This window comes from Electrona antarctica (genome assembly GCF_951216825.1).
Source record: "Electrona antarctica genome assembly, chromosome: 4".
Classification (NCBI taxonomy): Eukaryota; Metazoa; Chordata; class Actinopteri; order Myctophiformes; family Myctophidae; genus Electrona; species Electrona antarctica.
The window spans coordinates 26177315-26449814 of NC_136809.1; the positions used below are offsets into that span (position 1 = coordinate 26177315).

Sequence of the window (272500 nt, forward strand, 5' to 3'; positions counted from 1 at the left end):
ACGGTGGCAGAGTGGCAGTGTTCAGTGAGCTTCAGTGTAACGATGAGAACGGGTCAGTCCGCCCGACCGAACACACTCTGCCCCGCCCCGCCCAGGACAAGATGGCAGCACCCCTGGTAGTCCATCAGCAGTTGTTGTCGCCCTGGCATGTTCCTGGCTCTCTTTGCTGGTCCGGGGGCAGCACCCCCACAGCACCCCCCCGCCCTGCGAGAGGGCCGGGGGCAGCACCCCCACCATACCCAGGCCCTGCGACAGGGCCGAAGGGGCCTCCGGCCTTTGGGTTTGTCACGCCAGGTCGGTTGACATTTCGTGAAGCCATGCCAGAACTCCGCAGGCATGCCGTTTCGCCTCAGTCCGGACAAGCGGTGTGGGAGCAGGCAAGTGGACTCGGGCAGATGGGCAGGCTCCGGTGCCAACCTGCGCTGGACCGTACCGGGGCCACTGGCATGGCAACTGTCAACCAGTCCTGTCAGACATGAGCGCTTGCTGGCACATGGACGGAGGGGACAGGTGTCTCCCCCTACCACCAAGCTGTGGCTATGTGCTCATATGTCTGTGTTTGTTAGAGGGACAGAGCAGAATCAATCTGTTAGGATAATATATATTGTGTTTGTTAAAGTCTGTAGAGTCAATACCCCATGGACCTCTTACATGATCAGTGAAGGTCCAGTGGAACCATGATGGCCTTTGTTCTCGTAAGATTAGACTCCAGTTCAAGCTTAATAGCTTGAAGATCAGCTCTTTTCGGCAAGTGACACAGTCCTATATTACTATAATTTTGGCTTCAGTTTTGGTTGGATGCGAATTATGTTTGTGAACAAACTTTATTATACAGCTGCAGTTGTTCTAGGCCACTTCTTTTGTTTTAAAAGGATTATTTGTCAGTTGCATGTTTAGTAATGTCAACTCTACTTGTTCCAATTTCTTTACTTTTACAGTTTTTACTAGTAAATAACGGGACCCTTATGAACCCTCGACCGCAAACCCAACCGGTCTGACACTCCTGTCGGATATCATCATGGCTGCTTTGGTGAGAGTGTGTGCGCAGTGAGGCACGTTTGTGTTACATCAGTACCTGCATGAGCTTGTTCAGAGAGCTCTGCTGCGTTGCACATCTCAGCCAGACCGGCTGCAAAGGGAAGGACATTAATCTCAGCTAAATCAAATAAATCAAGGGCAGTTTAGAAAAGAGCTGTCAGTGTAATTGTTGTGATAGCCGTTCCCTGGCTAACCCCAAGTGCTAGCTCTACTGGAATGCATGATCACTGCAGTCCAAATGTGCTGCTATGGCTCTGGGAACTGCCTGTGTGGTCAAGGGTCTCCCCTTATTACTTTTTCCCCCTAACTTTATTTATCCTGGAAAGTTAACAGAACCAACTCTCCTGCTTCACTCTAACTCACACAGTCAAATCACACACATGCTGGGAAAGGCTTGTGCTCTGGGCACCGCTAGTGAAGTGATTGGGGCTGAAGTGCCTTGCACAACAGCACTTCAACAGTAACAGAGAGATTTATTTTTGTTGTTTACTTCCCCCAACCAGATTTTCAGATTAATTTCACTGATTGGAACTGGCAACTTTCTGGTTGGAAATCATGCCTGATTTCCGTGACCTCTACCACAATGAGCAACATCTGCATAAATTTTCTTTATTTCTCAAGTCTGTTATCTTCAGCTCAGCACCTGCGTGTGTCGTGTATTTTGGACACGAGACCATACAAACTTAACCAAAACGGGAGAGCGGAGATAATTGTGAGACGGCAGCAGACAGCAGATTAGATGTTCCTTGATGTTTATTTCGACAACACAGCATAGCAAGACATGGCATAGGCTCCTCCAGCCTCACGGCCTCGGGTCGACTGACTAAATGACATAGAGAATCAACTAGCTTAAATACAGTTTTACACATTCCTAGAAGGATCACTGTGGCCCTTTGATCTACTGTTTTAGCATGTCAACAAACTCCTTTTGTCATACGAATAGCACAGGAAGGCAAATGGCAAGGCCCTCACCACATGGGATCGGCGTGGGAAAGACAGTCACAGACTGGAGACGAACTGACTGGTGCAATTAACTATACCTAATGAATAAACAGGATCACCCATATGCTAGGCCCACGAACATGAGATATTGTAAGAATTATTGATTCATAATTCACCACATTCCCCCTTTGACAGACACAGTCTGTCACTATGAAATATGAAACCATAATTATCTTACCAGTTACCACCCCCCTTGATCCTCAGCTTAACAATACTCAAGACACCAGAATAACAGATTTCCCCAACATAGTTTTCAGACAGACATTCAAGATTACACAACTCGACATAAATGATTTCCTTTACAGTAAGTACAAATACAATTTCGTATCAGTGGATAATTCATAATTGGTTTCCATTACAGTAAGTTCAAACACAATTTCGTATCAGTGGATGGATCGGATCAGAATTCTCTTTGCGTTATTTCAAACTCTTATGGCTAAAAATGTCACAGAACATTAGGAGGATAATTTCCCTGTTGTTACTCAAATCTAGGATAACATGTTTATAAGCACCAGATCACATGAAACTCTCTCTTTGGAGTTTTCACAGGACCGAAATCAAAATAAGTCTTAGACTTATCCTGACCATAACACACCAAATCACATAAACCTCTCTTGGAGATTCACAGGACCAATAACACACCAAATCACATGAACTCTCTTTGGAATTCACATGAAAAATAAGAAAAAGGAAGAACACGTTATATCCCAGAACAGAAGCCAACAGAAATTTAACCCCTCACTAATAACTCCCATCCCGTAATTTAAATCACATTTTAAGCCCTAGAAAACCACAAAAGAGTCAAATTAAACCCTCCTTTCAACACTGTCGGTACTACACGACTACCAATTAATTACCCTGTAATTTAATCACTATCCTGACTTTTAACACTGTCGGCACTCAACGGCTGCCAATTGCCCTGTAATTTAAACATAAATGATTAGTACAAACGAACGTGACGCACAATTGTAATCAGAAAGAAGGAATGTCCGTCTCCCTCCGTATGAACAAAGGAAATTCTTCTGTTTGCTGCATTCCGTTACCTCAAAGTTCGCTCAGCTGCATGGACCAAGTTGAGAAAATGTTCACCGCTCTGTTTCCGCTGAAAGTTCTCATAATCATCTCATCATCATCTCCCCCCCTCCCAGCTCTGAAACAACAGAGATGGGAAAACGAGGCAACATCTTCATCACAGACCCCTGCTCAGGTCCGTGAAGGCCCTCAGCTTGAGTCGTCAGCCGGCCATGGAAAGTGGAAACCGCCGCCGCGCCAAGCGTCGAGTGGCCGCCTCTCCCCGTCGGGATGAGCGATCCCCTCTCCCCCTGGAACGCTGGTGCCCCCGTGCCGTTCTGCACCGCTCCTCTGCTCGCCGTCTCCTGCGTAGAGTTGATGATCGAAGGCCCCTCCCGTGTGGCTGTCCGCTTCGCCGAATGCACCGCTGTCCACCCGTCCAGCGGCTGGCCCCGGCGATGCATGTCCCCGTAGCGCAACACTCCCCATCGCGGTGGTCCGTCGACATCTTCGTCCTCGTTCCGCTGGAACCCGTCGTTGCCGTCTCCCACAAAAACTCGCTGATCAGACTGAATAAAAAGCCGCCGATTCTTCCCGTCTGGCGCTGGAACGCACCATAGACACCGGTTTCTAGGCACCACATGTCGACTCCCTTCGCCTGACGCAAAAAATGCACCAACACGACCGGGTCGGCACCACATGTCGTGTATTTTGGACACGAGACCATACAAACTTAACCAAAACGGGAGAGCGGAGATAATTGTGAGACGGCAGCAGACAGCAGATTAGATGTTCCTTGATGTTTATTTCGACAACACAGCATAGCAAGACATGGCATAGGCTCCTCCAGCCTCACGGCCTCGGGTCGACTGACTAAATGACATAGAGAATCAACTAGCTTAAATACAGTTTTACACATTCCTAGAAGGATCACTGTGGCCCTTTGATCTACTGTTTTAGCATGTCAACAAACTCCTTTTGTCATACGAATAGCACAGGAAGGCAAATGGCAAGGCCCTCACCACATGGGATCGGCGTGGGAAAGACAGTCACAGACTGGAGACGAACTGACTGGTGCAATTAACTATACCTAATGAATAAACAGGATCACCCATATGCTAGGCCCACGAACATGAGATATTGTAAGAATTATTGATTCATAATTCACCACACGTGTTTGGATGGATATGTGTGATCTTCATTAGCAGACATCTGCAGTAACCCTAATCTATTTGCTTGTTTTCTCCTAATTTATAAAATCCCATGAAGAGAAATGACGACGACATTTTGCAATCACTGCTACACAGTCTAGCACAGAGAATTGGTTCCCAAACAAGACGTGTGATTTCCACATGGTACAAAAACCAAGCCAGTGCACAGTATCGGTTTGATATTCTCCTGTTAAATGTGACCAGTGATTCACACAACAGATTGTGCCTCTAAGGGGAAAAAAAGGCCTCTAATATTGGCCGAGCTGCCGTTAGCGTGGTTGGTAAACGATTTGCCCAAGAGCCAGCACTAAACTGATAAAAAAAACAAGAAGAAGAAAGAAACAACCATCAAACCTAATCTCTACTGCCACTTTGAATCCCGGCTGAAAGAGCACATTCTGGTATTTACATATAAAAGAATGATAAAGCCATTCAAAGGCTTCATATTGGTGGGTCTGGGGGGATGATACAGTAGGGAGTATGGAGCTGGAAAGAGCAGCGAGTGAAAGGGGCTACAATGGCTGACCTCAGCTCCTCTCTCAGCCAATGAGGGTTAAATGACTATCTGGGCACCTTGGCAACCATGGCTGTACTCCTTCTTAGGCAGGATGTGAACTGGATGAACTCACAGCGCTACGGGTTTCCATCAGGCACTTTAAGATTCACTGGTGAACCTAACAACACATTTACCATAATTGGCAGAGTATTCAGTGGAATGATTGACTGATGCTGAAATGTGCGTGTATATTGAATGTAGCAAGGTAACATTTTTATTTTTATTGAACCAAGACTGTCTGGGTCTAGACAATGGAGTTATGTATTGTAAAGTGTACAAAAGTCCTATTTTTAATTCAGTTCCCATCTTTATTCTTCAGCTAAATCCATACAGTATAGGACAATATACTTTCTGTGTGCGTGCGTGCGTGCGTGCGTGCGTGCGTGCGTGCGTGCGTGCGAATGAAAGAGAGTGAGTGGCTGCATGCCTTTGTGTTTGAGTACTCTTGATTGATCAGGAGATCTGCTGGCTTTCACCTTGGACATGACTCATGAGGGGCACAATAACCAATGGAAAGAACATGACAAAGGCTCCCAAACTCTGTTTTGTGTGCTACTTTAAGTTATTCAAGGTTTTTTTTAATAGAATGCATTTTGAACACAGACAAAGTTAAACAGTCTGCACATGGTCTATCATTGTCTGTTTTGTTGACATATCTGGCTTCAATCTGCATTGTGCAATTACTGTAATAGTCACAAAGACCTGAAGCACCCGTGTTTACGTCGTTACTACTTGAACAACCCTTCATTGTCTTCTAGGCTTCCATAACATAACACTGGCACATTCGCTCTGCATATTCACATATTCCGGACATCACACACTATATCCTTTTTTTGCGCTGCAACATCGTTGCCATGTCTTTGGGATGGGACCTGGGTTCAATGGCCTGGGTCTTTGGGATGGGACCTGGGTTCAATGGCCTGGGTCTTTGGGATGGGACCTGGGTTCAATGGCCTGGGTCTTTGGGATGGGACCTGGGTTCAATGGCCTGGGTCTTTGGGATGGGACCTGGGTTCAATGGCCTGGGTCTTTGGGATGGGACCTGGGTTCAATGGGATGGGGGAATAGATGAGAAGTTGGACCTGGGTTCAATGGCACGGGGGAATAGATGAGAAGTTGGACCTGGGTTCAATGGCACGGGGGAATAGATGAGAAGTTGGACCTGGGTTCAATGGCACGGGGGAATAGATGAGAAGTTGGACCTGGGTTCAATGGCACGGGGGAATAGATGAGAAGTTGGACCTGGGTTCAATGGCACGGGGAATAGATGAGAAGTTGGACCTGGGTTCAATGGCACGGGGAATAGATGAGAAGTTGGACCTGGGTTCAATGGCACGGGGGAATAGATGAGAAGTCTTTGGGATGGGACCTGGGTTCAATGGGACCTGGGTTCAATGGGACCTGGGTTCAATGGGACCTGGGTTCAATGGCACGGGGGAATAGATGAGAAGTTGTCTTTGGGATGGGACCTGGGTTCAATGGCACAGGGGAATAGATGAGAAGTTGTCTTTGGGATGGGACCTGGGTTCAATGGCACGGGGGAATAGATGCCATGTCTTTGGGATGGGACCTGGGTTCAATGGCACGGGGGAATAGATGAGAAGTTGGACCTGGGTTCAATGGCACGGGGGAATAGATGAGAAGTTGGACCTGGGTTCAATGGCACGGGGGAATAGATGCCATGTCTTTGGGATGGGACCTGGGTTCAATGGCACGGGGGAATAGATGCCATGTCTTTGGGATGGGACCTGGGTTCAATGGCACGGGGGAATAGATGCCATGTCTTTGGGATGGGACCTGGGTTCAATGGCATGGGGGAATAGATGAGAAGTTGGACCTGGGTTCAATGGCACGGGGGAATAGATGAGAAGTTGGACCTGGGTTCAATGGCACGGGGGAATAGATGAGAAGTTGGACCTGGGTTCAATGGCACGGGGGAATAGATGAGAAGTTGGACCTGGGTTCAATGGCACGGGGGAATAGATGAGGATGGGACCTGGGTTCAATGGCACGGGGGAATAGATGAGAAGTTGGACCTGGGTTCAATGGCACGGGGGAATAGATGAGAAGTTGGACCTGGGTTCAATGGCACGGGGGAATAGATGAGAAGTTGGACCTGGGTTCAATGGCACGGGGGAATAGATGAGGATGGGACCTGGGTTCAATGGCACGGGGGAATAGATGAGAAGTTGGACCTGGGTTCAATGGCACGGGGGAATAGATGAGAAGTTGGACCTGGGTTCAATGGCACGGGGGAATAGATGAGAAGTTGGCTAAAGTGGAATCTCAGCCTTCTATATCTATACCTTTTGCTTTTCCAACAAAAGTACAGCTGACATTACAACAAATAGATTTCGTGAAAATCACAATCTCTTTCTTGTTTCACATCCATATTAAAAACTCTGAGGAGGGGGAGGTGGCTGAAAAAAAATAACTGGAAAGACAGACAGGGATGAATGTGATGTGCGTTAATTTGTTTGACCCACTCCCTTCTCAAATGAGAATGGATGGAGAGATTCCCAGTGTCTAGATTGGAAGATGGATGAGTGTGTGGCCGTGACTCTAATTGATTGAAGACAGGAATTCAGTTAGGGCTAATTGAATCGTGGAAATCATTAAAAGCTCAAGTGTGTAAGATCATTAGGACGAGCTAACCAGGTTGTAATCAACCCACTGGTGGAAATAATCTGCTGGGATCTGCACGAAAGGATTTAGTCAAGTGCATTGCACTTGGAGAAAATACACTTACTAAGAGTTGGGCCAATCATCTATGAATCTGTCCATTCCATACATCCATCTATCATCTTGTCTTTCTGTCTGTCCCTACCTACCTACTATCATCCTGTCTGTCTGTCCCTACCTACCTACTATCATCCTGTCTGTCTGTCCCTACCTACCTACTATCATCCTGTCCCTACCTACCTACTATCATCCTGTCTGTCTGTCCCTACCTACCTACTATCATCCTGTCTGTCTGTCCCTACCTACCTACTATCATCCTGTCTGTCTGTCTGTCCCTATACCTACTATCATCCTGTCTGTCTGTCGGTCCGTACACCTACCTACTATCATCCTGTCTGTCTGTCCCTACCTACCTACTATCATCCTGTCTGTCTGTCTGTCCCTATACCTACTATCATCCTGTCTGTCTGTCGGTCCGTACACCTACCTACTATCATCCTGTCTGTCTGTCCCTACCTACCTACTATCATCCTGTCTGTCTGTCCATCCCTACACCTACCTACTATCATCCTGTCTGTCTGTCCCTATACCTACCTACTATCATCCTGTCTGTCTGTCTGTCTGTCCCTACACCTACCTACTATCATCCTGTCTGTCTGTCTGTCTGTCCCTACACCTACCTACTATCATCCTGTCTGTCTGTCTGTCTGTCCCTACACCTACCTACTATCATCCTGTCTGTCTGTCCATCCCTACACCTACCTACTATCATCCTGTCTGTCTGTCTGTCCGTTCCTACACCTACCTACTATCATCCTGTCTGTCTGTCCGTTCCTACACCTACCTACTATCATCCTGTCTGTCTGTCCGTTCCTACACCTACCTACTATCATCCTGTCTGTCTGTCTGTCTGTCCGTTCCTACACCTACCTACTATCATCCTGTCTGTCTGTCCGTTCCTACACCTACCTACTATCATCCTGTCTGTCTGTCTGTCTGTCCGTTCCTACATCTACCTACTATCTAATGTAATTATTACGTTCGAAAGAAGCTGAAGAGGACGTCGGGATATGGGGATGAAGTTTCTTGTTTATATAAGAAAAAAGGTGTACATGAAAAGTGCAGAAAATGAATCTTTAGGTATTATTTGTCATACGCGGTTTCTCTCGGCTACTGGCTGCTATTCTCCACATGCATCAACAACAAACTAACGAAAACCCGGCAATTCTCTCACCGGATATCCGGCGCTAGATACAACTTAGCATCATGGGAAATGCAGTTTTTAGAATCGCTTAGTATTGAATACAAATAGAAATAACAATTCTACATGAAATCAGTATATACTGTAAATCAATCAATTCTCTTTAACTCAATAAAGTCCTTTTAAACTGTAAATAGTCATAATATGAAATAAACAGCTTTCAAACATTATGCAATGAAATGTCACAAATTATTAACCAATGTAACCCAAATTAAGTTACAACATTCTCCCACCCATGAACTATCTGTTCATCTAAATCTCAAGACAGTACAGTAACTGAATAGGTCTTCTCAACAAAGTCCCTGTGGGAGTGCGGACCATGCACGACCTGACAAGTCCATCTCGGCCTGTAAACAGTTCTGTGATTCTTCCCAGTTTCCAGGTTTGTCTGGGGGTATTGTCCTCTCCAATGAGTACAACGTCACCCACTTTCAGTGGGGTGGGTGTCGGTGTGTCGCAGCGGTGTGCTGACTTCAAGTCCAACAGGTAATCCTTACGCCAGGCGTTCCAGAAGCTGGTCGTGAGTTTCTGCCTGTATTTCCATCTTCGAGTGATCTCTGCCTTGTTGACAGTTGGGTGCTGTGTGTCAGCGGGGAAAGGCTTGGGTGGCAGAGATGTTAGTCGTTTTCCCACCAAGAAGTGGGCTGGAGTGAGTGGCTGTGGCTCATCCACTTCATTATGCACAAATGTCAGAGGCCTCGAATTTATGATAGCCTCCACTTCTGTCAGTACTGTGCACATCTCTTCAAAGTTGAGTGAAGCTTTTCCGAGAACTTTCTTCAGGCATGTCTTTACTGAACGGACCATCCGCTCCCAGAATCCGCCCCACCAGGCTGCTCGTTCTGCGATGAACTTCCAGGTGATGCCTCTTTCTGAGAAGAACTCTAACAGCTGGGGTTCTTTAATGGCTTTCCACAGCTCCTTCAGGTCCTGATCAGCTCTCTTGAATGTTCTGGCGTTGTCCGAGTAGATTATCTTGCATAATCCTCTCCTGGAGATGAATCTTTTCAGCGCTAACAGGAATGTCTCTGTTGACTGATCTGAGACCAGTTCCAAGTGTATGGCTCTGGTTACAGCACAGGTGAATAGCGCTATGTATGACTTCTTCACAGAATCACCTGCTTTCACATAAAGTGGCCCTGCAAAATCCACACCTGTGACTTCGAATGGTGGGGATTCAGTTATTCTGTCTTTGGGCAAGGGCGCAGTGATCTGCTGTCCGGCTTTTGCCTTGAATCGTTTGCAGACTGTGCAGTTAGCCACAGTGCTCTTGACCAGCTGCCTTGCACGCGGGATCCAGTATCTCTCTCTCACTTGTACGAGAGTGTCTCTCACTCCTGAGTGCATCACTTTCACATGACAGCTTTGTATCAGCAGCTCTGAAAATCTGTGCTTGTTGGGCATAATCCATGGGTGCTGCTGTCTGTATGTGAAGTCTGACTGCTGCAGCCTTCCTCCCACACTGAGCAGCTCGTGTTCATCCAGGAAGGGTTTCAGTTCTTTAATCTTGTAGTCATTGTTTAGGCTCTTTCTTGCCTTCAGTTGTTTTATTTCCTGGCTGAAACTCTGTTGTTGTGTAGTCTTGATCCAGTACTTTTCTGCCTCGAAGAGCTCGTCGGCAGTCAGTTCTCCTCTTGTCTTTGTTTTTGTTTGTGCATTGGCTATGAATCTCTTTATCCAGGCTGTCACTCTGAGGACCCTGTTCAACTTGCTGTATCCTTCCAGCTCCAACACTGGTTCAGTGGGGTCTGTGTCGTTTGCAGCGAGCTGTACAGTGATGTGTTGACTAGACTTGCGTTCTGCATTCATGTTGTCTTGAACTTGTTCATTTTCAGTCTCCTCTGACTGATCGGGTGTTGTCAGAACGCTGGGTCCATTCCACCATAGGTGGCTCTGTATCAGACTTTCGACACTTTGTCCTCTTGTTGGGAGGTCAGCTGGGTTGATTTTTCCTGCAATGTGTGACCATGTCTCAGGGTTGGTCAGTGACTGGATCTCGGTCACTCTGTTTGCAACAAACTGTTTCCACTTCTGAGCTGAGCTGCAAATCCAATGCAGCGTAATCATAGAGTCCGTCCACATTCTTAACTGGTTTGGTTCCAGTTTTAGAGTAGTCATCAAGTTGTTGGCTAGTCTCGCTCCAATCACAGCTCCCATGAGCTCCAGGCGTGGCAGTGTCATTTTCTTGAGAGGGGCCACTCTGGATTTGGATGCGACTAGGCTCATTGTCGGTTCTCCGTCTGGTGATTTACCTTGTAGGTAGGCAGCGGCACTGTAAGCTCTTTCACTTGCGTCACAGAACACATGTAATTCCAGGGCATGTTTGTCTTGTATGTCTGTTTGATACCACCTTGGTATGGCGAGCTGGTGTAGCTTGGGTAGTTCTGAACACCACTGTTGCCATTCTCGAGTCAGGTCAGGTGGTAGCTCTTCATCCCAGGAGAGCCCTCTCTCCCACATTTCTTGAAACATGCACTTGATTCTGATGGTGAAAGGTGTCAGGAACCCGAGTGGGTCATAGATGCGTGCAGCTGACTGTAGAACGCTCCTCTTTGTGTTCTTCATTTCTTGTAGGATGCTCAATAGCGGTCTGAGGTCAAAGGTGAAGTCATCGGTTGTTGGTCTCCACACCAAGCCCAGCACTTTGAGCACAGCTCCGTGTGTCTCTGGTGCTAGTGTGTGATCGGTTGTGCCCTCCTCCCATTTCTTCTCCAGCTCATGAGAGTTAGTCATCCACTTGCAGAGGTCCATGCCTGCGGTTGACAGCATCCTCTTAGCAGTTGTTGTCACATGGTAAGCCTCTTCAACACTGTTTGAACTTGATATAAAGTCGTCCACATACAATGACTCCCTTAGTGTCTCTACAACCTGTGGTTGTTCTTCTTCGTATTGTTCCAGGTGCTTCCTGATCGTAGCTGCGAGCAGGAATGGGCTCGGGGAGGCTCCAAACACTACTCTGGTCATCCTCAGCACGCGTGGCTCTCCATCCTGTTCTCCATTTGGTGGGCCTGAGAGCCACAGGAATCTCACAGCATCTCTGTCTTTCTCCTCTAGGGAGATCTGCAAGAAAGCCTTTTTTATGTCAGCCATGAAGGCTATCTCATGTTGTCTGAATTTAATGAGGACACTGAGCAGATCTGGATTCAGGTTTGGTCCTGTGAGCAGACAGTCATTGAGGGATGGACTGCCAACTTCATGAGACGACGCATCAAACACCACTCTCAGTTTTGTGGTCACTTTGTCTTCTCTGAGTACTGCGTGGTGAGGTAAGTAGTATTTCACATTGTCTGTAATTGCGTCCTTTGGCACCTCCTCTGCAATGTTCTGCTGTAAATAGTCCTCCACTACTTCATTGTATCTGCTGTAGAATGTGACATCTTTCTTTAGTCTTTTCTTCAGACCTTCAAATCGTTTTTTAGCAACTCTGTAGTTGTCTTGTAGCTCTGCTCTTTCTTGTTTCCATGGCAACTCCACGTGGTATCGTCCATCTTTGAAAGTTGTCGTTTTCTCGAAGATCTGCAGAGCCTCTTCTTCTGCTGGGTTCTGTGTTTTCTCACTTGTGATACCCAGAGACTCAATTTCCCAGAATGCACATAGTTGCTTGGAGACAAGTGTGTCCTCTTCAAGTGGAATGAACATGCAGGTTGCCTCGGCGACACTTGACATGGACACTGGTCCCTGCACAGACCATCCAAAGGTGCTCTCCAGTGCTACTAATGTCTCTGTCAGTCTCTCCACTCTTCCTGAGACTATTTTCCAATAGTAGTCTGCTCCTATCAGAACGGAGAGCTCAGGATCATCATCGTTGTCTGGGAAGTCTGCTAGCTGTAGTCCCTTTTTCTTGAGCTCGTGCTGAATCTGGTCACCGGGAACTTTCATCACAGCTGAGCACACCTGTGGGGTTTCTATAGCCTCAATTTCAATTCTCTGCTGGTTGTCCCAGACATTCTGTAGAATTACTCTCACTGTGTTGCGCTTTGACATTGTAGGGACAGTGGAGCCAAACGTGTGAAGTGTGAGTGTCTCTTGTCTTATTACTGGTAAATTCAGGCTCCTCGCAAGGTTTTCATGAATGAAGCTTCTCTGACTCCCTCCATCGAGCAAGCAGCGAGCTATTTTCCTTCCTGATGGGCCTCCCACCCATGCCTTCGCTGTCTGCAGCAGCACAGTGTTTTGTCCACCTGGTTTCATCTTCGCTGAGTGAGGAATGACTGAGGAAACAACAGCATCTTCTGTAAAAGTGGGGGGCTGCACCTCACCTTTCTCACTGGTGCACACAGCAGTATGGTGTCTCCTTCCACATTTTTCACATGACGCATCCTTCACTTTGCATGTCCTCGCCATGTGTCTTTGTCCCAAACACACAAAGCATCTTCCCATTTTCTTTATTTTCTCTTTGCGTTCAGAAATGCTGTGGTTTGGGCAATGTTCAGATTTGTGCTCTGCACTGTCACAGAATAAACAATTGCGTGTCTTCTCCTGGCTGGCTGTGTGCAGTGCAGCAGCAGATTGCATGCTCGGTCTGTTCATCTTTGTGTCTTTGTATGAGCATGACTGCTTCCATGGCTTGATTTCTGGTTTGATTTCTGGTTTCTGTTCTCTCTGAGTGTATGACGCTGTCATTTGCAGTGCTCTTTCCCTGCTCTGAACCTCTTTCTGTAGGAATTTGACTATTTCATCAACTTTCCATTCATCATCACTTCCCCTCTGACGGCTATATTCAAGAGCTATGTCATCTGGAATCATCTTCATTAAAATTGGGCATAGTAGGCTTCCATAGGTGTCTGACACTACACCCAGTGACTCCAGGCTCCTAATTTGAATTTCACATTCATCATATAGCTGCCTTAGTGCATGCACGTCAGAGGATTTCTTCACAGGAGTTAGATTCAGCAGCCTTGACATGTGAGCACTGATAACCAGATCTTTCCTTCCAAATCTGCTTTGCAGTAATGTGATCGCGCTGTCGTAGTTTGCATCTGTGAGCATCAGCCCTGCTACTGCCTTTGCAGCTTGTCCAGTGAGATACGTTTTCAAGTAGGTAAACTTTTCACGTTTGCACAGTGCATCATTCGTGTGAATAGCGGTCTCATACTGGCTCCAAAACTCCTGCCATCTACTGACATCTCCATTGTATTTGTCAATAATCAACTTCGGCAGCTTTACAGACTGTCTCTGTGCAAATGAGTTAGCTGAATTTGCGCCGCTCACCCTGCTTTGTGTTGATGATTGGAGCTGCTGGTTTTCATCCTCCTTTCTCCTTATCATCCGCTGTGCGCGGCTCTTAGACGAGATGACACGTTGCTTGTAGTCCTCCGTAGTTTCGATCTCGTTCTCCAAGTCATCCAGCGCCGTATGCCGTTCGATTTCGTTGTCCAGGCCAGATAGACTGTCCTCCTTCGCGGACAACATGTCCAATAAAGTGCTCAATTGATCCATGTCCGGATCTGGCTTGGCCATTTCTGCGTCAATATTGTTCAAAAGTCGTGTAGTAGTACCTCTTATTGCACCCCGCTTTCTTCTCATTCTTTCCATTTCTTTGCGTCCCTCTTCTGCTCTTAAAGCGGCGGCTGCGGCTTCTTCATTTGAGTCTCCCTCGCTCATCTTATCCCGGGTTTCGGCACCAAATAATGTAATTATTACGTTCGAAAGAAGCTGAAGAGGACGTCGGGATATGGGGATGAAGTTTCTTGTTTATATAAGAAAAAAGGTGTACATGAAAAGTGCAGAAAATGAATCTTTAGGTATTATTTGTCATACGCGGTTTCTCTCGGCTACTGGCTGCTATTCTCCACATGCATCAACAACAAACTAACGAAAACCCGGCAATTCTCTCACCGGATATCCGGCGCTAGATACAACTTAGCATCATGGGAAATGCAGTTTTTAGAATCGCTTAGTATTGAATACAAATAGAAATAACAATTCTACATGAAATCAGTATATACTGTAAATCAATCAATTCTCTTTAACTCAATAAAGTCCTTTTAAACTGTAAATAGTCATAATATGAAATAAACAGCTTTCAAACATTATGCAATGAAATGTCACAAATTATTAACCAATGTAACCCAAATTAAGTTACAACACTATCATCCTGTCTGTCCGTTCCTACACCTACCTACTATCATCCTGTCTGTCTGTCTGTCCGTTCCTACACCTACCTACTATCATCCTGTCTGTCTGTCTGTCCGTTCCTACACCTACCTACTATCATCCTGTCTGTCTGTCTGTCTGTCTGTCCGTTCCTACACCTACCTACTATCATCCTGTCTGTCTGTCCATCCCTACACCTACCTACTATCATCCTGTCTGTCTGTCTGTCCGTTCCTACACCTACCTACTATCATCCTGTCTGTCTGTCTGTCCGTTCCTACACCTACCTACTATCATCCTGTCTGTCCGTTCCTACACCTACCTACTATCATCCTGTCTGTCTGTCCATCCCTACACCTACCTACTATCATCCTGTCTGTCTGTCCATCCCTACACCTACCTACTATCATCCTGTCTGTCTGTCTGTCCGTTCCTACACCTACCTACTATCATCCTGTCTGTCTGTCTGTCCGTTCCTACACCTACCTACTATCATCCTGTCTGTCTGTCCGTTCCTACACCTACCTACTCGCATAATTGCTTGATTGGTTGGTTTCTTTATTTGTAATTTGTACTGTCCATGCAGGCATATAGAACATATAACTTTACCTATAACCATTTAAACTAGTGATGCACGATATAATCGGTAGCATAATTGGAATCGGCCATATCGTCCATAAAAATGCCACATCGGTATCGGAACGGTCTCAAAATAATACAGATTATTTAATCGGTTATCACCAGCAAAAGAAAAGTAAATGAAAATTTTAAAAATGCATCAATGAGTTCAATAGTCTCTAGTACCTCTACTCTAACAAAACAAACACAAGACAAATCAAATATGATATGTATTGATTGATTGAATACTGTGTTAACAGGCTTTGGACCAAGCCCCTATAGGGCCTAGGCTTGTTTCCATTGTGGTCCTCTGTATAATATCAGAATCGGTCAGAATCGGTATCGGCAGATATGACCCTGCAAATAATCGGATATCGGTTATAATTTCATAATCGTGCACCCCTAATTTAAACCACTTAAACCACTACTTTGTTGGGTTGGGGTCCCTCAGAGGTCTGTACTGTAATATAATAATATTAAAGGCTTAGTGGTTAGTTCATGTACTTTTCCCTTTCCTAGATATACATGTAGTGGTGTCAGAAGTACAATATTTGTCTTTGAAATGTAGTGGTACAAAATCCAAAAGTACTCAAGTACAGTAAAGTACACTACTCAAATATGTACGCCTGTAGTAACGCCTGCTGACAGTCATATGCTCATTGCCTTGATGCCATTCATTCCCAGGTGCCATTGTATGAAAAGTACAGCAGAAAACAGTAGCTGCACTAGGTAGGAGCAGGGTACAGTTTGTTGGAGGGGATGGGGTGGTCCATGCCTCTGCACTAGGTAGGAGCAGGGTACAGTTTGAACAGTAAAACAGTAGCTGCACTAGGTAGGAGCAGGGTACAGTTTGTTGGAGGGGATGGGGTGGTCCATGCCTCTGCACTAGGTAGGAGCAGGGTACAGTTTGAACAGTAAAACAGTAGCTGCACTAGGTAGGAGCAGGGTACAGTTTGAACAGTAAAACAGTAGCTGCACTAGGTAGGAGCAGGGTACAGTTTGAACAGTAAAACAGTAGCTGCACTAGGTAGGAGCAGGGTACAGTTTGTTGGAGGGGATGGGGTGGTCCATGCCTCTGCTCTAGGTAGGAGCAGGGTACAGTTTGTTGGAGGGGATGGGGTGGTCCATGCCTCTGCTCTAGGTAGGAGCAGGGTACAGTTTGAACAGTAAAACAGTAGCTGCACTAGGTAGGAGCAGGGTACAGTTTGTTGGAGGGGATGGGGTGGTCCATGCCTCTGCTCTAGGTAGGAGCAGGGTACAGTTTGTTGGAGGGGATGGGGTGGTCCATGCCTCTGCTCTAGGTAGGAGCAGGGTACAGTTTGTTGGAGGGGGTGGGGTGGTCCATGCCTCTGCACTAGGTAGGAGCAGGGTACAGTTTGTTGGAGGGGATGGGGTGGTCCATGCCTCTGCTCTAGGTAGGAGCAGGGTACAGTTTGTTGGAGGGGATGGGGTGGTCCATGCCTCTGCTCTAGGTAGGAGCAGGGTACAGTTTGTTGGAGGGGGTGGGGTGGTCCATGCCTCTGCTCTAGGTAGGAGCAGGGTACAGTTTGTTGGAGGGGATGGGGTGGTCCATGCCTCTGCTCTAGGTAGGAGCAGGGTACAGTTTGTTGGAGGGGATGGGGTGGTCCATGCCTCTGCTCTAGGTAGGAGCAGGGTACAGTTTGTTGGAGGGGATGGGGTGGTCCATGCCTCTGCTCTAGGTAGGAGCAGGGTACAGTTTGTTGGAGGGGATGGGGTGCTCCATGCCTCTGCTCTAGGTAGGAGCAGGGTACAGTTTGTTGGAGGGGATGGGGTGGTCCATGCCTCTGCTCTAGGTAGGAGCAGGGTACAGTGTGTTGGAGGGGATGGGGTGGTCCATGCCTCTGCTCTAGGTAGGAGCAGGGTACAGTTTGTTGGAGGGGATGGGGTGCTCCATGCCTCTGCTCTAGGTAGGAGCAGGGTACAGTTTGTTGGAGGGGATGGGGTGGTCCATGCCTCTACTTTTGTTATCCCCTCTCTGGTCAACAATGCTTCATCACCGGTAGTGGTATATGTTTTATCTCTGCTTCTGGTCAAGTTTATGCATTTCTTTTGGGAAATGTAGACTGTGTGATATGTCTGTTTACAACAATTTAACAATTTAATTAAAAATGTATTAACCACATTTAGATATACATGTTCACAACATGTCGCTTGTGGATCAGCTATTTCCGCTATTTGTCTAAGTGCATAGGGCTATAAGTGGTTAAGAAACTAAACCCCCACCTCCCCCCGGTGTTTTTTTCTTGTCTTTTCAAATGGAACACTGGGTAGAAGGTTACTACATTTCATATATTAATATACAAGATGCTGTGCTTGAATATCTCCCTTACTGTCTTGGTCTGTAGTAGACTTGGTTTTCCTGCTACAGATTCCCAGGGTCGAGCGGAGGTCAGCGTTCTACTTCATTACCCCACCCAGGGAAATGAGCAGTCTGATTAGTTTGGACTTGACCTTGGGCTGTTCTCTTCTAACGCCCAGACTCTCTCTCTCTCTCTCTCTCTCTCTCTCTCTCTCTCTCTCTCTCTCTCTCTCTCTCGCGCGCGCGTGCACGCTAAATATGCCTACTTCAGATCTCAATGGACCTGAATCATTGGACTCATCACATCTCATAATGCAGCAAGCGGGTCCGTGAGAGGGCAAAGGAAGGGGCGCGCTGTTGTTCACGGTTGTTTTGAATCACATTACGTCAGTCGCTGGTTCTCAGCCTTTTCTGTTGTCCACGGTTGTTTTGAATCACATTACGTCAGTCGCTGGTTCTCAGCCTTTTCTGGATCAGGGTCCACTTGAAAAGTGTTGGTGGCCAGAAGAGGAGAGCAGTGGTCTGACTGTCATCCACAGTATAAACCAGCTAACCTGTTATGGTGGCGTCCGTCATGCGGCGCCATGGTAACAGCACAACTATAAACCAGCTAACCTGTTATGGTGGCGTCCGTCATGCGGCGCCATGGTAACAGCACAACTATAAACCAGCTAACCTGTTATGGTGGCGTCCGTCATGCGGCGCCATGGTAACAGCACAACCTAACGACAACCAGCTAACCTGTTATGGTGGCGTCCGTCATGTGGCGCCATGGTAACAGCACAACCTAACGACAACCAGCTAACCTGTTATGGTGGCGTCCGTCATGCGGCGCCATGGTAACAGCACAACCTAACGACTAGCTGGCTTTACTCTCATGCATGATGATCATAGCTTACTGTTAAGTTGCTTGAATATTTGTGAAAGATGTAAAGACCACGCGGTACAGTCAGACATTAAGGCTAAACGGATAACACAAAAAAAGTCCTGGGGACTTGTTTCCATTGTGGGCCTATATACAGTATGTATCCAATTCATCAACATACTGAACATAGCATAAAATGAACAGTACATGTCGTCAACGGATGCAAACAAAACAAATAACTCCAATGGTTCCACTGGAAAGTAACGGTTTGGTTTCCAGCGGACGGACAGCGGTGATATCTGGCAGTAGCCGGGGGGTGGGGGGGGGGGGGGTGCTCTCTACACCCCTGCTGATGCAGCCTTACTGAAGTCTGGCTACACCAGCACCAAAGCCGTGCGGGTAATCCCCCTCCTCTTCTGCGGTAACCCCCCGCGGCGCTTCCTGAATCAGATTGCTGCTGACCACCCCCCCTGCAGAGTGATGTCTCACCCCCAAGATTTGGGGAGTGGGCACCGCGGGGGGTCAGCTGCCAGCGATGCTGGGCCCTCCGGGGTTGGGCACCGGTAGACAGGCATGTAAATACATGTCCTTGCCTGCCTGTGTGTGTGTGTGTGTGTGTGTGTGTGTGTGTGTGTGTGTGTGTGTGTGTGTGTGTGTGTGCGTGTGCGTGTGCGTGCGTGTGCCCGTGTGTGTGCGTGTGCGTGTGCCTGTGTGTGTGTGCCTACTTCACATCAGCAAATGAGTGATACTCCGTACCACAACAACTGGGGGGGCCGGTTCTTCTCACACCTGAGTTGTCTCAGCCGTACGCCGACGCTGCTTTGCTTTCCCACTCTGGTGCGACACCATTTTGATTGTGAACATTGACGGAGCACAAAGGAGTGACCTTGGATGTGCTTCAGTCGTCGTAGCATCTTGTGTTCCCTACTATGCAAAACGCTGCACATCCATACAGATCCATACAATTTTGCAAACCACATCATCACACATTGGATAAACAGGTGGAGCCTGGTATTTGCCTTTAATTCTCCATTAAAATAGAGAGTGGGGGAAAAAATGCTAAATGGATTTGTGAATCAAGCGAGCAGCTTCAGGGGAGCTTTATTCCACACACTTTTGAGCCATGGCTCCAATCCATGCCAAATCGATTCCAGAGCTCATTTTCTTCTTTCTTTCTTTCTTTCTTTCTTTCTTTGGTGCCTTGGCTCGGCGCTCTCTCTCTCTCTCTCTCTCTCTCTCTCTCTCCTCTCTCTCTCTCTCTCTCTCTCTCTCTCTCTCTCTCTCGTACCACAGGCTTGTCTGCAGCAAGGCCTGTACATGTACGTGCATTACGGCCCTCTGTGTTGCTTATTTTCTCAGTCGAGGGCAGAAGATCTGTCACCACTTAGCAAAGGCCTCCTGCCTCCCTTAGTGGAGTGTATATAATGTGTGTGTGTGTGTGGTGGATTCGGGCAGAATCCGTAAGCAGTGAGAGACAGAAATATAGAACAGTGGAAGGGTGGGTGGGGGGTGAGCCACTTTTTATTTGTCCGGTGCACAAACTTAACCAAATGGTTACATGATGTCTGAGGTTGAGTGTTAAATAGATAGCCTAGCAAGTTAAGCAGCAGCAGTGGGTGAGAAATGGCAAGAGGAGAGCAAAACGGATCGCTACCATAGAGAGGAGCGAGGGAAAACAGGGTGCTTGGAGAACCAGATATAGCAAAATAGATTTCAACCCTTGAAGGAGCGAAAGAAGAGAGAGATAGAGAGAGGAGACAGAGCCTAGCAGCTGGGAGCTCCCTCGCTCTCTCCCACCCGCAGACACGTCTAAGCAGCTATCCTCTCAGGCCGGGGTCACGCCGGGTCGCAGCGGGATTACACTTTTGGCAAACAAGAGGGAGCTCCTCTCTCGCAAAGCCGCGCAAGACTCCCCTGTGACTCTCAGCAGCTGTAATAAAGCCAAGGCGCTCCTGAACCTACAAACAAAAAGCTAACACGCTATCGATCGACAGCAGCCAACTTTTGCGAGGTGGTGTCGAAAGGTCGACACTGTGCAGACAGCTTGGGCGGGGGGTGAAGGGCTATTATTGGGATGAGGGAAAATGGAGGGCTTTTCTTGTCCATAGCACAGGGAAATTCTCCACGTTCTTCTGCCTTGGCGGACAATTTCATTAGCAGTGTCAGTTGCATAAATTGAGATATGGCATGTAGATTGAAGGAATTAAAATAGTTCTACATAACCACAAAGAAAGAAAAAGAGAGCCTATATAATGATGTCCGTTTTCCAACCCACAAAATCCAAATTGGGTTACTATGCTCTAGTCAATATCCATCCCCTGCAGTGTGCGTGCGTGTGTGTGTGTGTGTGTGTGTGTGTGTGTGTGTGTGTGTGTGTGTGTGTGTGTGTGTGTGTGTGTGTGTGTGTGTGTGTTCTACTTCCTAATCAACACTTCCACTCATAGGGAGGTCAGCTGAGCAGGCGAACGGTGCCCCGAGCGCTGCTTTGAACTTAATTAAGGAGCTTTAAACACGGACGAGGAAGATTCATTAATACCCAGGCAAGAAGATGAGCAGCCAGATGAGAATACGCCTAGACAGGAGTACAGAAAAAGAGATGTGTGCGTGCGTGCGTGTGTGCGTGTGTGCGTGCGTGCGTGCATGTGCGTACTTGTGTTCCCTTGGCTGTTGAACAGTAATAGGCCAACAGTCAGGTTCATCCTGTGATGGAGGGTCGCCTTCAGGGACTGCCTACCAAATTCTTTAGATGCACAGTTTCTACTTAACGAAACGACATTTGTTTGTTTAGCATATGTTCGACATAGAGAGGTGTTTCTGTCTACATAATACATATATCGTTTTTTGTTTTTATTACAATTTTCCGTTTATTTTCTCAATAGGAAATAACAATACAAAAATCAATGTTGAAAATGTTCATAATGGAAGAAAAACAAACAATTGTGACAAAACAGTGTTACAGGTGAGTGAGACAGTGTGTGTAACCATCAAGAAAGAAGCAACCATCTCCCAGTGTCGCTCTATACTGTAGTGTGAGCCCATAAAAATGTGTCCGCGGCCCACATATGGGTCCCTTAATGTCTTTGTTTTGTTTTAAATTTCAAAAAACATTCCCGAAAAAGATATTTAGATTATTTTCATGAATTGAAAAAACAAAACAAAAAAATAATCTACACATACTGTATGTAGTTGAAACACAAGATTAATACATTAACAAATTAATAATACAACGCCTTACTTCTTGCCTGGTAAGACATTTTCCCAACTTGTTACGCAACAAGCAGCTACTGTAAATGTAGCCTACTATACCTACAGATTTGAGTGAACCTTAGAGGGATGGCACTGCAGTAAGGGCATGTTCCACTAAAACTGAACTTGACCTCTCTACTCTCAAACAGAAGTGTACTCTGACTGTGTAAACATATGGGTAAAGAAATAGCTCCCATCTCTACCCAGGGAAAGTTTGATTGCAAAAGTAAAAACAAAACAAAAAAAACACACAGGCTCCATTACAAACTCCATCTCATCTGTAACTTGAGCTTCCCAGTGAAGATATTGTAAAAGTGTAGTAGGCCTATACATACAACATGATCAACTAGGGGACAATGATGCAAAAGGAAAACAAAAAGGCAAAGAAAGATGGAAAGAGATAGAGAAATGGCAGGCGTGAAAGAAAGGGGGATTGAAATTGAGAGAGAGAGAGAGTGTGTGTGTGTGTGCGTGCGTGTGTGTGTGCGTGTGCGCGTGTGCGTGCGTGCGTGCGTGCGTGCGTGCGTGCGTGCGTGCGTGCGTGCGTGCGTGCGTGCGTCTCTCACAGAGGCTGCCACCGGTGGTGTGAGGCAGGGCCCGTTAACGCAGAGTGCTCCAGACCAAGGTGTTCTATAGCTCGGGGGCTAACGCTGATAAATGAGTCCCTTAATGTCGGCAAACACTTTATCTCTGCTTCATCTGTTTTCATTAGGCAGGGCCAACCTTTGGCTGGGCGAGAACGTGCTGTAACTTTCATTACTACAACATACTGTAGGAAGGGGAGATGGCGGGAGGGAGGGAGAGAGGGACCTTCCCTCCACTGGTCCTGTAAACACACACCAGCTGTACAGCTGAGATCTTTGGTGATCTTATGTGATGTTGCGATGCAAAACGAACAATATTTTCATATCAATTCCACACACCATCCATTTCTGTGGACTCTACAGATCACTATCTACTATGTGTAGATAGTGTTACGATACGATACCTAGAGCTCTCTTAAGTTAATCCCCATCTTCTTAGCCGCTACAGTACCAAATGACAGTTGTCAAAAAACAATGAGCACCAGGCTGTAGGGTTCATTGTACAGATGGTATCCAAAACTACCAGGAAAATAGATGGTTTGGGTCCATCCAAATTGCTCCAGGGCCAGTCCATTTTGCCTGTTTTGTGATCCCTGCTATGTCTGCCTTGAAGGACAGCTAAGGTGATTGTGTACTAGTAGTCTAGTAGGAACGGGGGTTCTCCATGCACCCCATGGTCCCCAATGCTGATATTCGACAGCAAAGTTGATTCCAATTGCAAAAGAAAATGCCAGAAATTATTTTTATCATTTAGATATATACATTTTTACACAAAATAAAAAGTGTGCTATGTTTACAGCTGGAAGTTAATCATCACGCTTACTGGGAATTCCTTGTTAATAGGGAATCATTTGAATTCCCGATTATGAGTTGGACTTATCAACCATCAAGCACACTTATCTCCTTAGTGTGGTGCATGTGAAGCCCAGAGATAAGGGCATCACAGACCTTGCTTGTCAGTTGTCCCTCTAAGAAGTTTGTCGCCAACCACGCAAGGCCGCAAAACTAGCTAACAAGCGAGAGATATCAATCTGTCAATCCTCTCCATGTCCGGTTCAGATGAGCTTCCCTGTGTGGACTAAGGGCTCCATCTTGCGCCACCCTTATCCCTTATCCCTAAACTAATTTGCCATTTTTTATTATTTAAAAAAACCTTTTAAAATAGTTCAACTAGCCGATCTACATCGAGACATTGTGAGCTTGTAGATCGGCTAGTTGAACTATTTTAAAAGGTGTTTTAAAATAGTAAAAAATGACAAATTAGTTTAGGGATAAGGGATAAGGGTGGCGCAAGATATAGCCCTGTCTAATTCTAATTTGTGGTTGGTATTCTGGGATTCTATACTAGTACTACAGATACTCTCTGGAGGGAGCCATGGAACCATAAAACCATGCACCACTGGGAGAAAAGGAATGGCGGGGGAATGGCGACTCTGGGGTATGGTTCTCCCCTATTAAACCAATGTTACAATGTACTGTATATGGGGCTGAATGACCAACTTGGCAACTTGCTGTTGAAACGTTGGCCCTGCTTTTATATTCAATAAACTTTGCATTGGAACTAGAGAGTGTGGCGGTATTCTTTCAGTTTCAAAGTGCATATGGGGACCCGGGAGGCTGCAGCCAGCCACGGGGAGCCCTCATGGGGCTAATGCATTCCTATAAACCTGCTGGAGCAGGCCTGGAACCATTATATATTCATGAGTCAATGAAAAAGTGGATGGAGAATAAAATAAACACATGTTTAAAACATAGGCTCTGAGTGCTCTTTATTGACCTCCACCCAAAACATCTCACTATGCCCGCCACAGCTCACTCTGCACCCTTGTTTGGCTGCCATACCTCCAGCTGTTCGATACTGGCTCACAGGTGCCCCTAAGTAATTAATATGAGTACATGGGCGGATTTAATGGGAGGGCAGGGGGGGGTGCCTACCTATATTACGGTAGGCCATTCAGCCATTCAGTTGCTAAAATAGGGGGGGGGCATCACTTTTCCGCCTTCACTTTTGTCTTCAATATGTACTGCTCTTGTGCTCAGCCAATCAAATAATCGCTATGGGGTGCTCAGCCAATCGAATCATCGCTATGGGGTGCACACAAACAGACAAAACTGGGCATATGATCGAGGGCTAGCGCCCCTAAAAAATAAATGAAAAATTGTGTTTTTTTTCACTTAATTTTTATGGTGGATTATGAGAAATAAAATAAAAAACCCGTCTTGATCACATGACTATGGAGAACATGTGTACTGATTCGCGTGAAATTTGGATAAAATCTGAAGGAGTAATATTAGAAAATGTGTTTTACATATGTCGGCCTCCTAGTGGCGCTATAAAGAGCAGATGTGAAAAATTCCAGGAAAAGGTTTTTCCTTGGCCTCTAGGGAGTTGGCATACAAAGTTATCCACAGATCCATGCAGTTAGAGGTAAAACACTTTTCGGCCAGTTATAGCGCCACCATGAGGCTGAGTTGAAAATGTTCATGTGGCATTTCTTCCTCGGCCTAGTGGGAATGTGCGTGCACAATTTCACGGAAATCACACGATGTGTTCATGATTTGCAGCATTTTATTTGAAACTGAGCACTCAGAAATCTGAAAGACCTGTTTCGTTGAATGGCTCTAGAGAGACTGTGTACCAATTTGTGTGATGTTTGGACAAAATCTGTAGGTGTACTGTCCAAAAACTTGTTTTGCACAAAGCGGCCTCCTGGTGGCGCTATAACAGGCCGTTCTGGAAAATGTGGGGCAGAGGTTCATCGTTGGCATCCAGGGAGTGTGTGTACAAAGTTTGGCATCGACCGGGTTAACGGTGCCGGAGATTAGCTGGTAACAGACGGACGGAAGGACACACACACACACACACGGACACACACACGGACGGAGTGCAAAACATACTATCTCCCCATACCTTCGGCCTGGTGGAGACAACAACATACACACAAATGTGCATTTTTGATACACTACAATACACAATCAAAACAATGTTTGAAATTCTCATATAGGGCTGAAGGAAGAGTTTGTTTTTAGTTAAACAAAATATTAAAAATGTTTGTTTAGTCGCTAACACAAACATTAAATGCCATTCAAAATAAATGTTTGTTTTGTCTGTGTTTGTTTTACATCACCACCTAATCATAGTGTAACCAGGTGGACTTTAATGCAGTTTCTCTCATTTCCCCTATGGTGTGATTGTGTCACTGACACTAATGATTGTGTCATTGAGTGCAGGTGCAAGCGGCTCCAGACCAGCCAATCATGATGCAGTACTCTTTTCAAAAGCAGGAAGTCCTACTGCAATGGCAGATCTGACTGATTCGCCACAGGCGAGCAGAGTGGTTCTCAGTGCTACCATGGTATGGTATTTTAATGTCTTTTAAATAATGACGTTTATCCAATGCAAGTTGGGCCAGTAGCTGTGAGGCAGTTTTCTGCCAGAGGTGCGCTTCCACTCTGCTTGCCCTGTGTTAAGGTATATTATGTGCACATAATGTTGTTGTTTCCTGTGTGATGTATGTATTTTATTTTGTAGTTTTCAACCCACTGTAAGGCTTGAGCTCCTTCACTGTTTGCATGTTTAGACATTAAGAGTAGTTAAACTAATTGTGTGTTTTTGTTGCAGTGAAACTAACCTACTTGAGTTGATGCTCCTTTTGATGTGATGTGCCTTAACTGCTCATGATGTATGGAGAAGAAATGTGTTCTACAGTGTTGAGAACTGCCATTTTGTATATTAAGCCATGGTACTAATTATAACTAAGTTATGTGAAATAAATGTCAACCTTTTGTAAACTCTGGTGTCTTCACTCAGCTCCTCATCCCAGTTTCTTAAGCTCTGTTTTACAAACCTGTTTAAGCCTGATGTATATGGAAAACCATAATTCACATTAATATAGTCTGTTTTAGCTAAAGTGTAAACCTGGATCTTTGTCTCTCATTGAGAGAGTGACATGACATGTTTAGACAGGATGCCTGCATGGGCACTGCAGGAGGGACCCTAAAGATCTGGCTTGCTGATAGTAAACGGCCAGGCCTGCAGGACACCTACTGTTCTGTGCTTGCTTCCTGGTGACCACTACCTTATTTAGACATGACCATTTGGTACAGGGGGGTTGGGACCACCTTTGCATTCTTCCTTTGATGTCTCTGTCTGTGAGTGGTATAAGGTCTACTGAAAATGTTTGTAACAGTTAGTCAGTGGCTCACACGCCGTGAGGCGGGTGGCCTAGGCCCATGCAGGAGAGATGATCTGTACTTTGTGTCTGCAAATAAAATGGAACTCCGGAACCTTCATCCATCTGCTTGCCTGTGCTTCTATCTTCATCCATCTATCTATCTGCAGAACTTCTCCGTATTTTTGCCTGAGTATTTTCTAGTCTAAGTATCTAAAGGTCTGTGTATGGGCCTTTGATTGTAGATTAGATTCTTCAAAGTGGTGCCGAGCTCGGTCGTGTTGATGCATTTTTGCGTCAGGCGGGAGAACCAGTGGACAATTGACAATTCAGTCTAATAGATATTTCGGTCGGCAATTTTTTTTGGACGGAGGGGAACGACGACGACGGCGCTATGCGCACTGCAGTCGAACCGGCGAGACAATGGCAACGGCCTGCCCGGCGAGGTGGGGGGGGTTTCATCACCACCACGACGGAGGCGACCTGCACAGAGGAGCGGCGATGGGCGACGGCTTGATGCTCTCGGCGATCGTGACCAGAGGGCGATGGACAGCGGCTGGACGGTGGGGAGAGGGGTGCTACGGAGCACAGCGTGCCCCGGCCCGAGGGCGCTCATCGGCGGTCAGCGGTCCAAGGGAGGCGTTGGCCACTTCGTTGACTCTTCTCGGCGCGTCTCGACTCGACAGGCGGCGAGGCGTGAGGCGGCTGGTCTACAAGCTCGCAACGCGGCACGTCACGAGTTTCTGCCTCGCAGAGGCCTATAGGCTCCTGTGATGACACTGGTTCACTTTCTCGTTTTTTTTAGTCATGTTGTATTATCATGACTGAAAGGGAGGAGGTGATAAAGTGAATTCAGATCAGAATTCAGAATGAAAGTTTCCGGACGGGACAAAGGGCAACTCTACAACAGAGCGGCCTACGCCATGCGGTGCATAAGTGTACTGCACAATCACAACCTCGTTTGGCCCGTGTGCGCTGACTGATGACGAAGGTGAGACAAAAGGAGAAGAAACGTTACAGAAGATTCTATTATATCAGATGGATATCGTTCCATTTGATTCCAAATGTATGTCTACGTTTGTCTAGTTCAACATAGTAATGGGCATGTATGTTGATTTTATGTGTCAGTATTTAATTAGGGAAGTTGACTTAATGGGGATGGATATGCCTAAGGGAGATTTGGATCTGAATCGAAATATTAACCGGAGTAAAATTAGTTAGATGTTTCTTTGTCAGGCGAAAGACAGTGCTCCTGTCGTACGCATAAGTGTTAATCGTCCTAATTGTGCATAAAGTTCTTATTTTTGTTCGAATAAATTTGTGAATGGGAAAAGTCAACGAAGGTATTTCTGCTATGACATGTGGGGAAAACTCTAAAGTTATATAAATTACTCTAGGATTTTAACGTAAGTGGGTAATAGTAGCATGCACGTTTTTTATATGTTGTTTCGTGGGTGTGAATCACAAAGAGGTGGTCAGGTCTCGCATTGGTCCGTCCATGACCTAAGGGGTCATGAAGTGAATGTTGTAAGTGCCGCAGTGCTGTTATTTGTACGAGCCTTGGGAAATCTAGAGTGTTGAAATAATTATAGATTTCTGCATGTCCTAAAGATAGGTTAACTAAACAAAAATGAATCATTTTATGGATGACTATGGTAATATTTATCCTTAACATTAACTGATGCTAAGAGCATCAGATGTAAAGTTTGAAGAACCGTAACACACTTTGTATTCAATAATTGGGTGCTTTGGAGTGAAGCAAAAGGGGTTGGATTCAGCGACGGTGTATTGTGTTTAAGTGTCAGATATATGTTTACGGGTTATCATTTATGTCAATGATCATGTTTTGAGTTATGTAAAGGTTAAAGTGAAGTTGATTACAGTACAGAGAAGTTGTTAGTGTGTAAGAGAGAACACAGAAGGGAGTTCTATAAGCACACCGATGATAATACTGTAATGGAATGAGAACACTGGTAACAAGTTATGTGATTTGAATGCCTAGAAGTTTGTAAGCCATTTTGAATTCTACTGTAATTGTTGATTTCTTTGTGTCATATTTTTTATGTTCCAGTCAGTGCCAAAGGGAGGACGAGGGTCAATTGTGTTTCCATATTCGTTTTTATGAGACATGATTGTCTCAAAGGGAGGTTATGATGTATATGGAAAACCATAATTCACATTAATATAGTCTGTTTTAGCTAAAGTGTAAACCTGGATCTTTGTCTCTCATTGAGAGAGTGACATGACATGTTTAGACAGGATGCCTGCATGGGCACTGCAGGAGGGACCCTAAAGATCTGGCTTGCTGATAGTAAACGGCCAGGCCTGCAGGACACCTACTGTTCTGTGCTTGCTTCCTGGTGACCACTACCTTATTTAGACATGACCATTTGGTACAGGGGGGTTGGGACCACCTTTGCATTCTTCCTTTGATGTCTCTGTCTGTGAGTGGTATAAGGTCTACTGAAAATGTTTGTAACAGTTAGTCAGTGGCTCACACGCCGTGAGGCGGGTGGCCTAGGCCCATGCAGGAGAGATGATCTGTACTTTGTGTCTGCAAATAAAATGGAACTCCGGAACCTTCATCCATCTGCTTGCCTGTGCTTCTATCTTCATCCATCTATCTATCTGCAGAACTTCTCCGTATTTTTGCCTGAGTATTTTCTAGTCTAAGTATCTAAAGGTCTGTGTATGGGCCTTTGATTGTAGATTAGATTCTTCAAGCCTTAAATGGTTGTTGGTGAAATTCCAACTGGTGTAGTGTTAAATGCATTTTAGTAACTTCTATTTTGGCCATTTGGTTACAATAGCAACATGAGTTAGACTTTAATATATTAGCGCCCCTCACTTCACATGGGTGTGATTGTTATAGAACTTGTCCTCTTGTAGTCTAAGAATAAAAGTTAGTTGTTCCATGATGTATATTTCCTCTGTAATGACAAATGGTGTTCTTTCAATTTGTCTCGTATACTTCCTCACAAACCATGTCATATTCCTCGCATCATCTCCACTTCTGTATACACATCTAATTTTCTTCCTTTACAATCTTCTCTTCTGTTCCTATACCATTTCCTCTCATCACACCTCGTCTGGAATAAAGTACACCGCGACTTTTAGAACCGGTCTGGCTATGACTCCCAACCTTTTTTGATTTTTTTTTTAAAGCATCAGTTGAAGTTTCAGTTCATTCTGATATGAGCAGAGAACGCATGCACGCACGTATAATACGGCTAATTCATTGACAAACTGCACACCTTGTCTCCACCAGGCCGAAGGCATGGGGAGAGAGTATGTTTTGCACTCCGTCCGTGTGTGTGTGTGTCCGTCCGTGTGTCCTTCCGTCCGTCCGTTACCAGCTAATCTCCGGCACCGTTAACCCGGTCGATGCCAAACTTTGCACACACACTCCCTGGATGCCAACGATGAACCTCTGCCCCGCATTTTCCAGAACGGCCTGTTATAGCGCCACCATGAGGCAGCTTTTCACATTGTTTACCTAAAACTGTACCGATCTGCGTGAAACGTTGCATGCACACTCCCTAGAGGCCAAGGACAAACCTTTGACCTGCATTTTCCACATCTGCCTTTTATAGTGCCACCAGGAGGCCGAATTTTGTAAAACACATTTTTGGATATTACTCCTCCAGATTCTGTCCAAAAATCGTTACACAGTATCTCTATGGTCATGTGCTCAAGTCGGATCTGACCGATTTTTCATATTCCATCCTAATTGGCTATAATTGGCTTTCACAGTTTGCAAGATTGCTCCGTTTTGAACAAAAGCCTCAAATCATGAACGCAGCATGCAATTTACGTCAAATCTTTCACACATTTTCTTACTAGGCTGAGGAATATATCCCACCCTTTTCACATTGGCCTGTTATAGCGCCACCAACAGGTTGATTTTTGCAAAACACATTTTTGGAACAAAATGCCTCAAATCATCCAATTGCCATCAAAGGCAAACATATTACTTATTTATATTACTCCTAAACATTTTGCCAAACATCTCACACAGTCCTATCCTCCTGGTGGAGACCTGTGCCCAGAAGGGCACTTTTTCTAGTTAGTAACTTGATATTGATGACGTACACCTCGACTTTTAGGAACGGGTCTGGCTATGAGACAGCCGGCTCAGGAGGTAGAGCAGGTCGTCCAATGATCCCTGGGTCGGCGGTTCGAGTTTGTAATCATCTCTCTTCAGGGGATCATGACATGATGACTCTCTGTACGGCTGTCGTGCGTGCGTGCGTGTGTGTGTGTGTGTGTGTGTGTGTGTGCTGCTGTCCTAAATAACTCCTCTTTAGGGGTTAGGGCATTGTAAAAAAAACGGCAAAATAAACAAGGTCAAAAAATTGAGCACACGCCAAACATTCGCCCCTCCTGGGGTCAAGTTCAAACCACGCCCATGTTAGCCTGGCTAATAAGCCTACGCCCATGTATGAGACGTATGAGTCTTTACTAACCCCACTAGCGGCAGAGCTCTCATGATGGCAATATTGATTAGTCAGTCAGCCAGTCAGTTATTCAGCCTGTCCATCCAACACTTTGATCCCAAACACCATATCTAGAAGATGACCCCAATTATTCATATTTTAATTATGGTAAATTTCACCTTAATCCTATATTCATGTGGCGCAGGAGATTAATTGCTGTTTCATAAACTCATGGTTGTTGGTTCAAATCACTGTACCTCTAAATACTAAGTATTAAATTATAAATGGTATTCATTGTCTCTGCCAGGCCAAAAGCATACATGGCTGAGACTATATTTCAGTCCGTCCATCTGTCAGTGATCAGCCAATCTCCAGCACCATTGGACCGATGCAAACCTGTGCATGCAACATGTCCGCCGTAAGATTAACCTAAATAGGTTGGAATGGGGTTTCTAGGTGTAAGTATGTAGGACTAATAGCATGCCAAAGTTTGTGCTATTGCCATTGAGAATGCATTGGGCTTTTAAGTTAAATAACTCAGAAACTACAAAACATTTCAAAGTAAAAAGTTCCAGCATGTGTCTCCACAGTAAGCTGAATAATAAAAAGTGTGAATGGAGTTTCTAGGTGAAAGTGATTTTTGACGTGCCATAGAGCTGCCATTGGGCCCCATTATAAATGTATCAAATTTGAAAGCTCTATATTTCTAAAACTATGAAACATTTCAAAGATTCCTTTTCAGGTAAACATGTCCACCGTAAGATGAACCTAAATAGGTTGGAATGGGGTTTCTAGGTGTAAGTATGTAGGACTAATAGCATGCCAAAGTTTGTGCTATTGCCATTGAGAATGCATTGGGCTTTTAAGTTAAATAACTCAGAAACTACAAAACATTTCAAAGTAAAAAGTTCCAGCATGTGTCTCCACAGTAAGCTGAATAATAAAAAGTGTGAATGGAGTTTCTAGGTGAAAGTGATTTTTGACGTGCCATAGAGCTGCCATTGGGCCCCATTATAAATGTATCAAATTTGAAAGTTCTATATTTCTAAAACTATGAAACATTTCAAAGATTCCTTTTCAGGTAAACATGTCCACCGTAAGATGAACCTAAATAGGTTGGAATGGGGTTTCTAGGTGTAAGTATGTAGGACTAATAGCATGCCAAAGTTTGTGCTATTGCCCTTGAGAATGCATTGGGCTTTTAAGTTAAATAACTCAGAAACTACAAAACATTTCAAAGTAAAAAGTTCCAGCATGTGTCTCCACAGTAAGCTGAATAATAAAAAGTGTGAATGGAGTTTCTAGGTGAAAGTGATTTTTGACGTGCCATAGAGCTGCCATTGGGCCCCATTATAAATGTATCAAATTTGAAAGTTCTATATTTCTAAAACTATGAAACATTTCAAAGATTCCTTTTCAGGTAAACATGTCCACCGTAAGATGAACCTAAATAGGTTGGAATGGGGTTTCTAGGTGTAAGTATGTAGGACTAATAGCATGCCAAAGTTTGCGCTATTGCCATTGAGAATGCATTGGGCTTTTAAGTTAAATAACTCAGAAACTACAAACCTTTTCAAAGTAAAAAGTTCCAGCATGTGTCTCCACAATAAGCTGAATAATAAAAAGTGTGAATGGAGTTTCTAGGTGAAAGTGATTTTTTGACGTGCCATAAGCTGCCATTGGGCCCCATTATAAATGTATCAAATTTGAAAGCTCTATATTTCTAAAACTATGAAACATTTCAAAGATTCCTCTTCAGGCAAACATGTCCACCGTAAGATGAACCTAAATAGGTTGGAATGGGGTTTCTAGGTGCAAGTATGTAGGACTAATAGCATGCCAAAGTTTGTGCTATTGCCATTGAGAATGCATTGGGCGTTAAAGTTAAATAACTCAGAAATTACAAAACATTTCAAAGTAAAAAGTTCCAGCATGTGTCTCCACAGTAAGCTGAATAATAAAAAGTGTGAATGGAGTTTCTAGGTGAAAGTGATTTCTGACGTGCCATAGAGCTGCCATTGGGCCCCATTATAAATGTATCAAATTTGAAAGCTCTATATTTCTAAAACTATGAAACATTTCAAAGATTCCTTTTCAGGCAAACATGTCCGCCGTAAGATGAACCTAAATAGGTTGGAATGGGGTTTCTAGGTGTAAGTATGTAGGACTAATAGCATGCCAAAGTTTGTGCTATTGCCATTGAGAATGCATTGGGCTTTTAAGTTAAATAACTCAGAAACTACAAAACATTTCAAAGTAAAAAGTTCCAGCATGTGTCTCCACAGTAAGCTGAATAATAAAAAGTGTGAATGGAGTTTCTAGGTGAAAGTGATTTTTGACGTGCCATAGAGCTGCCATTGGGCCCCATTATAAATGTATCAAATTTGAAAGCTCTATATTTCTAAAACTATGAAACATTTCAAAGATTCCTTTTCAGGCAAACATGTCCACCGTAAGATGAACCTAAATAGGTTGGAATGGGGTTTCTAGGTGTAAGTATGTAGGACTAATAGCATGCCAAAGTTTGCGCTATTGCCATTGAGAATGCATTGGGCTTTTAAGTTAAATAACTCAGAAACTACAAACCTTTTCAAAGTAAAAAGTTCCAGCATGTGTCTCCACAATAAGCTGAATAATAAAAAGTGTGAATGGAGTTTCTAGGTGAAAGTGATTTTTTGACGTGCCATAAGCTGCCATTGGGCCCCATTATAAATGTATCAAATTTGAAAGCTCTATATTTCTAAAACTATGAAACATTTCAAAGATTCCTCTTCAGGCAAACATGTCCGCCTTAAGATGAACCTAAATAGGTTGGAATGGGGTTTCTAGGTGCAAGTATGTAGGACTAATAGCATGCCAAAGTTTGTGCTATTGCCATTGAGAATGCATTGGGCGTTTAAGTTAAATAACTCAGAAACTACAAAACATTTCAAAGTAAAAAGTTCCAGCATGTGTCTCCACAGTAAGCTGAATAATAAAAAGTGTGAATGGAGTTTCTAGGTGAAAGTGATTTTTGACGTGCCATAGAGCTGCCATTGGGCCCCATTATAAATGTATCAAATTTGAAAGCTCTATATTTCTAAAACTATGAAACATTTCAAAGATTCCTTTTCAGGCAAACATGTCCACCGTAAGATTAACCTAAATAGGTTGGAATGGGGTTTCTAGGTGCAAGTATGTAGGACTAATAGCATGCCAAAGTTTGTGCTATTGCCATTGAGAATGCATTGGGCGTTTAAGTTAAATAACTCAGAAACTACAACAAATTTCAAAGTAAAAAGTTCCAGCATGTGTCTCCACAGTAAGCTGAATAATAAAAGGTGTGAAAGGAATTTCTAGGTGAAAGTGATTTTTTACGTGCCATAAGCTGCCATTGGGCCCCATTATAAATTTCTCAAATTTGAAAGCTCTATATTTCTAAAACTATGAAACATTTCAAAGATTCCTTTTCAGGCAAACATGTCCGCCGTAAGAGGAACCTAAATAGGTTGGAATGGGGTTTCTAGGTGTAAGTATGTAGGACTAATAGTATGCCAAAGTTTGTGCTATTGCCATTGAGAATGCATTGGGCTTTTAAGTTAAATAACTCAGAAACTACAAAACATTTCAAAGTAAAAAGTTCCAGCATGTGTCTCCAATGTAAGCTGAATAATAAAAAGTGTGAATGGAGTTTCTAGGTGAAAGTGATTTCTGACGTGCCATAGAGCTGCCATTGGGCCCCATTATAAATGTATCAAATTTGAAAGCTCTATATTTCTAAAACTATGAAACATTTCAAAGATTCCTTTTCAGGCAAACATGTCCACCGTAAGATGAACCTAAATAGGTTGGAATGGGGTTTCTAGGTGTAAGTATGTAGGACTAATAGCATGCCAAAGTTTGCGCTATTGCCATTGAGAATGCATTGGGCTTTTAAGTTAAATAACTCAGAAACTACAAAACTTTTCAAAGTAAAAAGTTCCAGCATGTGTCTCCACAATAAGCTGAATAATAAAAAGTGTGAATGGAGTTTCTAGGTGAAAGTGATTTTTTGACGTGCCATAAGCTGCCATTGGGCCCCATTATAAATGTATCAAATTTGAAAGCTCTATATTTCTAAAACTATGAAACATTTCAAAGATTCCTTTTCAGGCAAACATGTCCACCGTAAGATTAACCTAAATAGGTTGGAATGGGGTTTCTAGGTGCAAGTATGTAGGACTAATAGCATGCCAAAGTTTGTGCTATTGCAATTGAGAATGCATTGGGCGTTTAAGTTAAATAACTCAGAAACTACAACAAATTTCAAAGTAAAAAGTTCCAGCATGTGTCTCCACAGTAAGCTGAATAATAAAAGGTGTGAAAGGAGTTTCTAGGTGAAAGTGATTTTTTACGTGCCATAAGCTGCCATTGGGCCCCATTATAAATTTCTCAAATTTGAAAGCTCTATATTTCTAAAACTATGAAACATTTCAAAGATTCCTTTTCAGGCAAACATGTCCGCCGTAAGAGGAACCCAAATAGGTTGGAATGGGGTTTCTAGGTGTAAGTATGTAGGACTAATAGTATGCCAAAGTTTGTGCTATTGCCATTGAGAATGCATTGGGCTTTTAAGTTAAATAACTCAGAAACTACAAAAAATATTTCAAAGTAAAAAGTTCCAGCATGTGTCTCCACAGTAAGCTGAATAATAAAAAGTGTGAATGGAGTTTCTAGGTGAAAGTGATTTTTGACGTGCCATAGAGCTGCCATTGGGCCCCATTATAAATGTATCAAATTTGAAAGCTCTATATTTCTAAAACTATGAAACATTTCAAAGATTCCTTTTCAGGCAAACATGTCCACCGTACGATGAACCTAAATAGGTTGGAATGGGGTTTCTAGGTGTAAGTATGTAGGACTAGTAGCATGCCAAAGTTTGCGCTATTGCCATTGAGAATGCATTGTCCGCCTTAAGATGAACCTAAATAGGTTGGAATGGGGTTTCTAGGTGCAAGTATGTAGGACTAATAGCATGCCAAAGTTTGTGCTATTGCCATTGAGAATGCATTGGGCGTTTAAGTTAAATAACTCAGAAACTACAAAACATTTCAAAGTAAAAAGTTCCAGCATGTGTCTCCACAGTAAGCTGAATAATAAAAAGTGTGAATGGAGTTTCTAGGTGAAAGTGATTTCTGACGTGCCATAGAGCTGCCATTGGGCCCCATTATAAATGTATCAAATTTGAAAGCTCTATATTTCTAAAACTATGAAACATTTCAAAGATTCCTTTTCAGGCAAACATGTCCGCCGTAAGATGAACCTAAATAGGTTGGAATGGGGTTTCTAGGTGTAAGTATGTAGGACTAATAGCATGCCAAAGTTTGTGCTATTGCCATTGAGAATGCATTGGGCTTTTAAGTTAAATAACTCAGAAACTACAAAACATTTCAAAGTAAAAAGTTCCAGCATGTGTCTCCACAGTAAGCTGAATAATAAAAAGTGTGAATGGAGTTTCTAGGTGAAAGTGATTTTTGACGTGCCATAGAGCTGCCATTGGGCCCCATTATAAATGTATCAAATTTGAAAGCTCTATATTTCTAAAACTATGAAACATTTCAAAGATTCCTTTTCAGGCAAACATGTCCACCGTAAGATGAACCTAAATAGGTTGGAATGGGGTTTCTAGGTGTAAGTATGTAGGACTAATAGCATGCCAAAGTTTGCGCTATTGCCATTGAGAATGCATTGGGCTTTTAAGTTAAATAACTCAGAAACTACAAACCTTTTCAAAGTAAAAAGTTCCAGCATGTGTCTCCACAATAAGCTGAATAATAAAAAGTGTGAATGGAGTTTCTAGGTGAAAGTGATTTTTTGACGTGCCATAAGCTGCCATTGGGCCCCATTATAAATGTATCAAATTTGAAAGCTCTATATTTCTAAAACTATGAAACATTTCAAAGATTCCTCTTCAGGCAAACATGTCCGCCTTAAGATGAACCTAAATAGGTTGGAATGGGGTTTCTAGGTGCAAGTATGTAGGACTAATAGCATGCCAAAGTTTGTGCTATTGCCATTGAGAATGCATTGGGCGTTTAAGTTAAATAACTCAGAAACTACAAAACATTTCAAAGTAAAAAGTTCCAGCATGTGTCTCCACAGTAAGCTGAATAATAAAAAGTGTGAATGGAGTTTCTAGGTGAAAGTGATTTTTGACGTGCCATAGAGCTGCCATTGGGCCCCATTATAAATGTATCAAATTTGAAAGCTCTATATTTCTAAAACTATGAAACATTTCAAAGATTCCTTTTCAGGCAAACATGTCCACCGTAAGATTAACCTAAATAGGTTGGAATGGGGTTTCTAGGTGCAAGTATGTAGGACTAATAGCATGCCAAAGTTTGTGCTATTGCCATTGAGAATGCATTGGGCGTTTAAGTTAAATAACTCAGAAACTACAACAAATTTCAAAGTAAAAAGTTCCAGCATGTGTCTCCACAGTAAGCTGAATAATAAAAGGTGTGAAAGGAGTTTCTAGGTGAAAGTGATTTTTTGACGTGCCATAAGCTGCCATTGGGCCCCATTATACATTTCTCAAATTTGAAAGCTCTATATTTCTAAAACTATGAAACATTTCAAAGATTCCTTTTCAGGCAAACATGTCCGCCGTAAGAGGAACCTAAATAGGTTGGAATGGGGTTTCTAGGTGTAAGTATGTAGGACTAATAGTATGCCAAAGTTTGTGCTATTGCCATTGAGAATGCATTGGGCTTTTAAGTTAAATAACTAAGAAACTACAAAACATTTCAAAGTAAAAAGTTCCAGCATGTGTCTCCACAGTAAGCTGAATAATAAAAAGTGTGAATGGAGTTTCTAGGTGAAAGTGATTTTTGACGTGCCATAGAGCTGCCATTGGGCCCCATTATAAATGTATCAAATTTGAAAGCTCTATATTTCTAAAACTATGAAACATTTCAAAGATTCCTTTTCAGGCAAACATGTCCACCGTAAGATGAACCTAAATAGGTTGGAATGGGGTTTCTAGGTGTAAGTATGTAGGACTAATAGCATGCCAAAGTTTGCGCTATTGCCATTGAGAATGCATTGGGCTTTTAAGTTAAATAACTCAGAAACTACAAACCTTTTCAAAGTAAAAAGTTCCAGCATGTGTCTCCACAATAAGCTGAATAATAAAAAGTGTGAATGGAGTTTCTAGGTGAAAGTGATTTTTTGACGTGCCATAAGCTGCCATTGGGCCCCATTATAAATGTATCAAATTTGAAAGCTCTATATTTCTAAAACTATGAAACATTTCAAAGATTCCTTTTCAGGCAAACATGTCCACCGTAAGATTAACCTAAATAGGTTGGAATGGGGTTTCTAGGTGTAAGTGTGTAGGACTAGTAGCATTCCAAAATTTGTGCTATTGCCATTGAGAATGCATTGGGCGTTTAAGTTAAATAACTCAGAAACTACAAAACATTTCCAAGTAAAAAGTTCCAGCATGTGTCTCTACATAAGCTGAATTATAAAAAGTGTGAATGGAGTTTCTAGGTGAAAGTGATTTTTTTTGGGGGGTTGGCACGGTGGCACAGTTGGTAGTGCTGTCGCTTCACAGCTAGAAGGTCCTGGGTTCGATTCCCGCTCGGGACACTGTGGGTGCTGGTGGCGTGTTTCCTCCTCAGCGTCATCAGTGCCCATACCCGAGGCGGGGTTGGCGAAAGGGCCTTTCTGTGTGGAGTTTGCATGTTCTCCCCGTGTCCCCTAGGGTAGGTACCCTCACAAAAAACATGCAGTAATCCTGGTCTCTAAACTACCTCCCCCTGGCCAGCCGGGGCGCCTGATGGAGGGGAAAGGAAACTCCCCCCTGTCAGGTGTAGAGGAGCCACTTGGACACTCAGGCATGAAGGAAGCATGAGTTCAAGTCTGTTGCTCTCCCCATGTCCCCCATATATGGGGACTAGGTTGGCGGAGGGTGTGTAGAGCCCAGGATCACATTAGATAATTGACACAGGGGTGAAAAATAGGTTACAAAATCGTGGGATAAAAAATATATATATAAAGAGAAAGTGATTTTTTGACGTGCCACTATCTGCCATTGACCCCCATGATAAATGTCTCAAATTTGAAAGCACTATATTTCTAAAACTATGAAACATTTCAGAGATTCCTTCTCAGGGAAACATGTCCACCGTAAGATGAACCTAAATAGGTTTGAATGGGGTTTCTAGGTGTAAGTATGTAGGACTAGTAGCATGGCAAAGTTTGTGCTATTGCCATTGAGAATGCATTGGGCGTTTAAGTTAAATAACTCAGAAACTACAAAACATTTCCAAGTAAAAAGTTCCAGCATGTGTCTCCACACTCCAAAGTGTGAATGGAGTTTCTAGGTGGAAGTGATTTTTTTTGATGTGCCAATATCTGCCATTGAGCCCCATTATAAATTTCTCAAATTTGAAAGCACTACAGTATGTTATTATAGGCAGAACCTTTCAAATGTTTTCAGAATTGCGCAACAATACATGTGTGAGATTGAGCGTGTAGATCTTTAATCAAATCTATATTTTGATAAAATATGGGTCAAAATTGATGGTCTGAACTGTGTTCACTGCATGTGTGGAATGAGGACCAAGTAAAATATACCATCTGAAATATGGATAATAAAGGAACAGAGACAACTCATGTAATATCTTGATGTAAGCTTTACTTTCAAATCCTGTTACATTTAGAACTGGCAATTTGAACATAAAATAATGCCAAAGAAAAAACAAAAAAACAAATACAAAAACCAAAAAAGTACAAATTATCTATTTACCAGTTATCATCACAAACAACCCTGTACAGCCCTAACAACGGAGTAATAAAAAAAGCTTTGTACAGCACATACCAATGTTTTTTTAACAGAGTGCCAAAAAAAGATAAAAAGAAACAAAAAAAGATAGTTGAGCCTTTATCTAATCATAAAATACCAGCCAAACTTAAAGCTAATTGATTGTAGACTGTGCAGTGTGATGCTAACAACTAAATGCAACCAAGGAAATTAGCTCAAACAATTAAGCGCTAAGAACTAGAGAGGGAGGAGAGAGAGCAATAGGGGACGATGTCATGCATACTCTGAAGTGCTGAAAAGGTAGTCGCGCTTTATCATTCAAAGTTTTTCTTCTTTCGTTTGAAATAAAGTCAAATCACTGTGCCGTTTACATTTAGGCAACAAACCCATAGAAATAAGTGCTTAGAAATACTGTTTCTGGACAGAGCCCTGTTGCCCTTTTTTCCATTGAACTTGAAATTGAGGCATGGGAGAAGAGGATCAAGGAAGTGCAGTCATTCTTGATTACGTAACCGTTATGCAGTATTAAAAAGGCAAACAGTTGAAAAGGTGTCAAAAGAGACAAATTCTTGATCTTTTTAAATATTTTCTTTTGGACCCTGATAATTAGTCTGACTCATTCTCAGAAGTCTCAGGTGGTTTCTATCCACCAAGTGGCACTAGAGTATTAGAGATAACGCAGATAGTACAAGGACCTCGACTGAGGCATCGATGGACACTGACAAAGTAAAGGAACCTAACACAAGAACCAAACCACCCCAAGCAATAACTTGAGAGAAGGCCATGACGGATTCGATCCTAATATCACGTCCTGTAGTTTTAAAATTGCATTTTGGTCTTGGAAATGACACGTTCTCTGTCCAATCCACATTTCTTTCCATTGATTTAATTAGAAAAATAAAAACATTAACAACAAATAAACAAACGACTATATACTTAAAGTAGACCAAAAGAAAAAAGGTAAGAAGCATAAAAACAATCCCTTTACAAATAAGAAACCATTTTGGCTTGAAGACCACTTAGGAACATGAGCGCTTTCAATTATGGGTAAAGCTTTTTTCCTAAATAAAATGCTTGTACTATGCTGCTATCTCACTATCTCACAAACATACTTGTTTTTTTGAGCAATTTTATTTTTTTCCAGAATTGTACGGATAAATACATATTCTTATAATCAAAAAGTGCAGCACTGTGCAATATTGGCGAGAACAATTTAGCCTGGGACCTTTGGCTCCCAGGGAGAGCATGACCTCCACTGTCTAATTCAAGCAATTTGTATTCATTTGCCTTCTCCAATTTCACAGAGGCAGATACCCTCAACACACTCGCCTCCCTTCATCACCCAAAAGCCGACACATGAAATCACGCCATGGGACTTGATTGAGACATATTGTAGCAAACCTTTCTTCTTCTTTTTTTTCTTCTTTTTTTTAAAGCCGCTGTCTTGATTTGAATGACGGCTCAGATAGCTCATATGTTTGCACTTTCCTAAAATAAAAAATAAAATAAAATTACAGGAGGGTCTAAGTGCTTTTGGCTTGACATTGTAACCAAGTTAAGTGCAATTAAAAACTCAAAAAGATGGAGGGGGTGGAGTTGGGTGGGGCAGAAAGCAGTACCGTGTCTGCCGGTCTAAATAGAAGCCGCTCCATCACAATTTCCTGTACAAGTGAATGGCTCGCTTCTTCATTGCACCTCAGCATGTCTCAAAATGGATTCTTAATGAATGTTAGTAGAAAACACTATGATGTAAAAGGCTCAGTAAAAAATAAAATAAAACCAAACAGACCAATAATAAAAGACATAGAAGGCCACCAAACACGCCACTTTTCTCTCTATATACCGGCACAGAAACCACCTCCCTTGCTACGCTTGTTTCTGTATCACTTTCTCATGTACATGAAACAAACAAAAAGAAAAACAAAAATACATTCATTCAAGTCATTTTGGAACAGTTCTTTTTTTATACACAAAATTACAAAAAGCTCCAAAAAGCACCATTGAATCGGCCTGTGGTGACCGCTAGCGATGGGCAGCTAGATACCTAGCTAGCCCAGAGACGGTCACCTCCACAAAACAGTTATCTCATATATCTCATCTAAATATACTGTAGGTGTGCAATACATAATTCTGCATATGATGCTAGCCTGATAGTCAGCCTGGTCTCAGAAATCATGATTGAGTCATTCTGGCTTGTAGGGTCTGGGGAAGAGAATTTCATAACCGAGTAGCAGTTCATCTTGTTGGGTTTGTGACTCAACTCCTTAAATTAAGGCATGATATGACTGGAATTACATTTCATTGTTTAAAATGGCAAATTAAAACAATGGCAGATTAGTTGACGGAATTTGGATTAAAAGGTGGGGAAGCTGTGGCCGGGAGAGTACCTATTAACCTGAGCCCTATGTTCCCTAAAACTAACCCCAAGCTTAACCCTAACTGAGGGCGCATAGGCCTGACTACCTGGGGTCAGCGTCATTATAACGACGGCTCATTGTTCCAGCGGCGCGTTGGTCCGACTCGCCCCATTACTAACCCTGTCCCTAACCCTAACTGTCCTTTGACAGAGTTTTCAATAGCAAAAATCTACCTTGAACTAATTATTAGTAATAAAAAACATGCCTATGCAATTAGGCCACATGAAGTACATTATACAGTATCTGGCTATCTGCCTATATTAGCATTACAGTAGCTTACATATTTTGGCAAGACTATTGAAAATTTTAGATGGTGGCAGCCTAGCTACAATTAGCCAAACAATGTACATATTTTGGCCTTAACCAACAGGCGGATTGTTCACTGTTTTAGCACCAACTAAAAGATGCAATACGTACACAGTAAAATCCTGACTCAGAGTGTACATTTTCTACAATCTCAGGTTAAATTTACACTGAGGATTTCACAGTGTAAGAGAGAGACGAGCAGAGTGTGGATTTTGAAATAAGACAGCTGAGCTGACATTTCTGAGACACAGAAGTGACTTCAGGCTGCACCTTATGAACATGTATCACCATTATTACAAAACCCAACAGAAACCAAAGCAGTGGGAAGGGGAGGGGAAAGAAGGATAAAAAACTATGTACAAGATTGATAAATAATTAAGTGCGTGGTTTGAGGCGTTGCTTTGGAAACGAGCCTTTTTTTTCTCCTTTTTTTTTCTTTTTTGTTGAAAAAAAACATTCCGTTTTGTTGGTTCTGTCCACGGCACATTCGCTAATACTTCTGGAGATTATGTCCGATTGGCCTCGTCATGACGTCAAAGCTAGCTGAAACACAGAAATAGGCATGCTATCTTGATGCATAATAGCAATAGACGAAAATGCACTAAAATGTAGCACTTGCAAGTTTTGTTTCTTCTTTATCGAGTTTTATCTTGAAACAACTGAAGACAAAAATATATATATATATGTATATATAAAAAACGAGAACTGAAGATAGGTTATTTTCCTCAGATAATGCAATTGGGTCCAGGTCATTCAGAAGTTCAACAGAAGAGATCATATGACAGACAGAGAGAGGGAGAGAGAGAGTAGTAGTAGTAGTAATAATTCAATTGATAGAACTGATAAGAAAAGCAGCTTTTTGATATAAATGCATTTTTTTAAGCACATACAGCCTTTTTCTCTAATAAATGTTCTTTTTATTTATTTTTTTCAATAGGTTTTGAGTCTGTCTGGTCCAGCTTATTGTGCTGGTCTGATTGGAAAAAGGTTCCTGCTCCCAGTGCTCCCAGTGCAGTGGCTCCAGCGTCATTCACACCACTGTCTACCGAGAGCTGTGGGAAAAGGGAAGGAGGATCAACAAGATGGCGGGGTGAGGTCAAACGGTCTTGGCTCTCCTCTCCATCAGTCCCAGGTAGGCCAGGAAGGAGTGTTTCTGGGCGGAGGGAGGAGAGCGAGAAGGGGACGAGGAGGTAGAGGAGGAGAGGCGGAGAGGGGAGGAGGCGGAGGAGGGCTGTGATCTGGGGAGGAGTGGCGAGTCGGGGTGCGGCGCCCATTGGAATGTGAGGCGGCTGTTTTGGGCGAACAGGGTGGTGAGGGGGATCAGGTGGGCCCGCTCGCAGTTCCTGTACTGCTCCAAGACGTGGCGGGAGGAGGAGGAGTAAGAGGAGGAAGGGGGGAAGAAGAGGGAGGAGGGGCTCCTCTGCACTCTGCCGGCATCGCCGCCGTTGGCGGTCGGCGGACAGCGCTGAGCGGCAAGGGGCCGGGCCTTGCCCAGTGTGAGTGACATGGCCACGGACTGCAGCGCCTGGGAGGCCGTGAGGCTCATGAGGGGGCTGCTGCCCCCAATGACCCCGCTGCTCCCCCCCCCCAGGAGGAAGGGCTCACGGCTCCTCGAGGACAACCTCCCGGGTGATGCATCCTCCAGCATGAGCATCTCCTCCTCTCCGAGCTCTTCCTCCTCTTCCTCTTCCTCCTCCTCTTCCTCCTCCTCCTCCTCCTCTTCGTCTCCTCTTGCGTCTCCCCCGCTCCCTGCGCCTCCGACTCCGCCTGTCCCCCCACCTACCCTGGCGCTCTGGTGTTTCTTGAGGTGGCGGCTGTAGACAAAGGGGTGTGTGGTGGTGAAGGGGCACTCTTGGCAGCCAAAGGTCTGGCGCGGCGCGTGCTTCAGCTTCTTGTGCAGGTTGAGGTTGTCCTTGCGCTTGCAGCTGTAGGAGCAGCGGTCACAGTGGAAGGGCCGCTCGCCCGTGTGCACACGCACGTGCTCGATCAGCTTGTTGGCCGTCTTGGACAAGTAGCCGCACTGCTCGCACTTGTAGTGGTTGCCCAGGCGGTGGCCGCGCACGTGCTCCTCCAGCGAGGCCTGGTCGGGCCACAGTGCCTGGCAGATGCGGCATCGGTACTCCAGCTTGCAGTGCGTCTTCAGGTGGCACTCCATGGCCGCCGGCCGATTGGTGGAGTAGACGCAGAATGGGCACCTAGAGTATAGGAAAAAAAACAGGAAGGGGGAGGAGTGAGCAGGGGAAGGTGGGATTTAAGGTGGAGAGATGAATGGGGGGACAGGGGGGAAGGTACGACACACAACAGCAAAGGACAGTTGAAATAGGAGAAGCTAGTACGAATCATAATACACACCAGTTCAGATTGAAAAACACAGGGATGAAGAGGAGGGGGTGAAAGGATAAAGTGCACGTAACGAGTACAAAACATCCATATTTAGGGCTTACGTGTGTGTGTTCATGGTAGTATGTGTGGTAGTTTTAGAAGTATGTTTGTGAGTCTTGTGACAGAGGCAAGGTGAGAGGTACTGTGGTTGTGTGTGTGTGTGTGTGTGTGTGTGCGCGCCAACAGGCTTGAGAAAGGAGGATGGGAGCAAGTCAGACATGAAAGGAAATGAAGAAATGGAGTGGCACTTACATTTAAATAGCACCTTTCATCTGCTCTGGGCCCCAAAGTGCTTCACAAACCCTGCAGAACAGAATCACCTCAGAAAACCTCGAACGTTCAAGGCCCTTTCTCCCTGCGTACGTCCAACACACTCCTACGTATATGGATACACTTCACATCGCTACAAGAGTTTCAAACCAATCTACAAAACGCCCCTTGAACCCGGACTGAGAAGGGCAGAAAATGTATATGCCTATTTGTGTGAATGTTCAACCCCCCCAAGCTGACACTGCATACAGCTCCATTAAAGCTCATTACACTTGTTTGGCTGCCCTCTGACTGCCTTTGGTCGAGTTTACATACATCATAAGGGCTTTGTGCAGGGTTAGCCCAAAGTGAGATCGAGTCCCTTCTATCTGTGGAAAATATCCATTAGGACACCAAAGTTAATGTGCATTTGCTGACAACCTGTGTAAACATGAGGAACACACGTAAAGCTACTTCTGAGCATTTTTCTCCCTTCCTTGAATGAAAATGTAAATGATGTAATATATTAGACAGTTAAAGTTAGACAATTATCATTATAGTTTGTATTGATCCTTTTAGTCTAAGTGTTTCTTTAACACTTTAAAATATGCGCACAATAATGTTACATTCGTTAGCCCCTACTCTAGCATTGCACCTTAAGTACACACTGATTCGATACTGGACTCACATTATGATACAGCTCAATAGTAACGGTTTACAACTTTGCTGGGTTACCTGTGACAAACCCCCTGACAATCTAAACAGAAAACGAGATGCGGAGGACACAAAACTTTGTTCATGGCAAGATGAGGCGGCAGTCATAATGATAAATCAATGGTTCTGCAGCATGCACAGACTGGTATGAGAAGAACTGAGGGGGGAGCACAAAAAAATGACTACTGCGTTACTTGAAATTAACTTTTGGGGAGGAGGAAAAAAAGAGATAAAAGGGTCTACAATTGTGTTTACAACTCTTCCCGGTGTGTGTACTACACAGACACTAAAGCCTGTATTCTTACAGTTGGGTGCCACCGATATTGTCCCTTATCATTTGACCCATTTAGGCCTGACCTCAAAATTTTAAAAAATCCTTCTAAATCCTCCAGTTTTCTGAAATAAATATTTTCACGATTTTTCAAAAATAGCAGACCTACAAGCTCGTAGCGCGCCACTCAGTGGCGCGCTATGAGCTTGTAGATCTGCTATTTTTCAATAGCTAAATTATAACATAATGTTTAAAACACCAAAAGGGGTTCCCGCCCAAAATGGGTTAACTGTCCTTTTGCGCAGATCACGCAAACCTCAGCAAAAAGAAAAGGACAATATCGATGGCCTCCAACTGTACGTGTTTTCATGTGAGTGCAAGTTCTCAGAGCCGGAGGTGTTTCTCTAGCAGTAAAACAGACAGATCTCCAACATGTTGCCTACGGTCCATTTATGTGACTTTATGTGTCATTCGCTTATTGCGTGGCGTGAGTGTGACAGTACAGTATGTGCTGGCATGGCTCTACAGCTAACAGATGGCCTTACATGTTTCCATAACAAGCTGGGAACAGGACACACATACTGTATATATACATGTGACAGTACAGCGGAGGCTCCTACAGGAGTATGGGGGGGGGGGGGGGGGGGGAGATGGGTGGAGGGAGAGGCGTGAGAGCAAGGCTAGCGAAGTAGTGGGTCCTAATAAGGGCAGTGTTTGGGAGGAACAAGGCTAGGATACCTACCAAGCTAAGGTGACATAACCTAGCTACATCAGAGTGTGCGTGCATATATTTGCATGTTGAGGACCTCTTAAAAGTCTAGGGTTGGAAGCAAACTAGGATGTGAGCGAGGTGAAAGACGTGCATATTGTAATGCCTCTGATCCAGGGGTCAGTGTCTCCCCTAGGTGAGCACTGAGCATGCTGTGCGTTTGACATGTGAGGGGTGTCGGTGTGTGTGTGTGTGTGTGACTGTGTGTGTGTGACTGTGTGTGACTGTGTGTGTGTGTGTGTGTGTGTGTGTGTGTGTGTGTGTGTGTGTAAGCACACAGGCTCTTTGTGACCATACAGTACATGTGGCCTGGCATGTTTGTGAATGTGGCCGAGTGTAATTAAAGTGTACTGTATTTCAGGGGTGAGTGAGATAATTCCTGTATTGTACGTATGGCGTGTGTATGTATATGACAATCTGCATGATTTACACTGTAAACACTGACTTGGGAGTGCCTGGCCGACCAGTCTGTTTAAAACTCAGCCGTGAGGGTCATGGGAATGTGTGGGAATGTGTGTGTTTGTTTGTCTGCTAGGGCGGGGTGTGCCAAGAGATCAGTTGTCATCCCAACAACTGTTTGGATATTATCCACATTTGAGGGACTGTAAGGTGTTTTTCCTGAACACTGCTTTCATCATCTTATCTTTCTTTGATGTTAACTATGAGAATATAACTGAACCAGAGGCAGAGGAGGGCCATCTCTACCATATTCTGTCTCCTCTCCCCTCTGACTCTAAACGGCCATCGTAGACGCCTCCTTTTGATGTGAAATGTATTCAAAAGCACCTTGGGGTTTTTCCTAGCCTGATTATCAGCTACACTGGGGACAGAATTGGCTTCACAACGGAACGCTGCCACTATAATCAATGGTACCCGGCTGCGGTGCGCAGGTTGTGTGGAAGCTCCGCGCGTGAATCTTTTTTTGTTTTGTTCTTTTCTTCTTTTCTTCACACCTGTGCTCTACTTCTCTGCGTGTCCACGGGGGTTACGCAGCCCTGGCACCCCAGTCCACTCAGAGAGTGAGCTGGGTCTGGATCCAGGCTCGGCTTTTCCCCTCAAGAGTTCTCATTTAATCTCTTTGTTCTGTTTTTTGTATATCACTGTTATCATGACTTTGCTGTATCATTGTTCAAATAACCCCAACTAAAGATGATTAATTGTCCACAGTTGCCAACATTTAACCATGTTGTACTGCAGTATTCTATTATGAATCCCTAAACAGCCCTCATTACATGAACCAGATCACACAGGACTTTATGATATGGTGTCCATGCCTGGCTCGCATTTGATATTCCTATTCAGTGGTGGAAAGTACTGTACAAATTTTGAGGTACATTTATTTTACTGGAGTATTTCCAATTTCCAGTACTTTTACTTCTACTCCACTACATCTCGGACCCAAATATTGTACATATATATATATATATATATATATATATATATTTACGATGTACAAGCTCGCGATGCGAAGCATTGTGAGCTTGTAGATCGGCTATACTTTGAAATGGGACATTCTGCACAAAGAGTACTTTTACTTTTGGTACTTTAAGCACATTTTTATGCCAATACTTTGCACTTTTACTCAAGTACATTTTGAAATCCGGACTTTTACTTCCGGACTTTTAACAAAGTATTTCTATATTGCAGTGCAAATGTGCTTTTTCCACCACTGATTCCTACAATCCAAAGGTGCAGACCAGGCTTAAGGTCATAGCTCTGTGCAGACCAGGCTTAAGGTCATAGCTCTGTGCAGACCAGGCTTAAGGTCATAGCTCTGTGCAGACCAGTCAAGTTCTTCATCGCAACATCTCAGCAGGCCATTTCTTTGTGGGCCACGGGTAGATTGTCATTCTGGAACAGGAAATGACCTTCTTATAAATGTTGCCACAAAATTGGAAGCACACCGTTGTTTAGAATGTCATTGTAAGCTGTAGCATTAAGATTTCCATTCACTGGAACAAAGGGCACTAATTAGAAACACTAATTAGAAAGGGGTGTCCACTGACTTTTGGAGCAATCAATTGTGTGAACACCGTTCAGGCAGAAACCCTGAATAATGAACAACTTCAAAAAACAAATTATTAGTAATTTCCAATAGGGCCACAGTTCTATCACATGCTTTGACATTTAAACTAGAACGTAGAGATGTACCTGGTCTCCATAATGTCTGACTGAGAAGCAACAAAGTATCTGCTAGGGGTAAAAGGGCAAATACAAGGCTCCTCAAAATGCACTCCACAATACATGACCCACTAGTTAACTAGCTATCACAAGGATAACATTATGACACTGACCATTTCTATTACACCTCCTTTCATGTATTTGACACAAAATACAAGTTTCTGACAATTGGCACACCCCTGTTTACCTCCCCTACACATTACGCATGTGTGTGGTGGTGAGGGGAAAGGTGTGGTGTGGTGGGGCACGGGGGGTAGGATGTGGTGGGGAGGGAGGGCGGGCGGAATTAGGAACCTCTGTCTGTACTTGCTTTTCCTTACTTGAGCCCTCCAGACGGAACGGTGTGACACTTCTTGTGCTCCAGAAGCTGCTCGGGCGTCTTCAGGAACTTGTGGCACACGTCGCACTCGAACATGCGGGTGATCAGGTGGATCTGTAGGTGTCGCTCGTACATGCTCCGCGTCTTGCACACAAAGTTGCAGAACACACACTCAAAGCCTGGATAGAGTGAACGGGAGAAAGAGAGGAACAGAAGATGGAATGGGAGGGTTAGTGCCACACTAGGTTTTAAGAGAAAACTAAGACTCAATAGACATATATATATATATATATATATATATATAAAAATACAACTTATTGTCCATGTGTAGAAATTTGTAAATACAGGTAAGATGAAATATTCTCAGGGGCCTTTGTGAGGTTTTAAGACTGCCAAAGGTAGCAGCACTTTGTAAACCTTGAGTTGTAAAATGTGCTATATAAATAAAGTGGATTGGATTGGATAGTGTGTGTCAAGTGACTACAACTCCCACAATGCCTTGCCTTTCTCCGACTTGTCCTCAGTTCCCGATCCCGAGTGGCTACCGGAGCTTGATTGGCTGCCTGCGGAGGAGGGCGGGGCCAGCAGGCTCTTGAGTTCGTCGTTGCTGTGGGTGAGGTCTCCGCCCTCGGAGCTGTTCAACGAATCACTGAGGGCAGAGAGAGAGGACGAGGTGCTCTTGGTCTCACTGAGAGGGCTCCTCGAATTCAGACCTGGAGAAGAATGAATGAATGAATGAGGGCGACGTTGGAATGTGAACCCACAACATTGAGGGATTTGTTTTTACATTACAGGGAGGGAATGTTTGCTGTTTAAACATTGATGACCCTCATTTACACCTTCAACACCTGAGAGGGAAGTGCTGCAATCTGAAGGTAAGGTTATTCCACCTGAACTGACAGGTGAAGGTGCACCTGGGAATATGAGCAAAGAATAACTATAATGTATGTCTGCAGCCTGCTTGCTTACTGACACACACACACACACACACACACACACACACACACACACACACACACACACACACACACACACACACACACACACACACACACACACACACACACACACACACACACACACACACACACACACACACACACACACACACACACACACACACACACACACACACACACACACACACACACACACACACACACACACACACACACACACACTACAGCGCCAGTGTGCTGGCCTCTGATGAAGGCTGTACTACCAGTCCAATCAAGAGCCAGTGTGCTTTTTATTGATCCTCTCTCTCAGCCTGCAATTCACTAGGATATAAGGAGAGAGAGAGACAGAGAAAGGGAGCCCAGGTCATGGCCAAGGGAGCTAAGATGGCGGGAGCATCTCAGTTCAGCAGAGCTCAACAAAGGGCATTCACTCTCTCTAGTCTGGAAAGATGCGAGAGAGGGCTGCAAAATGGTTGACATTACCTTTACCAGCCCTCACACGTCCGAGACATAAAGAAAATTATCCACACATACCGTAGACTACATGCCATTTTCTAAACATACAAACAAACAACATCTATTGTTTACTATGTGGTTTCAATCAATCGGAAAAGGTACAAAAGCACAAAGGCAGGTTTCTGAATGCAGTATTGAACGGTTCTATAAGTTGTTATACCACTGCAGTATTTAACTGCTACTGAACCTTAGCATGGCCAAAGAGCTAATGCCACAGAATGGAAGTGAATGCAAGGGGCAAAGAAAGGAAAAAGCTCTCAAAGTGTATGGACCTTGACCATGAAGCACATTAGTCTTCTTGATTCTAATTAAAAAGACATTCCATTAGTGTACCCCCAGCCTAGATCAGCCACTGGCATTCATCCCTTATGAATCAGAGACAGAGATATTTGGCCTTCATTTTCGGAGGTAGACACAAGCCCGATCCCGCTATAAGCCCCCTATTGAGGAGGAGAGTTGGACTCCTTGCACAGTATGCTGGAGGCCAGCCTTTGTATGGTGGGCGAAGTGAGGTGAGCGTGGCTCAGGTCGAGCCCTGCCGTCTGCCGAGTCCAGTCCATTTCCTGCCCTTTTCCACCGGATCGTGGTTACTTGGCGTCACATTCCAGGAACACAGCACTGCCCAGCGCTGGCACGGCCACTGCCTATGGGGGAGGGGGTGGGGGCTGGGGGTCGATCATTTACGATTATCGCTGAGTCGGCTGAAGTGGACTTGAGCCACGAGACGAGAGGCACCGCCGAGCGATCAGTCTGGCGACCGAGTCGCCGTGCCAAACGTTGGGCATCCGTTGTTGGAACTGTTTTTTTGCCTCACTACTTCCTGCACTTAATATTGGGGTCTGTTGTCTGATTTCACCAAGTGGGACGAGTGGCCCACCTCGATGGGGCCGACAAAAACCTAACAGAAGTGAGAGGCAGTCCTGCGTACGTGCGTCACAGAAGCGGGGTGTGGTTATAGACGCGGCTCCGAGGCCATCCTCTGAGGTTCTGAGGCACGTGCAGTGAAATTCATGCATTTGTATTAACATAATGCCATGAATGTGTGCCTCAATTACTCATCTCCAACACCAACACCAAGTTACACCATGACACAGATGAACGCAAACTAAAGACAGGAACGTGACAAAACAAGTGATATCTTAAGTTGTGTGTGGAATTGTCAATGCTTGATTGATCAAACAGGCACATCACCCTGGAATTGCTTCGTTATCTTCAGCACACCTTGCCATCGCAAAGCTAACCTCCCTCCTTTATGCAGATACATTTAAGTGATGTAAATAATGGGAGAAAAAAATAACTGGTCGTGATTAGATTATGCATTCCACCGGATTTACTACGCAATTTGTGAGGGTCAGTTTTGCATGGATTTCCTGCACGTCTAACAAGCAGTTTCAAATTAGTGCAGGCAGGCTATACTAAAGGGAGGTTGTGGTGAAGATGACAGTAATTGCAGGGACAGATATCCAAAGATGCGGCAAGAGAATCAAAGACGACCTTGAACCTCCCACACGTTCCCATGCCAGCCCAGCAATAGTCAACCCCCTCAACTCTAGCCCACACTATCTGGTATCTGGATCATATTAATTTACCTGATGTGGCATGCATTGCTGTCTCAGGTGAATGTCCTCTTATAGAGCACAAACAGAGGGGCCACATCATTTTCCAAGACATTCAGTTCACTAAATAGATTAACCTTTTTACATAAGCAGAAAACACACATTTAAGGTTCAAGTCATTGTCTCCACCAGGCCGCAGGCTTGGGGAGAGAGTATGTTTTGCACCCTGTCCGTCCGTCCGTCCGTCCGTCCGTCCGTCCGTGTACAGTTAATCTCTGACACCGTTGGTCCAGTCGCTGCCAACCTCCACACACACTCCCTGAATGCCAATTCCGAACCTATGCCCCAAATTCTCCAGAACGGCCTGTTATAGTGCCTACAGATTTCATCCATACATCCTGCAAATCGGTACACACTATCTCTATAGTCATGTGATCAACACGGATCTGTCCGATTTTCCATCGCGATTGGCCCACTAAGCTGTGGAAGAAATGCCACTTGACATTTTTCAAATCAGCCCCATGGTGGCACTATAAGAGGCCAAGTCGCATCTGTACCTATAACTGAACCGATCTGCATAAAAGTTTGTATGCACACTCCCTAGATAGAGGCCAAGGAAAAACGTCTGCCCTGCATTTTCAAATCTGCCCTACCAGGTATAAAAGGATATAGAAAATATCACGCAAATCGGTACACATAGTAGTTGGTAAAGTCATGTGATCAAGTATCATAGTATCAGTATCATAGTAGTTGGTAGAGTCATGTGATCAAGTATCATAGTATCAGTATCATAGTAGTTGGTAGAGTCATGTGATCAAGTATCATAGTATCAGTATCATAGTAGTTGGTAGAGTCATGTGATCAAGTATCATAGTATCAGTATCATAGTAGTTGGTAGAGTCATGTGATCAAGTATCATAGTATCAGTATCATAGTAGTTGGTAGAGTCATGTGATCAAGTATCATAGTATCAGTATCATAGTAGTTGGTTGTCATGTGATCAAGTATCATCATAGTATCAGTATCATAGTAGTTGGTAGAGTCATGTGATCAAGTATCATAGTATCAGTATCATAGTAGTTGGTAGAGTCATGTGATCAAGTATCATAGTATCAGTATCATAGTAGTTGGTAGAGTCATGTGATCAAGTATCATAGTATCAGTATCATAGTAGTTGGTAGAGTCATGTGATCAAGTATCATAGTATCAGTATCATAGTAGTTGGTAGAGTCATGTGATCAAGTATCATAGTATCAGTATCATAGTAGTTGGTAGAGTCATGTGATCAAGACGGATCTGTGTGATTTTTTATATTCTATCGTGGTTGGCTAATATTGACATCTACGTTTGCAGGTGTGGAGCGTTTTGCACAAAATGCTTCAAATAATGAACGCACTTTTCTTGTTTGTAATGCAAGGCACTGAATCCGGTCTGCCACCTCTTTTCAGGAGTTTGTTTTCCGATTCCTCAAACTGGTTGGTGTTCAATTAAGTAATCATTTTAAGTAATGTTTAATGGCCATTTATTTAGTGAAATGGCTCATTTGATTTCAAAGTAGAACAGCAACAATGTGAATATTTGTAATAAAAAAGAAACGTCTTTTACTTATAAATACACATGCGAGTGGATAAACTAGAGACTAGACATGAAATCTCATTTGGATCAGGACCTTATGTACAGTAACAACACTAATTTGAATTATTGGAGGCACACTGTAATACAAAGAGAGTGAATCTGATGTGTACCTTGTCAGCTGCGATTGCATTGAGTCAATTTCTTTCATCCTTATTTAAATTAATCAGAATGACGATTAATTTGGATGAGCGCTGAATAAAATGATCAGATTTATGTCCTGTTTACTCCATATGACTGTAAACAGTCTATTGCATGGAGTATGCAATAGACATGCCAAAACAAACTTAATAGCTTTTTTTCCTGTTCTTTTTTCTTTCTTTTTTTCCAGAAGGCTATTCCTGCAGTTACTGTAGGTTATTAAAACCATGGGCAAAGGCGAGTCCAGGATGAACTCGTAAAAACAAATTACAATGAAAGTGCGAGAGGCAGAGGCAGTGATTGCAGTTTCAATAAGCTACATACATAATAACCCAACCAACCATGATTGAATGAATAATAATCAGTAGAAAAACAAATTACTGCCTTATACAGGCAGACAATAGAGGCATATAATAATTATAGTTGTGTAAATAATCATTTATATGATGTAAAGATGACAACTTTTCACTGTCTAGAAATGCGCTCTGAAAGGCTGCTCATAAGAACTAGTTATACGCAAATCTCTGCGCAGTAAAGCACGTGTAGGAGTTTGTGAGTTTGGGGTATGATCTGGGTCCATCTGCTCCATGTTGCAAAATTCCACCATTCACCTGCACCTTTTAAGCTCCGTTTCACACTCAAAAATGGGAATAAAGTGCAGTCCTATTCACCGATTGTGTTATTATATCTGCTGCCTTAGTAAATCAGATGGCCATTTCAAATTGCATGAAAAGTTAAGTACAGTGCTGTGCCTGGGTGGCTGGGTAGCAGCTTTAACTGTCTTACTCAAGGACATTTCTGTCAGGAAACAAACCTGCAGCCAGAGAATTGAACCTGGGACCTTTTTGTTGCGGTCCTGCTAACCACTATCCCACACCAGCCCTGACACCTCCAACAGGGTCAGGTACTACTGACACATTCAAGACAGGATAACAAGGTAAAAATAACTACATGCTTGAAACACAAATCAAACGTCGAGGAGGTACGGTACGATTAGGAAGGCAGAGGGATTAGAACGACTGACCCATGATAAGGGAATGTTCCCAGGATTGCGTTCCGCTATAACCGTGTGTGTGTGTGTGTTGTCAAAGTGACCTTGAGCAAGGCACCGAGACTCTCCCTGCTCAGCCACTGGAAGTCACCGCGGGTAAGCGCATTAGTTAAACGCCTAAATCGTATATAAAAAGGTGTGTGTTCAGTGTGGAGCAGGCCAGGGGAAGGTCGGTGCTAAACTGCTCTGACCACTCTGCTCTGTGTGGTCTGCTGAGGCGTCCATTTTGTGTGGGTGTGAGGTAAATGCCAAAGCCTGTGTGAGGGACTTAAAAAGATGGCCACAGTGGCATTGTAAACCCAGCTCGTCTCCAAAGGACCCAAGGCCTATTGATTTTTCCCCCTCAGGCCCGATAAGGGCCAGCCCTCTTAGATAAACAAGGCCACTGTGGCCTCCAATGGACCCCTTCAGCTGTCTAGGCTGGACAATACCACCCACTCGCACGCAGATGCACACACACGCAGATGCGCGCGCGCGCGCGCACACACACACACACACACACACACACACACACACACACACACACACACACACACACACACACACACACACACACACACACACACACACACACACACACACACACACACACACACACACACACACACACACACACACACACACACACACACACACACACACACACACACACACACACACAGGAAGGGCAAAACACCAGTGATAAACTGGACAAAGCTGTTTCACACAAAAACAGTGATATCGACCCACGGGGGGTTCAGACCTGCAGCTTTGAAAGTCCAGAGAAGGTCGGCGTTGTGCTAGTTGGTGCCCGGTCATCTTCTGAGTTCGCCCCTTACTCTCTGCCTCTCTCTCTCTCTCTCTCTCTCCCTCCCTGTCCACTTTCTTGATGCTTCTATGCTTTGATGAAGCTTACTTTGCTGTCACCTGTCATCGTAAGGACTTGACGTGGTACAAACACCACCAAAAGTAAGTGTCACATCTGCAGTGCCTTACAGTCCAAGTTGAATTCAGTGTAATGTATAAATAAAAATACTTCAGCGCTAGAGCTTGTCCCAGAAACTCAACAAATACACATACGTAACTACACATAGGGTACACAATTTTTTGAAAGAATTGCATAAAACATGCAAGTCAATTCTACACAGTCTGGGCATATGTTGAAAAAGTACTTTTTAGTGATCTCACTGTGACCAATTGGTTAAATAATGGTTAGAAAGTGAGAGAGAACATTTAAAAAATGTGAGGGCAAGAATAGAGAGCAGTGAATGAGACGCACAGGACAAAAGTGCCAGGCAGAATCTGACCAAGGCCAGCCGTGAAAAGCACAACCTTTAGTAAAGTTAAAATGGCTCCCGGGAGCGCCCTCGACCAGACAAGCGCAACGGCCTGGGCTAGATTCCCAGCTCAAGAGCTTTGTTGCATGCCATGACTACCCATTCCCTCACACTTCTTTTGCATTAACCCAAAAGAACCTGAGGCCGACCTTTTCATGTCAAGGACCCCCAAAATGATATGTATTTGGCCGCAAACCTCAAAATATATTGTTCCAGGGACCCCCAGAAGCAAAGCTTTGAGTTAAAAACGTTTGAGCAGATCTACAAGCTCGTAGCTTGTAGATCTGCTAGTTTTCAATAGCTAAAGTTTAAACTAATGATTAACCCATTTTGGGCGGGAACCCCTTTTGGTGTTAGCATTATGTTATGCTTTAGCTATTGAAAAATAGCAGATCTACAAGCTCATAGCGCGCCACCGAGTGGCGTGCTACAAGCTTGTAGGTCTGCTATTTTTGAAAAATCGAAGAACGACTGACACAGAAACATAGCTTTTTCAGAAAACTGTCAGGATGTAGAAGACATTTTTAGAATCTGATCTCAGGTCAAAATGGGTTAAAGTGGTTTAAAAGCTAAGGTGACACAGAAGCGTTCCGGGTCTTAATGGATTAATTCCATATAAAAGCTCTCTCTAACCTGTGTGGCCGGCGGCCACATGGCTCTTCATGTCGCTCTCGTCCACGCAGACGTAGTCGCAGGCGCTGCAGCACAGCGAGAACATCCACTGCTCCTTGTCAACGTGGAGAGACATGTGGCTCACAAACTGGGCATTGAGCTCTGTCTGGAAGCCACACACGTGGCAGCTGGAGAACAGAAGAGAACAGAACAGAGCAAGAGAGAGAGACAGAGAAGAAAGAATAAAGCGGTTTAACGTCAAGGTTTTCTCAGCATTGAATCGCCAATGTGTGTACTGTATATGTGGTGAACAGAGGGAGCGAGAAAAAGTAGAGATGAATAGTGCAGTTAACTCGCGTCACCTACTATAAGAGATTGTGTAGAGAGATATGAAATAACAGGAATTATAATGTCTACCATTATTACTAATGTTTATAACCCGTTTATTATTATTAGTCTGTCCTGATCACCGTGGTAGGCTATGGTAGTGACTTTTAAAACACACCCTGTTTGATAAGTCTATTTTAATGTAAATCATGTTCTATTGAAGAAGACCTGATTGAAAACATAAACTCATTATGACCATTCCATCAAACTTTTTGCAACCAGTGAATTCGCTCCATACTAGAATAGATAGAATGCAGGTTTTGGACGCTTCTGTGTTTGCTTTATTTTCCAGGACACTGGAAGCTTCCCACTTAGTAGGAACATCATTACTCACTGTAGTAGTAGTAGTAGTAGTAGTAGGAGTGTAATTAATCAATAGGCCCGAAAATTAGAGCCTGGCCCTACCTGGGCCCTTATCAAACCCTGTACACTCAAGACACTGCCCTCGCTGCCACCCTTAGATCTCTATAGATGGAGCTGACCTGTTCTGACATTTCATATGTTGATCTGACCTTATCAAACCCTGTACACTCAAAACATGCTCCTTATATGGCCAGTACAGAATTCATTCCATGTTGATCTGACCCCCCATGCCGAAGCACCAGTGCTCGCCCATTAGTCTGCCGTCACCCAGGCGGATGCGTGCACGTGACCTCCCCCTTTAGGGCGAGGTTGGGCGAGGTATTAATAGTACCTGTACTAGTAGTAGTACTAACAGTGTAGTCGTAGTATTATTCATAGTACCTGTAGTCGTACTATTATTGTACTATTATAGTACCTGTAGTAGTAGGGGCAGCTCTTGCGCTCGGCTGTGTGGTCAGTGACAATCTGCTCTGTGTCCGTGCTGACCAGCTTGACGGAGTGGATGGTAAGGTGCTGGTTGAGGTTGGCTCTGCACTTGGCTGCATAAGGACACAGGTGACACTTATATTTCCTCTCCTCTGCAACCAAACACACACATGCAAACACACACACACACACACACACGCGCACGCACACACACAGACAGACAGACAGACCCACGTACTGAAGTTACTATGTGAATAGTATACTATTGAATCATTACTAATGATGATCCATTAAGTTTGGATGCTGTAACATAGTACTGTACATACTGTAACACACACACCCACATACACACACCCACCTACACACACACACACACACACACACACACACACACACACACACCCACAGCCACACCCACACACACGCACACACACAGATCAGGCAGTATGTAAATGTTACTCGACTGTGTGGGCACATTAGGATGTCGTTTCATCGTAACGTATAAAACGTATTGTAACTCATCGTAACGTATGAAACCTAAAAGAATATAAACAAAAACATGTGCTGTACTATAAACACAGACAGATCATAGACATACTGTACACCCATGGGGCAAACACAGCCACACGTTCAGAGTTACACAAGAAGGGCAAACAGACAGGGACACATATGCAGTAATCGTGCACTCGGTAATGGAGCACGCTTTAAAATAATTCGAAGCGCAGAGACAAAGCAACGGTCACCATTCGCCCTCTCATTAAAACACACACAACCCTCTTTTGTTCCCTTTCTCTCTCACAAGCGCGTGTGCACAGTGCACGCACACACACACACGCACACGCACACGCAAACGCACACGCACGCGCACACGCACGCACTTGCCCCAAGGACACAAAGTCAGGCAACCTTTATGTCGCCCGGGAAACCAAAAAGACCATCACGCTGACATATGCCCCCTCTCCTGCTCTCTGTGCTGTGGCCAAGCTGTTTCCAGCCAAGCCCTCACGGGGGGGTGAAAACGTGTGCAAATGTGTGTGTGTGTGTGTATATATGTGTGTGTGTGTGTGTGTGTGTGTGTGTGTGTGTGTGTGTGTGTGTGTGGGTGGGTGGAGGGGGGGCGGGTATATGAAGCCGGATTTTATTCTCAGTTATGCGGCGGTGTTGCGTACCGAAATAGCCGACGACAAGCTCACAGCGCCGTGCCTGTGATGCATTGTCAGCCTGTACATACAGAACGTGAAGCCGTGTGTACTGTATGAATGTGTGACTCCATGTGTACTGTATGAATGTGTACTGTATGAATGTGTGACTCCCTGTGTACTGTATGAATGTGTACTGTATGAATGTGTGACTCCCTGTGTACTGTATGAATGTGTACTGTATGAATGTGTGACTCCCTGTGTACTGTATGAATGTGTACTGTATGAATGTGTGACTCCCTGTGTACTGTATGAATGTGTACTGTATGAATGTGTGACTCCCTGTGTACTGTATGAATGTGTACTGTATGAATGTGTGACTCCATGTGTACTGTATGAATGTGTGACTCCCTGTGTACTGTATGAATGTATACTGTATGAATGTGTGACTCCCTGTGTACTGTATGAATGTGTACTGTATGAATGTGTGACTCCATGTGTACTGTATGAATGTGTACTGTATGAATGTGTGACTCCCTGTGTACTGTATGAATGTGTGACTCCCTGTGTACTGTATGAATGTGTACTGTATGAATGTGTGACTCCCTGTGTACTGTATGAATGTGTGACTCCCTGTGTACTGTATGAATGTGTGACTCCATGTGTACTGTATGAATGTGTACTGTATGAATGTGTACTGTATGAATGTGTACTGTATGAATGTGTACTGTATGAATGTGACTCCATGTGTACTGTATGAATGTGTGACTCCCTGTGTACTGTATGAATGTGTGCTGTATGAATGTGTACCGTATGAATGTGTGACTCCATGTGTACTGTATGAATGTGTACTGTATGAATGTGTGACTCCATGTGTACTGTATGAATGTGTGACTCCATGTGTACTGTATGAATGTGTACTGTATGAATGTGTACTGTATGAATGTGTGACTCCATGTGTACTGTATGAATGTGTACTGTATGAATGTGTGACTGAAGCCATGTGTACTGTATGAATGTGTGACTCCATGTGTACTGTATGAATGTGTACTGTATGAATGTGTACTGTATGAATGTGTGACTCCATGTGTACTGTATGAATGTGTACTGTATGAATGTGTGACTGAAGCCATGTGTACTGTATGAATGTGTGACTCGCATTTTTAACCTTTTTACCATTCAAGTTTGTTTACTTCACAAGCAAGCTCGTTAATCCACTGCTAATTTTAATTAACAATTAAAGTGTTTTAAATAGGCTCATTATGACAAATGTTATTAATATATTATTAGGCACCAGGGTAAGGAGAGAGGACAGTGTGTGTGTTAGTGCGTGCGCACACACACACACGCGCGCAGGGGGGGGGTTGGGGCGGGGGCAGAGGGTGATTAGGGGATAGGTTTGTAAACATGACATCTTCACAACATGAGACAGGGAAGCATGAACAGCTTTATCTTGAGGATGTCTCCCCCAGTGTGTGTGTGTGTGTGTGTGTGTGTGTGTGTGTGTGTGTGTGTGTGTGTGTGTGTGTGTGTGTGTGTGTGTGTGTGTGTGTGTGTGCGAGCGAGCGAGACAGAGACAGAGACAGAGGAAGAGTGTAATAATTGCAACTATAGTGAAATTAGTATGGTAATTAAGTATAATATATTGTAGTACTATGTGTACTATAGTAGAACATTTCACTATGGTTAGACTAGTGTAATATTATTGTGATTTAGTACAGCATTGTATAATATACTATACTACAGTACAGTACAGCATGGTGTATAATAGTAGAAGAACAGAGTATGTGTGTGTAATAATATATATAGAGAGAGAGAGAGAGATGTATCGGTATCGGCCCTTATTTGTCATATCGGTATCGGCGTCTAACCACTGAGCCGACACAGGGGTAAGGGGTTGACACTATGGCAGGTAAATACAATTGGGGCATGCCGAGTTTGCTTTCGAGTTGCCCAAACTGCAAGTGCACATATGAGTCTGCTATAAACACAATACGAGATGTATAGCTAAAAACACAACAGGAGATCACAATACTGGTATCGGTATCGGCCAACACAGAAATTGTGGTATCGGGAACGGATCGGGAACGAAAAAAGCGTATCGGGACATCCCTAATATATATATATATATATATATATATATATATATACTCTGTTGTTATGGGGTGCTTTCCTGTCATCTATCATGCTTTCCTGTCATCTACAGTATTTGTGTTTAAATGTCTTCTATGATGCTACCTACAGTATGGTACTTAAGGTACTTAACACTAAACTAAACTAATGATAGAGGACTATCACTCATTATGGTCCATTCATTGGATCGCAAAGAAGCAGAGAGTGAGGTTTCAAACGGAACTTGTAGAGATCTTTTAGCCTGCCTGTACCAACGGATGTAGTAAATGTTGTATTTGGAGGAGGTTGAGCAGATCAGCTCCGTTACCCGTACAATACCGCTGTCAGGTGTCACTATTTACAGACGGGAGTCTCTTTTTTGCAGAGCCTGGGTTTCGATGGACGCTGATGGGACGCTTGTTTTACAGCGCTGGCTAGGAGGGCGGGGTTATATAACCTCATAAAAACTATGCCTAAACCTAACCCTAACCTGTAAAACAAGCGCCCCCTCAGCGACTCCCAGGCTCCGCCAAAGAGTCTCTCTCTTTTACAGACAGTGGCTGCTTCGTTTTACAAATTAGCTTTCATTAGTGTTATTCATTCATTTCATTTGTAAGAGCATACATATCAGCAGAATCACTGCTGTAATTCCATTTTCTAATAAATATTACTATTCAAGGCCAACAATGTATGATTATAAAAGACCTATAAAATACCGCGATGGTATTGCAAGTGTTTTAAGATTTTAATGATAATATAACATTAATATAAAAAAGTCAAATGTTGTGTGTGCACCTGGAGAAGACGCCCTGGAGTCAACCAATTGTAGCTGCTAAGCATTTAGTTGAGTGTGTGTGTGAGAAAGAGAGAGCGAGAGAGAAGGTGCATGTGCCGTTTTCCAAGTGAGACTAATCATGGTAGTAATATTTTTAAAGGAAGGGTGATCCAGTCTAGTTTATCTGATTTACTAAGGCTGGCTGCACGCACGCACGCACGCACGCACGCACGCACGCACGCACGCACGCACGCACGCACGCACGCAGATGGATTTCATATTGGTTGTCGATGTGCAGTGTAATGGCCAAGCAATGTTAGATATAGTAAGAGTAATGGATCAATCCATGATCACGCAAAGTTAACACAACATTTATTTATATTAAATATGGAATTTAGGAAACGTGTACAACTGTACATTACATGTACATTAAACATTACGCCAGTGGTTCTCAACATTTGGGTCGCCAAATGATTTTGGGGGCCCCCAGATGACTTCAACATGCAACACTGTTTTCTCAATCAACGGTACAGTACCATCTCTTTTTCAAGGGGGTCCCAACAACATAAATGCACGTTACAGTCGATTGATGTTACGCGTGTGTATGGTCTTACCTGTGTGCAAGGAGAGGTGTCTGGAGAGGGTCTGTTGTCGCCCAAACACCTTGCCACAGACAGGACAGGGGAACAGCTGTTCATTCAACCTCCACTGGGCTAGACCGTTCCCTGGCTCCCCATCACACTTTTCATCAGAGTCTGGAACACACAAACACACACAATGCGGGTCAAAGATTTGATTTGGATGTTGGGTCTTCTTAGACATCTCTTTTGTCTTTATTAGCCTGTATAGTGAGATGACAAGTAATATAAACCTGTTTTTTTGTTTGTTTTTTGCAACAATTTTCTTCATTTTGTTGAGTGATCACTTATAGCATCTCTGAGGATAGATTCTGGATGAGCAGGACATGTGCAGCATTTTGTACAAAACAATCTTAGCCAATCAGTGTAGAATCTGATCTCATGACTACAGAGATCATGTGTACCGATTTGCGTGAGATTTGGATGAAATCTTTGCTACTAACATAAACAATATGTTTTACAGAAATCGGCCTCATGGTGGCGCTATAACCGGCAGATGTGGAGGGATGCAGGGAAAATGTTTTTCTATGGCCTCTAGGGAGTGCGCATACATAAGTTGTATACAGATCGATGCAGTTATAGGTAAAAACAGGAATTGCCCTGTTATAGCGCCACCGTGAGGCTGATTTAGAAAGAAAGTCCTCGGCTTAGTGGAAATGTGTGTGTATAATTTCACGGACATTGCACACTGTGTTTGTGATTGTGGCATTTTGTTCGAAACGGACCAATCATGTAAGCTTTGGAAGCCAATCTTAGCCAATCAAGATGGAAGATGGGGAATGGTGCAGATCCGTGTTGATCACATGAATATGGTATAGTGTATAATGAATTGTGTGATGTGTGGCTAAAATGTGTACGAGTAATCTACAGAAATGCGTTTTGCCTAAATCGGCCGCATGGTGGCGCTATAACAGGCTGTTGTGGAATATTTGGGGCAGAGGTTCGTCGTTGGGATCCAGGGAGTGTGTGTGCAAAATTTGGCATGGATTGGGCCAACGGTGCCGGAGATTAGCTGGTAACGGACGGACAGAAGGATGGACGGACACACGCACACACACACGGACGGAGTGCAAAACATACTCTCTCCCCATGCCTTCGGCCTGGTGGAGACAAAAATAAGGGAGAGACAGGATGAGATGCACCTGGATGAGGTGGGTCTGAACCCATGAGAAGCATGCTGCACTAACAGACTGATCCAGCAACACTCCAGTTTTGTATGTTTTCTAAGAATCAGCCAAGCCAAACCATTCTTACAAACAATAGACTTAACATGCTGTGAAGGGAGAAAAGCATTGTATAATATACTATACTACAGTACAGTACAGCATGGTGTATAATAGTAGTAGAACATAGTGTGTGTGTGTGTGTGTGTGTGTGTGTGTGTGTATAATATATATATATATATATATATATATATATATATATATATATATATATATATATATAATTAATTATATATATATATATATATATAGGCTGAGCCACTAGGACAAGAGTATAATTTTGTTATACCTCCATAATTATTTCACTGAAACCTTAAATCATCAAATGCATCCCTTTCTTCATTGAATACAACAGCCAGCTTCCTCTGAGCAGGTGCCCATGTGCCCCCCAGCACCAATCAGTCTTAAAGCCCGTTCTGGAAGACAGGCTGGCTGAGTGGCTGTCCATGCTACTATTCAGCTAGTGTAGTAAAGTACCCCGCCCCCAGCCTCCACCCACAGACCCAGGGTGGTCAAAGTAAAGCAATATAAAAACAAGAATCATTTAAAAGCAAGAAAGAAATAGAGTGAAAAGGAAGGAGAGTGTAGGATGGTGAGAGAGAGAGAGAGATGGAAAAGGAGTGATAGAGATGGAGAGAAAGAGACCACAACGAGATGGCAAGAGAGTGCAGCCCCACATTGGACAAGGAGAGCGAGAGAATTAACCTTCGGATGAAAAGTGCATCTCTCCATTGAAGATTCTGCACCACACAGAGGCCAAGCATTGCTTCTGCCCATAAAACTGCATCACATGACAACAGGCCTGTCCGTGCGGAACGCACAGAGTGCCCTCGTACCTCGTACACTGTCCATGCGGAACGCACAGAGTGCCCTCGTACCTCGTACACTGAACAGGCCTGTCCATGCGGAACGCACAGAGGGCCCTCGTACCTCGTACACTGAACAGGCCTGTCCATGCGGAACGCACAGAGTGCCCTCGTACCTCGTACACTGAACAGGCCTGTCCATGCGGAACGCACAGAGTGCCCTCGTACCTCGTACACTGAACAGGCCTGTCCATGCGGAACGCACAGAGGGCCCTCGTACCTCGTACCTCGTACACTGTGGTCTACAACAGGCCTGTCCATGCGGAACACAGAGTGCCCTCGTACCTCGTACACTGAACAGGCCTGTCCATGCGGAACGCACAGAGGGCCCTCGTACCTCGTACACTGAACAGGCCTGTCCATGCGGAACGCACAGAGGGCCCTCGTACCTCGTACACTGAACAGGCCTGTCCATGCGGAACGCACAGAGGGCCCTCGTACCTCGTACACTGAACAGGCCTGTCCATGCGGAACGCACAGAGGGCCCTCGTACCTCGTACACTGAACAGGCCTGTCCATGCGGAACGCACAGAGGGCCCTCGTACCTCGTACACTGAACAGGCCTGTCCATGCGGAACGCACAGAGGGCCCTCGTACCTCGTACACTGAACAGGCCTGTCCATGCGGAACGCACAGAGGGCCCTCGTACCTCGTACACTGAACAGGCCTGTCCATGCGGAACGCACAGAGTGCCCTCGTACCTCGTACACTGAACAGGCCTGTCCATGCGGAACGCACAGAGTGCCCTCGTACCTCGTACACTGAACAGGCCTGTCCATGCGGAACGCACAGAGTGCCCTCGTACCTCGTACACTGCGCAAAAAGACCTCACGCCTGAACACGGAATGATGAAGAGTGGTCTAACCTTGGGTGATTTAGGCTTAAATCTTACAATGATGCATCCCATAACCTAGTGATGTTCGTGTCAAATGTGATGTTGTGAGCTATAGAGGAAGGGAAAAAATACACCAAACTTAAACCTGATAAACTTTGTTGAGGCCCTCTACTTTAATCCTTCTACACTAAATGCCTTTGCTGAAAATAGGCAATCTACAAAAGCTCACAGCGCGTCGCGTTGCGACAAGCTCTATTTCCGCTGAATGTTTACTCCAGAATAGGGACACCAATGTCCAAGTGGTTAAAATGACATGGCTAACACAAATTCAGCGAATACTAGACAATGATGGATAGGGTGATCTGTGAAACAGTTGGCGAAATTAAAGCCTCTTTTTTGATCCGTCCTGATTTGTGTAACCCGAGTACAGTCTCTACTGACCTTGTAAACTACATGATGGGGACTCTGCTCTGGTCTTTACATAGCAGCAGCCCTGCATAGACATCAGTGAGGGTGGTCTGCCAATACCATCAATCCTTTATAAGCTCATGTGCTGTAGGCCACATTTAGAAACAAATAAATAGTAAACATGTGTCCCCCTATGCCAGCGATGATGCAGAGACCCTCCTAAGCACTGTGATGTCAACTAACTGATCTCATTCATTGACTTTATTCTGCAATGAAACACACAAGGATATCAACAAAATGTTTAAGCTGAAGTATTTTAAACTCATTAATGATAGCGACCCTCCAAATGTCAACTACTGCAACGGATATTTCATTAATTAGCATAAGTCTCTTAACACACTTTGCCACTGTCTGTTCTTTGTTGTACTGTATGAGTTGGATGATGAGCTGGATTTGAACCCATGAACTCATGAGTACTGTACTGTTCCCATGCAGAGCCCTCACTAACAGACTGATACACAAGCCTCCAGGTTTGTATGTTAGCACTTACATATGAGTCAAAGAGTTCTCACAAACAGCATATTAACGCACTGTGAAGGGCAAAAATAAACTAGCGCTAGCTAGTGGATGGAGACTGTCCGCTAATCAGAAGGTCACCGGTTTTCCTCCTGGTCCCTGAGCAAGGCACTTAACCCCATGCTCCCCCCTAAGTGCTCACCATAACCGTCTGAGCAGCCAGCAGCTGGGTGAAGCTGAAACTGAATGTCCTCCACGGGAAGAAAAAGACAAAGGTCTCCCTTTCCCTAAAGGATATACTGTGTAGAAAACCTCCCAATACTTCTCCTAGGAAGAGACTGCGCACACTCTAATTAAGAATTAATGGTAGCATAATTTGCTAAAATGCATATTTAAAAAATAAATAAAAATAGCACCTGAAAGCAAAGTATTGATGCAAATATTTACTATGGTAATACAACCAAGTATAAAGTCCAGTCAAATGTGTAATAGGCTTTAAATGGAATAAAAATGTTTCTGCAACCCAGCAGGAGGGGAAATATGAAGTGACAACCACTATAGGACATTAATCAGAACTGCAGTGTTTCCATTACTTCCACATTGGCTTCATGTTGTTTGGAAATATCCACACAATACAAGAAACTTCAACACAAAGAAAAACAATTACAAAATAAATGTTCATTCGGGAGTTTTTTCTTTGTCTTTGTCTTCTTCATTCTGCCACTGCAGAATAGACTAAGAAAAAGCCACAAAGCACCAGACTGACCCCTAGCAGCACAAAGTCAATGTTACTGGGTGACAAATCAACCGATAGCCTCAATGCTGCTTACATTTTGAATGACTGCTGGTTCTTTGCGCTGGTGTCTGCAGTACATCCAACAAACCTCTACACACACACACACACACACACACACACACACACACACACACACACACACACACACACACACACACACACACACACACACACACACACACACACACACACACACACACACACACACACACACACACACACACACACACACACACACACACACACACACACACACACACACACACACACAAATGTTAATCCATCCCTAGCGCACACACAAAATGTTCATCCATCCCTAGCGCAATATCAAATAATGAAGTGTGTGCACTTGCCAGAATGTTTTTCACATTAAGAAACATGGTTACTGTTTTACATTGCACTTCTAAACTCGCCAAGTATGGTTCAAATAAGGCTAGACTGGAATAGTTTGGCTCAGTCCATGTCCTAGGTCTTGCTTCAAACAGTATGCCACAGATGACCCAACTTATCAGATGAAGGAAACTTATTGTTTGTACTGCTGTGAGAAACACCATTCTACACAAAGTGACCTTGGCCAAGAACAGTTTATTTTTTCCCGATCCAACAAAGACTATGAAAAACACTTTCAAATCACAGAAAAATGGAATGAATCCGATGTTAATTGCTTGGGTATTGTCCAGACATTTCACCAAAACAAGCTCCTACATGTGGTTCAGATTCTAACGTGGCCACTACACCCTACTGTACTGAGTTCCAGCAGCTAGAGGAGCAAAACGTTCCCTGTCAGTCTCTCCCAGTTACAGACCCTGAGTCTTTGCAGATAGCAATCAGTGTGCAGGACCTCAACACCCCGTGCCCTACTACAACAAGAAGAAAAAAAAAATAAACACACCTTTGAAATATATGTTTGCTCAATGACACAATCTGTGATAGCTGCTTGGAGCCGATTCCCACTAAAATAGGAGCCCCCCCACGCCCACGAAAGCTGTCATAAGTAAACACAAGCTGTCAGGCTGACAGGCTGTTTGATAGGGAAGGTTCTCGGGATAGACAGAGGAGGAATTAAATGTTTTTTGGACATTCTGGGAGGAGGGGAGCATGCAGGGGTGTGTGTCTGTGGCGGGCAGGGGTCGATGGTGAACGTTAAAAGTGTAGATATATAGGCTTCAGAGGGAAAGAGTGGGGGGTGCGCTGAAGGACGATTTGCTGGGTTTTTATTGACTTCTCAGGCAGCCCCACTTGAGCCTCACTTTCCATCCGTCTCTTTTTCACACAGATCTCCATGTGAATGTAAGGCCTGGCCCTTGTTAAGCCATCGCTAAACTGAAATAAATCCTTTGCTAAATAGGGACAGTTTTCTTCTTTTACTCTGAGAGTGTACACTCACTGTACAGTCCATTTTTACACAGTCAAACCATCACTAAGTATTTGACAGTAACTAAGTGTGGGATAAAGGCAGACACCAAAAGTGTTTAATTTGACTGCGATTCCCTGAACCAGCTCTGGGCTTTATACACCGTCTCTGATTACGCAACACTAGGTGGTCTGCTCACATGGCTTTAGATTTTAAAAGTCTTTGACTGCTCCCCCCCCCCCTCTACACCAAATCTCTGCAACAAAAATGCGGTGAGCTTTTAGATCTGCTATTGCATGAATACTTTATCAGTTGCTAATTTAAGGTCTATTTATTTGCACTTTATAGTAAATTATGCTACCATTAATTCTTAAATAATTGTTAAAGAAGGTATGCTTCTACTGGCGAATGTTTCCCCCAGAATAGGAATGCTGGGGTTCAAGTAGTTAATACTCATTATGCCACTACGTACGTAGAAAACGAAAGATTGATTTTATGAAAGCTGCATGGAACAAAGAGACCAGAGCTCTATTCATATTAAAATACTGTATATCAGGCTCTTTTTTTGGCAGCCATTTGGTACATGTCCTCCCTGCAGCACCATGAATTATGTTGAAATCAAGTTATGGTTTCAGGTAAAAGCAGCCCACACATCGCATTGACCTGATTTATTAATTGCAATGCAATTTCCTTGGACAAAACAGCACGGCAAGATTCAATAGGTTACTGTCAGGTCAGCTAAGATAGTTGGGAGCTTGTCTTAGCTGAAGATTAGTCTCGCATAGCTAGACATTTCACATCTCCGCCTACTCCGCCTGGGAGACTTCAGTAGGTGCAGCTCTCTGAAAGCAACCCTCTCTGAAATTTAAATAACCAATATTACCCAGTACGATTTCAATAATCTAGGAATATGTTTTGGAATACTACACAATACTAAACAAATTATCTTCATTCTTAGTACTAACTATGCTGTGTTCTTGACCAGTGATGACTGACTGACCCGCCAATCAATGTGCTTTATGTCCTCAAAGTCACGCATCCAACAAGCTTTAAACAAGTTTTCACAAGTTTATTTTATGGAAAAAGTAATTTGTGTTGAATGTGGGCCAAGTCATAAATGACATTGTGAAGCAATTGAAAGAGAGATGTGCTCAGTTCTCTTTAATGTTATTGTTAACCCAGGCAGACAGACAAATAGCAGACAAACGTGTATTAGTTTGTTTTATGGAAACAGTTGTGTGTGTTGAATGTGCCAATTGCACAGAATCATTCAAAAGAGAGTAAATGTAGCAAATTACTTTAATTAGAAATTGTGTCATTGACAATAGAAATGGAAGGCAAAGCCATAAAGTCTTGTGTCTTTTTGCGACCGTAGTTCGCAGATTACTTCCGTCACGCTTCCATATGGCCGTCAGTCCGTCACGCCTCGTGACACGCTCCATATATTGCCGTCTCCATATATGAAGATCACGACACTGACCTCAACAAACCCTTGACAGCCATACATGGAGAAGACTGGATCATCACCTATATCTGCATATGGAGCCGGCCAGCAACTCTATATCTGACCTTAATCCCTTAGATCTCCATATATGGAGCTGACCTGTTCTGACATTCCCTGATCCCTCCCCCTCGTCCTTCCTCTTCGATGTCTCCCTTTTGACTGATACCCGTCCATTCAACCTCTAGACGGACCCGCCCCAAAGTTATCAGGGCAGCCGTGCCCGGAAGCCCGCGTTCTCAACAGGCCCGAAAGCCTGGCCCTACCTGGGCCCTCATCAAACCCTGTACACTCAAGTCACGCTCCATATGTTGATCTGACCTCATCAAACCCTGTACACTCAAGACATGCTCCATATATGGCCAGTACAGAATTCATTCCATATGTTGATCTGACCTCCCATGCCAGAGCGCCATGCCAGGTGGATGCGCGCAACCTCACCCTGTCACTTCCCGCCCTCAGGGCGTCTTACTGGTCATATGTGGAAATATAGCAAATAAAAGTAACCTAGTGAATAATTGGAGAATTCCCAATTTAATCAGTTCAGTAAGTAATTAAATTAATGAATTAAAATCAAATTAGATTTGTAACTTTCATAAAGACTTTGTGCTCTCCTCCTAATAACCGGGACCATTCACTGCTGTCACCCAGACTGTCTCAGGGCCTTGGAGCAGAAGCTGAGGAATCTTAAGGATTTATTTATTTTGTAATCAAGGGCAGAGATAGAGAGGAGAGACATGCGAGACTGGACGGCAGTCGGATTCGAACCCGGGTCCACACGTTCACTAGGAGCATATGGTCCACTGCACTGACTGGCTGAGCCACAAGGCACCCCAAGGTGAGGAAATCTTAGCAACGAGCCTGTCGACAGCATGGTTAGATGTAATCGTCCTACTGCCACTGAGTCAGCCGTCATGTGAACCTCCTGCCAGCACACTGCTCTGAGTCACAACCCCAACAAGGGCCTCGCACGCACGCACGCACGCACGCACGCACGCACGCACGCACGCACGCACGCACGCACGCACGCACGCACGCACGCACGCACACCAGTAGAAGTCTAACACCCAGCCGACAGAGAGTGACTGAGTGACAGTGTCTGTGTAGTAAACAGGAATGCAAACATATACAGTGGCGTGCACAGACATTTAGAGGGGCAGGTGCTCAAGTGAAAAAGGGCATCTTGTGCAGCGCGTGGAACCGGCCGGTTGCCTTAATAGTGTGATATTTTGGGGCCTAAATAATATATTGGAAGCTTTTTATCAAGAATTGATCAATGTCACCATGGTCCACAAGACATACTGTACACTGTAAAATAAATAAAAAATAAATAAATAAATGGTTACATCTATGCTACTAGGGTGCTACTAAGGTTAATATAAACAAATTAATTTTATCATTAATTTTCATATAACAAAGTATAAAATAGGGCATAAATAGTTAATCAGACTAATTGTTTTAGACGATTATAAAAAAAAATCTATTCATTGTTTTGTGTTGATTTGTTGATATACCTATTGTTATAGCCCAATATACGCACTGATATTATCGGTGAGGAGGGTATTGTGTTAAAAGTAAGGCTCAAAAATGCCAATAACATGGATATTGATGCACAGCAGCCAGCTTCACAAGCCAAGGATCAGACCTGTGGCTTTTTAAAATGAATGAATGAAAAACTTTATTCCGAACATTTTAAAAAATTAGACAAAAGTCAAAGAATTAAAATAAGTTCAATATAGAACAAACAAAATAATATTCCAAAAAAAACAAAAAAACAAAAAAACAAGCCTCACTGGCTGCAAGTATAATTATTATTATTTTTTTTACTTTTATATGTTCGGAAAGGAGTGACACGGCGGTGTCCCACCATTATGCCAGCACCCTGCCACTGTGCCATGTTGACTAGTTCCATTATGCCAGCACCCTGCCACTGTGCCATGTTGACTAGTTCCATTATGGCAGCACCCTGCCACTGTGCCATGTTGACTAGTTCCATTATGCCAGCACCCTGCCACTGTGCCATGTTGACTAGTTCCATTATGCCAGCACCCTGCCACTGTGCCATGTTGACTAGTTCCATTATGCCAGCACCCTGCCACTGTGCCATGTTGACTAGTTCCATTATGCCAGCACCCTGCCACTGTGCCATGTTGACTAGTTCCATTATGCCAGCACCCTGCCACTGTGCCATGTTGACTAGTTCAGGGGTATTTAGAAGAAGTGTATTTTGTCCCCCACCACCCCCAGCTGGAGACAGGTGGCACGGGTATCAAAACATGAGCCTCGTCAGAGACACTGGAGCTTCCGTAACCTCAGCCAACCTCCGGGCTGGGTCTTCTCTTGACCTCGCCATTGGCTAGCTCAGTGCCTGTCATAGTGACAGCCTCTGAATGGCTATTGAAACCATGGTGCTCCTGCCTCCTTGTCACTGGAAGCGACAATGGAGGGCTTTGTCTGAGGACGACCTAGAGAGTATTCAATGAATGAATGAATTAATTCATTCATTCATTCATATTAACCGTTGTTACTGTCTGTACATACATTTATTCATATACTTAAGTGTTAATAGGCTGTTAATAGACTGAGAATATACCATATCTATTATCTACCCATATCCTCATGGTTGATAGACTAATATAACTACTGGCAATAGATTTATGGCAATACATTCATTCATATATTCACTGTACATTTGCATTTATTGATAGACTGCTATTACGTTCACTCATTTGGAGACCCAGTGCAGATATCTAGGGAGCTCATCAGCGCAGTATTTTACCATCTTTATTTTTGTTTATCTTATCTATATTTGGTTTGGTTCCTTGACCTTTAAGGCCAAATTACAGTGGCTGTGTCGCGTAGCCACGTCCACGGTAGCAGAATCATACAGTATGATGTCAATATCGCCACACTCTCATGTCCCCGGTGACTCCGCACACATCCCCCATTTTGGGACTGTGTGTACTTATTAAGTACACTACTGCATATGCATTAGGGTGGGGGAAATGTTCCGTTTGTGGAGACGGTGAGAGGAGATCTGTCTTATCTCTCCTCATCTTATCATAAGGGCCTGAGAGCTCGAAGCTGAGCTGCCTAACAGCATTAAGTGTACCCAGTCAGAGGTGAGAGCAGGGCAGGGCAAGGCTCCTGGTCGCACAAGGTGACCAGGGGCCAACAGGCAGAAGCCCTGGGGTCCGCGGCCCCCTGGCAAACGGAGAGATAATTAAGTGAATTAGGGTGCGACATGGTCCTTGAATTGCTTTCATAGTTTAATTATTGTTATTAGAGCAGGGGACATGGGTAACAGAGGACAGGGAGCGCCTGGCCTATGGAGCTAGGAGCACTGGAATCACAATGTTAGCATGCGCGCGCGCGCACACACACGCGCACACGCACACACACACACACACACACACACACACACACTGTGCGTACAGTACCCCTCATAACTAGGTTAAACAGGCTTCTGTCATTAATCACAGATAAACATCAAAGGAGATGGAGAACGGAACACTAACACCAACACACAACCGGCCATCAGACACATCAAATAATACACATCCACCCACTGCAGCCCACACACACACACACACACACACACACACACACACACACACACACACACACACACACACACACACACACAGCTAGGGCTTTTTGGATGGGGGCATGACCATATGTACTGAAGCCATAAAGCAGCACTCAATCGTGCCACAATCTAGCTTTGGTGTGTTTTGTGTGTGTGCTGTGTTCACACATTATGTGCCTTCCCTTCTCGTGCAGCAGCTATAAAAGGGTGTTTTATACAGTACTTCATGATCTACAAGTCACAATGTGTCGTAGACTCGGAGCGCAAAATATGTGTTGATGATAGTTAGATATATAGGCCAAATCAATTGAAGAAAACTCCCTTTCAATGATGCATTTCATCTTGTGCTCACACACATACATCATCTTCGAGGCACACACAACAACATGTTTTCCCCACACGTGCACTCCCGCACTCATGGGTGGGCGTACAGATGGGCAATCTTACATCCACTAATTCATGTGCACTCAGTCGTCCATCTGATGTACAGTCCATTTAACTGGAGGTATAATTCCAGAGAGCGGCGTGTCCAAACAGCTAATGGCCGGTGTGTGGAGTGAGGTGCTTTGAACTGGGAAGAGGAGAGGATTTAAGTAGTTCAACAGTTGTTGTGAAAGACTGAACCTTGCCACACTTAAACACAATAGCACGGCACCAACAGGAAGATTACCCATTTAGAACAACAGAGGGCACGCTCGTGTGTGTGTGTGTGTGTGTGTGTGTGTGTGTGTGTGTGTGTGTGTGTGTGTGTGTGTGTGTGTTGAGAAGATGAAATGAGAGAACGAGAGAGGGAGAGTGCATGGTTTGAATTATAGTTACGTTATGAACTGAACATACTGTATACTGTGCCATGACTGTCATACCAATAAAGACATTTAAAGGAGAAATAACCTGTTGGTCTTTTTGTGAGTTAGCTTCCATCTTAAAGGTAAATAATCATCTAAACTAAAGGGAAGGTTTATTTATGGCACTTTATTTCAGACAGATATAGTGAACATTGACAAGGGGAATGACATGCAGTAATGAGTCAGATTCAAACTGGGGGTCAGCTGCATGGACAATAGCCTTATTTAAATGGTACTCATTGAGTGCCCATTAAAGGTGACATACTTAATTGTGCATTATGTGTCACGCTGTGAAGCGTTGTGAACCTGTAGATCTGATCTTTTTGGTGTGTGTCACGGCATGCAACCAAGTATGAATCAGGCATTATTATTTTTATTAGCTTCACTTGTGTTGTTTATATCAGTGCACTCTCATCCTAGTCCTTTAGAAGCCCACACACACACACACACACACACACACACACACACACACACACACACACACACACACACACACACACACACACACACACACACACACACACACACACACACACACACACACACACACACACACACACACACAAAAGAAGAAAACAAAACGAGTGAGAAAGGGAGAGAGAAAGAGAGAGAGGGATACAGAGAGAACAAGAGACAAACAGACAGAGGGCAAGAGACAGGGGACCTGCGCTTACAGCACTAACCACACACACCAGGGGGCAGAGGGGGGTGGGGGGGCACATGGCGGGCTGGGTGAATTAACTTTCAGGGCACCCCTGACACACAGAAGCCAATCAGATTTCCATTAACAGGCAGAGGGACGGGGCCAGGTTGGAACCTGCTAATTAACCTCTGGATCTCTCACTGCCAACAGGAGCAGACGGAGGAACTCTGGAATGCATGGCTTCGCCAGAGGACAGGAGAGGAGAGGAGAGGAGAGGAGAGGAGAGGAGAGGAGAGGAGAGGAGAGGAGAGGAGAGGAGAGGAGAGGAGAGGAGAGGAGAGGAGGAACAAAAAAGAACCACAGGACATGAGAGAAAAGGAGTAACAGGCAGGAGGAGAGAAACTGGCCATTCCTGTGGAAAGCTGAGGAGGAGGTGCTGGCGGAGCTGGGGGAGAGTGTAGCATGAGGTCTGTCTGTCTGTCTGTCTGTAAATCCGAATTTGATTTTAGATAGTCATTATTTTTTGTTAAAAATATCTTTCTACTAGCTGAATCCAAATAATATGAATATGAATTAACATTTGGTTCGACCATTCAAAGACAAACACTTGGTAAATATGGATTTGTTTATATAGGGAATAAACAAGTTATCAAAGTTTACATGTCTGTGGCGCTTGCTCTGCAGCCCATGACTCATATAATAAGAAATATGCAACTCACATTCTTGTCAATGTAATACACATTCATTCTTTCTATGTCTGCATTCAATCCAATGCCACATATTTAGTGTATGACAAGATGTCTGTTCCTCTCAACAGTGTGTGTGTGTGTGTATTGTCTATCTGCTCTGGCAGTGTGATTGTTTCTCAGTGTGCACTTGTGTTGGTCTGTGACTACAGTATGTATAGTGTGTGTGTACGTGTCTCACCGGGGAAAGCTGCCCTGGCTGAAGAACTAGCCTCTGCAGGAGAGGAACTCTTGGAGCGCAAGCTGAAGGGTGATTGTCTGTAGCGCTCATCTAGAAATGAACTGCAACACACACACACACACACACACACACACACACACACACACACACACACACACACACACACACACACACACACACACACACACACACACACACACACACACACACACACACACACACACACACACACACACACACACACACACACACACACACACACACACACACACACACACACACACACACACACACACACACACACACACACACACACGCGCAAAATAGTAGCAGGAGAACACATACCATTTTGTTCTTCCTATAGTACTTGTCTTGTACATTGGATTTTGAAAGAATGTAGTTATTATTGATTTTTGGTTTGCATTAAGACACCCTCCTATAACATTTAGCACTAAGTTTACAATACCGTGTTTCATTCTTTTGTCATACATGTACAAATAAAGGGATCATAATGCATGTTTCTACTATAAAAACATCATTCAATGAATCAATCAATTACATATGCTGTGGTATTTTGACATCATGAAGGGAGCTTGTGATGGTGATAAAGGACCATAGCAGTTTGACTTCTAGCAGAGATTGCCCTGTTGTTCATAAAACGTGTACTTAAGTGTACTAGACCGGTGCCCGGCTGTAGAGCACTGAGTCGGTAATGATGGAAGTTGGAGATCCATGCCCCAGCCGGCATTCCCGTTGTTGGTAATACCCGTTGTACCCGTGTCAGAGTACCCGTTCCACCCATCTGTCTGTGTCCCTTATGCCCATATATGGAGATTTCTGTATCTGTCTCTCTGTGTCCCTTTATTCCTATATATGGAGTTCTGTGTCAGACATGCCAACATATGGAGTGTTGTGATGTCAGGCATGCCCAAATATGAAGTGTTGTCAGAAGTCAGAACAGGGTCCATATATGGACCCTGGGCAGGGGCCCTGTAAAGAGCTCTGGCAGAGGCCTTTTGTGGCGGTTCTGGACAACTGTGGATCCGACCGACTCGACACCGGGCACTGCACTCCCTGTGGGGGTGTGGAACGCGTGTGTCGAATTGAAGTCGGTGGGGTGAACGGTTCTCGAGTTACGTGCATTACAGACATACACACGTATGTACGTACAGACAGAGGCGTGGTGAATTTATAGATAGATAAATGAATAATTGAAGAGGTCTTTTAATGATATGGTAAATTACAGAAAACAAAAATGTTCAGGTGCATTATGTGACATTTATGAAATATGGACAAGGCATTAACAAACACTATTTCAAAAATACTTCAAGTTCGTTTCAAAAATAGCAGATCTACAAACTCACTGTACTGTAGGTTGAAAGTGGTTAATGTTGTGTGTGAAGCTTAATGAAGCTCGGACAAGGGTGAAATACAGTACGTGTATACACTAAGTACCATCACAACATATTATGGTCTCACCTGTTCATGCCCACCATGTTGTTGTCCTTGAGGTCATTGGCTTTGCTGACTTTTTCTGTAAAATTAACAGATAAGAAAATGTGTTAAAAGGGGTGAAAAGTCATTGTGTTCATAAGAACAAAGTATTAGCTAGCTCTTACGTAGACTGGCTAACATTTGCTATGAGATGGCATGTTCGATTATAGGGAGTAGACTTGGAGTGACACAAAAGGAGTGAACGAAACAAAATAAAGAAAAGGTTTAGTTGTGCAACTTGAAAGGTCCAGGTCACTCAGTCTGAAGAATATTAAACATCTTTATTCTAGAATTTAAACTATTCTAGAGAGGTGATGAAATCAAAATCTTTCCTGTTCGTCACTCTCACAACATGGCGCTCACTGGCAACCACAGGTCTCTATTGGCTACTTAAAACATGTTCAGCGTCAAACACGGAATCATGCTCAATGAACCTAGAAGCCATTAGACTGTAGATTGATTACTGGTACAACAGTTAAAGCTGTATACATATCCAACACAATTTAACACAATAAACAGACTAAGCTACAGTAACACCAGCTAACTCCCCTACAGCTAATCCCCCCCCCCCCCCCTCCTACGACTGGCATCCGCTGAAAACCCAGAGAGCACGGAGGGAGAATGAGACCCATATGTGGCACGCTTCGACTTTCAAGGAAAACGCACATTAGTGCATTGCAAAGCTCACAGCGTCTGGGCGACCTTGGTCACTGATGTGTGTGCGCGCGGCCCCTGCTGCTCCGGGTAATTCATATTGATTGCTCATTGTGTGATGGCGGAGTCTAACATGTCTCCTGCAGCCCCCTTACTGCCACAGCAGACACTACAAGATCTGGAGAGTTTTGTTTTTGCAAGCACATGACTATAACTACATTTCAAATAGAAATATTGTACTTTTCAGTCCACTCCACCAGTTTTCTTGGGACCCAAAATATATTATGAATGAACCACATACCCATAAGCTTTCAAATACATTGATAATAGCCGATCTACGAGCACATAAGATAGATGGGCTATTTGCACCATTTTAATGATTTCGTCAATACAGCAGTGCATTGATATAAAAAAACAAAATCTACTTTGTAATTTGTACTTTTGAATACTTGAGCTTTACTTGAGTATATACTTTGTCCACCAGTTGTAGGTACACACAACCAGGGTGGTGAGGGTCCCTCTCTTTGCCCTCAACACCCCCCCCCCCCCCTCAGTCATACCACTACTGCCAAGGACAGAGGTCTCTTTCCGCGTTGCCATGGATATGCCGCACGAGAGAAATGTACAGGGAATGAGGAGGGGTGTGTGTGTGTGTGTGGGATTGGGGGGGGGGGGGGGTGGCAGTGTGTGCAGCCAAGTGCACTTATGCTGGCATGTTTGAAAACGAGTCCAGAGAGAGAAGGAAGAGAGAGAGAGAGAGAGAGAGAGAGAGAGAGAGAGAGTGAGAGAGAGGAGGAGGGGGGAGGCTTGTGTGGACACCACTCCCCACGGGAGCCTTGTGTGTGTGTGTGTGTGTGTGTGTGTGGGGGGGGGGGGGGGGGGGGGGCATAGGTGTGTGTGTGAATCTGTGTGTGGTTGTGTGTATGTGTGTGCATATACTGTATATGCACGCGTGCGTGTGTATAAAAGGTGTGTATGACTGTGGGGTGTTGTGTGCTTGTAAATGTGTGCCTGTGTGTGTGCGTGTGTCTGTGTGTGCACGCGCATCTGCATGTGTATGTGTGTGTGCATCTGCATGTGCATGCGTAAAGGTGCCTATGCATGTCTAAGTATAAAGGGGAGAGAGCATGGAGGAAGGGATTTCAAAAGGTGACAGCTCCTATATGTGGCATTTTAGCCAAGCATTCAGAGATGGGTTAGACTTAGACACACACACACACAGTTTTACCCTGATGAATAACATACCGGTATACCTGCACTCCTCACAGAGCTTCGGTTACACTAGCTCACAACCCCCCACACACACACACAACCCCCCACACACACACACACACACACACACACACACACACACACACACACACACACACACACACACACACACACACACACACACACACACACACACACACACACACACACACACACACACACACACACACACACACACACACACACACACACACACACACACACACACACACACACACACACACACACACACACACACACCCCCCCTCCCTCCCTCCCTCCCTCCCTCCCTGGGGGACAATGGGCGTACTTCAGAGCTCTGTCTTCATCTAACAATACAAACATCTGTCTGCTGCCTCAATGTCACATTCATGGCCGTTCCATGTCACGTACAGCAGTACATCCTGCTGGGTGTTACTACAGGCAGGAGATAGAAACATGGGGCTTTAGGGACGACGTCCAGCGGCTGACACTGAGGTGTCCCATGGGAAAGCCTGGTGTCCTGTTGTTATGTTGTAGTCAACTGTGGTGTGCTACGTTACCGCTATGTTATGTTGTGTTGATAATGTGTGTTATTGCGACCGTAGGTCGCAGATTACCGTGAAAACGGTCAGTCCGTCCGTCCGTCACGTCTCGTCACACGCTCTATATATGGCCGTCTCCATATATGAAGATCACGAGACTGACCGTAGCTGGATATGGATAGCCATACATGGAGAAGCCTGCATCATCACCTAGATTTGCATGGAGCCGGCCAGGAACTCTACATCTGACCTCAAACCCTTAGATCTCCATATATGGAGCTGTCCTGTTCTGACATTCCATATGTTGATCTTCCCCACCCATCCTTCCTCTTCGATGTCTCCCTTTCCAACAAGCTTTGGACCTTCCGTTCCAGAGATAATGGCCAAAACATCTTGAAAGCGGCCATTCAAATCACAGATTTTCTTTTTTTGCAGTGGTGGGAGGATTTGAGAACACTAGCTTGTGGTCCCAGTCATAAATGACTGTCACAGTGTCACTGTATTGCAAATGAAAGAGATATGTACTGTAGCTCTACTTACTGTATTATCAATGTTAACCACTTCGTAGCTAAACAGTTGCAGAAAAGCGAAGTACAGCGAAGTACAGATCAGGAATGCTAAGAGCAGTCCCAATAAAACCTAGCTTGTTTCATTGGGGTCCTTCATATTAGGAAGATTGTGTTTTATTATATTTTATTTAGCCAGGTCTATTTCTTTTCACAAGTTTATTTGATGGAAAAAGCCATTTGTATTGAATGTGGGCCAAGTCATAAATGACATTGTGAAGCAATTTAAAGAGAGATGTACTCAGCTAGCAGCTGCTAGCAGCTAGCAGCAACAACAGACAGACAAACTAACCAGACAAATGTATTTGTTTGTTTTATGGAAACAGTTGTTTGTGTTGAATGGGCTATTGCATAGAATTATTCAAAGGGGAGAAAATGTAGCAAATTACTTTGACTACCAATTTATTTACAGAATATAAATGGAAGGCCAAGCCATAAAATAATGTACATTCGACTTGTCTTTTCATACGAAATAAAGCAAATAAGAGAGAAGTTATCGTTGTCATATGTTGTCATTTTATCAACTGGCCCCTGGCCCCTTGCAATTTTTGTAATGTGCCCCACAGGTTCAGCTATTTGAGTATCCCTGATGTACATGCTTTGTACTGTGGTACACGTGTTACGTTGTATTATTCTACAGATGTGTTGAATGCTGATTCAGCACTATGCTATTTTTCAATAGCAGACTGCTGCTCCTTTTACATGGCTATGGAAGCTGAAACTTGCAAACTAATACTAATTTTAAAATAAATATTTTGTGTCAAATTATTATATAGTTATTGGAAAATCTAAAACCTGTGTGTTTATTTTCCAGTAAACGTTTAATGAGTTGTACTGTAATATGGTGTATAGAGGGTATGCACGTGACATCATCACTATCATACCCTTTTATTTTTGGCGTATTTGCATGGTTTTGTGGATTTATCGAGATCTGCTGATCCGACCGACTCGGTCACCCCACTCGGTGACTTAGTGGTGTGACCCTGAGCTTATACAGACCACCCTCGGAAGCCATCCACTTCGACCTGGGCCCAGAGATGCGGGCGTGGCTCCACGGCACTGAGTTGGACCTCTGACGTTACACGAAAGAAGAAGAAGCATCACTCCCAGAAACACAGCTATAGTTTGTGTGCATGCCGAGTTTGAAGCCCATTGGTCGGGCTGTTCTCCAGGACAGATTCAACAACAATGACAGTGACACAGACGCAGAGAAAGGCTCCCTTGACTCAAATACACCAGAGTAAGGCCAAGCGTGGACAAGGACGGACACATGCACACCGCACAGACGAACAGTCTGGTGAGACGTAGGAGGACCCTAGGCAGGAGGCAAACCATAGTCCTAGAGACCTCTCAGTGCCTGCAATCCCCCAAGAACACACAAGGCAGAGAGAGCCTCCTGTGTGCTCTGGCTAGAGAGAAAGGACAATGGGCGGGTCCGCAGGGGGGTGCCCTGGGCACGGCGGTTTGCTGGGGTTTGGTCAGCACTGGTTGGCTGCACCCGGCCGGCAGGGCACTGCTCCATGTCCGCGGTGCCCTGTTGGTCGGGTGTGGCCGATGCAATAGCTGGTGCTGGTTGCGCCTCAGTGATGGCTGCGCCCGGGGCGCCCCTCCGTGGATTAGTCTATAGCTGGAAGCCTGGAGGAGAGGTGCAGAGATTTGGCCAATCACTGCTCGACCCGCCAACTGATTGAGGGTTGAAACACTCTAAGAAGGTTGGAGCCCACCTGATGACCTCTCTTCCAGGCCAAGGCTTCATCCATTACAAATGGATTATAATCGCATCTTTGACATAATATAATAACATAACATAATACCTGATGATCATGTTTTAGGGGGTTAAAAATCATGGCACTCTGTCTTTAATTTCTAGGATAGGATAACCCAACAGGTAACAGATTTGCATTTATATTTCCGCCACTTTTACAGCACAACCCCAGCAAAGAATAATAATAATAATAACTTTACCTGACAACTTGAAGAGGAGTTCAGAGGCCATTTTGACCGATATGTCCTGGGAGAAGAGGTCTTTATGGGGGCGTGTCAGTGCCTCGGGGAGGCCAGCCATCGGCTTGCTCTTCTCGCTCGCCCCTAAAGTGCTGAAGGCCAGCAGGTGGGAGAGGGGCGGGGCCAGTTCCGCGGGGAGAGGGTCTACCTCCATAGGCTCCGCCTTCACCATCACCTTCTGGTAATGGGGGTCTTTGTCTTGTCTGATGTTCTCTGTGGAAGGTAGATCGGAGAAAAAGGAGTGTGATTGAGGGGTCGGCAACCATTTGGACATGAAGTGCCACAATGTTTTAACACAACAGATGCCCCATGGATTATTCAGAATAAAGACGTAGAGTGCCCAGCAGATTTGGCCGATGATGAAAACAATGTGTTAAGTGTCATGCTTCCAAAGAATCCCAGCCCATATGGACTTACAGGACACCTATACTTTCATTTTACATAAACAATAACAATGAAATGAACTGATCAGAGCCTTAGATATAGACAGAGTTACGCAAACTGTGTTCACTTCATGGGGCCAGTCCAATGGCGGCTCTCCTACATAGACTTCTATTGAGAATGGGGACAACCAACTGGGACAAGTCCTGGACCGGAAGTAGGCAGAAATGCATTGGACTCAGGCAACAGCCCAGCTTTAATGATCTTAAATCCCTTTATTTTAGATTGTTTTGTAGTAATAGTACAACATAAACATTAAAGAGACTTTAGTTGTTCCTGTACAACACTTTAAAACAGTTGTCATGTTGCACACATGCTTAAAATAGCTCTTATTTGCGCCGCCCTCGTTGAAAACAATGTATTTCCAACTCCAGCTTGTCTCAGTTCAGGCTGCATGAACAGCGCTCGAGCGCTCGGTTTCTGCCCCATCTATATCGTAACTCTTCTATTAGATGGCTCTGACTGACATGACAGTTCACAAACAAATGAATAACCAACTAAAAACACCCATCTATGTATCTATCTATCTTATCTATCTATAAATGCACCAAGTCTCTGTATGTCTGTGTGTAATCCACGTAACTCGAGAACCGGTATCCCCACCGACTTCAAATTCGACACGCGTGTTCCACACCACAGCAGGGGGTGCAGTGCCTGGTGTCGAGTCGGTTGTCCAGAACCGCCCCAAAAAGGCCTCTGCCCGGGCGCAGGACCGGGCCCCTGCCCAGCGTCCATATATGGAGCTGGCCTGTTCTGACCTCACAAGACTCCATATTTGGGCACGCCTGACACAGAACTCCACAAGCTGGCTGCATATACTCCATATTTGGGCATGCCTGACAACGAACTCCATATATGGGCATAAAAGGAACACAGACATAATATCTGGGTGGGTAATGCATTTCCAACTTGCATCGTTCCAAGTAGGCCAGTGCCCAAAAGGCACCGCTATAGAGGCTCCAATGCATAATATCTGGGTGGGGCATGCATTTACAACTTGCATCGTTCCAAGTAGGCCAGTGCCCAACGGGCACCGCTCTAGTAATTATTATAATTATACAACATAAAATAAAATACAACATTGGGCCTGTAACAGGAGACTGTCCATGGACCTACTTGAAGAGCTGAGATTCTCTTCTACTCCAGGCTCTAGAAACAAACTGCCGTCTTAAATACTTCATGATTAAATAACCACTCCATCCTCTGGCCATCATCTTCCCAGAATAGTTCAGGTTTTCGTTGTTGCATTACATCAAATCAATCAGTGTATCAGAGTTGTCCATTTGTATTCTGTGCAAATGAGAGGTTAATTGCTTTGCTCAAAGTACTAAATAGTTCATGAAGCGTGGGATTTCTTTTAGTGTTTGCTCTGATATTGTCTGTGTATACCAAACCAATATAATTGGGTATTTGAATCATGCAGGTGCCCACTCGGAACATTCCCCTGAATGTATGCCAGAGCCGTCCCTGCATCTGCCTTTCCACTGTTGTCTTGCTGCCTTTGCTTTATTCTATCATTATCAACTGGTGGGCTGCGGCCCACAGCAGACTGTGGGCCCACTTTCCAATGCACCGATACTCTCAAAATACTCAGAAAACAGCAAAAACGTATTACATTTATCTGAGTATGTGGGCCCTAACCATTTGGACACATACCCAGGTGAACCCATGTTCGGTCGTCTCATGTTGTCATTTACTACCTAAACAAACATTAATGTCCATAGACTTGGATGGCACGAATTACATCATAATTTACCCTAAACAAACATTAAAGTCCATAGACTTGGCTGGGGATGGGCAATTTATAATGAGGTTCTAAACAAACATTAAAGGGCTATAGACTTGGATGGCCTATATGACATCATTTCATAAAGCCATGAATTGGAGGGGCTGGCGCCACTAAAAAATTATGTTTCTGTATACAGTATAAAAGGACAACAAATGTGACACAGGTGCTGTTCCAGATTGAAAGGTATAACAGGTCTAAATGGGGTAACCACTTTCAACCTGGTCTCCCTATTTTATATTCATTCATTTTTAAAGCCATTTTGCAACACAGGGCCAGAGGCTATGGCTATTCATGGGAGTCCATGGACAAGTTGGGGAACCCCTGGTTTAAAGCACTGACCAGATATTCACATCTCATTCACTAAGCTTGTTTACGTCCATATTTTGTGCTTTTACGCAAATTCCCATGTTAAGAGTCCTCTCTTTCTCACATCTGCTCAGAGGCAGACTTAGGGCCTATTCATACTAGTAAAAATCACACCTGTGTGTACTGAGTGGTGCGGTGACGTCACACACTAACCATAGCAACCATGCTCACCTATACGTGGCCCCACGTACAGGTACACACATACATAGATACATAGATACAGACAAAGCTGTATCAGAGAGATGTGTTGGGGGAGCTGTGAGTCACCGGTTTTCCCAACCACCGCAGTGGTCACCTTATCACCTAAAACAGTTTGAATAGGCCTTTACATGGGACCAAAACTTGCGTATGTCATTAGAATGCTTCATTATTCATGAAAAATCAATTACAATAGTTGTATTGTAAAATAAAATGTATATTTCAGTCAGATAACTCACGGATAGATTGAACAAATATTTATTATAGAATGAGAATACAATTGTGCCCTGCTCGGCACAATTATACACAACCATCATTAACCATTCAAAACAGGGAGATATATACACAACACCCCCCCCCCCCCCCCCCCCCCATGGGGAACAGGAATAGCAGTCTTAGGTGAGCTTGAATACACGGCCCAATTGGTCAGCTGATTGCCACGTCAGTGAATGACATGTGGGTCTTGCATAACACTCTCATGTCCCCCTCAGAGACATGAGAGTTGGATGGTGTTGAAGCCAAACACAAGGTGATTACAAAAGAAGACAATAATTATGCCAATACGGTAGGGCATTCCCGCTCTGCAAAGCCGAGCCGAGCTGCATAGCATCTAGTAGTGTGTGATTATGGAGGGCGAGGGGCCACCGCCAGGTCATGCAGTCGCTCGGGGGACGGAGGGAGGGAGGGAGGGGGAGGAAGGCACGTTACCACGGGCTTGAGCGGGTTCACGGAGGAGTCAGGCAGGGCAGGAGGACACAAACACGCCATTACATTATCTTCACTGTCAGGTGTAAAAACCTTTCGTCCAAAACCGTTACTTTTCAGGACATTTCAGGCAAAAGGAACCTGTGTGCCAATGGATGCAATCAGTCATTATTAATTTAGTCACAAGCTTTCCATTGCATCCCAACCTGGTGTACCCATTGTGAACTTGAAGATTGGCTATTTTTGCTACTTTGGTTTAGTATAAAAAGAGTTTATGAAAAAAAGAATAAAATAAAGAATTATGTATTTGCCCGACAGCAATGATATGAACAAAGCGTGGCTAAAAGGTCTCTAAGGTCAGTGTTTACAAACTGATGTGTTTTCAGAGGGTGTGTGTGTGCATGTGTTTGCGTGTGTGTGTGTGTGTGCGTATGCACTGTGCACAAAGGGCTTCCTTTTTGCTACCTTTACTAAATCCATGTCTCGTGTCACTGGCTTTCTGGGACAGATCTGAGAACAGGGGGAGGAAGAGGGTCCCTGAACGGGGGTGAAACGGTCTCACATGGGGCTCATCAGACAAGTTGAAAAGGTTACAAAAGGGACGCTAGGAGGAGTGTCAGTGCAACAGTAAAAGGTTACAAACAGGACGCTAGGAGGAGTGTCAGTACAACAGTAAGCGACTGTGGCCATGGGATGGGGGATGGATGGCCGCAGATTGTTGTGGGTCGACACACCAAGTGAGAGGGAGGAGAGAGAGGAGTACAAAAGCGGCAAAGTATGTGTGTGTGTGTGTGTGTGTGTGTGTGTGTGGGGGGGGGGGGTGGGGGTTGGGTTTACCATGGCCTTGTTGACACAGACGACTTGGGTCAGATTATTCGACGTATGAATTTGGCAGTGAGTGCCGGATCCAAGGAGCAGGCAGGAAGGAGGGGGATGGAGGTTAGTACAGAACAGAGAGAGGAGGGGCGGGATGGAAAGAGTGAGGGACACCGGGGGGCGGGGCGGGGGGGGGGGTTACTGAGGGACTGACCCTCTGCTGACCCTGCCACCCTCCCCTCACATTCCCCCCGGCCTCCACTGCCGAGCTTGGTCACTGGCACGAGGGCTAGAGTGAGTCACTGTGACCTGAACTTGACCTACGGTGAAGCATGTCTGTGTACGGGCACCAATGTGTGTATTTGGGGAGGTCACATTTTAATCCAGTCCAATGCTCTTCACATGGAGGAGAGCATTAGGCAGCACTAGCAGCTATAGGGATGGAACAGTTAATAGAACTGGAGGAGAGCATTAGGCAGCACTAGGGATGGAACAGTTAATAGAACTGGAGGAGAGCATTAGGCAGCACTAGGGCTGGAACAGTTAATAGAACTGGAGGAGAGCATTAGGCAGCACTAGGGATGGAACAGTTCATAGAACTGGAGGAGAGCATTAGGCAGCACTAGGGATGGAACAGTTCATAGAACTGGAGGAGAGCATTAGGCAGCACTAGGGCTGGAACAGTTAATAGAACTGGAGGAGAGCATTAGGCAGCACTAGTGGCTAGGGATGGAACAGTTAATAGAACTGGAGGAGAGCATTAGGCAGCACTAGGGATGGAACAGTTAATAGAACTGGAGGAGAGCATTAGGCAGCACTAGGGCTGGAACAGTTAATAGAACTGGAGGAGAGCATTAGGCAGCACTAGGGCTGGAACAGTTAATAGAACTGGAGGAGAGCATTAGGCAGCACTAGGGATGGAACAGTTAATAGAACTGGAGGAGAACATTAGGCAGCACTAGGGCTGGAACAGTTAATAGAACTGGAGGAGAGCATTAGGCAGCACTAGGGCTGGAACAGTTAATAGAACTGGAGGAGAGCATTAAGCAGCACTAGGGCTGGAACAGTTAATAGAACTGGAGGAGAGCATTAGGCAGCACTAGGGATGGAACAGTTCATAGAACTGGAGGAGAGCATTAGGCAGCACTAGGGCTGGAACAGTTAATAGAACTGGAGGAGAGCATTAGGCAGCACTAGTGGCTAGGGATGGAACAGTTAATAGAACTGGAGGAGAGCATTAGGCAGCACTAGGGATGGAACAGTTAATAGAACTGGAGGAGAGCATTAGGCAGCATTAGGGCTGGAACAGTTAATAGAACTGGAGGAGAGCATTAGGCAGCACTAGCGGCTAGGGATGGAACAGTTAATAGAACTGGAGGAGAGCATTAGGCAGCACTAGGGATGGAACAGTTAATAGAACTGGAGGAGAACATTAGGCAGCACTAGGGATGGAACAGTTAATAGAACTGGAGGAGAACATTAGGCAGCACTAGGGCTGGAACAGTTAATAGAACTGGAGGAGAGCATTAGGCAGCACTAGGGATGGAACAGTTAATAGAACTGGAGGAGAGCATTAGGCAGCACTAGGGCTGGAAAAGTTAATAGAACTGGAGGAGAGCATTAGGCAGCACTAGGGCTGGAACAGTTAATAGAACTGGAGGAGAGCATTAGGCAGCACTAGGGATGGAACAGTTAATAGAACTGGAGGAGAGCATTAGGCAGCACTAGGGCTGGAACAGTTAATAGAACTGGAGGAGAGCATTAGGCAGCACTAGGGCTGGAACAGTTAATAGAACTGGAGGAGAACATTAGGCAGCACTAGCGGCTAGGGATGGAACAGTTAATAGAACTACTAATCGATTTAATTAAAAAGATCAGACCAGTCTGAAGTGAGTGGTGCAACAGCACCCCCTGTTGGTACTAAACATAGGGACACAGGGATGGACGGACATAGGGATGGACATAAGGACATTGCTGTTCCTTGCAGTGGTTGCACCACTCAAAAAAATGAATACATTATAATAAAATAACATTTTGAAACACAACAATATGCAGTCATAAAGGCATGGTGTTTGCACTTGTCTCGTTTTTACGGGTGTACCACAGGGTGTTGGAATTTGGCCTGAGCAATACGAAAAGAGTTGTGGACGCTCCCCTCAGTTTTTATCGCTAAAAGCCCATGAAAAGAACGTCCTGTTGAGTGCGAGCATTATATTACTGTTGATAATAATCCTCAACAGTCTCTTTTACGTACACGATGGCAAATAAAGAACCATTGACCTGGGTCACTTAAAACTATGTTGAACAGCAGGACATTTCATTATTCTACATTAAGGCAGATGTTGCCTGTATATACACAGTACAGTATATCCAAACGCATCATTACATATTTTTCTTTTGGACTTATTAGTTTCATGGCTCCTGGCAGATGGTTGATCCTGCCTTGATGTGACATCAGTTGACTGGGTGGTGGGGGTGCTGTAAACAAATTATTGGATTCATAATTTGCAGGGTTTGCAATGGAAGTGAAGGAGACACAAAGCAAATATTCATAAACGTCGTTGGTGCATTTGTGTCAGGAGGGGTTAGCAAAAAGAAAAAAGAAAAGAAAAGAAAAAAAGCTCTACACTTATGAAAGATATTGACTAAACCCAAATCACAAGAAGCTGTTCTTTCTATCAGCAGAGAGTAGATTTTCAGCCGGATGTCCCGAAATGACACTCCCGGGTGCCATGCAAGCAAATCTTCACATCAAGGACAGATCTGAGAACAGGGACTATGCGACTAGCCTGCAAAATAAGTTTCACCTTCGAATTATATCGCTCAAAAGCACAATTATGCAGAACAGTCCCAAAATTATGATTGCATCAATACAGTAGGTTGCATGTTTTATGGTGTCTAGTACTCATGCCAACTAGGCCTGCTTACATCATGGGTTTGAGTCCACCCCCCATGACCTCAGCACATGTTCACCCCCGGTCTCTCTCACTCTATACAGGCCCGACCCATTTAAATAGAAATTAAAAAAACAGACAAAAACAAATGTTTTCTATTCGTATTTGATATGGTTTGCATTCATTTTACAGATGCATCTCTGTACAGCACTTTAAGTTGCCCTATGTGTGTGAAGCATCATACGCTCACAGCTAAAGCGCAACTTGCTGTGACTAACTGTCAAAGACCAGTGGTAGCTAGCAGCCAGTGGGCTGGGGACACAGGCAACCAGACCAGTGGTATAGCAGCCAGTGGGCTGGGGACAGAGGCAACCAGACCAGTGGTATAGCAGCCAGTGGGCTGGGGACATAGGCAACCAGACCAGTGGTATAGCAGCCAGTGGGCTGGGGACACAGGCAACCAGACCAGTGGTATAGCAGCCAGTGGGCTGGGGACACAGGCAACCAGACCAGTGGTATAGCAGCCAGTGGGCTGGGGACACAGGCAACCAGACCAGTGGTATAGCAGCCAGTGGGCTGGGGATACAGGCAACCAGACCAGTGGTAGCTAGCAGCCAGTGGGCTGGGGACACAGGCAACCAGACCAGTGGTAGCTAGCAGCCAGTGGGCTGGGGACACAGGCAACCAACAGCCCACTAAGACCAGTGGTATAGTAGCCAGTGGGCTGGGGACACAGGCAACCAACAGCCCACTAAGACCAGTGGTATAGTAGCCAGTGGGCTGGGGACACAGGCAACCAACAGCCCACTAAGACCAGTGGTATAGTAGCCAGTGGGCTGGGGACACAGGCAACCAACAGCCCACTAAGACCAGTGGTATAGTAGCCAGTGGGCTGGGGACACAGGCAACCAACAGCCCACTAAGACCAGTGGTATAGTAGCCAGTGGGCTGGGGACACAGGCAACCAACAGCCCACTAAGACCAGTGGTATAGTAGCCAGTGTGCTGGGGACACAGGCAACCAACAGCCCACTAAGACCAGTGGTATAGTAGCCAGTGGGCTGGGGACACAGGCAACCAACAGCCCACTAAGACCAGTGGTATAGTAGCCAGTGGGCTGGGGACACAGGCAACCAACAGCCCACTAAGACCAGTGGTATAGTAGCCAGTGGGCTGGGGACACAGGCAACCAACAGCCCACTAAGACCAGTGGTATAGTAGCCAGTGTGCTGGGGACACAGGCAACCAACAGCCCACTAATCCCTCCATCAGGTGGCCAGAGTTGGCTAGGAGTGGCCTGGGAGGATGGAACTAGAGCAGGGGCAGAGGGGAGGAGGAAGAGTGTGATGGGGAGGTGGGCGGAGGGGGCAGGGTAGCGCCGCGAGGGCCAGGGTCAATCAAGGGACATGCAGTTTATGTCTGTCTCTCTGTCCGTCTGTCTCACGAGGCCCACCCTAGTCACGGGTTCACTGTGCGCGCACACGCACAGTGAACCACACACACACACACACACACACACACACACACACACACACACACACACACACACACACACACACACACACACACACACACACACACACACACACACACACACACACACACACACACACACACACACACACACACACACACACACACACACACACACACACACACACACACACACACACACACACACACACACACACACACACACACACACACACACACACACACACACACACACGCGCGGACATGTCACACGCACAGTTGCACACACAAACACACACAACAGACATAAACGCGATCACCACCACAGGCATACACAAACACACAAACAGTGTCACTGTGCGTACAGTACCCCTCATAACTAGGTTAAACAGGCTTCTGTCATTAATCACAGATAAACATCAAAGGAGATGGAGAACGGAACACTAACACCAACACACAACCGGCCATCAGACACATCAAATAATACACATCCACCCACTGCAGCCCACACACACACACACACACACACACACACACACACACACACACACACAGCTAGGGCTTTTTGGATGGGGGCATGACCATATGTACTGAAGCCATAAAGCAGCACTCAATCGTGCCACAATCTAGCTTTGGTGTGTTTTGTGTGTGTGCTGTGTTCACACATTATGTGCCTTCCCTTCTCGTGCAGCAGCTATAAAAGGGTGTTTTATACAGTACTTCATGATCTACAAGTCACAATGTGTCGTAGACTCGGAGCGCAAAATCTGCGTTGATAGTTCATGGCTATGAAAAACTATGTAAAACGAGACAGAGAGAGACAGAATGAGAAACACAGAGAGAGAGAGAGAGAGAGAGAGAGAGAGAGAGAGAGAGAGAGAGAGAGAGAAAGGGTGGGGAGTGGCTACCTCAAATCCTGCTTCGGCTCATTTAGAGGCGTTTCATAGCGAGCGTTAAATGGCGCTGCTTGGACAGCTGGCGTGACTGTTTGCACACACAGCCGCTTCTTTACGGCGTGCTCAGACCACGGCTCTCTGCAGGTGCAGCATTGCTGCTGTAAATGCACAATGCACACTTTGACTGGCCCGGGCACGGCACTCCTCAGCCCAGAGTGACCGTTTCTGTCTGTTTCTTAACACTCAACTTTGACCCCATGTGTCTCCTCCAATCAGCACAGGCGCAACGGGGTAAAACTGTCTGGTTCTGGTGTGTGTGTGTGTGTGTGTGTGTGTGTGTGTGTGTGTGTGTGTGTGTGTGTGTGTGTGTGTGTGTGTGTGTGTGTGTGTGTGTGTTCGCAGTATATGTGTACAGTCAAGTAAGGGTGTGTATGGACACTGGTTATGACACATAGCAACCATAACTGGAAAATAGGATAAGAAGAACAAAGAAAAAAAATAATACGGCATCATTACTGATTCAGAGCATGTGAAGCATCTTATAACAGACAGTGCTTTGATGCATCGACAGGCAGAATAAAAGAGATGGAGACTGACACACAACGGAGGGATAGAAGAAGCAGGGAAATGAGGAAAGGAGGGAGAGACGGAGAGCAGGGAAAGAGGGTTAGACGGGGAGGAGGGAGAGAGGTATCAGGAGGAGAGGAGAATAGAAAGAGGAAACAGAGAGAGAGAGGGTTAGACGGGGAGGAGGGAGAGAGGTATCAGGAGGAGAGGAGAATAGAAAGAGGGTTAGACGGGGAGGAGGGAGAGAGGTATCAGGAGGAGAGGAGAATAGAAAGGGGAAACCGAGAGAGAGAGAATGGAGAAGAGGAGGGAGAGAGGGGAGGAGGGAGAGAGGTATCAGGAGGAGAGGAGAATAGAAAGGGGAAACAGAGAGAGAGAGAATGGAGAAGAAGAGCGCCAGGCGAGGAACACCCGAGGGGAAGAGGAGTGAGAGAGAGGAAAAGAATAAAGGGAAGGGAAGATGAGGCAGACGAGGAGGGTATATGGGGGGGGCGGGGGGGGGGTGGAAGGGAGCATGAGGAAGAGATGACAACCTCTCCCTGTTACCCTCTCTCTCTCCCGACCTGCTCAGACAGTGGGGTGAAGAGTTCAGGCTCTTCAAAGACTGCAGTGTGGAGACGGAACCACAGCAGCCTAGCCCGGAGAGGACTCCACATTCGCGCGCACGCGCACGCACACACACACACACACACACACACACACACACACACACACACACACACACACACACACACACACACACACACACACACACACACACACACACACACCACACAACACACAACACACAACACACACACACACACACACACACACACACACACACACACACACACACACACACACACACACACACACACACACACACACAGCTGCTAGCTAGCTGCTATTGCTGCTAGCTGCTACTAGCGTTGATCCTAGAACAGCCAGCTTTAAATAGCCCAGCCTCCTGACAGTAGCCTGGAAGCACCCTCACGTCTGACTGTACTGTACAGCGACGGTGGAACAAGACTTCCCCATAACAACGGCCCCCGGAACAGCCCTTATAAAGCTCTCTCAAAACCAGCTTGTGTGAGTCTCTCTCTCTCTGTGTGTGTGTGTGTGTGTGTGTGTGTGTGTGTGTGTGTGTGCGCAGGGAGGAGGGACGAGCCTTATCTTAAGGAAAAAGAGTGTTATCTTAGGAAGTCAAAGGCTGTGAGTGCACTTGTAGGCTGATTAATGATCTCTCCATAAAATGAACCTATCGCTACATTGCGCTTAAATCCAGCCACCCAGGAAGTGAACACAGAGACCAGACTTGCGCCATGATGGAGGGAGAGAGAGACCGGCGAGAGTGGGGAAGAAAGCACAAGAGATTAGATAAAGACATAGAGAATGAGAGAGAGAGGGGGGGGGGGGGGGGATAGAGGAGATAGAAGAGAGAACGAAAGTCATCGTGTACTGTACTTGACTTAACTGAGACATGGAGAGTGTGAGAGAGATGGAGCTGGGGAAAGGAACAGAGAGAGAGAGAGAGAGAGAGAGAGAGAGAGAGAGAGGTGGAGGGAGAGAGAGAGAGAGAGAGAGAGAGAGGTGGAGGGAGCACGGGAGGGAGGGCGGTGGTAAGGGAGGTCATGGAGCGGGCACATAGAGAGGGCATGGCGAGGGCACCAGTCAGAGCTGTGGAGCTTTAGATAAAGTGATTGAGGCGTTGTGCCAGAGAGCCGTCTGCCTCGAGCAGCCTCACATACGTGTTGCATTCTGGGAATTTTCCCTTGAACACTCATGTCTGGTGAGGTTATGGATAAATTATCAGCTTTAGACGCACCAAATGGTTTTGCTCTTTGGATGCGATTGTTGTGTGTGTGGGTGCATAACGTGTATGTGTTTCGGGAACATGAGCAATTGTGAAAGCACGTGTGAATCATTTCACCCAAAGGACTCGTCTCGGCACCCACTATCCCCTTTTTCTTCCATACGGTATTTCCCTTCAATCACAGGCTCTCTAAGTAATTAGCCAGGGTGACAACCACTGTGACTGCACAAATGACTGTCAAGCCTTTTAAGTGTATGTGTGTGCGCGCGTGCATGCGTGTGTCTGTGCATGCTATGAGGCTGGGGGTATGTAATGAGCAAGTGTAACCAGTCCAAAGTGTGAGATCACACCCACAGTACAGTGAGGCTGGCATGGCAGCAGAGCTGTACAATTAAATGTGTATTTTTACTGTCCAGTTAATAATCATCAAGATATCAGGGCCTCGGAAATGTACCAACGGTTTTTGTTTCACTGAGGCCTCTGTAGTTAAAGACAAAGTCAACTAATTCAATTGACTTTTTAATTATAGTTCCCGAGTCATTGAGGCCAACAAGTGTCCAGTAAAATAACTGGGATAATAGGTTCAGCCATAATGGTGGGAATGGTGAGAACCTTGTATGAGCCCTTTATGGGTTTCCTTTCTCATCTGCACTTATTTTCTGTCTTTTTAATAATGTTACCTTTTGTTGTGAATGTTTGAATTGTGTGCATAATTAAAACTATAACTAAATAAAACTAAAGCCATAATGGTGCAGGTCCAGTGCAGTGCAGCATGTTCTATCTTACCTATAGAGAGGATGGCTAGATGAGTGTCGAGTGGGTAGGTGGAAGGCATGGCTGTCACGAACACACTGGCCAGCCTGGTGTAGCCGACACGCACGCATGCACACGCACACACAGTCGCACACACACACACACACACACACACACACACACACATCCCAACACCCACCCTACCTCACGTTACTTACTGTATTACACACTCTCCCACCGCTAGCCGTCTCTGTGTGGTGCCATGTACCTCCCTGGCCCTACAACACCAATGCCCATCTGGCCCGGGTCTGCTAGTGCTCAACTAGCTGCCGGCACCGGGGACTATTTAGCTGGGCATAATTAGCCCCCAGACGCCAGGCAGCCTGGCTTTAAACAACACAGATGTGGGGGAGGTACTGCGACTACTGGTGGAAACGCAGCCACTCGCCACCAGCAAACACCAGGTCATACGCGGGTATAGGAGGGAGGGAGGGGGGGAGAGAGAGAGAAAGATGAAGGGATAGAAGAGGCAAAGAAGAGGAGCAGAAAGAGTAGCTGGAGAGGAGATGGGAGGTAGAGGAGTGAGAGACAGAAAGGAGAAGGAGTGGGGGGGCGGGGGGAGTGGAGAGGAGAGGAGATGGGAGGTAGAGGAGTGAGAGACAGAAAGGAGAAGGAGTGGGGGGGCGGGGGGAGTGGAGAGGAGAGGAGATGGGAGGTAGAGGAGTGAGAGACAGAAAGAAGAAGGAGTGGGGGGGCGGGGGGAGTGGGGTGGAAGGAGAAGTGACCTAGTTAGAGAGATGATGCAAGTCGTGTTACAGCACAACAGACCATAATGATGACAACCCAGTACTGCTGCTGCTGACTGGCCAATGAATGGTGGGGGGAATTCAATTAAGGCTCTATGTCTTATTGGCTATGCTGGTTAGGAGAGGAATGAGGAGACAGGCATTTACATTCACAGTCAAACAGCCGCGGTGGCACAATGCTTAAGTCTAATCTGTACGCAATCCCATTTTCTTATTTGCGTCCTCCTGACTGCGTTACACTGCACTGGAGTCGACCTTTGTCAGCAAGGGCGGGGGTACCGGGGCTCAGGGAAGGGTTACAGTTGAAACGGTCTTGAACCAAGACCTTGTGGCCGTCGAAACGCGGCGTGCGTGACCGCATGACAGCACTGACCTTCCTCGTAGCTACACCCCCCACCTCCCTCTCTCTCTCTCTCTTTCGCTTTCCTTTTCTCCTTCTCTAAAAAAAAAACACCCCACTCTCTCTCCTGCCCTCCTCCCCTCCCCTCCCGAGGTCATGTGAGGGTCTAGTCTCGGTGTCAGAGCTGTCACTCCAGACGGCCCTTCTCCATCCTACAAGCCGCCCCCGCTGTTGCCATGGCGATGGACGGCACTGCGCTCCGAGGGCTGTGAGGGGGCAGAGAGACACAGAGAGAGAGAGAGAGAGAGAGAGAGAAGAGAAAGGTAACGAGGGAAAGAGGGAGCCAGTGGAATGAGATGGAGAGGAGACGAGCGCTGCGGCATCTTGTGCCTAACCCAGGTCAGAGGAGACGAGAGGAGAGCAGGATAAATGCTGAAGATAGCCACGCTGCTTAAGGACAAAAACATGAGGATAGAACGGATAATGTTAGAACTGCAGGAAGTTGAGAGAGAGAGAGAGAGAGAGAGAGAGAGAGGGGGGGGGGGGGGAGAGAGAGAGATGGAGAGAGCAAGGGAGAGAGAGAGAGAGAGAGAGAGAGAGAGAGAGGGACGGAGGGAGGGAGGGGAAGGAAAGAGAGATAGAGGGTGATGAAACAAAGAACAAAGGCGAGAGCAGCACATTGGAGGAATCACTAGGATGCATGTGTGTGCGTGCACACTCATGTGTGTGCGTGCACACATACACACACCCCCAATATCTAATTTTCCCTTTCTCTGTTGCTTACAAGCACCAAATCTAATCTCGCTCTCACACACACAAGCAGCCAGCCACAGACACACAAATATGCCCATGCACGCGAGTCAGACATAAACCCACACAGATCCGCATGTATCGCGCACGCGCGCACACACACACACACACACACACACACACACACACACACACACACACACACACACACACACACACACACACACACACACACACACACACACACACACACACACACACACACACACACACACACACACACACACACACACACACACACACACACACACACACACACACACACACACACACACAGGGAACGTGACCTGGGGGCAGGCAGCAGAGCAGCACACGTGTAGTACCGCAGCGCTCACAGCCAGCATGACTCACTCCAACACCAGCCTTACAGCCAGAACAATGGCAGCTGGTGTGTGAGTCCATCTCACACACACGCACGCATGCATGCATGCACGCACTATACAGTGTATCTCCGATACACACGCATCGCAGATACGTGATTTGAACCCATGCAAAGTCCCTTCCCCCTTACACTCACGTCACACGTTTGCTGATACAGGATGAGGGTCTGGGGGATGAAGGCCCAAGTCTCTGTATACTCGTGTTTTGAACACACATGGACACTGCCTACACACTTCTACTGCTTTATTAACCTGCCTACACACTCCTACTGCTTTATTAACCTGCCTACACCCTCCTACTGCTTTATTAACCTGCCTGCACCCTCCTACTGCTTTATTAACCTGCCTACACACTCCTACTGCTTTATTAACCTGCCTACACACTCCTACTGCTTTATTAACCTGCCTACACTCTTACTGCTGTATTAACCTGCCTACACCCTCCTACTGCTTTATTAACCTGCCTACACCCTCCTACTGCTTTATTAACCTGCCTGCACCCTCCTACTGCTTTATTAACCTGCCTACACACTCCTACTGCTTTATTAACCTGCCTGCACCCTCCTACTGCTTTATTAACCTGCCTACACACTCCTACTGCTTTATTAACCTGCTGCCTACACACTCCTACTGCTTTATTAACCTGCTGCCTACACACTCCTACTGCTTTATTAACCTGCCTACACACTCCTACTGCTTTATTAACCTGCCTACACACTCCTACTGCTTTATTAACCTGCTGCCTACACACTCATACTGCTTTATTAACCTGCCTACACACTCCTACTGCTGTATTAACCTGCCTACACCCTCCTACTGCTTTATTAACCTGCTGCCTACACACTCCTACTGCTTTTTAACCTGCTGCCTACACACTCCTACTGCTTTTTAACCTGCCTGCACCCTCCTACTGCTTTATTAACCTGCTTGCACACTCCTACTGCTTTATTAACCTGCCTACACACTCCTACTGCTTTATTAACCTGCCTACACCCTCCTACTGCTTTATTAACCTGCCTACACCCTCCTACTGCTTTATTAACCTGCCTACACCCTCCTACTGCTTTATTAACCTGCTGCCTACACCCTCCTACTGCTTTATTAACCTGCTGCCTACACCCTCCTACTGCTTTATTAACCTGCCTACACACTCCTACTGCTTTATTAACCTGCCTACACACTCCTACTGCTTTATTAACCTGCCTGCACCCTCCTACTGCTTTATTAACCTGCCTACACACTCCTACTGCTTTATTAACCTGCCTACACCCTCCTACTGCTTTATTAACCTGCCTACACACTCCTACTGCTTTATTAACCTGCCTACACCCTCCTACTGCTTTAATAACCTGCCTACACCCTCCTACTGCTTTATTAACCTGCCTACACACTCCTACTGCTTTATTAACCTGCTGCCTACACACTCCTACTGCTTTATTAACCTGCCTACACCCTCCTACTGCTTTATTAACCTGCCTACACCCTCCTACTACTTTATTAACCTGCCTACACACTCCTACTGCTTTATTAACCTGCTGCCTACACACTCCTACTGCTTTATTAACCTGCCTACACCCTCCTACTGCTTTATTAACCTGCCTACACCCTCCTACTGCTGTATTAACCTGCCTACACACTCCTACTGCTTTATTAACCTGCCTACACACTCCTACTCCTATGCAACACATAACTGGGGTGAGCCAAATATGTGGCCTATAGATATAATTTAACATAATAACACTATTTATTTGATTACATTATAGAACAAAGTAGTCTCATGCAATATGTTCCCGTCACATCTGAAATACAAATATATAACTTGACATTTCTTTGTGCAGAACAATGAATCATATATGATCACTTGCATGGTCCATCATTCTGTACCCCATATATCCAGCCATATAGAGTAAAACAATGCTTTTCCCCCCTGATGATCATGTAGTGGCTATTTCTATTTGTACATACTTGAGCAAATGATGCACTTGATAGGGTGAGGGACCCACTTCAGCAGCCCACACTGGACAAACACCTCCAACAAACGCACTTGAACGAGACACGGCACTTGATCGTGTTTTGGGTGGGACTAAAAATAAGCAGCTAAACTTTCATTAGCAGCGACACGAGGTGAAGAGTAATTGGGACCAAAAAAAACCGAACAAAAACAGAGCACAATTGATGTTACAGTGGTACAAAGGCAGATGCAGCGTGATGGAACATGTGTGAAAACACATAATAGTCACACAATAGTAGTTTCCACGTAATAGTCAAATACTTTCACACCTGAAATATTTACTGTAGTTTGATGTATAACACTGAGAACTGTCAATGTGCTGCTGTTTGCCAAAACACTTAAGCTGACTGTGATCACAATAATATCCAACGCTGTGAAAACAAAAGGGCCTGCTGAGACTTTAATTCATCCATTTGGTTATATTAACACAACACTCAAGAGATAAATGAACACTTTAAAGTGTACAACCACTGACCAACCACTGACCAAACAGACTGAGTGAATAGACTCACTCAGTCTGTAAGTCATCAAGACCCTCTTTGACTTCACATACATGTTATTGTTTATACACTACAGTACATTGTAGCGAAAATAGCTGATCTACAAGCTCACAACGTATTGAATTCCGAATTCCGATGTACTGTGAGCTTGTAGACCTTTTTTATTTTTGCCCATGTGCCCAAAATAGTGACACCAGGGTTAATGTGGTTATGTGGCAGGGGGGCCTTCGAAAATAACACATGACGAATGTTTCCTTGTCTGTGGAGACGAGGTGGGGAGGGCCGGGGCAGTGGGGGGAGGTTTGGGATGAGGTTGTACAGTAGGTGTCTGTGGAGACGAGGTGGGGAGGGCCGGGGCAGTGGGGGGAGGTTTGGGATGAGGTTGTACAGTGGGTGTCTGTGGAGACGAGGTGGGGAGGGCCGGGGCAGTGGGGGGAGGTTTGGGATGAGGTTGTACAGTAGGTGTCTGTGGAGACGAGGTGGGGAGGGCCGGGGCAGTGGGGGGAGGTTTGGGATGAGGTTGTACAGTAGGTGTCTGTGGAGACGAGGTGGGGAGGGCCGGGGCAGTGGGGGGAGGTTTGGGATGAGGTTGTACAGTAGGTGTCTGTGGAGACGAGGTGGGGAGGGCCGGGGCAGTGGGGGGAGGTTTGGGATGAGGTTGTACAGTAGGTGTCTGTGGAGACGAGGTGGGGAGGGCCGGGGCAGTGGGGGGAGGTTTGGGTTGAGGTTGTACGGTAGGTGTCTGTGGAGACGAGGTGGGGAGGGCCGGGGCAGTGGGGGGAGGTTTGGGTTGAGGTTGTACGGTAGGTGTCTGTGGAGACGAGGTGGGGAGGGCCGGGGCAGTGGGGGGAGGTTTGGGATGAGGTTGTGCAATGTAGCGCATGGATACACCTTGATCGATGGCTTTGTTTTGGAGTGGGATTTCACAGGAGAAACGAAGACTATCGACTGCACAACATAAAAATAAGGCGAAGAATTGACCCTGAGCCTACCGGTGGCCCTCCTTCACCACATCTTAGATAGAGAGAGGGAGAGAGAGACCAGAGAGAGAGAGAGAAAGAGAGATGAGATAGAGGGATGGAAAATGAAGAGCTGAGAGGAGGGTGACCCGTGTATCGCCACACTGGGGACACTTTTCCGACCAAAATATTGTGCAGCTGAGACCAAGCAAAGACCATTTCCACAAGATGAGCTTCTTCTGCAGACAGCCTCTGTTCACCTTTAACAACAACTACATTTATGGCTTCTTCTTTGAGATGAGAGCCAGGGTTGGAAAACACAATCCTTTTATGGTGCTCCACATTGTGACCTTTGACCCGCACCCTCTGAGCTCCTATTGGCTGATGTGAGACACCCGGAGACCGTCCCCATTCAGCAGCACAACAAATAAAAGTGCATAAAGTGCCCGACCTGAGCTTAACACACGCACGCGCGCACACGCGCGCACACACACACACACACACACACACACACACACACACACACACACACACACACGCGCGCGCACGCACGCAGCGAAAAACATTATGATTGATGAACATTTCACATTATTAAATTGTTGCCAACAGTATCACGCTTAGCATTCTGCTGTGGAGTTTAGGTTGTGGGCTGTGTAAATGTTTTTTTTTTTTTTTTAGAGGTGTATCACCATCAATACGGATTAAATTTAAAGCGCATTTCCAGATTTAGAGGGGATTACTAGGCTGCTAGGAGGCAGAATGGTTTGTGACTGGTTGATGCCTGGGTCAGCCTGAGGTTTGTGGGGCTGATTTGAATATGTTGTTCTACCAGCCCTGTGTGCTTGGTGAAGTGGACAGCTGGAAAATGGAAATTCCATGGAAGTTCACTTCAAGGATCTGAATTTTGGAACCATTTCTGGACAATGGTTTATAAAGAATCCATCCATTTTTTCCATCTAGAGCAGGTTAAAGTACCATGCTGAATTCAACATAAAGTACATCAGTCAGTGTCTATTCACAGTTTCGGTCCGATATCGTATATAAACATAGACCATTTTCCCATTCATGTCTTTATTTTTAGATATTTGCATTTTCACTTTAAATAGGGTAATTAGTCGCTCATTAAAACCCTGCACGGGGCCAAAAGTCCAGCCCGGTCCTGCTAAAGCCCGACATGGTTCTGCAATATAATAAGCCTGAGTCCGACACCAAATGAATGTAATCTCTCTCTGCACAGTCTGCTGTGCACTCTCTCTGATGTGCGCAGCTCAACTCTATGATGTGTGCTCACTCGCACTGATCCACGCAGACACAGAACATGTCCCAAACCCGGAGGTAAACTTGTTATAATATGATACCGTGCTACCGAAAAAAGCTCATAGCTTATCAATACCGTGTTCCCGACCTACTGTCCCTTACATGAACTGGATTTTATTCTTAAGCAAAATCGAACAGCCCTAGTATTTGATAGCCATTGAAATGTTACTGAACTGAACTTACCTGAATAACATAATTTAAGTGTTGTTATAAATCATGGACGTTTGCATTTTGACAATAAATAATAACCGCACAATTATATTTAGCTTACTGGATTTAGCCGGGGAGCCACAGCCCCAAAAGCTCAACAGTTAAGGATTAACCTGTTTTTTTCTATTCATTTTGTCATTAAGGTCCACAGAATGAGAGGCCTGCTCTGCCGGAAACATCGCGGAAAAAAGTTATGGCCATTTTTGTATACCACACCATAGACAACCAATATAAGGCAACATTTTCCAAATTCCATCATGCTTTAAGTAGCATGTGACAATTGTGACATGTCAAACTAGGGGGTTTTCATGATTCTGAATCCATTCCAAGCATTAGTTTTGCACAAAAAACACTCCTTGGCCTAAATTCGGCCATAGCCACAAATGTGCCCAAAATGTGCTGACCTCATCACATTTGTGATGACGGCTATGGCCGTTTTTAGGCCAAGGAGTGTTTTTCGCACAAAACTAATGCTTGGAATGGATTCAGAATCATGAAACCCCCTAGTTTGACATGTTCACAATTGTCACATGCTACTTAAAGCATGATGGAATTTGGAAAATGTTGCCTTTTATTGGTTGTCTATGGTGGTGTGGTATACAAAAATGGCCATAACTTTTTTTCGCGATGTTTCCGGCAGAGCAGGCCTCTCATTCTGTGGACCTTAACCCTTTCAGTGCTATCATTTATTGAAACATTAGGATCTAATTCACGCCAGCATTTTTGAAATTTGAGCTCTTATTTTGAAAAGCCGCCATTTCCGCTCCACTTGCAGTAGGCCTAAATTAGGAATTTACACAGAGCTGGGCCGGCCTTGTTTACATTGTGAATCCAGACCGGAGCCCTGCAGAGCTCCAGATCGTCAGCTCTGTGCCGTCAAAGAAACGCTGTTTTGACCAAAATGCCATCTGGGACAAGGAATAGGAGATACAGGCGATTGAAAGAAATGGATAGAATGGATTATTATGGCGACGACGATCTAAGATGGGCGATCCAGTGCTGTGCTAACAACACAGCTAGCTAACCGGCTAACGTAAGTAGCAGTTTGGCTCGAGCAATCGAACGCTCTATAAAAGCACAATTGCCGAAGGGCTTCGGCAATGGCGTTAAGTGTAAGTATCAAAATTAGGCTTCAATTGACAAAGTTTTCGGCAATGGCGCTGAAAGTATTAATGACCAAATGAATAGAAAAAACACAAATAAAAATCACAGGTCCTGTCCAATGTTGGGCCTGTGGCTCCCCGGCTATTACCTATCACAAGCAAAGGAGATTTTTCATACCATACGGAAATGAATGAAAGCCAAAGGCTTCCTTCAAAATCAAAAAAACACAATATGCTTTGTAAAATGTTTGGCAGTAATGTAAAGTATACAGAGAGCTGTAGTCAATGGAATAAACACGTCACACTGCTGGCATGGTCCTTTAATTTAATGTAATGTATGACAGGCGAAGCCGACAACCATGATGAGCCTATCAATCACGCATTCGTTAAGATGCATGTCAGTGCATCTGTATGGTCAATCCCACCAGATCTTTCTACATGTGTCACATATACACTGTCATCCTCTCTGCTTTCCTACAGTCCATTTCAGTGAGTAGGCACATAGGAGTGTACTAATCAATCTACTTTAATAAGAGCAACTACGATATAAACAAAGATCACACGATGATTAATACGTTCAGTAATAGCCAGTGATATACTTCAAATTCTTGTCAGCTTTTGTATGGTTTGTATGGCTAAGTGTCAAACTCAATTCTCGAAATATATGGAACGGAAGATTTATTTCAAATGCTGGATAAGGTAATGAAACTCTTCATATGCTGTACACAGTATACGTCAACATACCGAATATCCTACCTGACAGTTTTATCAGCAGTTCCGAGGCCACTTTGACATTGATGTCCTGGTTCATCATGCTGTTCTTGAGCCTGGGGCTTCCCTCCCGCGGTTTGAGGGGCACCTTTAGGCGCTCGGCAATGGCCCCCATGGCCCCCGTGGGCCCATCCTGGCAGAAGGTAGCAGGGAAGCTTGGCTGTCCCGGACCCTGGGACTGGGAGGCCGGCCTGGGGCTCAGGGCCTCCTCAGCCTGGGGCTCCTCCTTCAGGTGGAACGGAGACTTGAGAGCCTCTCTCTGGTTGGCCGCTGAAAGGATGGAGGAAGGAGAGATGGAGAAGTGGTTAAAGGGATGGAAAGAGGAACCATGCGCTGTAGGAGTCTTGCATGTGTTTTGTGTATTAGATTGCACAAAACACAAGTGTGCCTGCAAATCATACATACACGTTGGATAAAGGATTTCTAGTTTTAAAACAAAACGGACTCTCGGCCAATCATGGTCACTCCATCGTTTATAAAAATACATCAACACAATTGAGCGTAACTGTTGACGCTGAAAAAGAAAAAGCATGTGCGCATCATTCAGCCTTTACCTACAATGGAGAGCTGTACATATTTGGTGGCTTCAACTCTCGTCACTTCAATGATCTGTGGAAGTACAATCCAGAGACTTTCTCCTGGAAGGAGGTTAAACCCAACAGCAGCCATCAATGTATGATGGCTGCTGTTGCATGGTGGGAGATCGTATCATCCTCTTTGGAGGATTCAGTGATGACATGTTTATCTTAAACTTGAGTCCTAGTCTGAAGACATTATGCAAGCTAGCAGTTATTCAGTACGGTCTGGAACAGTCTGAACTCCCACACAACATCCGGTGGGAACTGGAAGCCATGACAAAATAAAAACTAAGCTACGATGACAATAAGTTGACAATTTCATCAAAGGATAAAAAACTGCACTAACATGTTAGGGAGGGACTAGTGGAGAAGAGATCCAGTAGAACTAAAAGACATTTTATGTTGCACTTGGGTGGTTCCAGTCCTATCTGATTGACAGCCCATACATCCAGAAAGAAAAGTCCTATCTGATTGACAGCCCATACATCCAAACAGAAAAGTCCTATCTGATTGACAGCCCATACATCCAGAAAGAAAAGTCCTATCTGATTGACAGCCCATACATTCAAACAGAAAAGTCCTATCTGATTGACAGCCCATACATCCAGACAGAAAAGTCCTGTCTGATCCTCTCAGATCCCCCTGACCTCGGGTGTCCTGCAAGGATAAATCCTGGGCCCATTATTATTCTCCAGTTACATGCTCTCACTTGGCCATATTATACGAAAAATAAAATCAACTTTCATTGTTACGCAGATGATTCTCAGTTATGCATCCCCCTCAAACCTGGCAGCACATATAATTTATATCCCAGATCCTCACTTGTCTGTCGGACATCAACTGCTCGATGTCCCAGAACTTCCTCCAGCTTAATGATTCTAAATCTGAAATCCTCCTCTTTGGCCCCCCAAATTCCATCCCCGCTTGGCAACCTGTCCAATAACGTAAAAGTGTAGCTTGTAATCTAGACATGATGTTTGACTCCAGTCTATCATTTAATCAGCAAGTGAAGATGGTACAATCCTGTTTTTTCAACTCAGAAATATAGCAAAAATATAATCATATTCTGACCTTGAGAAGGTAATTCATGCTTTCATCACCTCACTTCACCTTCCCAATGGGAAGAAGTGTGAAAGATTAACCATGCATATTAAGGAATTATTATATTTTATGATACAGATTATGTAGTTCTCAAAGTGGGGTCCTTGACTGTGCCAAAATAATGAATGAATATAGCATCAAAATCAATTTAACCACTATAAATCTCGTCTCAGTGCTGTGAGTTTGTAGATCTGCTATTTTCAAATGAATAATTCAAATCTTACAATAGAGAACAATTTTAATTATGACAAAAGTTTACACAAATCTTTTCTTCTAATGAGCAAAAGAAATTAAGAAACAATCAAGGATAAAACGCAATAATGTCCAGGACTTATTTCCACTGTGGTCCTCCTGTGGTGTTAAGTAATATGCCTTTGCCCTCCCCTAAAAGCTTGCGTCTCTATTCTTGCACTCAGACTAATAATATTAGCTGGAGCATAGACCATATTTCTGTAGTCATATTATGACTTTGGCCACAGAAATATGGTCTGGGCACTGTGCCTCTTAAAAATGATTTATTTGTAATGTTGTTGATCTCGGAGCTGAATTCAGGTCTACAGTTGCACGTGTTTGTTCATTAAAGCATCTGCTAAATGCCTTATAAGGTAAATGTTAAGACGTAGTACGGGTAGAGGGTTGGCATAGGGGAGGCAGAAGGGCAGGAGATAGAGGGGCCAGAAATGGGTCACGGCTAAGACGGGATGAAATTGGTTTGACATTTTGAGAACTCTGTCAACTCTGAAGACGCCGTGAAGAAGAACGTGGCTTAAATAATGTTTGGGTTTGTGTAATAACTGTTTAATTCAACACAGCAATAACAACGGGCCGTGGAAACCATGGAACCGCTCTAGATCCTTTCAAGCTCAAAATCTCATGCAGTGCGTTTCTTAACCCTGCATGCAGCACAGGGCCAGAGATGTGTGTTTCTTAACCCTGTATGCAGCACAGGGCCAGAGATGTGTGTTTCTTAACCCTGCAGCACAGGGCCAGAGATGTGTGTTTCTTAACCCTGCATGGAGCACAGGGCCAGAGATGTGTGTTTCTTAACCCTGCATGCAGTGTGTTTCTTAACCCTGCAGCACAGGGCCAGAGATGTGTGTTTCTTAACCCTGCATGTAGCACAGGGCCAGAGATGTGTGTTTCTTAACCCTGCATGGAGCACAGGGCCAGAGATGTGTGTTTCTTAACCCTGCATGGAGCACAGGGCCAGAGATGTGTGTTTCTTAACCCCTCATGGAGCACAGGGCCAGAGATGTGTGTTTCTTAACCCTGCATGGAGCACAGGGCCAGAGATGTGTGTTTCTTAACCCTGCATGGAGCACAGGGCCAGAGATGTGTGTTTCTTAACCCTGCATGGAGCACAGGGCCAGAGATGTGTGTTTCTTAACCCTGCATGGAGCACAGGGCCAGAGATGTGTGTTTCTTAACCCCTCATGGAGCACAGGGCCAGAGATGTGTGTTTCTTAACCCTGCATGGAGCACAGGGCCAGAGATGTGTGTTTCTTAACCCTGCATGGAGCACAGGGCCAGAGATGTGTGTTTCTTAACCCTGCATGGAGCACAGGGCCAGAGATGTGTGTTTCTTAACCCTGCATGGAGCACAGGGCCAGAGATGTGTGTTTCTTAACCCTGCATGGAGCACAGGGCCAGAGATGTGTGTTTCTTAACCCTGCATGGAGCACAGGGCCAGAGATGTGTGTTTCTTAACCCTGCATGCAGCACAGGGCCAGAGATGTGTGTTTCTTAACCCTGCATGGAGCACAGGGCCAGAGATGTGTGTTTCTTAACCCTGCAAGTAGCACAGGGCCAGAGATGTGTGTTTCTTAACCCTGCATGGAGCACAGGGCCAGAGATGTGTGTTTCTTAACCCTGCAAGTAGCACAGGGCCAGAGATGTGTGTTTCTTAACCCCTCATGCAGCACAGGGCCAGAGATGTGTTTCTTAACCCTGCATGGAGCACAGGGCCAGAGATGTGTGTTTCTTAACCCTGCATGGAGCACAGGGCCAGAGATGTGTGTTTCTTAACCCTGCATGGAGCACAGGGCCAGAGATGTGTGTTTCTTAACCCTGCATGGAGCACAGGGCCAGAGATGTGTGTTTCTTAACCCTGCACGCAGCACAGGGCCAGAGATGTGTGTTTCTTAACCCTGCACGCAGCACAGGGCCAGAGATGTGTGTTTCTTAACCCTGCACGCAGCACAGGGCCAGAGATGTTTGTTTCTTAACAACACATTGAGAGCCCACGCAAAACTGCCCAAAAATCACTTTCACCTAGAAAATCCATTCACATTTTTTATAATTCAGCTGACTGTGGAGACACATGCTGGAACTTTTTACTTTGAAATGTTTTATAGTTTCTGAGTTATTTAATTTAAACGCCAAATGCATTCTCAATGGCGAAAACACAAACTTTGGCACCACGTATTAAAAAAAAAAAAAAAATCATTGTTTTGATTTTTTTTAATAAAAAAAAATAAAAGAAATTCAAAGACGTCCACAGACGTCTTGGGCTATGCACGTGCGGTAATACCCAAGACGTCCACAGACGTCTTGGGCACAAAATGTGTTAACCCTGCATGCAGCACAGGGCCAGAGATGTGTGTTTCTTAACCCTGCATGGAGCACAGGGCCAGAGATGTGTGTTTCTTAACCAGGACCAGAGATGTGTGTTTCTTAACCCTGCATGGAGCACAGGACCAGAGATGTGTGTTTCTTAACCAGGACCAGAGATGTGTGTTTCTTAACCAGGACCAGAGATGTGTGTTTCTTAACCCTGCATGGAGCACAGGGCCAGAGATGTGTGTTTCTTAACCAGGACCAGAGATGTGTGTTTCTTAACCCTGCATGGAGCACAGGACCAGAGATGTGTGTTTCTTAACCCTGCATGGAGCACAGGGCCAGAGATGTGTGTTTCTTAACCCTGCATGGAGCACAGGGCCAGAGATGTGTGTTTCTTAACCCTGCATGGAGCAGCACAGGGCCAGAGATGTGTGTGTCTTAACCCTGCATGGAGCACAGGGTCAGAGATGTGTGTTTCTTAACCCTGCATGGAGCACAGGGCCAGAGATGTGTGTTTCTTAACCCTGGATGCAGCACAGGGCCAGAGATGTGTTTCTTAACCCTGCATTCAGCACAGGGCCAGAGATGTTTTTGAGTTCAATATACCAGCAAGGGGGAATTAGTATTGATCTTCCTTGTGCATCCGATTACAATACAAATCCTTAACAAATGGTAATTGACAAGAAAACAACGTGCGTTGTCCAACTTTGACCAAATGAGCTATTCTTTCCGAGCTATTATTTGAGTGACTGATTGTCAAGAATTGTGACCGCTGATGTCAAGCTAGAGAACTACAATGGGGTTGTTTCCCACAGGTCCAGCGAGACCCAACGCAAATGTTGCAGGTTTGGGATACTTTTACTTTACGGTGTGTAGGAGCAGGCACTCATCATCATCGTGGGATGAGCGCAGGATCAAAAACTAATTTAATCAAACTAGTATTTATGCACAAGATTATAAATTACATTAGCTTAATATCATACAGGTATGTCTAAAATGACTATTAATGTAATATAACAAGTCTAATTTAAAACATATCTCTGCTAGACCCATCCGATGAGCAGTGAATATGATATTACATCGGGATCTCCAAAAGTAACACAGAAAACACTGGATTTGAGGTCCCTGCTCAGAGAGACATGTAAACAAGCAATTACAATGACAGCATTGTAGATTTCATTGCACTAAATATGAGGCCTCTCAACATTGTAAAGGGTGTGGAATTTAGGCAGCTACATTGTGCTACATTGTTCCCAACCGAGACACGGTTATACACACATGAATGGCAAAATATGATAAAACAAGAGGTAATTATGGAGCAAATTAAATTAAGTTTCACAAACCGACATCTGAACATCACAGAAAATGGAAGCTTACATGACATGTCATTGACAGTTGCTGCCCATTTAATCACTGATGACTGGCGACTTGAGTCACATGCATTCTGGAAATGAAAGAGATGACTGAGAGTAACTCTGTGGAAAACATCTCAATGAAATCATGGACGCATACGACATTCCAGGAGGGAGGTGGGTGGCTGTCGTGCACGATAAGGCTTCAAACATGATTCTCTGTTTGAACGTCAATGATGATCCATCTTGGGGAAGAGTATGAGGGGCTCGTTGTGCTGGGCACACTATGCAAATGTACACTACAGTATAGTAACGCTGCCCTAAAAGAGTAGCGGTCTGTGGTACCAAAGCAGCTGCTAGACTGCTGGTCCACCATTTATTTAAAAAAAAAAAGTGTCAAGGCCACTGCAGCACTTGTATAGAAAAGCAACTCCTACAGAAAGCGATTGACCACAAACTAACCCAAGATGTGTCAAATCACGGGAACTGCACGTTCCACATGCTGGAGAATTGCAGGGGGACATGCTTTCAGTTCAGCTCAGAATGAGTATCGTCAAGAAATGAGTATTGTCAAGAAATGAATGCTTCATAGTCTGTCTCCCGATGATAACCAAATATGAAAATATGGCATGTGCAAAAGGATGACAGTGCAGCCACCAAAGCATTGAAGGTGAAGCTGCAGGGTTTGACAGGAGATGGGAGCTACTTGGGAGACACCTTCAAAGCAGTATCTGTGTGCAAGCCCAGCCGCAGTACTTGTCATGTGTAAAAAATACAATTGTTGGAGGAGGGCAAATGTGACGAGTCATATGAAAGGGTGGCAAATCTGGCACAGATCATGGCTCAGTCAGGACAATGTGCAGGATCCAATGCAAAAGAAAACAGAACAACAACAACAAGAAGAGGGACCAATTCAGAGTGAAATGAAGACATACTTGCTGGACCAAACAAAGGTTGACACACAAAGGCTGGCTTTATTGTTAAAACCTGAAGTTCACTTCTTAAAAGAATAAACTTGTTTTCCTCTCCCAAAACATGTCATGGTTGAGAAATAGAATGGGAAGTATTTTGAAGACGAGATGTCAGTTATTTGGTCAATGCCATTCATTTGTTTAAACCATGTGCAATGTGCATTTGCTAATTTATTATTTTACATTATTGATTAGATGTAGCCTAGTGTAGGCTGATAAAGGCTTCTTATATTGAAAGAGAAATCCTGTTGTGGAACATACACTGTATGTAGGCCTATGTGTCATTTCACAGAGCACAATGTGTGGCTATTTTTAAATAGTTCCATTTGTTTGTTGACTTTTATATTATTTTAATATTTCCGTTATTTGCTTAAATAAAAATAAATCAGTTATAGCCTAAGAGTCACGTTTATCCACACCAACACATTCCTTGTGGTGTGCTAAAAGAAAATAAAGAGCACACATTTGTGTTGTCAAACTTGTCAAATAAACTAATAGACATCTTTCAAGGTACAAAAAAATATTTCTCAACAGTATATCCTTCAGAATTGTCCATTAATGATGTGCTGTGTGTACGTCTGTAATCCACCTAACTCGAGAACCGTTCGCCCGACCAACTTCAAATTTGACACACGCGTTCCACACCACCACAGGAAGTGCAGTGCCCAGTCTTGAGTAGGTCGGATATACAGTTGTCCAGAACCGACACAAAAGGCTCTGGTCAGGTTCTGCCAGTGGACCTAATGAGCCTCAGTCCCCTCACCTTTGCCTCAGCCAATTGATTGCCATTGCAACCCCACACATGCCATTTGATTACTTATCCAGTGCACTTTTCACAGTCAGTTTGAACTCTTCAGACACAGGCAGACAGACACAGAGATCTCCATTATATCATTTAAATGGGCATAAAAAGGGACACAGACGGTTAAAACGGGTGTTATGACAACGGGTATTGCATACTAGGTATCCCAACTTGCATCGTTCCCAAGTAGGCCGGTAGCCAACGGGCTACGGGTCTTGTATGGACAAATTGGGAATATCGGTCTGATGGGCGGTGCGACGTAGATGTGAGGGTCGCACAGTGGCCCGAACCTCTAGTATTTGAATGTGCCTTTATATTTTATGGCACCCGGGAGCAGTATGGGTTGGCGCCCAAGCCTGTGTCCTCCGTGAGGAGGAAGCCCAAAAAAGGTTTTTTGGACCACCGTGTTCTTCATGCATGTACAATGTGCCACAGCAGAAACACGGTCTGTTTTATGAGTGTGGCGATTCATCGATACCAGCCGCTTTAACTTGTCGTTAAAAGCCTATGAAGACAACCAAATGTGCTTAAGAATTACAAATTACAGAAGTTGAATTATCTGCTTGGCAGGTTTGTCACAAGTGCAACAAATTGTAGTTAGTATAAATATCTACAGTACATACTCACAGCTACACAGACTATTAGCCCTATTAACCCATTTAGACCGTACAAAGTGTGGGAACGTCATAACTAATACAACCGACGGGTTGCTAGGACGTGCGCATTTTCATTGATATCGAACGAGAGAAAAATATTAAATTAAATATAGAATCTTTTTTTATTTATTTTTAAGTTGGCCTCTCCTTCCGCACCATACTCCTTGCTCTTTCGCACATGCGCGTTGTCGTTCACTTCCACGTTTACCATTCACAAAGAAAGACTCGCCACGCGTAATCTAAGGAGCTCTCCGTGGTTTTGACCAGATGGATATACTAAGCTCTTCATTTCTGACTTCAACATGCCTCTCGTTCAAAATATGAAGCGAGCAATCATCAGCGACTTTATCGTAATCTTAGCGAGGTAAGCAAGCAACAATATGTCTCCCCGTTTTTGTCCGGAACGGAAGGGGGGGGGGCTTACAGAGTAAAAGCGGCCATATCTTCCTGGCACCCCGAGCTTCTATTTTGAAAGAAATCCCGGCGCTGATTGTGTTAACGTCAGCTGTAGAAATAATAGATAGGTGCGTTCACAGACACCTACTTTGCTGAAACAGCAAAGTAGGTGTGAGAGACCCGCCTTCAGTTTTAAATGAAGGCACACAGCATTGCTAGGAATATAAATGTCTGCTCTACATACCGAATCATATGGCATTTAACATTTGTGTGGGATGGGAGCGGACAGATTTCAATAGAAAACAGTGTTGCAGTTTGGAGTGATTAGAATCTCTGCGGGAATGGTCAGAAAGCATGCGTTAGCAGACGTGCAAACTTTTAATCATTTCCAAGCACTGCTTTCAAAGAGGCACTGGCACAATGTTGATACCACACTAGCCATGGTTCACATGACGCTTGTACTTCACGAGTGGCGGGAGCAGCCGGGATCACTGCGTTTCCCCAGGCTTTCATTTTTGAGCGGAATGCAAATGAAAATAAAAGACTGGGTACCGAGGCTATACTTTTCATTCAATACATTCTTCAAATGCACGTGACAACCGACAGGGCGGCGCCGGGGCACAGTTGAAGGAGGAAATGCAAGGGAAAACAAGGAAAAACTTGCCGACTATCGGACAAAAAATATTTTTATTGAACACGGAATGCACGGGTGCTAATAACCGACCCAGCAAAATTCTAACATCCGTGGCAGATTGGTGAGCGCTTTATATTTGAATTCTGAATGTTTATTTAGACGTTTTGCTCTGTAAATGTAGCAGCCACGCAAAACAGGCTGAAGTTGCTGCATGTTCCAGGGCTACACATACAGCACATGCAAGCGAATGCATATGGACCAGGTAAAGGGGTAGGTTTCACGTCGTTCTTATCAGTCCTACTGTGGAAAGCATGACAGAATCACCATTGAACAGCACAGATGGCAGGACCTCATGGACACTAGCTGTGTCCAGGTCTGAGGTCTGCAGGGCATCCACCATCAGCTACACACCCCTTCCCCTCCTGTCTCCCATTTATCTTGTACACTTTATTCCCAACTAAAAGTCCTCTTTTGTTGCTGATCGGGTAGAAATTCATCTACATTCATAGACATGACCTATGTCTATGAGGCAAGGTGGGTGGGTGGGTCGGTCTCGATCTCTCTCTCTCTTTTTGTCTGACACTTTATCAAGCCTGCTAACATTAAATAATTTCTGTGCTTCCATAGAAAATTATAACTATCTGACACATCTGCCCTGGTTGCAAATTATGGAGCTACAGTATCTGCCACACTGAACGACGAGCCTGTGGGAGGGGGAGGGGGGAGGGGGGTTGATATGATGTCCCAAAATGTCTGGATGATTGCCATGTGTTATACTGATGCTTGGGGGGATGTAAGAATTATTATGCTGATAAAGCATTTTCCTGAATTGATAATCAGTTTGAGACTTAATTCATTTTTTTCTTCCTTCTTTTGTGTTATGATGGATTGAATTTCATTTTGAAATCTCTTTTCCTGAAGGGTAAAAGACGATTTTGCTTATTTATTTATTTTCCATTGTTTTATGTTGACGCCCATGCTACCATCACTATTACTAGTTACTACTTCTAACGTTGCTACTGTCTGCTACAACTACTGCTTGCTTAGTGTGCAACTGTGCATCCATGCATACTTCTACGTAAACGTGTTTAGCAAATAACTGCACAGTCCTACTTGCAGAGAAAATGAACAAGTGAAGTGCTAGTATGTGCTCTCTCTGGACAGTGTGTGGCCTACAGTAGGTCAGCGGGAGTAAAGCTGTCCCCCAGATCGCTGCACTATAAAGTCATCTGCTGCGGAAACTGGGCCACTTCTAATCTGCCTCCTGATGAATAATTAATAATTGGACAGGGCAACTTCCAATAGCAGTCAAGAAAAGAACAGAGGGATCCGTGGCGTCCTGGATTCGTTTCTCACCAAGCTTGGCATTGCGTTTAAACAAGCAAGTAAGCAACAATATACATCTCTATAAAGTTTAAAGTTTAGGCTTTAGCTCCACACATTAAAGATTCCGACAGTTAAAAATATACAGCAGCCCAACACCATGGGAAATGAACCAGGTTTCTAATGCATTCAGCCTTTGTGTTTTTGTGTGTGGGTGTGTTTACTTTTTGTCAATACACAGATATTTTAGTCAAGTCAATAGATAGATTTTAGACCTTTCCAATTCACCCTTCTCATCTGTGCAGTCTAGCCGTAGCGTTTTCTTGCAGCTGTGGGTGGGGTCAACGAGAAGAGAGTCCAATCTTGTATAACATAGTTTAAAAGAGACTTCCAGTTTAATTACAAAGAATAATACAAGTGGGACAAGACTCGGCCTCTCAGCAGCCGAGCTGACGGCCTGCAGAACCAGTAGCTGCCCCTCGTGGGCTGTGCCAGGCGACATCGGCCTGCAGAACCAGTAGCTGCCACTCGGGGGCTGTGCCAGGCGACATCGGCCTGCAGAACCCGTAGCTGCCACTCGGGGGCTGTGCCAGGCAACATCGGGACCAGCCAGCTTGCCCAGACCAACACCAGGAAAGTGGCGGGACGGGACGACGTTGGCTCTCGGGTGCCGAGGGAATGTTCAGGGACCACTTCAACCTCTCCCTTAGGCTGGGGAAGACTCCTGGACCGGTCCCTAAAGACATGTCATCCTAATGACCACACGCCAGTCACCCTAATATCACAGAGCGACTGGACCACTAGTGAGTGAGCGATTGGACCGCCTACAGTTTGCATACCAGGTGGACATGGGAGCTGAGAATGGCATCATCATCTGAATAAAGCCCCCAACCGTATGGACACGGAGGGTAACACTGTCAGGATCATGTTCTTTGTCTTCTCCAGTGCCTTCTTCAACACCATAGAATCTCAACTGCTAGCTGAGATGCTTGCGGTGATGCAGGTGTACCATAGCTTGGTGGCATGGGCACGGACTATCTAAATGACAGACCGCAATTTTGGACCCTGATAAAGCACTAAACCTGTTTACCCTGTTGTAAACAAGTTTAGTGCTTTATCAGTTATCACGGTTCGTCCACAAAGTAACAGTTTTTGTATTGTGTATAATGTGAAATAAAAATTTCAATCAAAGCATGTGATGGCTGCAGGGATATCGGTGGGATGTGCTAGTGAGCCACGCTGGTGCCACCCGGCCCAGGGCAGATTTTGTGGATGAAATCCACATAATTACAATGGGCAACCTGCTTTGGGTCACCTATTATGCAAAGCCTGGGGCAGAAGGGAAAAGCAAGATACAGTTATGGATTTGCTTGCAAAAACTCGCAATGCCTACCAATGACGGTAATGCATCAGATGTCCAAAACTCCACACACATTCACCTGTAGCATACAAATATGCATGTAAATGACAGCATTTGCCTATGCATACACACCATCAATTCAAACCATCTATAGACACACCTTTTGCAGGTACAGTATGAAAGAGGGATTATCCCAAAATACACACACCTGCCAAAGTCCAACCTCTGACATAGCTGTAGTGCCCAGTCTACCCAAACCATCTTCACACACACACACACACACACACACACACACACACACGCACACACACACACACACACACACACACACACACACACACACACACACACACACACACACACACACACACACACACACACACACACACACACACACACACACACACACACACACACACACACACACACACACACACACACACACACACACACACACACACACCTAAAACAGACAGAGAGAGCAGGCTATCACTCTTGGGGCCGACCGCTGTCCGGTCTCCTCCGGCCCTGGCAGAGAGATCTCCTCCCCTCCTCACCCTGCCGTCACACCTAACATCTCATGCCTCCACGGGGCCTGACGCCCCCCTGCCCACATCATCAATCTGCGCCAGCCCTGGTCCCTCTGATTAATGATGATCCGTGCCGGAGGGACAGAGAGGGCCCGGGGACGATAGGGTGTGTGGGTGTGGGGTGTGCATGTATGTATGTATGTTTGTGTGTGTGTGTCTGTGTGTGCGTGATAAGCAAGGGTGTTTTTTGTAACCACCCGTGCGGTGCCACGGTGTCAGGGGTGGGGAGAGTGGACCTTGGTTCAAAGGGTGGTATGGGTGAAGAGAAGAAATGGAGAGGTGGGGGAGGTGCTATATAGAGGGGTGGTTTGACCACCCATGCAGAGCAAACACGCTGGATGGACCACAGTGAGGGTGGTTGGGGGAGGGGGAGGGCAGACAGGTGCCAGCGTTCTGAGTCTGACCACCACAATACTGCAGTACCACACCACACGCTGGGGATCCTTAGATCCGGTTCAAGAGTGCAAGGAGCAGGAAGGGAGAGGGGGGGGGGGGGGGGGGGGGGCTGGGCTTGGTAGGGAGAGAGAGAGTTGGTGGTTCAGCCACCCGTGCCCTGAAGGCTGGCTTCCAGTTCACAGGGGCGAGTGGAGCAGCAGTGGCAGAAGGTGGTGAGAGGAGGGAGGGGCTAGAGGCAGTGGAGGGGAGTCGGGGGGGGAGGGGAGGGTGTGAGGGGAGGGGAGGGCAGTGACCTTCAAGTTAAGGGGCAGTGGCGCGGGGGTCGTATGTGGCACCAGCTGGAAATGTCAGGCCGTCAGATGTCAGCGGGCAGACTAAGTATAACCTGGTCAGCACCTGGAAGGACGTCCTCTAATTAGAAGCGTGTTCGGCCATGTCGGATCACACGGGGACAGAGCACTCGGCCGGTCGCGCGCCGCCCAGCGTGCACACGCGCGCACACACACACCAAGAAAGTACAGATGCATTTTGCTGAGACAAGCTACGCAAATACATGCCCACATTTAAATTCCCAGAGATTAACCCAACACCTACAGTATGTGTGCACTGCACACAGAGGGTGAAATACATGCATACACTGTCCCTTATTCTCTCATATGTACACAGTAAAATCATCAGTGTTAATTTAACTCTGAGGGTGTGCAAATAACCAAATGGACTGGTAGTTACAAAGTGGTAGTTACAAAGTGTTGGAAAAAAGTGTTTTGAGATTCTTATTATCAACGATTCAAAATCGATTCACAATTTTCAACAATTGATTTACAGGAGTTCTTACTCTATGGTGTGTGTGATATGAAATGTAAGCTTAAAGGACAACTTTAGTTTTTTTCAACCAAGGTTCATGTTTTAGGTTGTTATTAGAGAAAGTAAAAGGTGAGTGTTAAATTGCTTTCATTTGCTGCTTTTTCGTTTTAGCGTTTTTAGCTATTTTTGACAGGGTGGGGGCATTCGAACAAGTGGCTAAATAAATATGTATTTTTTTAGAAAAATGTAGGGTGATTTCTTTATTGTTATTTACCATAGTCCTACTAGACCCCAGGAAATTACATCTGGCCACAGTAGTTATTTTCTGTGTGTCAACACAGGAACACCTGGAACGTTGGGGGCTGCCACACTGTGTGTCATAGGCTCAATCATTAGTTTGTCACTTCCTCCTTCACATTCAATAGACCCCACAATCTCTTGCGGCCAGATGTAATTTCCTGGGGTCTAGTGGTGTATGTTATTTACATATTTAGCCACTTGATCGAATGCCCCACCCCCCTGTAAAAAAATAGCTGAAATCAAACGAAAGAAAGAAAATAAAACAACACTCACCTTTTACTTTCTCTAATAACTTAAACCAAAGTTGTCCTTACCACTATCACAGTACACCAATACAACTGCATTCCCTTTCAGTTCAGCACAGGTGAGGGTTGTGTGTGTGTGTGTGTGTGTGTGTGTGTGTGTGTGTGTGTGTGTGTGTGTGTGTGTGTGTGTGTGTGTGTGTGACTGTCCAGCTGACACTTGTTGGCGCTCGTTAATGTTACCAATGCATCAAATAGAACGACACCTAATCCAAGATACATTGATTTCTTTTAATAAGCGACCGTCTCTAGTATTATATAATTTCTTGTTTGAGCTGTTAAATGCCAGGTTAAATGCCTGATGAACTGATTAAATGCCAGGAACGTGAGATTCCGTTCTGTTCGCCACCCCCTGCCTGTGCCAGAACGTAAAAATGTAATTTAATCCGGTAATCCGGTAATTAAAAATATGCTTTTTTGTCTTTTACTCACATGTTAGACAGCCTACGTGGATCAGCCGTGCGCGCACACATGCTTATTACTCCTTTTTCTGCTCAAAATGAGCCAAAATCCAGTTTTTGGAAGGTTATTATTCTCTGTTCTTACATCACGCGGTCCAAAACTCCTCCTGCCTACACTGTGTGTGGTTCCTGGTTGCAGAGGATCTCTTCTTATACTTTGGTATTTCGTGCATTTGACTGGCACTGGCCTCACGATCCCGCTCGTGTGGCATGAGGGATTGTGTTAATAACTAGGCTACACTTTGACCCCTTTTCCACCGATTGGTTCTTAGTCCAGGAGCCTGAGGTCCAAAATTGGAACGTTAATTCTGAATTGAGCGGGCAAAACCATACCTATATTAGATTGTTATCACAGTGAAACTTCCCCAGTTGATTGCTTACACGAAGACAATGATTTATTGTATTACAAATTTTACAAATGTAACTATGCAAATGAGGCATTATATAGGAAAATATGCAAAAAATAGAAAATATGAAAAAGCTACTACGGTGGAAGGGTTATCATATATTAATTTACTTATATTGATCCTATAAACAATTTAAAATAGGTATAGTTCATAATTAACGTTCCAATTTTGGAGCTCTGGCTCATGGACTAAGAACCAAAAAGAACTGAACCGGTTCCCATTGGGAACCAACCGGTGGAAAAGGGGTCATAGTCGCCATCGTTTTGAATCGGGGGAAAAAAGAATCATGACTCAAATTAGAAGATTTACAGCCCTAGTGTACACTATATCATACTGTACATGCACCATACTGCACACAAATCAAACACTGGGCATAATAAACTACTAGCGAATAATACAACCCTGCACTCACTTACATTCACACATTCCTATTCCGTGTCCTCACAGAATCACAGACAACCCTGGGACGTGCACTTGACACACACAAAGTCACTCCACTCCACTGACCTTTTGGATTGTCACTATAAATAGAGCATATTTCCACTCCCGAATCTATGTTACTGAGACCACTGAATTATTTAGTAGCCTAATCCATGGGGCAAGTTTTTTATTTCTCGGGGCAGGCAGCGCTATCCCGACAAAGAAATAAAAAACCTGCGCTAAATTAGCAACATGGCAAAGTTTGGCCTTCAAACCAACGCTTCGAGCGTTGACACTTCTGCCGATTATATCGGCAGAGCAAATGTTCTTCCCGTCAAGAGTATTTCCGTATGCAATCGCTGTACAATCAGGAAACGGGCATCTTTGGGTAACTGGGCATCTCCGACTGTGAGCTTTCCCAGAACTGGAGTGGATGTGAGTCTCTAGGACCAGTGTCAGCTCCCTGGGTGCAGGATGGCAGAGTGAGGGGGCTTGGTTTCTGGGACCAGGGCTGACATTGCTATCAGCTTGTCTCCATGTTTTCATGCTCTGCTGACACCTGCCAGCAGCGACCGATGCCTCTCCCATACCTCATCCTACACACTCTCTCTTTCCCTCTTGTCTTCTTCTGCTCTTTTCCCTCTTTCTCCCTCTCCTCTGTATTCGCATCTCTCTGTCTTTTGCTACCCTCCTCTCCTGCGGTCTTGGTGTCTCTCGCTACCTCTGCTCTCCGGCCACGCTTCTCCCTCTCGCCTCATCCGTCTCGCTGCCAGGCGCTTGTCCACTGCGCCTCACCTCTCGCTCTGTGGCCAGGGCTGCCGTCAAATAACTTCATTAGCTTTCCACCTCTGTCACGCCGGCCTGCTCCCCCTCTAACAATTGGCTGCTGTTTTCTCCGGGAGAGAGAGGGAGAGGAAAAAAACGAGAGAGATAGATAGAAAGAGAGAGAGAGAGAGAGCGAGAGAGAGAGAGAAAGACAGAGGGCCTGCGCGGGGGCAGGTTGAGCGGCCGACAATGGCTGACAGTGTGCCGGACGGTGGGCAGTGATACTGACGGCTGCAGCAGGGATGTATGGACCAAGGGTCAAGCTACAGAAGGCATTGCCGGCGGCCGCTCATGCGGAGCGGGAAAGCAGGACGACATGCAGATTAGATGTACGATATTCTGAATGAAAGAGGAGGAGGCTGTGAGGCCAAGGCAGCTGAAGCTGTAATATGTTAACTGATGGATGGGGCTAAAAAAATGATTTAAAAAAAAAACTACAGCACAGAAGTACATTCGGCACTGTGATCATCACAAAGATAATGCATGGGAGGTTGGGTCCCTTCCCTTCTACAAGGATAGGGTGGTGGCAAATTGAATATGTAATTACAGTAAATTCACATTTGAAATTCTGTTGCTTGTAGTGAGACCTGTTACTCAGTCACTACATTACACATCCTGCAGTAGCTCTGGATACCATCAGTATTGACCTAGTCATGGGCTGCGTCTGAATGCATAGGGTCGTTCCCTACTCCCTACTCCCCATATGGGGATCCAGACCTAGTGGACTATAATAGTGATGATTTCGGACACTACTCCCTATATGGGGAGTAGTGAAGAGCGAGCCTGCGCAATGCATTATGGGGTAGATCCACTCGTCTAAAGTAGTGCACTATATGGGGCATAGGGAATGAATTCGGACGCAGCCATGATGTAATGGCTTCAAATATGTCTCATGACCTTTGTCACATGCACTTCCTGTTTCCAGTGCCCTGCATGGTGCCATCTAATAAAGAACACCTTAAAGATATCTTTAAAAAAGCGATCATCAGCGACTTATATCGTAATCTGAGCGAGATAAGCAAGCAAAAATATGTCTCACGGTTTTTGTCCGGAACGAAGGGGGGAGCTTTACAGAGTAAAAACAGACATATTTCTATGGCCAACGTACACCTATCGCATAGCACTTTAACGCCTGCACTTTAATGGTTATGTGCACTTTTGTACTTTGGTATCTGCCATGTGAACTGTTATGTTTTATTTGTACTGTTTCATTGTTTAATGTACTGTTTAAGCTGCAACCCAATTTGCCCTTCGGGGACACTAAATAAACCTTGAACCTTGATTGTTTCAGAGCAGTATGAAGTCACACTCAAGCCTCTCTCCCAGGGCTGGATAAATAAGACAAGTACTGAGACATTGTGACAGACACCGCATTTCCCACAACCCCCTGCGCGCCAATTATTCACACCCGGTCGGGGGGAGGGCTGGGGTGGGGGGGGTCATGCTCGTTCACCCCGTGTCCCCATGGTGGGGTTAGCGGTGGAGGGGTGGGGACAGGGATGGAGACAGGGTGGGGTATTGTCGCACTGCGCTGTCATTATTAGAACTGGGGGTCTGGCGGGCACAAGGGGTTTTGTGCATTTCAAAAGCACCACAGCGGCTGGCTTTCATCTCTGCATCAGAAATGTGGATCACACTGTACGGCTGATGGTTGTGGCAGCGTGCGAGCGTGAAAAATCAAAAGGGATTGGTCTGTGGCACCCAGAGGAAAAAGAAACCAAAAAAATGATATGCTTATTATGTCAGAGGTCAGGGAGAGTTCAGCGGCTATGGACGTGCCCAGAGAACTACAGACAACTCCTGAGCTGCTGCCGCCGCCTCCTCCTCCTCCTCCTCCTCTCCCTCTCTCTCTCACCCGCCATCTCTTTCTCCATCTCTCTTGCTTGCTGTCACTTTATCTGGCTCTTCTTTATATCTTGCATGCCAGCTTTTTATGCCCCCACATCTCTTCCTCACTCCCTCCTGTCTTTCTCTCCCTTTCTTTCGCTTCCCTCTCTCTTCCTCTCCTTCCTCCTTGTTCCCTTGCTCCTCCTCCCTCCATCCCGGTTCCTCTCCCCCTCTGGAATTGAGGCAGGGAGGCAGCGGTGTAAGAGCAGGAGGGATGAGCTACTCGTGTACACACTCTATCTGGGTTGGCAGGGAGGTCAAAAGAAATGGAGTCCAGAGCTCCCGGGAGGAACTTACTCTCCCCCTCTCTCCCCTTCCCTCCCTCTCCGCCTTTCCTTCTCTCCATTTTCCAGACTCCCGTCTGGCCGGACCAATTCATCCCAATATGATCTGAGGGACAGCCTTCTTTAAGGTGCTATATCTCTGTTTTTTCCTCAACAACAATGAAAGCAACGTTTAAAAAAAAACAAGGACAGTAACAGTGTTCAGTAGGAAACCCCCACAAGAGTCTCTCTCTCTCTCTCTCTCTCTCTCTCTCTCTCTCTCTCGACAACTGCCCAACTAAGATGTCCGCCACTTGACACTGGGCTGACATTGTGGGGGAGCTGTCGTGGTGCATCCACGGGGAGTTGGCTATGCCCAGGCTTGATTGTGCAGTCTGGGAGTGTGGTGCTAGTGGCACCCAGAGGGCAATGGGGTGGGGAAAGGGGAGGTGGGGAAAGGGGAGTCTATATGTGGAGCTGTGGAGATGGAGGGGGAGGTAACCGAAGGGAGTACCTGGTACCCTGCACGAGCCCCTCTCCTCTCCCTCCCTTGCGCATCCTACCGGGGGTCACAGGATGGTGGTGCCAGGGGCGCTAATCATTTCAAATTATGAATTCCTTTTTAATTATGAATTATGCATACATTTTTAATTAATCTAATGTTCCCAGGTTATTTTTTTCTTCCTCCCCCCTCATACTGCACCCCTCACACCCACCACCCCCTCACTCCTGATCTCAATCTAATTACGCAGCATTAAATGGAAGACTGGCAGCCATAGCCCTGACCCACGAGATGAACCCTGGGCAACCTTCTCCCATCAATCTTGCCGTCCTCTCAAAGTGGGCTCATCCCTTTTGACATTTGAGTGAAGTGGTTGCAATGCATGTAAACACGGCCTCAGGCCCCGATATACCTGACCACAGCATGTTTGTCAAGTTTTGTTTGGGGTAGAACAAATGCAGGTTGCCTTTTTTCTCTAAAGCATCATTCCTCTGTGGTAGAGGTTTGGTTTGTGTAGTCACTCACCATGCTATAACGTAACATCATCACTTATACACGTAATAACAAACAAGGTGGTTCGGTCTCAGAAGCATACCTAGTATCTTCTTTCTCATTCAAATAGTAAAATCAATACTACAAGTGATAGAAGTGTGTCTTTGAGAACTGGGGAGAACATTTTGGAATATCAAATTTGTATCTATGAAGCAACTACTGAAGATATCTCGCCAATTGGAGTTACATCACTGCAAGATAACTGCAACCCAAATCTCTACCAAAGTTTAACGATGCTTTGGAAACCTGAATTGATGTGCTTTAAAACTTTTGGAAATGCCATGGCCATGTTTCGCTTAATTATATTCAAAGTATAGACTTGACTAGAATTTTGTGACTAGAGTTTCTCAACCAGTGTGTTGTGACTTAAAATGGGCCACGGGGCAGGACCATTTGACAGTACACTGTGATGAATGCACATAGTGTGTGTGTGTGTGTGTGTGTGTGTGTGTTTATCATACAACTACAGCTGTGGGTGCGGCTTCAGTTCAGGTGGATCACCACCCATCAGGCAAACCAGGCATACTTAATGAACTGGTGGGCGTGCCCACATAACATTTTTTTAACAAATACTGTACACTTTTTTGAAAAAATTATACCTCCTTATATAACGATAAGACCTGATGATCATGTTTTAGGGTGGAAAAAAATCACGGCACTCCATCTTTAAATAGGTTTTATTTAATAACTATAAACACATTGTGAGCTTGTAGATTGGCTATTTTAGCGTTAAATACGCTTGCCTGATGGGTGGTGATCCATCTAACAATGGCTACAGAGGTACTTTCACAACAGGTGCAACAGGTATTGCATAGGCCAGGGGCATGCATTCCCAACAGACATCTCCCTAGCTAATTTAAAACTGATTGTGTCCACTGGTTTGTATACACTCTCATGGTTACAAAAGAATAATTTAACACTTGTTTTTTTTTCTTAATAAAGGTGGTTCCTTTTCTACTATGTAAAGTGACTTTCGGTACTTACAAAAGCGCTATATAAAGCAGTTATTCTGTGTTATTTCAGTCACCAATTTTTTAATTGAAAAGTAATTACAGCCATGAAATTCATTCCCAGTACTGAAGTTCTCATTCTGTAGTTATACAATCATAGCGTTTGTTGGTAGCATGAGAGTCTAGAGAAGTGAGATAGTTAGAATAACAGGCTGGGGAGTCGGGACCAGAGAACCCCTGGCAGATACGAAGAGCTACTTAAGCCCCAGTGGCTCCAGTGGAGCTACTGATTGTTCAACGCGAGAAGACTGCACTTGTACTGGGCAGCTCCCAGGTGTGAAAGGGAGTAACTGAGTCAGTGTGAAGCAGGTTATTAGACGGCATCGGTGCTCACTAAACTTGATTCCTTTATTCCTGGCTGAATCATAGATCTCACATTAGCACGCCACAGTCTCATCACTTTTACTACTTCAGTGCTTAGCTTTTAAAGCCATTAGTTTTAATCTGAGACAAAAATGTGGCTTGATAAATCCAACAATAGCTAAATCTCTTTTTTCACCAGTTAATTTCCTTTAATAACGAATTTGTTCTTGGCCCAATGTATCATGGGGACGTATTTAATGGTACCATATGCTTACTTGCATATTTTTCTGAACTCATGGGAACAAAATAGTAAATACTGTAAATCATACTTCATAGTGGTTATAGATCACCATAATAGGTTCCAAATGGCTACTGAAATTTCACAGGGCAAAAACTGTGCTCGTTGATTAACTACAGGTGCGTTTGTGAGTTTACAGTAGGCCTTACCAGACAGCTTCATGAGGAGGTCGGTGGCTGTCTTGGTGGTGATGTCCGGACTGAAGAGGGAGGCCACGGTGGGGCCGCAAGGACTGGACCTCACCCCCACCCCGACCCCAGAGAGGTCCAGGGAGTTGCTGCTGCCGGGACGCTCCCTGCAGAGGGCGAAGGGCGAGAGCGCCGATAGGTCTCGTTCCTGCGGCTCCTCCTTGATGTGGACGTGGTTGGCGGTTGTCTCTACGGAGGTAGGGGAGGACTGCAGCATGGCGTCCAGGTCGGACTCTGTGGTCCCGTCGCCCATCAGCGACCCCTCGCCCTCCGTGTCGGTGGCCGCCTCATCTTTCACCTTGACGTCGCCGCGGGGGAAGTGCTGGTGGCAACGCATGTGGAGCTTCAGGCTGAAGTGGCGCGAGGACGTGAAGGGGCACAGTTCGCACTGGAACGTCTCGCCTCTGTCCTGGTGTTGGTGGACCTGAGGGTCGGGATCAGCAGGGAAGGAGGAAGCGGTTTAGGAGATTTCCAAATGTAAGACAATTTTTCTAATATATATATATATATTTTTTTTTTTTCAACAACTGGCTTTGTACCCGTGTACCCGTGTTTGTTCGTACCAAAAAAACAAGCATGGTTGCTATGGTTAGCAACCAAAAAAACGAGCACGGTTGCTATGGTTAGTATGTGACGTCACTGACATCACAAATGTGTAGTTGCACCACTCAGTTCACACGGGTGTGATTTTTTAATATATATATATATATATATATATATATATATATATATTGAAGAGAATCAAGGAGCAGTTCCAAGGCAGAATGTTATACGGATGTTAGACTTCATGTCATCGCCATGTCGGCTATCTGCACTAGCACTAGTGTGTATGACACAAACAGCCCGCAGACATTGATTCGTCAATTAAACTATCTCCCTGGCCAGATCAAAAGCCAGCATTTCATCTCCACAATTTATACCAAGAACAGCGAGGAGGTAGGATTGGGCAACATCCATGCCTTGAACAGTGTATAAGGGGTAAAGTGCTAATCAGACTATACTGCCATCAATATATGCGTGTTGTCTATTCACAGCTCCGTTACACAGTTAGTCCATTACAGAATGTACATGAATAATTGAGTCAGTCTTGACTAAACATTATTGTGTGGTTAATAAGTCATGGATATTTCGGAACCAATTTTCAAATCAATCCCCTTTATAATGCATTAAAATGCACTGATAACTGAGAACACATTTATAAAAAATGCAATAAAGTTACCATAAGCAAGTTGATTTCCATGCAGCACTGAAATTAATGGAATTCAGTGGTTTTCTTGCAAACAAAAAACAAACTACTGTATGCTTTGGAAAATGGCCAGCAGTAATTCAAAGTATAGAGTTGTAGTCAGTGTCTAACCATGCCAGACCACCAGTATGGTCCTTTAACAGTCCTCTGAAAGTGGATAATAAGATCACTTGCACCCCTGTGCAACTGTACCATATGTAAGGAAATTCCTATCTAAAGCAATGTCATGGACTGCCCTTGCCACCCACTGGAGGCAGAGTGTGAGCCACTCCCTCGAGGAGTGCATGTTCCGGCAACTGCAAGCTAACAGGCAGAAGTTCTCCTTCATCCCACAGTGCCATTAAACCACTGGACTGTGACAGACACACTTTCCACTCTGTGCCACCACATATGTGGCCACTTCGTTTAAATGTGTCTTGTGTATGTTTCTGTGTATGGCATTTATTGTGTGAGTGGATTATATTTTCTATATGCCCTGCTGTCAAGGAAACATCCCCCTCTGTAGAAAAAAGCCTTGAATTTGAGCTTGATTACATAGATCCCCCGTTTTCTGCTGCAATTCAGGTGCTACAACCAACGCGATACTGTGTGTAAATCGCACCATGTCGGGACAGTGCAATTAGAGGTGACTTTGACCAAAGCATACATATCCTTTTCTCGTGTCAGCAATTAGTAACGCCCCGAGAGCCATTAGAGGATGGCCACTGGGGACAGCTAATGTATGAGAGGGGAGGGGAGAGGGTCAAAGGTCGGTAGAAAAAAAGGATACGAGTCACGTTCATCTCACCTTCATGTGGGACTTGAGATTGTCTTTGCGAGCACAGCGGAAGGGACATAGGGGACATTGGTGGCTTTTCAAGCCAGTGTGGATGACCATATGTCTCTTCCAGTAGCTCTTGCGTTTGATGACCAGTCCGCACACGGGACACTGGAATGGCTTGCCCCCGTCTTCAGGAGAACCTTGAGGAGGTTGAGGAGGACAATCATTTGTGTTCGGAAAAGAAGAAAACAAACAAATGTGAATCATGCTTGCACAAATGTAACCACCGTGAATTTCCACAGTCCCCTACGATGGTTTGTTGTGAAATTCAGCCTGTGCTCTCTGTTTTTAGAGGTTGCAAGACAGGTTCTGGTGACTATCTCGTTGAACGTTTTATGTTACAACATACCAATGTTGTAGTGCAGAACGCTTAACAAAGACTTGCCTCTAGTACTGTGGTTATGTGGGCAGATGCATAATGAAATGGTTAAACCCTGTCTCAGTGTCTCAGGAGCCATGTGTGCCCCCTCTTTGCCAAGGATTAAATCCCCAAAGAGCCTTCCCTACAGCAGTGGTTCACTTCTTTCTGCCAAGGACCTTTTAAAAAATGTTCAAAAATAGCAGGTGTACAAGCTCGCAGCGTGTCAGTAAGTGACGAGCTGTGAGCTTGTACAGTATATCTGCTATTGTATAGCCAACGTATAGAATATGGTGGTTAAAATGATGTGGTTCTATTAACTAATTTGGCTGGGGACCCCCTGGAACCCACCCCAGGACCCCACTTTGAGAAGCACTGCCCTACAGTACGTCTCCTAGTATGCGGTCCCCCTCTCCGCTTTCCTGGTAATCTGTCTCAACAGAGAAAATACAAAACATGGCAGTGGACTACCAACTCTCCCCTTCTTCAGAGCTAGAATGTACATCTTTTGGGGTATTATGAAGAAACAAACAACCCATTTAAGGTCAAATGTAGTTAAAAGCTACAACATGGGACTTATGTTAGTTAATAAAACATCATTTTGAAACAATCCGTATTGTATGTAGAAATAAATGAATGCAATATAACGTGCAGCACATCGGTAGTGGTTCGATTCAGTCTCCCTAATCCTCCATCGACCGTGGTGTCGTACCTGTAGGTGTAGGGCACCTATAGGTTGACGATGTCAATCGAGGTACCGGTATGTGAAGAAGATGGCACACAGGATTGAACAACAGATCTAACGCCATCTTTATTGTAGTTTGTTGCAATTACCTCTCCATCAGGAGAAAACAGAGAAAAAAAGAAAACCCTAATGGCAGAAACTGCCAGTGGAAATGTCTACTGGAAGCAGGAGAACAAGGAAAGTAAAGGGGGAAAAAAAGAAAACTTGAGGTTTAGTGTCTCGATTATTGTTGTTGGCTTCATATCCGGCATCCATTACCGTTTAATTGGTCTTATTAGAGAGCGGCATGATTGCATTACAAATTCTACAAGGGGCCTGTCAGGATGGGCCCTTCATAAGTATTCCGGTGTGGTTCCTTGAAAAACATCTGGTAATCAGTGTTTGGTGAAATTACCGTGCTCAGCCATTCATTGACCCAGGGTGTAAAACCTCGAGACTGCCTATTTGCAACAATAAACCGCCATCTGCGGCCCGAGCTCTCTGCTAAGCGCCGAGGAGATCACCGTGCACACGTGGAAAACAAAAAAGACAACTACTGTCTCTGCTACCCTAGCACAAGGTCGAAAGAAAAGAATACAGATGAAGAGGAGTGTGTAAGTCAGTCATAAGTACATACGTGGCCATGTGTGTGTAGAGGTGTGTGTGTGTGTGTGTGTGTGTGTGTGTGTGTGTGTGTGTGTGTGTGTGTGTGTGTGTGGTCTGTCTGTGTCACCTTAGCTTTTAACCAATTCAACCATTATTTTTAAACTTTAGCTGTTGAAAAATAGCAGAAATACAAGCTCATAGCGCGGCACTCGCTTGTAAATCTGCTATTTTACAAAAATCATGAAAATGTGGCGCAAATCTTTGAATGTATATACTTTCACAGCGAACGTTTTTTAACCCAAATCTTTGCTTCTGGGGGATTCCTGGTACAAAATATTCTCTGTTGGGGGTCGGCGGCCGAATACATCTAATTTTGGGGGTCGGGGTGCATGCTGGTGATGCGGGAGCATCAGCCGGGGAACTGTCAAGCTTGTGCTTCCTACATAATCATCAACCTATTGTTTTCGAGATGTGTCACGTATGGTACAGCATATGCATGGTACACTAGCTATCTGTGTAATGCAGCTCTGCAGTCCAACCAGCCAGAGGGGCACAATAAAACAAGACATGACAGTCGATAATCAAGGTCACATTTTTCAGTCTGGCGACCAAACAACTACCTGCATTCTTTTTCTTTCTTTCTTTCCGTCTTTCTTTTTTTTCTCTTTTTTTTTTACAGCACTGCTCGACCTTGACGGTTTGCGGGTTACAGCGGCTGGCCCTCTTTAGCATGCAGATCACAGAATATTACATCGACTCGCCGCTGCTCATCTGTCTGGAGTCAATTTGATCCAGCCATTTTAGATTTGGCGGGGTTACGACACAATCCCTCAGAAGTGCCCATCCATCTCTCCTGAAAACATTCTGTTCTCCCCAAAGGCTGCTCATTTAGATCCAGCACTTTCTCGGCTTCTACGGCTGGCCTCTCTGTGCACATGCGTGCGTGCGTGCGTGCGTGCGTGCGTGCGTGCGTGCGTGCGTGCGTGCGTGCGTAATCTTTGTGCCCCTCCTTATTGGGGATCTATGACGACGTCTGAGTGCACACTTGTGGGAAATACTGCATGGCCATTTGTGACTCACTCAGAACGTGTGTGTGTGTGTTACTCCGAGCCAGAGTTTATGTGGGGGTGTACGTGTGTGTGTGTGTGTGTGTGTGTGTGTGTTACTCCGAGCCAGAGTTTATGTGGGGGTGTACGTGTGTGTGTGTGTGTGTGTGTGTGTGTGTGTGTGTGTGTGTGTGTGTGTGTGTGTGTAATCTCAGTGTGCACCCTTGTTTGACCTCTAAGTCTATGCCTGGGTGCACAGTGCATGCATGGCAATTTACTCAGAGGCAGAATACGTGTTTGTGCCTTTGTATGAATGTGCATTATTGTGTGTGCGTGCGTGCGTGCGTGCGTGTGTGTGTACCTAGGTTCTATATCTTTGTCCGAGTGCACACTTACTGTATGACCATTTGTGAGTTACTCGGAATGAGTATGTGTGGTTGTGTGTTTACAGCTGTGTGTGATTGTGTTAGAGGGTGTGTGTGTGTGTGTGTGTGTGTGTGTGTGTGTGTGTGTGTGTGTGTGTGATAGATGTACTTTGAGAATTGGGTTGCATGTGTGTGTGTGTGTGTGTGTGTGTCTGTGTGCGCACACACCACGTGCACCGCCGTGCGTGTGCGTATCCAGCCAGTGGAAACTGTGATGGGGTTGTGTTTGGCCGGGAGTCTGGAGCCGAGCAGAGACACACAGACAGAGAGAGAGAGAGAGAGAGAGAGAGAGAGAGAGCTGATGCGCGCACGGGGCTCTGGTTAGCAGGGGTTTTTAAGCCAGGAGGAGGCTGCTGAGATGGATATGGACTCCGGGGCCCCCCGCTGTGTCGAGTGCACACTGACGGGGCCCCTTTGGCAGCCTGCACATCCGAGCGCAAACGAGCTGGTCCTGGAAGACGGTGAGGTCTCGGCTGAAGACCACCACCCCCCACTCCATCCCCCCACCCGTTGAGCAGACCTTTTTCCCAGACTTCAGGCCAGCCAAGGCTGTTTCTCTCTCTCTCTCTCTCTCTCTGCCCTGCTCTGCTCTGCCACTTCAGCGGCTGACAGGCAGCTAGAAACCGAAGCTTCGCTGCCTGCTTAGGAGTCTGGCATTGGGGAGGTGGTGAAACGGGAACTAACACACCAACTACCGGAATGCTCGGAGACAGAAAGACACGGGAAAAATCCAAACGGCGCTCGTTAGAATTTGCATTTTAACATGCTGTGATGTTCAGTTATTCATTATATTCCTGAAATGTTCTTTGGGGAAATTTGGGGGGGACATGACCTTTTAATAAAAATGTGTCTTGAAGTTCAAAGGTCTATTTTTTCTCAGTATCGTTGGCTGGAAGCAATCAGCACTCACTGTTACACAAGTGGCATGCCAAAACACAGCCAGAGTTATGTCTTTAGCAGACTGTGAATTTCAAGTAGTGTACTCGTTGAGAAATGATGTGGAGATTTTTGATTCATCTGAAGCGGCTAAATATCTTCAAATTGAGGTAGATCTGTACTTTAGCACCATTCTTTCCAGATAATATTTTACCATTTAATAATATTTATAACATTTTAGGCAGTGGTGCAAGGTACCTAAGAACATTTACTCAAGTACTGTACTTAAGTACAATTTTGAGGTACTTTTACTTCACTGGAGTATTTCAAAATGTCAGTACCTATACTTCTACTCCACTACATTTCAGAGGCAAATATTATTATTTATTATTTATTTATTTGAAAATAGCCAATCTAAAAGGTGCTTGTAGATCTGCTATTTTCAAAAGATATTTGTACATTTGAAAACTTTAAACAGGAAACAGTACATTTTGATACCAATATTGAGTTACTTTTATTCAAATAAATTTTGAATTCTGGACTTTTACATGTAACAGAATATTTCTGCATTGCAATATTGATACTTTGTTTTTTAGTTGTAATCTTTTTTTAACTTTTTTCCACCACTGGTAATAATGACACAATGATGCTAGTGATGATGACCGATCAATCCAGAATGCAAGTTGAGCTGAGCCGTTACCATGCAGTGGAAAAGTGGCATTAGTGTATTTGGTGAAATCAAAGTTAGCTCTCATACTGCTTAATACATTTCAAAGACATTCGCAAAAAAGACCTATAATATTGCAAACACGGCAATGACAAGCATGATGCAATGCTCCAAATATGGTCTCAATAAAAGCTTTAAACAGTCAGATCAATAATGGGATCCCTAAGCCTCATCTAATCATGCACTGTATCAATAAAATGAAAATAATAATGCTCAGTCTTAACGGCCATGTAAGTCTGTTTCACAATGTGTTTGCTTCAGCGGCAGTAATTTCACTTCCACATTTCCTAGTCGCCTACTCGCGGTAGGCAGTATGTGGAAATGTCCATACTGGCTGCATTGCATTGAATGGTCTTTAGAAGAACATAATGGTGATTATAGGTTGATAACATTCGAAGCGGGTGGTTCTACACCATTATTCTTGCACCGTGGCTACAAGTATGAAACTGCCTTCCTTCACATTGGATCGTGGTCAGTGCCTCTCCAACACCGCTCTCCCCTGCCAACGATAAGACATAACATGTATAGCATGTACTGGTCAGCTGTGTTACCTGCTTGGCTGCTGGGCTTCACCCTGCCTTTGGGGGTGGAGGGCAACAGCAGCTCCAGACCGTGGGTGGGCGTGGAGGGCGCGGACGCGTTCTGGTTGCGGTCCAGCAGGGGCTTGGTGTCCTCCTGGAGGGCCCCGCCGGCCCCCGCCAGCGGGGAGGAGCCTTCCTTCTTCTCCGCCAGCAGGTTCCCCGCCGCCCTGGCCGCCACCTCTTTGAGCAAGGCGGCCGAGGAGGTCATGGAGACGAGGGAGAGGAAGGCGCTGGCGGAGTGGTGGTGATGGTGGTGGGGGTGGTCCGGGGTGGTGGTGGTTGAGGTCCCTGTGGAGGTGGCCTGGCTCCGCTCGCTGACCTTCTTGGAGAGCGCTGCGAGCGTGGAGCTGGCCGACTGCGGGCTGAACGGGGAGGTGAAGGCATCGAAGCGAACCACGTCTTCACCACGCCCGCTGCCTCCTCCTACTCCTCCTCCTCCTCCTCCTCCTCCTCCTCCTCCTCCTCCTCCTCCGCCCAGGGCGGGCACCCCTCCTGAGGAGGGTGCAGCGGATATGGAGGAGGAGGACGACGACGACGAGGAGGAAGAGGAAGAGGAGGAAGAGGAGGAGGCCACAGCGTTCTTGTCTTGGAGCACGGCGTTGGCCGCCGCCTTCAGCTTCTGTATGGCCGAGTCTGGTGAGAGGCTGGAGCCACCGACCGCCGAGCAGCCGGCCGGGGGCCACTTGTCCGCCACGCCCACCCACACGAAGCCACTGCCGTTGCTAGTGGCCACCGAGGAGAAGGGGTCCGGGGGTTCCTGCTTGATTGTGGGAGGCGCCAGGGAGGCAGGCGAGGCGGAGGCTGAGCCCCCGCTGCTGTGATTGTTGCTGCTATTAGCGGCGGCTAGCTTCCTGGCTAGCGCACTCAGCTGCTGGGCGTGGTGGGAGGACGGGGAAAGGGTGAGGGGCGGAGCCAGGCCTATGGGCGGAGAGTCCCCTCCCACTCCGCCCCGGGCCGAGGAGGAGGAAGAAGAGCGGCCCAGGAGGTCTCCGGCGTCCAGCTTGAGCGAGCCGGCCTCTAGGAGGCGCCGCAGGTTGCTGCTGAGGGGCTTCCCCAGCGCCTGGCTCGCCGCCTCGCCGTACAGGGACGACACCACCGACGAGAGGGTGTCCTGGGCGGAGAACGCTCCTCCGTCCAGCCCCAGGAGTTCCAGGGAGGTGGCGCGGTGGTGGACCGGCGTGGGGCAGCCAAGCGAGCCCTCGCCTCCAGAGGTGTCGTGGTCCGCAGATCCAGGCCCTGTGAAAGCGGGCCGGTCGTCGGGAGAGGAGCCCCGCTGCAGGTGGAGCTCATCCTGCGCGTCGCCATAGGATGACGACTCTGAGCGCGTGTCGGAGGCATTCCCAAACCAGCTCTCCTCTTCCACGGGACCGGCGTCTGGCCCTCCATCTTCGTTGCTGTCCACATCTACAGAGAGGCACAGAGAGAGAGAGTGAGGGAGGGAGTGAGAGTGAGAGATTTTTATTGGGATCATGTTTTACTGGGAGTAAACAGAGAGGGAATCATCAACATGTTGCGCTTCTAAACAACCATCGAGCTCTGGGTCCTTGTTGCTAGCCATGACCAGACATTGGGGAGAGAGAGAGGTTGGATCATCAACATAGACCTCAGGATATCTGTCCTGATTGAGACCACAGAATTTTGTATTTGTATTTAGCAGAAAGAACCAGGCATCTGCATGTTGCTTTCAGACAAACTAGACTGCAGACAGAATCACATTTTCCAGTACAGTCTGAAAACTCCCCTCTTCACCCCCTAGCACTCTTCATTCCTTGTATCAATTGTTGTTGCCTGTTTTCAGATGCCAGTTATAATAAGCAGATGTATGTTGGCTATGGTTACTGTTATTTAGACAGATATATAATGTCAGCTTGTCTACAAATGGATAAAAGTGTCTGCTAAAGTCCTAAAAAGTAAATTGCATACATTTTGTTCAGCAAAAGCACAACGGCTGATTATTCTGTGTGAGAATTGTCAACATCGGGCACCTATTGGATATCACTTAGTGAAAGGAGGTCACAGCAACCCAGGGCTGAGAGCAATCACCTCGCTTTTATGTCTTCAAATCTCTGAGAGGCGCACCATCTATTTTCCGTTCTTTTTGTAGGCTGTCCCACGGCTAAAAGACGATTGTACCAAGTAACAGTGTGCCAAAATGGGGGTGGGTGGAGGGGGTGGGGGAGTCATTTTGGCACATCATTACCTGAAGTGAGCCAGCTGAGAACGAGAATACAAAAAATAAAATAAACGGGCCCCTTTAAAATATGCCCACAGGCTTCAATGCGCCCACCTCCCATTGACAACCAACAACAACCATCGACCAAACAAGCTGTGACGCAAATCCTGCCTCGTTTTCTGTCATATAAAACAAGCATCTTCCTCCCAACCAAGAAATAAAACAACGTCCGAGATGGCTGAGGAGCAACTTGTTTTTTTTTTCCCCTCATCCATATAGTTTTTTCTTTTCTTTTTTTACTATATTTTTCGCAGCTCGGGTCTATCTGGAGGAAGCCTAGTACAGGGGTTACCATGACGACGGGTCCTTCTGGGAGGCTAGACAGCACAGATTAGGGTAATGGAGGTTACAGCGCCAGATTAATATGCATGAGCCTGCGGATACCACCGGGGAGCCAATAAGGATAGGGTTAAGGTCAGCGGGGGTCATTAATATACACTTCGTGTATCAATATTCATAAGAAAAACATTACAGCTTGCCAGACAAGGGCGAACAGAGGAAGAAGTGAATCTTCCTTGATACATATTAACTAAAAAAAAAAATCCATGAGAATGTGTTGGGCAAAACAGGAAGGAAAAAAACACCAACAAGGCATCGGAAAAGGGAAATGTCAAAACTTTGCATGTGTTTGTTTCTGTTCCAGAGGTTAGTGTACAGAACCTTAAAATATGATTATATGTGTTTGAGACAGGAGAGGTTACAAGGACAAGCACGGCACTGAGTACAGTGTGAAAATACGATAAGTAGGAATTACAATGAATTACTTGCTCTCTGGTCTATCCTTCTCTTTCTCTAACGCTATCCAAGACTCCCCATTTTGAATATTTCTCCATTACTTTCTCATTTTCTTTCTTACTCTGGCATTCTCCATCACCGTCTCCCTCTTCCCGTTGCTCACGCACGTGTGCACACACACACACACACACACACACACACACACACACACACACACACACACACACACACACACACACACACACACACTCTCTCTCTCTCTAGTCTCTCTCTGAACCCCCCCCCCCCCACACACACACACACACACGCACATCAATCCTGTCATCACCGTGGCGACCCTGACAGGATCCTGGTGGGCTTCTCTCTGTTTACAGGCAAAGGGAAGACGGTTGCCAGGCAACTTGTGGCCTGACGACCTGTAGGGATTGGTTCACATCTGTCTGGTCTGGGTGACTACAGTCAGAGACTGTCAGACACTGCTACATTGCAATGATGCTACAATGATAATGCACTTTATTACCTTGATACTGTACAACCATGATGCTACACTACAATGAGACTACACCACAATGATGCTATCCTGCTACTACTACTACAATACTACTTCCAACACAGACTTCATCAGAGCCTATACTGTATATGGTAACCACTCTGCCATCGGCGCCTCCAAATCGGTAATGTTAAAAATCACGAACCCAGATCAAAGTCTTGGTGTAACCATGGACTCAGACCTGAATTTCAGCCACATGAAAGCAAAAATTACTATTTAGTAGATGTTATGGGTTGCGTTTGCCTTAACACCTTTACTGGGTTATAAAGTATTATAATAACTCCCTTTCAGTGCCGGTGTTTACACTAACCTTTGAAGAATCAAGGCGTCGTAATTGTACCAGGCTCCATATCATGAGAATCTGGCTGAAAATAGTCCCATCGTTTGTTACGGAGCTATGCTAAACAACAACACAGCAATGGCGGATGGATGCGGCTATGAAACCCTGTTGACTTGCATTGAACTCAGTTTCCCACAAGCCCTTGCAAGCCAGTGATAGGTCGATTTCCGGTTAAGTCATCATAAAGCGGGTCATGATGTCCGTGACAAAGCCGGTATTTCTTAAAAGTTATCAAAAAACGACAAATTAAACATATAAATCAAAAGGTGGGTTTAGAGGATTCGGCAGGGAAAGACAATGGAAAAAAACATGGGTTTAGCAGGTTCCGCAGCAAACATGTTAACTGCAGTTGAATCAGCAAGCTGCAGCTGAAGTCCTACTCCTTACACTAGCTTCTTGTCCGTCAAAGAATTTATTTCATAATACTACAGTTGGCTGAATCGTATAGGGCCCATCTGACATTCTGATCTTGTGCTACATCATGAAACGGACCTCTTCAGGTGTCTGAGATAGGTTAGCTGTATAAAAAGAAAAAGAAAAGAAAAGGTCAGCCGTGTGTCCCCAGAGTCAAAACTAAACATGGAGAAGCAGTGTTCAGTTTTCATGCACCAGATATCTGGAACAAACTCCCAGAAAGCTGCTGCAGGTTTGCTACAACTCTGCTCTTTTAAATCAAAGCTGAAGACTGTCTGTTGTTTGCCACTGCCTTTTAGCAAATTTTTCATTCTTTATTTTGTCGTTTCTTGGACACTGTAATTTTATACTCTTACACAATTGTACACAATTGTCACATACAGTTCAGTACACACTTCCCCATCTTGTAGCAATATTATTAGCACACACACACTTTCATATTACTGCCACCACAACAAAAGGTATGCACTGGATGTCAGATGCCAATGCCAGCTCTAAAAGGCCGGAACAGAACAGGCCTAGGGGTCACCCCTAAACAGCCATATCTGATACATCTGCAATAGGCCTATACAGTATGAATTTTAATATATGGACATGATGTACAGCACGCTCCTCAGTCACATCTTCACAATGCATGCTGCATTTCATTTATCTTTGTGAACAGAAACTCATTCATAACTTTGGCCCCAACTCGCATAAGTATCACCCACACACATCCTTATGTTAAATAATATGCATTCTTTCATTGTATCTAGTTTCACTGTTTAGACTCACGATAGGTCCTTGGTTTACCCATGATCCTAGATTACTATTTGCATTTGATGTATTACCCTGTGTTTGCTTTGCTTACAGTACGTCGCTCTGGATTAAGATTAAGTCAGCCAAATGGCTAAATTTGGTCAAAGTCACAAAATGAGCAAAAGTTGGATTGAATCACAACTTTAAAATAGAGTCTAATTGCTATCAAGAGCTTGAAAGGCACTTGCTGTTTGTTGTGAAGAGTGAAGAGTGCACTAAGTATGTAGTTAAAAAAGTCAATACAGTACATGGTGCCAATACATGGCAGAAGCTTGAGTTTCATCACCTGTAAAAAGCCATCGATTATGTTCTTAGTGATTATTCTATCAATTACTTTTTTGATTTATCAAATAAGTGAGAAGCAGTTTTTTTTATGTAAATATCATTTTTATATGAACAAATGAATTAACCATTTAATACAAAATATGTTCTTTTTTACGTGTAGTGTGTCCTTACAGTATATTTATGACTTTTGAAGGTTTCTGAAATTAATGAAACAATTCACCCAAACAATTGGCCCAAAATAGGGCTTGATTATTAATCAATTATTTTACGAAATTATGGATTATTTTTCTTATTAAATCGATAAGTTAGACTAACTGCACCCCTAATTAGAATCGTCAATATTTTTACTGTGATTTAAAACGAAAATCAAATCATGTCCTTAGTATCGAAAGTGATAACAAATCGTAGATTTGTAAATTGATGACACCTCTAATCTATACAAATGGGGAAAAAGTGTTTATTTCCTGTCACAGTGTATGAAATTGACTTGACCCTGAACAGAGAGGTGAAACCCTCAGGTGATCAAACATGAATTAATTATCCTTCCTTCTTCAATGTGTTTGTCAACAGAGTAAGTAATAAGGAAAAAGAGAGGGGAGGAGAGAGAGAGATCAATATAACCAGGGGAAGCACGGAAAGCATGACAAATATTGACATTAAAGTAGGAGAACGGGATATAGAGCACGAGACAGACAGAAACCTAGAAAAAGGCAAGAGAGCGAGCGTGTCATGACCCTCTTCCATGTGACATGCTAAGAGCAGTGTGAGCCTCTAATGGTCGTAATGTGGTTAGAGGGACATGGCAGGATGGCTCTCCTGAGGTCTCACTGGGTTTCAGCACCCTCAACGCTCCTCCTGAGGTCTCACTGGGTTTCAGCACCCTCAACGCTCCTCCTGAGGTCTCACTGGGTTTCAGCACCCTCAAAGCTCCTCCTGAGGTCTCACTGGGTTTCAGCACCCTCAACGCTCCTCCTGAGGTCTCACTGGGTTTCAGCACCCTCAACGCTCCTCCTGAGGTCTCACTGGGTTTCAGCACCCTCAAAGCTCCTCCTGAGGTCTCACTGGGTTTCAGCACCCTCAACGCTCCTCCTGAGGTCTCACTGGGTTTCAGCACCCTCAAAGCTCCTCCTGAGGTCTCACTGGGTTTCAGCACCCTCAACGCTCCTCCTGAGGTCTCACTGGGTTTCAGCACCCTCAACGCTCCTCCTGAGGTCTCACTGGGTTTCAGCACCCTCAACGCTCCTCCTGAGGTCTCACTGGGTTTCAGCACCCTCAACGCTCCTCCTGAGGTCTCACTGGGTTTCAGCACCCTCAACGCTCCTCCTGAGGTCTCACTGGGTTTCATCACCCTCAACGCTCCTCCTGAGGTCTCACTGGGTTTCAGCACCCTCAACGCTCCTCCTGAGGTCTCACTGGGTTTCAGCACCCTCAACGCTCCTCCTGAGGTCTCACTGGGTTTCAGCACCCTCAACGCTCCTCCTGAGGTCTCACTGGGTTTCAGCACCCTCAACGCTCCTCCTGAGGTCTCACTGGGTTTCAGCACCCTCAACGCTCCTCCTGCACGGACGTTACCGGTGCCATCAACAGCGTATTATGATCTTTAGATTGCCATCTTATTTCCCTCCACAACAATGAAATGTGAAAATATTGTCAAATCAGGCATATTGAAGTTGAAATGTTTGTTGTAGTTGAAAATAGTTGAGAAAATTAGCCAAGATGTAGTGTGTGTGTGTGTGTGTGTGTGTGTGTTTTCCAAAACAAATTATCATGATGATAGCAATGTGAGTTACAATACATGGACATGCTCAGTCTTATTTAAATCCAGGGTTCAGGAGATGTGGGTGTGAAGGGGGGGGAGAAAGACCTGCACGAAAGCCGAATACCAAACTCCTCGGTACATGCACGGACAGGCTATCGGCAGGCCTACGGTGCACCGATGCGCCCTGTTGCCCTGGTTTCATGTGCCACAGGCGAGTGAGCCCAGCCCCCGTGGGCGGGATGACATTTCCCAAGGTCACGGTCTCTGGCCTGAGCTCCCGGGGGCCAGGGGGAGGGGCTTTTGTGTGAAACCCCTACTCCTGACCGCTGCTATATGCCACCATGTGCACAGACACGCATGCACGCATGCAGAAACATGAGCTGGTGCAAAGACACGTATGTGTGGGCAAACATACAGTATGTTCATGTATACACACGCACACACTTTTAACTACAACCATAGCCAAGAATGTGATTAAAAGTCCCCCCCCACCCACCTCTGCCCCTCATCATTCCTTTCTCTCCATCTCTCTGTGACACCATACAACTACACTGTTGCCTCCGGTAAAGCAGCACTGACCAGGCAAGGCCACAGTGACTGCAGAAGCCCCCACCCTTCTCACACACACACACACACACACACACACACACACACACACACACACACACACACACACACACACACACACACACACACACACACACACACACACACACACACACACACACACACACACACACACACACACACACACACACACACACACACACACACACACACACACACACACACACACACACACACACACACACACACACACACACACACACACACACACACACACACACACACACACACACACACCCACCCTCTGGTGGTGATATAGGCAAGGAGATAGGGCATGAGGCGACGAGCGTCTGCCTGCGAAAGGGAAGCGTTTAGCGCTGTAATGGCGGGGATGACTTGCATGTTGAGACAAACAGCTGCAGGCACTCAGCAGTCCGGATCCGTTAGCGCTCACACGCTGCTGCTTCAGTGGCATGCAGTGGCGGCCACTGGTGTGTGTGTGTGTGTGTGTGTGTGTGTGTGAATGAGAGAGAGAGAGATTATAGGGGGATTCTCTTCTCGCTAGGATACACACTCATGTACACACACACTTGCTCACTCATTCATTCACTCAATCACACCCACACAAATGTGTGCAAGTGACGTACAGCACCACCCACATTAGGCAAAGCAACGGAGGAAAATAAAGGGTGATTTATACTTAGTTGTGCGCCGGTGTAATATCAAGAATCAATAATCACTTCATCCCCATGTACTTACATACATAAAGAATATGAAATATCTTCTCTCACAGTCACTAGAGGTGCAACATAAAACATCAAGCCTATTTAATAAACATAAAATTACCAAGACTAAGACACAGGATAAACAAACATTTTGCTTACACTAGGACTATGTACTGTATGTATATGACAGGGATTTAAGGGTGAATGCATAGAGAGCAGCCCTACAGGATTTAAAATGCGACTAAACCGCATGCCTTCGACTGCATACTGACGAACTCTCAAATGTATCTCGAATGGACTCTCAAATTTGAGCACGGTGTCTAAGATGTTCTTTTGTTATGTCCAGTGACATATGTTACACTCATCGCTGTGCTGTCTTACTTTCTCACGTCTCTCCACAAGGAGCAGAACACATCCCCCAAAAGTAATCCTGAGTTGTTAAGAGCTCTACCTCCAATATAATCCAGAGCTGGCCTAGAATTGGGTTCCACCAGTCTCTCTCTTGGTGGGGGGGTCCCCCACAAAGTCTCCCTCAGTTAGCATTCAAAACAGTCTCTATAAATGGACATGTCAAAAAAAAGCAACTGGACCACCTATTTCATACTGGATTAAGGTGATTCCCAAGTAGGGACATAGAGCCTGGTATCTGAGAAGTCCAGTGGGAAAACGCTGAGTGACACAGGCAGCCTCACATACAGAAAAGTATGTCATTTTTCATTCTAAATATAGCCTACAGCAAAAGATTAAACATACTGTATAACCTGTATTTTCCAGAAAATACATGAGAAAATTGACTAAAATACAGCTATACTTTTTTTCTTTATCCTTTCTTTCCATTACTACAATTATAATCTTCAATGGACACATCCACATACCTCCACGCAATATATTTGATGTATAACTTTTTTGTCCTCTACTCATTAGTTATTATAGATCATCGTTTTAATATTTTTCATGTATATCATATTATTATCCTTATTTACATTATCATTTTATTTTCTTCTCATCCTTTATCATTTCAGCCTACTTCGTTGAACACTAGGTTTTGTGTTTGTCTGTCTGTTTGGCAGCTCAAAAGGGAAAACAATCACACCCGTGTGAAGTGAGGGGCCCTCTGATCATCATAATGTCATATACATCACATTCCGTGCTCAGCCAATCAAATAATCACAAATGTCATTCCGGCCAATCACAATTTGCGTCTTCACTTTTCTGTCCTCACTTTTGTCTTCAATGTTTGAAACTGAATGTAATGTTTGTACGATGCATAAAAATAAAAGAAATCCACAGTACATTTTCAAAATGTATTTTATCCATCTATCTAACTGTCTGTGCGTGTGTACGTCTGTAATCCACGTAACTTGAGAACCGTTCGCCCCACCAACTTCAAATTCGACACACGCGTTCCACCCCCCCACAGGGGGTGCAGTGCCCGGTGTCGGTTGGACCCACGGTTGTCCAGAACCGCTCCAAAAAGGCCTCTGCCCGGGCTCTGGACCTGATCACCTCTATATCTCCATATATGGAGCTGGCCTGTTCTGACATCATTCTGACATCTGCATAGACTCCGTATTTGGGCATGCCTGACACAGACCTCCATAGGAATAAAGGGACACAGAGAGACAGATATCTCCATATATGGGCATGAAAAAGGACACAGACAGATGGGTGGATCGGGGACTCTAACACAGGTACAATGGGTAATGCATATCCGATTAGCCGGGTGGGGCATGGATCTTCAACTTCCATCGTTACCGACTCGGTGCTCGACAGCCGGGCACCGGTCTAGTATTTCTAATTCTCATAAATTTCAGCATGACAATAAACTGCTCCAGTGTAACAGATGGAGGCCCTTTGCCTCCTCCCCAGCCATTTTCGGAGTTACATGGGTCTGTGTATCTCTGCTTATTGTGTGCTTGTGTTGCGTTTTGTGCCCTTCTGGCTTCTGCAGAGCAAAGCCTTGAACTTGAACTCACTCTGTATGTCAACAATCCCCATTTGTGAACTTGGCAGGGTTATTTTGGCCGTGGCTTTTCTGGGGCAGAGAGAGAGAGAGTGTGTGTGCGTGTATATGTATGTGTGTGCGTGTGCGTGTGCGTGTGCGTGTGCGCGCGAGCGCGCGCGCACACGCGCGCGCGTGCGTGCGTGCGTGCGAGAGAGACGCGCGTGCGAGTGCTTTTTTACTGGTCCTACACAGGAATCAACCAGAATTTATCTGGCCTTGTCACAACTAAAGATCCCTGGGAAGAGGAGAGGGGCAGTGGGGGGGGGGGGGGGGGGGGGGGGGGGTGTAGTGTTCTGCAGGTCACCCACCACATGACTTGCGTGAGTCTGCAGGCCAACAAACTTGCAAACAGAGAGAACACATACAGGGCTGAGCTATTCTCTGACTTAGCCAGGCACAAACATTTGCCCTCAGTGACCTGCAGGGTTAGCAGTAATGCAGGGAGGAGGAGAGAGGTAGCACGGAACGGCAAGATGAGGGAGGGACGGTTGGACGGATGGATATGTGGATGAATGAATAAGGGAGTGGTTGTTTCAGCAGCAGAGCTTGGGGAGGCCATTAGCAGATTAAGGTCTGGTGGAGGCATCGATATGCCTTCCCATGTAAAGAGAACAGTCATGCCGATGAGTCAATATACCAAACACGAGAGAAAGAAGGCAACATAAAAGTGTAACTGTGACTAGTGACAGGCAAAGAAGACACCCGCTCCTAAAAATAAAATAAAAATAGCTCATGAGAACATTAAGGGTTCCTAAACTAACCTCATCACACCCACACTGCATCCTCCCAGCTTGGGAGCAGGCGAGGGCGGGAGAAGGGAGAGAGAAGGAGAAAAGCCAAGGAGGTGAAGGAAGGTGCAAGGGAGCCAGGAGAAAAGGAGCGAGGTAGGGAGAAAGGCCACAGAGATGGGAGGGTGAGAGGGAGGAAATGCCATGGAGGTGAGGAAGGAATGGAATGAGGGAGCGAAAGAGGGGACCACTGGACGTGGCGGTAGACGAGGAAAAGGAGGAAGCAGCGGCGGTAATTAAGTGTCCGTGCGGGCACTGCCGAGGGTTGCCACGGCCGCGAGCTATGCTAATGAGCATGGCCGGCGGTCAGAGCTCTGCCTTATTAGCACCGGCTGGACAATATGGAGGAGAGGCGACACAGCCAGCGGGCTCACGTCCCCACAAACGACTAACAGCACTCCTGAGGAGGAAGGTAATTCTGTTAATTGGGACACCTTGGATGAGGATCTCCTAGAGTTCTGCTCTTTTCTCTATACTAAATTTTCCATCTTTATTTCTTCTCAAAGCTGTCGCCCCTTTCCTGTTTGTCTCCGTCCATCTCTCAGTTTTCACATCCCTGGAATGATAGAGGATTTCAAATTCCTTCCCCACTTTTTTTTGCACACACACACACACACACACACACACACACACACACACACACACACACACACACACACACACACACACACACACACACACACACACACACACACACACACACACACACACACACACACACACACACACACACACACACACACACACACACACACACACACACACACACACACACACACACACACACACACACACACACACACACACACACACACACACACACACACACACACACACACACACACACACACACACACACACACACACCTTCCAGTCTCCCCCTCCGTCCCCGTCTCCCTACACTATGTCTTCTCATCTCTTCTTCTCCTTCATTTCCTCACCTTGCCTGTCTGCCACACATACGTCTCTTCCCCTTTTCTGTTGCCCTTTGAGTGATAACTCAATCACTAGAACTTGACAGATAGACAAAGAGACAGACAGACAGGTTGTAAATGACCAGGGGGCTGTGGCTGGACTGCCAGAGGATAACTGAGAACTGCGCTATGAAGGTTTGGCCCACGACCGGTGAATAAAGAACAGAATGGCTATTACAATATGCCGCATGTGACTCTGATTCAAACACATAGCATCACCACAAAGAGCGTTCCTATGTGGGAGGTGCACCCCCCCCCCCCCTTCTCCCCACATTCCACATATAAAGAGTCCCCTGTCCTCTGACACAGATAACGCACAAAGTGACTTTTTCCAGGAATCTGAGGTGAAGTGACACTTGCGGTTTTAAGGACATCTTATTTAAAATATATACATACACTCTCTCTCTCACACACACACACACACACACACATATGTATGCATGTATTTATATATAGAAAGATGGAGAGAATCATACACATGCACACAAAATGGTGGTCGAGCCATCGCATTGAAATGTAGCGCAAATTACCATCTGTGTATTTTCAGCCCTTGCCTTGGCGGTTTGTGGGTACTGGCGGGCAACGTGCCAGAGGTGAGGCAGGAAGGAGAAGTGTTCTTGGAAGAGAATGAGACGACTCACAAGCCCCAGACCTCTGAAATTCCTCATCGCAGATGGAGCGCCCTTTGCACCCTGGTTTATTTTTCCCTGCCATTTTTAGCATCACATGGTGAAAAGAAAAAGAAAGAAAAAAAAGGACTCAACATGATCATAATCTTCTCAGATGTGTCATCAAAAGCTATTGACTCCAAACTGCTAGAGGGAAGGGAAGAGAGAATCTCTTTGGCAGAAACAAAGGCGTTAAATTCTAGATTTGTTATCAACGGAGGAAATTAAGATGAATTTAATTCTGTGTTGGAGGACACTGGCTTTCTCTCTCCTATCCTCAACAAAAGTTCACCCACGGGATTGCTCTGTATGTAAATGATCTGCCCATACCTGCTGTTAAATCTTGAAATTCTTACACCACATTTGGAAAGGACAGAAGTAGAAGAGAAAGCTCAACTGTTGTGCAGACACTGAGGTGTAGGGGTGCACTGATGCGGATACTGGTATTGGGTTAAGGGCTCGACAGTGCGACTAGGTAGTCGCATTTGCTACAAAAAATAGCACAGTGCGAGTGTGAAATGCAATTTAGTAGCACCAGTGCGACTACAGAATTTTGACCGTTCAATCGTGATAAAGACAAGGCTCTGAATTGATACAGCAAGTACACATTATGAGTCGCAGTTCTATACCTTTTTATATTTCTGTAGTACGGCGGTGTTGTTTGCCAAAAAGAGCAGACCTACAAGCCAACAACGTGTCGAGGCTCAATGCGTCGTTAGCTTTCAGATCTATTCCCCTTGCTTCCACCGCACCGCCCCGGCCCTCCCCCTTTTAGCACACTGTGCTGTGTCGCTGTTCTTCAATCTTCACTCAGGCAGGAGAGAGAGAGCAGACAGAGCCAACACAGCAGGAGAGCGTGATAGCATAACAGAAGGAATTGCTTGTTCTCCCCGACACGTTGAATACTAAAGTTATTTGCAAAGTTTGTAATGTTCAAATGTCACTCGATATAACTTTTAACCAAACACGGGTGAAACAGCGTGCCGCCAAGAGTGCACACACGCACGCACATGGAGTGGATGTAACCTAGTGGATTATTATATCTCTATATATAAATATGATTTCATGATAAATTTTGTTGTGCGATATGGCTGAAAAGATATCGTGATATAATATTTTGCCATGTCGCCCACCCCTACCTCATATCACTTTATTAAAGAAAAAAAAACATTGTTTGATAACTTTTCATCGTGCCCCTAAAATTATGTGTGCTACTAGATTTTTAAAATTTAGGAGCAGACGAGCTACTTGGAAAAATGCTAAGCGTCGAGCCCTGATTGGGTTGATACCATGCTATAATACTGCATTGGTGAAGCCTGCCGATGCCAAGAACAAATACCTCGTCCACACATATTTAACTGCTTTTTCCACTCTTTTTCGTTCAGCCAATACTTCACATCAAAGTTGTTGTGGCTAAATGTGTCCATCTATAAATAAGTGACATGAATCAATAAGAAATGCCTCTATTCAAAGAATAACTGAGTCCTTGACTGCCAAGCACACTCTTATGCTATTGGAAGATGCTGCAGCCGTTACTCCTATAACCCACCCAGAGGGGTGGTTGCATTGCTAGTTGGATTGTCAAAGAACCGTATCTGACCGGAGAGATATGCGGCCGCTAAAGGCGGGATCAACGCGATACTGATGACGTATTGAAGCGCTGCCACAGTGCAAATGTAAACACAACCTAACAAGACTACAACTAGAAATTATTATGGCGATATCATTTTTGTCCCACTGCTTCCGGTTTATCGTTTCTGCTTGAGCGCGCCCAGATCCAGGCAGGAGGGGGGAACTTGTGAACTCAATACTGCCACAATCTGGCGGAGTCAGGTTAGGCCGGAGAGGCAACATTAGCGCTTCCCCTGGTCGAATGTTGAAATTACCAACTGACTTCAGTTCATTGACTAACCCTAACCCATATGGGGCTATAATAATAATAATATCATCTTTATTCTTGATGAAGGTAGCTTATATACCTCAGCTGTAATTTACCTTTATGGCTGTAGACTGCCAAAGTGATACTATTGCTAGTAGCCAATTCCTTTCCCATTTTGTAAAGGTAAAGGTTTCATCATGTCATCACTTGATAGTCTTGGCGAACGCTGCCTGTGGTCATAAAGTCACTTCAAAAAGTTCATGTTCAAAAGTCACAACTTACGGAGGAAAAAAACATTTCTGAAATCCAAAGGTTACAGTCACTCCTGACCTACTGCCTACCTTTTCGTTTCACACACACTACACTTCATTGATTACACAGTGTGTCAAGATGCGACACACTGGGAAGAACAAAAATCTACTGGATCCAAATGTGCTGAAATAATGGATGTTGAACAGACTCTCAAAATCTATCAAAAGAAACATCATGAATTCATGACCCATACGAATATGTATTTCAGCATTATAACCCTTGAGCAACAGGTTAGGCAACTAAAAGAATACAAAAGTATTTTTGTTCGGCTTCCTTCAGACAATGTAGCAGTAATAACAACAACAATAATAAATAGTAAAGACAAAAAGGAAAGTCAGGTGTTTTTATACCAATAGGATAATGAAAATAGATCAGCCTATGTACAATGAACGTATTTTGTTACTAAAGGTTTGGGACACTATGAACAAATCTGGGACACTATGCATATCTAGAGTTCAGACCGATATGCCCATATATGGAGATCTCTGTATCACTATCTTGTCCCTTTTATGTCCTTCCATATACCGTATGTAAGATCCCTGATGTCATCTGTATATGCCCATATATAGAGCCGACTGATTTACACTCCATATTTGGGCATTTGCATTAGTTCAAGAGTTGTAGGCCAAAATGTGAATGTACCACCATTGGGGCCAATTTACAAAAATGAGGGTGGCAGTTCTTCCTTGGCCTATAGGTAATGTGAGGATTCATGGCAATTGTGTTCATGTCTTGCATAATTAATTACCGATAAAATTGGAGGTTTTTCCTTGGCCTCAGAGTGTGTTCGCAAGGTTTCGTGCCGATCAGTCCAGCTGTGCCCGAGATGAGCTGCTCACAGATGGCTGGACGGATAGACTAGACTCAGGACCAAAAACAGAATCACTCTCTTTCGGCCATTTCGGCCTGGCGGGGATCAAAAGGAGCAATGAAATACCCCCTCCACCCCAAAAATAATATAGTCAGTCCCTACTCTTTTGCCACTATAGCCGTTGAATTACCCTCATTGCACATTTACACTTGTATTTAGTCAGAGGAAGTTGTCATGGAGCTCAGGCTGTCATGGTGTCTTTATGGTGGCCTAGGCGAATATTACTCAACCCTCACCATAGCTACAGCCTCAAGCTCACATAATACTTTGTGTGAAATACATAATGTCAGAAGGAGCGAGTGCATTCTCCGGCAACAGCATCAGCCGCGACACTGCCAGGGGGGAGGGGGGGCTCGCTTCCGTGCGCTGGTTGCTTCAGTGCGTTGGTCCGTGCTTGCGGTTAGGGTTAGGGGAAGGGTTTGGGTTAGAGTGTCCTGCCGCGTGAAACACTACCGCCTGCCGCGGGTGTTCCACGGCTCATACCGTTGCCGGAAAATGCTCTCTCGCTCTCTCTCTCGTCACAACTCTAACCGTTTTCTGTACCGAATTCTTCCCGCCCCTTTTCGCTGTATCCAATAAACACTAAACAGAAATACATAGAACTAAATTAAGTTGTGCATTATTTGAGGTGGAATTCCTTCATTCATTTAAAAGGTTGATGACACAATTCAAGAGCCGTTGCACGTTGGTTTTCTGGCATAGTGACACAAGGGTGTCTGCAGAAGAAACATCAAGAGAGACAGACAGAGGAAAGAGAGAAAGAGAGAGTACGCGAAGGAGAGATAAAGAGGGAGTAGGAGGGCAGAAGGTGGGCGTGTTCAGGGTTCATGTATCGTTTGTAAATCATGATTTTGACAAAAGGGATGTTCAGTCCCACTAAAGAAGCCGGCCAACCCAGAGATAGAAGGTGAGGTCAGATGTTGTGTGTGTGTGTGTGTGTGTGTGTGGGCGAGACGCACGGGGAGGAGGGTTGGGGACAGCGTGATTATGAAAGGCAAAATACAGTATCCTCTGCAAGATACTAAGAAAGGACAGCAGGAGAGTTGTGGAGAAAGGCACTGGGCAAGCAGAGAGACAGGCAAGAGGGAACCTGAAGGACTGAAGTGTACAGGGGTGGGGGTGCAGGGGGGAAGAAAATTATGGCTTTTTTTCTTCTTTTTTGCAGCGGTATTGGGTTGACAGCAGCTTGGCAGAGGCGCCCAAGGCAGTGCCTGCTTGGATTTTAGCCTGTCACTCAGGACAGGGACACTAATCAGGATTGGTCCCGGTCCCTTCCCCAGGAAAAAGAGGAACGGAGACAGGGTTGGGGGGAGGGGGGAAGTTTCTGGCCATTATAGGGGTGGGGGGGGGGGGGAATAGGGCAGTGAGAGAGAATTGCAGTGGCACAGCAGGAAATGCTAACCGCTAACCTCATTTACATGCAGGTCCAGTGAGGATGGGAGGGGAGGGTCTGGGGGCTTTATTCCGTTTCCAATCTCCATGTTAAATGCTGGCCAGGGCAGCTGATGGGAACGAGAGGCATTGTTCGCCCCGCATTGCTCTCTCTCCCCCTCTTCCTCCATTACGCCAATACCTGCCATTCCTCAAGGTGCAGAGGATTGTCTATAATATACAGTATATTACCGTGCAGAATACCTCGACAATGCTGCATTTCAGTCTTGACCTGAAATCCACACGAGGCTGACATGCGTCTAGGGTTTGCGCGGCTCGGCGGTTTGCTTTGTGCGCTGGCGTGTCTGAGTGTTGTGACGTGTTGGTAAGCCAACCTTCGCAGGGTTCTTATCTGTTCTGTCATAACCAGGTTGTGACCTGAGGCTGCCGCATTCAAAGCCATCCCTCACCCGCTGAGGTTTCTCTGTGGCATAATGATTGCTATGACAACCATCACTTAAAGCTACGGGTAGGTGGAGAGAGATGTCAGCCTCTCGTCTCCTGCTCTGATGATCCTTATTCCTGGCTGCCAGGTACACCAAGGTCAAACCACTGAAACTGGAGAGCGTGAGCAAAGGGTATGTGTGTGCGTGCGTATGTGTCTTGTGTGCGTGATTTTTGCATTTGTTTTGCAGCTCACGCAGACACACCACAATGCAAATGACAAAATAAGATCCGTTTCCATCCTAATAATTAACCATTAACCTCAGCCACATCAACGTAGAGGCTAAATACTCTGCAGGGTATACAAGAAAAATAGGGGTGAGATAGAATATGAGAGAGAGGGATGAGATTGGGAGAGGATGGACAGATTGGACAGCAGCAGTCATTGGTCCACCTGTGCATGCCAAATTATTGTTTAGTAACTGTTTTTTTTCCTTTGAGGGGGGGGACGGGGTTTGCACTAATCTATCTACAAAACCTTCTGGAGGAAGTGCAAATACATCTGCCACTGACCACTCCCCCCTCCCTGTTGAGTATGGCGGATTAATGACATGGTAAACTGACCCCCCCCCCCCCCCCTCCCCCTCCCCCCCAGAGGTGAGAGAGACAGGGGAACACATGGGTAACCAGGGGCCACACTTTCTCATCCACGACCCCTTCATAGATATGCCTTTAATTATTCGTCCTTAGAGGCTACTCTAATGTTTTGTCCATCCTCATCTGTCATATGTCACAGAGTCACTGTGGCTTATGGTGTGGTCCTCGAGGGTACCCGAGGTTACAGGGAATCCTTTCTGGAACAAAATGTCCGGCAATGAACTAATCCCATTATCGTCATGAGGGCAAAATCAAGTGACCCAATGCCCTTGTTTGAACAACAAAAGGATCAAGTCCGGGAATCTGCCAGTGTTTTTTTAAATGCACTCTGCCGATGCCTAGGGTTTGTGCTGTATGAATGGATAAGTGTCCACCGCAATGTACAAAGAATAGCATTACAAGGGCAAAATCAAGTGACCTGAGGCCCCCGTATTCAAGCAACAAAAAGGATGAAATCTGAGCTCTGCTGTATCTTTTTAATACACTCTGGTAAAAACCCAGTGCCTGGTCGGTCTGCAGGGAACGAGGAAGCAGTCTCTTGCCAACATACGAGGATTTTGAATTAGTGTCAGCCACTCACCTGTGTTTTTCCGCCGCTGTAAATAACCTTGCACAGCATTGACAATGGCTTTCACAGAGATGACTTCACGTCAATGATTTTAACTTCTATACGGTGGGCGGGTGGGGTGGGGGCTGTTGTCTCGCAGCCAACACCTCGACCCGCTCTTTGGAGGTGATGTATTGTTTCCCAAGAGAGCTGTCAATACCTTGTGATCCTACCATTCTGTGCCGGCGACTGCCTTCCACAGCAACACACCCACCGTCCCTCCTCTCCTTCGCCTGCACTTTTAATCTCCCAGACTATAAAACTGCTCCCATGTCCCAAAAAGCTTACAGGCTGGAGCCACGCACACACACGCACGTAGCCACGCACACACACACACACAGCTGTTCGCCTGGCTAGTTAAAGACATTAGCCTGCGCCTTGCTCTTGACTGCTGCTTTAATGTGGGAACACTTCCACGCCAGTACGACAGTGAGGGGGGTTGACTGGTTGGTCCACGAAAGGCTAACAAGAGCCAGGCTGTGTATGAGTACATGTGAGTGTGTGTCAGTCTACGTAGGCGCAGGAGCGTGAGCGAGCAAGTTTGCCTGGCTAGTGCGCCAAAGACCAACTAGAGTATCGGTGCCTGTGCGGTGTGTGTGTGTGTGTGTGTGTGTCTAACAGGATCCCTGCCCTCTTCCACCCACATAGGAAGTGAGGTCATGTCGTAGCGCTGCACCGCGCAGAGTGCACTCTGTGAGGGCGACGAGATCAACATGCTGGCCAGCAGCCATTTCAAGCCCCCTAGCAACATGGACATACATTGATAAATTACATTGAATTACCATATACTTAAAAAGAAGACAGGCAGACAGTCAGACAGACAGTCAGACAGACATACAGACAGAGGGAGACTCAGAGAGAGAGAGAGAGAGAGCATAAGCACAGTATACAAACACACTTCAGGGACTTGGGCTTATTTAGCCATAGCCTGGCAGGGTCAATCACAGTGAAATGCCTGAAGCAAAATCCCAAGCTATACTGTAGGTCCCTTACCAAATAAGTGGGGGGGGGGGGGGGTGAGCTATGCCAACCTAAGCACAAAAAAAAAGAATTCTCCCCCGATTTCATGCACCAGTTAGACATGTTCCACACGTTCCTGATATCTCTGCAGCCTACAGGCAACGGGGCTTTCCTTCAGAGACATTTAAAGGGAGATCTCTTAATTCTCCTGCAATATAATTTCCATCTGTCAAAAAGGAAAAAATAAATAAATGTAATTTCACTTTGGGGGTGGAGGGGTTAATGTGAGATAGAGCCTGACAATAAATCACACCCGTTTAGAGCGGGCTGTCTGGCACGAATGGCCGACTTCAGCTACCCAGTACACCACAAACCTAGCCCCCTTCTCTCCCTCCTCTCATGCTCTCCATCCCTCATGCCTGTTAAAGGCCTGTCCTGTAGGGCCTGGATGCACTTGTGTGGTACAACAACAGAGAAACCGCCCAAAGCTCTTTGCAGCTAGTTCCCCCTTCACTTCCTCCCTCCCTCCATCTCCACTGTACTACCACCACCAGCTCTCTCGCTCCCTCATCTCGCTTTCTTTCCTCTCACACAGCTCCGTCTTTCCCAGCTGCACCGGGGCGAGCTGTTCCTTGTGAACTGCTGCCAGCTGAAAGCCTGCTACTCCTGTGAGATTGCTATTACTCAGTGCGAGAGGGGCTCGACGTAGCCAAAGGGCTGCTCTCCGAGCTGTAGATCTCCATGTTGTGACTTGTCAACACGGGGGGAAAATCGTTACCATGGCCGAGGCACTTCCATTCCACGCAGAAGAGGGCGAGACGAAGAGAAAGAGAGAATACGAGGGAAAGAAAGGAAGGCCGACAACTAGAGAGAGGGATTTGATTGAGAGCAGACAGATGGGTATTGGAATAGACTCTAGACTAGAGGCATCCAGGTCTTTTAGAACATCCAATACAAAACGACATTGCTGCCTGATTTGAGTTTTTTTTTACTTTTTACCAGTGGATACTGGGCTTGAACTCAATATATGTCTTAAGTATTATTAATAGTGCCTACTTAAAGCTGCACATGTTAATGCATTTAGCAAATGAAAACCGTAAGCTGTTAAAACAATTTAATCCTACATCATCCTACAATCATAACATTAATAACTTGTTATTAACAGTTGTTATTAAGTAATAACAGCTGTTATTACACTGCTGTACACTGGCTAAATGCATGTAACGTCATGCAGCGCTGCAATATTGAGCCCTTTAGTTTATAAGAGATTATAACAGAGGGTGATATGGGTGATGGTGTCAGCACAGCAATGACTTCAAAGTTACTGAAGCAGGCTTGGGAATAGAAGTATGATGGATCAGCTTGGAAAAAAGGGACCCTTTTATCAATACCCATTTTTGAATTGCAAATGAGCAAGGCAGAATGCTCCGGATACTAGAGATGTACATGACTAGTTGCCCCTACCAATCGTTTACATACTAGTTTAAACTATATTAATGATTCTGCGAAGACAAAAGGCAAGGAATCCCACAGCCGCCGTCGCAGCAGCTCTCCATCAACTTCCTGAAGTGCTCAAGAAGATAACTTAAGAGTTACTTTAATCATCAATTATGACGTTTTCAACCATGAGCATTGTAGTGTGGTGGCCTCAGTGCAGAGTCCTGCACAAGTCCTGCACAAGTCCAATTTTGACAACCCGTCCTTCAATAATCAGAACCGTCGACCAACCCGCTACCCGCGATTATATCAAAATACAAACCAGACCCGCCCGCCTGTCAATTAATGGACCCGTGGTCCGCCCTGTTCCCCGGTTGTATCACCGCTCGCTATCTTGGACTTTATCGCATCCAACACCACATGTGATGTGGTGTGGGTGTGCTGTGCTGTGCTGTGCTGTGCTGTGCTGTGGTGTGGTGTGCTGTGGTGGGCAGCGGTAGTGCGTCGCACATGGAAGACAGTTGACTGGCATAGTAAAGGGTGGCTACTGCTGCTATATTATTATCACAAGTTCATAAAGTTATATCATGATTGACCTAAATGGCGTTGTATATCAACAAGGATGATTACAAAAAAATATTAGCCTGATGACTGTCTTGATCCAAGCCTGTCTGTATCAGAAATTGTTTTTGAACTTTAGTTAAGTTCACTTGCAGAGTGAGGCATTACTTTACCGGGGTTAGCCTACATCTTGCACTTGAATGTTGACATTAGAATCCCTTGGTGTTTCATTAGCGCAAGGTGCCGAAAATAGGCTACAGCTCGTAGTGATAAACACCACACATGATATGCTACGATAACTTAACTTCGATAATCATGCAAGGATTCAGCCGTGATGTAACTGCTATGCAGTTACATCACAGATTCATCAGGATTCATCAGAGATCTGACATCACTGGCGATTCCTTGGGCATGTGACGGAATTAACTTGTCTCCACTGTAGGAAGACACCTACATGAAGTTGTTAGGTTGTGGCAAACCGCTGACAAGTTCATGCATAATACTCATTCTAGCCTGCTGGGTATTTGGACTTGCTGAGTGAGTGGCAAATAACATTAAACAAACTCACAATACACACACCTCAAAAAAACTTTCAGAAACTGAACTTGTTCTCCCCTTCAATAATAACAATTGGTATTGTAATTTATATAGTTATTATTAATTAGTCACTTTTGCAACTTTTATAACTTGTAAGGAGCCCCCCAAAAGATCCCCCCCAATATGCTCCTGTTGGTAATCACTCTTGTTTTGAGCGACCTGCCAGCACACACCTGCTGACTGGGACCCGAGTATGGATCCTGAGTTTGTGTAGCTCCAAGCAGCAACACTGCCCCCATGGAAAGATGCCAGTTCAATGGGGCAAGTGGAAGCTGGTATTGCGGTACACATAATGTCAGCTGGAGCATTATTTTGGTGTCAGCCCTGGTACCATTTCCAAGTCAAAGACAGACCGCCAAGTGGCTGTCCCAGGAAGACAGGAGGATGAAAAACATCCACACACTGTTTTATAGCTCCAAAGAACGCAACGTTTCGACCCTTTTAGGTCTTCATCGGGCAAATATAGATCTAAAAAGGGCCGAAAAGTTTCGCCAGTAATAAAAGTAAGTTCTCTGGAGCTATAAAACAGTGTGCGGATGGTTTTATCCGTCCCTTGATTCTCGCCTTGATGTCCAGCACCTGACCTAAATACAGGCACAAGATGTGCACACAATCTTCTCTGTGAACTGTCCCAGGAAGATAGCACCCCAAGAACACGTGCGCACACCACACACACACACACACACACACACACACCCCCCCCCCCCTTCTGGAACTCAAAACCGACCAATTTATTACTACTCAACATAGAAAGAATATTGTTAAGATGAGACATGCTATCCGACCACCATCCCACCTGTTTGACTAAACAACCACGGTATTGATCCAAGCCCCTCAGGACTTGGCCAGGTCTTTGAAACGAGTACTATTAAAATAAAAACTTACCCGGCCAACTTCTTTCATTTACATCAGCCTCTGTTCTTCCAATTACCATCCATTCAATCCCCCGTCAAGCCTCATGTATAGACTGGCCGAGTCCAGCTTTGGCCACTAAGTGTGAACACTCATTGAATACAGGTTTCTCTGCTTTCTGCATCGGCCTATGCTTAGAACAAGGCATCCACCACCTTTCTCCTGCCCCTTAATTCATTTCTGAGTAAAAGCCTGTGTATCATTATTCGCTTGAGCAACGTTCAGGCCCGACACCACAAGAGCACCCGAACCCCCCCCTACCTCCCCTGTCATCAGCTTAAAGTGTATGTGGGGGGGGAGCAAAATGGCAGTTGTGGGATAGAGGGGTGAGTGGGTGGGTTTCTTGGCAGAAATACCCCACAAATGTGATGCCAAGAACGAAATGGAAACCTCCCCTCATTTTCCTTTCCCCTTAATCCAATGTTTTCAAGCCCCAGTCCCGCCAAGGTCATTATAATCATAGCAAGTGGAAGGGAGCCAGTGACCCGCCATTACAGTAAGGTAGAGAGAACCACACAGACACAGCCAGCTCCTTTGGCTGGCGAGAGGAGAGCACAGTTCTGTGCAAAAGGGCTCACAATCCCTCCATTTCAAATGCAGATAACTGATGGAGGAAGAAGGAGAGAGGGAAGGAGAGAGAGAGAGAAAGGGAGGGAGGGAGGGAGGGAAGTGCTGGACAAGCCCCCACCCCACTCACACTTCAGGTTCTGCCCTTTCTGATACGGCCTGGCTCTCGGGCTGTATTTTTAGCATACTCATATTCACATTGAGATCCAGAGGGCGAGTGATGACGGTGAGTTAGGAAATGTTCGGCTCGATTATGACACGGCCATGCCTTTGATCTAATGACCTCTGGTCCAAGCGGGTGAAGCGGCCAGTGAAAATGTACACCACCAAGCATTTAGTGTTTTTAAATACATTGTGTTGTGTGTGTGCCATTGCAACACACACACACACACACACACACACACACACACACACACACACACACACACACACACACACACACACACACACACACACACACACACACACACACACACACACACACACACACACACACACACACACACACACACACACACACACACACACACACACACACACACACACACACACACACACACACACACACACACACACACACACACACGGTCCTTGCCGCAAAAATACAATAAATAACATGTTATTTAACCAGGCCCATCTATTAAGAGCGAGCAATAAGCCAGGACAGAATTACACAAACACCACACCAAGGTCATAAAGAATGGCAGTTTTCATTGTGGCGCCAAAGGTCATGTTTGCTTGTCAGAAGTGAGAGCACCATACTGTACTGTGACCTCCATAGCCAGCTTGTGTACCCACACACACACCAACACACGTGCCCTGTGTCCACACTCATGGGCGTGCACTTCACGCACACCAACAGGCCTAGTATACGCGCTCGCTTATGTGAAGTCTCTCCCACGAGCTACAGTATGCCACAGACACATTGCTTGGGAAAGCAAGCAAGCACAGTAGTGCACAAACACGCACATCAGACAACACAGGTCCCATATATCTGGGTCCGTGCTGAGATTAAGCACCTCTACCGTTAAACGCAGTGTATTAGCTTGCCCTTTTCCACCACAGATGAAGAGATTTGAAGCTCAATATTGTGCCGGTTGGGCTGGCATGCCACCAAGGTGCTGTTGGCTCCATAATGAAAACAAACACACTGACAGTGAGTGGCGTAGCGAGGCGACACTTCCATTTCAGAGTGGGAGGATCCAAAACACAGAGAAAAAAAAGGTTCTGACAAATCCATTCTCCTCTGCTGGAGCTGTGACACTTGGCTGATTGAATGGGGAAGTGGCCTACAAGTTCTGAACGAGGGAAACATAATTCACATAAACATATGAAGTGATAGAATACCATTACCCGACTGAGGCCTCGTCATAGTGTGTACCGTGTAGGAATATTACAAATTAATGTGACCATTTCTTTCTCTTGCAAGGAGCATTATACAGTAGTTCAGTATGGTTGAATTAGTTTGGTTCCTAAGTTACATGGGTGAATTCTTCACTGTGTGTATACCTTTTTATTTTACAGTATCATATAGATTTCCCCCATGATATGCATTACTAACTAGTAACTGGCCAACATCACTATGCAGATTGACTTTATGATAACAAAAAAATTCTGTCCACCTCTTTTCAGTTATATGAAAGGCATACAAACCACAAGTTTATCACCTACTTTTGATGCACTTCTGTTTACTTATGTGCTTTATTAAAAGCGTAATAAGCATTAATAAAACATGAATAAAAGCTTCATGTTTTACAAGCAATGCACTACCAGTCTTGTGTTGTCCTATATATTACAATATACTTGTTTTGCATGTCTATCAAACCAATATATATATATATATATATATATATATATATTGTCCATTTTATACATGTCAATATAAAGCTGTGTTTGTCACTTGCCCAATTTCACCATATCATTCAGGTTATGGCCTGTTTTGAGGCTAGTGGCCCACATGTAAAACATTGCATCATGTAGATCTTGAGATTCACATGGGAACAACGTGGCTTCGTGTGGATCTTTGAGTTTGTGGTCAGCTTGTGATGTCAGTCGCCTACGACGATGATATGATATACTTTTGTACAGTATGACTCCAAATAAAAGATAGACATTGTTTTTAAAAGAATTTTGAAAAAAAGCATGGCAGTTTTCTTTGGCCTACTGGCAGTGTGCACACGAAATATGGTGCCGATCAATCCAGCAGTTTGGGAGATAAGCTTCGGATACACCGACAGACACACAAAGGGCTATATCTGGCGCCACCCCTTACCCCTTATCCCTAAACTTATTTTCCATTTTGAGAAATAAATTAATAAAATAGCCGATCTACAAGCTCACAACGTGTCAGTGGTTCCCAAACTTTTTTCTGCCAAGGACCCCCAAATTGAAACTAATTAGGCCGCGGACCCCCATTTGAAAAGATATACCAGGGACCCCCATAAGAGAAGATCTTTACGGCTCTAGCAGTGATTCTCAACTTGTTTAATTTCAAGGACCCCCAGTTTGACATGCATTAGGCTACGGACCCCCATTTAATGGCATTGCTATCTGTGGGACCCCAATTTATATTGTATAAATCACTGTTTTAGTTTAACTCCCGAGTGTACAAATGTTTTTTGATGTACACTCTCAGAGTTACAGATCCATGGGTCCATTTGGTTCCTAACTATCCATCATAGCTGGGGTACCCCCTGGAACTCCCTGAAGGACCCCACTTTGGGAACCACTGGGCTAGTTGAACTATTTAAAAATGTTTTTCAAAATGGTAAAAAAAAATAGCAAATACCAGTAAGTTTAGGGATAAGGGGTAAGGGCGGGGTGGTGCAAAATAGGGCCCCATCTCTCTTAAAGATGGCTTTCCTCCTACAGAGACACGGCATAAAACTATACTCTCTGAAAAGTGTGTCATTATTTGTAACGTTCAATACTGGGTGTTTTCACTGCCAACTGCCAACCAACTGGAACTCCACAAACGAACCTGGGGTGACAGGGCCTTCGCAGTGGCCGCCCCCTCATTGTGGAACTCACTCCCAGCCCACATCAGAGCTGCCCCCACCTTTGAAATGTTCAAAAACACACTTAAAACCCAGCTTTTCAGACTTGCTTTTCCTACATAATTCACCTCCCCCCACTTTGTATGCCTACCTTAGTTTCTAACCATTTAACTACTTTATTTTTCTAATAAAACTGTTTTTGTTCTGTAAAGAGACTTTTGGTACCTTGAAAAGCACTATATAAATTGTATGTATTATTTTCCTGACTGATGTGTGCAATTCATCACATCATAAGGATGCCTTAGCGCTTAGCCCATAGCTACCAACATGTAACGTACATATTGTATCGTAACCATCATCTCTTGCTATAACATACTGTAACCCTAAAAGATGTGCATGGCTACAGAAGTTCTTTTTTTCCCTCCCATGAAAAATAAAACAACTTGCTTAACTGTGTTGCTATATGTAACCAAGGGAAGCTCATGAATGCCGGCCCTCTTGTGTTACGCATGCAAACAACACCTCCCAACACTTCAAAATGCATTACAAATATTGCATGAGGAAGTGAGAGTGAGGAAAACACTTTCAACAAATAGGGACGCCAATTGGAGCATCAATATTTCCGTGTCTGTGTGTGTGCACAATTTGTATGTGTGTAGTTTGTGTTTAGTGTAAATTAGTGTGTGGAACCATCCTGTCTACTCTAGAGCTCTATGACCATGACCTTGCTCTTACCGTAGTCCAACCAAGTGTGTAACACACTCCATCAGTAGCGTATGAGTGAGGGCTCACTGTCTAAATATCACACACACTCTCACACAGCCTCCGTCTCTCTCTCTCTCTATGCTCAGTCTCATACAGCCTCCACCTCCACTCCTCCTAACCATCCGCTGCAATTTCCCAAGTTCAACCTGAGGTCAAACACCTGAGCACTAGATCGGGGATGTCAGAAAAGGCCACTATTTTTCCATAAGCTGCAGGACTGTACATTTGAGGATAAAGTTCCCTTCAAGTTTGGAGAATGCGGAATAAAAACAAAACATGACAAACAATATTGTGCATAACATTGGATTCAAGCAATTCTAACAGTAAAAGAATACAGAAAAAAACTAGTTTTTTAGGGTTAGGCTTTTTTTCCCCTTTTTTAAATGGCTTCTGACCAGATGACATTGTTTGATATTTAAAAGAAATTAAGATGCTGGTGTCATGAGCCAGAAGTATAAAGTAGTAACTGATTTAAAATGAATCACTCAAATCATTACTGACATTTGCGTACCAATATGACTCATACTGGCGCGTTATTGTTAACGGCAAAAACACAATGCACTTAAAGAGCAAAAGTGTCACTCACTCCACTCTCATGCGCGCGCGCACAGACACACACACACAATTCCTTTAATCATTGCCATTGCCCAGTGCCCACATCACATCCACCTAAGCGATCCTCTAGTGGCAGCAGAACGTCATTGCTGCTTTTCATTATTTGGACTGATAAAAGCACAACCCGAACATCCGAGCTACGCAGGGTCATATATACAAAAAAAGTATTTAGACTATCCAACAAAAAAAACGTGTTTGTTTTAATACGGGGTTCCTGTGGTTGTGATCGTTCTTATAAAATTAAAAAGGCGACGGAATAAATTACTGGCGCTTCTTCCTTTTCCTAAACCGCGTTATTGATCGTAGTCTGTCTGCAATGAATGGCTGCAAAAGGGAAGGAAAAAACCCTGAACTTCAGGTGACCGACCATGGCTTTGGCTTTGACACACAGCCTGCATGCAGACACACAGACAGACAGACAACCCCACTGAACTGGGAGGGGTGGAAGAAAAATACCTTTGCTTAAAAAATCCCCCCAGCCCCACACACACACGCACACCACCACACGCACAAAATATACTTTAAAAGTCGACGGCAAATTGGGAGCGCGACTGATTCAGTTCGCGATGTGTTGTTAAGTGCGAGGAGGAGAAAGTTAAAGAGGTTTATTATGAAGTTCAAGAACGGCGCAATTGCTGCTAAAGCTACAGGAACCAGAACCCCACGGGTCTACTGCCTCGTCTGATCCGACTGACCCTTCATTTTATTGCGGCCAGATCCTCAGATCCTCCCCTTTCTACCCCGAAAGCGACTATCTCCACCGGGCACACAAACCTAAACCTACCGCTTTGACCATTATCGTCTCTCTCTCGCTCTCTCTCTCTCTTTCAGACACACACACACACTCACACAACCGACACACAACCACAACGCAACCTTTTAGGAGAAACGAGGACCTTTATCGATTCTCCTCTTAATAAAGCCACGTACCGTGTGTGTTCAGCTATAGCTAACGTTACGTTACCCATCCAGCCAACAACATGGCTGCCTCGCTCGGACCTACAAAAACCCAGAAATAACCTCCGCCGAGTCTTTGTCTCTTTCACCTTTTTAACCCTAAACTACTGCGCCAAACGCACGGGAGAGCCGCGAGAATAAATAAATGCAACAAAACCCGCAAACACACTTACGTGAAGGCAGTCTCTTGGGTTGCTCCTGCTTCCTCCTTGGCATTTTCCCCCCCGTTTTTATCACATTCTCGTCCTTGTTTTTTAGGGGTAAGAAGAAGAAGCGAGAGGGTTTTTTCCCATTGAGACTGTGGTGGTGATGGTGGCAGAGACGCGGTCCGTGCACCTGGCTCTCTTTCCTCTCTCCTCGGCGTGTTTCAAGTGTGTTGTCGGGGATCGGAGCGCACACAGACAGGCGGCGGACTGGAGGAGGTGCCGCTGTTGTTGTTGCCCAGTCTTGACTATGGCTGCTCTCGGTGCAAGTGTGTCTCCGAGCCCCCTAACTAACACTAATGCAGGGATCAAAGGGCAGCAACAGCAGAGCAGACACGCACACGCGCGCGCGCGCCCCACACACACAAACACACACACACATACACACCAGTAGACACACACATTCGAGAGGAGAGCTCGCCTCCTGCGAGAGAGCAGCGAACGGACAAGGTGCCCCCGAGCATTCAGGGTGTATTGCTGAAAAGCTAATACAAAAGGAAAGATTGTTTAATAAATAATAAGGACAAAAGATAATGGTTTATATGAACGTGTGACAATGTAAAAAATAATAGCTGAGATGGAAATGTCATTTTCATAACGGCTTTATCTCATGCAAATAATGCAAAGATGGATGGTCATTTCAATTTGAAACATGCTGAAATAATGGAAGTTGTTGCATAATATGAATTTAGCATTCGTTTAGCATAAATACAATATTCACAATTCCCAAGACAGTTTAATGAATGAAAATAATTAGCCCCTAGAATTATGATCTTATTTAAATATTGATATCATGTAGCTAGCTATATGGCGTAGTAACTCATTTAATAACTACTCAAGGTCAGACTTGTTGCTTTATTAGGACACAATTAATACTTTATTACTATAATGTGGTGATCTAGTAATTGAGGTCGAAATTACACTTACCTCGTGTTGCCCTGGATAATACCAAGAGATAAAGGTCTAAAATGTAAATGTATATTCACTGTAAGTTATTATGCTAATACTGTAATACACTATAATGCATTCAGTTTCCAACAAGTTGCTACTAACAATTCATGATGAACTCATTTTACACTGGCAACATTAGCAGGAAAAAAGTTATTGGCCAAGTTCAGAGACTGCACCTTTTGTCCCTGGCTAATTTAATAACAAAAATTCTGCAACCTTTTAGAATTTTTAGTGTCATTGGGTATAGTCACACTATACAAGAACCGATATACATTAAACATTGGGGAAAGTTTGAGAAACTGTTTCAACACTTTTAAAAGGCAGTAAAAGAGTGTACAAATGCAAGGGTCCATTTGGTTACATTTGTACACTCTGAGTTAAATTAACACTCTTGCAACTATCATCATCCATATTCACTGTGAATACAGGTGTGCCTTGAGATCTTTGACCTGCCCATTGGGGTGCGGCGTGTGCCTTGCGCATAAAAAGGTTTGGTTTTGGAAACAAGTCCCCAGGAAAAAAAATGAGTTATCCTTTCGGCCTAAATGTCTTACTGTATCACGTGCTGTTTACATTTCTGACTATAAGGTATTCAATCAATCAATATACATCTCCACTCATCAACGCTGACAGACATGCAGACCACAAACTGGCCAGTGCTGTCTACCTCCCCCTTTCTCAGCTGGGTGGTGGGGCTTTTTCACAGCACAGGCTGTCCCCCCAACACACACACACACACACACACACACACACACACACACACACACACACACACACACTGACACTGCTGTTGGACTCCACCAAGCTGTGTTCTGTTGGCCTGCCACATTCTTTCACACCCCGGCCGGTGTGAGGAGAGCTGTGTCTTCATCCCTCCATCCTGCCATCCCTTCATCCTGCCATCTCTCCCCGCCACCCGCCCACCCCAGCGCCAGGCGCAGGAGGCTCGTTACCGTGGCAATTAGTGAAAAAGCCCAAATTAGCCCGCTTGGCTGTCCACAGGTGACAAAGACACTTTGCATTTCTGCTAATTAGGAAACAGAACAACGTGATTAAATGTGGACAGGTCCGTCAGGTTGAGAGTGGACAAAACGTTCGATCGGTTCACAAATTCATAGCAAGACAATAATTGCTAACACTTTAAAGCCTCATGATGGTTATCTTCATTGCATCTTAATTGTGTCTGCACACATCCCATGTTTTGATCATAATGTGGAGAGAATATTTATAGGTTGTGAAATTGAGTAGCTGCATACTCTATACAATTGTAATAGTCTGTTTTTAGCATGTTAAACCGTATAATGACAAAAAAGTGAGGTGTTAATCCCTAATCTAAACTAAGAGCAAAGAGCCAAAGAACAGGCTTACCACATTTTTTTGTGTGTGTGTGTGTGTGTGTGTGTGTGTGTGTGTGTGTGTGTGTGTGTGAGTGCGTGCGTGCGTGCGTGCGTGCGTGCGTGCGTGCATGCGTGCGTGCGTGCGTGCGTGCGTGCGTGCGTGCGTGCGTGCATGTGTGTGTATCAGTATGTGTATGTGTGCACTTGTGTGGTGGACAGCTGTGTCTCTCACCTGCACCTGCAGATGAGCAGTGTATGAGGACTGTGAGCACCAGGTGTGTTGAATGCCATGATAATGACAATGCTGCACAAAGAGAAGGTTAAGTGCTTCTTGTTTTCTTGTTCCGTGCACACTGTCCACATGTTGTTTTGTGTTTTTCCTGTTTTGTTTGTTGGCATGTGTGTGTGTGTGGGGGGGTACAACAGATGCAGACTGCAAGAATTCTTGCATTTCTTGAAGTCCACTGTTCAGTTACGCCTTCTTGTGTACCTAGGAACAGTAGACTTTCCACTATCAAGCATTATCTGCCTCCGTTCAACTAATAGCTAAACACACACATCAAAGTAGGTAGGTTGGTGGGTCACACAAATCACAATGAAGATAAGGCAAGGTATGAAAGTATGCACACTTGAATTTCTGTTGGTGCATTTTAATGTTTTACCGTCTGGATGATGTAAGTGTGTGCAGGCGTCACCTTGTTTTCATCATTTTCTGACTTTCCAAAGAGCCTGGATTGAAAGTCATAAATGGTGCCATGACACTGTACACTATAACATGCAGAGAGAGTGTAAATGGACAAGGGTCCATTTGGTTCCATTTTACATTTGCACACTCTCCGATTCAAATGAACACTCAGGAGTTTACTGTGTACTGCTCCACTGAGGATGACTTGGAAACAGATAGAAAAGGTGACTTTGAAACAATACACAGGTGGGGTTCCTTTTCTTTTTTAGTGGGGATATTGGTCCATTTCTTGGCTCAGGTCAGCGATGGTAATAAAAACAAAAATAAAATGCCTCCTATTCATTGTCTAATAGAGTTGCATTGGATTTACAATATGATTTATTCTTGTTTCCAAATTGTACATGAAAAGTCCAAGGCCAGTGTACTATGTGAGGTCTTGAAAAGGACCACAATGGAAACAAGCCCGTCAAGGCTTTTTGTGTATGCTTTAAGTATAGCTTTTGCATCTGTACTGCCGTACTGTTTCCCTTACTAATAAAGTATCCAATCAATCAAAAAATCAATCAAAAGGTCTAATAATCCTATTCATTATTATTATTATTAATTAACCCCACAATATTTTCTTATCATGTAGAATCCACTCTTAGATTATTATTACTCATTACTCATTATATGCAATATTATAATGGTGCACATATATCTTATATTTATGGTAAGGTACAGCAACACATTTACTTTCTCATGCATGGAACTGGTCATTTGGAAACTATAGAACTATAGTGAAGGTCTGTTTAGGTGTCTCGAGACAGACTGCAAATTCAAAGGAAAAAAGAGGGCGCTGTTTTTCCTTTGTTTTGCCAATGGGTTCCCAGATTGAGAAAAAAACATTGTACTGTTGTCACTCCTCTCAGCTGAAACCTTTTTTTTCAGCTACAGTATACATACAGTAGTATCACATGCTCAATATTGTGGGTTAACCACTTAAACCCTAGCCTATATACATACGTAGTTGACTGGGATCCCCCAGGGCTCTATATTTGGCCTGCTCCTTTTTTCCCGCTCTACACCAAAGCTCTGAAGTATCCAATCTACATGCTCTGCCATTTTCACTGAATTGTTCTCCCAAGAATAGGGACGCTAGAGTTCATGTGGTTAAACTCTTCAAGCTGTGTATACTAAAAGAATGCTGTCTCTGGCAGGTAATATTATGTCCGACCCCTCTCATATTTTATTTGAAGAATATCAGCTTTTGCCATCAAGCAGAAGAGTTATAGTCCCACAGGCTCAACTGAACAGACTGCAGAACTCCTTTGTTCGTCAGTCTGTCAAACTGTTAAATCAGAGTTTGGGCTCCAAGCAGGCCTCAGTATTCCTGTGTGGACAAATCACTGAATGTAAAAGGGACTGATTAAATTGATGCTGCAGCCACTTGTCTATTACATTATTCTAATGCAATAGATCTTGTAGTATTTGTTTATTATTTGCTTAAATAATGTTTTGTTATTTATGTCAAACAATGTAAACCCAGAAGAGAGTAATAATAGGAATCACTGCCTTTGTGTACATGGCATGCATCCTAATGCTGAGTACTATGTATAAAGGAAAGCCACACTACACACTTAAAAAACGTCATGTTCTTGTTATTAGATTATTATATAAGCCTACTTACAAAAGTGAGAGTGAGCAAGATTGGTCCGCTCATCCTGATAGTCTATGTTGATTGTTTTGCTCTCTCTGTGTCTGCTGTATTGTTCTGTCTATCTATGGTATTGTCCTGCACTGTAGGTCCTTTAGTAAATGTGAGGTTTTGTTATCAATTTGCTCTTACTGTATGTCACATGTGTCACTAAAGTCACAAAGGCCACTTCCTGCATGTGTACTGAAGGAATAGTTATTCTAACTATGAATGTCTTGCTACAGAAAATTATATTTAAATGTGTTTAAAACTACATCCATGAATCACCATACAATTTAAATGAATTATAATTATAATCTTTCACTTCAGATGGCTCTTAAGACTTTTTCGTTGACAGTGTATGAGGTCACCTCTGCCCTTTGAGTGGGAGTAGAGCTGGTTTTGGCGGTGTTTTTGTTTCCCAGTTGAGTTTGGTCACCACGGCAGGGTCACAGCCTGTTCTATGACCCCGGCAATGCCATGCTGCTGAGGTAATGTTACTAGCAACAGGGCAATCTGCTGATAGTAGCCATGACAACGCTAACATGACCTCGCTTAGGGTTGTGCCTAAAGGTCATTGCACATTGCTCGGGGGTGAAAGCTGCAGCTATTTACCGCCATCACGTCTCAAATGTCCCAACTGGAACACACACACAAAACAATTCTACAATGACATCGATAACTGTAAGGATTGTATGTAATCGTCTCTCACTACTCTTCTAACTAACGGAAGATATAAGATTTGCATAAAGCCTGTGCTCTTATAACTAACCGAAGATATAGAATTCGTAGTTGAACTTGACACTATATAAACGTATTGTCTAGTACACCAGGGGTACCGCTTGTTGTTGCAATATTAATTTTCAATTTGTACAGGAGGACAGTGAGATTTGGTTAAGTACCCCCCCACATCCCCTTGCAATTATGTTTCCTTTAGCTACCTGATAACTGGAGTGTTCCTCCTGCTTTGAAAACAGCACATTTTGCCAGTTGGCATTATTACTACTTATTAAAATGGTTCCCCATAGCGGCAGCACAGTTAGTGGAGGCTAAATGAATTTCAGGTGCTTCGGCAGAGGATGGAGACAGACTGGAGAGAGAGAGGGGAAGGGGGGGTGAAAAGAGAGAGTGGGCGGGGGGGGGGGGGGGGGGGGGGGGGGGGAGAGAGAGAGAGAGAGAGAAAAAGAAAGAAAGGCACTAGCTGGTCTATCTGCCTTCAGGGCAAACTGAACCTCCTCCAGTCTTCTCTTCTCTCTTTCCATCCTCTCCTTCATTCTCCTGTCTTTCCTCTCAGCTTTCTGGTCCCTAGTGGGCTAGGCTAGCTGGGCTAATGCTAGGTTCGGCAAGTCAGATCTTGCCCTGGGGTAAACAGAAACATCTGTCCGCTGCCCAGCCACGACTGCCACCCAGTGATAAATCCTTGGGTGGCTTGTGCCAGGGCTGTCCAGCATGCCACCTGTCCCCCTTCATGCACAACAACATCCCCAGCGCCCTATACATCACATGCACACGAGTGCGCACACGCACGCACGCACGCACGCACGCACGCACGCACACACACACACACACACACACACACCAGCTTATTTGCTCTTTTCTCCCTTGGTCCTGACAGTGTGACAGAAGCAGGTGGTTACTCCCACTGAGCCCTCTGGCCTTCTATAACCTGACCTGCTGTGGGAACATTTAGGAAGGGAAAGAGAGAGAAGAGAAATATTAAATTAAAGGATAAGGCTTTCAGACATACTATTAAGCGTTCGTCAACAACTTGAGAAGTGAGACAACTAAACCGACCTTCACTCAAGTATTGTCACTGAAATGAAAGTCTCAGACAAGTCACAAATTCCATGATAATAATTCCGTATAGTAAACAGGCAGTGTAAGGCTGTGGTTTTCAAACTGTGAGTTTTGACTCTGTGAAACGCCATTCAAGGTTCAAGGTTGTCTTTATTTGTCTCCCTTAGGAGAAATTTGTCTTGGAGATAAGAGTCACAGCTGCATACATATATATACACATTCATAAAAAGAAAACACACCAACGTACAAAAAAAGAGATATTGCACACATTCCCTTGATAAAGCCATGTGGGTCGCAGCAGGTGGCCAGGCAGGTGTGTTTTTAACATAGAGAAAAAATGCATTGGCTACAGGCTAAATTAATTAATTTCACTTTAAAACACACTTATTTTAACATCTACACTGGCTTTTGTGTGCACCCAAGTTGCTTGATTCAATATTTAGATATGATATTAATTGTATCAGACACGCCTCCTTGCTATATAAACCCACCAATAAAAACACAAATTCAATTAAATAATAATAAAAAAACAATAATAAAAGAAGAAAAGAACAAGGCCTGCACATGCATCAGAAGGACAATATCAGTCACCAGAAGCAGGTTGTCTGTTTCAATGAGTCTAACGTGGTTAAAATGGACAGAGATGGACAGATTTTGTACAATTTGTAGAATTACTAGTTTAATCTCGTTGATTGATTAGCATGTTTGCAATACTGTATTGATGGATGAGCAATATCCATAGATATATTAATTAGGTAGGCCAATATTGCTTTACTAAAAAATCACACCCGTGTGAAGTAAGGGGCGCTCTTATCATTATACATCATCATACATCATCTCATGAACAACTGAATTTATGTGATTGGTTAGCTGATTTGCTCGTCTACATATGACATACATTTTCCCTTCATTGTCAATGGCATTTAATGTTTGTGTTGCCACAAATTTACATCATATTTGAGGCCCATATGACATAATTTCGCCTTTCATTGTCAATGGCAAATATGAGACGTGTGGGGACTGGGGACAAAATCTGTATATGTGATTGGTTAGCCGATTTGCTCGTCTACATATGGAGATCCCTGATGTCATCAATATTGGCCAGCAACTCTACATCTGACCTCAAACCCTTAGATTTATGAGATATGGAGCTTAGATGATATATGGAGCTGACCTGTTCTGACATTCCATATGTTGATCCTTCCCCATCCATCCTTCCTCTTCTCCCTTTTGACTGATAACCATTGTCCATTTAAACTCTAGACGGGCCTGCCCCAAAGTTATTAGTGCAGTTCTCAACAGGCCCGAAAATAAAATGAAGGCCCTACCTGGGCCCTCATCGAACCCTGTACACTGACACTCAAGACACTGCCCCTGCTGCCACCCTTAGATCTCCATATATGGAGCTGACCTGACATTCCATATGTTGATCTGACCTCATCAACACTGTACACTCAAGATACGCTCCTTATATGGCCAGTACAGAATACATTCCATATGTTGATCTGACCCCCCCATGCCAAAGCGCCAGTGCTCGCCCAGCAGTCTGCCGTCACCCAGGCGGATGTGTGTGTGTGTGTGTGTGTGTGTGTGTGTGTGTGTGTGTGTGTGTGTGTGTGTGTGTGTGTGTGTGTGTGTGTGTGTGTGTGTGTGTGTGTGTGTGTGTGTGTGTGTGTGTGTGTGTGTGTGACCTGACCCCAATCAGCATCAGCCACAAGGGTCAATAGTGTAAACAGCAGAGTCAAAGGTCCTACTCTAAACGGATATACGTACAGACAGACACAGGGAGTCAGGGACACGCATGGCCATGTGGAGCGGTGTGCACCACTCGGAAATATGGGCTGGGTCCTGGGACAAAGGTTGGTCATGGCATGAAAGAGTTTGGTAACCTCTGGTGTAAGTAACACACACAGGAGAGAAGACTGACAGTTGTCCATGAGACGCAGGTGTTCATGTGGCCCCAGAGAAAAGGAGGCCATTCTTTGTTTGTTTTTTGTTTTTGTTTTGTCGTGCCAACCTGCTGTTGTTGGTTGGCAGTGACAAACCCTTTTAGATGTTTCCCCGGGACCCAAACTAGTGAAAATAGCAGATCTACAAGCTCACAACTATTTTCACTACAGTTTTATTCATGGCAGTTTTTTATTTTATTTATTGAAATACTTGGAATTGTTGGAATGAGAAGTTGATTTAGCTGTTTAAATCTTTTTAAATATTTTGAAATAATATATCTCTGCTGTCTGGAAGAAACCACCTAACTCCAAAATGTTCATTCTTCAGGAAATGAAAAAACATCCAAGTCAAGTGGAGTTAGGAGGTTTTTGTCGAAGCGCTTTTTAATACTTTACATTGTTTCAATATCCTACTACCCTAATTGAAAAGGGTATGCCTGTTTATCCGTCCGCCTTCTTCTACCAAACCACTCGGTTTGCACAAATCTCTCCATACACAAATACTAATGCATGCCATAGGAAATACAACACACTAGATTGCATCCTTCCAACTTGCATATTTACCGTACAGTTTCCATTTGAATGAAATACTGTTACTGTGCAAGATTTTACTGTGATGCAAATTACATCACATATCGGCCCCTCCCATTTTCACACACACACACACACACACACACACACACACACACACACACACACACACACACACACACACACACACACACAGGGCGCAGTGGTTATCGAACGTACTAAGAGTCCGACAACCAATAGTCCGACATGCCAATAGTCCGATGTTACTGCCAGTGCCTTGCTAGTATTCATAAGGTCCACACATACACTGCACTTGGACAACTGGGCACCTAGGAACATGTGGCCACCTGGACAACTCGGCACATGGTCACTTATACAGCTGGCCACCAAAACCAACTGGCCACTAGGGACATGTGGCCACCTGCACAACTGGCCACCTGTACGAGTGGCCACCTGAATGAGTGGGCACCTGGACAACTCGGCACCTGGATGAGTGGGCACCTGGATGATTGACTGGGCACCTGGATGACTGGCCACCTGTTTTAGTGGCCAACTGGACGAGTGGCCAACTGGATGGCTGGGTACCTGGACAAGTGGCCAACTGGATGACTGGCCACCTAGAAGACTGGGCACCTGGACGACTGGTCACCTGGATTAGTGGCCAACTGGATGACTGGCCACCTAGAAGACTGGGCACCTGGACGACTGGTCACCTGGATTAGTGGCCAACTGGATTACTGGCCACCTAGAAGACTGGGCACCTGGACGACTGGTCACCTGGATTAGTGGCCAATTCATAGAGTATGAAGAAGGATAGAGACTGAACCGGCACGATAGCCCCCCCCTCCCCCCCCTGTTTGCGGAAGTGCAAACGCGCTCAACGCGGCACCTGCACAAGTGGACAAGTGGACGACTGGGCACCTGCACAAGTGGACAAGTGGACGACTGGGCACCTGCACAAGTGGCCAAGTGGACGGTAGGAGCGCAAACTAATAGTGGGGAGGTGCTGACCACGGGAGACAAACTTGAAAAAAGGAAGGAGATGTCGCACAGCTCGTAGTCACGATGCAAAAAACTTTTTTTCAGGTTACCAACGTTTCGGCAACAAAATGCCTTCTTCAGGGTATGAACGGGTGGAGTTAGCTAGTTTGGCAGATAGTTTGAGGATCCAATGGAGTAATTGGAGTTTTTGCCAAAGCCAAAGCACTTTATTTATAGGATTTTCAATTTTGATAGACAACCAACCCTACTACATATACCCCACCCTCCCCGGTTCCCTCACAAAAGAAGAAGACAACAATAATAAAACCAACAAAAGCAACAATAATAAAACCACAAACCATGATAATAGCCAAAGGACTTTTTAATACTTTCCATTTGTACACGTTTTTTTTAACCAACACATGTAGAAGATCTACAATAGTATGAAAGATTGAGTTAGGTGGTTTCTTCCAGACAGCAACAAATTATATTTAAATGTAGCCTATGAAACAAAAAATAGGGGATATTTCCTTGCGAGTCGCAACCCATAAAAATGTCTCCGCGAAGCAGACATGGGTCCCAACCCACTGTTTGGGAAACAGTGGCGTAGACAACCACCACGTCTCCATTACACATGTCGCTATAGCTGCTTCGTTTCAGCTGACAGTGAAGAGTTTCACAGGGAGGGCGTAACGTGTGCGGAGAAACGTGCTATTCCCCAGTTCTACCCAGCCAAGCTGGAGGCACCATGCACTAACTAGCTATTAGTCAGCATGTGCACAGACATCAAAGGGGGCTTCAGCCCCTGCCCTTTTCCCCTCTCCAGACCATGAGTGCAGCATTTACTATGGGGAAAGACATGTAAATGACCCCCCTTTCCATGTTATACCCGAAGGCAGCATTCAGGAGAACTGAGTTTTTACGAACTCCCCTGAACGTGAATGCAGCATTTTGCGTTGAAAGAATTTGTCATCTGTGTAAGAATCTGTTGTACGCCGCATCTTCAGTAGCTAAAAAGTACTGGGTCGCGCCCTGAAAATAGCTGATTTACAAGTTCTCGATTCGCAGCCACGACCGGTTGTGAGCTTGTAGATCCTCTCTTTTCGATATAACTTGCCCTTTTAGGGAATTTCAGCCCCTGCCTTGGACCAGAGTTTGAATCTGACTCCCCTCATTCGTCTCCTGTCTCCGCCCTTGGTTTCCTTACACTAAACTAGTTGAAGAATAAAGCATAAATTGTTGAAAACATAACTTCACGTTCGTAGGCCTATACATTACTTTGCAGTACGTTACTTGAATGGCCTGCATGATAATTCAAAAGAATTCAATGCGGATGTGCTCATGTGACCCCTATACTATAAACGCTCATATGTACTAGACCAGTGCTTCCCAAACTTGTCAGGTCGACTCGGTTTGACCGGGACCCAAACTAGTGAAAATAGCTTGTAGATCAGCTATTGTCACTACTTCTTAATTATTATTTGAATTTATGGAATTTCTTTATTTTCTTTATTTATTTGTTTGTTTGTTTTTCAAATGCATATGTTCACCCGCCGCCTCCACCTCTCAGTTCACACAGGTGTGATTATTTTTCATGTAGGAAAAGAAAATGAGATATTTACTCGACTCGTGCCCCATAAAGGTTGGTCCATGACCCACAAATGGGTTCCGACTCACTGTTTGGGAACCAGTGTACTAGACCAGGGGTTCTCAACGTTTTTGGCCGGGGACCCCCGGAAATGCTTTGGCAATGTCTCGGGACCCCCGCCCCGCCCCCTCCCGACCCCCAATATAAATTGACTGCTACAATAACCTTAAACCATTTTGGGCGGGAACCCCTTTTGGTGTTTTAAGCATTGTTATAATTTAGCTATTGAAAAATAGCAGATCTACAGATCTACGAGCTTGTAGGTCTGCTATTTTTGAAAAATCGTGAAAAATAATTTGGGGACCCCCTAAAATAATTTGGCGACCCCCCGAGGGGTCGCGACCCACGGGTTGAGAACCCCTGTACTAGACATGCACAAAGCCAAACACTTTCTCTTTCTCTGTCCGTCTCTGTGACTGTTCCCTTTCTCTCTCTCTTCCCCATACAACTCTACTAGTGTGACAGAGGCAGGTGGCCAACTTCCTGCCCTTTGACCTTTTACACTTCCCTTGCACGCACACGCACACACGTCTCACACACACACACACACACACACACACACACACACACACACACACACACACACACACACACACACACACACACACACACACACACACACAGAGGAGGAGCCTTGGTTGCCCCTGGTGAACTGGGCCAGAGGTCTAGCTAAGGCCCTGGGGCAGAAGAAGGTCCTTCAGTTATTTTAGCTTGCACTATACTATACCATCCCCACTCCCCAGAGAGAGAGAGAGAGAGAGAGAGAGAGAGAGAGAGAGAGAGAGAGAGAGAGAGGGCGGTAGGGCGGTAGGGAGGGGGAGGCTGATGCTGTAACCAAATGTTATCAAATGAAGCTGTGGGATTACATTTTACAAATGGATATATTATCGCTGAGGGACTTAACTGTGTACTCAATACAGATGCATCAATCACTCTCTTTTGTAGGGGCAAGGTAGTTATTATTTTCCAGTAGAAAGGAAATGATTACAAAATGAGTTTTATGAACAGCTATTCATGTATCGGCTCAGCCTGAGGAGGACTATGTTATCTAACATATTAATCTATATAAGAAGTCACACTTCTGGTTTTATCGTATCGGGCCCCAGAGGGATCCCCAAATGTTTTCTTTTTTGGGGGGGGTCCCCCAGATGATTTGCTCACTCAACAGTAAACAAACCAACATACAGTATAAGTGTATACAGGGTATCTGCACATTTCTAAAGTGACAATTTAAAGACTTCTAAGCCCTTTTTAATACCTCTAAAATGGCCAAATATTAGAGGTCACAATCATAGGAATAGAGGTACTGGGTCTCATAAGCAAGAATTAATTTGAACTCTTTTTTATTTTCTACATCATAAATCAATGACATATGTGTCATTGATTTAAAAAGAGTGAATTAATTTGTGCTGTGTGCAACCCAGTAGCTTACCTCTGATCCTATATGTTGATCTAAGTGGGTAACGCACCACAGTGGTTACAAGAAAAGTCAAATATTAGAAGTCGAAATTGTGAAATTAGTAGATCTGCATGCTCGTGAACCGCTGTGAACATACAACTAGCCTACTGGAATTTTCATAATAGAACCGAGTCAGACAAAATTCGGCAACCCATCGGCAAAAAAAAGGAAAAACAGCGCCCTCTGCTGTTTGTTTCCTTGGAATTTGCCTATGTGGATAACAGGATGTTGGTCTGTTTGGTCCGCCCTCAGCCCTCCTCTTCCTGTGGTGCACCTATGTTTTCATTCCCACTAACAACAATGTACTATATCTGAATGCCCCTGCCGACAGATTCAGTAGCACAGCTTGGAATCTGTGATAGACTACATGTACTGCCCCAACTCCTACAACTCCACGTGCTTGTCAGGGTGAGGGGTCCCCAGTTCAAATATGATTATTTTGGGGTGTCATGGCCTGACAAGGTTGAGAAGCACTATACTGTATGCGGTTCTTTGAGTTTGTGCACATACAGTTGGGTGCCACCGATATTGTCCCTTATCATTTGACCCATTTAGGCCTGACCTCAACATTTTAAAAAATCCTTCTAAATCCTCCAGTTTTCTGAAATAAATATTTTCACGATTTTTCAAAAATAGCAGACCTACATGCTCGTAGCGCGCCACTCGGTGGCGCGCTATGAGCTTGTAGATCTGCTATTTTTCAATAGCTAAATTATAACATAATGTTTAAAACACCAAAAGGGGTTCCCGCCCAAAATGGGTTAACTGTCCTTTTGCGCAGATCACGCAAAACTCAGCAAAAAGAAAAGGACAATATCGATGGCCTCCAACTGTACAGTAGGCATGTGTCTGTAAAGGTGGATTTGCATATTTATTTCATTCTTGTGTGTGTGCGTGCATGCGTGCGTGCACGTGAGTGAGAGGACACCAACTGATTAATGCGTCTGCGTTCTGTAAATGGAGCGTGCTAAACATGTGCTCATATCTATAATGTGTTACCAGTCTCTGCTTGATTTTATTGCCATGCTCTAATCGGAAACTGCCACTATCGCAATTTGGATTAACTTCCATTTCACTGCTAGTGAACTAAGAGAAGCGTGTGTGTGTGTGTGTGTGCGTGTGTGCGTGCGTGTGTGCGTGCGTGCGTGCGTGTGTGTTAGACAGATATGGAGTGAAAGTGTCTGTGAGGGTGGGCTGCTGTGCTCGATTAATTTCATATTCAGAACCTCCTTACTGCTGCATCTCGCTACTATTTATCATCACAATAGTTTTTATTGCGAGCCGTAATCCCTATCCCTGATTGAAAACATTTTTGACCCTGTGTAAAACACCTCTTTGTCTCAACTGATACAGATGGAGATACATACTGTAAAAGCAACTATCTTCATGAGTCTTTTATGATTGACCTTCCACTGTCACGTGTGTGTGTGTGTGTGTGTGTGTGTGTGTGCGTGCGTGCGTGCGTGCGTGCGTGCGTGCGTGCGTGCACACACGCATAAGTGCACACAGACACTTGCTCGTCACACAAACCCCTAGTGGAGAGCCCCGGTATGCTTGTGCGAGTGTGTTTTTGTCCATAAGGAGCATGCTCACTGTATGCAGAGGAGTCTGCTCCTGCCACTGCTCTGTGAGTCCTTTGTCTCCCCGCACACTCAGAGCTCCGCCTCCTGTTCCCCGCCAGCCCGCCAATAGGAGAGTCTTCAGGTGTTGACCTTATCGGGTGGAGGTCAAAGCCAGGTCAGGGATCTGTTGCTAGGATACCATCAGATAAGTGGCTAGGGGGGTAGGCTGCAGCCGCTAGCTCTGTCATTCAGGCTCGTCATGTAATCTCGTTCATTTGCAGACAATTGCCTGGACGTCAGAAAGGGTATCTGGCCCCATCCTGTCGTAATGAAACACATTAAAATATTAAAAGCGGCCAAGGCGAGCATTGGCAGCTCCACTTGGCAAGTGTCTTTATTTACAGTCATGCCAACTGTCATGCAGTAACACGAAGCACCCTTCTAAATGAGCCTGTGCTGTGTGTTGTGGATGTGTTCAAATTAGAACTGTAGAAGGTGACCTTTGAAAAATATGAAGGGTGACATGCAGTTGAGGTGTTGTTGTTTTTTGTTGTTGTTGGTGCTTTGTATAGTTTGATTTTGTATTTAGTAAAATAAGTCCTTTATCATATTAATAAATATGCCTATATTGGTTGTATAACAATATGCTTCTGCATATTTTATACAACCAATATAGGTCTAACGAAGCACTTATTTATAATCAACAGATGATTCAATCCTAAAAATATGTTGATTTATATGGTGATATGTTGAGTAAATAAGATGTGATATTATAAGATGCTATACCAAAATTACTTTCAGGTTGCCAAATATTTTTAAAACATTTCTTGTCAAAGCATTATCTTAACCTACCTGGAATTCAAAGGGATCTGAGTTCTGTTAACAACCTTTATATATCGCTTTTATATGTTTTCTGCAAGATATAACATAATACATTCTTATATGACTAATTTAAAGGGGAAAATAAGTGGTTGCTTGTTTACACCGTTTAGATGGAGTACAAAGGGTACGTGCCACAGCAGTTTATTTACAAAGAAAGAGAGAGAGAGAGAGAGAGAGAGAGAGAGAGAGAGAGAGAGAGAGAGAGTTTTTGCAACTTCACACAAACACACTCTGTTCTCCTACTCTGCTATTTCACACCCTGGTCCCACATGTATCAACATGGGAGAGTCTGTGCTGCACACGGATCATCAAATAGTACCATTCACATCTTGGTCATACATATCTGTATATATGATGATATGTAGTACAGTACTGTAGGCCTGGCCTACGTGTGTGTGTGTAAATGGTAAATGGTAAATGGTGCATTTATATAGCGCCTTTATCCAAGGCGCTTTACAGAGATTGTGCATTACATTCACCCATTCATACACCGATGGCAGCGGAAACCATGCAAGGCACCAACTAACACATCGGGAGCAATTAGGGGTTCAGTGTCTTGCTCAAGGACACTTCGACAGTAACTCTGGGGGAGCCCGGGTTCGAACTGGCAACCTTACAGTTACCATCCAGCCACCGCCGCCCCCGGTGTGTGTGTGTGTGTGTGTGTGTGTGTGTGTGCGCGCACGTGCGTGCGTGCACTGTATATACTCACACAGTATACTTGTAACATAGACTGTGAGTACAATGGGTGTTCAACAGGGCGTCTGGGACGCGACCGGGCTGTTCCTCCCCGATATCACACACAATTGGCGACGCCCCCTTCTGTGCCTCTATCCATGCGTCACATTCCAGGAGGACAGCACACCTCCCGTGGTGGGAAATATTGCTCGACGCCGGCATTACCTGGGTGGGGGGCAATAATTTACGATTGAGTCGGCTCCAGCGGCCATCGCGACGTTCGACGCAGCGACTCGCTTGCCTAACGGCTAGCTCCACAGTGCCTCTCGTTGCTCAAGCCCGCCAGAGACGGCGTGCCTACGTCATTGTACTAATGAACTAACTACTGGTGTAGTCTTTTCTCACCAAGTGGGCCGAGTGGCATTAAAAACTATGCCTAAAACTAACTGCGATGATAAGGATTTGAACCCGAGGCACTGGGATTGTAAGGCTAATGCTTAATGTCATTAATGACACATACGCACACACACACGCACACACACACACACACACACACACACACACACACACACACACACACACACACACACACACACACACACACACACACACACACACACACACTATACTGTATAGATACATATGCAGCAGATGGAGAGAGTGAGGGTGAGAGAGAGAGAGACAGAGGGAGAGAGAGAGAGAGATGCTGCTGCATCTGTGTCTTATCACAGCTTCAATGACACGTGTATTTTGTCAGTGTCACCTGCTCTAGCGTTCTGGTTAACCCGCCTGGGTTGAAAGGAAGACAAGGAAAGGGACGGGAAGTGGTCACTGAGGGAGGGGGTGGGGCTGCGATGAGAACATGGTTACACATAAAGGGACCCTGAGATAAAGGCACGTGGCAATTTGTCCACGGCAATTCCTTCTAGTGCTTCTACTACTGTACCACACCGGCTCCGGCATGGGACCTCGTCTAAGATTGGCGCGTTGTGAAAAGAGGGCTCTCGGTGCCTGGGTGCCTGCCAGCTGACATTCCACGGAGACAAATTGAGAGAGAGGGAGAGAGAGAGAGATACAGAGAGAGGCTTGGGCAGATTTATCGGGCCATTGGCTCGCCTCAGGAATTCTCTTGTAACATGGCACTCCTGCGAACAGGATAAAGAAATTAGTGTAATACATCCCCCTCCCCACTCTCCATCCCCCACCCCCAATCCCGTAGGCAGTCGTTGAGATATAAACTATGACTTGGTTTGTACAGCGCCCCCGCCGCCTCATCACCCCCCCTTTTTTTAAATAAATGTGGAGATGTGATGGATTAGGGACGTGCGTATCAGATTGGAACCATGCAGTGTTTATATGAATATTCAAATGGGTGGGCAACGCTGCCATGTTCCACCACAGTCACAGGGTCCTCGCTGTGGCAGGAAGTACTGTTAGCTGGTCAAATGGCAGGGAGAGGGAGAGAGAATTAGAGAAATCAAGAGAGCCATGAATAGAGGGAGAGGGATAGAGGGAGAGGGAGAGGGGGAGAGAGAGAGAGAGAGAGAGAGAGAGAGAGAGAGAGAGAGAGGGAGGGAGGGAGGAGGAGGAAGAAGAGGGTGTTTGAGTGTGTGTGTGGGATATTGAAAGGAACTGCTCCTGGCTGCCTTGGATATTTATTCCTTTCTAAAGCAATGAGGTGTTGGGAGAAAAAGGCCAGCTATGTTTCTAAATGCTAAAATGAGAACAGGCAGAACTCTGCTGCAGTTTCCTTACCAGGCTACGGCATGCATACCTGATAGCACAGCTTCACCTCTGACCCCCGCGGATCAATGGAAACATTTGAAAGATTTTCTACTAAATAGGCATACATGAAAATGTTATACCAGGCCATGAATAATGGTGCTCCTTCACAAAGCTGTATATATTCAAAATTGGTTATACCCTTGACCATGAAGAAAAGTAGATTCTGATTGGCCAGAGGGTTTGCATTATGTTCAGAAGGCTTTTACGTACCGTTGCATCACCGTTGTTTAAGTTAACCTTTACTTGGTCATTACTATGGCTTTCACCACTTCCAAGGTTGACGAATATAGTGCCAGGGTGCCACCGACAACATTTCTATGCAAAGAACATATTGCTTCAAAATATTAATAAACAGTGCTTGTATTTCAATCATTGGTAAGTAGTAGCAGTGTGACGATACATTTGAACAGCGACAGTATAGGATACACATCACAATACATGGTTGACGATACGATACATGGACAATATTGGGTCATTTATGGCGATATGATACGATGTGATTCAATGATTTCAAATCGATACAGTAACTATTTTGCAAAAATAATGAATTTATGTGAATGGTGGGATTTTTAAGGGAACAATTTATTATTATGGAGATAAATAAGTATAAACAAAGTATAAACACAGTGATTCTCTGGCAAATAATTTACATGGACATTGTAATATTTGAACACATATGGACAAACTCGCTAAATGTATCGATAGACCAAGTGTAGCGATATGGAATGGAAGAGTAATTAAACCCCTCTTTCTATTTTTAAGTGGTGCAACCACTTCCTTAAGTAGCTTTGTGTGTGCCTGCCTGGCTGGATTCCTGGCTGGCTGGCTGGGTACCTGGGTCTGAGCACTGAAATTACATTTGGTTGGTTTTCAAAACCAAGTGTCACTGTCACTGGTGTTACAGTACAGTACAGTACAGTACAGTACAGTACAGTACAGTACAGTACAGTACAGTACAGTACAGTACAGTACAGTACAGTGACCCCCACATGGTAACTCTGTTATTTCTCAACCGTTTGTCCATGTTGTTTTTAGTTTTTAGCTTATATGTTTCTTAAATAGGTTCTACGTTTTATGTTGCACTGCCAATAACTGAGGGGAAACAGTATTTCATGTTCTTTATGTATGCAAGTACATGGGAAGATGAATAAGCCTATAGTATACATCATACAAGCGTGAAACAATTATTTCTAATAATAAGCACCCAGTTCTTGGATGTGTTTAGAGCTGTTTAGCTCTGTCCTCCATGTCTGATCTGCCAACATCTAGAGGTTATCTGCCAAGTTGATGAACAGAGAGATTGGCTATGAAACACAAGGTGTGACAGTATGGCAATATGTTATAGGAGGCGGGTGGAGCTCATCAGGGAAGGGGAGGACGAGCGGCTTTGTTCCAAATGTCACAATGCATATTTATGGTCTCGCTGGAGTGGCTCCTTGTGTAAGCACCATTCACCATCCATCAGACAAAAGCACCAGCGTTTCTTCCTGACACCTCGCTTCGTCGGCATCACGTGACGGAATGATCTAAACTGGGTAACCTGCATGGGAGGAGACTAGTGTATTTTTGTTTTTGTTCGTTTTTAGATTGTCCAATGATGTGGTTCAGACTGGTGAATCAATGTTAATGTAATGTTAATGTAATTATTCTGGCTAAAGCTCATCTTATAATACCTGTGAACCCCTGCATGAATTGCAGATGATATAGTTTCATTTTAACCCATAATGTTCCTTGATGCTCTCGTAATCTAACAAATGGGTACACTGGGAGTCACACAGGCTTTACATCATGCTCTCTCTTCTTTGCACCAGACGCTACAAATTGAGATATCAAAGTGGAGTGGTAGCAGATTAGGAGACATGGGAGGGAGTCAAACAGACACACAGATACACACAGAAACAGAGCCTTCAGCATAAGCTCCTCTGAGCTCTCTCGTCTCTCCCACAAAGCGGCTTCTCTGGGGAGCCGTGTGGTAGCTGGCTGTTCCTGGGCCGTGCGGTGGAGGATGGGCTGGCTGTCTGACTGTCTGTCTGTGGTCCCTCTCCTTGGGGAAGAGAGAACATGCCTCCAGGGCTGGGGCTGATTTGAGACGGTCCCAGTACTAACCCCAGGGGGACACCAACCAGGCGGTTCTCTCAGTCTCTTTCCAGGCATTCACAGGCACTGACTGAGCTTGGTGGCTGCAAAAAAGAGAAGACATTCGAGGGGGGGCTTTCATCTGCACTGTAAGTCGGCTCAGTGGATTTCCTCCAAATTACGGGGAGTGATTACGCCCCACCTCCCCTACAACGCACCGTCCCCAGCTCACCGCAGGGGCCAGCCAACCGTTGTCAACCTTCAACGCTCACCGCTGAGTCATTAAGTGGAAGTGGAGGGATGTTTCATTGGCATGGAAATAATAAGGAGCAAAGCATAAAGCACAGGGGGCAAAAACGCATCCCTGTGGGTGATCCTCTACAGCCAATAAATTGATTCCGGAAATATTTCTTCATTCTTTAATGGCCAGGAGTCCACCACATACCTGTTATGACAATGGAATTCAGAATTACTGTAATGGAATTGAAAGTCTGGCCATCTGTGTTTGCTGAAAAGGGTTTTTCTACTATATGTGCACCTAAATGGACAGAGCCCAGACATGGGTAGAATCACAAGAGCTTTGAACAAGTCAGCATCGCAAACATCCCTCAGCTCTACGAAACCAACAGATCCCAACAACTTGCAGAGCGAGGTGGCATGCAGCCACAGTATCCATAGCCCCTTTTTGATTGAAGAAGTGTCACCCGTCACTTCCAAGCTATTACCTCCATACAGTTGGGGATTAGAGAGAGGCAACAGCAGGGTACACAAGGCGTCAACTCATCTTTTTTTATTTTTTTTGGAAACTCCCCTGAGCTTTTCCATTATCTTCTCCATATCGAGCTTGACCTAGAGAGAAAACCTGACCTCACAGGGGTCAACACACAGTCTAGACCGCCCCCCCCCACATGCAGCAACTAGACCCCACACACACACACACACACACACACACACACACACACACACACACACACACACACACACACACACACACACACACACACACACACACACACACACACACACACACACACACACACACACACTCCTATCCTGCATATTGCCTCAGGATGCAGGAGCCGTAGCGCCCTCACTGCCTCCAACACAGCCCCTATTTCCCATCCACAATAGCATCTCCCACAACTATAATCTTTCTATTTGGCTGGCCCGCCCCTTGGGGTTAAGGGGTCGGGAGATGGAGAGAGGATTTGTCTCTGAACTGACGGGATGGCTGCTGCTGCTGCTGTTGTTGTCCATTTTAGCTGACCACTGTTATTCTGGCTGGTCGGAGCTGAACACAGACCATATGGTATGCTAGAGTAGCGTGTTTGATACCACGTGTAACAACCCCCCTGGTGAAAAGTGAGTAAGTGACTGTGGTGAAATACCAGTCTTACTGCTTGAAATGGGTTGTTTTTTAAGATGCAGATTCTCACCGTAAGCACTCCAGTTATATACTGGGGTGCTTACGGCTTGAGCTACGCTGAGGTGAAGTGGTGACCATTAAATGATTGCCAGAGGCAACTGTCCATGAGTTATGTTTTCAGGAGCCATTAGTGTTTGAGATGGTTCAGCTTGAAACTTCTTGTGGTATGTGTTAGGGAAGAAAATGCTGGGTGTGTAGTACTGTAAATGTGAAATGTCAATGTTGTAAATAACATGAAATAAGATAAAACTTTGGTGATCCCTGAGGGAAAAGTGGATCGTTACACAAGCCAGGGATAGTGTGTGTGTGTGTGTGTGTGTGTGTGTGTGTGTGTGTGTGTGTGTGTGTATTAGACTGTACAACTGTATACTATGTACTGTAAACTGTGTAAAAAATAATATTTTTGGAATATTTTATTGGAGTTGCAGTTTTTTGATTTACTTGAATAGACAATGTCTAAAATGATGGTATTTTTCTGTCTCATGTGCGTATATGTAATTTCAAAGCCAAAGAAACCTCAAATCCCATCCTCAACCTCTGTGATGGGCTGAATATGCATTTTGGTTCATGTGATAACCTATTCTGTCCACCACAGTTAACCAACTCGGACAGCGCACTCGTCAATGTGAAAAGGCCATGGCTGCTCGGCACGGGCACTAGTTCGACTGGCGGCTCACTTGAGCAGATCTCACGAGCCTTGCAAAGCCTCACTGTTGGTGTTCCCTGCCTTGTTCTACAATTTCAAGCGATTTAAAAACTTGTGTGAGCGTTCCCCCATACAATTGGCTTCAGAACAGCCTACACGCATCTCAAACAAATAATTTCCAAAGCTTTTGTCATTTCAGTGACAAGTGAAAAGTGACTGAGGAGTATCTCAATGCAAAGTCTGCAAGGCATGAGGTGAGGTAGGTCATAACGCCTCTGTCAATACTGCTACCATGGTCAAAGTCATTCTTGACTGTTCTTTTAACTCCCTTTGAGAGGGAGTTTGAGCTGCTGAGGCCCTCTGTGGAGTGTGTGTATTGTAATCTCCAGCATCTGTTAGTTTTCATATAATAGCAATAACCTAGACAGTTGTCCACAGATTTGGATCAAACTTGCCAGATGAATAGGGCCACTAGCACTGTTTATTTTGTTTTCAAAATCGGTCAAAGCACAAGGCCTATGTTTATTCGAATGTTTATATGCAGTACAGTACAGCAATGTGGCAAGAATGGAGCATCTCTCTGACTTCTAGTTTCATTACATTATTGGCCTATTATTGCATTATTCACTTCACTTCACTGAAAATTACATTTTAGGCATTACACTTTGGCAAGCTCAGGGAATCAACTGCACAAAGCATCCACTTGAATACATTTTCTACTGCTTCCAAGGCCGTGGATTAGTGCAACAAAAGAAAACTTACACTTGTGTAAACAAAGAGGGCAGATTTTAAAGGCCATCAGGAGAATCTCTCTCTCTCTCTCTCTTTCTCTCTCTCTCTCCCCAAAATTCTGTTCATAGCAAAGCAATGAAAAATTCGACAGCGGACAAGGCAGTGGAAAAGAATTCCTCATTGAATATTCATTAACCTGTGTCTAGGTGTATACTCGGCCCTTAACCACTCTTGTTTATGACTTAAGGACTTGTAGTGCTGACCTTAGTTTAACACGGCAGCAGATACCAAATTAACCTCTAGCCTCCGCAGGGCTAACCATGCCCTGCTAACAAGCAACCTGTCTAGACACACAAGAAGTACTTTATGATTCACATACACACGCACACACGCACACGCACACACACACACACACACACACACACACACACACACACACACACACACACACACACACACACACACACACACACACACACACACACACACACACAGGGCTTCAACCTTCAACCCCCCACCCCAAAAATCCTGAGTTTATGTTTCAGGCGTATGTAATCGTAGTACGACTTGGCAATTAATTGGTCAGCTGTTGCAGCTTACGCTTGTCTCCTCACTATTACAATGTAATATAACCAGAACATTGTTGTTATAAATATGTTAGGGCTGACCTGCTTGATCTCTATCTGTTTGACAGATACGGTGGCTACTGATTAATCTTTGTAAGATGCATGCTTATGATGACGTCATGGTCACTGGTTTAGCAAGACACTGTAGGCCCAATGATACGGGATGAAACTGTTGAAGTAAAACTCATTAGTCATTACATTAGCATACATCACGTTTTACTGTGTACCTAATTCATATCATACTCATACGTTGCTTTTTGTTCCTTGCTATATCTGTTAGGACTCATACAGCATCTCCTGGTCATCTACTATTGGTAATGTGACCAGTACTCTATTCTCTATGGGGTCTTCAACAGGGGGTCCATGGCCCCTAGGGGGTCCTAAGAATTACTACAGGGGGGCCACCAAATCTTTGTGTGATAGGATGTTTTTTCTTCTTTCTTTACATTAACCACTTGAACCTCAGCATCCCAGAATTTCAGAATTTGCCCAAAACACAGCGTGAGGCGTTGTGAGCTTTTAGATCAGCAATTTTCGGCAAAGAGGTTTGGTGTAGGGCAAAAAGAGCAGACCAAGTACATAGTGAACAGTCTAGTTTACTAAGTATTGACGGTTTAAGTGGTTCATGTGTATAAAAATACACATGAACAATGCAACATACATTAATTATAGTCAGATAAGGGGTCCTTGGCCTGATAGTGCCTGATGTCATTTGCTTTCCGAGGTCACCCACCACTCATGTGAAACACACGCACGCACGTACGCACGCACGCACGCACGCACGCACAATTACAATTAATTTAGCAGACTTAATCCAGAGCGATTTACAGTAAACATAGAAAACAAGATAAAATGCATATAAACAGTCTAAACAATATAATATCAAAGAAGAACAATAATACTGTACATTGAAACACACTAGGATGCCAGGACAAGTGTGACCAGTTGGCATCTCTATATAACATGACATTCTAAATGACATTTTAGTCTTTGCATACGCCTGCAAGGTCGTCACGACTAGGGCAAGTGCTATGGGCAAAGTTAGAGTCTGAAGAGGTGAGTCTTCAGATTACGGCAGACGATTGGGAGCACGCACTCTCTCTCTGCAAATAACCTCTTACTTTCCGCCTCTCTCTCTCTAGTATGCACACCCGTGCATGCACGCACGCACGCACGCACGCACGCACGCACGCACGCACGCACGCACGCACGCACGCACGCACGCGCGCGCGCGCGCGCGCACGCACGCACGCACGCACGCACGCACGCACGCACGCACGCACGCACGCACGCACGCACGCACACACACACACACACACACACACACACACACACACACACACACACACACACACACACACACACACACACACACACACACACACACACACACACACACACACCTCTCTTCCTCCCTCTCTCCCAACACACACTGGCATATGATGCTCCCTCTGTACATCCTCATCCATTTTACAGCACACTGTCTCATCCCTCCTTGACACCATTTTCCATGTACCTCCCAACCTGTACCGTTTTTGGGTCATGCACCCATGTGTCTCTGGGCTTATCAGATGGCAGACCTTTATCTCTACCCACCCAGCACAATACCCACATGATTCTGCAATTGCCTTCTAAACTATATTTTTCCAAAATGTTCAAAAATAGCAGGTGTTGAATATAAGCTATACTATAAGCACGGCACACGTCAGCTTTTGTTTAAGATTTTTTTTAAATCTTTTTATGCCTTTATTGCGACCGACCGGAGGTCGCAGATAACTATGAAACCTTGCGTTTTTGTCACCTCTCTCACAATCCCTGTCACTCTGACACGTCACCTAACTCAAATCCCTGTCGCTCACCCCAGGCAAGCCCCCAGGTCATCGTGACATCACGTGACATCAGTCCCCTGGTCTCCAAAGGCAAGCCCCCAGGTGTCCAGGTCATCGTGACATCATCGTGACATCACGTGAAAAAGTTCCATACATGGGCATTCCCAGCTGATCCCTGTTATGAATCCCTGTTATGCCCATATATGGAGATCCCTGACTGTGATCAATATTAAGCCCATATATGGGAATGCCAATATATGTTGTACAATATGCCAATGGCCAATATACGCTCCATATATGGCCAGTACACGCGATGTTACTGGTTGATAGCGAAGTGAAGGCGTCTTATACTGGTTGATAGCGAAGTGAAGTTTAGACAGGAAACGGGGCGAGAGAGGAGATGGGAAGTGACACGCAGCAAAGGCTGTTGGGATCGAGACTTGTTGGGATTGAGCCTAGGTGCCCAGGGGGTTAGTCCGACGTACCAAATTATTCCGACATACGTGGCCGGTTAAGACCATATAGGTTAAGACTCACGTGGCTTCCGCGTGCGGTTAGGGTTATGCCAGCGATCCGGGCCATATATCTCCTATTTTTGTATAGGATGAAGGAATTAAGAATGAAAAGCAATTGGCTTGGCATGAGTCAAATTGTGGTTATTTGTTTGTGGAAAATGGTAAATGGTGCATTTATATAGCGCTTTTATCCAAAGCGCTTTACATAGATGTCCATGCACCGATGGCGGAGGAAACCGCATGCAAGACACCAACATGCACATCAGGAGCAGTTAGGGGTTCAGTGTCTTGCTCAAGGACACTTGGACACTTTTTAATGCAATACTATAACTATAACAATGAAAATTGAATGTCCTCATGCATGTGTATAATGCTCAATATCAGAGACTTAAATTAAATATATTGCATTATTTACTACTATGTGCATTTTTCTTTGGACTGGGAAGCACTACAACCCAGATTCGGCACAAACAAGGGACTAAATTATTTTCGCTCCTATGCCACCAAAATGTGGAACGCCCTACCAACAGTCATTAAGACATGCGAATCCCTTGACTCCTTCAAAACCTCTCTCAAAGGGCACCTACGGATGGCTGCAATTCGAAACTGGCCCCCGTAAAATCTGAATCCCCCCCCACCGCCCCCCCCTTTTCCCTCACTGTATATGTTTCGTTTTCCCTTTTTCCCTCCATTATGATGAATTCCTGTTCTGTTCTTTGTCTATATAGAAGTGTCTATTTGTACGTCTCTAAATGTTTTGATGAATTGAACATGGTGGACCCTATTGTAAACAAGTGTAATGCTTAATTGGGTCGTCCACTCACAGTTAACAGCCTTTGTATTGAGTTTGTGCTTGAAATGTAATTCTGCAAACTGTTAATAAATATTTCAATCAATCAATCAAAAACTGACTGCAGTATTGGCTAGTACAGTGGTTCCATGACGTTCCATGACGTTCAAATGTACATATTTTTTGTTTTGATTGTATTGATGTATTGTTGTATTGTGCTTTCTGCTTTGGCAATGTAAACGTATGTTTTCTCATGACAATAAAGCCCTTTGAATTGAATTGAATTGAATTGGTTCCTAAACGATTTAGCTCAAGATCCAAAAGAGAAATGAGATGTTTGCCTGCGACCAAAGTCACCCAAACTAATGCAAATAGCAGATCTACAAGCTCACAATGCGTTGCTTCGTGCCGGGTTGTGAACTTGTATATGTGCTATTTTCCCTATACTTCTTAAACGTTTCTTTATGGATATATTGTATTTATTAAATACTTGACAAATGTTGGAAGTTTACCCACAAGTCACGACCCAAAGAAATTAGTCTGCGACCCATCGTGAAGACAAATAACTGTACACTGTAGTGTAAACTAAAGCATCATGGAAGACATGGTAAATAATACATTCATTTTGTGTTTACCTAATTCTATAGCTAATAAGATTGAGCTGAAAGGTCTGACTGAGTCTGACATGAAAAAGACCACCCACTCTTCTCTCTTGTATACAGCCTGCCTGCTTCCAACCCTTGTTTTACTTTTTGAAGTTTCTTTAAAAAAAAAAAACGATTTCACTGTTGGAATATATATTACAACACGACAGTGTTGAATAAAACCGCAAATCAAACCACGGCGCACAAAATACCAGTCAGAGAGCCACACACGCCCTCACGCACACACAAACACAAACACACACACGCACGCGCGCAGCTTCTGTATTATAGTCACGTGGGATGCGATATTCGGATGTTTTGTCCGCTATCAGCTTCCGTACGAGGCTAGTATAGGCGTCTGATTGGTTGTGTTCTTCAAGCCGAATAGCCTAGCCGATACATACACAATATAATCGTGCGGTGAACGTCCAGGTGGGTTTGATACTATCTGTCTGACATACTAACGATAATATAAATTATGAAACATTTAGAAATACTGCGTAGTTCGCTAACTCTAGCTGCTACATTGCCAATCGATGTAACGCGGGTCCGTAGAACAATCACATCTAACATAGTAAAGGCAGTTAGCTGAAAGGCTAACTAGTAGCAACATACTTTACATAGCATACCGGGTAGCTCTGTATGTGAATAAGAAAAACGTTGTTGTCACTCACTCACCCCACCGATGTTTCTCAATGTTAGGTAGTCATGAGTAGTGAGCGGCTGATTAACCAGTTATGCTCAATTAACCGATGCGTGCACGTTTTCAGTGAGCTAGTCGCTAACCTGCTAGTAGTTGTCTGCACTGCAGTACTGATTGTCTCGTTGGACCCCCCCCCCCCCTCTCTAGGTTGCAGTCAAAATGAGCCTCAGAAAGCAGACCCCCAGTGACTTCTTGAAGCAGATCATTGGGAGACCGGTGGTGGTCAAGCTGAACTCTGGTGTGGATTACAGAGGTAACGTTAAAATAACTGCCTGGTTAATGAGCCACTGTCAAGTCTAGTTGGGCTACTTGTTCTGACAGTTGGTTAGTTATTTGATTTATTCCATTCCATTTATTTAACAGTCATCTCAAACATAATGGTGCCCATATGTCCATGTCCCTAATGCTGTATTCTCCACTGAACAGTCATAATGTTCACTTCCACATCACTGCATGTGTTTGCTGGTGGTGGTTACTCTGTGTCATACTCAATATTTGTAGATGCCTCCATTCTGAGATTACATCAACGTTATTATGTTGAGCACATGAACGCCACGTTCCGCCCGATGAATGTTAATCAGTACATTTTACAGGTGGAATCCTCTCTAGTATAGAGCGTCGCAGTCCCGCCCCCTACGAGGGCCCAGGAAATGATTCTCCGTTCATTTTCCTCATAGACATTTCAAAAAGTATTTATTTAAAGACGTTTACGCCGCGGACAAAGACAACTCGAGTCGTGACAAATCATGACAACAAACACAATTTTTGGGGCCGAACAAATAATTAGAAAGAAGAAAAAAACGGCAGGTTACAACACTTTTTGTTGTTTTTCTTCTTTATAATTATTTGTTTGGTCCAAAATATTGTGTTTGTTGTCATGAGTTGTCAAGACTCGAGTTGGCTTTGTCCGCGGCGTAACCGTCTTTAAATAAATACTTTTTGAAATGTCTATGGGAAAAATGCATTGGGAATCATTTCCTGGGCCTGGCGTCGTCATGAAAGAGGCCGGGACTGCGACGCTCTATTGAATGCAAGTCTGTCTATAGGTGTCCTAGCTTGCCTGGATGGATACATGAACATTGCAATTGAGCAGACAGAGGAGTATGTCAACGGCCAACTCAAGAACAAGTATGGAGATGCTTTCCTAAGAGGAAACAATGGTAAGTCCTCCCTACACTCACTGAAAGGTACAGACCGTAACGATCATAGCTTATGAGCGTTGCCGTCTACCGCTTGCCTGATCCCATGTGAATGCAGCATAAGGGGACTCCTTGAGTGTTTTATTAATTCAAATAAGTTCCGGATTGCAGGTTCAAGTGCCGTGGATACATGTATACACTTCATAAATATGTAGTGCAGAAATTGTTCTACTCAAATCTCTCCAGAACACTGCACACTGCAGTTAACTGTAGAGAGACTTGAAGTCAAATGGAGAAATTGGCTTAAATCCATGTATGTGGTCATGTGAACCATAAAGGAGTGGACTGTGACGGTTTTTCCATTTTGTTTTATTATCACTTTTTATTCTTAAAGGACCATATCAGCAGTCTGGCATTTTTAGCCTGTTAACTATGACTTGTGGTACAACTGCAAACGCAGCGTACAGAAATGGCAGTGCGATTGTATTAACGACTGCTGCTGAGAAAATGTAAAATAAGGGAAAGTGCTCTGTGTGTACACATATTGAAGCTGTGAATAAACAATGACATGTATTGACGGCAATATGGTTCTTTTTAATGTGCCTTGTAAAATTACAATAAAGTTGAATTAAATTGTGCAAAAACAATTCAGGATTACTCAAGTTGCATTAAATAAATTAAGGGAGATATCGGGATTGGGAATGGATCATACATTCATTATTCATTGATTTCTATTTATTTTTTTTCTCCCCAGTTCTATATATCAGCACCCAGAAGAGGAAAGTGTAATGATGAGACTTCTGTTTTCTTTTTTTTTGTTTTGCCTTCATTGATGTGTCAATGGATAACTGGTCCCAAGAGTTTGTTTTTTGTTTGTTTTAATGCCTCTGCCCTGAAGAGTGTTTGGTTTTGTAAAAGTGGAATAATTTAATAAATTCTTGGTTGTTTTTGAAAATCTGTTGGAGTTATTTCAAATCTTGGAATAATTAAGCATACGGTATGAGCTATACTCGCATCTGTTTTTTTGTTCTTGAATCAGAGGGATAATGTATTATGACAGTATAAAGTTGCCTGACCATCATTGTACTTGATCCGCTTGGTTAAACAAAATTCAAATTCCCCCGAACTAGATGTTCATTTAGGTCTTAATTATGTTATACATATAATTCATAAGCACAATCATTTTAAAGACATGGACTGTGTTTAAGGTTAATCTATCGTTCAATGATGGGACTGGTGAGTAATTTTAATTCAGTTCATGAATAATTTACATACAGTTGAAGCTTTCTCCATGTGCAACACTGAATCTAAAACACCTGAACTGGATCAGTAAATCATGAGGCAAATTTAGATGCACAAACCATTTGCCAAGTGTCCTTGACAAATATGGTGTATCCCTATCGAGTGACACTTGAAAGGGAAATGTTTGTGGTGAATAAGCCTGTAATATACTGATTTCCTCTTTGACCTCAATAGGCTCTATGCACACAGAATAAATTCCTACTCCCGGGCAAGGTATATTTAAAGAAGGTAAGGAAGGCCATGACGCTTTCATGGATGTCAAACCTTGCACCGGAAGTACCATGACATACATGGCAGTGAATGGAGCTGGTTGGACCAGCTTGTGAGCAAACATTTCGGAACAATTGAGACCTTTGTCGGTTCAGGAATATAAAAAGGACCTATCACAGGTTGTTTTCTAATCACTTGCTTTTCGATATGCACAGTACATTTTATTTGAGGATCTAAACAGCGTGCAGCAGGTATTGTTTCTGTCTCAGATTCTTCAGAAACGTACTTTGTTCTTTAGATGCCTCTATACCTATTGATTCTCTAGAATAAATAGAATTTATCTATTCTGTTCTGCGATTACTTTACAAAGGTCTGTCTCAGTCATTCAGAAATAGTGTTTGTTCATAAGCTGGTCACTGGGCTCTCATTGACTCCAATGCATTCCACTGAACTTCCGGGTGTAGTTTGGTGAATCCGCCCTCTGGAATTGCATGATAGTGAAAATTACGTTTGTGTCTTTACCTTATTTCTCATATACTGTACCTTGTTTCCGGGCCCTTTCCCTACTACTTTCACAGGTGTCGTGTTACCAATGATACTAATTAAGGCTCTGTCCCATTTAGTGTACAGTGATTCTATGGTCCATTTGTTTCCACACCTGTATGGGGCCATTTGGAACCCAGTAGTAGAAGGATGGAGCCCGCACAGTGCACACCATATAAGGTACAAAAAAAGTAATACTTCTTTATTTATTTGTCTGACAACGTCCATGAGTGGTTCCATTTGGAACCACTCATGGACACTTTGAGACTCACTAGTGTAGCAGTGTTTCCAGTGACCAGAATGGAACAGAGTATCACACCTGTGAAGGAAGTAGGGAGAGTTATTCAGTGTGCATAGAGCCTCTTTAAAGACTGTTTGGGAAAATTCTACCCGAAGAGTTCATGTACTAAGGGCAAACATCCGCATTAGAGGGTGACTACCGGTACTAAGGACTTGGACATGCTAAGCCAAAAATGGATTTACCACAAGAAAACCGAAACTCAAAACCAGGGCCACTTAACAAGGTACATTGAGGTCAGCTTGGGTGACAGCAGGGGGGTGACAGCAGGGGGGGTCAGATCAACATATCTGCCTGGGTGACAGCAGACTGCAGGGCGAGCGCTGGCGCTTTGGAATGGGGGGTCAGATCAACATATCTGCCTGGGTGGAATGGGTGACAGCAGACTGCAGGGCGAGCGCTGGCGCTTTGGAATGGGGGGTCAGATCAACATATCTGCCTGGGTGACAGCAGACTGCAGGGCGAGCGCTGGCGCTTTGGAATGGGGGGTCAGATCAACATATCTGCCTGGGTGACAGCAGACTGCAGGGCGAGCGCTGGCGCTTTGGAATGGGGGGTTAGATCAACATATCTGCCTGGGTGACAGCAGACTGCAGGGCGAGCGCTGGCGCTTTGGAATGGGGGGTCAGATCAACATATCTGCCTGGGTGACAGCAGACTGCTGGGCATATATGGAGATCTAAGGGTTTGAGGTCAGATGTAGAGTTGCTGGCCAATATTGATGACAGGGATCTCCATATATGGGCTTAATATTGATGACATCAGCAATCTCCATCCCTGATGATGTCATGTGATGTCACATGCTCCATCCCTGATGTCACGTGATGTCACATGCTCCATCCCTGATGATGTCACGTTCTCTCACCTGGGGTGTCACCAACACACTGATGGGAAATGCACGATTAATTGCTGCGAACTTCGGTCGCAATAAATATATTCATTCAGTCTGATGCATGTACATGCATCAGACTGAGGTTGTCATGAATATATTTATATTTTAGTACATTGTACAGCTTATGTTACTACTTCCAAGCTCACCTTAATTTACCTTTATAATTCCTAGGACGTCTGGAGACGTCTTGGCCCTGTTTTTGAGGTTCGTTTTTTTTGTGGTAAATCCAGTGTTGGCTTAGTATGTCATGAATGATGTTGCCATGATGAATATAATTTAGTAGTAAATAAACAACAAAGTTCTACTCTTGTAGGCCTATTATTGTTCCTGCATGTTATCAGCTGTCAACATTAATACTGCAGAAAAACATTTAGCTAATACAGGACCTGAAAAGGAAATGAATTAATTTGTCATTGAAGGTCACTTTCATTCACTTTAAACTCTCAATCTCTGGTGCAAAGTTACACAGTGAACATGACTAATGCTACCTGATAATATTCCAGGCCCTCCATATGATGACTAAGGCTCTAGTATAACACTGATGGAGTGTTTTACCTCAATCCAGTAATGCACTTGCCATTTGAGCTTTGCCAGCACCCAATAACATAAGGGATAATAAAGCATATAGGCATGCAACAAAGCAGACATGCTTTCAAAATGTAACTTATTACTTGTTTTCCTTGAGTGTTATGGACAGAGTAAAAAATAATCACCTGGACAGGAAAATTCATCATTTACGATCCAATTAAACATCTCAACCCATTATTGGCTGATGGGATTGAGGTGGGTTTACTGTGCACATACATGCTTTAAAGCATTTCCTCAATTATATGTCACTCAGTCAAATTGGAGGGAAAATGGTGTCTGTAAATGGTGCCACCTACAGGCTATGTAAGACAGGATTAACATGTAAACAGATATATCACATACACTCATTGGCCCTGTGTTATAGCATTGTTATTATGTTCCATAACACACATATACACACAGACACTTATTGTTCAGCTGTAAGTGGCTGGATGCTTTCTGTGTATTAAAAACATTCAAATGGCACCTCCCCCCTGCCACCAATGTTGACCCTCTTCTGAAAACGAACACAGGCTATGCAGAGAGCTGGGAAATGGAATTGTGGTAATTTAGCAAATGAATTCAAAAGTGGCACCACCTCGTTATGCTGAAATAAGAAAAACAATAAATATACGATTCATTAGACTCTTAAAGAGCATGCCATTGCTGTAGCATAGACATGGAGCTTTATTTGTCTTCCTTTTCATCCTTTCCATGGGTAGATGTTTGTAGAGCCTTGTTTTGTACATGTTTTAACTTGTACATGCGCACTCTGGCCCCTGGTAGGAGACAAAAGGCTGCCAAGGTCAGGCCCGACTTGAAGATGAAGGACGCGTTATTGATCAAACTCCACCCAGCCGCAGCTGGAGGGGGAGGATGGGGGTGGGGGGTGTAAGGGACGGGCGGTGGTTTGAGCTACAACAAACACACTGTCTGACACGCAGACTGATAGGCACACAATGGCACGCACGCGGGAACACATACACACTGGCACACTGTACACACGCAGTGCCACACACAAAGAATCATTATGGCAGCTAGCGAGGTTAGCACAGGCAAATATTTACCTAGTGGAATAATAACTGAGCCGCTGGCTGTGTGGCCTCACAGGGAACCCAATTAATACCGTTCACAGTAATGACCCAGTGGCAGACCCCGTGCTATTGTACCATGGGCTCTTTTTTCTGTCTTTATTTTTTTTATTTTTTTTGACTGCCTACTGGACTCTAATGCAGCCCCTCTCACTCCCTCTGTGTGTGTGTGTGTGTGTGTGTGTGTGTGTGGGTGCGTGTGTGCGGCGTGTGTGTGTGTGGTGTGCCCGCGTCGATACACCAGTATTGATTTCAACATCACAGACCCTTTCACCAGCACCACATTTTTCCTCTGGAGCTCTGAAATACGTGCATAGCAAAAAAAAGAAACACCCCACCCCCTCTCTGTGTCTCTATTAGTTTATTTCATACACTCTAATCTTTTCCTTCTGTCTGGCTGAGCCTGTGTAGGACATTGCTACCCCCCCCAGTCACCCCTCATCAAGGGGGACTGGGGTGGGGGTGGTCTGGTGTAAGATACTGCAGTGGTTGAAGGTTGACGTGCGGCGAGGTGAGTGACGGAGAAGAGAGGAGAGGACAAAAGAGGAGAGGAGAGGAGAGGTGACAGGCTCGTTATGGAGGACCAAGCAGTGAGTGTTCTGGGAGGGTGGGGTGTGGGGGGGTCTCAAGTCTTACAGCACCACCCACTGGCTAAAGCAGAGAACTGCAGCGACGAGAGGGGAGGGAGGAGACAGAGGGAGGTGGAGGCTGACTTTGACCCTGACAGAGCGCTGCAGCCTCTGTGTCTGCATGGCCTTTCCATGATGGGATCAATGGATGACAAGGACGACTTGAAAGAACACTTAATAATGTATATTTTGTAACTCTGGCTATATGCAAACTCGGTCAGGATGAATCTTTTCATTGTCAATGAGTCACATATTCAACAGTGTTTCCACATTATTATTATGTGTGTTAGCATTATGATTGTTATTATTATTATTATTATTATTATTATTATATGTCAATAAATAAATGTAAACATTTATTATACTGGAAAGTGTATGAATGCGTGTTTCGCTGTAAAGAGATCTCTATGCCCCTCCCCCCACAGGCAGGGTACCAGGAATCTGGTCTGTCCTGGGTGAACTTGACCTGTTTTAACCTCTGGCCTGCTCTGCCTGTCATGTGTTTAGGGATGGAAATAACGAGTCTGACCTCCCACACTGTGCTTCTCCTCCTCCTCCTCTCGCATTCCACCCGGCAGGGTCAAAGGTCAGTATAGGTTCACACAAGACGACCCGGCGACGTGGCATCGACTGACTGGTTGACATTGTTGGAAAGACATTGGTGAATGAAATTAAACCTTTTCATACATTTATCTACAGTATGCCTCTGAAGACGTTATTCATAAACGTCACACAGTGACTTACAGAAGAATATTACTGGGTTTTTACATGTACTTGTTTTAGCCTGAAGTCCAAGCTTAAGTTTGGTGGCTGCCGGGGTTGTTTTTGATCCTAATTGACTGCGAGAGGGGTCTGTGTTAGCCCTGGCCGCGCTAGCCACCCCTAGGCTCTTTATTTAGCCCTGAGTACAGTCAACCTTGGCCAGGAATGTGACCCCCGACCTTCTTATCTGGAAGGAGCTATTCCCAGCACCGGGGCAGGGGCTTCCATGATTTATCTTGGCCCCAAATGGCAGTGTGATGCAGATGGTAGGGGTTATGGGAGGGTAGTTAGGTACCCCTCAGGGGGGCCAGGGGGCTGCCAGTGTACTCACAGCACCGTACAGTGTTATGCTTATGCTGAGATGTGTGTACTGTAGTTACCCTTTGATGCTAAATCCTTCTCATTCTCTGTGAATATTAGTATCCAGTTACTGGTAGCTGCCTGTAACTCTTGAATCAATAGTCTTATCCTAGCCTATGTCAACACTACAGGCATCATGCATGTTGGTCCTTGAGCTGTGCGTCTTGCATGTAGGCCCATACTTGCACAAAATGGCTCTCTTGGCCAGGACACAAAAGCAGGGTATATTTTGTAAATATATGCCCATGTAGCCCACTTCACAGTCAGCTGGGGGTGCTTGCCCTCACCCAAAGGCTTTACATGAACGCCAGCCCCACATGCTAACCGCAACCTAGTTGTATAATCGACCATGGCACGACCCAATTACTTTGCAGTAAGCTTGGCGGATGTGAATACCAGGCCCATAATAGCTATTCTTTCCAGCCTCCAGGTCTATTGTCAGCTTGGACACAATTGCCCTGATTGTGTTGTTGTTGATTGTAACTCTTCCTGTGCATCTCCTTCAACCAGGTTGTTCTAATGAGCTGAGGTCATGCTATGCCCACTGCCACACCAGCCAACTTACATACAGGGTTGTACTGTACACGATTCACATACATGTATTGATCAAAACATGAAGAGAGAACGACATATACTTAAAGGAAAGTGCAATAAGAAATGACTGTACAAGAGAACAATCATATTGTCACCGTTGGGCTGAAACCAAAACCGTTACTTTTCAGGAAATGGAAAGGTGTACCAATGGATTCAATGTACACTAGTTATTAGTTAGTCACAAGCTCTTGTTAATACTTGGTTAAATTGGTTAGCCATGAAGCTGCACAATGATGCCAGCAGGCATCCTGCCCACTCCATGGTTGAGTAACCAATGTGACTAATGTTACTCAAATCTTTCGGCATTCATTCATAAAAAAACATAAAAACTAAAGATGAAAATGGAGCTAAGAGTTGTCTGCCTGACAATTACACAGACTATGTAATTTAGTAATCAAGAATTCCGCCTCTTGTACTTTTGGATGTATAAAACAAAAAGTATATATATAATTTTGTATAAATGATGTGTTTGTGTATCTTGTCATTAACAGCTTGCCATGTGGTTGCCCATTCATGTATTGACATCGTTATTTCCAGACACTGAAAAAGTTTAGTTTGGTTAGTTTAGTTCCAAAACAAATCATTACCGGTATTTTAAAACAGATCAATGCCCATTTTTCGTTTCTTCTTAAATAACCGTGTGATTACTTTTTAGGATGTAGTCATCTGTTTTTCTGGACAGTAATCAGTGAACATCAGGTAAGTAACAGTAACACATCGCCTCTGTAGCCTACTGCTGGGGAACAGCTTTTTGTTTGTCCAGTTTAGTGGGCCAACACTCACTATGATGCACATGAGATTTGCATGAAATACAAACTAACCCCGCACTCAGGCAATTAGCCTCCATTACACTGACGTTCAGACTGCCAATTTGTCTGCCACACAAGGTAATCCAGAGTGTCGTTGGCAAGCGCCCAAATGTGTAATGGTATTGCAACGCAGCTTTTTGTTGTTGTTTCCCTTTGAGAGTAATGGCCATGGACAGGTTGTTCGTCAAACTATGAGTTGTACAGGCATGAGCAAACATATTGAGGAGTAACTGAGTGACCCTTGACCTTCAGGGAAACGCTTGTGGTGCGAATATAATGGCCAGTTGCACAGGTCTATGTGACTGAAATCTGACTATTCAAATGTGGTAATTAAAGAGATGAATTCTGCCACGATGTTTCAAGGCTATGTAAAAGAATGAATGAAAAAGAATGGCCTTCCTCCTTTTCAGGTTAGTTGCTTACCAATGAGTGCAGTCAGAAATATGTCTTCAAGACCACTTCTTTGTTAGCTGTGCAGTTGAACAGTAAGCATTAATAAATTTGACACCCGGCCTACAGTACCGCTTCGGGAATAACCCTCTGATCTCACCTTAGTTTCAATATTTCTCTCTTGTTTAGATAAAAGCTGTACAGTATGTGACACCGGAGGGGTGTGTGTGTGTGTGTGTGTGTGTGTGTGTGTGTGTGTGTGTGTGCGTGTGCGTGTGCGCGTGTGCGTGTGCGTGTGCGTGTGTGTGTGTGTGTGTGCAGTTATGGAGAGAAGCTCATTGGTTTGACTTGGGGCACTCAGAGTGGCTGTGATATTGCTCAAGGGTAAAGGCAGACAGGAGAGTTATGACTACAGCCCTTCTCCAACCATCAGGGAGGTCAGAGCCTCGATACACTCACTCACACTCTCAACTACGCACACACGCACGCACACTCACTTGAGGCTCAAACAACCAACCACACACACACACACACACACACACACACACACACACACACACACACACACACACACACATACACGTACACACAGCACTTACCAAACACTTGCTGGAGCAGGCAGGCACACAAACCAAGCCATCCAATTAATCATGCACACACACACACACACACACACACACACACACACACACACACACTCTGGACTCCAGCCAGTATCAGAGGCAGGGCACTGTCATAAACACAATTACAGCCTCTCAGTCTTGAGCCAGAGCTACATCTCTCTCCTCCGTTTGTCTGCGTGTGCGTGTGCCTCTGCGCGCGCGTGCGTGTGTGTGTGTGTGTGTCTCCATGCGCGACTGTGTCACACCCTATTACCGTACAGGCAGGGGAGAGCACCTTTCACATCAAGATATGATTTCTATAAAGCAGGAGGGAGGAACAAGGGGCCGTTAAATTCAATGTGACACCCCCTGGCTGGCCACTTATGCTTTTTACACGGGCGTGTCACTTTGAGAGTTTTTAACGAGGCTCGGGGAAAGTGGAGAAGCAATGCCCTCCGCCACGCCGTCACCGAGCGTAGGACGCACCTCCTGCAAGGAGGCACTGATAGGGTTTAACGAAGGCACTTTTTATAGGGAACGTATACATAAAGACAGGACCAGAGATGACAGGACATATGAGCTGATACGACTTTTATGAACTGCCAAAAGACAGGGGTCTCAGATCTTTTAAGTAAGCCTACATTAAAAAAAATAACCACATGAAATATAATCTTACCTCATTTTATTTTATATTTCTTTCCCTTTACTGTGGTTGTAGCCTACGTATGATTACTTTAATGTAACATAATGCAACCCCCCACCCCCCGCTCCCATGGAAAAGCTTGCAAAAAAATATGCAAGCTAAGGCTTATGGTTCCATCTGGAAGTGGCATTCTTTAGACTGCACCTCTGTCACCAATCAATTCCTTCACTGATGTGTGAAGAACTGGTACGTTTCTGCTTCCAAACCTAAGGTCCTTCCACCCTCTAGTGGCAAGTATTATGCACTGAGTGAACTTGAGCGGCTGCCTGTCTCAACTGCTGCTCGACAACTCTTGTTCCCTCTTTTTAATTGACCTGGATTTGTTCCGTTGCTTTGCTGTAATGAAAAAGTGGAGAGGTGCCTGGGGACCGAAAATCCTGTCAGCCTTCGCCCGCAGCAATTCCCACACCCCAAAACTGGGTCCCCCCTTTTACAAGATCTGCTGTTTGAAGCCGAGCTGAAATGAAAAATTCAAAAGACCTGGGTGCTACAATGCCTTGCAATGAATAATTAAGAAATATGCATTTTCAGATAATAGAGGGAGGAATTTTAAATACGTTCCGATGTAAATTCCTTAAAGAAACACTTTGGCATATATTTGTGCTGCAGCTTGTACACGAGTTTGTCTTGTAGCTTTATTTCTTTGTGTAAAGAGACGGTAAAATATTCATCCGGCATTTCACACTGAATCTTTCCGCTACATAGAGAATGTGCAATATCATTTTTTTTAAACAGAAACTTGAACAAATGGGACATGTGCTCATTTGGTTCCTGTACCAAAAGGATAAGCAGAGACAGAGAGAGGAAGATATCAATCTGATACATATTAATGTTGTCTGAGGCACTGTGTGTGTGTGTGTGTGTGTGTGTGTGTGTGTGTGTGTGTGTGTGTGTGTGTGTGTGTGTGTGTGTGTGTGTGTGTGTGCGTGCGTGCGTGCGTGCGTGCGTGCGTGTGTAATTGTGCACGTGTGAGTGTGTGTGAAATAGGCATGTTGGCATTATCAATACAAGGCAATCAATATTCTACACAGTGAACAAGGCCATTCAATCGCAGCACAGTTTAAAGTTTTCAAAAGCAAGAAAGTGAGTTGGTTTTGGTTTCAAGAGGAGAGAAAAATCAAATATCATAATTAATAGATCCTACAGAGCCAATTAAATGTAGAGTAATCTATGAACAGATAATATAAAAGAACGCACAACATAAAATATACAAACTGCAGAGTGCATAATGTCTGTGTGTGGTATTACCGTATTACACATCAAATTCCCTGCAGTATTAAGCCAACTCTGTGAACCTAAAGCAAGAGGGTCATGCCACTAATGTGGTTTGTTTTCATATGTCAGTTCAAATACTAATGTTCTGCTAGAATGGAGCCAAAACACTCCAGTGGTGAAGATGCCTGCCTCCAAGACCACTGACCTGGATGGAATCAAATTCAACTATAGTGCCTTCTCTGCTATGTATCCTGTTATTATCATTACCCCAAAATCATTCTCTGTTTTTACGTCTGGACATCCATTATTACAGGCTTCAGACACAACTCCTGCAGGAGACTCAGATCTGAACCCATTTGATTTGGTGTTAGGGACCCGGCCGTTACGACCACATGGTGTTAGGGACCCGGCCGTTACGACCACATGGTGTTAGGGACCCGGCCGTTACGACCACATGGTGTTAGGGACCCGGCCGTTACGACCACATGGTGTTAGGGACCCGGCCGTTACGACCACATGGTGTTAGGGACACGGCCGTTACGACCACATGGTGTTAGGGACCCGGCCGTTACGACCACATGGTGTTAGGGACCCAGCCGTTACGATCACATGGTGTTAAAGGCAACGGCCGTTACGACCACATGGCCTTGTGATTTGGTGTTAGGGACCCGGCCGTTACGACCACATGGCCTTGTGATTTGGTGTTAGGGACCCGGCCATTACGACCACATGGCCTTGATGACGTCGACCCCGAGTAGGGTTATTTCGAACCCATGATTTTCTGCATTAAAGGCGTATGCTCTAACCTCTGAGTCTACACTATAGGATAGCCCCAGTTACCATTACTCCCAAATAAAAGCATACATGCATACATGTGGTATGTCGTTTGGTTCCCCTTTCAACAGTGCAGTGTGCATCCTACAACCTGTGTAGCTCTGAATCACATCATGCCCACAGGGTCTCTTAACACAGAGTACAGACTCCACCTTAGCCTGCAGCACTTGATGTAGCACATATGCCCTAACCTTGAAGCCATACAAAAAGGCTAAATTATGTAATTTAGATAGCATATTATGTAGACAAAGCATTCTATAGTGTATACTTATTGTTTCATTGTTCTACTGTTAGACGGATGTTAGGTTCTTAGCTTACTTATGATCCTTGATGAGTCATGACTATTTCTATGTATTTGATATGCTTACTGTAAATCGCTCTGGATTAAGAGCATCTGATAAATGCCTGCTAAATTGTAAATTGTAAGTCTTCACAATTGTGTGTTCATTTCACTCGGCGGATTTGACTATACATATGTACTAATAATTGTATAGTATATGACTGATGACTCTGCTGGGTATGTTCTGCAGTAATGAGAAAAGAAAAGAAAAAGAAAAACCTCAACATGGTGACAGTGAGGGTAGGGTTGGTGGAGAGTAGCATGTGGCAGAGCTGTGTGTGTGTGTGTGTGCGTGCGTGTGTGCGTGCGTGCGTGCGTGCGTGTGTGTGTTTGAGGCAAGTGCTCGCCCTAATTAAGCATCATCTTGGGCAAAGGGAGAGGCAAGTGAGACTTCACAGCCGTTAAATCAGGACAATGCTTTTTGTGTCACTGTTGCTGGCATGACTTGCCCTCCCTTCACTCCCTCCCTTCTTCGTCCCTCACCACCCCTCTCTCCTTACCACCCTCCTCCTCCTCTGTCTCTGTGACAGTTGCCATGTAGTCCAGGGCTTCCAAAAATAAATGACGGCACCTCCAGTGTACAGTGGTCGAGGTCAGGTGGGTTGGCAAACTTGGCAGGGGCTCTAGTACCGCTTCATTGCTGCCCTCTGGTGGTGCAGAAAGATAATTACAACTGTATTAGAGTGGATATACTGCGGATTGCAAGTATTGTTTTGGCTAATGTTACATAACAGTATAGTCTGTGCAGGTCGAATTATGCCTATGATCTGACATGGTTCTCAAGCAGAGGGGGCAGAAGCCTCACAAGGTGGAATCAGAAAAAAATATCTCTTAGTTGATCCAGATGTATTATTGCGCTTTACTTACAGGGTCCTATTTTCCCCAATTCTGGCAAAGGGTCGTCTCTTTGTCAGAATTGGGGAACCATAGGTTTTCCCAGGGTTCTATGAAGGGCCCCATGTTCCCAGGATCCTATGTTCCTCAGTTCCTGGTGACAATATGCAAACCGCACCTCCAGTGATCTTTATATCTCCCGAATATGGAGGTAGTGCACCGCCAAACACTGAAGATGTGCAAGTTATAATATATTAACATATTAATTATATGAACAGAAAATAACATTAATTAAAAAAGGTCCCGGATTGTAGCTTTAAAAACTTAACTATTGAAATAATGATATGGCTGTGGGTAAAATGTCAAATATGTCAAAGTTCACAGATCCATGCATTTATGGTTGCTAATTTGCTATGATGAGTAGTATAGGTCATAACGCTGAAAAGGTTGAGAAGTTATTCAGTTCTACAGTGCTGCTGGCTCAGTCCAGATAATACTTCCCCCTTCCATTTGCCTATAGTTTCACATAGCCAGGTGATCAGAGATCTCTGCCTACTGATACGTCTGATGGGATCAAAATTCAGAGTTTTTGCATCGTACCCGGAAGTTATGCAGGAACGAAAAACTGAGTGAAAAAAAAAAATCAACTTTCTGGCCTTGACAATGACTGCCCATACATCCAAACAGAAAAGTCCTATCTGATTATACAACGTTAAATGTTAAAGTAAGTAAGTCAATAAATAAATAAATATCAGCAATGCCAAACCAATGCAAAGTCTTTGGGGCTGTCCTTCATATTGCGATGGTATCACAATTGGTTTTCAAAGCAGTGTGCGTAGGTTTGTTAGCGCCGTTTTTGTACACCGTTCAAGGCCATAGTTGGATTTACATTTAGAAATTCCCATCAAGCATATCAGTAGGCAGAGATCGCCTGGCTAGGTCTGACAACCTTTACCCCCACTGGTGGACTCAGCCTGTCTGAGGGGCTGTGGTGAGAAACCGGCTGCATGCGGTGAGGTACCAGCATGCAGAAAGACATATGAACATTTCCTTTTTTTCTCTCCACTGCTCTGTAAAGCACTTTGATCTGCATTTCATATCATGAAACATGCTATACAAACTAGAAATGCACTCTGTCGAGCTGCCAACTTGCGAAGTAGGCCATGTATGGCCTACCTCCATGAAGTGCGCTCACCACTGCTGGTACGACTGCTGCTCTGAGTCCTAAAGCTCTCTGCTGTTTGTCTGTGTGCGACTGCTGCTCTGAGTCCTAGAGCTCTATTCTGCTGTCTGGGTACGACTGTTGCTCTGAGTCCTAAAGCTCTCTGCTGTCTGTCTGTGTACGACTGCTGCGCTGAGTCCTAAAGCTCTCTGCTTCTGTCTGGGTACGACTGCTGCTCTGAGTCCTAGAGCTCTATTCTGCTGTCTGGGTACGACTGTTGCTCTGAGTCCTAAAGCTCTCTGCTGTCTGTCTGTGTACGACTGCTGCGCTGAGTCCTAAAGCTCTCTGCTTCTGTCTGGGTACGACTGCTGCTCTGAGTCCTAGAGCTCTCTGCTGTCTGTCTGGGTACGACTGCTGCTCTGAGTCCTAGAGCTCTCTGCTGTCTGTCTGTGTACGACTGCTTGTCTGAGTCCTAGAGCTCTCTGCTGTCTGTCTGTGTACGACTGCTTCTCTGAGTCCTAGAGCTCTATGCATATTTGGGCATGCCTGATACAGAACTCCATATAGGAATAAAGGGACACAGAGAGACAGATACAGAAATCTCCATATGGGCATAAAAGGGACACAGACAGATGGATGGAACAGGTACTCTGACACGCGTACAACGGGTATTGCATAGCCGGGTGGGGTATGGATCTCCAACTTCCATCGTTACCGATGCTCTACGCAGTCTACAGCACCGGTCTAGTATTGAGAAACTCACAGAACAGCTTCCGCCCGGAATGAACAACAGTTGGGCAGATACTGGCACTGAGGAGGATATTGGAAGGAGTAAGGGAGCGCAACCTGTCAACGGTGATCACTCCATTAACTTAAAAGGCTTTCGAGAAACTCATGAGCATTCTTTGTGCCTACGGAGTTCCTGAAACGATGGTCCAGTTGATAGAGGCTAGCTACAGCCAGACCAATGGTCCAAACCTGTGACACCAAAGAATTTGAGATCCTAGTGGGCGTGCTACAGGGTGATACTCTGGCCCCCTTCTTGTTCAATGTAGCAATGGACTCGCAATCAATGGTAGAGAGGAGGCACTGGGATTCACTCTGGTCCCGAGGATGTAAGGGCGAGTACACCCCATCATGGTCACTGACCTTGACAACACAGACGACATCACCCTAAACTCAGATACAGTAGAGAAAGGAAGGGAACTACTACTAGCAGTAGAAATGGAGTGCAGGAAGATCGACCTCATAGCTCAATGCCAAGAAAACAAAGGTACAAAACAAAACAAAAACAATACCGTACTTTATCTCATAATAAAACACAGGGAACTATGAACTATTTAACCGTTTATTTCACAAACACGAATGAACACACGCACGCACGCACGCACGCACGCACGCACGCACGCACGCACGCACGCACGCACGCATGCACGCACGCACACACACACTAGTCTGCATAGTGTAAATATGAACCGGTGGGTTGGTGGTAGGTGGTTCTATGCATATAGGGTCCATTCTGGGGTAGAATGTCCCAGCAGAGTGTCTCAGAACCGGGCTGTCACGGTGGCACAGCCCCAGGCATGTCCCTAGGACTCATGTGCGCACGTGTGTGTGCACACATGTGACTTTGTGTGTGACTGTGTATATGTGTGTGCATGTGTGCGCAATGCTGCACATGCTCACAACGACTCATAGTCAGAGACACATACTGTAGTAGACTGCAAATTCATCTGTTTTGGGGACAATGGGCAATTGTATCTGCCATTTCATCTACAACTGAATACATGATACTTGATCATGCTGCGAATATGATACTCCAATTCTACTTGACCATGCTGAGAATCCTGCCAATATTTTCACAAGAAACATCTTTAATGTATTTTTTTCCCCAACCATACAAATCATTAATTGGCAGTACTGGTGGAAAGATCGACTCATCGACCACACACAGAGTCATATGGTTACTATGACTTTAAGACACACGCACGCACGCATGCACGCACGCACGCACGCACGCACGCACGCACGCACGCACGCACGCATGCATGCACGCACGCATACACACACACACACACATGCGCGCGCGCACGCACGTTGCATGCACGCACATTGCACGCACGTTGCACGCACGTCGCACACACACACACACACACACACACACACACACACACACACACACACACACACTCCACCCCGGACTGTGACAAAGCTTCATCCACTGTATCAGCCTTCAGCTGAAGTGGCTTGGAGGCAAGTCCTTTAGTCTGGTATTAATTTTACATACTCTAAGGAGGATCTATACATCTTTTATCCATTTAATTAGTTCTGCTGTCTCTTACTTGGTCAGATCTATTTTACCCATGACAATATGGGCTGGGTCCACTCTGCTATAGGAATTCATCAAATATATGCATTGCATCTCTCAGGACTCTTCGGAATGTAATACATATTCAACGTATGAGTTATTGTTTTCGAAGAGAGAGCGCTGCTCATTTCAGTTCAGAGAATTGAGAGCAATTTAAAGCACATATCTGTGTGGTCCGTTTATTGACTTTGGCATCAAATGTTATGAATAATAGCTTTGTGAAATAATGCCTCAATGCTAGCAAATGTTCGCAGGCTATTGGTAAAAGCCTAAGGCGCTCTATTGTATTTTATTCTTTTTTAGCTTGAATGGTTTTGGAGAAAACAATTTTGGACATGTGCTGCATGTAAAATGAAATCAGAACATCTCTTAAGAGATGATTTATTCATTTTGATTGAATTTATTCAAATGGTATGCAAGTTGTATTCTATCCAACTACTTGTTTGTGAGTGCATATTCTAGGGGGGGGGGGGGATATATGCATTACTTGTAGGCTTGTTTGACCTCCACTAGGGGGCAGGGCGACCTAATCCATGCAACAAAGCAGACTCCTGCTGCTGAGGAGCACAGTGCCACAACCTGAGGCGATGCTCGAGTCTCGACCCAAACTGCTGCTGGAAGTCTGCTTTATACCAAACAATAGATAGATAGGGTAGTTGGTGCATAACTCTGACGCTGACCAAGACTGCTCGTCCTCAGTCCTGCATGGGGACCCAGACTGTGGTAAGTTCTTTTTTATACCATGTAAGAACTGAACTTGTCGAGGAAATGTGGATTCATCTGGTGTTCCAGTTACGCTAAGAATTATGTATGCAGCCAGAGTGCCTGGTGGCTCAGCCAGACCATATGTTCCTTGTGAGCGCAAGGACCCGGGTTCTAATCCTACCATGTCAAGGACCCGGGTTCTAATCCTACCATGTCAAGGACCCGGGTTCTAATCCTACCATGTCATTCTTGTCTTGCATGTCACCCCTCTCTCTGTCTACACTGACCTATCTGAATGAAAGCATAATAATGCCAACAAATAAAAATAGAAGAAGAGAGAATTCTGTACTGTAGGTCCCAGTGACTTGAGAACAACCTCTATCCCTACAGCATAAGGTTATGCAGGGCACAAAAGATGTGGTGCTGTGCACATCGATGATAAAGGGCATGCCAAAGTAAATGCCACATCCATGTCTGTATGACATTCCTGGCAATTGTTTTTCTTTCTTTTCCTAAATAGTTGGAAAATATTTTAACACAATAGAGGCATTATAAATATTCAACAAAAGGACATAATTCAAATGAACACGTGTTTACTCCAATCCAACCTGCAGATATTGCATGCCTATAGAGCGTCGCAGTCCCGCCTCCTACCCGGGACCAGGAAATGAAATCCAATGCATTATTCTCATAGACATTTCGTAAAGTATTTATTTAAAGACGGTTACGCCGCGGACAAAGCCAACTCGAGTCGTGACAACTCATGACAACACAAACAATATTTTGGACCAAACAAATAATTAGAAAGAAGAAAAACAACAAAAAAAGTGTTGTAACCTGCCGTTTTTTTCTTCTTTCTAATTATTTGTTTGGTCCAAAATATTGTTTGTGTTGTCATGAGTTGTCACGACTCGAGTTGGCTTTGTCCGCGGCGTAACCGTCTTTAAATAAATACTTTACGAAATGTCTATGAGAATAATGCATTGGATTTCATTTCCTGGTCCCGGGTAGGAGGCGGGACTGCGACGCTCTATAGCATGAAGGCATTGGGTACCATTTGTATTATATTTTATCTTTACATTCTTGGTCTTTGGCATGACTGACTGCCCAGCTTCACTCTAAGTCTGTGGTTCTCAAACATTTTCATGTCATGGAACGCCATATTTAGTGAACTGCTGTCTGAATTTTTCCAAATGTTTTGAAAATAGCTGAACTAAGCTCACAGCATTTTGTGAGCTTAAATAAGCTATTTATTTGAATAGCCAATGTTTTATTTTGTTGTTGTTTTACCTTTATTTACCCAGGGTTGATTTGCTGAGCACAGATGCTCTTGTTCAGAATACCCTAGCGGAGGGTCAGTCACAGTGCCTTGCTCAAGGGCACTTCTTCAGCGGTGTTGAGGGAAGGGTGAGTGTTGGGAATTCACTGCCCCACCCACATGTTTCCTGCTAGTCTGAGTGATCCAACCAGGATCCTTTCGTCCACAAGCACGAACGATCCTCTCTAACCTCTAGTGACTCATTTTTGTTATGATCATATATTCATGTGTTCATTAATATATTCAAATGAATAAATATCGGACATTCTCGCCCTGACCAGTTATAGTCGAAACATGTTGGCTGTTGCCTTTTAATTAAATAAAAGCTATTGCTCCTTTTAACTTTGAGTGCCCGGATCGTCTCTCCTTTTAACTTTGAGTGCCCGGATCGTCTCTCCTTTTAACTTTGAGTGCCCGGATCGTCTCTCCTTTTCTATGCCTTGATCCTGTTTGATCCGTGTGACCTTTTTACTTTTTTTTACCATTGTTACTTTTTTGTCTCCGGGGAGCACCTGGTTATTCCTGTTTTTTCTCCGAATAAATATCGGAATTGCAATTAATTGCTGACAACCTACCTGTTTTGAAAACAAATCATATCATCATATCACATTATCACCGTCCCACTATGACAGACCGTACTGACGTTGTTGCAGTGGTTCAGCAATGCAGCAATTTTTTAAATTTGTTTCCACACTTAACTTTTCGGAAGATTTATTTTGCATTCTTCAAAATTCCTACTGACTTCCTGCTTAGCTTTAAACCTAATCTATGCTACGCAGTACGCAGCACTGTACAACGTACAACGCCTGCCACAAAGAACGGGTCTACTGTGTTAAGTGTCTGTGTGAATGTCTGTACATGCATGCGTGTGTGTGTGTGTGTGTGTGTGTGTGTGTGTGTGTGTGTGTGTGTGTGTGTGTGTGTGTGTGTGTGTGTGTGTGTGTGTGTGTGTGATGGTTCCTGTATGGCATATAGCAGGGTGCCAACGCAGGGCACAAAGGGAGCAGCTCTAACATAGTGGAGTCTTTAACAAGCTGTCAGGGGCGGCAGACACTGAGCAACAGTTAACACCACACTGACACACTGACTGGGCCTCCAGGTACACCTCAGTGCAGTGCACACACACAAATACACACGCTCGCATGCAGGCACCCAGGCACGCATGCACTCACACATACTCACACACTCACACACACACACACACGCACACGCACACGCACACTCACACACTCACACACTCACACACACACACACACACACACACACACACACACACACACACACACACACACACACACACACACACACACACACACACACACACACACACACACACACCAAGCACAGATGCACCCACGCTCAATTACACACAAAATCACATAGTCAAAAATGGACATATAAATATAAAGTCTAATCATACTATCTACAATCTAATCCCATACATTCACTGAGCCCATATAAACATCCAGTCACATTGTTCAAGCTTCTGGCTCCATACAGTACATACACACTAGTGATGCGCGGGCCGGCCCGCCACGGGAGCCAACCCGCATCAACCCACCCCACAAAACAATACTGGCTTTTCGACACCCAGCAAGTCCAGTCATCAATTGCTTTCGAGAGAGAGAGGGGAGGGGGGACTGGGGCATTTTCCCATCAATTTACATCTGTGCAGCATTTCCTTCATAATGTTCCGATTGTTGTTATAGGCAGCGGCCTACTCACGCTATGGGCCTTTACGGAAGCATCGCAGGTCTAAAATCCAAGCTCATGTTCAATGCCATTTGTTTCCAAGTGATATTGTATATATAGGCTACAGTCAACAGTATCCTGTTAAATAATAGGCTGCTTATTAATGAAATGATCAAAGATCCCATGCTTGTCGTTCCGCTATGTGCTTTCTGATCCAGCGCATCCTTTTCTTTTGAGTTTAACTATATGTTCAAAACAAATAAATAAATAGGATACATTTCATATGGCATACATACAGCTGAACAGTCGGCGTCATTATCTTTCTAGCCAGGACTAGACTAGATTGTGTTTACAATCAGTTGATGAAACAGGAGCGAACAAAACCATAGCACATTCAGCCCCATACAGGTTCGGTTTTAGGATAGACAATTCATTATTTGTCATTTATTATTCTGTACATGACATATCATTGAACGATGACTACAGTGAGTGTCATGTCCTACAACATGGGACATTCAAATAAAGTTGAAGTGCAGAGGCCCCGCCCGCCCCGTGATAATTGCGCTGAAAACCTTGACCAGTCCGCCCGCCTCGTGGGTCAACCCGCGGGCCCCGCGCATCACTAATACACACCAAAGTAATAGAAAGTGGTGGTGTTAGGGTTTAATGAAGTTACGAATGAAGACAGTTCTGCTGTAGAGCTACAGTAGATAACGTTAGGCCCCTCCGGGCAAAAACACATTCATTAGCCTATTTGGATGGCCACGGCCTGACTCTCTATGTCTCCCTTTCTCTGTGTGTGTGTGCGCGTGTGTGTGTGTGTGTGTGTGTGTGTGTGTGTGTGTGTGTGTGCGTGTGTGAGAGAGAGAGAGCAAGATAGAAAGAGTGAATGACTGAGAAGGAGAGAGAGTTCAGTTAGCACCACAAGGATGCATGTACATACCTCCATCTCTTAGTGAGGAATGAGGACTGTGGGCCTGGGGGGAGGAGAAGGTAGGGAGAGCTAATAACAGGTCTCTGTGTGTTATTAGCCTCTTGGCTACAACCAAGACGCTCAATACTGCAAGAGTAGCTGTGCAGTGGAAATTGAGTCAGGAACAAAACTGCCCATCAGCACCAGTTATTGGTGATGCAATTACTTAGCAGAAAATAAAACGCAGGAGAAAATGGACACCGCCGTCGTAATTTCAGTCACAAGGGGAAGCTGAAACACGGTCAAGAATCATGTTGTTTCTTCACCAGTTTCCACAAAGAAAAGTAACATTTATTTTTAAAACAGCTGATCTACATGCGCTCATATTTTTAAATTGTTTCTAGTTTTCAATTTGTACAGTATGCACTTTATTGTGTCGCTTACTTATTATTTGTATTTGTATAAATATATGAAACGATGATGCCCTCTTGGCCAGAGAAAACTTGAAAAAGAGATGATCTTTTACCCTGGTTAAATAAAGGATTAAAACCCACAGTGCACACTAGATTTTGAGCTAAATGGAAAGAAAAAAAGGGGGGAGGGGATTACACTGTACCATCCACCAATTCCGTCCCAATTAGCCAATTAAGGCTAATTACCGATTTAGCGTTGGCACAGGGCTTTTCATAATGTACCATTTATCAAACCTCCGCCCCCCTCTTCCTCTCCAGAAGACACCAATTGAGTCAGCCAGCTAGCGACAAGAGGCCTGAACTGCTAACACCATACTTAGCGCCAACCCTCAGGTAGATTAGAGACCTCCCCAGAGAAGACCAGCTTCTCTGCTTATATTGTGTTACAGGAATAGGAGAGGGGGTGACATATACGACTGCATCCTACAGAGCCCACTTCCCCTCGCTGCCAACCCTTTGGTTTCCACATTCGTTTTTTTTTGTGGCTTTCGCCTTTATTTTATTTTTGTATGGAGGGGCAGACAGTAGGCTGACAGGAAATGGGGAGAGAGATGGGGGGGAAGACATGCAGTAAAGGCCGTCGGGATCGGGAGACGAACCCGCGGCACACTGCCAGACTGGATTGCCAGCCAAGGTGCCTGGACCACTGAGCCATGGACCAGGCCGGTTTCCACATTCTTGTGACCCTAGACTCCGCCATGATATAGAGGATGTTCCGCACTTGATGAGACAAAGTGTCTCGGTTGCATTTAAGTCTCGGTTTATTTAACCTCTTGAAACCTAGCGTTTCTATTCGGGGGGCACATTTGGTGACAATAGCAGATCTATACAAGCTTTGCAACGTGACGGGTTGTTGGAAAAGATATTTGGTATAAAGAGATAGATTAGACAGACTGGTAGGTAGAGGAACTCAATTCCTGCCCAAAATGACCACGGGGTCGCCAAGCACCTTTGACCTTATTGTCCCACTACCTCACCTGCCACTGAAACCACCCTGCCCCCCTTAACCACCCCCCCCCCCCCCCCTGGCCCCATTGTATGACAACATTATCCACTTTTCAGTTTTGATTCACAGGGCCTGGCGGACGTAGCATAAGTGAATTTCTTTGACTTGTGCATTATTAAAAGGGGCTAGAAATTATTTATCTAATATTTATTATTTATATTTATACAAGGAGCTTGGCCTCCAGGGAGCAGGTCTCATTTTCAGCATCCTAGTTTGTAAACAGACAGTCAGAGGAAGCGACAGTTCTTCTGATTTAAAGAGACAGGTCTGCTTATGGAGACTGATGCCTGCCTGGAATTCAAATGGAACCGGATGGGAGGGGATACATTTTTAATATTTCTGCATGTGGCATTTGCATCGGCTCTGCGCTCACACTAACCTCTCAGAAACCTGCGGGGCAGGCCACTGCACCAGCACTCCCCTCCCCACTTATTTTAAATAAGGGATCATGGGTGAGATGAGGTGAGTTTGGAGTGGAGAACAAAAAACAAAACAAAAAACAGCAGCACAGAAAGAGGGGTCCTGTTTGAACTGTAGTCTTTACTGGGCCTAACACATGCAAATGAAAATAATGTAGACCAACCACTCAATCACAGTGTGTTTAAAATAATGTATAACGTATTTACTTACTGAGTTTAAGCTCTTTACCGCAAAATCAATAATAAATGAATGAATACAAAAATAACGTGATTATGGCACATCATTTGGTTGCTATGCCTCTGCACAGTTAAGCTCATGACTTCAAGATCAAGTCTATAACTTGTACTGTAAAATCCCTGGCCCTAAAGCGGTTAAAAATTACTTGACATAGGCCAAACATTTAGAGGTTAACAAATAATTTACACAAAAGAAAAAAACACCAGAAAAAAACCCAGACATGTCTCACCACTGATTCCAGAACAAGAAGTTCTCTGGTGTTGAGCATTGGGAAAACAAGTGCAAAAACGTGTGAAAACAAGCAATGTTCTCCAGAAGAAGAACAACTCCAGAAGCCAGAGTCTTGCGATGCGTGTAGCACTGCAGACAGACAGGAGACACAGCAAGAGTAGACAACCGAGCGTGTGGGTGTTTGCTAACCTGGAGCGTGTGTCCGCACTTGCAAACCCCGCCGCACCACAGGACCACAAAGTACGAACAAAATCGCTTTTCAAAGGGAATAATGTAGAACAACATCATGTCAACTTAAGATATATTTATATATTTCGTTGTCGGGGTTCGCATTAATTTTAGAGCAGCATTTTATTTTTTTTAAGTTGCAGAGGAAAGTAGCTGCGCTCCCAGGCCGAGAGACGCGAGACACGATGGAGAGTGGATGAGTGAGTGAAAGAGCGAGAGAGGGAGGGTTATGCAAATTAGGAAATAAATGTCAAAATGGAAGTGAAGAATTGATGAGGACAGAGAGAGCTTGTCTTAAGTTCAGAGGGAATCGGCTGACTGGAGGGACAACTGACGTGCCTTTTCAAAGGAAAGTTTCATGCCACTATCATGGCAGTCGTTGTGACTTGCGGATAAATTTTAATGCCCCACTCAGATGATTCCATGTCACTCACTGCTCCTGCTCTTCTATTTTTTTTTTGGTGCCAAGGACCCGCTGCCATCTCCTCTCCTCTCTCCTCCTCACAGCCATGGCGATGATGACATCTGAACAGACGCATGTGCATGTGGCGTGGCAGGACCCGTGGAAAAAAAGGAAAGAGGAAGAAAAAAGACGTGGGGGGAAAAAAAAGTCTTTATAAAAGATTCATCGCAAATGTATCTAATCCGCTGCTGCATTGTCAAGGAGATGTTATAAAGCACACACTGTAAATGGATTCTTCCCTCACCGACTTAAGTCATTTTTGCCAAGGGATGGGATGGTGTGACTGTGTGTGTGTGTGTGTGTGTGTGTGTGTGTGCGCGCGTGCGTGTGTGTGCGTGCGTGCGTGCGTGCGTGTGTGTGTGTGCGTGCGAGTTGAGAGTGAGTGAGTGAGTGGAGCAAAGGAGGCGACAGTGGGGGCATCCCTGTCCGGTGCCCCAGACAAGTGCACAGCGCCATCGGATGAGCAGCACTCTTGGAGACTGCATTACTACCTGTCTGCAATGTTGTGCTGCCTGCGAGCCTCCACCTCTAATGTACAGACCGGGGGATGCACCCCCCCCCCCCCCAATCCCCCCCTCTTGTCAAGGGATTGATGTGCCTCGTCAAAAATGACCCAACTTGAAGTGACAGGCTTTCTCTCTGCCCCGTCTCTCTCTCTCTCTCTCTCTCTCTCTCTCTCTCTCTCTCTCTCTCTCTCTCTCTCTCTCTCTCTCTCCCTTTCGCTTCCTGTTTGCCTGTCTGTTACTGTACCTATACCCTCAACCCGCGGCCCTCCATCTCTCTAAAAGAAGAGTGATTCCACAGTGAATGGTTCTCTACCTTTCCATACAGTGGCAGGCACTTTTATTTATTCCTAACCCCGGGCGAGTGGAGGTGAAACTATATAGATGGCCCTGTGGAGCCTCACAATATTAGCTTTGGCTGTGGGCACGGTGTCATAAATATTGGCACGCACGCACGCACGCACGCACGCACGCACGCACGCACGCACGCACGCACGCACGCACGCACGCTCAGATCCTTGCGGAGTGTGCATGATTGGAGAGGCACTTGAAGTATTATGATTTGTTGGACAAAAGGTGGAATATGAAACAATGGGAGTGAGTGTGAAGAGAAAAGTTGAGGGTGGGACAGGAATCAGAAGGTGAAACCGGGTGGGGGTGATGGTATCTCTTCTGCCTCTCTTTCACCTCTGATTAAATCAAGGCCCCCCTTCCCGGTCCTAGTGGGGAGTGACATAAGTCTCTCATGCTTTTAGTGGCACTTTGAAAAATAAGACCTCAGTGAAGCAAAAATAATCAGCCGTTTCAACACATCACTTCATCTTATCGTTCTTCCGACGAAGGTGCTCCTCGCTATTCCTCTGTTACAGAGCCCCCACCCTCTGTGAGAAGCACACATGTGATGATATTAAATATGACTTATTTATTTCCTCTTGGCAAGGCAGCAGAAGCTGAGAGCATTTGGAAGTGACAGGGAGGTGAAATGGACCCTGTCTCCTATTTCCTATCATAACACACACTCACACACACACACACACACACACACACACACACACACACACACACACACACACACACACACACACACGTGCGCGGCGCGCGCGCGCACGCTCGCACGTGTGCACGCATGCACATTCTGGAACAGTTCTTTTATCCCATGGCCTGTTGTTCTCTGACAGAGGTAAGAATTCTAGCATTTGACTTGACTTCTAAAGCTGCATTCCAGAAGTCATGTTAAAAGTGAAATGGATAGGCCGATATGTTAGTTGACAAGTAAACTCATAAACCCAACATCTCCCTGTCCCGCGTGGGAAACCTGTGTGTATACAGTTGGAATCACCTCTCTCTGTCGGGAAAGGAAGCAGAAACCTTCGTGTATACAGTTGGAATCACCTCTCTCTGTCGGGAAACCTTCGTGTATACAGTTGGAATCACCTCTCTCTGTCGGGAAACCTGTGTGTATACAGTTGGAATCACCTCTCTCTGTCGGGAAAGGAAGCAGAAACCTTTGTGTATACAGTTGGAATCACCTCTCTCTGTCGGGAAAGGAAGCAGAAACCTTCGTGTATACAGTTGGAATCACCTCTCTCTGTCGGGAAAGGAAGCAGAAACCTTCGTGTATACAGTTGGAATCACCTCTCTCTGTCGGGAAGGGAAGCAGAAACCTTCGTGTATACAGTTGGAATCACCTCTCTCTGTCGGGAAAGGAAGCAGAAACCTTCGTGTATACAGTTGGAATCACCTCTCTCTGTCGGGAAGGGAAGCAGAAACCTTCGTGTATACAGTTGGAATCACCTCTCTCTGTCGGGAAAGGAAGCAGAAACCTTTGTGTATACAGTTGGAATCACCTCTCTCTGTCGGGAAAGGAAGCAGAAACCTTTGTGTATACAGTTGGAATCACCTCTCTCTGTCGGGAAGGGAAGCAGAAACCTTTGTGTATACAGTTGGAATCACCTCTCTCTGTCGGGAAAGGAAGCAGAAACCTTTGTGTATACAGTTGGAATCACCTCTCTCTGTCGGGTAAGGAAGCAGAAAGGAAGTAGGAAGTAGCTTTGAAAATGCAATCAGAGTTGTGTGTATGAGAGAGAGAGAGACCAAGTGAAAGAGAAATCATATAGGTTCACAGCCAGTAGTCAGGAGTGACGTTTTTGACGGGCTCTAGACCCTCCAACTGGCTTTTCTGTGACGTCACGTGGCAGCCAAGTCTATGGACATTTTATGTTTTTTTACTGTTAATTTATGGTGAATCACATCAGTACCAATGAAAAGCAATTGAAATGTTCACATGAAAATATGAATGAGCATACTGTAGATTGACTATACCAGCTTACTGTTTTTAATTCATATATACTAAGCAATGGAAGGTTTCATCTGCATAGAGCTTACTTTACAGGGCTCTTCAAACACAGTATAACGGTACCTATCAACATTACTAAGTACTTTATTGAAAGGGTACTTCACTTTCAAACACTTCTGTGTCATTCAACAGTGGGCAACCCGCACGCACCCCACACCCAACTAAGTTGCTTGATTTAATATTTAGTTGGTTTGACTTGTAACTTGCCCAACACTCTTGTTCAATGATGATGCAATGCTTAACATGGAGTTTGAAGTTGAAAGGGCTTATATGAGGGGTGTGTTTCATGAAAATTAATAACAAATATCTAAACATTGAATCAAGCAAAAAAACTGGGCTGCACACAAAAGCCTGAGTAAAAGTAAGAAAATATTTTCCCTCAATTTGCAGGAATAATCCAACACAAATCAAGTGTAAACAATTGCATTTTGTTTTTAGCATTTTATGCTCCGCAATAAGGCCAATGATCACAGATACACTTTTGTTGTTGTTTTCTCTACATTGTTTGGGGGTAAACACGGCAGAGAGGAATATACTCACCACAGAGCTGGGTCACTTTTCTCTTCTGCCTCTTCCACTCTCACCTCGCCCTCCTCCTCCTCCTCCTCCTCCTCCAGTGCACATCTGTGTGCATCTGCGTCCCCAACTGCTCTACAATTAAAGAGAGATGAGCCATGCTGTTGGTTTATAAAGAAACATAATGTGGTTTGTGTGTCACCACCAATTTACTGCATGCTGAAACTTTTACAGCACGGATGAATAATTCGAGACGAGGCGAGAGGGGACGGGTGGAGGGTGTCGGTGATGGAGTAAAAGAAACGGATGGATCGCAGGGAAAGGGAAGACAATGGAAGGAGAAAGAGGAAGGAGGGGACACGGCGAAGGGGAAGGGGGGAGAAAATAACATTGTTATTCATCCATCTCTTCAACACGAGTCGAGAGTGAAAGATGTAAAAACTTCCAAGTGGTGAGTGCCATCTCCCATGGGTAGATCTCTTAGTTCAAACACAGTAAACAACTGTTTTCTCAGACGCACATTTTTGTCTTGCTGCAGGCTAACGCTGCCATCCTTCAACAGCTGGTTGCATGGCACACTTTGCCGGCAGGGGAGGAGGTGAAAGGGGGACAAAATTCTTGAGAAGATATGGTAAAAGCAGGCTGAAATGTTGCAGATTGGTTTGTATTAGGTTACCTGGGGTCCCCTCTTTTTTCCCTCTACACCAAATGTCTTGCTTGCTGAAAATATAGCCTACCTACAAGCAGCAACATGCCGAGTTGCCACACATTGTTAGCTTGTAGATCAGCTATATATTTTCACAGAATGTTTTGCCTGTTTTCGCGAAATGTTCACATATTATCTTCAGTTCAGTTGAACTTCAGTTCAAACTGCAGCCCTATTGCAGCCCTTTCGAGCATTTTTACTAACCTTTCAAGACCCATAAAATATTTCGCTCCATGGCGATATACACACCGAGTGTCTCAAAAGAAGGAAGAGAATCTCTGCTTTCATCGAAAAACCAAAAAAACGTGCTGTCGTGATGCTCCGTTCCCTATAGTTATTGGCAGTTGAATGTTGCTCGTTTTCTCCAAAATCTGTGTCTAGCAACAGAAAGCAGATACAAAATATTTGTATAAATCCTTTAATAATATGCTCAACGGCCTTGGAAATGTTGTGATGATGTTCAGATGGATTGACTCAAGTTTTGCGAAAGAACGCTGTGACTGCCATATAATGTCAATTTGGTTATATTTTGTATTCTTTATATAATGTATTTTGTCCTGATCTGAACTTGGGTTTCCAATGTATTTGATAATGGAAGTAGCTAATTCAGATGATTTCCGGTGGATTGGCCATATTTATATGGGCGTGTCGTGGTAGAGCTCACTAGCCCAGAGCATGTTTTCACGTCCGTCCGTGAGAGGGATGTTGTTGTGAAGCAGCGTGGTGTCGCTGGCAAGTTGTTCGTTTATTGTGTTCTCTGGGTTCCTGCATGCATTCCCTTCACTGCACTATGCTGCCAGTGAGGTACGGTCAATTCCAAGTGTATGTGCTTGTTTTTCTCATGTGTTAACATGTTTATGGTTTTCTGAATGTTGTTTTTCTGTGTTTTGCACCAGTTTGACGTTGGTCTAATAAACCACCAGTAAAGAGAAACTACTGACTCGTTCTTCGGTGAAGGGAGTGACAACCGCAAATAGATTCCTCCAGTCATGAGGTAATCTAAGAAATGTTAAAGAGAGAATAAAGATATGGTTTTGGGACAGAAATAGGGGGAAAGAGGGAACATGAAAAAAGGAGAGAGAGGAGTATAAGAGGAAGAGAAAATAAGAGGATGAGATAATGCATTTCATGACAGATGAAATGTGGCGATCAATTACTCATGAGAAAACGCGAGAATGAGACAGATGCATGAGCAGAATGAGAGGAAAACACGTCACATAAAATTAAATAGTAGCTGCACTGCTACCTCAGAGGCATTCCCAGCTCTTACACAGTAGAGCAGCGAAGTCTCCATGCAGCCTGACACCAAACAAACGCCACATCACACCGCTGCAAAGCATGATGAGACATGTCACTTTGTGAGTTTCATTTTAAGACACTCTTAACCCAGCATGACTTAAGATGAGAAGACGGGGAAGCTTGTTCCAGAAGAATACTGGACAACTCACCCCATGCTTGCCCGTTTTTCCTAACGGGCATTTCCCCAGTGAGGGGTGGGAGGGGCTAGGGCAAGGCGAGAGCCCTGTATGCAGATTTAACATCCAAAATTCAAAGTTTCAACACCAAAGTAATAGTTGTTGTTGTTGTTGTAGTAGTGAATTAGCGAACTGGACATTTTGGATCGAATGTTTCCTTTATCCTCGTGTCGCGCTTCTGTTTTTGCCGTTTCTATTTTTGTTGTTTCTCAAGCGCACGTCCGTTGTCCTTCAATTTCCACAGACGTCTGCCGTCCAGCCTCTCCCACCCCTCACTGGGGAAAATTCCGGGAGGAAAAACAGGGACTGGGTGAGTTGCCCTGTTACCTTCCAGAACACTTGGATCTGTAGTGGGCATTGACTGTGACGATGCCATACACAGTTAGAGTCTAACCTAAAAAGTCAACTACCCATATGTCACAGGTAACAGTTTAGAGCTGTGTAGTGTGTAGACCAGACAAACCTTCTGTGCAGACCTAGGAGGCGTAACGATTCAACGCACGCACGCACGCACGCACGCACGCACGCACGCACGCACGCACACACACACACACGCACACACACACACACAAATACGTACATGAAGTGCATCGTTAATTCATTTTCAGTCACACTCCTAGAAATACAACACTAGCATGCATGTAAACATCTGCATGTGTGCGCACTCCCAGGCACGTGCGCGCATGCACACACGCACACACACAATTCTTCAAACATAATAAAATCCTCACACAGACCATTAATGTACTGTAGGTACTAAATAAGACTCACACACAGAGAAAGTGAACCCATTTCCCCTCTTGTTACTTTTAAATGCAAATTCGGTCCTTCATTAAAATGTGTGGTTTAAACTTCATTAGCGGTAGGTATTGATTTTTCGGGGTTGCGGCGAACTGATAGGAGCCTATAGGCAAAGGGAAGGTACAAAGGTTTGTCTAAATGCTAACTGCTAGCGAGTGCGTGGCTCCGGGGCTAGTTGGAGCCGCAGCGCAGGGAACAACGCAACATCTGGAGAGGTAACATTTACATACATTTCTCTTTGTACATGGGGGCCTTCATTAACATCATGCCGGCTTTGAACTCAGGATGAGATGGCACCACAAACCGAAATAGAACTTAACAAGAGAGATGGAGAGAGCAGACTACGTAGAAGCCGAAACAAGGATATTCCATTCCACACAGTTTGAAAATAGGAACACACAACAATTACAATCAATATTATGACATCATAGTACTGACGCCATAGACTGGCCTCCAAATACTATGATAAAGGGAACTGCACTGTACTTGATTATCCCATTGTCGCCCCCGTGATTATGTCCGTCCGTCTGAGTAGGTAATCTCAGACACAGCTGGACCGATCGTTGTGACGCACACTCCCAGTAGACCAAAGAAGAACCTCCACTCCAAATGTTTTATTTCATGGTGGCGCTATAACACGCTGTGATTTTGAACACCCCATGAATCAGTGCTGTAGTTTCGTTTTTTTCAGAGGGTATATCATAACACCATAACCACAGTAGCAGTAGCGGGTATACTGTACCACTCCTGTTTCTAATGTTAATTACCTAATTCTTGTGATTACAGAGGGTGTACTATCTTTTATTCGGTTTGAGTATACTGCGTAAATAGCGTATACTGGCAGACTACACCACTACCATGAATGATATAGCCCTCAAGACTATCAGTATGTGATTTGTTGTATGTTTAGCCCTGGCTCTATATATGTGATTTGAAATGTTTTTTCCATATACCCTGAAGAAGGCAGTTGCATCTGCCGAAACGTTGGTACTCTGCGTCCTAATAAATAATCGGCACTTTGGCTATCAGTGTGTGCGGCCACTCTTTTGTCTTTTTAAGACTTATCTTTTTAGATGTTTCTGCCGTGAGCTGGCACCACTATTAAGACTGGTGTGCGTTTAGCATCCTCCTGCACAGTGATATAGCCATGCAACCTGATTTGCACTCTAAAGAAGAGCACACTTTTCTAGTTTGTTTGCATTGTGGCCACAACAGCCCTCTCTCACTCCCCTCTCCAGCATCTCTGTACCTAACCTTGCCCTGGCAGCCTCTCCACTCTGTACCTAACCTTGCCCTGGCAGCCTCTCCACTCTGTACCTAACCTTGCCCTGGCAGCCTCTCCACTCTGTACCTAACCTTGGCCTGGCAGCCTGTCCACTCTGTACCTAACCTTGCCCAGGCAGTCTCTCCACTCTGTACCTAACCTTGCTCTGGCAGTCTCTCCACTCTGTACCTAACCTTGCCCTGCATGGCAGCCTCTCCACTCTGTACCTAACCTTGCCCTGGCAGCCTCTCCACTCTGTACCTAACCTTGCCCTGGCAGCCTCTCCACTCTGTACCTAACCTTGCCCTGGCAGTCTCTCCACTCTGTACCTAACCTTGCCCTGGCAGTCTCTCCACTCTGTACCTAACCTTGCTCTGGCAGTCTCTCCACTCTGTACCTAACCTTGCTCTGGCAGTCTCTCCACTCTGTACCTAACCTTGCCCTGGCAGTCTCTCCACTCTGTACCTAACCTTGCTCTGGCAGTCTCTCCACTCTGTACCTAACCTTGCCCTGCATGGCAGCCTCTCCACTCTGTACCTAACCTTGCCCTGGCAGCCTCTCCACTCTGTACCTAACCTTGCCCTGGCAGCCTCTCCACTCTGTACCTAACCTTGCCCTGGCAGTCTCTCCACTCTGTACCTAACCTTGCCCTGGCAGTCTCTCCACTCTGTACCTAACCTTGCCCTGGCAGCCTCTCCACTCTGTACCTAACCTTGCCCTGGCAGCCTCTCCACTCTGTACCTAACCTTGCCCTGGCAGCCTTTTCACCACATCCAACTCATTATTCTTCCAAACATGGCTCCCCTCAATCATGAGCAGGCCTAACCCTCACTGATCTCTGGGAAATGGGAGCCCGGCAGGAGGCCCTGCTGAGTGGCAACAAAAGGCCTCAACCCAAATTGCAGGGGATTAGACCATAATCTGTCTCCTCAGCAGAGAAACGAAACGGACAGAGGCTGTAGGGCAGATATAAAAAGAAGGCTAGAACCAAAATATCTGCTCCTCCTTATCTTATAGGTGAAGTCTCGTCTGGACTATGCAGTAGGTGTGTGTGTGTGTGTGTGTGTGTGTGTGTGTGGGGGGGGGGGGGGGGGGGGGGGGGGGTCTGTGGCGGTGGGCAGGGGCTAACATGGCCTCCGCTGCATTTTTAAACAGTGACAGGCGAGGTGTCTCTGACGATCACACACGGCGACTGTGAATTATTCAAATGATCCCCAGCAGCATCAGTGGGCCGAGACAACGCAGCATGATGAGAGAGAGAGAGGCTACCTGAGCCCAGAAGGTCCTCTGACACTCTGACACGTGTAAACAAGTCCTGTAAACCTGCAAAACCACAGCAGCTCACGCAGGCCCCTGTCATTTATTCATCCTTCTCCCAATGGATCAACTCTTGCTGCTGCCGAGCACAAACACACACATGAAAACAGACAATTTTCCACACATACTGCATGTGTGCAAGTGTGCATGTACACTATAAACATGGCAAACAACACAGACTCTGATGCGCACGCGCACACACACACACACACACACACACACACACACACACACACACACACACACACACACACACACACACACACACACACACACACACACACACACACACACACACACACACACACACACACACAAACACACACACACACACACACACACACACACACACACACACACACACACACACACACACACACACACACACACACCCCCCACCCCGTTAGGGAATCTATTTTATTGAAAGGATAGACACAAAGGAACAGGACAGTCTCACTGTTGAAACCCGTAGAAGTTGGAGTTTGCATTCCTTGATTTTGTCTTGACAATGCAATCTGCAGTAATTATGGAGTGAAACAAGTACGGCAATACAACTATATGGTTCCTGATGACCAGGCTATTATTACTGAACCCGAACTACCGGACTACTCCTACTGCAAGCTGCTCCAGGGAGCTGGATTGTGAACAACTAGCTGCTGCTTGCCTCCCGCCTCCTCACCACCATCACCCTTCTTCCTCTCTCTCTCTTTCATTTTCTCCTTGTCTACTTCTCTCTCTCGCTGTCAGCCCCTCTCTCTCTTATGATTAAGGGTCAAGCATGCCACCTCTTCTTCGGGCCATCATTAAGAGGTCGACAGAAAGAAAGAGAGAGGGGTAGATGGAGTGAGGAGCAGGAGGGGCTTAAAGAGAGAGAGAGCAAGGAAGAGAGTGAAAGAGAGAGACACAGGGTGACTAAGTGAAGAGAAGATTAAAACAAGTAATAGCGGCAGAGAAGGAGAAAGATGGTACAACAGAGAGAGGAGAAAGAGAATGAGAGCGAGAGAGAGAAAAAGTGAAAGACACGCGGGCACAAGTGGTGCTAATGAAAGTGATGCATCACGGTGTGGTCTTTAAAGAACATGTTAGCAGCATAATTAACTCTGCACAAAGGTCAGAGTATGGGGTGTACACACAGGTCATTCCGGAAGCTTGCTTCCAAACCCCATCCCTTCCTTGGCCCTACAGTAGCTGGTGCTGCAGCTCCTGGCGTGGCTGTGGGGAGGCGAGCGGCGGGGCATCACCTCACGATACCCTCCATCAGAGGTGCCTCTGGAGCCCCCCCGCCGCTTTGGGACTCGGTCCGGGCACTCATTAGGAGCATCATGATGAAATGAGCTGAAAGGGCCCCAGTCTGAGGCGTGCGCCAGCCAGCAATCACAGCACAATTGAACCGACGAAGGCTCATCTCACTGCCCCACAGGCGTTAAATCATGGATAAGTTTCTCTTTCTCTCTCTGTCTGTCAGACTCTTTTTTTATTTATTCCTCTCGCTATCTATCGCTAACTATCTGCTACCCGCCCCTCACCTACTAACTCACTCCCCATCCCTGTCTCTTCCTTGATTTTTATCTTTTCTGTCTCTCTGTTGCTCTCTGTTATTTTCTCACTCTTGCCAAGTTTCCCGGCTCGCTCATATTTCCACACTGTCTATTACCGCTGCTGGAGGACCACACCGTGCTTTCGCTCAGTGGAGGCATCAAAGTTTAACACCTACAACCAGCCGGAGCTCTCAGTCACAGCCAGCTCTCAGTCAGTACATTTCCATGTTTCTCTCCCGGCTTCAATTCTGCTCACTTCTTCCTGCTCCTTTATTCCTTTTTCTTTGATATATCGCTCCCGTCCTCCTTTGACCGGCTCAGTTCTTTCTCTCTCTATCTGTACGTCGGGCTGTCTGTCCACGCGTCCATCTGTGGGTCCGTGCGTCTGTCCGTCCGTCCATCCATCCCATCAATTTATTGGTCTGTCTGTCCGTCAGTCTAACTCATGGCAAGCCATTTGGCATTTATTGCATATTGATATCAGAGGTCAGTTTGCTACACTAGTTACGTAACTAGTATATTATGCGCGTGTGTGTGTGTGTGCGTGCGTACAAGCATTTTTTTGGGCGCTGCCCAACAGTGGAGGCACCACGACGCCCTCTACGTCGCTTACCGACAGCAGAGCCACCGCGGCGCCTTCGCCTGGAGGGCCCACATTTCCCCCTGAGAATGGCCAAGCGAGACCCCAAAAACCTAAGGCCAGCATATTTTCAGGGTAGGCCAGATCAGGAGACACAAGTTTGAGACGGGCAGAACAGACAGGCTGGAGACTAACAAAGCCGAGTGCAAGTGACTGTGAAGTCGGCTGGGCAGTATTAGGTTGGTCACCAGCAGGCTGGAGAGTAGAGGAGGCTGGAGCCTTCTGAGGGAGGCGACCCACATCACACTGCCACACACTGCCACACACTGCCACCTGAAGTTTGCCATTTGCTGGACAATTTCAGGAGTCTTCTTCCAAGATATGGCAAGGGATTCCATGAACACGGGGTCCTGGTGAAAAACCTCCCTTGTTATTCCAAAATCTTCCCAGGAAAATGGCAGGCAGGGTTGGTGGCTAACTGTTGGAACCACGACTGGCCAGCCATCCTCGGCATCAGACTGTTCAGACAACAGATCATCTTCCATGGCAGATGGCAGTCAGTACATTTATTCACTAACAACACAACACAGAAATACAACTTCCAAGATCATACAGAGGACACCTAACACTCTAGTTACAAACAGGCAAAGAGGAGCAGAACACAGAGGGTAATATCACTCAGGAACTAACTCAATCACAGGGTAGGGTGAGTCAACAGAGGTAACAGGTTACAAGGACAACAGGAAACATTTAAAAAATACATACATGATACTATAACAGGAAACACTTCTAAATAAACATACACAATAGTAACACAGCAATACGTGACATATCCAACTATAGTGCATACTGTAGATAGACCTAGTAGAGAAAATCGATGATACCAATGCCCAATGGTTTGCCATATTTAATATATCATTAGTCTATCCATCCATCCATCCATCCATCCATCCATCCATCCACCCATCCATCCATGGACTGCCTCTGATCTGCACTGCACTGTTTTTAACAGCCATCAGCAGCATCAGTTCCAGTACAGGCCTTGACTTCACTAATGATACGGCTCCCATCCTCTAATGGCACTGGGTTACAGGTCTCCTCCCTACCCTACATATTTGTGTTGACACTGAGGAGCCATGGCCTCCAGGTCAGTGTAGATCAACCAGAGGAATCAAAGGCAGGCAGGGTTCTTCAGCAGGAACTGAAGAGAAGTGCCTTCCATTATAGAGGACAACTAATGATATGATGGGACTGACAAAATATACTGAAGACATGGAAATGAGTGTAGCTTTCACAGTGTCAAATGTATCAGGTCGCTGATAGAAATAGAAAGCATTTAACAGTAATAGCGGCTTTCTTTCACTTCTGCAATTTCTAGATTCAAACGTTGCTAATTCCATACTGTTTCCATAGTATGTAATGTGTACAGTAAGTGACAGCATGTGCGAATAGCTAAATAAGTGAACATGCAAATGAACACTTTTGTCCCAGCAACCAAAATCACACAAATAAAATTACTTTAAAAAGTATTTTTTGTGAACAATGTCATCGGTCAATGTAATTTTTACACTATATTTGTCATAATGACAAATAGCAAAAAATAAGCAATGTGCAAGCTCACAACGCTACTAGCTGAAAAAGAAGAAAATGCTGAAATGCTTAAAGATGGAGTGCAGTGATTTTTTCCCCAGTTTTTCACGTGTTTATCAGATGACAGTACTTCGTAAGACCCCTTGGTGTGGTTGTTATGTGCAATGATGTCTTCCCTTTGTATTTAGGGTTTCTTCCTGGAGGCTGAAACCTTCACAGTCAAACGTGCCAATGAAAAGTCAGTGAAATAGTGACATCACAATATCATCCCCTCCCCTAACCCCTCCCCCTTTATCATACAACAGCTGTGGGTGCGGCTTCAGTTCAGGTGGATCACCACCCATCACCACCCACCAGGCAAGCCAGGCATACGTAATGAACTGGTGGGCATGTCCACATAAAAATGTCATTTTAACAAATACTGTACACTTTTTTCACAAAAATCTTCCTCCTTATATAATAATAATAATACCTGATGATCATGTTTTAGGAAAAATCACGGCACTCCATCTTTAAAAAAGTACAATCACTCTTCTGAACGGAGTGAGTGACAAGGTGTCACTTGCAGTGTGAAGGAACACAGGGCCATCAAAGGGACTTGGAATGCGAGTTACGGATGGCGGTAAGCATTATACGGCCGTAGGCTGAATATATGCTTGAATAATTGAGAGCCACTTAGTTCCATTTGAGTGGCTGAGTGTTGCGGATCAAACACACCTATGGAGGGATGAGGAGGTCAGCATGGCTGGCAGGGACAGGCCATTACGCTGCTCTCTGTAAGGTATTCATGAAAGCAAGATGCTCAGGTCCTAGCGTATGTCAAGACACATGGCTTTGTGGGTAATTAAGAATTATCACAAGCATTTATTTCTGCCGGCGAAACACAATCATCTCTCTCACGCACGCACGCACGCACGCACGCACGCACGCACGCACGCACGCACGCACGCACGCACGCACGCACACGCACACACACACACACACACACACACACACACACACACACACACACACACACACACACACACACACACACACACACACACACAATCCCCCACCTTATATTAAGGTGTGGGAGTGAGTGTGTAAGCATAATAAGCATAATTCCATGATAAAGCTAGTTTAGGGAAACCTAATGTTATATTAAAATGGGCTTAATCAATGCAAGGGGGAGCCTCCTTACCATACATTACTATGCAGTGCAGAATGCTTTAATGTGCAAAAGCGGGGAAAAAATCCCCCACCCCCCTCCCCGTTAGCCAAGAGTAGACATTATATTACTACAGGTTAATAAAACTTTGGGTTTCTTAATTTTTCATAGTGGTTAGTGCATATGTAAATATTTAATGAGGTCTTTATGCTCCAGAAATTTCAACAAAAAGGTTAATAAGCTTCAAGATGGAGGAGTCTAATTGTGGGGCCGTCCTGCAGAGAAGGGGGAGGAGAGTGCTACAGTACTTTAATACAGCCAAGAGCAGGACCACGGAGAGACATTTAGAACTGCTGATGATGTAACAAATGACTATATAATGTTGTACAATACTGGTTTTATTTATTTATTTACATTGAATGTATATCTCTATGGAGAACAAGCTTAGACAGAGAAGGACAGTGGGGAAGCTGAGAGAGACAGACTGCAGGAAACAGGGAGACAGAAGAAAACTGAGAGGGAGAGAGTGTAGGAAAGCAGAGACGGAGACAGACACTAAGAACTTGTAGGACGGCAGAGAGGGAGACCAGACAGTAGGAAAGCCGAGAAGGAGACAGTAGGAAAGCTGAGGAGAAGACAGACAGTAGGAAAGCTGAGGAGAAGACAGACAGTAGGAAAGCTGAGGAGAAGACAGACAGTAGGAAAGCTGAGTAGAAGACAGACAGTAGGAAAGCTGAGAGGGAGACAATGTGGAGCATTATTACTGAAACAGACATTTCTCTAAAAGAGAAAACCAGCACTCACGGAACTCATGTTTTAAGGCACTCTTAATTTATTTAATTGTTGACATGGTATGCTGCAGAGCAGCAGCAACGAACGCGTTTAATTCCTATATATGTATTTAAGGAATTTGATGTCTATGATTTAATGTCTGAACTGCTGAATATTTGCACTTTTGGTACAAGTTGGCTGTGTGTTCATGTGTCTGCACGGAACAGAGGAAGTTGTCTCACCTAGGGAGACTATATAATGTGACACTTCCCGTGTCTCCAGTAGACAACGCTGATGAAGGCTTGAACGCCGAAACGCGTTCCGTGAGTGCTGGTTTTCTCTTTTAGAGACATTTCTGTTTAAGCTATTTACCCGAACGCACACCCGGTAAGAATGTTCAATAAGTTTGAGACCGTTTGGAGTTGTGCGGGCTATACCTTGATAAAATGAGCATTATTACTGAACACTGTAACAAATGTGTTTGCTATTGCAGCCGTAAGCTTTCAACGACAAAAAAAATGCATTATACAGATTCTACGGATTTCAGTCATCAGTTTCAACAAACTCTTAAGGCTCAGGACACATGTATGTCGCGCACTACCAGAAAATGGGTGCAATAAGTGCGAGTTGTCTTGTCTGTTTCTGGCTCAATGCATGCAGTGTTAAGGGGATAAATGAAAACAAGTACGGATGGGAAGATAATCTCCATACTTACTGACATCAGCCTGGAAATGACGAAGCCAAGTGTCACTATGACTCAATTCATCTCCCTCCATTACGGCAGGCAGTGCACCCTGACCCGTCTAAAGCATAGCTTCTTCCCTTAATTAACACGCACGCGTGCGCACACACACACGCACGCGCACGCACGCGCACACGCACACGCACACACACACACACACACACACACACACACACACACACACACACACACACACACACGCACAGTTGCAGTATTTGATGAATATTTCAGCGCCCACTTCATTCCAGGGCACTCCTACCATTTGAATGGATCCTTAATAGAGTGACAAGACCTTCCCACAGACCCCCGCCTCCATGAAAAATGCAACAAGCCACTTAAAACCAATGGCCAGTCACACGAAGACACTCAGCCCCTCAAGACAAAACCATGACTTCTTCCCCCACAACGACGAGGGTAGGTGGAGGCCATATTTTAAAACACCCAGCGTGGAGAAACTAATGCTCCTGTCCTGCCCCGGCATGCGCTTAGATCTGTTATGAAGATGAGATGAAACGGTTTGATAGTGAAACATTAGCTTCTTTTAAGTCTCACGCCTGCTGAGCATTCTTCAAATGTAACGTGGGGTTAATAATTAACGCGGCCCTGCCAGCTCCGTGATATTCATCGTCAGGGCCATCCGACATCGTTCTCGTTGACTCGCAGGGAGCTGCCGATGCGTCTTTTGAACGGAACATTTGGACACGGACAAATCATGCACAAATTCAAAGTCCTTTTCCAGACTCAACTGCCTATGTACAGTGTTTGAGAGATAACGAAGATTGACAACTAGGCTAATCATATTCGATTTTTTTTTTGTAAAATATGATTATAACATTACAAAGATTTTAATCTGTGTCAACTATGAACTTAATCAATTAAGTTATTGAAAGTAACATAATGAGACGTATGGGTGTACATCATATTACATTTTGATGTTACACACCTTTAAGTACAGTGCATCTTTTATGTATAGGGTTAATACTTTATTGTGTACATTATTTTGTAGGCCTACTATTAGCTTTAACAGGCAGGTTAATAGGAAAAGAAAAACAAATTTGAAAGAAAGACTAAAAAGTAATAGAGCATATCTTTGTAATAGAGCAGCATTGGCCAGTATCATTATCTGAATTTATTCTCTGTCAACTTTCCATTTCAGTGAGAGCAACAATACTTCCACAGCATCTAAATACAATTTGAAATAAGAACAAAATTAATTAAATGAGTAAATATTACATGACTGTAAAAAACATACTCATAAGGCGTGCATGCGTGCGTGCGTGCATGCATGTGTGCGTGCGTGCGTGCGTGCGTGCGTGCGTGCGTGCGCCGTGCGTGTGTGTGTTTATCCGTCTCTCTCTTCAGATTGCGCAGCATCATCCCAGTGCAATCAGAAGATGTTCATAAACAGAATGCTGTTTAAAGGGGACATTCTCTGTTTAGGCACGCAAGGATTCCTGGACCTCTCACTGTGCAAACTACTGAAATATTAACACTATTAACAGTGAAATCAAGTCTGAGGGAGGACTGGGAGGGGAAATGAAGCGAATTTGGAGGAGTGGCGGCAGAAACCATGCAAGGCACCCACCAGCACATCAGGAGCAATTTGGGGTTCAGTCTTGCTCAAGGACACTTCAACACTAACTCTGGGGGAGCCCGGGTTCGAACTGGTAACCTTGCGGTTACTATCCAGCCACTTCAACCCCTGAGCCACGGCCACGGCCACGGCCACGTGCGTGCGTGCGTGCGTGCGTGCGTGCGTGCGTGCGTGCGTGCGTGCGGCCACACAAGATACAAAATAAACAAGTGAAATTGAAAACACACACACACACACACACATACACACACACACACACACACACACACACACACACACACACACACACACACACAAGCCACCTGCCCGCACCTCATCATCTAAGCACTGAAGCAGTACTAATGTAATGGACCCTCCACCCATGCAGACCAGTGATAATGAGAGTTCACCTCCACCTCTCTCCCTCCCTCTCACACTCACCCTTCTCTCTCTATCTTTTTAAGCTACCTTCTCATGCTCACCATGTCAAGGACACTCACTCACGCAAGTATGCTAACACGCACATACAAACACACCCATACAGTATATGCACACATGAGGACACATGTCCCGACATTTATTTACACTTAAAGCGTGCACAAACACACGCAGACACACACACAGACACAGTTTCTCTCTTGCACACGTGCATGCATGCACAGTTTGCACACACACAGACTGTGGTTACCCATTACAGTTCCCAGAGGTCCTGGAAGGCAGCCGGTTGTCTCTAATGGAGAAGAGTAATTACTGGTGTACTCCTCCCTCCCTCCGCGTTGGCAAACTATCTCTACAAGCGCAGGAGTTCACAAAACATGGCAGGAAGGTGAGAAGAGAAACCAGAGAGAGAGAGAGAGAGAGAGAGAGAGAGAGAGAGAGAGAGAGAGAGAGACATCTGAAGTATTCACAGGGATGGCTAATCCGGAGTGATCAACCCGAAGATTTTAATATTTAAATAGCCAGCAACACACCATGAAGTTTCTAATTAAATCATAAGTCATGCTTGAAAAGCAAAAGTGCATGTGTTGTGGGAGCGTGAATAATTCAGTCCCGGCCTACTATATCTCCTCTTTCTGTTAACCCGGAGACAAGTAGTGGCACCAGCTTTAGACAGGACGAGGGGGTTGGCGCTTGTCTGCAAACGCAGAACAACAGCGGTGCTTGTAAAGAGCGGCCCTCACCCGTCAGGGGGCCCTCCCTCCCCCCACCGCCCGCTTGAACAACTCTTCCCACCCAGGGAGTTAATTTAGTTAATTAATTAATTATTAATTGCCATAAAGGCCATGTGATGTTGAAAAGGAAAAAAGAAAATACGTCATCTTTTATACTATTCTATCCTATTAAAACCGGAAAGGCAAAGGAAATACAAAACATGTTTTTTGTTTGCATTGGCTATTCAAAAATAGCAGATGTAGCCTACAAGCTTGCAGCGTGTCACTTGGTACATCTATAGCTACCGGTATATTTTTACCTTTTTTGAAAAATCGTGAAAAGTGTGAGAACGACATTTGTAGAATCGTGCAGGTCTTAATGTTAACAGACATCTGAACTTCTACTTACCTGTGTACCTGACTACAACCTCCTGGCTCACTCTATCACTCCACCTGCACACTCTTTCCCAGCGGAGAAAAAAAAAAGAAAGAAAAAAAGTATACCGGTATTCAATTATCAGAAAGGAGTAAATGAATTAACAGTCTACTGAAGGATGTATGAGGCGTTCACAATATCCAGGAGACTTGTGAAATATTTAGGCCGGTAACATTCATATTAATGGCAAAATTACACGTACATCTCAGAAATTAAATTAGAATTCGACTCAACATTGATGGCTGAGTCACGTCAAGCATATAAATGTGCTATAGCTCCGGGTTAGAATATCTTTCCATTATTATTTTTTCTCCCCTTGTTCTTTTCTTACCCTCACCGCCAGCCAACCAGGTAGCTTGGCTTTGGGCCACTCCGACCGGCCCTTGCGGCATAATTCCAGAAAAGGAATTACATTTTTGATGGGAACTAATTAGAGGCCTTCACCTAAGATTCTTTCCACAGTGCCACGCTCAGGAGTTGGGATGGCAATGTGGGGGGTAGAGAGAATACCTGTATGACTTATTGAGGGACACCAAAATACCCCAACTTTTGTTGAGGGATGCTGTGACAGGGAGAGGGACAGAAAGGAAATTAGGAATAGCAAGACGGGAAGAGGGAGTGAGAGAGAGAGAGAGAGAGAGAGAGAGAGAGAGAGAGAGAGAGAGAGACACACAGAAAGAGACAGGCAGAGTGAGACAGACAGAGACAGAGAGAGACACAGACAGAGTGAGACACACAGACAGAGACAGAGAGACCAAGAGGAAGGCGGAAAGACAGAGAGGCAGGGAAAGAGAGAGGAAGCAGAGAGCAACAGAAAGAGAGGCAGGAAGACAGTGCTGAGGTCTGTTTCAGATAATAACCTTGTAGCTGCCGCATGCGTATGCCTCGGAATAGAAGAGCTTCTCTAAAACAAACTCCCAGAGATCAAAAACGCAACTCTCTGCACAAAAGGCGCTTTTCACTCTTTTAACAATGAGACAAGAGAGGCCCTGGTTAGACTGCCTTCCTCGTCTTCATTGGCAGGTTATACATGCCTCTTGTGTGACACAGAGACAGAATTACGAATTTCCTACACGGCTCTGTAAGAGAGGGGCGAACGGCTCCGTGAGAAACACAACGCCTACCGCGCAACTGGGAAAACACCTTGTGCATGTTTTGCTGAGCTATTTCTTCACTTTAACATGCACCTGCTTTTTGCCCTCCCTCCACTTTATTCCCATCTTTTTTGTATTTGTTAATTCCGTGACACAGGGGGTGGTAAAGTGGCGAGTAGACAGAGAGTATGGGTGCGGCAGCCAGAGGCATAAAGTGCATGGCGAGGAGAGTGTGGAAAATGACCTGAAGACCATGAAATGAAGCCACTTCAAGCCAGTGTGGCTGCACGCCTCTATATTCCTCTCTTCCAGGTGAGAAGGAGACGTAGAGGTATAATAGAAGCCATGAGAAGCCTGTCGGCTCTAATAGCTTTCAACACAAAAAGGGAGACCAAACAGAATCACAGAATCGGCATGGTCGGTTCCAAAGTGGATAGACAAGGGGGCTGGGCTAAACCCATGTTTATTGCATGACCCATTGAGTGTTTGAGGAAAAAAAAGGTACATTTTTTTGTACTCCGTGGCGTGGACCCATGTCCATGTGGTTCAGAGGCTTCGGGCCCTCAGTCACTTTCTTTTCCCCCCAAGATATTTCTGGGGGCTTTTTCTGCCTTTATTGATAAAGATTGTAAACTGACAGGATATGGGGAGAGAGATATGGGGAGTGACATGCAGCAACGGTCGTCGGGATCGGGAGTCGAACCCGCGACACGCTGTCAAGCGGCATTAGCAGCCTAGGTGCCCTGATGGCTACGGAAGCCGTCCGGGCCGCCCCCCTCAGTCTTCTAAACCTTGGAGAGCTTAGCCTGTGACTAATGTGAGTAGTCAGTCAATACCTCTCATTCAGATTACCAACTACAACAAAGTGGGAAAGCGTTTTAAATAGATATATTTTATTTTGTATGCATGACTATGTGTTTTGTACAAACAAGGCTTCATGATGACCTGCAAAAGCCGCTAAGTTCATAATTGCTCTGATTATAAAGAAATACCTTCCAAGAGCTCATCTTTTTTCAGGATAAAAAATGAGGAAAAAACTGAGCCTGATTAAAGAATGCATGATACTTCAGTGACAAGACTGTATTATTAATTCATTGCAAACAGTGGAATTTGGGGGTGTTACTTTGAAAAATGTTCAAAACTGGCGGCCTGTAATAAAAGCACAGAGAAAAATTCCAACTCATTAACTTTTAATCACAAAATTCTCTTTCATATGAAACACCCAATATAGGCTGTCAGAATCAATCAGCTGTCCGGCAAAAGGGATACGACATGCGAGAAGGATGGGGAACGTGTCAGTTGTGGCACTCGCTGTTTCTTCTGGCTGTCACGTTGCCAGCGCGCGCGCCTTTAAGGCCCACGACAACCGCCAGAAAATGCACCGAAACTTTCCGTCACAGGAGAGGGGAGGGAAAGAGATGTAAAGAAAGAATGGAAAAGAAAAGTGAAAAAGAAAAAGGAAGAAAACGTGCTTCCACGACACAGGCTTTGCCTGATGCCATTGAAGGTTGTGTCATCTGGTGGTGTGCGAGAGGTGTTCAAAGACCAGGCTTGTAACGCAGGGGAGTGGGGGGGGGGGGGGGGGGTCTTTGGGAGTCGTAGGAACCTCTTCTCTCATAATTTTATAATTGGCCCTCCTTCCTTTCCCAGCCTTCCGTTAGCAATACTGCTGCCTACACCTTGAACTTCAACTCTTTGAAAAGCCTTATAGGTCGGCCCCTGTGTAACGAGGACGTAACGGCAAAGGACGATACGGATTTCCCATGACGCCGCGGGACTGTGTGTTTGTGTGTGTGTGTGTGTGTGTGTGTGTGTGTGTGTGTGTGTGGGGGGGGGGGGGGGGGTAGCCTGAGTGCTACTTAACATGAGTGTGTGGGAATGAGGACGGGTCTTCAGAAAACAAAGTTGAAGTGCAGAACATTATGTTTAATTATCATATGCATGAAATGTTGATGAGATGCAGCACGGACCCAAAGGATGATGACTTAAGTGAAATGAGAACAAGAAGAAAAGGGTTAGAGATTCTATTTGAAAGGAGTTTTTGAGCGGTGCCTCCGCTCCATTACGCAGCTATGTGTGTCCTTATGTATGTATGTATGTATGTATGTATGTATGTATGTATGTGTGTGTGTGTGTGTGTGTGTGTGTGTGTGTGTGTGTGTGTGTGTGTGTGTGTGTGTGTGTGTGTGTGTGTGTGTGTGTGTGTGTGTGTGTGTGTGTGTGTGTGTGTGTGTGTGTGTGTGTGTGCATATATATATAATGTATGTATGTATGTATTTGGTTAAAATGGGTAAGGTTTTAAAAAAGGCAAAAGCATGCTCTGTTGCACTGGCCTAAAAGTGGGTCCTCTAAAACTGCTTCAACTTCTGAGAATGTGTGTTTGGTTCATTAGCCACCAGATGGCATACCTTATAAGTATGTATGTATGTCTGTATGTCTGTATGTATTTAAAAGGGGGGCTTTTTTGTAAAATCCCAGCCTACAATACCTTAATATATTTAAAATCCAAAGTAAGGTTACCAGTGAAGGGCAACCTGCCTATTCACTGGGGACTATGCAAGGCAGAGGCGTCCATTACGCAGCTATGTGTGTCCTTCTTTATGTATGTATGTATGTATGTATGTATGTATGTATGTATGTGTGTGTGTGTGTGTGTGTGTGTGTGTGTGTGTGTGTGTGTGTGTGTGTGTGTGTGTGTGTGTGTGTGTGTGTGTGTGTGTGTGTGTGTGTGTGTGTATGTATGTATGTATGTATGTATGTATGTATGTATGTATGTATGTATGTATGTATGTATGTATGTATGTATGTATGTATGTATGTATGTATGTAAAAAGGGGGGCTTTTTAGTAAAATCCAAGCCTACAACACCTTCATATATTTAAAAACAAAAGTTAGGTTACCAGTGAATAGCAACCTGCCTATTCACTGGGGACTATGCAAGGCAGACGCATTCACCCCCCTGAGTCCAAGTTAGACTAGACCGCATACTGTACCTCAGAAAGTATTTATTTAAAGACCTTTAAGCCTCGGACAAAGCCAACTCGTCTCCTGACAAATCATGACAATTAACACAATTCTTTGGGCTGAACAAATAATATTAGCGCCCTTAATAAAATAAGGGCGCTGCCCTTTTTTTCTTTTTTCTCTGCTATATCAGAGCTGCACACAGTGGCTCTCAGTTTTCAGCCAGGAAGACAAATATAAGGTAATTAAACCTGGTGTTTCCTGCATTAGAAACCACAGCATGGAGGCTCAGCAGTATTTGTGCTTGTGTCATTATATTTCTTTTCACTCATTCCAAGTTGCTGAGAAACACTGTGGCAGATTGTCCCAGATACTGTTGAGAGAGAGAGAGCACATGTCCCTAACACACACACACACACACACACACACACACACACACACACACACACACACACACACACACACACACACACACACACACACACACACACACACACACACACACACACACACACAGTAGTATCATAATATTATTTTTGAGGGGCGCTAGGCCCTCCTATATACAGCTTTTGTCCCCACACGTCTCAATATTTTCTATTGACAATGAAAGGAGAAATTAGGTCAAATGTCCGCCAAATATGACGTAAATTTGTACGATGACAAGAGTGCCCCTCACTTCACAACACGGGTGTGATTTAAAAAAACATCTGTGCTGATTTGTGCTGGTGACAACAATCTCACCATATCTCACCAAAATACATGCAATGAATGCCATACATACAGTGACAGTACTGTCCTCTCATGCTGGTGTGGTTAAAGCACCTTATGGCAGTCCAGTCCAAGAACCACGTCATTTTCCATAATGCACCACATTTACTCAACAGTCGATTCCATTCATTTCAGTATACGGTATGAAAAATAAATGCTTGAGAATAGGTAATCCAACTCAAGTGAACTGAATTGTGACTTTTGGGGGATACTTTGACTATCATTGCTTTTTAGTAGGGGTGTAACAATACAGTAACTGTATCAATGCATCGATTTTAATGAAATTCATCTGTATGGATATGCAAACAGCAACAAATCATATCGTTTGACTTTGTATCGTATCGTTTTGCAATGCAAATAATCAATTTTATTGATATGAAACATAATTTTAAGAAGAAAAGAAGAAAGAAATTACTTTTCTATTCCATATCGCTACACTTGGAATATCGATAAATGTGTGTAATCTCTGTGTTCATGTCAAGGTGTGCGTTTGTCCATATGTGTTAAAAAACTTCAAATATTAAAATGTCCATGTATTTGCCAGAGAATCACTGTTTACTAAATTTCCATTAAAAAAAAATCACTTTTCTCACAAATTAAAATATTTTGCAAAATAGTTACTGTATCGATTTTAAATCATTGAATCGTATCGTATTGCCATGAATTAACCAATATTGTCTATGTATCGTATCGTTAACCATGTATCGTGATCCGTATCATATCGCTGTTAAAATGTATAGTTACAAAATTACACCCCTACTTTTTAGTGCATCTCTGGATTGATTTGAATGGTCTGGCCTCAAATAATCCCTAAATAAGCAATAAAGATGGGTTTATGAACGAAATGTCCATGATTTAACCACACAATATTTAGCCTGTACTGACTAAATTATTCAGGTAGGTTCAGTGACGTCTATTTTCATCCATTTCTCTCTCTCTCCTCACCAATCTCCTCGTCTCCGTACTGAAATACAGCAGGCAGCGGCTGATACTTTTCAACTGTTTTCTTATTTCTTAGTATATTCTTATTAAGGATAATGATAATGAATAATGATAAATAAAAAAAAGTATATATAACGGTATACTGTATATCTTTTTCTGGTACCTCTCATCCCTTCAAATTAACCATCGGGTACTCAATGCCCAATGCAATAGATAATCTGGCCCAGATCATTAATTATTTTTTGAAACTCAATGATGAGTTGCTCAGCAATATTCTCTATCAAGTTGAATGTGAGTGATGTGTTGAATTTGAATGAATTTTGATTGCAGGCAGTGTGTGCGTGTTGCAAACCAGCCTATATGGGTCAATCTTATCTAATGCGTTCTTTAAATAGCGGGGAAGTAGCACTAGACTTCAGATGAGAGCTGGTCTAAGATGCAATTGCTTTCTGACTTTTCTCGGAAATTCACCAGCAATTCAGACTAACACGTTCATGGGCACACTGATGCACCCAAGTACATTTGGAACTTACTACAACGTGAGTGCTGGGCGTGAAAATGACAAAATGAAATTTGATGCTACGCTTTGAGGCATTTGCGCTGTAAGATAGGCTCGAGCCTAGTGTCCATTAGAGTCTGTGTCGTTACATCGAACTGGAACAAAATGTTTTGACTCTACCGATTGCCAGCCCATAGTTAGAGCCACACACTCTCACCTGTGGGGCCAACTATGATACAAATGTAGGCATATACTGTAGTATCACATCTAGAGTTCAGCATACAAGCAACATACAAGGCAAATTCCATGGCAACCTTGTTTTGTTTTGGACCAAAGTATTAGATGGAAGGAAGGACTGACCGACATTGCCATCCTTAGCAAGGCTAAAAACTATAACGAAAGATTAAGTATATATATTTTTTTACTGTATTTTATTTATTTATTTCCCCAGAGAGGAGTGGAGACAGTAACGGCAAATGGAGAGAGACAGGAAGGAGAGAGGTATAGGGGAGTGTCATGCAGACAATTGCCAGCTGGCCTGGTGACTCTCTGCCAGCCAGGCATTATAGCCTCTATATGGTACGCGGCCGAACCATTCTGCTATTGGGTCAGGGTGCCCCAGCCCAGGATAGAGGTCTTTCACATGGAGCAATTCTAGACCTTCACATGGAATGGACTTACGTAACTGCATTCCCTCTCTAGCTGAACTATACTGACCAACTTGACCTCAGTGATAACTTCCAGTCTCATACTGCACACACAGAAACAGTGAAACAGGCTATAGGTTAGTAGGCCCTTGAGCTATGTGGGAAAACAGCTATTACTATCCACCGTATGGGCTTGTTGCTCTCTGGTGGCTGCGTGCTGGACTATAATGGTGCTTGGAGAGAGTGGAAGAGGGAAGCAAACTGCAAAGAGGTAATCTCAGAAAATGCTGACCTCCGATCTGTGAAAAACAACAACAACAACAACAGTAACAGTATGTGTGAAGTGCTAATGACTCCCCGGCTCTTTCCAATGTTCTCCTTCATCACCTTTGGCCTTGGCTTGCAGGCTTTGTTGGAGAGTAAAACACCTTGCCTCCTGTAGGTACAGTACGTCTGTAGTTACTGTGACCCAGTGGAGATTAGGTTAAATGAAACCAAAGTCTTATGTACTTTGAAGACTGTTGTTTTTGGCAAGGAAACAAGAAGCTCACACACATAGTTTCTGATGCCACTCACACGTTCTGATGCCTTAATTGAGGCAGAGGGTGTTCGTGTTTGTGTTGCGTCCGTGCGCATGTACTGTATGACACAAAGACACTAATGTATTTAACTCCTCAGACCCACTAATTCAAATCTTAACCTTTCATAAGATAAACATAGGTTGAATAGTAAATACTAGTAAAAGTAAAGGTACAGGGAACAAATAAATGTTTCAGTATTACAGTAACTAGTAGTGTTGTAGTTGAGTCCACCTAAAGCGAGTCCAAGTAAAGACCAAGTCTGACTCGCATTGCAATGTAGTGACTTGTGAATCGAGTGGACTCCTGGGGGAAGAGTCTCTTGGTCCGATTCCAAGTCAAGTCCTGCAAGTCATTTAAGGGTGAGACCGAAACAGAGTAAATGAAAATGTGGGCTTGAGACCGGACTCGAGACCAGTCAAGAACTCGAGTACTACAACACTAGTAAATAGACTACTGTTGTGTTGTTGTACATTGTGCTTGCATCACTAGGCATGTATTAGTTGGCTTCTTCTTTTTTTTTTTTACTATTATGATTATGAAAATCAGCAAAAAAACTCAGCTTCCCATCATGCACCTGTGCACAGTGTGAAGCTCAACAGTGCCACTGTGTCACCTGTACCCTAAACATACTGTACATACAGATAGACATATATAGGGAGGGACATAGGGAGGGACGGACATAGCTGGGCATTGGAGTGGCTGCACCACTCAAAAAAATCAAATGTAAAGTATACGGTAGGAAAAGAGGTAGAGACAAGAAAGACAAGAAAAGGTATGAAAATTTAAAGAAAAACAATGTTGTAGAAACAAAAATGAGCGTTAGGACAGCCTTGCAGCATGCATCAAATCAAGTCTCAGTGGTCCTGGTTGGCTGCAAACCAGAAGTGACAGTTGCCTACTAAACAGCTCAAAAGTCCTCACTCCTCAAACACTCGTACTGTATCTTCCCCCTCCCTCTATCCCTCTGTCCCTCCCTCCCTCTGGCTATAGGGGGAATAGGCCCTGCATTAGGGGAGAGAGGAATCTGATGCTTGTCAATGTCATCGGCTGGGAAGTCTGTGACAGGACGTCCACTCAGGGAACAGTGGGTCCAAGCATAGCCGCTGATATAAGCAATCCATTCGATTTTGGGAGTTGTCTTGGGGCAGTGGTTCTCAAACTCCCAGGTGTCCTTGAGGGGGTTCCAGAGAGTCCCCAGCTAAATGATTGATAGTTCATTTAGCTGGGGTCTGTAACTCAGTGTACAACGTGTTACCAAATGATTCTAAATGATCACTTATCATCTTATAGTGTATAGGGTTCTGGCCTAATGAATATCAAACAGGGCACAAGAAAAAGTTTGAGAAACACTGCTATAGGGGTTTATACTGTTTATAAGTGTCAGAAACCACTACTCCTCTGACAGGCATGGGTCCTGTGATTGCGACGGTCGCAGGTTACTATGAAAACCTTCAAAACCTGTCAGTCTGTCCGTCAGTCAGTCAGTCAGTCCGCCCATCTGTCCGTCCATCACGCCACCATATATGGCCGTCAGTCTGTCACGCCTCATGACACGCTCCATATATGGCCGTCTCCATATATGAAGATCACAACACTGACTTCATCAACCCTGGATAACCATACATGGAGAAGACTGGATCATCACCTAGATCTGCATATATCGCCGGCCAGCAACTCTACATCTGACCTCAAACCTCAAACCCTTAGATCTCCATATATGGAGCTGACCTGTACTGACATTCCATATGTTGATCCCACCCCACCCGTCCTTCCTCTTCGATGTCTCCCTTTTGACTTATACCTGTCCATTCAAACTCTAGACGGGCCCGCCCCAAAGTTATCAGTGCAGCCACGCCCGGCAGTCGGCGAAAACTAGAGTTCTCAAGAGGCCAGAAAATGAAGGCTCTACCTGGGCCCTAACTGGGCTGGCCCGAAGCCCCACCTGGCCTTACTAATTAGTACACATTTTACACCATACCGGCCCGAAAACATTCCCAGACCTGTTGTTTCAGCCCTCAGGGCCCTCAGGGCGTCTTACTGGTTATAACATGCTATACGGTCTGTTGAAAGTTTTTCCCTATAGTCATATTTGGGGCTTTTTGAGTCTTCATTTGATAGGTACAGTGGGAGAGATAGGAAGCATGGAGAAAGTAAGGGTCAGGTCCAGTCTGCGGGGAATCGAAACGGTGAGTTGCTGGCATTGGATTCCATGTGGTATGCATCTTAACCATTGGCTATCTTGTCTCACCAGAGTCTGTTGAACACCCAAACCCCCCCCCCCCCCCCCACACACACACACACACACACACACACACACACACACACACACACACACACACACACACACACAAAGGGACATTCTCAGCGCTTCCCTCATTACATCCCCCGAACCCACCTCACCCCTGCCCACTTCGACAGGCTGGAATGGCTTAGGGTCGACGACAGAGTACAGCATCTTGCAATGGGTCTGGTCCACAAGATTCGATACACCACCAAGATACCCATGTACCTGTCTAGATACTTCCTTAATGTTAACGAAGTCCACACCCACAACACCAGAGGGAGTGCAACGAACCATGTACAACCCAGATTCGGCACAAACAAGGGACTAAATTCTTTTCGCTCCTATGCCACCAAAATGTGGAACGCCCTACCAACTGTCATTAAGACATGCGAATCCCTTGACTCCTTCAAAACCGCTCTCAAAGGGCACCTACGGATGGCTGCAATTCGAAACTGGCCCCCGTAAAATCTGAATCCCCCCCCCGCCCCCCCCCTTTTTTCCCCTCACTGTATATATTTCTTTTCCCTTTTTACCTCCTTTATGATGAATTCCTGTTCTGTCTATAGAAGTGTCTATTTGTACGTCTCTAAATGTTTTGATGATTTGAACATGGTGGACCCTATTGGAAACAAGTGTAATGCTTAATTGGGTCGTCCACTCACAGTTAACAGCCTTTGTATTGAGTTTGTGCTTGAAATGTACTGTAATTCTGCAAACTGTTAATAAATTCTTCAATCAATCAATCAAACAACAAAATAATGACTACCCATCAATGCGGTGACTCTGTTGCCAATCTGAAAAAAGACAGAATCTACGTGGAGAGATCTCTGTTGCTAATGGTCCAGCAGCAATCAAAGAAAAACAAACAAATGACGATCACCACTGATAAAAGTCAGAGGGTGCAGTTTTTCACCTGAAGTGGGATTGATACATTTGTCAGTAATACGAATTGGATGTCAGTTTTCATCTTTCAGTCTATGCGTGGGGACTGTACTGCACTGTGTGTGTGTGTGTGTGTGTGTGTGTGTGTGTGTGTGTGTGTGTGTGTGTGTGTGTGTGTGTGTGCGCTTATGCGCACGTGCATGTGTATGAACAGGATTTTTTTTTTAAACTGTCGCGATGCCGTCATGCCTGGTGGGCAAGTATTATTCCAACTGTATATCATTAGTTGGGGTTCGTTTTCTAATTAGCAATAGGGCAGAATAATGAATACAGCTCCATTAATCAAAAGGTAATATATGTAAAGGCACTGTTATATGACCGTAGGGGGGACGACCGGGAAAGGTAGGAGAGAGAGAGAGAGAGAGAAATAGAGAGAGAGAGAGAGACCATAAAGAAGAAAACCTGAGATATAATGTGAAGATAATTTTTTTTTTACCAATTAATGCACTGAACTCAACAGACCACAGCTTTCTCATATTCATTTATAAACATTCTTTTATGTAATTTGGATTGCTTACACTTGCAGAGATAGAACCGGGGCTGGTTTTGAAGTAAGGAGGGTCAACTGTGGAGGTGAATTGCAGTCAGCACAAGAACTGCTTTAAATAATGTTATTCAAATGATAGCACAGATTGTTGTATTAGATTATAATTCACTAAAGAAAGATTTAGACATACTAGTAATGATAATAATATGTATGGCTGCGGTGCTGGTGCCTATTGTATTTAGTGAGTGCCTGAGGAGGGTACATGCAACTAAATCACTGTAAAAAACCTCCTTTGTTCTCCACTTCCAACCTGGCATGCCTATTTTTGGCATGTCATTACAAGGTGAGATTATTCTTTTAACATTTTCAAATATAGCTGATTTATAAGCTCACAACATGTTGCACTGTGACATGTTGTGAGCTGATAGCTCAGCCACATTTGAGATATTGAAAATATTTACAATTTAGCTTTCAACAATGTAAGGGGAAAACAAACAAAATAATAAAACAAACAAAAATCATCTTTGTATCTATTTTGATGACAGCTGAGGACAGCCTGATTCCCATTAAAACTGATATATGATACATTTCAGGTGCTTAGTGATATCAAATAGTTTTCGTCCATAATATTGTGAGAGAGATTGTTTAAAGTCACATTGCCCAGTAGCTACTCACTGTGAGTGTGAAGATTTATGGGTCAATTTTTACACTTTAAAGTGGATCTTACTGTGCATGCTGAGATCATAGCACCAGGGCAAGGCTCTGATCCCATGATCCAAACAATGAATACCATTATGATGTTACATTCTGACACACACAACAGCGCTGAACAAGTCCCCTGGCTAACAACACAGCAGGCCTGGTTCATTTATTAATAATAGTACAGCAGCTGAGGTCAATGCCATGAGGTCAATGCAAACCTCTCTTGAAATTACACTACTTGTCGTCATTACGTCTATGTTATTTTCAAGTCTAAATTAATTTACTTCACCTATAAAGTGAATTCTGATTGTAAAAGAGGGACCATCTTACAGCAAACAACTCAATACATACTTGTTGTTCATCAACTGAACAATCCAATGTAGAGATACAGTAGGTAGAAAGATGTAGGAAGTTAGGAACATGTATGTAAGAGAGAGAGAGAGAGAGTTAAAGAGAGAGAGAGAGAGAGAGAGAGAGAGAGAGAGAGAGAGAGAGAGAGAGAGAGAAAGAAAGAAAGTAGAGAGATAGAAAGATGGGGACAAGTATGTAAGAGAGAGAGAGAGAGAGAGAGAGAGAAAGAAAGAAAGAAAGTAGAGAGATAGAAAGAGAGAGAGAGAGAGAGAGAGAGAGAGAGAGAAGCTGATAGCTGTGACTCCGGGAGCGTGTCTGAGAAAGCATTCAAGTGATGTGTGTTTTTTCTGTTGCTGCCACAACAATCCTGGCTGACTCGCTGAGCCTACAACTCTGGCCTTTCTTCATACATTTGCACCTCGCCATCCAGAGCGAGCGCCTCCGCGTGACAGCAGCCGCCCCGCTTCAGAACGCACCCTAAGATAGAAATAAAGTTTGCTGAGCACGAGAGCTGCAAATGTATTTATCCATCCTTCCGAAAAAAGAAAATGGAATAACGACAAGATTCTCAAGTCTGTCCGGGGAGAGAGAAAATAAAAATAAAAGCCCAACCCTCCCCCCAAAAATGTCATTAAATTGTGCTGAAATATAGATCACTTTTCACAGGGAGAGTCACGCTGAAAGCCAAAGTCACTCAGAGCTTGTTTGTCTCTGCCTCGAGCTCACAGAGTTCTCTGTTCAGTGGTGAAACAATGAGATTGATCAGAAATGTATCAGGTGAGCATAAACAGAATAGAAAGCTACACAATTAAATAACAATAATAAATACAATTAAATATTGTGTGTCCTGCCTTGTGAGCATGTCGATACAAATAATGTGTTATATGATAATACACTTTCCTCTCGATACCATTTCCATTTTGGCATTAAAGCAGCAGCATCAAATAAAACAAAATGATTAAAATAATAAAAACTACACTATAAATTAGATACAATCTATTGATCTTTGTACACGTGAACAACAGAACAAGTGAAGTCTATGGACTCAGAGTTTGTTATTCTTCAGGCTGGAGTCTTGGAGAGATCAGGGGGGTCAAGCATGACTTGACTGTGGATCAGCTCTTTGATCAGATGATTTTCTCCAGTAGTTTGTAAAAACTAAAAATCCCTACCTCCTACTGGACACACTGTAACACATCCTGGAAATTACCACAATATTACAGTATACCTACACCTTGTACAGTTCATATAAATGTCAATACAATATTCTGAATTAAATCAAGAGGAGAGGTGGCAGACTTATCGACAAAACAGCTAGTTTTTCTCCGGGTTGAACAAAAACAGAGAGGGAGATCAAATTTTAGAAGGGGAAACAGTGAGAGACAGTGAACGCGAGAGAAAGGAGCAGCTCACTCTTGACGTGCATGGGATTGGGGGTGATCTGACATGTTGTCTCAACCATGATTTGCTACCACTCCCAGAGGATGCCAGTTAAAAGACTGGGAGTGACTGGGAGGAAGACGTACGCTTTAATCACGTTAGAGAAGTTTCATGAAAATTTCACATCAAGATGCCAACATCTGCTCTCCATTATTAATCACTGTTGTCACCACGGAGGGAGACAAGATCCCAGCAATGTGATCCACTCTCTCTGACTTCACAAGTGACTCACTCTGTGGTGGGGAAACGCGGGTGCTGCTGCATGCACACAAACATGCACGTGTGTGCGCGTGTGCGTGTGTGTGTGTGTGTGTGTGTGTGTGTGTGTGTGTGTGTGTGTGTGTGTGTGTGTGTGTGTGTGTGTGTGTGTGTGTGTGTGTGTGTTTGTGCGTGCGTGCACGCGCGCACAAAAGACAAGACAATGATCCAAATGAAACTACAAAGAAAAGAGAAACGAATGAAAGCAGACTGTGTAAAGAAGGTTGCGGAGAAAAGTCAGGGAGGCAGATAGAATGAAAGAGAATCTTAAGAGTGGGCTTTTTCTTATTATCTTTTCTATTTTGCGTTGCATGTCTCACTTTAACATGACACTCCTGCCTGTACTTAAAAGGAGGCCGTCCGTGTCTCTTTTCCCATTCTATCTTATCATTGGCATTTATCAACCTAACAAGCATAATGATAGCAGTAGGTATCAAAGTAGCACTTTAGTCATGTTGCATTAAGCTCGTCTTCCCCTCCCATACCTGCTTATCAACCTATGATCTGCAATTGTTTGCACAGATGCTGATTATTTGTGCATGGGGGAAGAAATATCCTTCCTTCCACTAGTTAAAAAAATAAAAAAATAAAAGAAGTATTGATTAAACATGAGGTTCCATTTTACACTTAAAAGCACACTCCAGATGTTGTTGTCTACCTCATCTCTTACCTCTTCTCCAATCTTATTATTATTTTTCACTATTTCCCTGGTCATTCTGTGATCAAAGGACTGTTGATGGAGGACTATGCATCTCCGCATCTCCGCATAGTGCCCAACAGTTCCAGCATAAAAGAAACAGTTCCATCATAAAAGAAAAGTATAGTCCGCACACTGGTTCCGCTGTGTTTTATTGCACTCTCAACATCATCATGAATTTTGTATATGGAGCTTACCCATGTACGGTATTCTTAACTAAATGATGTGTTGCTCAAAATATAGGTGAACAAGTAATTGTATGTCGTCCTGTTGTTGTACAAGTAACAGTGAGTGACTTACTGTTACAATAAGCGGCTCTGAATTACTCATCCGCTAAATTTCTAAAATGTATTCAATAATCTATAGGCCTACCTGTTTGAGATGGAGATGGAGATAATATATATGGGATCAGGTCACAGGGTAGGATTCAATCCTATAAACCAGTTGTTCTCAAAATGGGGTCCTGGGACCCCCAGGGGTCTCCAGCAACATTTTGTTAATAGATCATCAACATCAGTTCAACCACTTTAACCCTTTATACATTGGCTTTTGGACAATGGCTGATCTACACATCACATTGCTACACGTTGTGCACTTGTAAAATTGCTTTTTATTAAAACATCTTTACAAAAATGTCAAATATGTCCAATATGTTTGAAACATATGCCTGGTTGACATATTTTTGTTGTTGCTGTTAAAGGACCACTGCTATAAGCATTTGTGGTTGCGTGTTATTCACTAAAAATAGTTTAAAATCTGGTGTGTGTATAGGCAAAAAGCATGTCGACAACATCAACAACAGAAGATATACCCGCACACACAGGCACCATGCCTGAGGAAGGTCCACACGACCGAAACGTTGGTTCATTAAAACCTTTATCGTTGATGTGTCTCATTCACACAATGCAAAACACCTGAATGCTTTGTTCTTCTTTTCTTCATTATATCTGCTCAGGCTGCTCTCTCTCTCTCTGGGTAAACAGGATTACGTGATCAGACTAGAAGAGAAAGCGTTGGGGCCACGTCTGACGACTCCAATTAGACGGCTGCATGTCCTGCACGTGTACATATAACGAGGCTTTTGTGTATGGTCTTTACAGTGAAGGTACGGTATGTACTGTAGGCTTCAATGTTAAGAGTGCAGCTTTTCTTTTCTTTTCGTCCTTTTTGGGTGCAAAGTGAGCTCGGGAATGAATTGTAACGCGGAGACATGACAGTTTAGCGTACATGTCAGATTTAACATTTAATTTAACATTTAAATACATTAATACAACCTAACCCTCGGATTTGTCATTTAAATAAAGTGTGACTGCGTATTCCACAGCATTGCGCAGAGCTTTCAGTGAGCAGTGCATCACAGCACTACAGTTATATGATATTATAAAATATAATATAGTTTGAGAGCAGCTGCACCGTAGTGCAGGGGGGGTCCAAATCTAAACGTCACACATTGATTAAGCTCAGGCTCATACTGCATGCACCCCAAGGTTCCCTGTGGTCTGACACAGTATGTGCTTCCCCCAAGAAGGTGTCCTATCTGCCTCGGTCACAAAATACAAAGACAAAGGACCACACACTGTTGTTCCCAAGTCAAACTTACAACTAATCATGCTAGGAGCCAAATGTATTCACACACAGGGTATTTTTGTTTTCATCGTCCACCCCTGGGGCGAACACTGCATCAATACCAGTTTGATGTTGATGTTTGGTGTTTATTATTTCCACACTCAATGATGAAATATACAGATCACATTTTTCCCTTTTTGGCTGTTTTATTTTCTTTTCTTTTTTTCTCCAAAAGCATTCAAAATGTGCAGGAGAGATGCAACCCAATTGGGCTAACTAAGGCTTATACAAAGACCTCCCCTAGAAAAAGAGAAAATAAATCAAATCAGTTTGACCTGTGAAAATAAATAAATAAGAGACATGCAATAAAGATTGGACTGTTGCTCTTAGTTGTAGCAACAGTCCAAATGATGTAACTCTGTGTTAGGTAAGGTTTCGGGATCCACTCAGATTAAACTATCTATGGAAACAATATGCGTTTGGCCCAGGAGTCATCCCTGCTCCTCCTGAGTCCTGATAATGAAGAGGTCATGTGTGTTGTGTGCACAAAGGGACACATGCTGCTTATTGCAGCGCTGCATAACATCACCACCAGATGGCGCTTCAGACCTTCTTTTTTTTGTAGTTCAACAGGGTTTAGCTGGATCACATACACTTGAATTGAAGGTATGTACACACTCTTGTACTGTAGGCCTACATGTATATGAATGCATCCAGGCTATATATATATATATATATATATATACTCACACACACACACACACACACACACACACACACACACACACACACACACACACACACACACACACACACACACACACACACACACACACACCTCAGAAGATATTCAGAGGGATTCAGAGTTCATAAATAGAAATATATTTTTGAAAATGACATGTTGTAAATTAATACAAAATATGCAGCTAATGAACTATTAACAAAGAGAGAGGAGAAACGCACGCACGCACGCACGCACGCACGCACGCACGCACGCACGCACGCACGCACGCACGCACGCACGCACGCACGCACGCACGCACGCACGCACGCACGCACGCACGCACGCACGCACGCACGCACACACACACACACACACACACACACACACACACACACACACAGAGAGCAACACTTCACCTACTTTATGTGATAGTACCCATGTGTGTGTGTGTCTGTTGGGGGGGGGGGCCTCACAACGCACCAGTGAAGCGGTTGGTTCAAGGAAACAACGTGAGATCGATATGCATGTGCCGCTCTCTGTCTCCATGGTGTGTGTGTGTGTGTGTGTGTGTGTGTGTGTGTGTGTGTGTGTGTGTGTGTGTGTGTGTGTGTGTGTGTGTGTGTGTGTGTGTGTGTGTGTGCTTGTGCGAGTGTTTGCACTTTAAGTACTGCACTCTTTGGAATGTGCAGGCCTCATTACCGCTCCGCATCAACAGGGGGAAGGAAGAGGGAGAGAGAGAGAGAGAGAGAGAGAGAGAGAGAGAGAGGTGAAGCGTGGGGATGGTCCGTGAAGGGCTATAGTAAGTCTATCCTTCATCTTCATCAAAATGAGGGAGATGCCGCAAGGCTGCAGAAGACGACTCAAGGAACACCACCAGTCTCTCTCTCTCTCTCTCTCTCACACACACACACACACACACACACACACACACACACACACACACACACACACACACACACACACACACACACACACACACACACACACACACACACACACAGAAGAAATGGATAGGAAGAACTGTTGTGTATACGGGCGATATTTTCAGGAATGTGAAATTACTGTCTTATATACATAAACCATGTCAATATTAACAAAATTAATATAATGACTTCAAATAATAGGCATATACATGTTCTGGCTATCTCTGAAAGGCATATTGATCAGACAGTGTCTGATAATGCTATGAAAATACACTGATATAGTATTTATAGAACATACAGGAGCATATATGGTGGAGGGGCTGCCTTATACATTCAGAACCAGCTAAACTACGGTATAGAGGGTATGCGCATGCTTAAAGTGAATGGCACATCGAGTGGCAAAGCAACAGGCAAAGTGAGTTTAACATTGTTTAATGTTGTTTAATGCAATCAGATAGCACTTTTCTGTTTGGATGCATGGGCTGTCAAGGCCAGAAAGTAGTTTTTTGCCACTAAGTAGGCATTCCTGCATAACTTCCGGGTTTGAGGATGATGTCGCGCGCATACTCTCTATTGAGGCTGTGTGGTTGCAGGTACATTTACCACATGTCAAACCATTATTGATACTGTTATCAACCAACAAACTTCTATAGAGTGAATATTTAGATACATACACCTACACCTCACCTACACTACACCTCAAGAGACAAATATTATACTCTACTAGAAGTATTTGAAAACTTTAGTTACTAGTTACTTTGTAGATTTGGATTATCATTAAAAAAACATGCATTAACCACTTCAACCCTATATATACATTTCAGTCATTTGAAAATAGCAGATCTACAAGCTCACATTCTAGAAGATGTTTTTGAAAACTTGAAATAGGATATTCTGCATAACGAGTAGGTACTTTCAACTTTTTCTACTCAAGTATATTTTGATACCAATACTCAAGTACATTTAGAATTCCGGACCTTTACTTGTAACTGTAACAGCTAGTATAATATTGCAGTATTGATACTTTTACTTGAGTAAAATGTGAGTACTTTTTCCACCACTGGATAAGCCCTTCACGCTCTGGTGCATATAGCCTCTCTCTCTCTCTCTCTCTCTCTCTCTCTCTCTCTCTCTCTCTCTCTCTCAACCACCCAGGGAGCAGTGTCCTTCATGGAACCTCCACCCTGAGGCCTCCCGGACAGCCTGCTCCACACCTCCGCCTGCCTGCTCCATCCTCCTAGAGGGAAGCGGGGAGACGGGCTCGGGTGGGGGCTAATTGGGTGATCAGGGATAGGTGTCACCCAGGGTGATGGCCTCTTGATGACGGGACCAAGGGGTCGGTGTGTGTGTGTGTGTGTGTGTGTGTGTGTGTGTGTGTGTGTGTGTGTGTGTGTGTGTGTGTGTGTGTGTGCGCGTAGGGGGGCAAGAGTCGGGGGATGTATTGCCACTGACTGAATACGAATGATAGTCAGGCCTGACAGCAGGGCAGATTTGCACACGTGAACATGAACACACATGTAAGCATACGCGCGTGTGCACACACACACACACACACACACACACACACACACACACACACACACACACACACACACACACACACACACACACACACACACACACACACACACACACACACACACACACACACACACACACACACACACACACACACACCTTTATGACCACTTTATGGAGCAGAAACACAGTGATAGAAAACAGTCCTTTAGTCCTTTCACTCGCTCATATGAAGTACAGCCATCTGCATGGAGAGAGAATATGCCTTTTAGCTGGAGACTCAAACGTGTCAACATGCACATTTTGTGATTTTGTAGTCGTAGATCTGCATTGTCACTACTACTTTTTTTTCTTTAATTCATGGAATCTCTCAAAAAATGTTTGACATTAAGTTTGTTTTATTTCTGATTACTTTTTTTAAATAATAAAAATTAACAAAAAAGAAAGTTGATGTTTACTCGCGACCCATACACATTTTCCCACGGGCCAAAAATGGGTCCCGAGTCCCGACCCACTGTTTGGGAACCAAGCTGATACAGAGAGAGGACATCGGAGAGATGAAACCCCTCCCGTGTGTCCGCCCTTCAAATGAGCAAACAGCTGTGTTGCTCCTGGAGTCGAGTGGAAGTGTGGAGCCGCGCGGACCGGCGGTCTTACTGCCCTTTTTCCCTGCCGCCTCGCTTGCCGGTAAACAGGCCGCGTGGCAGGGAGGTCGGGGAATCAAGCCGAGTAGCCCACGCTCCTCGGAGGAAGGCTAATTACAACAATAATGGAGCCTGATCGGGGGCCCTCGCAGGCCAAGACTCCCTATCAACTCCCACTTTGTATGCTAGCTAGCAAATACTGCTGTTGTTTTTTTCTCCCCTCTCCTCTCTCCCCCTGTTGTTGAACATTAGCACGTAGGCTGTTCTCTGCTCCCCATTAGGGGGATGCTGAGGCTGGTTAGAGCATGCTAAAAAGGCGAGGCCCACAGCAATGGCGGCACCAGGCACCACCACTAGGCCCCTGGCCCATGCGTGGTTAGGCCCTAATGAGCATGGCGTTAGCATAAACACGCGCTAATGCTGTGGGGAAACAGGCAGGGTCGGGTCAGGCTATAGTGGTGTTAGCGGTGGGGTGGCTAGCGCGCACGTGAGAGCTGTGGGTCCTGATTAGTGCTCATTAACAATTCATAACCCTAAGGCTGGCGGGAGAACAGGATTGGCTAAGCCCAGGGTGAGTCTCTATAACGATGACAGGGGACCTTTGTGAGGTCACCATGAGTCAGGCTCCGCTGGTATAAGCCTATGATTCAATTGAACGAGATATGAAACAATCGACAATGTGACAGTCAAAGCCTGTGTTTACTTAACAAAACATATATCGTCGCTGTCGGGTGGAAACCTCATATGTCCAAAAGCGTTCCTTGATGCGTCACGTGAACTTGTAGATCTGCTATTTGCTTTTGTGCTACACTCTTGTATGATGATGTAGTAGGGTATTCATTTACAGGGGGGGGGGGGGGGATATAGGTATAACCAGTTAAAACATGCTAGTATAGTTGGAATATTGCCTTATTCATGTAGACCTATATATTTTATATTATGCATCAAAGAATACCTGAGGATAAGGCTAAGGTAATAGAGAGTCAGGCTCTAGTGGGAAGGCTATGATGCAAGTGAATGTCATAAAATACCTTAAAAATACTCTCTGTGCCAAATGAGGGGGAAACAGAATGGCTTAGAGGTTAGAAAGACTGACAACATGATATATTTGGCCACGGACCCCCATCTGAAAATGGTTTTTGCCAGGGACCCCCAGAAGAGAAGCTTAAATCAATCTGCTATTTTCTGCATAGCCAACGCAAAAATATAAAATTATACTGTTAAAATGATGCTTTCCCAGTTCAAGTTTAACCGATTAAAATCGGGAAAGCATCTGTGTTAACCGTTAAACCCTCGACTTCTCTCATCGTACCAAACATTTAACATGTAACTATGACATGCAAACTATGCATGTCATAGTGGCCTGTGTCATAGTAACATTCACTATGTGTTGTGAGCTTGTAGATCTGCTATTTTCATCGAAGAGATTCTGTGTAGTAGACCCCCGGGGGACCCCGGTCAACAAAGTATACAAGTGGTTAAATCCCCCTGGATGACATCAATGACCCGGTATTCTGGTTCAACAGAATACCGGGTCATTGATGTCTCAGGAGTTAATGAACAAAATGATCTGTGTCACTAATTATAGCCAAATTCCAATGCCCCAAATCTCGGTCACTCGCTCACTCACACTCCAGCATGGATGTGTTACGGTGAAAGTGGTGACCTGAAATATGTGACAATATGTCAAATATGTGACAATCGCGTAGACAATAACATAATGTCATTGTCCGAATGTAAATCGTTGCAGTTTGTTTATTAGCAGAGTTCAACCGAGCGGTATTCAGGCCACGTATGACCTCCATGTAAGTTGTGTGAAGTCCACAAGATGGTCACAAATTCGGCAGGTCACCAATTTCACCATAACACCACCATGGAGTGAGCGAGTGTGAGTGAGTGAGTGATTATAATTTGGCTTATAGCTATGTCACTATGTCCTTCCTCCTCACTCCCTACCCTTCCTGTTGCTCTCCACTCCACTATCCAATAAAGCAGCGATACTCAACCTGTGAAAAAAAGCAAAATTGCATGAAACATTAAGCTCTAAAAAAATAACAGTAGGTCTACTCGGGGACCAACGGTGCGCGAGGCACCGGCAGAGGTCCCGCGGAGACGGCCGGTGGTCCGTGCCCGGGCGGGGGCGCTCTGGGCCGGGAATCACTGTCACTAATCCCCCCTCTCCCCACCCACCCATTGATGGTGTTATATTTTCCGCGCCTGCTCAACTCCATGACATATGCCAGTCATGGAGAGCTGATCGTTAAGCCCTCATGTGGCTGGGCTTCACCGGACAGGGCTGCAGGCTACAGCCAGCGGTTTTCACACTTGCTCCATGTGTCACCGTGGAGGGAGGTGGGAGACGAGGGTCAAGGTTCAAATCCATTATGGGGGATATCGGGAGGGGAGTCTGTTGGAGGGCAACGGGCCATATGTTGCCATGGGAACGGGGTCTAGGAACTCTGCCCTCTGTGAACTTTAGTTGCAAGGCCAGTGGAGGATGTGAGACTGACACAAGTCTATTAAAACCACACGATCAATGGGGACAGAGAGATGACTGACAGCTTTGGTCAAACTCATTACTGAATTGGTATGCAAAATGCAAACGTTCAAATCAGTCACATGGAATTTTGAAAAGTGTCTATGTACAGTGTGGTGCTTTGGAAAGACATCTGACTGACATTATTGTGCTTACAGTAACAGAGTACTACTACTGGTAACCTATTACTACTACTACTACTACTACTGTACTACTACTTGAAATACTAAGAATATGTAAAAACACAAGCCATACACTGGAAAGGATGGACTCTTAAAACAAAACTTAAACAAACAAAAATAAACTTTGCAACAAAGCACAACAAAATAAATCAAAAATCACACTCGTGTGAAGTGAGGGTCAGTCTTATCATCATACAGATTCATCAGGTATGATGATGATGTATGATTATAATGATTATGTATGATGATCATACATCATCAGATTCATCACATTCCAGCCAAACACCTTTCTGTCCACGCTTTTTATCCTCACATTCCGTGCTCAGCCAATCAAATAATCACGCGGGACACACAAAAACACACAAAGCTGGACATATGAGGGCATATGCTATAGCATATGTGACGATATCAATCAATGTAACTCAACTCCTATTTATTATTACTGACAGGGTGGCAGTGACTGTGTAGAGCGGCCGTTTTGGAACCTGTTCCATGCCTGGCTTCATGTCCAAGTGTCCTTGAGCAAGACACTAACCCCCTAACTACCTGTTCCATGCCTGGCTTCATGTCCAAGTGTCCTTGAGCAAGACACTAACCCCCTAACTACTCTGTTCCATGCCTGGCTTCATGTCCAAGTGTCCTTGAGCAAGACACTAACCCCCTAACTACCTGTTCCATGCCTGGCTTCATGTCCAAGTGTCCTTGAGCAAGACACTAACCCCCTAACTACCTGTTCCACCATGGCTTCATGTCCAAGTGTCCTTGAGCAAGACACTAACCCCCTAACTACCTGTTCCATGCCTGGCTTCATGTCCAAGTGTCCTTGAGCAAGACACTAACCCCCTAACTACCTGTTCCATGCATGGCTTCATGTCCAAGTGTCCTTGAGCAAGACACTAACCCCCTAACTACCTGTTCCATGCCTGGCTTCATGTCCAAGTGTCCTTGAGCAAGACACTAACCCCCTAACTACCTGTTCCATGCCTGGCTTCATGTCCAAGTGTCCTTGAGCAAGACACTAACCCCCTAACTACCTGTTCCATGCCTGGCTTCATGTCCAAGTGTCCTTGAGCAAGACACTAACCCCCTAACTACCTGTTCCATGCCTGGCTTCATGTCCAAGTGTCCTTGAGCAAGACACTAACCCCCTAACTACCTGTTCCATGCCTGGCTTCATGTCCAAGTGTCCTTGAGCAAGACACTAACCCCCTAACTACCTGTTCCATGCCTGGCTTCATGTCCAAGTGTCCTTGAGCAAGACACTAACCCCCTAACTACTCCTGATGAACAGGCAGGCGCCTTTTATGGACGACTCTGCCGGTGTGTGAATGTGTGTGAATGTGTGTGAATGTTAAAGCGCAGAGGATGGAATGAGGAAAACAACGGGCTGCTACTGTATCATTTCACACACACACACACACACACACACACACACACACACACACACACACACACACACACACACACACACACACACACACACACACACACACACACACACACACACACACACACACACACACACAAACACACACACACACACACACGCACGCACAATGACACACAAGGTCCAGAGTGCCAAAGTAACCCTGTTCCCTCAACACAGACTGAGCGATGGCTCAGAGACAAGTCCAGGCGAGGGCATGCATCTGAAACTGGGAGAGAATCCATATTACATGTGTAGTGTGCTCTCCGTCTGGGTCTGGGTCATCAATTATGAATAGAAATATACAGCCTCCCCAGCCCGGGCCCCACTGTCTCGGTGCTTGTAAAGGATTTCTTAAAAGGGGCACAGAAACACAGGTTTGTCATTCAGATGCATGCCCTGGACTTGGGAGACAGACAAGACACCAGGAAGGTTTCGCTGTTCGCTTGTACTGTAACTTCCCCTTGCGGGGAACTTTCCTATATTCGTTTCACCGGGGCCCTCGTCTTTGCTTGTCTGGATTGTAAGCGAGGTGCCGAGACCAATGCTGTGAAAAGGATACCATTTGAGTTAAGTATGACAGAGCAACGCCTGTCAATGTTCATGTGGTAAAAAAGACCACTGTCTCAAGGCCCAGATGTACCATTAACTGGATCGAATACCACCAGTACCGTCCTCCTGTGGCCCCCTTGACTGTCAGTTCGCTGTCTATACAAATAAAGGGACAATACAAGATACTATACCTGTCGAGTCTCCTGTGTGACTAAACATATTTGGGGTGTCCTTACGGACATGTGGTTTGGCTCATAGGCCTCACACCTGTCTGGGTGTATTTTTATATGGCCAATAGCCAGAGCTTGTCTTTCCAGCATGGGTGCAACTACTGAAATAGAGGGTATGTGCATGCATAAAGTGAGTGGAAAATCAAGTGGCAAAGTGAGTTTAACGTTTAATGTCGTTTAATGCAATCAGATGGACCTTTTCTGTTTGGATGTATTGGCTGTCAAGGCCAGAAAGTCGTTTTTCACGGGTATGATGATGTCACACGCATACCCTCTATAAGAGAGTAGGTAAATCTTAATGATGAGCTGTTAGTGGAAGCAAGATTCAATTGCAGCACACCGAGTGTAGCTGCATTTAGATTCTTCTCATTAGCGATGTTTCGACAAGCTGTCTTCATCTGATGATGATACGCTGATGAAGAAGACAGCTTGTTGAAATGTTATTAATGAAAAAGCTCTAAATGGAGCTACAATGAGTGTGCGGTATCTTATATTAAAAGCCACTGACTCAGACATAACCATAAACAAACCTGATACACCCATATAGGCAGGACCACGGCTACGTCACTATGGTTCAGAAAAAGCATAAAAAACAATAAGGCCATAGGCCTGTCACTATGACTTAGACACAACCATAAAGAAACCTGAGACTCCAGTATATAGGCATATATGGAGACCCTGTTGTCCAGGACCACAGATTCAACCGCTATGTCCAATTGGCCATATATGGTCATGTGCATATGGGACTGACCAACTTCACTCGAGGGAGTGCACTGCCCGCTGTCAAGACATTCGCATATGCGGGTGTCCAGAATTGCCGATCTGTCCATTATAGGCAAATATGGATATCCATTTGTCCAGAACCGCAGATCTAACCGATATGCCCATATATGGGCATGATAATGGCTATACTGGTGATAATGAATTGCATTTGTATAGCTCTTTTCCAAATGCTCAAAGCGCTTTACAATGGTTCATTCATTCATACATTGGGAATTTGGGAGGTGAAGCGGCGAACAGTCGACGCCAGCGTCCTCATTTCCCACATTCACACACCAATGGTGGCAAGCTCACACCGACCAACTCATTGGGGGCAATGTAGGGTTCAGTGTCTTGCCCAAGGACACTTGTGGACAGGAGGAGCCGGGATTCAAACCGCCGACCCAGGGATCATTGGACGACCTGCTCTACTTCCTGAGCCACAGCCGCCCATGATGATGACATCATGGATCTCCAATATGGGCATAACATAAAAAGGACATGGCTTCAGTGGCCGGGAGGTGCTCCTTGCTCAAGTCGAGTGCAGGTAATGAAGACCTAATAGTTTTTAGTCTGCTGAAATATCTTTCTGCCTGCATGTTATGCTCCGTTGCTAAAACATCGCTTATTATTTATAGACACACGCTATTCTAGGGCAAAGTTTAGATTGTTGGTCATGGATGCATGACACCTGCCTGGATGTGCTTACTCTATGTTCATAGAATCAGCAGCACGTCATTGTAATGCAGGTATGGCAAACCATTTCAAAAGTAAGCCATGCCAAATTGCAGCAAGTATCAAAACCGGCACATGATGTCCCAATGCAGTTGCTCAAGCGAAATAAACAACAGCCAATCAAATAGCCCAATGGCACGCGTCATGTTTCTCCAGCTGAGAAGTCATTAATCATCACTAAACACCCCAAAATCTCCCCAACAAATAAACAAAACACCCCATCTTTATGTGTTGTGTGTTTGTTTTTGTGTTCTAATCTAAACACACGGCACTACAATGCAGCAGCCAACGAATTACAGAGCACATGTAGCTGGCAAAACAAATTTGCAATTCTCCTTGTCTTCTTCCCATGTGTAGCGCACATGCCCTCTAGAGACAGAACAAACAGCGGTTTAAGATGTTTAAAAGGCGTTGCTCTCTCAGATACCTGTGCTGTTTGAATACCAATAGAGCACATAGTAAGGAGGTGGGGTGTTGGGCTGTGGGTATGTGGCAAGGGTACAACAGTCAGAGCTATCAGGGAAAGCCTTCTAGAACCCTCAAGGGCAAACATGTGCTTAATGCCTGATGTTATGAAGGCATATCTACTGTATGTGTCTCTGTGCTGCTTATTCATGTGTGTGTGTGTGTGTGTGTGTGTGTGTGTGTGTGTGTGTGTGTGTGTGTGTGTGTGTGTGTGTGTGTGTGTGTGTGTGCGCCGTGTGGTCCTTTCAACTTGTGGGAACTATCCCACTGATTTCTAAAAGGTCACTATCATTATTGTTGCTTAGCAACCTTGTGTGGCGAGCCGCAGGTGTGCACTGTACAATAGGCTAATCAGTATTATTGTATGTGTGTTGAAATGAGACAAAGAAACATAGTAAATACATACATTTTAAGTTATCTTTAAACTGTAGAAAATGAGAGCAAGATATATAATATACAGGCCTATTATATATATATATATATATATATATATATATATATAAAATAGTGATTTCAGTACAGTATACAGTACAAGTACAGTACAAGTATTTGGGTTCATATATATCTTCTTCCCAAAAGACTTTCAAACTAGGAAGGGTATGGCCTGGTCAGCATGCATAAGATCTGGTATAATCTGGTCATCCCAGTTTAGTAAAATGAAAAGTAAAAATATTTAGGACAACCGTTGAGCCGATTCTACTCTATGGCTCCGAGACATGGACACTTTCAAAGAAATTAGAGAAACGGTTGGATGGCACTTACACCCGCCTTCTAATGAGAGTGCAAAATCTGTCTTGGAAGAGCCACCCATCGACTAATCTAATATACGGCAACCTTCCCCGTGTTTCTTCACCAGTCCGATCCAGAAGAACACAATTTGCCGGCCACTGCTACAGAGCTGACAATGAGGTAATATCTTCCCTTTTTCTCTGAAATCCTGCCTCAAAGCAGACCAGAGGTAGAAAACTGTCGTTCCCTGATGTCATCGCTAGGGACACATGCATCAGTAAGCAGGAACTGGGGATGGCAATGAAGGACCGGAAAGTCTGGCGTGGCATTGTGAAATCCATGATCTCGACCGCTGTCGAAACATGATGATACAGTACAGTACAGTACAGTACAGTACAGTACAGTACAGTACAGTACAGTACAGTACAGTACAGTACAGTACAGTACAGTACAGTACAGTACAGTACAGTACCGCTGGCCTAGAGCCCCCAGTAGTAGTAGTTCTAAGACGGCTTCAGAGCCAGTGTGAGGTATGTAACACAGGTCGCTATAGAAGCAGAGTGATCTGGGACTCATGTCCCATTTGTGGAGGTTGATGGATTTCCCACCATGCTCCGCTCCCCCTCCCCCCCCACCGCCCCGCAGCTCTGTGGGGAGAAGGCAGGCTGATAAGGTGATTTATCTGCACCTTTCCACCTGCCGTAATGGATGGCACATCCACCTCTCCCCGAAACTTCATCATCTCAGAGCCATGGCCGCCCCCACCCCCCACGACTATCACCGCCATCCACGAGGACGGAGGCCAATGAGGGAGAGAGGGAGAGAGACATGGAGAGAGAGAAAGAGAGAGAGCAGGAGAAAGACAGGGCCAGAGAAGGGGGAAAGAGATGAATGAAAGGGATGAAGAAGACAAACCAAAGAAAGGGAGAGTGAGACACAGGGTTTGAGACACGCGCAGACGCACACGCACACGCACGCACGCACGCACGCACGCACGCACGCACGCTCGCACGCGCGCACGCACGCACGCGCGCACGCACGCACGCACGCACGCACGCACGCATGCACGCACGCACGCATGCACGCACGCACGCACACAAAAGAGAGACAAACCAAGAAAAGTAAACATGGAAACATGACATTAAATATGGTATATTAAATATATACCTGGTCACTCTGCTTCTACTGACCGTTAAACAAATGATCGTAGAATCATGGACAGATATGCAAGAGTGTAATTAAATGTGCCAAGCCAAGGGTCAATTCCAGATTCTGACATTATGTGGTGATTATTATTATATTGATTATGAACCAGGCATGTGGCATTTTGTTACTGATAAAGTAGCATATTGTTACAGTACATTATCTGTGTATTACATCATTTACATTAACAGGTTTATTACAGCATGCCAGTCATTACATCATTATTTATCACAGTGTTTTATGGTATATTGTGATATTGGTATATTTTGTATAGGCGCCTATCTACTGTAACGTATGTACACTGCACACACAGTGAGCAACAGGCAACTAATAACCTACTTACTTGACCTACTGAGGCCTGTATATGGCTGTCTATACTTTCAAATCCCCATCTGTAGTCTGCTTTTAATCCACCTCTGCAGCTTCCCTTAATAAGTGTAATTATGACTTGTCATGTCTTGGAGAGGATATACATTTTACCCCAGTGTTAACCATCAGAAATGCGAGGCAGCAAGCCTCGGGTCTCTGGCCTCTCCCTTCAGAGAGGGTGCAGTGCGCCCGCCGGCCGACTCACCCACGTGTTTGACGGGGAGCGAGCTCGGGAAGAGGGGGCGGAGAGGAAGAAGGGTGGAGGGAGCAGGAGAGAATCAATAGCAGATCAAACTGTTTTAGCTTACCTTGGGCTGGAGAGCGAGAGAGGCGCCGTAATCAGCAAAGACATTGTTTACCCGCCGAGGAGACGAGGAGAGGAGAGGAGGAGGGGGTGTAAACTCGGCGTTAGGTATCTATGATGCATTCACCACCTTATCTGAAGAGAGAGAGAGAGAGAGAGAGAGAGAGAGAGAGAGAGAGAGAGAGAGAGAGATGAAATGGAAACACAGCGAGACAGAACAACTGGCAGTGTAAAGGCTGTAAAATGACGCAATTGCAGAGAAAAACGAATTAATGCATTCCCTGGCACTTCTTGGCAAGATATGCAAGAAGTTCTTGCGCCTCCAAGGCTTCTAACTATCCAAAGATCACCGCAGAGACACCAATGCGAACATCGTGTGTGAATGGTCATAAGTTCAAGGCGCTTGTGATTTTATAATACTTTATTTCCACAATCTGCTGGATGAGGAGGTTAGGAGTACAAACCTCTATGATCCGTTTCTATGGAGCGACTACCAGCACAATTCATTCATTATTGGAGAGAGATACTGTAGCACATCACAGTCCACTACGGTATGTCTGTCACCACGAATGGCAAAATCTCCAAGGCCGGTTATGTCAAAGGACGTCGGAGGCTGATGAAAACAAACTGTGGCGATCCAGGTGGTGAGATTATCATCCAGCTGTGTATACTGTACAGTGGGATTTGTCTAGGCCTGCCTATTATTTGAGATAATGGCAATTAGTTTGGATAATCATCTAGTTCCCATGTTGAAAAATGTTCACACATTTTCTGTTTTTTTTTTTAAAATAGTGGAAATAACATCGATCTACAAGCTTCCAACACGTCACATCGGCTATTTCCAGTATTTTTGGAAAATGTATTTTAGTTATTATATTTCTGTGTATGTTTAAGTTATCTGCCCTGTGCATTTTTTTTATTATGAAGAATAAAAGGCAAGCAGAAATGTAATTTAAATGTATGTTCCAATGTCCAATGGCAAAAACACAATTAAATCGTAAGTCCCAATTATTGCGTGACAATTAATCGTCAAGTAAGATGTCATGATTGTGACAGCCCTAGGCATGTTGCATGTTCAGCACTCAAAGCGGAGCTGCATGTAGTATAAAACACTGAACTTGGTCTGCTCTTTTCCCCCTCTACACAGTCTACACTACAGTACACCAACACGTGGCTACAGAGAAGAGGCCCAGAACTCAGAAGTAAAGTATCTTTGGACTCACTTGCTGCAGTCGGAATCCAACATAAGAGCAACGTAGACTCGATCGGGACCGCCGTGACAAAAATAATATGAAAATCGTATTCCGCATCAAAACTACAATGCCTTGGCCTGGGCCGTGGCTCAGCGGTCCAGGCACCTTGGCTGGTAATCCAGTCTGGCAGTGTGCCAGTCTGGCAGTCTGGCAGTGTGTTCGACTCCCGATCCCGACGGCCTTTACTGCATGTCACCCCCCCATCTCTCCCCCCATTTCCTGTCAGCCTAGTGTCTGTCCCTCCATAAAAAAATATAAAATAAAGGCGAAAGCCACAAAAAAAAAACTACGATGCCTTTATTTGTGGTGTCCCGATTAAGAATTCTCTTTATCCACACGCACTATTGAATAAGTGGATGTATGAAGTGAAGACTGGCTATGTTTTGTGCAATGAGTATGTTGAGAAAAATAGTACTTTTTAGTAGTAGTAGTGTGCTGAGGTCCATCGTGGCAGGAGTCGTCGCACTGTCGCACAGGACAATAATAATAAGCTTATCTTTGGGAACTACATTGTCATGCATTGTCCTGCAGACAAGAGGCAGCTGCTGCTAATGTCACAGCTGACAAGAGGAGGCCTCAAGGAGGTGAAGGAGGTTGTGGCAGTCAGGCAGGAGGCCCGGAGGCACCTTAAGCCAGATTTATTTTATACCTAGTTGCGCACCACTGTCACACAACGAAAATAGCAGATGTGTTTCTCACAACACATTGTGTGTTGGTAGACTGGCTATTTTCAGTGCGCGACACTGGCACGCAACTTAATATAAAAGAGGCCACCCGCCATAGGCAATGATTGACTGACTGAATGACACTGACCCATGACACTTAACCTCCCTCCACCCCACACCCCCAGAGCTGTAAAAAGCATGTCTGAGGGGAGAAATACGGGGGGAGCAGAGGCGTTGGACTGTGATGGTGAGTGTCCGGTGAGTTTCAAAATCCGATGTTTCTGAATGTCAGATATGACAATATGATAGACATTGTCAAATTAAATGGGCAGTTGAACTTGTTGCTTTGTTACACACGGCACAATCGTAAGTGTTAATTTGTCTCTTTATCTCCACTGTTACTTAATTGTTCTTATCTCTCTCGTTAGGTTACTCTCAATCATTCATCTGTGTCTTCCACTGGTCATTAAAGGTTCGACTTGGCCAATCAGGTTCCCTCTCCCTCTCTATCTCTCCCTCTCCCTCTCCCTCTCCCTCTCCCTCTCTCTCTCTCTCTCTCTCTCTCTCTCTCTCTCTCTCTCTCTCTCTCTCTCTCTCTCTCTCTCTCTCTCTCTCTCTCTCTCTCTCTCTCTCTCTCTCTCTCTCCCTCTCTCTCTATCTCTCTCTCTCCCTCTCTCTCTCTCTCTCTCTCTCTCTCTCTCTCTATCATTTCACCACAACCTCTCTTTCTACGCCTCTCTTTCTTTCTTTCTATCTCTCATGTCTCTCTGTCTCATTCTCTCTGTCTCACTTTGGGGTTCTGGGTACACATGTGTCGCAGGCCTGCCAAGCAGGGGAAACCGGGCAGTGATTTAGCAAACAAGCACTCAATCAATGACGCGCTGGAGCGAGTAACACATGCCAGTCAAAACCCATTACGTTCAAACAGCCCTCTTCAACTTCCACTCCACTGGTCTGACCCTGCGGCAGACTGGCTGTGGGGGCAGTCTCTGAGTAGAGTGCATGCACACACACACACACACACACACACACACACACACACACACACACACACACACACGATGCATGCACACGCACGCACGCACGCACACGCACTCACACGCACACACACACACACACACACACACACACACACACACACAAACACACACACACACACACACACACACACACACACACACACACACACACACACACACACGAAATCGACCCTACCTGTACTCTGTGGTGTCATAGATCAAGATGATTGGACGTTATATGAAGACACAACACAAATCTGTCAGACAGGATGAGATGTGAGGAGGAAGCCTGGCTGGCCTAAAGACTCAATTCTGTGAACAGAATGTCATTCAATTGTAGGGTAAGCACAGGTGTTACCAATGATACTAATTAAGTTTCACTTCCATTCAAGGTCCAACAGAGTCTGGGTGCTTTTTATCATGCATGTTGGCTCAATAGAACCTTTCCATTAGAAATGTTTACCCTACTAGTTTGTCAATATGGCTGCCATGGAAAAATATGCATCAGACTTCACTGACTTCAGAAGTTTGTCACAAAGTTTCAACCTTCGTGAACCTTGACCAACATGGTGCTGCCAACCATTAGGTCAGAAGCACTGCACGTTGACCGCACATAGCAGTCATTTCGCTTCATGTATCATTTTCTTTCAGTGAGCCAAACACTCCAACCTAAGTCAAACAGCACAAGTGCCAACAACCTGCCATATTGTGGAAATGGGAAGTGTGATCATGCCCTTATGGTCCATGTAAATCCACAGTACAGAATTAACTGAGAGCTAATAGGCTAAGAGGTAGGCAATATGACCACTGGCTAGTGACTATACTCTAATGGTGACACTCAAATTTGTAGTGTCAAATGCTACTGTAGTTAAGAGTGTGCAGGAAAATACATGAATAAATGAATTAGTTCACAAACCTGTCATAGAGAGCCAGCTAGCTTCTGTCATTATGCAGAGCTATTGTGTCACATCCAAGTGACCTGCTGTAGCTAAATGCTATGCAGCAGCAGCAGCAGCTATCTATCTAGCTAGTATCAAACAGTAAAAGGCCTTCAGCCATGCTAATGCTAATGGCGTTGCTAATGAGAGCTATGTACAGTACAGTATGAGTCGCGTGATGACAGCCAGTCCTGCTGTCCCTGTCACTATTGCTCTCCCTCCAGCCAACATGTGTGATAACGAGGTCCCTGGCATACGTGCACACGTGCACGCACGCACGCACGCACGCACGCACAGACAGACAGACAGACAGACAGACAGACAGACAGACAGACAGACAGACAGACAGACAGACATATGCATAAGAGGCAAGGCTGTGAGCAAGTGAGTTGTGTGTGTGTGTGTGTGTGTGTGTGTGTGTGTGTGTGTCTGTGTGTGTGTGTGTGTGTGTGTGTGTGTGTGTGTGTGTGTGTGTGTGTGTGTGTGTGTGTGTGTGTGTGTGTGTCTGTGTGTGCGCGCGTGTGTGTGTGTGTAGCGCCACATGCGAATGAGGCTAAAAGAAGTGAAATGAACCCTTTGAGTGTCTGAGGAGCTCGGGGCGTGCTGCAGGCAGAGAGAGGGAGCTTGGCAGGCAAATGCGCCTTCTGTTGACAGCTCCCACTGACCGTCTAATGGCAAGAGATGGGGGGGGCCCACAACCGTTTTCTTCTAAGCCATTGGTTTCCCATTTCGCCGCATTTAGTCGCAGGGTGCCTCTCAGTGCATTTGTAAATGTGTCAAGTCACCATTCATATTTTAAACTTATTAGAATTGTCTCTCCAGTTTTTAACCCCCCTTTTCTTTGCTGTTTAGGCCTTCTTCTAACCCTTCTATTCTGTTTTTTTTATTTTTCTTCTCCATATTTCGAAGGATTGCTATTTGTTTCAGATCTCTTTCTCTGTTCAGAGTTAGAGAACAGGGCGATGCCATGGGAGACTGGGAGGGGAGGGGAGGGGCGGAATGCGGGAGGTTGGGGAGTGTAGAGGGGGTTTATGTATTCTTTATGATGTGATATGGAGCCTGGGAGAGGGAACGTTGGGTACGAACATACCAATGTCAGGCTACGTTCTCAGCATGATATGAGGAGAGAGAGAAAATGATACGTAAACCTCTGAGCTCTCTCTGTCTCGATCTCTCTCTATCGTATCTCGCTCTGTCGATACCTGAGGCTCCAACTCTGGGCGTCAAGGTGTTCGAGGTGTAGCCCCGCTTGATGTACTATTTGCTTTAGCTTTTTCTTTTTTTTAAAGAATTAAACAATGGAACAGTAAAGAAAATACACAAAATAAGCAGTAATAAAAGCAGTAAAAGTACAACCACATCTTTTATACCATGATCATCTATAAAAATAACTTACGAATAAATAAATCCTGAAAGATATTACTTGGTGTTATATATTGCGTACATAAAATAAATGTTTGGAATGAAAAGATTCAAATGGAAATGATTTCATTCAGACATTTCAAGAGAGATCACATAACTGCTTTGATGCTAAAACGAGGTTTGCATTCGAAAGCAGGATCGATTTAGACTTTCCCCAAAGGCACAGCCATGTGGAGTTGACCTCTGACCTTAGCGTGTGACTCATGCATATAGTAGTTCATTCATTGTATACTGTGACCATCGTCTCTAGAGGAAAATGTTTTGAAACGTTGAAATGAAATGGACTTGTATCTCGATCGCAGCTTACTCTTCTTATACCGGACTCATTCCTCAATACAACCTACCACAGCGATATGAACTGAGAACAAACCACCCGGACCACCCAGAAGGCTGACATCAAACAAAGATCAAACAAAGCACTGTGAGTTTCATTCTATTCTTTAACTCAGCATCTTTACTCTGTGCACATAAAGAATGGCATCATTACAGAGGGTACCTTATACCCTCAGCACTCGTCCTCTGTCAAACAACCTCTAGAAGAAAGGCCACATTCAATGGCAATATTCCAATTAATATTCCCCCCCTCTTGACGCTCTACGTACATACATCAACCTGATATGCAGACTGCTTTGAACGCGCTGAAGGAAATGAAGGCAAAAGGAGCACTTTTCTCTTTGCCTGAGAATGATAAACAAGTTGCTCCTTGGCTATCTAATTTGCTGTGATGGCATTAATCAGCGTTGCGCGGCGGGCGATGGCAAAGCAGAAAGGACAAAACGAAGCAGGACATTAGTCAGCGGGAAGAATGATTCATTACCTGCACCCTCATAAAGTCATGTGACTGGGGGGGAAATTAGAGAAAGGGACTTATTGTTCATGGGGCTTTTGGCTTGCTCTGCGTGGAACCAAACTCAGAAATAGGTGCTGCCGACGTTCTGGCAACTACCTTGGTTTTTTATGTCACCAGACGTATGGATATGCGACAGGAGACTATAGAAGTAGTAATGGGTCTTGCGGTAATGGTGGGCTAATGATAATGGTGGAGGTAGTGATGGTACTGGTGGCCAAGGCCTCATGCTGATATTTTAATAGTATCATGTCAATAGTAGCCCACACAGTCATTGATATCAAGTATAGCAGAATGGCCCAGTGCTAATAGAGAGAGATTGTCCCGTAACAGGAAGCTCACATGTTTGATCCCACAACACTGACAACAGCCTGTGTGTGTTCATCAAAAGTCAGGTGTCTTTTACCAAAAAGACAATTTGCCCACTGTGTCAATGCAGTTTGTATGCTACAGTACTCATGTATTACTTTTATATATAGCTGCCTACTGTATGTAGTGCATTGTAGTCCATTGCTTCTAGATTATAGAGACTGAGGTGTCTAAAGGAGGGACAGACATCATGGCCATGATAGGTGGAGGAAAAGTGGTCAGGATAGGTGGAGGAAAAGTGAGAGAGAGAGAGAGAGAGAGAGAGAGAGAGAGAGAGAGAGAGAGAGAGAGAGAGAGAGAGAGAGAGAGAGAGGGGGGGGGGGGGGGGGGGGGGACTGGAGGAGGAGAGAGGAAAGGAAGGAGACATGCATTGTTGGGCTGCCGTTAGGAGAGAGTTGGATGAGAGAGATGAGTTCCCTAAGAGGGCAGAGTGGCGGTGAGGGAGGGGAGAGAGAGCAAGGGATGCAAGCCAGACCTCTAACAAGTGATTATACACTGAGACCTCCTCCTGTCCTCCCTCCCTCCACCTCCCCCAGGGCACAGGGACATGAGAGCAGGGGTCTCTGTGTGTGTGTGTGTGTGTGTGTGTGTGTGTGTGTGTGTGTGTGTGTGTGTGTGTGTGTGTGTGTGTGTGTGTGTGTGTGTGTGTGTGTGTGTGTGTGCGTGTGTGCGTGTGCATGTGCAAGTGTGAGTGTGAGTGTGTGTGTGTGTGTGCGAGCACATGCATGCAGGCAGGCAAATGTGCATGTGTGTAAGTACGTGCTCACACATCATGTGGCGCATGTGTGTGTGCTGTGTGCACCCTGCCTGTTTCAGCATATTGTGCCCCCAAACACAAAAAGATGATTAGTGGGATTTTGTGCAGGCTGAACAGCATGCCTTTAAGACTGAGACAGCTGGTAAAGGATGCTGGAGATGAAACAGTCCTGGGGTCCCCTTGCCTTGCCTCGCAGCATCACACATGAAGTGAAGAAGAAACACTCCTTTTTGGCCTAATGCCGTGATGTAGGCTATAGCAGCTGGATCTGAACCAGAAGCAGACACATTTTGCAGCCTATACTAACTCACGTTCAAGGACAACCATATGCACCCACATGCACTATATGCCAGTGGTGGGGAAAGTATACTCACATGTTGTACTTAAGTAAAAGTATCAATACTGCAATGTAGAAATACTCTGTACTCTGTAAGTAAAAGTCTGTGTGTGTTGTATCGGTATCAAATGTAAGTATTGGTATCAAAATGTACTTAAAGTACCAAAAGTAAAAGTACTCATTATATGCAGAATGTCCCATTTCAAGTTTTCAAATGTATACAAATCTTTTGAAAATAGCAGATCTACAAGCTCTCAATACATTGCGAGCTTGTAGATCGGCTATTTTGAAATGGCCAAAATGTATATCGGACTGAAGTGGTGGTTATAGTGTATGTTTTGTAATAATAATACAAATCTACAAAGTAAATAGTAACTAAAGTTTTCAAATACATGTAGTAGAAGTAAAAGTAATGGAAATTATACCTCAAATACCTCAAAATTGTACGTAAGT

General features: G+C 44.8%; 2 protein-coding genes across 7 annotated transcripts; one reads left to right on the top strand and one right to left on the bottom strand.

Moving 5' to 3' along the window:
• Nucleotides 1-39740: 39740 nt before the first annotated feature.
• Nucleotides 39741-163486, bottom strand: znf827 (zinc finger protein 827). 6 transcript variants are annotated; one of them, XM_079499992.1, is made up of 15 exons: nt 163184-163486; nt 133632-135065; nt 128286-128458; nt 126214-126676; nt 104998-105282; nt 83075-83326; nt 78100-78154; nt 76621-76721; nt 63094-63234; nt 58443-58605; nt 57299-57465; nt 49998-50207; nt 49496-49673; nt 45244-45294; nt 44666-44804 (listed from the first exon to the last, which is right to left on the bottom strand). In XM_079499992.1, exons 1-14 carry the CDS (start codon nt 163224-163226, stop codon nt 45246-45248), a joined length of 3714 nt encoding a protein of 1237 aa, XP_079356118.1. In that variant the 5' UTR covers nt 163227-163486; the 3' UTR covers nt 44666-44804; nt 45244-45245. The 6 variants fall into 6 exon arrangements, with proteins under 6 accessions (XP_079356114.1, XP_079356115.1, XP_079356116.1 ...); XM_079499991.1 differs by having other exon boundaries at nt 104986-105282; XM_079499988.1 differs by lacking the exon at nt 45244-45294 and having other exon boundaries at nt 39741-44804.
• A 27211-nt stretch (nt 163487-190697) lies between these two features.
• On the top strand, nt 190698-193209 carry lsm6 (LSM6 homolog, U6 small nuclear RNA and mRNA degradation associated). Its single transcript, XM_079498734.1, has 4 exons — nt 190698-190849; nt 191268-191373; nt 192167-192280; nt 193014-193209. The coding sequence occupies exons 2-4, from the start codon at nt 191280-191282 to the stop codon at nt 193046-193048; spliced, it is 243 nt and encodes an 80-aa protein (XP_079354860.1). The 5' UTR covers nt 190698-190849; nt 191268-191279; the 3' UTR covers nt 193049-193209.
• Nucleotides 193210-272500: the final 79291 nt, after the last annotated feature.

What these genes read in the sequence shown, in the direction of transcription:
- znf827 (XM_079499987.1), bottom strand. Translation starts at nt 163,226, where the DNA reads ATGCCAAGGAGGAAGCAGGAGCAACCCAAGAGACTGCCTTCAC. An exon ending in GAAGCCCAGCAGCCAAGCAG is followed by an intron (nt 128,459 to 133,631) that starts GTAACACAGCTG and finishes AACCTCCTCAAG; the next exon opens with GTTCTCCTGAAGACGGGGGC. An exon ending in GTTCCGTCTGGAGGGCTCAA is followed by an intron (nt 44,805 to 49,495) that starts GTAAGGAAAAGC and finishes CCTATACTCTAG; the next exon opens with GTGCCCATTCTGCGTCTACT.
- lsm6 (XM_079498734.1), top strand. Translation starts at nt 191,280, where the DNA reads ATGAGCCTCAGAAAGCAGACCCCCAGTGACTTCTTGAAGCAGATCATT. An exon ending in CTCTGGTGTGGATTACAGAG is followed by an intron (nt 191,374 to 192,166) that starts GTAACGTTAAAA and finishes GTCTGTCTATAG; the next exon opens with GTGTCCTAGCTTGCCTGGAT. An exon ending in TTTCCTAAGAGGAAACAATG is followed by an intron (nt 192,281 to 193,013) that starts GTAAGTCCTCCC and finishes TTTTCTCCCCAG; the next exon opens with TTCTATATATCAGCACCCAG.